At 31.5% G+C, this 288,358-nt stretch overlaps 3 protein-coding genes across 3 annotated transcripts; all 3 read right to left on the bottom strand.

Annotated features, from left to right (window-relative positions):
• Window positions 1-57,016: 57,016 nt before the first annotated feature.
• Window positions 57,017-187,535, bottom strand: LOC129908290 (uncharacterized). The gene is made up of 5 exons (XM_055984696.1): window positions 186,873-187,535; window positions 147,485-147,532; window positions 68,044-68,310; window positions 60,278-60,942; window positions 57,017-57,417 (listed from the first exon to the last, which is right to left on the bottom strand). Exons 1-5 carry the CDS (start codon window positions 187,002-187,004, stop codon window positions 57,414-57,416), a joined length of 1,116 nt encoding a protein of 371 aa, XP_055840671.1. The 5' UTR covers window positions 187,005-187,535; the 3' UTR covers window positions 57,017-57,413.
• A 58,020-nt stretch (window positions 187,536-245,555) lies between these two features.
• Window positions 245,556-246,290, bottom strand: LOC129912492 (probable cytochrome P450 309a1). Its single transcript, XM_055990757.1, has 3 exons — window positions 246,157-246,290; window positions 245,826-246,089; window positions 245,556-245,756 (listed from the first exon to the last, which is right to left on the bottom strand). The coding sequence occupies exons 1-3, from the start codon at window positions 246,242-246,244 to the stop codon at window positions 245,593-245,595; spliced, it is 516 nt and encodes a 171-aa protein (XP_055846732.1). The 5' UTR covers window positions 246,245-246,290; the 3' UTR covers window positions 245,556-245,592.
• A 37-nt stretch (window positions 246,291-246,327) lies between these two features.
• Window positions 246,328-251,971, bottom strand: LOC129909745 (probable cytochrome P450 28a5). The gene is made up of 5 exons (XM_055986816.1): window positions 251,765-251,971; window positions 251,558-251,699; window positions 251,374-251,484; window positions 246,819-246,920; window positions 246,328-246,756 (listed from the first exon to the last, which is right to left on the bottom strand). Exons 1-5 carry the CDS (start codon window positions 251,959-251,961, stop codon window positions 246,328-246,330), a joined length of 981 nt encoding a protein of 326 aa, XP_055842791.1. The 5' UTR covers window positions 251,962-251,971.
• Between the last annotated feature and the right edge of the window lie 36,387 nt (window positions 251,972-288,358).

Genomic DNA, 288,358 nt, shown 5'->3' on the forward strand with positions numbered 1-288,358 from the left:
CATAATTCATGCAGTAGAGGGTTAAGTAGTTTGCTCATTATAAGGCTTGTTGCCGCCAGCAGTAGCAAATGGAATTGGCTTTTTATAGACGACTACAAGTTCTTTGAATAGAAATATATTTACTTGTTGTTTTTTAAGTTATTTAATATTTAGTTTTTGTTTTCTAAATTTTGTCACAAATTTTATTATTGTAAAATATCTTCTGAATCAAAACTTTTAATTTGTCTTAACGGAAATAAATATTATATCAAATATTAATTTGGACCTAAACATTATAAACATTGGAACACTTGCAACTCAAGGTAAAATATGAGCTATCGAAACAAGGCTTATTAATTTCTTCAATAAGTAGAGTGTTCTTAAACGTTTAAGCAGTCAATTTATCATTTTAGGACTTCATAATATTGTGAAAAGATATTTTGACTTTTTGTCTTCTTTTTTTGAGCTGAACAAAATGTCTTATTTCATATCCTTTATTTTGGCAACTTAATTTGTTTTTCTTTTACAGTGAGTTCAACAGAATTACCTTTTGATAAGTCCTATTCGCTTTTTATTTTACATGTTGCAGTGACAAGGTCTTGGTGGTATCAGTAATATTTGATTTGGTGAAGATGTTTGTATTTTTAGAAAATAGTTTTATTTTCCATAGGTTTGGTTAGAAAAATTAAAGAGCATGGTCTTCCAAAAAATTTCTTTAACGACTTCCTAATTGCTTAATACGTAGAGGAAGCATTTTGTCCAATTCACTGAAAACAATAGTAATAAAGTTTTATTAAAGTAATTACTTTTTCAATTCCTTCCTCATTACTGATTTCCACTTAAATTGAAAATGAACCAGCAAGAAGCATTCCTATTTGTCCTAAAGAAACAGCAACATTGTCTCTAAGTACCTATATCCTTGCAAAATTGCAACATTCAAAATCATAACACCATAAAGGCGGCACACCAAAGCTATGAATTATCATCGCTGTACAATAATTTTCTGCGGTTTGTCAATCTCGCCAAGGGAACTTGCGGCACGAATCGTTCAGGACCCATTCCTTCGGATTTCTGATCACGTCCGTTCGTTCCTTGCAAATGGCATTATTAATAGCATTCCGTTGCGGCAGCGGCATCAACATCGGCAGCTACAAAACACAATCCCCCAAAAAGCCATCGTGTAGAGACCAAGACCACTTTTTTTTCCATTTTTTCTGTGTGTCCCGCGTGTGTCATTATGAATTTTTCAAATTAATTTATCGCGACAGGTGTGATCATAATTTTGTCTGGAATGTCAACTTACGTGCAGCGCACAGACGGATTGCCTTCCTCTCTTTTTCGGATTCAATTCGACACGTTCGTCATCGTCGTCGTCGTCGTCGCGTGGTCGAGGTATTTTCGTTGGTGAAAAGAGTACACAAAACCAATCAAATTTGATCGTATTGTCAAGTGGAACATTGACACCATACTTCTTTTGCTATGCACTGATACCGCTGCCGTAGGACTGATGGCTGACACCCCGCATCAATGGACAATAAATCATCATTAGCTGCCGAATATGGGCGAATGCTGCTGCGCGGCAGGCACTCTTTGTAAATCGACAGCACAATTAATTAGCGTTGACAGATGAAAGACCCCAAAACTGGAGGGTCAATCGATTTCTTCGACATCACTCCGCGGAGCGGTGTCAACCAAGATTCCAAAGTTCAAATCTTTGGCTTCTGCCGCTTGTCATTTAGTTTGTATATGTTCAACATCTATTCTATTGAATGGGCTTAATTAATGAACAAAGACAACATTGGTATTGAATTGAAACCCCCCCTCTTACGCCTTTTTTTTATAAATTTGAAGGGAATATGTCAAATGTATATGACCATTTGCTGACATCTGTACGAAATGTCATCGACAGATTGTTTCACAACATCGCAATGAAAAAAAATTTTTTTTGTCGATTTGATTGATGGATCACGAATTTTCGTTTTTATTCATCTCGGAAATCGTGGTAAAATATTTTTCAATAAAATTTGAAAATTTCAATTCTTTGAGGAATTTCTCCACATCAAAGTCAAAGTTATTTTTTATTATTCGTTTTTTAGTTGATTGGTAGAGGAAGGTATGTGCTTACCTAATTAGAGCACTCATTCATCTGATAAAGGTGAAATGTTGTTAATTTTGTATTTAATAGCAAAAAAGGGAATTTATTAGGTCAGGTAGAAAGAACGATGGGAAGATATAGGTATAGGAAAGGTACCTCTACTGAATATTTGATTTATTACTTTTGTTTGACGATGGTTGAGGAATGTTATAATTTTGAGCTTGATTAGGGTAATTTTTGAGATGTGAAATATTTTATTCTATTCACACTTTGTGGTATGTGATAGTTAAAAGGTAGCATATCAATTGAATATTTTGAACAGGTATAAAAGTATCGATGAAGGTGGAGACTGGAGAGTTGAGAAATTGAGTGAAAAAGGGTTTTTATTATTCACTCCTTATTAATATAAGGTTTAAGAATGTTTAAGTTAGTTAAGCTTAATTGATTTTTCAAAAAAGGCGAACTTTAATATTCATGTAAGTTATATGGTGGGGTCAAAAAACTTTTTCTTAACTGGTTCATACATACATATAGGAGGTATTGTTATTTTCTGTCCTAAAAAATTTATTCTAAAAACTGCTCTAGGGAAGGTCCAAAACGCATTGCTTAACATGTTTGATGTTAATCAGTCCATCGATCGGTTAAGGCTGTAGCTTCTTAGGTATAGACAGAATTTTGGGACCCAGCCTATATCTATGTTGACATGCAGACTAAAGCTGCTTTTACATAAGAGCAAGTACTTGTGACACAGTAATGCAATATATACTCGTATCTTTGTTATTATTATTTTTTGACGTGGCAGCCACCACAAAAAAGTGACGCCATTTTCTCCCGTTCCACTCTCGCAGTTTCGCAGTGCGGCAAAAAATTTCAATTAAAAATTAAAAATAAACTATTAGAGATACAAAAATTTTCTATAGCTTATTTGAAAGATAATAACCTAAAGTTGAAGAATTTTAAAACATTCCATTTTTTAATAGGGTAAATAGGGGTAAAACAAAATTTCAAAAAAATGGCTATTTTCTAAACGCGACAATGTAAAGAGTTGAATTTTTTTTAAATCGATAGATAAATTTATTAGAAGACTGACAGTGGTATTGAAAAAATTCTAGAAAATTTCAAAACCAAGTAGTAAATGGTTTTCTAAAACTAAAACATGAAATAGACCTTTGACGAAGAATGATTTTTTGACAATTTGAAAAACATCATTCGAAAGGTAATAAAAAATAAATTGCACGACTGGGGTTGCACGTACTTGCTCTTAGAGTTAAAGTTGCTTAAATTTTTAAGACTTTTTATATGTATAGAAATTTGGAAAAAAAAAATTCGTTTTTTAAAAAAAATAAAATAAAATCTGAAATTAAATTGCCCTCCAAAACAAGTATGCAGTTTTGATTGATATATTAACATGCATTTTTAGACAAAAAATTTTCAAAATCGTTAGAGCCGTTTTTTAAAAATCTAATTTTTTATAAATAATTTTTTGGAAAAAAAGTTTTAAAATAAAATTGGTATGCCATTTTGTAGAAATCACTAATTAACATCTAAAAACAAAATTTCAAAAAAATTAAATGTCCCGTTTTCGAAAATTTGATTTTTCAAAAAAAAATTTTCAAATTTTTTTTAAAAATCCAAAAATTATTTTTTTCAAAATTTTATTTTTGGCTTATATTTAAATTATATAAATGCTTCTTCACAAAAAGTTTCGTTGAAATCGAATAAGAAGTTTCCAAAATAATCGGATTTGAAAAAAACGGTTCTATGGCAGGTTAATAATGATTTTCAAAAAAAATATTTTTCATTGGAAGATAGACCTTAGCTTAAAACTAACATTTGAATTTTTTAAACAAAATCGTTGGAGCCGTTTTCGAGATATTTCAATTTTACTAAAATCGGTATATGACAAGTACCGTTATTTTTTGTCCAAAAAAATTAATTCCAAAAACCCCTCTGGAGAGTCGCCAAATAACGCTACATACCAAGTTTGACATTAATCGGTCCATCCGTTTAGGCTGTAGCTCCTTATACAGACAGGCAGACAGACAGACGGACTTCCGGGACCCACTTTTTTGGCATTGTCTACCATCGTAATGTCATGGAAAAATGTTATCTCAATTTTTTTTTTTTTGTACGAATGCATAACTTAATATATAGTACCTATATCGCAAGTAAAAAGTTAGTGGTCTCATACGAATTTTTTTTTAAGTCTCTGCTTTTCGAAATATGAATTTTTGAAAAACACCTACATACTTATTTTAAGGTATTTTTGGGTGAGTTTTTATTTTTTTTTTAATTTTTCGTAGCGTTTAAAAAATCTCAAGCTTATAGAACATGTAGTCTATGATTGTGAGCATACATGTGCAAAAAATTGGTATTTTAAAATCATTTTTGACCGAATAACGGGAAAACCAGTTTTTTTGTCAGAAGTTTTTTGACCGTTTTATATTTTTCTCTTTTTTTCTTCAACAGATAAATAAATGAAATTTATATTGTCAATAGATAATAGACAGAACTATATCTGTGCAATTTCAAATAATTTTGCAGTCACAATTTTGAGATAACGGTAAAATAAAGTTATATTTTTCAACAGGTTATAATCTGTTGATCTAGAGCAAATAAAAATTTAATTTAACTTTATTGAGTATCCTTTCATTTGATGTATCACGCATAACTGTACGTGTACATATACTACAAGCTACACAATGTTAAATTAAAAAACTTGCGAAATACCTCAAAACACCTGTGGAGATCTGTTGATCATAAACAGCCAATCAGTGTGGGAAGTTCCATAATCTCAGTTTGGAATTTCGACACCTAACTTTTTTTCTCGGCATCGCAGGAATAAGATTGAAACGTCATATTAAAGGTGAAATAATGATCTTTTACATGATTTTTTATAGGTTGTTATTGAAAAAAATTGATTCAATAGCGTGAGAAAATAAAATTATATGTTTTTTTTTGCTGTTTTTGATGAAAATTGATCGACTTCAAAAAATTCTAGCTCTTTTTGTAGATTTCTAATAGACATGATAGATATATGTATATATTTTGAGCTGAATCAATAAGCTTTCAGGTGTTATAAATTTTATTATAGGTTGTTATAACAAAAAAATGGATTTTTGGGTGATGGAAATGATTTTTCACTTTTTTCATAAGAAACGATTGTTTTTAATAAATTATTTTAGCTTTTAAAATAAAAAAATTAATATGATAAGAAGAGAAAAATTGTAATTTTTTTAGCTTTTTATTGTAAATTATGATTGTTTGAAATACATAAATGCTTCAATTGACTTATTTCAAACAATGAAACAACCTGTTTTTCTTACGACGTTATCACGTAAAATCATCGTCCGTAAACCGGCTTAACAGACAACCTCTTTTTTTGTATCATTAAATATCGTTTTTAATCATAAATTTAAAAAAAGTGGTTATTACTACAAAATAAAATTACATACTTAATTGTTTCTCCAAAGTTTTTAGTTTGGTAAAAACGAAACACGGTACCATTTACCAGTGATTTTGTTTTTTAATTATATTCTTGAAAAGGAGATGTTACTCGAATTCTTTCAATTTGAGCAAAATAATTTTGAGCGATAAACAATTTTAATTTATTTTAGAGCCAATTTTTCAATCTTCTAATAAACAGTCAGTTAACTGTTCGACGAATAAAGTTATTAGGCTCATAAACAATCAGATAAAAACATTGAATTTTTCAATCAAGAATAATTTATTCTACAGAATAACAAAAAAAAAATTGTCAAATTCAAAAATATTTAAAATTAAACGTCATTTTTATTCATGATTGTTTTTGTTTTCTTGTGTTCCACTGTATTTTTTTCAAAATTCTTTCAAAACAGCTTTGACAACTGACACAATATTTTTGTTGAGATTATTCCTTAGAATAATTTTTATTCGTCTCTGAAAGAAGCAGATAGTTTTATTCATAGGAATAAGGTATATCTGCTTGTTTAAAAATTGATTTTTTCTCTATCCTTAGGAATAACTACTAACTGACTGTTTAACTGACTATTGAAAAATTGGCCCTTAGAAAAATTTCCAGTTTTAAAAGTATCGATAGAATAGATAATTAAAACCGTCTGTTATCAAAAAGTGATAAAGTTGTAGAATTCCTTTAACCCACATGAGTAATAGCTATACAAAAATAACGAACTACCTGCGACAGTATTTCGTGCTGCAGAATAGGTATTGTATCAATCTAAGTTCATTAAGTTTTGGAGGTGGTATCGTGTTCTAAAAATTATATAGACCGTTTCTGCTTTCTTTTTAATCAAAATAGCCCTTTCATAAAGCCAGTAGGCAGGTAGTTACTTCTATTTAAAAGCCTTTTAAAATCTCCGCTCTTTAACGTTAAATTCAAATAAAATTAAATTATAACAGTTAGTCCAGTAATTTTAGGTTTTATCTGCGGAAAAATTCCTACTGGGCTGAATTTTGGTATACAGCTTAATGAAGGCTTTGTTATGAAGATGTGAAAAATCGACATTGATATCGTGTCCGCGTTAAGAGTTATAGGGGTCAAAAGGTCACAAAAACTGGTTTTTCACGATTTTCAGCAAAACGGTAAGTCTTATCAAAAAATTTTCAATGCAAGAATTGTAGACCAGATTATTATATATAAAAAGTGTCATGACACTTTTTTTCCTAAGACCCACCGTTTCTTAGGTATAACGATTCAAAAATTTTGAAGTTTAGTTGTAATCGTCATAATCCTATTCCTGAAAAAAAAACTCCTAACTGAAAAGTTCCTGAAATTTCATTATTTTTTTAGCTTGAATTTCGTTCCTCAACTGTTAAGAATATGGGGAAACCAAACAAAAATGGAAATTTTCGCCATTTTTCCGATTGGGGCCCTTCTCCCGAAACCATTTCCCTGGGAATTTTTGTTTAGAATATGTCTGAAAATATACAGGGTGTGCAATAGAGAATGGACAACCCTAAAACGGCTTATAGCTACACTTATGATTGTTCTAAAAACAGATAGAAAAAAGTTCTATCGCAACCAGTTCATAAAATATGGACTTTTTTTCGTTCAGTGTATTTTAAATTTTATCATCTTATGTTTTCGTTCACTACAACCACGAATGAATGAATTTTATTTATTTCTTTTTTTTATAATTTTCTACAATAATTGGATGAGTACATAAACACTTTAAAAATTTCATAGCTATTGCACATTTTCGTAAAAAAAAATTTGAAATCTGTTTTTTGATGCAAAATGTAAAAAAAGTATTTTATGAAAAATTTTAAACACCTGTGTTATAAAATAAATCTATAGAAACCTAGGTGGCCAACTTTCTTAAAAATATTCTGGTATAAGGAGAATATTTTTAAGAAAGATGGCCACCTAGGTTTCTATAGATTTATTTTATAACACAGGTGTTTAAAATTTTTCATAAAATACTTTTTTTACATTTTGCATCAAAAAACAGATTTCAAAATTTTTTTTTACAAAAATGTGCAATAGCTGTGCAGTTTTTAAAGCGTTTATGTACTCATAAAATTATTATAGAAAATTATAAAAAAAAGAAATAAATAAAATTCATTCATTCGTGGTTGTAGTGAACGAAAACATAAGATGATAAAATTTTAAATACACTGAACGAAAAAAAGCCAATATTTTATGAACTGGTTGCGATAGAACTTTTTTCTATCTGTTTTTAGAACAGTCATAAGTGTAGCTATCAGCCGTTTTAGGGTTGTCCATTCTTTATCGGACACCCTGTATATATTCAGACCTATTCTAAACAAAAATTCTCAAGGAAATGGTTTCGGGAGAAGGGCCCCTATCGGAAAAATGGTGAAAATTTCCATTTTTTTTTTGCTTTCCCTATATTCTTAACCATTGAAGAACGAAATCCAAGCTAAAAAATAATTAAATTTCAGGAACTTTTCAGTTAGGAGTTTTTTTTTCAGGAATAGGATTATGACGATTACAACTAAACTTCAACTTTTTGAATCGTTATACCTAAGAAACGGTGGGTCTTAGGAAAAAAAGTGTCATGACACTTTTTATATATAATAATCTGGTCTACAATTCTTGCATTGAAATTTTTTTGATAAGACTTACCGTTTTGCTGAAAATCATGAAAAACCAGTTTTTGTGACCTTTTGACCCCTATAACTCTTAACGCGGACACGATATCAATGTCTATTTTTCACATCTTCATAACAAAGCCGTCATTAAGCTGTATACCAAAATTCAGCCCAGTAGGAATTTTTCCGCAGATTGGGCTTAAAAATGACTAAAATGACTGGGCTAAGTTTGTATCTCATTAAAACAAAAAGAAAAACCAAAACAAAACAAAAAAAACTAAAAGTTTTATTGTGACTTTATCTATCATCGATTAATCAAAATTTAAATTTTGCTACAATCTTTAATTATCCATAATCATTTACAAAACGACTTTGCCTCCTAAAATATAAATAAGCCTTCCTTCCCTCTTTTCAAAATCCCCTCCATCTATTAACTAAAAACCCCAAAATTATTAATTCACAGATAACTCATGTTAATTCTTGCGGTCAGTATTATTGTTGAATTATGATGATAAATGCCTCATAGACTTATGTACCCGCCGCCGCTGGTTCTGAATACTCTTAATCCATATTTTAAAGATTGTGCAGTTTAAGCATTTATAGCTTCGGCTTCTCATTCATATATTCACTGTCGACCTGCCTATGACACCTGATATACTCACATCTTTTGCCCTCAAACTATGGCCATAAAAACCTTCTTCCAACATCTTCAACTTAATCATTCAAAAAATAATAAAAAAAAAAACCGGAGAAAAAAAAACATAAACAACCTCATCCCTACTTAGCGATTCAGAAAATATCCATAAACTAATCAATCAGGCCGCATTAATAGGTCGTTTGGGTTGATTAAGAAATATACGATGCTGGCAATTAAAATCCCAAATCCATCCGAATGGCCATCTTTTTTGAGGCCATAAGGCGTCTCTTCTCGTGTCCGTAATTAGCTACTTAACAATGTAAATGAACCCACAAATACCAACTTAGTGGTCGTAAATATCGGACATTTCTAAATAAATTACAGTTTTATTGTAAATTAGAAGCCCAAGATCTGTTCACTGTGTGTAGTTAGAGCTCGTTTAGCATTGATCTATGTTCGTTCTTGCGGTGCGATGGACCTCTAAGAAAAGATGTATAGGGTTTTCATGTCCTCATATATGTACGCGAGAGAAAAGATCGCCATTGTATAGTATACCTTTGAAAAGGTCCAACCCGTTCGTGGAAGTATAAAGTGGACTTTGGGCATCTTTCTGTCGACCGGCCTGTCAATTTAATTGTTTGTCCGCATTCGAACCCACCAGTGAATATTTTGACAGCAGGTGAAATAACTGAAAGGCACCGCAACGACAACTGTGGCCATATATGCCCTCTGGAATAGGCCTGGCTCCAGGCAGAAAGCCATACTTTTGCAAGCAAGAGCCCTTCCCATCAAGCCTGCAACAGGTACAATAACAATAATTCCAATATACCGATTTTTTTTTTTCTGTTGCCTTTTCTCAGAGCGAGCTTGTGGCAACGTTCGATGACGGTGGTGGTGCCCTGGCCAGGGCACGTATTGAATTAGGTATGTGGACGATTGGATGAATAAAATATTGATACAGATTCCACTGGACTCAATGTTGAACGTCAATATAATAAAAAAATCGCGATTTTTTGTTGTTGTTATTTTGTTTGTGCTGGGAAACGTTCATTAAATTTGAAGGGCAGTTATGGGAAAAGCAAGCACAAGCAGCACTTATGCTGCCGAATCTCGACGGACAACGACATTAATTCTGAGTTGTTGGACAATCACTGATTCCTTTAACGAATAGCGTAACGATTGACTGTATAGTGTATAGGTTCTGGGAAGACGAATGAGTAAAAAATAAAAAAAAAAAAAATAAACTTATTTCATTAATAATTTAATACTGCATCGTCTCTGTAATGAAGGTCGCACTGATGGACGAATCAAAGTCCATCAGACAGTAGAAAATAATCTATCACGCTTATATTACCTGGAAGTTATGTTTTCTTAAAGAAAGAAATACGGTTTGATAATGCATCCGAATCCGAATATATATCGTTTTGCGAAATTGGTATAGGTAATGTAATGCATAGGATGGCGTTCGTGAGATTTGAACTACTGTGCTTAGTTTAATGAGTTTTACGTTCTGTTTCCAAAGTAGGTATAGTTTTAACCAATAATCCTCTCTATCAGCCCGGTCGTCTTAAACAAGTGGCTAGTGGCCATTAGGATATTTTGTGTGATGACTGGAAGTGAACTGTATAATACAAACTGTAAAATCATATGAAATATTACAGTTGAAGAAGTTAAGTGTTGAGCTATAAATATTTGATTTGTGGAGTTATGACCCACACAAGTGGGCCAATAGTCCATTATGGATTTTTGACCTGTGGAATTTTGACCCTGCACAAAAAACAAGATACAAGCACCTCCCAAATGTGCTCAAAGTTAATACTTGCACAACAATGATTGATTAAATTCTCTCAGTTGCTATGTTACCGAGAATTCAATTGACTACGAAAACTGACAATCTTTAGTTTCTCTAGGTTCGCAAGCTTCCTGTTGTCACAAGGTTAAAACAAGGCAGTGTCTCTTATTACAAAATTTGAATCATCTGAAAGTTTTCCTCCTACAAGAAGGATCAATGCAAGACATAGCTGTTGGCCTACATAGAACATAGAATGTACTCCTTTGCAAAGACCTTAAGTTTTGAGCCTGACCAGATTTCATCTATAAAATGCTATCAGCAGTTTTTATAGATCAAAGTACTTCTTACGTATACAAAAAGAGGACTGATAGAAATGCTGGTGTCCCACACCCGGTAGCTTATTCATCGCTGCTGGTGTATTCACTGTTAGGAATTTCGCTCGCCCACTTAATCCAGGTTCATGATCTGGCTTTCTTCTAGGTTCTAGCCTCTGATGTTGGGTTTTCAAAATCTTGATCTGATAGAATATCCCCTTCTTTATTAGCACCTTTCGACGGTTTATTTTTTTTTTAGCATCTCCATCGGTGACAAGGCCATTTTTCAAAATCTTTTAAGCAAAAGGTTAAGCCAATTTCAGACGTATATTTCCGCAGCCCGGATCTATCGCAAAATTAAAAACAAAATATGTTTAAGTCTAGTACAATTTTTGTATAGATTTGTACAACCAAAGCCAAATTTTGTACAAGCTTACAACGAAAGTTATAAAGTTTCCCCAGCCCGAACATTATTCAAAATTATCTCCATTACTTTTAAAAAAAATTGCAAATATATTTACTGCAAACTTTAGAGCAGTTCTGATGCTAGATATGAGTTGAGAAGGTCAAAGCCCATTCGAAAAATCTAATTTGAATTCTTTGACTAGATCAGGCTGGCCACAAGGAGAAAAATGATCGGTTAAAAACAACGTAAAACTCGTGTAAAATTAACAGAGAAGATTGTTAATATAGCATCTGCAAACTAACCCCGGTTAAAATTACACGAGTCGACACTGTTATTAAAAATTGTTTAATCTTACCCACTTTCTCGATTAAATTTTAATAAAATCTCAAATTTTAACCGAGTTTCTTGATCAATATAAACAAATTAATCTATTAACCCTCTGTAGGCACACCTCTTTTTTGCGAATTTGGTTTATACTTTTTCATGGCGCTAGAACTTTTTTCGGTCTCACTATTTTATGGAGAATCATATATGAAATTGATGTAGAATTTTCCGAGGAATTCGAATACTGTATTCACAATTCCAAAAAAATGTATTTTCACCCTTATAAAGACACTTTTCTGTGACCACTTTTCATTTTTGTCCTGCCAAATTCGCATCCGTGTGCCGACAGAGGGTTAAAATAACCTTCTAAAATGGTAATTTTAAACAATTTTACTTAACCGAGGCGACTACGTTGATTTTAGAAATGAGAACTACGTAGTTTTTAGCCAAGACTACGTTATTTTTAACACATTTTGTTATTATCATTACTCGGTATTCTTCTGCGTGCAATACTTTAATTTCAGTCCCACGAAAAGACACGAAAGGGTGGCCCGTTTACATAAAGATTCGCTTGTGAACATAAGGCAAGTCAATTTGGATGTTGCCTGGTACCCGGAACCTCCTATCACTACTAAGCTGATTTTGAATTTGGCTCCCATAATCTCGCTGATCATCAACACGGGTCGTATAACACCTTAAATTCAGCCCGATTCAGCGCAATCCGAAAGGTTAGGTTAGGTTTGGTGCATATGCTTCTGAGCAAGTCATCTCTGGCGTCTGGCTGTTCCACTTCTTCCACCATCTTGCTTGGAAATAGCAGCTCTAACTAGTGATGGGAACTATCGAATGATTTGAACTATCGATAGTTAGTAACTGAATGATTTGAATTATCGAATAGTTCATTCATTCATTTATTCATTCAAATAAAAACTATCGAATAAACTATCGAATAAAAACTATTGTATAAAAAACCTATTCAAATGAAAAAACTATCCTTTAAGAAAACTGTTAAAATATCAAGGTTAAATCGGAGAGTCAAAGACACGTCTGTTCAATAAGTACAATTTTATTCAAGTAAAGAAGAACAAGTTAAAAAGTAATGAGAAAAGAAAACTAAAGCAATTGACAAAAGTTAATGAAAGCTTTCGCAGTTGGGTTGCCAAAGTGTAAATTCAAAAATATAGGGATTAATTTTCTAACAAACTCCGCCTCAACCCAAGTGCGATACGTAATAATAAAAATGTCTTTAGAGTAATTATATAATACAAAAAAAATAAATCTTAATTCATTAGGCAACTATAAGAAATGCAATTAGTTTTACACAAAGATAATCTTTAACATCATACAAGCAAGTTCATGTTTTTTCAATGATAAAATTTTCGTAAATATATCAGCAGCATTCTCCGATGATGGTACATACTGGATATCAATTTCGCCAGACACATACTTTTCTCTTATATAATGAAAACGAATATCGATGTGTTTGCTTCGTTTATGAACAATTGGATTTTTCACTGCGAACTGAGCTCCTTGATTGTCGCACATCACAGTAGAAGCCATCTCAGCATATTCGTTGAAGACAACTTCTTTTAACAGGCTACGATGAAAAGCAACTTCTTTAACGCCTTGACACATTGCAATATATTCAGCTTCCATCGTGCTTAAGGAAACGATTGGTTGTTTTTTCGATTCCCAAGCAATAAGGCAGCCACAAAAGAACAGAGCAAAACCACTCAAGGACTTTCTATCTACTGGGTCTGATCCCCAGTCAGCATCTGTGAAGCAAATAAGATTTTCATTATTGGGAATATATGTTAACATACCTTTGGGTTTAAGTTTGAGGTATCTTAGAACCCTTTTTGCAGCCACAAAGTGTTCTTGGTGTGGATGGCTATGGTACTGAGCCAATCTGGACACAATATGCTATGCATGATATCAGGTCTCGACATTGTTGCTAAATATGTGAGGCCTCCAAGTAACGATTGGAACTCCTTGACATTAGAGCCGGAACAACGTTCATCTCCACATTTTTCTAGTATGGAACCTTCTGCAGAGGGTGTTGCAGCACCTTTGCAATCCAGCATTCCCCATTTCGTCAGCAACTCCAAGGTATATCTCTGTTGATGTATTTTAAATTCGCCTCGAAGACCATCTCTCTGAATTTCTAAACCTACATAGTATTTAATTGGACCACGATCAACAGCTTCAACTTGAGAGCACAATTTTTCAATTATATTTTTCATAGTGGCTTCTTCAGAACAGGCTATTATCAAATCATCGACGTAAATAGATATTATATTGATTTCATTTTGGTAATTCATGAAATAAATACAATTATCTGTTTTGCACCTTCGAAAACCCATGTCGTTCAAAAGGGAATTTATTTTCTTATTCCAATATCTCCCAGCCTGCTTGAGTCCATAAAGAGACTTTTTAAGTCTGCAAACCTTATTCGGGTGTGTCTCACTCACGAACATTGGAGGCTGTTCCATAAAAACCTCTTCTTCTAGTTCCCCGTTCAAATAAGCTGATACGACGTCAATGTGGTTAACCAGAAGCTTATGCTTAGCTGAGAGTGCCAATAAAAGCCGCGTTGCTGCATGTCTTGCCACTGGAGAGTAGGTTTCATAAAAATCTTCACCGTAAACTTGAGAACATCCTTGGGCAACTAATCGTGCCTTCAATTTTTCCACCGTGCCGTCTGGATTAAACTTTGTTGAAAAAACTCATCTCGATCCAATTATATTTTTATCAAACGGACGATCTACCAACTCCCATGTGTTGTTTTTAAGCAACGAATCATACTCCGCCTGCATAGCATATTTCCATTTGGCACTATCTTCTGATTTCATCGCATCATAAACATTAGATGGAGTCACAGTCACAGCGCTCAAGATCTCTGCATTGTCGGTGATATACTTTTTTCTCGGGCGACCAACATTCCCGGTTCGTATAATCTTAGGCCTTCCTCTTTTGCGTTTGCCTTCAACAACAACACCATCTTCTGATTCAGATTCAATTGGGCCATGATTTTCCTCTATAGTATCAGGAACTTCGCACTCAGCAACATCACCAACTACTCCAACCTCCTGCTCCTCTTGCTCAATCAAATGATTTTCTTTTGGTGTTCTATCCTCTGTTGGATACACAAATATGTCATAAGTTTCATCGTGACCATCCAAACAGTCATCAACAGCATTTCGCTCACCATTCTCGAAAAATATGACATCTCTCGCAACAACAATAGATTTGCTTTGCTTATTGTAAAGCCTGTAGGCTTTCGTTGAATCGGCATAACCAACAAAAACAAGACTTGTACCTTTTGGTTCAAACTTCGACCTAGTTTTCGGATGATTCAAAGACACAGCTTCACAGCCGAAAATCTTGAAGTGCGAAACCGATGGTTTCCTACCAAACCAGCACTCATACGGGGTTTTTGACAACAGCACTTTTGTTGGACATCTATTCCTAATATATGTGGCAGTATTAAGTGCCTCGGACCAAAGACTTTCACATAATCTGGAATTTAAAAGCATACACCGCGTCATCTCCACCAGGGTTCTGTTGGCCCTTTCGGCAATGCCATTCTGCTGGGGGGTATAGCTCACTGTATTTTGATGACGGATCCCATGTTCTTTAAATAAATTCTCAAATTGTGAGTTAATATACTCGCGCCCGTTGTCGCTTCTCACACATTTTATTTTGCGCCCAGTTTGTTTTTCGCTTTCAGTCATAAACTCACAAAACATTTGAAAAGCTTCTGATTTATGTTTAATAAAGCGAGTCACTGTGTACCTGGAAAAATCGTCTATAAACGTTATAAAATAACGAGATCCACCTTGTGAAGCCACCTTCATCGGCCCACATATATCGGTATGCACAAGTTCGAGAACATTTTTGGTGTAGATTTCCTTGAAACTAGGAAATGGCTTTCTATTAATTTTGCACATCGCACATGTACTACAACTAAAATTTGGTGGCATTTTGACCGTCAGTCCCCGCACCATATCTTTATTTGACAGCATGCACAAATCATTACAGTTTAGATGGCCAAACCTGGAGTGCCACACTTCAAACTGTTTATCGATCTTAATTGAGGCACCATTTACACACTCGGCATGATTTCTTAAAAAGTTTACATAAAAAATACCATTTTCCATTTTTGCAGTGAGAATTGGAATATTAGCTTTTGTTTTTACAGCTGTTTCTTTATCATTAAACTCCACAATATTCCCGTTTTCAATTATCTTACTCACTGAGAGAAAATTACCATGCAAGCTGGGAACAAACAAAACATCGCGCAAGATAACGTCACAAAAACTAGATCGTGCTTTTACATCACCGATACCTTTTGCCGCAACACATTCTCCTGACGGTAAAACAACAGTTTGATTAGATCGAACCATCGAAGAGAACTGTCTTTCATCATTTGTCATATGCGATGAAGCACCGCTATCCAGAATCCAAACGGTTTGGTTATGCAGTTTTGCTGATGACGTAGCCAGACTTAAAACTGCTGCTACAGATTCTTTCTTTTTCGCATAGCATTGTGATTGAAAATGCCCCCTCTTTCCACAGGCATAACATTTTACCTTTTTCATATTTCGCGATCTCGAATGCATTCCATTATTGACAGATTGTCGCTCTCCACCTGATCTGTCCCAATCAACCTTTTTCATATTCTGAACCTTAGCTGCGAGAACACTTTCGCTATTGTGTTCGGTTTTTTCGCTGCGCCTCCGCTCTTCCTCCAACACCTTACCCTTCAATTGCTCGAAAGTAGGCAAATTGTCTCTGCTTTCTATTGCTACCACAAAACTTTCCATATCATCAGGCAGACTACACAGGAGCAAGATGCAAAGAAGATCTTCTGGGATCTCAACATTGATCTCATGAAGGTTATCAATAATTGTGCAAAAAATATTAATTTGACTTGCGAAATTTTCCCTAGACCCAATTTTAAAGCGTACCATTTTCTTGAACAAATTTACCTTTCGAGCTGGTCCATCTGCATTGTACAACTTGCTAAGAAGTTGCCATGCTTCTTTGGTAGTTTTACAATGCTTAAAGTGAATAAGTTCTGATGGTTTAACGCATAGAGTTAAATATGCCAGGGCTTTCTTATCGACAGCTTCCCACTTCAACTTCTCCGCAGTAGTTGCTGCATCCGGACACTTAACCTCTACAACAGTCCAATAATCCAAAGTAATAAGCAGACTTTTCATTTGCACCGACCAGGTTGCATAATTGTCAGCACCTAATTTCTCTATCTGTGTTAAGGAACTCATCCTATAAAATTAAGTGTTTAATTCTTATACAAATAGACAAATAATAAAATTAATCAAAAATTTAAACTACGCTTTGGAGGACTGGGCCCATAACCCGTGTTAAAATATCAAGGTTAAATCGGAGAGTCAAAGACACGTCTGTTCAATAAGTACAATTTTATTCAAGTAAAGAAGAACAAGTTAAAAAGTAATGAGAAAAGAAAACTAAAGCAATTGACAAAAGTTAATGAAAGCTTTCGCAGTTGGGTTGCCAAAGTGTAAATTCAAAAATATAGGGATTAATTTTCTAACAAAAACTATTTGAATGAAAAAACTATCGTATTAAAAAAACTATTCGAATGAAAATAGTAACTAAATGAATGAATGATTTAAAACTATAGAATGAATGAATATTTTAAAACTATCGATAGTTTGATAGTTTTTATTCGATAGTTCCCATCACTAGTTCTAACATTTTTTTTAACTTAAGTTAACAGAAATTTGTATTTACAAAGTTCGACTAAAATGGATTGTTCTGGCTGAAGAAAGATTAGAAGTTTGAAAATAATATCTTTCCAAATTCCATTTTCCCTAGTTTCCTTTATATTCTCCAATACCGTTGGTATTGTATCAGTGAAAATTATTGTAAACATCACTTCTTTTTCGTCTCAGGGTAAATAAATTAGTATAATGTCAACGTACAACAATTCGGACTGTTGACCATGAGTTGTTCTATTGCAAGTTTCGTAGAATTTTCCATAAGACTTTTCATCCAGCTCAAAAAGACAATATTGTTTCAAATAAACCTTACCTCGCTTCTGCTAATTCAATAAACTTAATAAAATTGGTCGCAATTCGAATCTTGCATGTTTAACATTGTTGTTTTGAATGGTAAATAACCAAATTTTGGTTAAAACAAATATAAGTTGGAACCCAAACAACAATAATATTTCTGAAATTTGTGACAAAGCCATGTGACACGTTATACTCATTAACAAGTCCAAAAACCAACTCATTCTGAACAAATAATATTCCAATAGAAAATTATAACTACAAACTCCTTCACCAGACAGAACATATATACAACATGTATTCAGCCTTCTCTACAATGGGTAAAGTTGGTAAGGTACCTGCATCTGTTACCAATCATAATTGCACAACATGGAGTAGTTATAGCGTTAGCGGTCCTGTGGCTAACATCGTTTATGGTTTATAGAGCCTTCGTGTCTTGGCATTCATTATATTGAAATGCATTAGACAAATAAAGTGCACTGCCCAAACATATACATGCAATATGCACATGTCTACATATAAAATATCTGATATGACTATAATAAAACCGAACACATCGAAGGAAATATCCTTTGGGGGTTCATTGCTACGAATTAATTTCATTTCCTTGAGCAAGTCCAGATCCTTTATCCTATTACAAACAATCTCTTCAAAATGTGCATGAACGCATAAAGCTGCTGCAATGCTTGTCTATATTCTCTTGGATATATGAAATGATGATGGTATGGTCTTTTCTGTATATGTTCGTTCGTTTTACCTCCTGGCTGGACTTGGCTATTAGGCAAATATTCTATCCTGCCAGCCATTTAATTATATTAATCGAATTGACAAAGCTGCAGTGCATTATTAAAATAAATCCAAAAAACAAACATAACATTATGTTCCTTATGTGTAGCTTTGTCCAATTTATGTAGACGACAGACCTAGACAAGGCATATGCAAGAGAATATTTTTGAAAATAGTTTGAGATGGATCAAGGAACTTGCATCTACACGTAGAGTAGATCCAAAAGGTCCTTTGCTTGCAAAACAAGAAGAAATAACCCAGGTCGGGTCCCCAAGACAATTATTATCAAATTTCCCAAATTGACTGAAACAATTCATTGGAAAATTCTATCGACCAAGTAAAGCTACGTTTACTTCTATATATTGCTTTGTGTGTTATGTATTTGTATTAGTGTAAAGGACATATTCATATTATTTGCATTTTAGCCTGGGGGTTTTTGTTATCGTTTCTGGTTTTTGCTGGGAATAATAAAATTCCAATGTCACACAGGACGAAGACTGTTTTCCAATTGCATTTGTAGGTGGATTCGAATTGAAAACTTTAGAATGGGTATAAGTAGCACCGTAAGCGTTGCGTTGCGTTGCTTTGGTTGGAAATAACAAACAGATGTTGGTTTGTCAAAAGTGTAAATATTTCTTTTTGTTATTGCGGATAGGAAAAAGTTAACTATGTGATTCGAAAGAAAGGGTAATGAAGACCAAGAATCTTAAAAATCAAGGTTTTATTGAAAACTGATTTATTTTCTTGTCTGCAGTTTTATGAGAAAAGTAAAAACTGTTTCAATTAGTTTCTTTTCTAAACACGTTATATCGTTTAATCTAGAGTACAAATTTGATTTAACTTTAATACGCATGCTGATAATATTAATTTTTATTTGATATAGGTATCACACATAATAGTTCGTTCTCTACAAGTTACAAAATCTTGAAAAAAAAAATCCTCAAAGCCGATGTTGAAATCCCGACATGGTTGGCTTTAAAAAATTGTAAATTTTTTTCTAGGTGTCATCACAAACGTGATTGAAACATTATATTAAAGCTTATAAAATAACTTTTAAGATGATATAAAATTTATTAAAGGTTTTCATATAAAAAAATCGACTTTAAGGTAATGGAAGAGAAAAATATTGATTTTTTTGCTTTTTTTGATGAAATTGATTGGGTTCAAAAAATTCTAGCTCTTTTTGTAGATGTCGTATAGATATGTTTGATGTGAATATTTTGAGCTGAAATAATGGGTTTAAAAAGATGGTATAAAATTTCTTATAGGTTGTCATATAAAATAAATGGATTTAAGTGATGGAATAAAAAAAAGTTAGATTTTTTTTTTTCAAGAAAAATGATTTTTTTTTTTCATTTTTTTTTTATTTTTCAGCAGCTTATTTGTACTTTTCTACCAGTTTTTTGTTCCAGTGTTTTTGGATCTAAATCCGAGATTTAGGTAAGTAGATTTAGAATAAATATCGACTTTTATTCTATTATTCACTCTGGATTTAGTTTAGATTAAATTTAATTTTAAATTCAATAAATCCAAGGAATTAATTTTTTGTTCATATTATTCACTCACAAAAAATTATGTGAGTATTCAATAAATTTTTGTATAATTTGCATTTATCTTAATTTTTCCTTTTTAAAAATGCTTGAAAAAACAATAAAACAATGTGAAAATTAATTTTACATCTGGATTTATAAAGTTAAAAAGACCTCCAAAGAGTTTAAATTTGTTTGAGTTTAACGAGATTGGATTTAAGATTGGATTTGAGCAGTGAATGTTATAGATTTGGATTTATTTTTTAACATTTGACATTTCTTTACATAAAGATGTATTTTTAAACTGGTGAATAATATGGCCATAAATTTACTTAGCTTAATCTCGGATTAAGGGTAGGTGGACACATAGTATTAGGATAGTTCTACATATGATAAAAACAAATTAAATCTCTAATAAATTAAGTAGATTTCTGCATCGTTTTTAGCGAAGAATACTATCTTCTTAAAATAGGCGGACTTACCTTCTTAAATTCTTCCTAAACAAAGCATCTACGATGCACAAATTAATGAGAAATCATTTCATTCTTAGCCGATTCATTTGAATTCTTTTAAAAAAAAGATTCTTAGTAAAATGAAATGAAATTCAATTGATTTAAACAGAGTTAAAATGGATTCTATTTATTTTTATTAGAAATCATATTATTTTAAAAAGATATGATTTAAGAAGTGTATCGTCTCGATTCTAAGTGCCTCATTTTTCTAAGTGTAGTAACAGAAAGTAACGTAGAAGTAAGCATTCATAGTTCAGTAGACCTTTTATTATGAGGATAATAAATTATCTAGAAATCTGGAACATCTTGTATCAACAAATTTTATGTATCAGAAAATTTTAGAAGATTTTATAATAACGACTTTTCAGGCAAATTGTGCGGCTAAAATCGTCTCGTTAAATGTCGGCAGAAAATTGACGTGAATATTGAATTTTGATTTATTAAATATTTCATTAATATGATAGGTATGTGAATTCTTGTTTCTTATCACAAAAAAAAAATTAAGATATGTCCTCAGCCGATCAAAAGTTATTATTTTTGCAAATAAATAAGTCATTTTGGACCATGGAAAACTTTTTAATAACAGTTTTAGTAACAATTAAGCTAATAATATTATACCTATACTTGAAGATAATCACTACAGTATTATTGCGGTTGATATTAAACTGGGGTGGAATCGGCTAAAGTGACTGTTGACAGTCATATTTGTGAAAATCAAATTTGATCAAATAAAATTTTCCGTCTGCGTAAGATGATCAAAAAAAGTTTTTAAAACGCTGGCATCACTTTGAATGATAAGTAGCATTGTCATCTTTATATAGCATCCAAACACTTGTTATGTCAAAAATAATACGTTTTGAAAGTTAAATATAGAACCTATAATGTCAAATTGCATATAAAAAAAAATGCAGTTGAGGTTTTTAGTTTTCGTTTTGCCGGCAAAAGTTTTTTTTTTGATAAGTTTACTGCAACTGAGTGAAAAGGTGTTAGTAAACATGTTTGTGAATTTGGTATAATTACAAAATTATAATAATTGTCATTAATAACAACAAAACGCAAACGAAATTGATGACGGAGTTCATGGAGTAGAATCCGGACTTGGTCAAATCCTTTTCTGCTACTAGTATACATTCACGGGAATCCCAAAGAATGTTATGGGAAAGGCTTACGTTAAAATTGAACATAAATTTGACACCCACAAAAACCAAAGCAGAGTGGAAAGTGGGTGTGTTAATAAAGGATTTGCCCTCATCCTTTATTATTTCAGATTTGGACAACTAGAAAATATAGTGCAAACAAAAATTAATTGAAAATAAAAAGTCTATTGCGCAGACAGGTGGAGGTCCCTATACAGAACTGCCTTTAGATAGAAATAAGGAAGCTATTATTCAAGTTTGTGGGATCGAAGCAGCAGTGTTATGTGTCTACTTACTTTGAGTTTGGTAATTCCAATATAAATATTTCTTCGATTTTTCCTCAAGAGTCGGACGTTATATTTACAAAACATTCATTTTTCAAAATATGAAACGCTTTTACATGAAAATGACAACAAAATAGCTGTCACACGAAAGAATGAAAAAATTTTGACTATCAAATTTGACAATCACCTTACGCAGACCAATCTTTTGTAAAATGACTGTCAACAATCAAAAATCACTCTCATTTCGAAAAAGCTTTCACTCCTTTTTGATGAACTTCTACTTCGTTGGAAAATCTTTCGGGCTGCTCAGTACTGATAAGGGTATTCAGTGACCCATTTAAGAAAATGCTGCTATGTGAGCCTGATGTGAGTCATTGAATAAGAGAGAGGGAATATCTGCAGATTCAAAAACTATATCAGTTTAAAAAAATGCTGTAACCAATAATTTTTCTGATTGAAATTTTTAAATGTACATCTTCCTTTCTTCTTTAACCTTGCAATTGTAACTGTTTTTCAGTCTTTTATTGTCGTTATTACTTATTATATTTACTCTACTTTTTCGAAAGTTGCATATTCGTTGGGCGCCATTTCAATCAGCCCATAATCATGATTTCAATTTCTTCATGATTTGCTTGTCGACTTTCAAAGTTTCTTCCGCAGTAACAAACCTGTTTTTAAGGATTCAATTAATAATACAATTTCTTGCAAAACAGACTCTTAAAAGGGAACAGAAAATCATGTACTTCGGCCTCAGCATTTTAGCCTCCTTTCCAATGACAACAAGGATTTTCTCTCTCAAAGTAACAAATATACACAAAATCACAATAGAAAATGTACCTTATAAGCTCCTATGCTATATCAAAAGGGATCCCGCACTCCAATATCCTATAGATACTACCAACAACTATTTCGATTGAAGTGCAAGTTTTGCCCCAGAGGATATTCATTCATTCATCTTAGATAGACACAACAGTAGTAGCAGCAAAATTTAATATATGAAAGTTGTATATTATGGGGAAGAATGGGAAGAGAAGTAAAGATATGAGACATTCTATGACGTGATGACCATATGAAATTTTGATTATCCTTTTCCATTTCGAATTCATGGAAGACATTACAGCAATCATATCATCGTCGTCGTCCAAATCCAAGTCCATGTGTATGCCCATCATATCTCCACTCTTTAAACAGTTCATCCATTTGAAGATATTCGTTGAAGTGAAATGCTTTGCTTGACGTAGAAATCCTCATCGTCTCAAAGGATATTAATGGAAACTTTCTATGTATGTCCTATGGGCCAAGAACTTTTTTTTTTTTATTGTATCCTTCCAACAGATTTTCGTTCATGAAAAGTCTGCTGCTCTGATTGTCGACACGTTATCGAAATACTTTTTTCCCAATTTCATGCCACACCTACGCACATGCGATGCCCAGAGATTTCATTTCTCGCATCCATCCACAGGACTATAACCAAACGGATGAGTTCGGCACACACACACAACCGATCATTATGGCCGTCATCATCATTATCATCATCATTGGAATCGACGTCAGAGTATCATCATCGGTCCGAAAAACGGAAAGTCTTAAAATAAATTGATAAAGTTTCAACAATCCGCATCAATTTTTGGATATTAGACAAGAAGAGTGGAAGGGGTCATGTCTTTTAAGAGTCCTTGAAAGAATTTCTTAACGAAACAGACAAACAAAACTCAAAAAAAAAGAAAACAAAACAAAAACAAAAAAAAATGTTTTCTAATCAAAACGAATTGCTGCGAAAGCTGTTGCTACATCTTTCCTGACTCTGCATGTACCCATCTTCAGCCAGGAGGTTGTAACTTTTTGGCCACATAAAAACCACCATTAAAATTTACATAAATATGACCACGGGATGTTAGGTAGGTATCTATACAAGTCGCATATCCACACCGCACCGTTTTTATACTGGAACGATTTTTTGCGTTATACGTTTATGGATTTCTGCTCTTCAGCTCAGATCAAATAAAAAAGTTGCTTCATTTTATATCTAGACTTTTTTTATAGTCCCGAGGAAGGTAGGATATATGAATATTTGCACTGAAGCGGTCCTTAAATCACTCGTGGCGTGCTGTGTGTATTTAACTTCTTCCCCATCAATTATTTGGGTGCCTCGAAATTAAAGGCGTCCTTTTTTTTTTTTTAATACCTTTTTTTTCCTATATATTTTTGCCTTACCTACTTCTCTTTCCATATTTCTATGTATTTTTTTTTTTAGCTTGTTTACTTTTTTTTGGCAAAAAAACAGGAGGATCTCCCCAGTAACCCGGTCTAAATGGGTTTATACCTTGCACCTTGGCACATAATATTTCATGGTCGCGTTTGTGTGTTCCACTTCACTCAACGGAAAAAGTTTTTTAATAAATTTTACATCCGCCCTCGTTAAGCGACAGGGACACACGAAAATCTATACAACACAACCCACACACAAGAAGAAGATATACACATTTGGAATCCTGGAACCTGGAGTCTTACTGAAGTACTGCTATATTCGGAGAAAATAAAAAAGGATGAAAAAGGTTGTTATTTTTTTTTGTTGTTTTTGTACGGGCGAGAAAAATGCTTTTTGTGAAGATTCACTAAAAACAAGGAGATGAAAAAAAAATTCATAGGAATAATATGACTGGGATGAGGAATATATAAACTCCCAACATTTCGTCCCTTTAATTAGAGATGAATTTTAAGGATCTCAGCAAACGTTGTTTAAGGGATTTGGGAAAGTTGTGTGGAACTGCTTAAAAAAGTGTTTTCAGCCAGTTTTTATGAAATGCAAAGAGTTTCTGAGACATTTGAGCGTGAAAATGGAAAACTGTTGTATGTTCCTTGAAAACCTTTAAACTACTCTCCATCATTTAGCAAATGAAGGTATCGAAAAAAGCTGTTTGATTGTCCGCTATAGTTATAAGCTATGAGACGTTTTGTACTATGGCGCCCTCTGGACAAAAAAAAAGTAACCTACACGAGTTTTTGAACCGATTTTTAGAAAAAGTAACATAACCTGTAACCAGCGGTCAAGCGGACAAACTAGATGCTTGGAACGATATCTCTATTGTAAAATTGTGATAAATATTTTAGGAAATATCATTTAATATTTGCAGATAACCGAGGAAGGCGATTTACGTAATGATGAAAAAAAACCGGTTTTGGGTTTTTTGTGCTTCGGTCAACCGTTTTTTTTTTTTTTTGTTCTCCCGGTTTAAAACAGTTTTTGCAAAAAAACCGAAAAAAAAGTTAAAAAAAAACTCGGCGATACCAAAAACTGAAAATCCTCAAAACTTTCATTCCTTTTCTCAACTAACCACATAGCTAATTAAAAGTTTTCATTCACATTCAGCTCAATAGATTCGTCAAAACTCCTACTAAGGGTGAGTTACTCTTATAACAAAATTAGACTAAAAAAAAGTTAGTGTAGAGATTTTCTCCGAAAAGTTTTTTTTTTTGTTGACCGAAAACCGGTTTTTCCACTACATATATGTTTCTATGCCTTCTAGGTTTTGAGAAAATTGAATAATACAAAAAAAAAAATAATTTGAGAAAAGAAAAATCTGATAAAATTATTTTTTCAATTTTCTCAAAACCTAGAAGGCATAGAATCATATAGTTTTCATTGTGCGATATGGAACCAATTGAGGCAGTTTTCTGCATGAGTCAATTTTTTATTAAAATTCACAGTCTGGACAAAAATAGTAACTAATGAGTTTTTTTAAAAAATTTTTTCCCCTATTTTTAACTTTGAAATTGATTATTTAAAAAACAATTGGTTGAAATGGTATCACTTATAATTGTAAGTGCTGCCGTTGTTTTTTAATCATTTTTCTTTTATTTTAATTATTTTTCTAGAAAATAGCCCCTCCCACATAAATGGGGCAGATAGACCCCCCTCCCATGGTAAAAATTGATTGTATTGAACTCCTCTACAAAAAACCGTTATCAAATCCTGGCGCCCAAGTTATCGTACTACGTTCCAAAATAACATTTTTGTTCGGTGCCTAAACGTTCAAATTTCTGTACCTACATAGCTTGAAAAGGTTGGGGTCAAAATTCTGCCGGGGTCAAAATTCTTTTGTCAAAATTCTGCTTTCAAAACTCTGCTTTACAAAATTCTGCTTTCAAAATTCTGCTTTTCAAAATTCTGTTTTTCAAAATTCTGTTTTTCAAAATTCTGCTTTTCAAAATTCTGCAAAAAAATTAAAAAAGGGTTTGGAAAATGTTAAAAAGCGCGCGCTTTTTAACATTTTCCAAACCCTTTTTTAATTTTTTGCAAAAATTTGTAAAATCATCTTCTTGAAAAATTGTCTGCTTATTTGATTACTTACCTTCGTAATTTGTCATTCTTTGAAAGCAAATTCATTTTTGTTTTATAAATAAATAAATTTGAAAATATTAAGAAAAAGTTTTTAATACATTTCCGAAAATAATTAAAATTTTTTTAATTTATCAAATAAAGATGAATATTCAAAAATTTGAATAAAAAAAGGAATATTTTGTACCAAACAACATTGGTTCCAATAAGTTAAACATAGATTTTATTTGAAAGAAAGTCAGTCTATGCATTTTAAAAAATATTTGCGACACTTAAACAAAAAAATTTAGGAAAGTACCAATGTTGAATTACATGAGGTGTATTTTTCTTTAGTCAGCGCATACCTATGCTATAAAAAATAAAATGCACGACTGGGTCGCACGAAATTGCTCTTGGAGTTAAAGTTGCTTACATTTTTAAGACTTTTTATATAGAAATTTGAAAAAAAAAAAATAAAATTCGTTTAAAAAAAAAATAAAATAAAATCTGAAATTAAATTGCCCTCCAAAACAAGTATGTAGTTTTGATTGATATATTAACGTGCATTTTTAGAAAAAAAATTTTCAAAATCGTTAGAGCCGTTTTTTAAAAAAACAATTTTTTATAAATAATTTTTTGGAAAAAAAGTTTTAAAATAAAATTGTAATGCCATTTTGTAGACATCACTAATCAACATCTAAAAACAAAATTTCAAAAAAATTCAATGTCCCGTTTTCGAAAATTTGATTTTTCAAAAAAATTTTCAAAATTTTTTTAAAAATCCAAAAATTATTTTTTTGGAAATTTAATTTTTGGTTTATATTTATATTATATAAATGCTTCTTTACAAAAAGTTTCGTTGAAATCGAATAAGAAGTTTCGGAGATATTCGAATTTGAAAAAAAACGGTTCTATGGCAGGTACCGTTAATAACGATTTTCGAAAAAAAAATTTTTCATTGAAATGTAGACCTCAGCTTAAAACTAATATTTGAATTTTTTAAACAAAATCGTTGGAGCCGTTTTTGAGATATTTCAATTTTACTAAAATCGGTATAGGACAAGTACCGTTCTTTTTGGTCCAAAAAAATTAATTCCAAATACCCCTCTGGAGAGTCGCCAAATAACGCTACATACCAAGTTTGACATTAATCGGTCCATCCGTTTAGGCTGTAGCTCCTTATACAGACAGACAGACAGACAGACTGACAGACAGACTGACAGACAGACAGACAGACAGACGGACTTCCGGGACCCACTTTTTTGGCATTGTCTACCATCGTAATGTCATGGAAAAATGTTATCTCAACTTTTTTTTTTGTACGAATGCATAACTTGATATATAGCACCTATATCGCAAGTAAAAAACAGAATTGGCAGAATTTTTTTGTTCAATTATAATGCTGGCAGAATTTTGAAAAGCAGAATTTTAAAAAGCAGAATTTTGAAAAGCAGAATACAAAAAAAAGCAGAATTTTGAAATACAGAATTTTCGTTAAAAAAGCAGAATTTTGAAAAGCAGAATTTTGAAGCCAGAATTTTGACCCGATCCCAGCTTGAAATCGTAAATTTTTTTTTTTCTAAGCCAATTTTGAACTGATTTTTATAAAAAAATACCTCGTTTCCTTTGGAAATAAATATTATTTGACAATATATTTTTAAAACAGCATCTTGTTTTGAAAACTTATATACTATAAATTGATGAAGAAGTTGGATAAATGACGAAAAAATGGAATTTTTGAACTTTGACAGCTTATATATTCTAGGTGGTTTATCCGAATCACAATGTTTTATACATTTTTGAAAAAGGTATCAAAATGTGGGTCAAAATTTGACGAAGCTATTTTTTTTTTTAAAGGACGAAGGTCAGTAACTCCAGATTTTGGGGGTGTTAGGGACTTTTTAAATTCTGTTTCGTTATCAGTGCGAATAGCTTTACAAAACGTGATAGGTCTCCTCTGGCGTATATTTTGAGTGTTACACAGTGTTATTTTACAAAAAAAAACTTCACAGTTAATTGGGTCTCCTTTCTGAGCTTTTATTCTTCCATTTGTACCCCTGAGGCGGTCTTTTTATCATCTGGTAAAACTTCCGAACCTTATTCAGCAATACCTAACCGACTGTAAACGGATTCCTTCTCGTTGTCAATTGGGAGTTCCCTTGGAAAGGTAGGTATTTGTATGGAATGAAATAAAAGTGGATTTCGACTTTTCGTGTCGAAGAAATCGAACCTCTTTGGGAGTGGAATCAAGCTGCCCAAAGTGCTCCTAGCCTTACTCATAGTTTAGTTAGTTACCGGCCCAGCGCATTCATCGAAGCTGTACTTTCAGTTTCAAAGTCATTTTCAACGACTTAAAGTGTTTGTAAAAATAAAGTGTGAATTATATAAAAAAAATAAATGAAATATTTTTGTATTGCGGTAATATCTAACATTTTAAAACATCAATATTATCTTCTTTTTGTTAAATAAGAGCTTAATCTTTCACTATTACAATTTTTGCGGATCATACTCAAAATTGACAAAAAACTTTAAAGACTTTTTTCACTTGAAACCAATACTTACCCCCTTCAAACCCAAGTTAAAAATTTTAAACTGCAAAGTTTAAAAAAGGGAACTCATTCGTTCAGCGTCAGCAACGAACGCTGCTCCACTTGATTCCCTTGATGGGTAAAGCTTTACTTCGTCGTTGTTGGGGGATGTGCACACTGATGCACGCTTTATGTCTGCTTCCAGCTTCATGTTGATGTAAAAAGTCATAAAGTTTGTCGGAATTTTCAGGAGCATCCAGAAGGAATAAAAGCAGGATACAGGGATGAAAGGGAAAACTCTTGAAAAAAACTAAAAAAAAAAAAAAAACAAAACGAAAATGTGTCCAAAAAGACGAGTGATTAATTTTTATTTTTTGTTATGTTTGTTTTTTTTTTTTGTTTTCATTTTGTTCCGTTTAAATTTTTTTTTTGTTTTTTTTTCGTGAGGGTGCCTCTTAAGGGAAAATAATTTCAACGATTTTTGGTTCAAAGGAGTTGGACGTTTTTTGTTTTTTATTCATTAAGTTTTGTTTTGTATTTTTTTTTATGAAAATTGTTTTTCCAAAACGGACCAAAATGGCATTGAATGTTGATTTTACTTTATTGCATATAACTCTACCTCCTTTTTCCGATGAAGTACGCGATGATGGATTTTTTTTTTTTTTGCTAAATGAGCTCACGGTCTTGGGTGAAGTTTTTTTTTTTAATTTTTTTTTTTTTTAAGGCGAAGACTAATGGGAGAGATGCAAATTTTATGTTTGTAAAAAACTTCTTACTTCATTTGGATTTTTAGAGCTCCAAGAGCATAAAGAGATGATGGCGGAATGATGTTTTTCCGATTTGGATATGTCCCTTGGGGAATGTTGCCGCCAAGTCTATGAGAATCCAACAACTTTGCAGACAGGCTTTTAGTTTGCTTTTTGCGCTTAGTACAAATTTTGTGAAGTTTAAGGTCTAGTGGATATGGAATAGAAAAGGCTTTAGCTTAAAAAAAAAGGGTTTTTGATTAAAATAATTTTGTCTTTTAGGGAACATAATTCTCCCGGAAGCAGATTTGTCTGTGAAAACGTGAAAAGAATAATAAATCTAGCAGACCGCTTTTTAGTTAAGAGATGGTTAGTTCACAAGAAGTTTTGAAGTTTTAATCGCGGAACCATTTTTTTTCGTTAAAAAAATTAATTGTCTGTAAAGTAGGTTTACGGACAATAATTTTACGTGATAATGTCATAAGAAAATAGTTTGTGTGCTTTTGCTAAAAAAAAATTATCTAAAAAATATTTATTTTTCAACTTTCTTGTAAGAAAATTTATAAGATAATACCTAATTCTTAAACTAAAGATTAAGCTATCAATCTTTTTTATCTTATCACCCCATAAAATCAATTATTTCTATAACAACCTATATTAAATTTTATATCATAAGAAAGCTTATTATGTTACCTTTCTATTGTAGCTTCAATCATATTTCTACGATATCTACAAAAAAAGTTAGAATTTTTTTAAGGCAACCATGTCGAAATTTCAAACTGAAAATACGGTAAATACTTCCCACACTGGTGGCTGGTCATGGGCAACACATCTCCGTTAATGTACCGTTGTGTGTGATATACCAAATGAAAGGTAATATTATCATCATGCTCAATAAAGTTAAATTAAAATTTTATCTATTCTAAATGAAAAGAAATAACGTGTTAAAAAATAAAACTTTATTTTTACGTTATCTCAAAATTGATTGAAATTTCAAATATATGCCTATTATCTATCTTTAGTATAAATTTCGTTTATTTATCTGTTGAAGAATAAAAAATATAAAAATAACGGTTAAAAACGGTCAAAAAAACTTGGAATAAAAAAACTTGTTTTTCCCGTTATTCGGTCGAAAATAATTTTAAAATAAAAATTTTTTGTGCATGCATGCGCACGATCATTGACTATATGTTCTTGAGATTTTTTAAAGGATTCAAAAAATGTATAATAGTAAAAACCCAATTAAAAAAATCCCAAAAAATAGGTATTTTTCAAAAATTCATATTTCTAAAAGCAGAGACTTAAAAAAAAATATGTATCAGACCCCTAATTTTTTTGTTACTATCTTTCGAATTACGTTTTTCAAATTGTCAAAAAAATTTCCTCTACCTAGTGTCAATAAGTTAAAAGAGCTTTAGTCAATTTTTATCATTTTTCAGTATAAGCAAATGAAATTTTTGGACATGATTTTTTTGTACTTTTTTTGTGATTACTTTTAAACTGTTGCCGCTAGACTAACAATTTTTTTTTTTAAGATACAAGCTTGTTATACCCTTAATTTCCATAAGTATATTTTTTCTTGAAAACGTTCGGGACGACCGTTAAAATTGAAAAAATATATTACTTTGACTTAAGTTTACAATTTGGCGGACATTTCAAAGAGCAAAACAACTTATGTTACTTAAGATGTTTTGCAAAATTGGTTTTGGTTCAAAATGCAATTTTTTAAAATGGCTTAAGTCGACATAAGAACACAAATGGTTCACTCGACCACAAGTTTAAAATAGCTTATGTTGACCTAAGCGATGAATATATTTGAATTCAAATTGTCATAAAAGCTTATGTCACGACTTAAGCTGATTTAAAAAAATGTATTCTTTTTAAGATTTGGACGATTTTATTTTAACATATACATAATCTATTATGCAAATGCAGTTTTTGTCCAAAAAGACTTAAGCTACTATGATTTTTTTAAATTTAACAATTTATATTTTGCGTAGAGAAATGAGACTAAAACAAAGCTGAACAAAAGGTGAACATGTTAAGCAAATAAAATCGATTTTCACTTATGTCAACATAAGCTCTTTTAACTTATTACCACAGCTATAATCACTACTTTGTCAAAGGCTTACCTCATGTTTAAGTTTTAAAAAATCATTTATAACTTGGTTTTGAAATTTTTTAGAATTTTTTTAACAATTAAAATTAAATTCAACTTTCTACAAAGTCGCGTTTAGAAAAAAGCCACTTTTTCACAATTTTGTTTTACCCCTCTTTACCCTATTAAATGATAAAATTTTTAAAAATCCTTCATTTGTATTCAACTTTAGATTATTATCTTTCAAATAAGCTATAGAGGATTTTTGTATCTCTTATAGTTTATTTTTAATTTTTAATTGAAATTTTTGCCGCACTGCTAAAAATTTCAAATGGAACGGGAGAAAATGGAGTCAGTTCAAGGTTTCCTTCAGTTTTTATCTTCATTTTTGACCAAAACTTGCCATTTATTTTGACCATTGCCTTAATCTTCCACAAAGGTTCTATCCCAGAGACCCTCAATTGTAACTTATAGCCCCTGAAGTAATAATCTTTTATTTCTCTGCGCGGCAAATGAAACTTTATCGCGACAAAAGTTGGCACATCCTAAATTATCATTAGCAAAATACCTGATAACGAACGTCGGACTCTCATGGGGCAACTCTAAAGCTGTGATCCTATCTGTGGATTACAAGCGGCAACGGCAGTATTCAGTATCTTTTTGAGATAAAAATTAAATTCATTTTATTTGCATGAAAATGAAAACATCACAGCTCACAACGACGACCGACGACAACGATGCATTTTCGTTGTCACCACATCGTAGTACGTCGATTTAGTTCTGAACCCACGAGAAGAAGTCAAGTCACACACAAACTGGTAGAGTGTATAGGTCCAAAAGATATACAGATTGTCTCCAGCTTGCGCAATCTAATCTCAAGCGACATTCAATAAACGATTACTACCCATGTTCCAATTGTGATTGCCCAGAGCCGGAGAGTGTTTCGAAGTGAAGGATTCCATGTCCCACTCACCAGCAGTCTACTCTTTAGGGTAATCTTTTGTCCGGCTATCGTGCGCGGGCACACAGTTTTGTTGTTTGCCCGATATTAACTTGTTTTATGTCGTTGTTGTTTTTTGTTTATTTTAATAGTCTTCCCGCCCCTTTTCTTTGCGCTATCTTTTTTTGAACTGGACGAACAAGCGAAAGACATCGATAAAAGAAAAATCAAACAACAACAAAAGACGATAACAACCCGCGTATAGAGTCTGCGGGCCGTATAATTATCTCGCAGCGACTTTATTCGGTCCATTAACATTTTACACACATAGTCCCCTTTTCACCTAACCCCTTTTGATCTTCATCTTGGAGAATCGTTATGAGTATATGACAAGAAAAAAGAGTGAATATATTGGTTTGGGTGGGGGCAATCACACAAACACACACATAATATCCATCGTTTGGGTTGTGTCGTGAGACAAATATAATATATACCTTCAAGGGATATCAGGGGGCTATCGGGGATTTGATGGGAAAGATGGAAATATCACTGCGCTGCAGTATCTATACGGTGATCTTCTCGTCGTCGTTGTTGTCGTTTATTTGGCCCCAACAGGAACAACAATTTATGATAAGTAAATGTTATGTCCAATTTAAAATTGGAAGCACCGGGCAAATGGATATCAGTGTTTGGGTTTTGAAGAATGGGTTATTTTATGAAGAACTACACTACGCATATGGGCTTGATGAGTGCAGTGGGTTTCTTGGGCAAAAATTAGTTTTAAAAACTGTTTTTTTTTTTTTTTTTTTGCAGGCCAACAAAAAACAAGTTGAACTTGAAACAATTTGAAAGTAAAACTAGATAATGCAATTTAAAAGAATTTAAAAAAAGGTAAAACATTCCGAATTTTCTATGGATTACTTACAATTGGAAAAAAAAAGTTCTTACGCCAGTTTATAATTACGTAGGTACCAATCAACATCTAGCACACCAAGAAAATATATAAGAAAATCAAAATTTTTTGAAACTACAAAAAAGTATTTAAAATAGCAGTGATTCACTCAGAATCAACTCGATCCGTAACCGTATCAAATTTCAATCCCCGAGCTCCTCAAAATAAACTGTACTTTCGATCCCCAAAACCACCCTAAACTGCTTACTTACATATGTCATTTTTGACATTTATGGAGCCAAACCCAAGTAACAATTTTAGGTACTTGCATAAGGTCCATTTTGTTCGATTCGACAAGCTCTAGTTTGTATAGGTTTAGTTTAACGCTTACTTAAGCAAGTCATCCATTTTGGAAAGAAAGGAGGTCTCCTTAATATCTATCTAGAAGTGTTAAGAAGAAGCCTTGTAAAAATCAAGTAAAAAAGACCTTTATAAGACCTGTTTGAACCGTTCTAAAGAAGCCTTGTATTTTCAAGTGACAAAAGGCCTCTATAAGACCTGTTCCAAGATGTTCTTGTAAGTACGCAATGTTTACACCTGTAAATATGCAAAGTTTTTATCCTGCAGATATGCAATGTTTGCAACGCATTAGAAAAAAACCATTGCATTTCAATGTGATTTTTCAATTAGCTCCCAATTTTCCACTCCTCTTTAATATTCGAGCATGGTCTACTGGTAAGGTGCTGGCTTGGTATGCCAGCAGGTACGTGGATCGATTCCTGGCCGGGCCATGTGATGAAAATAAAAAAATGTGTTCTTTTTCAATTAAAATAATATTCTCATCATTTCAGAACAACAGAAAAAGCAGTGGAATTTCCAAAAAAGGAAAAGAAACAAAATAGGAAAAAATTAAAATAAATAAAATTATATGTAGAAAACGCAAAACAGAAAAAATCAAAAGAAAATAAAAAAAAATGAAATAAAATTGAATAAATTGTTTTTTTTTTATGCATAAATTCAACATTTTCTACAACACCTTCAACAACTTCTATAAGGCCTTATTATAACATCCTACGCAAGTAATCCGGTTTGTGCATTAGATAAACCCTCTGCAGGAAGACCTCCGTAAGGCCATTTCAAGCTGTTTGTCACAAGCTTTTAGCTTGTGGATTACCTGTGAAGGAAAGTCCTATGCAATTTCGGTAAAATGCGCCAAAATAATTTGCAAAAGATCTGTCCTTCTTGTTATGAAAGCCAAAAAATAGCTTGCATTGACCCTTATGAAAGCTAAATTGTTACTTGGGAACCCCCAAAATGTTTAAAACTAAAATATTTCAATATTTCCTAGAAAAAAATTAATGTGATTTTTAGGTTTATTGACCCCAAATAGGTACATTGAGTTTAATATAAATTTTTCTGGAAAATTTTAATAAACGCTCAAAATAAGAAAAACTTAAAAATTAGTATGAATATCCCCCCAAATATGAAAAATTAAATATTTCAAAAACTAGAGCTGCTAGAAAGAAACCAATATTATTTTTGAGCTAACTGAACCCAAATCTATAAAATTTGATATCAAGGGGCACCGTAGTGCCCAGCCAAGTTCTCTAGCAACTTTGGCACTACACCCTTATTTACAGGAAACAACTCAGGCCATTTTCGACCCCCCTCTAACTTCCACACCAAATATGCCAGACATTTCAAACTCGCTACATTTGTTGAACTGGCCGAACCCAAAGTCCTCACAAAATTTCAGCTTCTTACGATGAGTAGTTTCTGAGATATAGGACTTCAAAAATCGCGAAAACCGTAACTGACTCATTGACTCACTGACTCACTGACAGATCATCAAAATTATGGAGAACTTCCCGCTATCGTAGAAACTTGAAATTTTACATGGTGATAGGACTTGTGGTATATACAAAGGAAAAAATCGAAAATTTGAGATTTTCAATTCAGGGGGAAAATTATGCTAGCACAAAAAGTACTGAAATGTAAAAGTGTACAAAGTTCTAAAGCTTGGCTTTAAATTTGTATAAATAAAATTTTGGTTGTTCCCTTGGCAATTTAACTTTAAATTACCGATTTTTAAAGTTATTTGAAAAATTGCCAAGTAAACAACCAAAATTTTATTTATACAAATTTAAAGCCAAGCTTTAGAACTTTGTACACTTTTACATTTCAGTACTTTTTGTGCTAGCATAATTTCAACATAGGAGAACTTGGCTCTTTTTTTAACAGTAATGTTTTTGTTGTGATAAATCTTTCTGGAAAATTTTAAAAAGTTGAAAATTGTTGGCCAGTGTTATTTTATCTTAAATAACATGATTGAATAACACAAAATAAAAATTTACAATAACGCCTTTGTGAATTTTTGAGTGTGAGTAAAAATCAAACATTTTCCAACTAACATCATTGTAGCTCCAAAGAAGCTTTATACAATGTTTACAGACAATTTTTCATGACACCTATAAGAAAACTATTATAAGAGACTCATTAGAATATTCTAAAAAGATTTATATCAGCGTTTACTGTTAATTTCTTACCGTATTTAGAAGCAAAATTGTTAGGTTAGGTTAGGTAGAAATGGCTGTCAGGAAAACGACCATGATTATGCAAGGGAATTTCTCACTAATTAAACCAGTTGGAGATTTAAATGAAGCGGTGGAGGTTGAAGATGTTAGTATTAATGAGTTCACTAGTATCTTCTAAGAAATATTTTTACAAGTATAATTAACGTCTACTGAAAAAAGCAGTACACGAGCAGAGAAGATGTTGGATTGTTTCTTCTTTTTCCTCATCAAAGAAACTTCTACAGAAGTCATTTGAGACTACGCCAAGTCTTATGGCATGTCTACCTATGAGACAGTGTCCTGTTAGGACACCTATTACAGAGCTGATATGCAATCTGCTTAGAGACAAGAAATTTTTTGAACGTTTGAAAAACGAAATTGATATTGTGGGCAGGGAAAGTAAAAAGTTCAAAGTAAATTGTTTTTTTTTTTTTTTTAGAAATTTCAAAAGAACTCAATTCAATCGGAAATGGTAGAAATATGGAATGCAAAATTAAAGTAATTCTGGAGCCTTTAGTTAGTTAAGCATGTTTTGCTTGGACCTTTTAACACTTTTTAACACTCTGTATATATTCATTCATATCCCGAATTAATTTGTATTTAATTTAAAATGACCCTTTAGTGCTGCATAGGATTTGCATGACCAATATAACTATAAGAAAAAGTCATTTATGGTTCGCAGAGGTCAATTTTTCTGATTAGTTGGTGAAGAATTTTAAAATTTGCATTGAGAATTTTAAATAAAAAAAAGTTACTCATACACCACAGTGACCACCCAGATTCTGTGTAAACTATAGTCTGGCTAAAAAGTAAAGCATATCAACTTTTCGGAACATTTGCATTACACTGAAGTAAAATTTAAGACATAGTTTTTTTTTAACACATCTATCTACATTAGGCCGGTTCTTTTATTGAAAATTTTGTTTCTTTCCTTCCAAGGTTTTAAATTAATAAAAAAAGAGGTTGTCGGTTTACGAACGATGATTTTACGTGAAACGTCGTATAAAAACAGATTGGGTGCTTTTGTTTGAAATAAGTCAATTGAAGCGTTTATTTATTTCAAACAATCATAATTTACAAGAAAAAACTAAAAAAACATTAGGTACCTTTTTTCTTTTCTCATTATATTATTTTTTTTATTTTAAAAGCTTACAAAAAAAGCCAAAAATTGCTTCTAAAGAATAAAACCATTTTTAAATTTTTACAATGTGAAAAAAGTATTAAAATAATTAATTAAAAACAACCTACCTATAATAAATTTTATACCACCTGAAAGCTTATTGCTTCAGCTCAAAATATGTATATCGATCATGTCTATTAGACATCTACAAAAAGAGGTAGAATTTTTTAAACTCGATCAATTTTCATCAAAAAAAAGGCAAACAAAAGCATATAATTTTACTTTCTCACGCTATTGAATCAATTTTTTCAATGACAACCTATACAAAATTTTATATCATTTGAAATCTCGTAATTTCACCTTTCAAATGAAGTTTCAATCTTATTTCTGCGATGCCTAGAAAAAAAGTTAGAATTTTTTAAAGCCAACCATGTCTACATTTCAAACTGAGAATACGGTACTTTCCGCACTGGTGGCTGTTCATGATCAACAGATCTCCACAGGTGTTTCGAGTTATTTTGCAAGTTTTTTAATTTAACATTATGTAGCTTGTAGTGAATGTACAGTTATGCGTTGATGAGCAATTTGTTCCAAATTTTTTAAACTTTGCATTCTTTAACCTTTCAGTAGTAGCCATGGCTAAACAAATAATATACATAATGTAAAGTGTATTTTTTCATAGTTTCAACTTTTTTTGTGGATACTCTCTCAATTTATCGTTGTCTTCAGTGAAAAAAAAAAAATGGTTCAAAACTTAAAAATGCTATTTTTTCTACTTACAATTTCTTACAATTTCGCAAAATACATATTTGTTCTTGGACACCAAAGTATGACTAAGAAGTACATATCCAATGTTAAATGCAAAACATTTACAATTGCCATCATCAAAAGGGCAGACGTGGCAAGAAAAACAAACAACCCTAAACAAATTAAACCCCAAAATCAATTTCGCAACAACTTGGACGCCAACCATAACCGACGATATAATAGAAGACGACGATGATGATGATGACGACCAACCTATCCACAGGGGAATCCAATTCAATAATAATAATAAAAAAACAAAAAAACAACCAACAGCTTGTGAAATGGAAAAAAAAGCGATTTACCCGGTGCGCAGTGCGAATCGCAGCATCCTCTGCCCTGGATACCATCAAATCGGTGCGAATTTAGCCCATCAGCTATATCGACCCAATCAAAAAAAGCGTTCCTAATGTTTTTTTCTCAGCAAGAGAGCGCACAAGGAAGATCATCTTCTTCTTCTTCCTGGGCTAAAGGATACACAGCATATGTAGCTGGAATATGGATCTTTAAGTTTAGATGCGATGCGATACGAGACACATATCCACAATATTATTGTGCTATGCGCTCCAGAAATCGTATTTAAGATCACAGCAGGTAATATTGACAGGTGATCGCGAATTATTCATTAAATCTTACTACATTCAAGCCAGTCCAAGATAGAGGGAGCGTAGGTCGATAGTTTGATTATTGCGGGGCAAATAACAAACCAGGTGGCGCTGGCGACGAGGGAGCATTTAAATTATAGCCAATCTGAGAAACATTAAAGCCATTATGAGCTCTGTGGGCATTTATTTCTTTCTTTTGGCCATCTCATCTTTTTTTGATATTTTTTGTTAGCTATGGCCAAGATTCCAAAGGGTCTTCACGTAGTACAAACATATCGAGAAGATTTGATGTTTCGTGTGCTTTTGGTTTGTTGTTTTTATTGCGTGATCCGTGTCCTCGATCTCAGGCGGCGCGGCGGCGCACCGTTGCCATATGGAAACGTGTGTACATTCGAGAATTATTGCCAAGCAATAAAACGACTCATATTGGAAATTTATTTTTACGATTGCAGTCAACTTGTATTTCTTTCTCATTTTTTTTTGTTTCGTTTTTAATTCGTTTGTTTGTTATTGCAAAATGTTGATTATATTCGTGGTACATCGAATCGGAAAGAGAGAGAGAGGGTGGGCCCTCGGGGATGGGTTGGGGGTAGAAAGTTTATTACTTCCCTTCCCAGGGCAGTGAGAAGGCGCATGGTAATTATAAAATTTGCAATAGAAAAACACAGAAGAGACCCTGATGATGGGTGCTGCTGGTACTGAAGGATGCACATTGCACAGAGAGGGAATGAGAACTTTTTTTATTTTTTTGTACCGATTGCTTTGCAAACATGCTCACTGGAGCAACTTTGTTGCGGATGCTAATCGTTTTATGTATGTCTGTTTGGTTGAGATGAGGAATGTTCCGTCTGGATTGAGTTTCCGAACAAACAGATACGTCATCCTTTGGCATATATGGACTTTTACCAGAAAAAAACTAAAAAAAATGTACAAAAAAATAATGTTTCACGACTTGAAAAGAGTAAAAAAAAAAAATTGTAATTTTTTTCGCTAAATTAAAATTCCGTGCTGCATTGAGCAATGGATGATGGTGAGTGAGTGTATATCTGTTTATAGAAGAGAATGGATCCTCGTTTCTCATAAAAAGAAAAATCCGACTGGCTGCTAGTTTTGTTTTATCACCGATTTGAAATTTTTTTTTTGTTTATTTTTTTATTTGGAAATTCATGCAGAATGTTATATGAGGGAGAGCATCATCATTATAAATATTGTAAAATTGTAAACGATGAAATGAGACTTTTTTTTTTTTACTGTTGTTGATGTTTTGTGTTATTTAGTTGCAAATTTTGTTGGTTTAAATCCATGAGGGAATTAAAACTGGTAAGTAAATGGTTTATGGGTTTGAGATTGAAGAAAAGCAGCCATGATGTGTTGTTAAAAGTTTTTCTTTAAACATTGTAATCCATTACTCATTATTGATGTATTTTCATTGGAAAAATGAAATAAAAAAAAAAATACTGGAAAAGAAAGAATTCAGGTATTTTATGTAGCTACAATTACAAAACTGCTGTTTTGCAGGTTTTAGATGTTTTAAAGCTATTTCACAGTTTTGATAAGAATGTGTAGTTAGAAGTCAATTCACTATTCCGTGTCAATTTTCATATTCTCTTTAAGTTTTATACCAATTTGTTTTTTTTTTTTTTTTATAACTCTAAGCTATTTATGGTAATTTGACCAATAATTTATCGTTTGAAGTCTTGTAAAAATGATTCTCAAAAATATAATTAAAAATGTTTTACATGTCTTTTTTCAATTTTGTTCGCAAAAAAATGTGAATTTATCTTGTTGGCCACTTTTACTTTTTGGTTAGACTACAAAAAGAGAAAAGGGTCATAGCTACAGTTTATACAAATTTAAATATAAAGCTATTTTTTCTTCATTCAATATCCTTCATTGTTAAATGATAAATACACAAAGTTTGAAGGTCTAATTTGTCAAAGTTTTAGAGAAAATCAAATATTTCAAAATAAAAATTCTATTCTCTGAATTTTTGAAAGATACATTTATATTTTAGTACGAATACCTACTTTTGAAAAAAAAAAAATATAGATGGATTTTTGTGTTATAATTTTTTTTTTTTTCAATTCTGAGTTTGAAGACCATTTTTCCAAGACAACTCATTCAGTTTATTTTATTTTCACTGTACAGATAGGAATAAACTTCTGGCTTTGTAAAGATGTATTTCTTAACACTTAAAATTAAAATCTATTAGAAAAGTATACTTTTGTTCACAGAAAAAATAAATTCTCAGTTTTATTGAAACTTTTCATTATATCATGTTTTCTAATATTTACTTAAAAACATAGTTGGCAACCATATATTCGCAATATTTTCAATTTTCTTATGAAACATAAATAGAAGAGATCTCAAAATTGTGCTAATTTAAAAAAAAACAATCCATGAAATAGCGTGATAAGGGGCCTTAAAATGTGTTTTACTAGTTTGGCATTTTTTCGACTTTGTTTTTAAAATTTTTGATTTTGTTTTTAAAGAATATGAATCTATGAATCCTAAATCTAAGATCTGACACCTTTTTTTCATGAATTTAGCTCAATTTCTAGCTTATATACTGTTTTGAGAATGAAAATTTTATTTTAACGCCCATTCTTTCCTCCATTTTGGAGCCGCCATTTTTAATAAAAACAAAAAGTTGGCAGCTTTTTCTTATTCTCCATACTATTATCATTCAGTGTACCAAATTTCATAATTTTTAGTCCAGAAATTGCCGTGCAAATGAATATTGACCCCAAAAACGACTAATGGCACCACTGTGCGCCGCCGATGAAATGTTGTCCCTCACTCCCATATAATTTTTTCATTAAATTATAAATTAGTAGACATTCATTTGATATCATTCAATTTTAGAAATTCAAACAATTTTTCTGTACAAAAAAAAAATGTTTTACTTAAAAAAAAAAAAAAAAACGGAAACACTGGCAAATTTAACATATAAAAGTTAATAGGGGTACTCACGTAAACGTGGAAACCCCATAAAAACCGTAGAAACAATAGAATTTTCTATCCGTAGAAATGAGCTGTAAAAATTTGTATGGAAAAAATATTCTGCAAATCATAGAATTTTATCTCACAAAGGAGATGGGGCGTTTTTGGGCCATGAGCGTACATTAATGAGACTAGTCTCGAATTGAAGCTGGAGCTTAGTATATTCAATATATGAAGTTTTTTTTTAAATCGAAAGTCAGGGTCCTGAGATATAAGGCTCCAAAGTTCGTTCTGATAACCATTTTTTGTCCCTTTTATATACAAATATCATTAGAACTATAAGAGCTATATGCATGTTTTTGATGTCAAATGAAAGGTTGTTTTTGTGCCTTTTCAACAATATATAACACATATTACACATACAAAAGAAACGGCGAAAAAATAAAGAAAAAGTAAAATATTAACGAAAAAGAGAGTAATCCTGAACAAGTTTAAGGTTGACCTGAAAAAACGACAAAAACTAAGGATGAGGCTTTGTTCCTGAAAGCCTCTGCAATAATAATCCGCTTTTAACAAAATCGGATTAGATATTTTTTCGAGATATCCCCGTAAAAGGGTTTTTTTTTATGAAAAATTCATACCAAAGCAAGGCACGAGTACGATAACTTAGGCGCCGAGAATTGACAACGGCTATTTGTAGAGGTGTTCAATACAAATATTTTTACTTACGGGAGGGGGGGGTCAATGTCCCTCCCTTTAGGCGGGAGGGGCAATTTTCAAAAGATATACTTGAAATCATAAAAAAATTATTAAAAAACAACGGCAACACTTACAGTTATCAATGATACTTTTTTCAAAAGCTAGAGTTATACACTTGATTTTAATTTTTAAATCAAGACATTTCAATCAATCGTTTTTGAAATAATCGATTTCAAAATCAACACTTGGGAAAAATAAGATTAAAAAAATACATTGGATACTATTTTTGTCAAGTTTTTCAATGAGAAATTCATTGATGAGTAAATTGTCTCAATAATTTCCTAATCAAACACTGAAAACCATATCTTCTTATGCTTTGCTTCTAGTTTTTGAAAAAAATGAAAAATAGAAAAACTAATTTCTTAATCAGATTTTTATTTTCTTGGCTGTTTACCATTATCAAAAATCAGAAAAGATCGATATTCATACATAGAGTCAGTAAAGAGCTTTGTTCTTCTTAAAAAAAAACTAGATTCCCATTGTACGCTCACCGCAGGAGAGCCCTGATGGTGCAGAGAATAGTCCCCAAAAACTTAATCCACTGAAGGATTTGAAAAAAGTTTTCTTATTTTACATTTTTCTCAAAAACTAGAAGCAAAGCATAAGAAGATATGGTTTTCAGTGTTTGATTAGGAAATTATTGAGACAATTTACTCATCAATGAATTTCTCATTGAAAAACTTGACAAAAATAGTATCCAATGTATTTTTTTAATCTTATTTTTCCCAAGTGTTGATTTTGAAATCGATTATTTCAAAAACGATTGATTGAAATGTCTTGATTTAAAAATTAAAATCAAGTGTATAACTCTAGCTTTTGAAAAAAGTATCATTGATAACTGTAAGTGTTGCCGTTGTTTTTTAATAATTTTTTTATGATTTCAAGTATATCTTTTGAAAATTGCCCCTCCCGCCTAAAGGGAGGGACATTGACCCCCCCCTCCCGTAAGTAAAAATATTTGTATTGAACACCTCTACAAATAGCCGTTGTCAATTCTCGGCGCCTAAGTTATCGTACTCGTGCCTTGCTTTGGTATGAATTTTTCATAAAAAAAAACCCTTTTACGGGGATATCTCGAAAAAATATCTAATCCGATTTTGTTAAAAGCGGATTATTATTGCAGAGGCTTTCAGGAACAAAGCCTCATCCTTAGTTTTTGTCGTTTTTTCAGGTCAACCTTAAACTTGTTCAGGATTACTCTCTTTTTCGTTAATATTTTACTTTTTCTTTATTTTTTCGCCGTTTCTTTTGTATGTGTAATATGTGTTATATATTGTTGAAAAGGCACAAAAACAACCTTTCATTTGACATCAAAAACATGCATATAGCTCTTATAGTTCTAATGATATTTGTATATAAAAGGGACAAAAAATGGTTATCAGAACGAACTTTGGAGCCTTATATCTCAGGACCCTGACTTTCGATTTAAAAAAAAACTTCATATATTGAATATACTAAGCTCCAGCTTCAATTCGAGACTAGTCTCATTAATGTACGCTCATGGCCCAAGTCCCATATAATTTTGCCCCATCTCCTTTGAAGCAGAAACCGTACAAAAAAAATCTGATAAACTTTGGGTGTGTTCAATCACCTATCGGATAGGCTATCTGGGATCCCTGTATCTGGAATATGTTTTTGAACGCGATTTATGGCTTATTATTCAGATAACCACAAATAAAATATGTTAATATTGAAAAGAGAATATTATTTTATTTGAGCAAATTGCATTTTTTAAAGTACCTAAAGTAAATATTTGCAAAATTAGTTTTGAATATACCTACTTTTAATTACCGACGTTTAAAAACAAGAGTCATCAAAATCGGAGCAGTAATTTGCTTAAATTACTCCACTATAACATAACAACACGATATAGTCTAAGAATTTTTTGAAATTTGACAGTTTTGTAGGGTAAACTGAAGTGAATTTAGAAAAAGGCCAAAAAGCTGTTTCCTTATCAAAAAGTGATAGAAAATATATAGATACGGGAATCGACAGATATTATTAAAATATACACACATACAAACATAAAATGTACAAAAATCTAGAACTCGTGATATAGACGTTTAAAAGTCAAAACCTTGAAATTCGATGTTTAAGAAATAATTCACCAAAAATCAGCGTAAAAGGTATTTGAAATAGGAAATAGAGAGCAAAAAACATAATTTTGTACGTATCTGCCATGTTTTGGATTTAACTTAGTTTTTGGCTCTAGTGTATTTTAGAAGAATTACGGACTTTTACATTTCAAAACACTGTTTTACGAAAAAAACGAAAAATTTGAAAATATTTTTTGGTGACCTAATACGTTTTTTAAGGTATATTGAATTTATGTATTAAAACTATACACCTACATTGTTTTTCAAAATACCTCAAAAATCTGGATTTAGGAACAAAAAAACGATTTCTTCAAACATTGCAGATACTCTAGCTTCGTCAATTTTCAACTAATTTTAATTTTTGAACTTGTTCTGAAAAGAAGTTATTTTAAACTTTCTAACAATACATATATATAAAATATATAATATATAGTATCTACCTACTCACCTAAACTTCAAAAGCTCAAAAATTTTTAAAATAGTGTCTATTTCGACATTTTCTCCACTTGAACATCGAATTTTAGCATACCTACATAGTTTGAACTAAAAAATGTCAATTTAGATAATTTTTTTAGAAAACTTTTTTAAAGTTTTAGTCAAATGACTTATGTTTGAAGGTCCCAAAAACTCTTGAGGAGGTATTTTGATACAAAATTTTGCAGTTTTAATATATTCAATATGCCCCACAAAACGTATTAGTTCGCCAAAAAAATATTTTCAAATTTCGTTTTTTTTTTCGTTAAACAGTGTAGGTACACTGAACCAAATCCTTACGTAAATACAACGAAAAAAATCGTTGAGCCAACGAAAATTTAATTAATTTTCAGCCGGTGAAAAATTTAATTGGCTCAACGAAATGGCTTTCATACGTTAATGAAGAACTTCATCACTTAACGAAAACTGTCGTATTTTAACGGAATTCTTTCATAGAAATTTTTGATCGAGAATTAATGAATTTTTACATCAATTTACGAAATTTTTTCATCAATTAACGTAAAATTTAATTAAATTTCGATGATATTTTTCGTTAGTCAACGTATTTTTTGATTAATTTATGCAAGGAACTTTCGTAAGCTAAAGAATTTTTTCGTAAATTTAATGAACATTTTAATTAAATTACGAAAATATATTCGTTAGCTAACGAAACTTTTCGTTGTATTAATTATTATTTTAGTAGATTATACTTACTTTATTTTCTTATTTTCGTAGACCTATGAACTTTTTCGTAAGCCTACGAAATTTTTCATTAATTTTTCATCCCTAATTTTTGTAATAAAAACTCTGAAATGCAAAAAAAAGTGGAGTGGAGCGAAAATTTTTAACCATTAAGAAAAACATATTTTGAATTTTAATTTTTGAGTTTTTATTGAAGGAGGATATTCTAAATTAAATACATGAATAAAAATAATTAAATTAAAACCATGAAAAACCTGAAAAATATATCTACTCATAATATGAATATTTGGGCTTTTGGGATGGAATTAAGTACCCATAAGGTTGACATCTTGGGAATCTGAAATAAAATAGAAATAAAAAAAAATAGAATATTGTAGGAGACAAGAATATTTTATTTTATGAAATATAGAAAACAATAATAGAATGGTTAAGGTTATACTTACATTTCTCAATCTCATCGTTCATCCACTCTTCCCATATATTTGAAAACGTTGACGTACACCTTTTAATAATTTTGAAAAGATGAAGCGAAATCAAAATTATTGGAAGTCAGTTTACAATTTTACTTACCTATAAATGCTCGAGTAAATGGCCCAAGTTCCAGCTAAGAAGTTTTTTTTCAGCTTTTTGATCGCTTTGTAATACACTACTTTTTTTCTTACTGTTTGCCCACAATATTTTTTTTATGTCGCTTAAAAAGTCTTCGCATTTTCAGGCTGAATTTAAACTACCAGAAATGCACACAAGAAAAGAAAATACGAGTGCTCTCGTTTACGTTTTTTTATGTAAGGTAACGATTTATTTTCGTTAACTGGTGTATTTTTGCGTAAGCCGATGTAATATTTCATTAGTCTATGAAGAATTTTCATAAAACAATTATTTATTTTCATAAACTGATGAAAATTTTTGTTAGCTAATGTTGAGTTTCATAAGTTGATGAATTATTTCGTAACTTAATGAAAATTTTGATCAAAAAACGAAAAAATTATTTTTTTGAACAATTTTTTTTCCGTAAAAATGAGTATGAAATTTTTCGTTAAGTGATGAATATTTTCATTAAATTGGATTTCTTGACTCTAAAAAGGGAGAAAATGTGTATGAAATGTTTTCATTAAGTGATGAAGGTTTTTATATTGCGAAAAATTACATATTTTCGTTGAGCCAACCAAAGTTTCGTTGGGCCAACGAAAATGTAGTTTATGAAACGATTTTCGTAATTTTACGAAATTTATTATTTTCAGTGTAGGTATTTAATAATTTTTAAGCTATATGCCTGTAAGACCTAAGGTCTTTTAAATGCATACTGCACGATTGGTATTTCTTCTGGATTGGTATTTCTTCTAAAATACACTGGAGTAAAATAAAAAATTTGTCAGATACATATCAAGTTATTTTCTTTTTGCTCTTATAAAACATTAACATAATTTGGCTTAATCATTACAACTTTCATTAGTGTCACGAAGCTCAATTTAGTTTTGTATTATTTTTTAGTAAGTCACTGTCTATATTTGATAAATATTAACCTTACAAGTTAATATTATTCAAAAATCAATTCAGTTTGCATTAAAATTTACTAAACTGCTTAATATCGGAACTATAACCATTTTTACCCTCAATTGTTTTAATTCGAAATCAGTTTACTGAATATCTAAATGCGTTCCCAAAACAAATTTATAACTCTCACTATGCCACCGCACTTGATTCATGAGCCAAACCATAATTTATATTTTATGTAACTCGCGCATGATTTACTACTGAATTCCGCACTCGCTCAACCAAATACACACTTGCCCATTCCATGACTCAATTATGCATTCGCATTCGAACCAAACATAATTCAGCAGCAAAAAAAAACGTCATGCACTTGCATTGGCAATAAAAATGTCTACCCCTACGGCAAATGTATACTAACTGGTGATAGTGTTGTTTAGTTTCACTAAACTGAAATGGCGTGCAAACTGAAAACTGCCTTCATCAGCATTTCCATCCACACATGAGGCACGTGCATTTGCAATTTTTTGTAAAAAATACACGCATTTCTAAAAGTCACATCGTCTGGAATTAATAAATCTTTTCTTTCGGAAGAGAATTATTGACGATGACTCACGTCATATAACTGACCCCTAACGTCAGAAGCCTTTCTTATTTTTTTTTATTCTGGACATCAGGAAACCAATATCCTTCATAAATATCCTGACTGGATGCTAGGTCTTCATCGAATATTGGTTTTTGTATGAAGAAGGAACTATTAAAAGAATAAATTCTCGTTACCCATGTGTGTTGCATGTTGGTTGTGTTGTATGGAATGTTCAATGCTGCCAAAAAGGTTTTCCGGATGAACTGACTCTTAAGTGAGATTGAAACCATAGATATGGAACAGCTTAAAAGTTTTCATCCTTCCCTTTCAGTATATGCTGCCGCAGCTAGATAACATTGTTTACGATCAAACTATGACCGCCCACAATTCAAGTGGCAACAATGGCGCAAAACACTTGAGAATCTTCACTCTCTATACTATTATAACTAGAGGAAGGACACACTCTCTATATAGTCGGGGCTATTGTGTTTTTGCCAAAGGTGTTATCTTTCTCGTTGTAGGACATCTCAAACGACACAAAATTTATACAACTTTATCAGGGAGTGGATTTGTCTGAATGGTTGGTTTCAAGCGCCTTAAAATGAATGTTTATGAGAAATGTGAAAAATAATAAATTCCACAATCTTATTCAGTTTAAAATATAATAAAAATTGAATACAATCCACTCGTAAAATGAAAAACACTTCAATGCTTAAGAGCTTCATATAAACATTTTATAAAACATACGTTCCACAAATGTTTTCTCAGCATACTTAGAACTTTTTTCTGTGGACCAAACATTATTTGGATTCAAATTTCGATATAAAATCGCTTGAAATTTGTTTGGAGACAAAAAATAAAGTATGTTCCACAGATATTTCAAGCGAAATTTCAATTGACTTTTTCAGGCTAAGACTTGCCAAAACTTATCATAGCCTCTTATAACTTGCATTTGAAATAAAAATACGAAGAGAAAATAATGTGGAACATATTATTTCTTTTTTGGTTTAGCTTGTGAAAAGTATGAATTTCTAGGTAAATTGTATTTTTAATGTCACTCAGCTCGATTAAAATTTTTTTTTTTTTTGACAAACGTTGCCGTGAAATTTTTACATTCCACAATCTTGATAACATGAAATAATATTTTTTAACGAGTATCGAGCCTATTTCCATATTTTTCGCGTTTTAACCATGCTTTTTGATTGAAAATACGTCATCAAGCGCATTGTGGAACGTATCAAAATTATCGTTCCACAAGATCTTGCACACGCTTTAACTTTATAAAATAGTGCATTATTGAAGTTTTTTAAGTCAGTTACTAGTATGAGTGAAAATGCAATATTCATATAAGAAATCGTTCGTGTAAAGATTTCAAATTACATTCCACACCTTAAATTTCAAAGTTCAGGTAGGTATATTAATGGTAAAGTTTTTCATATCACCTTAGTTCTTTTCCTCTGCAAAAAGTCTTATAGATTAATAAATGTTGTGGAACTTATGCATTTTGCATTCCACAAGATTTAAAAATACTAAACATACAAAAATATTCCATCGGATTATTGTTTTCTTCTTTTTTGTGGATCGTAGACTGCAGAACGAATTGGAAATACCTACCGTGGAATGTATTCATTTTATTAATTCTTTATTATTTCTACAAAACAATTTACAATACAATTTACAATACAATCTACAATACAATTTCAATAGAAAAAAGTTCGAAATGGAATTCTTAACTTTACTTTCCACAAGCTTAATTTTTAAGCAGATTCATGCCATGAAAAAACATTTAAAGATAACGATCAAGCTGAAAGCCTGATTCTATTAAAAAAATCATTTCCTTATTAAAATCTATGGGCTAAAAAATACTGTGGAACGTATTCATATCTCATCAGGATTAAGTTAATGAAAAATAAAATACTTTATTTTTGATATAATTTTTGGCCAAATATGTCTTTGTTACTCATATCCTTGCACCATTAACCCTTCAATCCGCTCCTGTATTCTCTATGTCTCTGCTATCGACAGCAAAAGCTGCTGTAAAAGAAATTTCCTAGTGCTTCTTCGGGGGCGAGTAGAGCTCTTATTTTACTTGCAGCACCTCACCAACCACTATGGGATAAGAGGATCCTTTTGTGGTGAAGTTGTTGCTGCTGCTGCTGCTGGTGCTTGCTGCTATAGGAAGAAAACTTGATGATGCCCCATTATTTTGGACAGGTACAATACAACACCCCCCAATTGAACAAAAATGAAGGCGGTTGGTTTGATGGTGGGGAAGATGAATATGACAATACATTGTCCTCCGGTGGCTTCGTTTTAACAAGGAAAACTCCTAAATTATCCTTTCTCAAGGTGTCTTACGGTGTGTTGTTCGTTGCCGTTGTCGTTGTCGTTGTCGTTGCCGGTGTCATTGTCATCATTGTTCTGTGTGTCATGTTGGCTGTGTCACTTCCAATATTAAATGAACTTAAGACTCTATTCCGTTTAAAACATCGTCGTCGTTGTCGTCATCTTCCTATTCGTATAGTTGTCGTCATCGTCATCATTCTGACTTACGAATTGTTGACTAAAGTGGTTGTCTCATACTGAGATATTTCTACGTAAAGGTAAGGTGTTGAGTCCTATTTTGTAAGGACGTCACACTGCTCCAATTTCACTTCTTTCATATCGGAGTTGCTTTGACAAATGAGGGTGATTGCTTCGTCTCTATTGTATGTGGGAGTTGGTAGAGAGGAAGAAGTGTTAAAGGAAGTTTGTCTGCCACTGACACACACGTCCAAGAAGAGTAATGAGTGTGATTAATTGATAGCACAGCACAGGAACTGAATAACTCTCGTACAACAATATTCCAACAGTGCTGATAGCTTTTATATCCTAATTTCTCGCTTGAGTAGGCCAATCACAAGCATCCTTTGCATACATTTTATTATATCCTTCTGGCATTTAGATGAAGAAGAAGAAGGACGAAGGAAATAATAAAAAAAAAATAAGAGAATATAATATATATATACCATACTAACTCTCAATAATGACTACATAAATGCAGGTTGTGGAATATGTGGATTATAAGTTTGTATGTGTATGAATGGGGGCTGTGATGATGCTGCATCCTGCATATCCTTTTGCGCACAGATGCATTTTCATAGCTTTTGATAGTGGTTAAATGCAGTGAATGCTTGCATCCCTGAAGCAAATTGCCCGTGAAATTTACGAGTGCACAGGAAGAGACTGAACAAAATGTGGAGCTTAAATCGCATCTAGTAGTAAGTGTACCTACCTCTTTATTCTTCTAGTGAAGCGTATCCTTTTGGGAGGAGAAAGAAGGGAAGTATAGTTGAGAGAGGGGAGGAAATGAAAAAAGGACCTTTTTTCTACTTGCATTGCTATCATAAAATGGCAGCTGTACTTTAGTGGTATTACCATCATTTAGTTCTTCCTGTCACTCATTTCACTTTTGCTTGCTCCCCACCATCAGTCCCCACCTAACAGCACCAACAGTTAGTATACATATTCACATAGATGGAGCCACCTTCGTGCTATATTATTCTCTTATTTTCATTCTATATGTTTGGGGTGGGGTGACAAGAGAGAGACGGACGAAGGTTATTATCGTGCTTAACACTTTGCAGGATGCACACAACTGGGAAAAATGAAAGAATACTGTACGATGAATGCGGCATCCGTTGTTGCTGCTAGCTGCTTTTGTGTGTATGCGCGCACTTAGTTGATTTAGAGTCACTCTCTATGGAATTTCCTTGTGTTCCTCTGAACTATTATTACTTTTTCGGATAAGAGGACAAGTGCACCGTTAATAATGTTGGAATATTCACTAGCTAGCTAGCTAGCTAGCTACCGGAAGTACCTACAACTGGGTATAAGTATATACTGCTTGCTTTTTTCTATTTTTTTTTTTTTATTTCATTCTTTCATTCCTTTTAAATAAGCTGAATTTATCATAGGAAGGTATAGCTTGTGAAGGTATAACGGCAGCAGCGGTATACTAGCGAGTTGGGAATTCAACATAGGAAACTACTTATAATGACAGAAAGTAGGTATTGTGACAAAAGAGATAGAATCTAGCGAGCGGCATTAAAGAGCACTCTTGTGCATGCAAAATTGTTTTGAAACGTTTCATTTTTGAATATAATTGTTTGTTCACTTTCATCTAAGCATAGATAATGTTTATATCTGCTTTATATTCAAAGTGGAAGATAGTATAGTTGAGATGAGTGTCCTTGGATTGTTGTTTTTATTTCTTAAAAAAAAAAAAATAGCATTTGCTCTGTTTCCGATTAAAAAGAACTTTTAGATACGAGTATATCTCGAAATAAGGCATCATCAGTCAAACATTTCAGAGGATAGATAACCATAAAAAAACTGTTAATTAAACTTGAAAATAAATAAAGTACCTATTCATATCCGGATTTTTCTAAACTCTGTAGGTATTCATGAACGACCAAAAGGTATTGATTTTTATTTACCTATCTTCATTCCAAAATTAGGAGTTGCTTGAGAAAAGTTCAGAATTTAAAACTTTATAATAAAAAATGAAAACTCAGTCAACCCTATACCTTGAACATCACCAAAATTATGCTTAGAAATATACTCCAAAAGAACATTAATTCATATACCTACCTCTTCACACTTTTTCTGGAAAAATAAAATCTATTTTGGTGACCAAAATTATTATTACTACCCTAAAATAATTATAATTATTATAACTTTAATTATTATTACTTTAAAATAACCGTTAAAGAAAACGATACTAAGTTTCGGATAACGTCTGATCTGTACTTAACGACTTTTGGTTAGAATTGGTTTCTGAGGTGCAACTTTTCGACTAAGGAAGTAAGGCTTTCAACAGTCTCGTTAATTATTTAATGTCTAAGTCGAATACCAAGGTTGGTCACTGATGGGCTAAAGAAAAACGTTTTTAATAATCAGCACAGTGTTGGCAGACAAACAGACAATCCCCTGCATGTAAGGGCTCTTCAGAGATCTGGGGCAAATTGCAGAAATGAATTTGCAAACTAAAAGAACTCTCAGACTCCCCCTCAAGAACTTTAAGTTATGAGCATTTTACTATTAGACTTTATTAAAACAGAAGGACCACAGAAAATGTTTTAAATCCAATGCAGAAAGAAAGTAAAATAGTACACATAAAAATTGCTTTAAATTAGCATCGATGCTAGTGGATAAGTTAAAGCAAAAAGAATTTATTATAACAAAAAAGAGGTTGTTTATGTTCTCACGCTATTGAATCAATTTTTTAGACAACCTATAAAAAAATGTATATCATGTAAAAGCTTATAATTTCACCTTTCATATGACGTTTCAATCTTATTTCTGCGATGCCTAGAAAAAAAGTAAGAATTTTGTAAAGCCAATTATGTCGAAATTCCAAACTGAGATTACGGTACTTCCCAGAGTGGTGGCTGTTCATCATCAACAGATCTCCACAGGTGTTTTGAGGTATTTCGCAAGTTTTTTAATTTAACATTGTGTAGCATGTAGTAAATGTATATGTGTGATATACCAAATGAAAGGTATATAAAGTTAAATCAAATATAGTTCTGTTTATTATCTATCTACAATATAAATTTCATTTATTTATCTGTTGAAGAAAAAAAGATAAAAAGAAAAAACGGTTAAAAAAGGTCAAAAAACTTGGGAAAAAAATTGTTTTTTCCCGTTATTCGGTCAAAAACTATTTTGGAATACCAATTTTTTGCACATGTATGTGCACAGTCATAGTCTACATGTTCTAAAAGCTTGAGTATCAGACCCCTAACTTTTTTTTATTATCTTACGATTGACGTTTTTCAAATTGTCAAAAAAAAAAATTCCCCTACCTATAATCACTACTTTGTCGAAGCTCTACCTCATGTTTTAGTTTTAGAAAACCATTAACAGCTTGGTTTTGAAATTTTTTAGAATTTTTTCAATACCATTGTCAGCCTTGCAATAAATTTATCTATTGATTAAAAAAAAATTCAACTCTTTAAATTGTCGCGTTTAGAGAATATCCAATTTTTTGAAATTTTGTTTTACCCCTACTTACCCTATTAAAAGATGGAATTTTTTTAAATCCTTCAATGTATTTAACTTTAGGTTATTATCTTTCAAATAAGCTATAGCAGATTTTTGTATCTCTTATAGTTTATTTTTAATTAAAATTTTTTCCGCACTACAAAAAATTTCAAGTGGAACGTTAGAAAATGTCGTCACTTTTTCGTGTAGGCTGCCATGGTTCATCGATTTATAAGACGTTATCACGTCAAAAGCTTTAATAACTTCACGAAACTCAAGCTAATGTACCAACATAATTAAATCTTATCTTCAAATTCCACCTGCAGAAAAACAAAATAGTTTAAAAATTGTTAGGTTGCTCCTTAAACCTTAGGTTAACCAGCCATGGAACATACAATACTTTATGGATTATTCGTAGTAATAAATTCTCGAAAAATATGGCCCTACCCCTAGTAGAGAAATTATTCATATCTTATCAAACTACATTAACCCATAGACACAACTATTGATAGAAGCTGCAGAAAATTTCATAAACTGTAGAAGACTTGATGTTAAAAAAAAACTATCACGCTAACACTGCAGAACTGGAACCTGAAGAATAAGGAAATTAATGAAGGTATTAACTCCCTGGAGCTATATCAATTACAAATGTACTGGAAAGACAGCCCAAAACTACAAAGGACAGATACCAACAACTCGAAGAGTAGATATGTTCAAAACAAATACAATCATCGTCCAAGTTTAAGAAAACATCTCTCAAGACTTCACAAAAGAGAGCTGAACTGAACACATTTGCCATAAACTACTGGACAGAATGGAGTGAACTCCAGTGCTCTAATATCATGCTCCATAAATCCGTTCAACACTACATCAACATAAAGGTACCAAGTTACAGAAGAAACTACTATCAATGAAGCCCCAGACCTGATGCCTTCAAGAACATGAAAGAAAATTTTTGGACAGAAGTCACTACAATGACAGGATACATTGGGCACGTTCAAACAGCTATCGGATAGGCTATCTGGGATACCCGTATCTGGAATATCTCTTTGAACGAAAAGCTATCCAGATAGCTTGCCAAAGCAGCTACAAAAAAAAATGAAAATATTGAAAAGAGAAAATTGTTTCTTTTGAGCAAATTCCTGTCTCCAATCTCTCTTCTCAAGAATCTAAGTCAGGTCTTTGAGCATTAAGGAAGCTCAAGAAGTCTTGCAGCGATAACAACATTATTCCAGACATGCAGTTTGGCTTTCGCTCATGAAGTTTCATCATGAACTCAGCTTTAAACAACCATATAATGTTACTGTCGCATGCTTTTAGATATCGAAAAAGCTATTCACGAAACACCAAGTATCTAGAAATCAAGTTAAAAGAGCTAATGGTGTTCAGCAAAGCCAACCACGGTTTTATTGCAAGCACTCCCTGTTGAAGAGAAGACACGAACAAATCTAACAAAAAGACTTCTAGTCTTTAAGCAGCTTGTCCGACCTGTCATCGGCTATAGCTTTCCACTATGGTATACCTTCTCCATTAAAACAGCCATGAAGGAACTTCAAATTTCTGAGAGGATAATACTGAGGATCTCTTTGGCTAACAGAGTCAAAAACACTTCATCAACAAGCGACTCTACGAGGAAGCATACTTGTCATCTACTACAATCTGCAAAGAAACTTATCAGCAGCATCTCCTACCACCACAATTAGCTTATGAATCCTTTTCATCCAAACAACGACAGGATAACTTTTGTGCCTTGGATATCCTGAATGAGGCCATAATCCGTAATGACATCGATAAAGCAGTTTACTATTAAACGCTGCTAAATGCTAAGCCACTCAACTCAAAACCTCTAATATCTTTTAATTTTCGGCCATGATTTCCATTCAAACTTCTTTTGAAGCTTTTAAAGAGAAAAGTTTCAGAAAACATTATACAACCCAAAACTACCGGCTAAGAAAGCTTTAAGTTTACTTAAAGAGTGCTACTCTCCTTCTATCTTTAGCTTACCTATTTTCTCTTTGACATTCCTACTTATTTTTTTTTTACCAGACATGGCTTCGTCCAAAACACTGAAATCGACTCTCAAAGCTGAAATAGTTGTACAATTTTAGAAAAAAGAACACAGTTCAAAAATTTCATTTGTATTTTTTTTTATTTTTATTTACTTTAATTAAAATTACTTTTTACATAGTTTTGATGGTTGTTCTTTTATTTTTTGTTTTATTTTTTTAGTTTTTTTTTTTATTCGAACTCCATTCATATCATAAATTGATTAATAAAATTTACAAATTAATATATTCTGAGAATTTTTGTTTTTATTTTTAGCCCAGATTTTTCAATCGTCAGTTAGACTATCAGAAGAATAAAAACTGCCAAATGTCAATATAAAAAAACTTTTATTCCTAGGAATAAGCTCTAACTGAGGTTTATCTGAGTATTGAAAAATTGGCTCTTATTAATGTAATTAATTTTAATTTTATAAAACTAAACAATTAAAAATAAAACTATGACGTTTATCAGCAGGATACGCGTAGAAATATTTTTATTTTTTTAATATATACTCTTTAAATATATTTATATCTTAGTCCATATGTATTTCTTATATAAATAAAATTAGTTATTTTAAAGATTCTTTTTTTTTTTTGTTTTTCTTTTATGTTTTGTAGCTAGGTAATAAAATCGATATTATTTTATATTGTTTTTATATTTATATATATAAAAAACTATTATTTACAGTCTTTGTAATAATTAATTTAAAAAAATAATAAAACAAAAATATAAGAAATTACTCGCTTTTGTTTCATTCGTAGAATTGCTTTTGTGTTTTTTGTTTGTGTGTTTTAATCCGATTTGATTTTAGTTGTTTCATATTCATATAAAATAAAATAAAAATATTTTATTTTTATATTGCAAATACTTTATTATGTTGGAAATAGTAAGAAGGAAAATTATTATCTTTCTACATGCTATTTTGTGTGTAGGACTTAGGCTTATGGTTTTTTTTCTTTTTTGTTTCTTGTATTTTTATTTTGGGAGGAAAACAATTGAAATTATTTTAAAAATTCAAAAATTCTTAAAGTTAGCCAAAGAGTTTATTTTTTTTTTCATTCGAATATATATAAAATTGAAAATTATAAAAAAAAAATATTTAAAAAATTCAACAACAAATTTAATTTTTTACTTTTTGATTTTATTTTTTTTTTTTTCTAATTTTGTTGAAATAAAAATTGATTCACTCATAAACATTTCTCCAATATTAGAGAAATGTTTAATTTTTATATAAATTTTTTTAAGGAATATGATCGTGCTCGTTTTTGTTTCTTATTTTGTTTAGTTTTTGTTTTTGTTTTTTTTTTTCTTTGCAACTTTAATATATTTACAAAAAACATCGATATATTGGGATTTTACGATTTTTATTTTTTTTTTATTCACAATCAGGTATAAAACAAGAAGCATTTAGTTTTTACTTTTTTTATTTAAATTTAAACACCAATAATTTAAATTTTGATTAATAATTTTTTTTTTTCTTTACTAAATTATTTTTAAGGGGGATAAGGATTTGTAGGGGAGTTTGTAAGGAATTGGAAAAATCTATAATTGAGCACACAATTTTATTTTTTTTTATTTTTCTTTTTTTTATTTATTTTTGTATATAAAAAAAAGAGAATTTTATAATATTTTTTGCTTATAAGAAAATTATTATTTATTTATTTATTCAAATGGGGAAAAAAATGTTTGGGATAAGGGATGTATTTTTTTTTGTTTTGTTTATTTTAATTTATCTTACAACCCGAAAAAGGTTTTGGACTAGCTGAAAATTAGAAAATATTAAAATATTTAACATTTTTGATTTCAAATTGTATTTTTGTTTTAATTTTAGATTTTATGCTTTTTTTTCTTGATGATTACATTATTTTGTTGAATGTGGATGAAACTTTCATGGAAAAAAAAATTAGAAAAAAAAAAATAAGAACTATAATTTTTGGTTAATGTATTTCAAAAAGGTCAAAAACCTCATTTGTTTTCTTAAAATAATGAACAAATTATTCGTAACCTTTTTGCACAAAAAAAAAAAAAATATCAGAAGACCCACATCATGATTTAATGCTTCCTTTTTTTATTTCAACCACCTTAAGAGTTAGCTTAAACATTCTCATATAGGTCACGCTACAGGAACATGTTAACAGCTACACGGCCGCAATTAAAAAGTTTTGCTCTTTTCACATCCAAGCTTCGCACACTTTTCTATACCTCTCTGAATTAATGTTAATTCAAAAACAATCAACAAATTAATTTAAATGTGTGTTTTCTTAATTTTTTGACGAGTCATTAATTATGAAATTATTATTTATTTTTTTTTTTCTCTGATGGTATCGTGTCTAATGAATTAATATGCGATGTTAATCTTAATAAGGGTCATTATGTTATTTAGTCCCATGATAGTTTCATCCACATAATAATAATTATGTTCTACAATTTTTTTTCATGTTTTTTTTTGTATTACATATTTTTTGCAATTAATTTTACATTTATGGAAGTAAATTTATGAATTTTGTTTTTATTTTTATTTTTGCAATTAATATCATCAGGCTATCTACAGATGGAATTTAAAATTTTAAAATTTTACCCAGTCATTCAAGGAAAAATATTATATTTTTTAAAAAAATTATAGGTAAATCACTCAGTCATTTTGATTACACTCAATACTCATACAAAAATATTATAACTCATTCAGAAATTTAAAAAATAAAAATTATATTAAAAATAAAACATTCAACTTTATACTCATGCATTCATATAATCTCACTCTTTCACATTGCAATTTTTTGTATTGTTTTTAACTCAAACGACAGGTTGAGTAATTTAAGAATTTCAGAATGTTTTGAAAATTTAGAAAAAATGGCACGATTTAGGTAGTTTCTTTTTAAAATGGTGTATAGAATGGATGGTTTCAAATTTATTTGAGTGAAAATTAATATTTTAAGATTACGACTCAATAATCAAAAATTAATTTAATCTTTTAAATCAAATCTTAAACTAAAATCTCTATGAGTAATTTTTAAACAAAAAAAAATGAGGTATGTGTTTCGAGTGACTTGTGACAAGTTTTCTCCAAAGAAAACAAAATAAAATTCGGAAGTTAAAAATTCACTCGAATTTTTTTCACTCAAAACTAAACATTTATTCTTTTGAGTAATGATTGAAATACATAATGAGTGATCACTTACAAATTGAACTTTATTTAATACTTTGAGTCTTATTCTTAATGCTTTTTTCTTCAAAATCGCTCGTAGTTCCAACATCAGGAATAACTCTGAAGATCAAAATTTGATAGCTTTTAAATTTCACTCAAACCCACCTCATTGAAACGCACCCATTTTTAGTTTAAATGTTTTTGTTTCAAGTCTTTTCAACTCAAAAATTTATTTCACGACGATTGTAATGATTTAGACTGAGATCATAACTTTTCATTTTCACTTGTACATCTTAGAGTTCAATATTTGAGAATTTTTTTTTTTTTTACAAAAACACTCAAGAACTGAAAAAATGCAAAAACATAAGAAATCTCTTCAAAATTTATTTAGCATGACCTAAAATTATTTTTTAACAGTGTTTTTATAAACAAAGCAAACGAAAGTCAAATTGAGTAGAAAAAAAGTTCACATTCTTATCTACTTTAAAAAATTGAGTGAAAGCTAGCAGGACATTCAGCATCAGCATACGGAATTTCCCAGGAGTTTCCTCAAACATATTCTTTACCACACAAATGAATCTAGGAACCGGTCTAAGAAGAGAAGTTCTCTTTTTTTTATTTTATATGAGATTACACTCAGATCTCAGAACAGTAGGTAAGCTATAATGCTCAAACATTAACTCAAGCATCAAATCCAAGTTTTGTGCTTGAAATACAAAATTATTTTGATTTGATTATTTTGATTTGTCTCTAACACATATAAAAATATTAAATTGAGTAGAATCGAAATGATCCGTTTTAATGGAAAATGAGTACATTTTCGAGTACAATCTTGAGACACCACATTTAGCTAGATTGAGAATTGAGATTGATTTTTTAAGAAAATTTTAAAAAATATATATTTTTAATAAGTAAGAATTTGAGTGGTTTTTTTTTTATTCTTCACTCAACCTGAACCTCAAATAAATCTTATTCAAAATCAGAATGATCTTATTTTCACTCAAAACATATTTCCGTCAATTTTAAGAAAAACTTGTCGCTGGAGTTAAAAACAATTTTTCTTAATAAAAAAAAAAACATAATAATAATAATATTATATTTTATGATTTTAGTTTTTAGTTTTTTTAAATCTAAGCATCACTCAAAAGTTTATGTTTCCCTCTCTTTCTCTCTCTCTCTCTCTGAATTGCTCAATCAAAATGGATATAATATCCTTTTCAATTTCGCCCTAACTCTATCGGTTTTTCGTTCGTAGTAGCATAGGTTTTGTTTTTATTTAGTTTATTGTATGATTTTGTTTTTTTGTAGTTTTATGAGTGTTTTTTTGTTTTATTTTATTAGTTTAGTAGTTTTTTTTTTCTTGCTTCATATATGTATGTAGTTATTAGTTTGTTTTTTTTTTTTATTTTGAGGAGAAGATTTAAGCTATTTGCTTAAATAATTTTTATTACTTTTTTTCTCTTAAGAAAATGCTTACACTTTAAGAGCATTCCTCGAGCAAATTCCAGGATTCTTACAAAGTTGTGGTGGTGCTATTGTCGACGATGAATACGATGACGATGATGATGATGATGGTAATGATGATGAATTATTATTCCTTTGAACTGCAATAGCAACTGGCATCGATACACCAGGATAGGAATGTGAATCACCTTCGATTAGAGCTGCTTTATCACTTGATGTTCGTTGATTGCGCAGGACTAGCATGTAAGCGAACAAGATGATAATCAGAATAATGCAACCAATGATCATGTCGAAGAGGAGAGGATTTTGCATTTCTGAGATTGAGGTGATTCGGAGAATATTGAGATCAGGCTTGGCCATTGGTTCAATCTTAGAGATGTCACTGTTCTTTTTGTGCCAGTTGAAGATGAAGTTTGTGTGCTGATTGATTGATTCGCTAGATTGGTCATCAAAGGGAACTCCTCCACTATTAGTGTTGGAGTTTGTGTTGGTGTTGATGTTTGAAGAAGGAACTGTTTCTTGAATTGAGTTTGATAATGGTTGAATTGTTGTTGAAGTTGTCATGATAGGTGTTTTTGGAATTGCTTGGGATGAATGACGATCTTGATTGGTTGCAAGTGTTGTCGCTTCAGAGGTGTCAATAGTGAGTGGTAGAGATCTGCTCATGGCACCAGAAAGCTGAAAATACAAAAAAAAAAAAAAACAAAACCAATAAAGTTAACTATCGTTGAAAAGTTTCAAAATTTTACAAATAATATTATTGGCGAAAAATTTAAAATGGTGACAAATATGAATGATTTTAATGATAAACATTCTATATGCAAAAAATGTGGGTGAAATGAGTTTATGTAATACTATTTCACAGTTGTGACAATATCGTGGTCTTATAAAAAACAATAACACTCTTAACATAAAAAACGGCTATCCAAGTATCAACAGAATAATTGCAGTTTAAAAAAAATTGGAATAAAAATTCCTTAATTTTACTTCATAAAAGTTTTTTTTTCACATTAACTATACCTACTATTTCAATTGATAGTTCTATGAGTGAGGACCACTTTTATAAGAATCTTGCAGCTGCCTTAAATCTTCTCTGACTTTGTGAACATTTTTACAGACATTACTAAATTTCGAATCACTTTGAAATCAGCCTTTTTTGTTGAAATATTTGTACCCCAGTAAATTTGGATCACGATTCGTTTAACAAAATATTTTGAAAGTCAATTAAGCAATCTCTTAAAAATTAAGAAACCTTAGGTATCAGTATATTAAAGTGTGGTTTTTGAAAGACTTTAAAAATAATGTTTTCATTTTCAAAAAGATATGTAGGAAGTTGCTGAGCAACGAATTTGTAGTAGCTACGAAGTCTTCTTTGACGATTTAGTTGCCATTTTCTTTTGTTCTGCAACAGGAAGTTACAATGTGATCAAGTTTACAAATGAATTAGACTTTCACTTTAGGATTTTGAAACGGATAAGGCTTACTTAATTGCACAACAAAACTTAATAGTGAACAAAATGAAAATGTTCACGAACTTGTTTTTTTTTTTTTTTTTTTTGAGGAAATATTTCTTCAACATTCTTATACGAGGTTGATCTAAAAGGCAGAATGATAAATAATCGAACTTATTGCTTATATTGAATATAATGATAGGAGTTCAGCAAATAGGAAATAAAGATCAAAGTTTAGGTTTGGAGAAGGTATCACAGAAAATCAGCAGTTCGAATTTCCGTAGCAAAAAAAAAAATCCGCTGAACTGGATAGTAAAATAAATCATCTTTTTGAAAAGGCACTAAACATAATCTCTTAACATTCATTTTTAATAAGTGCGTTTTCTTGAAGTTAAGACTCAACAACATCATCAGAATATTGAAAGAAGTTGGAAAAAAAACTCTCTGCAATATAAAGCCGCAGTTTTTGTATTTTGGAGGGTACAAAATATACCGGTCTCAACTAAATTTCAGAATCACTAAAATATCAACTTTTCTATATTTGACAATTATGTAGAAAATTGGGACCAGAAACATTATCAAGGCTTGGTCAAACATCTAAATCAATACTACCAAAATCCCATCTTATCTACACTGAAAAAATTATTATTCTTCAAAACTATGAATCTTGTTCATAAACCAAAATTCATACATTTTTAAGAAAAATTCATTAAATTTAAGAATCAGTTTTCATAAAAATTTTCCTATGGAAAAAATTTTTATGAATTTTTTTTTTAAGAACAAATACGAAGGTTTATGAATAAATTTATAAACTTCTAGCTCCAATTTGAAAGAATATTTTGCTGAATCTTAGAATGTGGACATACTTTTATGAATGAAATTCACTATTATTTCCATTCAGTTGTATTTTGAGTTAAAACAATTTTTTAAAACTGACTTTTTTCCCTTCTAAAATTGAGAAAAATCTATTTTTAAAATTACATTTGTAAGGAGTTCATAAATTTTGTGTTTTTAAGTATTTTTTCTTAAAATGAATGTATTTTTTCTTAAAATGAATGTATTTTTTCATTAATTGAAAAATAACGAAAATTTTACCGTTATCCTGCATTCGGTATTAAGAACTTATTCTTAAAATCTAAGAATCTGTTCATACTTTTTAAGTTCGAAATTCATATTTTTCCAAAATTTAAGAATTAATTCATTAAATTTTATGAAAGAATACACATAATTTATGAAAAAATTCTTACCTTTTGAGTTTTTAAGTATGTATATTTTCTTGAAGTGTATTTTTTCATCAATCTAGAAAATAATAACTGTTGTTTTGAATCTATGCCTTAGAAGAATTTTTCTGCGGATTTAGTTTAACATCTAATATTCAAAGTTTACGGTCGTTGTCGTAACAAATTTGTGAATAAAAACCATATTTATTATGTGTTATGTATTTTAAATCACGTAAACAATTTTGAAGAGTATAAGACATTTCAACAGTGGAAATTATTGTTGGTTCACGTTGCTTCTTTCTCATATACTCAGATAAGTATAAAAACATAATATGTTAAACATTTCTTCCTTTTATTATATTAAATATATTTTAAATTTTTTTGTTATAGGTATGTACATAATTTAGATCCTTTTGTGAAATGAGTAGGCACGTGAGTAATGTTCAATATGAGACCATGTTATTTTCGTAAAAAAGCGAAATATAATAGAACCGGCAAAAGGGCACTAAATACTGCTCCGTAAAAACCATCTTAAAGGCTGTTTGCAACAGATCCAGTACACCCGAAGTTGTCATTGCAGAATAAAGCTAACACATCATGTTTGGAAAACATAGAATTTAGTAAGTGTTGCATGTTATTTAATTCCTTTAAATATTTAAATTTTGTTTTTATTTTATTTTATTCTATATAATGATGTATCTACCTAAATTTTTTTATATTGTGATCTTTTCCCAACTTATTCAATTTTGTATTTAGTACAGGAAAGATAGACTTTTTCGTGGAACGAAATACAGGACGGCTGAATTTTTCAAATCTGAAAAAGGGGTATTAGAAAAGCTTAAGTCCTGGTTTTCGGAACGCCACCCCCCTGGCCAAATCCGCCATTTTGGAAAACGCGAATCACTCTATATCTCCAAAACTATAGGTCCTATAGAAATGGTTGTCAGACCAAAGTTCTTGGAAATTTAATTATCTTTTTCTTTGTAGTACATTATTTTTTCAGCGGGCAATAGTTTTGAGGTTATGTTGTTTTAATCTATTTTTTTTTCGGTTTTCTTAAGATTATAACAATCCCAGTACTAGTTACATCATTTTTTAAACAGTAAAAGTTATAGACCATCAAATTTCCAATAATTTGGTATATTTTCAAAAGTCATGCGATGTATGAGTCGAAAGTTATTGAATTGAAAACTATAGTCTAAGTACAGGAAAGTTAGTAAAGAAATCAGGCATTTTGTGGAACGAATTAAAGGGAGGCTGATTTTTTCAAACCTGAAAGAAGGGTATTAGAAAAGCTTAAGTCCTGGTTTTCGGGACACCAACCCCCTGGCAAAATCCGCCATTTTTTAAAACGCGAATTGGTCTATATCTCCCAAACTATTGGCTTGATCGAATAAGTTACTGAACCAAAATTGTAGGTAATATATATATATATATATATATATATATGTTGTTTTATTTTTTCTGTTTTTTTAATTTTTCTCAGTCTCTATGATAGAAACATAATTTTGTAGCATCATTAAAGTTGTAGAACATCAAATTTACATTAATTTTAGATACTTTTGAAGATTATACGATGATACGGAACTTAAAGAGCAATCCCTCTCAATATTTTCAAAAAATATACTAATATGTTTTTGCATAAGGTATGAAAAAAAGGCTAAATCGGGTACCTAATGTAAAAACAAGAAAAATATGATATGAGGGGGAGTTATTAAGGTGGGTAATGGTAAAACTTACAATATTGAGGTACACATATTTTGTTTTAAGTCAAACATCATACTTTTATGATGGTAAAAAATTATGTTTCTATCTGTTTCTATCTTCTACTGAGAAAAATTAAAGAAAAAACAACAGAAAAAAATAAAAAATTTAACAACATAACCTAAAAAGTGATATCCTCGCTGAAAAACAGTGCATGCACAAGAAAAGATATTTATATTACCTACAATTTTGGTTCAGTAACTTATTCGGTCAAGCCAATAGTGTAGTAGATATAGACCAATTATCGTTTTTCAAAATGGTGGATTTCACCAGGTGGTTGGCGACCCGAAAACCAGGACTTTCGTTTTTTTACTATCCTTCTTTCAGATTTGAAAAAATCAGCCGTCCTGTACATCGTTCCACAAAATGCCTGTTTTTTTTACTAACTTTCCTGCACTAATATTATAGTTTTCAGATCAATAACTTTCGATTTATACATCGCATGACTTTCAAAAATATACCAAATTATTGGAAATTTGATGGTCTATAACTTTTACTGTTTAAAAAATTATGTAACTGATACCGGGATTGTTATAATCTTAAGAAAACCGAAAAAAAAATAAATTAAAACAACATAACCTCAAAACTATTGCCCGCTGAGAAAAATAATGTACAAAGAAAAAGATAATTAAATTTCCAAGAACTTTGGTCTAACAACCATTTCTATAGGACCCATAGTTTTGGAGATATAGAGTGATTCGCGTTTTCCAAAATGGCGGATTTCGCCAGGGGGGTGGCGTCCCGAAAACCAGGACTTAAGCTTTTCTAATACCCCTTTTTCAGATTTGAAAAATTCAGCCGTCCTGCATTTCGTTCCACAAAATGCCTGTTTTTTTACTAACTTTCCTGTACTAATTGTTTTTTCTTTCAGCTGCAGAGCCTAATGCTGCCGATTACAATAAGGTAAAATATAATTCTACCTCCTATTTCGATCTTTTGAACCAAATAGTACATAGTCATTTTACTAATACAAACTTTTTTTATCTTTCCAGATGGTGCATCAATTAAAAAACAAAAATTAAATTAAAAAATAAATGTATAGTGACAGTGACCAATAAAACATTTTTATTACGTTTAAACTCAATCATTTCTTTTATTTTTAAAAATTATTTCATTTGTTTGTTTTAGATTTTGGGTTGTTTTCTTTGGCTGTTTGTTTGATTGGAATACAATTTTTTTCAGGAACAAATTAAATGCTTGGAATGGTAATGTATATTATATGCATCTATATAAATAAATGCATATAATAAATGAAAAGTGTATTACATTTTATGAAAAAAATCATAAAATTTAAGAAATAATCATAAAATGTAAGAAACTTTTCTTAAACTTTGTTCTTAAAAAAAGAAGAAAAAAAAATGATTTAAGAAATAATTCTTAAATTGTATGAATTTTTCTTAAAATCTAAGAAACTTTTCTTAAACATGTTCAAAACTTTTCGAATACGTTTATGAACAGAATTCTTAAAATTTAAGAACTTATTCTTAATTTGTAAGAAAGATTCATTTCTTATGTATTTGTTCTTAAAAAGATTCTTAAATTTAATGAATTTTTACATTGGCTCATTTGCCATGAATTCTTACATTAATTTAATGTACAAATTCATTAATTTTATGTACCTTTTTAATTCAGTGTATTCAGGTACTTTGCTAATAGATAGAATTGCATAGCAGTTCCAAAAAAACAATGCGTTCGAAATTCTAAACTATTCAGCAATAGAAGCATGAAGTGTATGAGGAGACTTTGGTTTTAATAAAAATAAGTATTTAATAAATAGAGAAAATAATGCTTTCAAAAATTCATTTTCCATAATTTTCAAAATGACTCATTCTTTTTGAGTTTAATCTAACCAAAATCACACCCCAAAACTAAATGACCCATATTTACCCATAATAATTCAGCTCAAATGTCAATCGTTTTCATTAAATAAAATCTTTTTCTTTATGAAGCTTTATTGAGCTTAACAAGCTTGTTAATGTTCATTCGACATCATGACCCATAAAAATCAAAAAATCGTAGAGAGTCTCTCTTGTTAAAATTAAACCAACAATAAAACCAAACAAATACACGATTTGTTATTGTTTTTTTTTTTTTTTGTATACTTTTCAAGGCGCTTAAATCATAAAACTGCTCATCATCATGATTATCATTGACACGCACTACACTTTTTTTTGGATCATTCAACCGATAAATTGTTTCTTCACCCAACTGAAAATTCTTTTCATAGAATAATTTACTGAAGAAAAAAAAAAATGATCTTATTTCATATTCCACGTTTTCGTTTATAAAAGCCCGCATGCCGAAGAAAAAAAGATAAAAACTTATCAATCATTTGGAAATATTGATGGAATGGGATGATGCTGGATCATCATCAATTCAACTATTTTACTATCGACAATCATTAAAGCAATTTTTTTTTCTTCCCTTTCGCTTGAGATAGCTCAGGTTCAAGGCATATTTGAACTCACAACTTTACTCTCTTTAATTAATGATCGCAACGTTATTACACATAATCGAGATCGACAATTCATTAACAACAATGGCTGATAGCTTCTTTTCCAGCTCTCGCGTGTAATTGCGTTTTGCTTGCGGACAAAAATACTACACACTTTTTTTGTGGTTTTTCTTATATTCCTTTTTTTTTCATTGTTTAAGGTTAATACACTTTCTTTTATGAGTACAAACGGAGTACACGGAGTAACCACAATCATAATCATTATCATTATCATAATTATTATCATCACCATCATCCAACCAGAATCAGTAACGGCATCTGGTTGACTTCATCATCATCATCAACAACTTTTGTGGCGCACTCCGATACTCTCACAAAACAGAAAACAATAGCAACAAAATGAAATATTAATTTCGGCCTTCCTCAGTCTCTCTTGGAGACCTCAGCCGACAGAAAACAAAAGAGTTGCCATCCCCCATTCCACTGTTTTTTTTTTTTTTTTAACCTGCTGTGCCACCACGAGTCACTATTCATTGCGCCACTGGAAAGACCGAAGCAAGCAAGTAAACAAAAACAAACAGAACTCTCTTACTCTTCGCGCGAGTTTATGTTTCCTTTCCTCTCATTGTTCGTGGGAAATTGATTGTAAACGTGAAGTTTAAATTAACTTGCCGTTGTTGCCGCCGCCAGAGGGCGTGTTTGTTTTCAAATTTTGCACAAACAATTAAGTCGACTGTCAAAATACTGTCAATCGTCTATTTATGGGAAAAACCCTAAGTAAATAATAATATTTTCAAGAATTTATGAGAGAGAGAGACTTGCTACTGCAGCAAGTCTTGATGATGACTACACAAAAAGGTACATAGCTCAAAGGTAGATAGGTACTCACCTTATTTTTACAGGTAACTTGAACACGATATTTAGTATCGGGCCACAGTGAAAGTTGCACATTGAAAGATTCAGTTAGGAGATTGCCCATCAGGCCACCACCCGACACCTCCCATGTCACCAAGCATTGATTTCCCGTACTAAGTGGATCCCAAGCGACATCGACGAGTACCAATGAATCTTGTTGCAGCATTAACGTTGTCCGTAGAGACCACGTTTCACGAATCGATTTATTGATCTTTGGCACTTTCGCACATTCATCCCAACACTGAAAGTAAAAACAGAAAAAGAAAATTTATTAATTTAAAGTTGGAAAATATATAGTTTTGGTGGAAAGAGAAAAGTTAAATCCTGATTTAATTCAAATTTTATAATGTCACTGAGGAGGCTATATTGAAAATAATTTAATATTTTGTATTGTTTTTTGTATGGATAATTGGATATAGTTGGTATGCCATTTTAAAGTTATTATTATTCAACATCTAAAACTTAAACTACAAAATAAAATTACTTTACCGTTTACAAAAATTGATTTTTAGAAATGTTCAAATCTTGTAAGATACCCAGAAAAAAAAATAAAAAACCGTTCTATGGAATGTAATACGTTTCCTTCTAAGCAGAAAAAAAAACACTTTTAGAATTCTAAAAACCGCAGTGCTACAGACGGACAAATAGACCGACAGACGGTATGACGAAAACCACTTTTTGGGATGTTTTCATCAAGATCATAACAGCTCCGAATTAAATAAAAAAAAAAGCCTTGACATAGAAAATAAAATTAAAAATCAACACCACTCCGTATTACAAAATGTGAAAACTCTTTAGAAAGCTACATTTATTGTACAAGTATTGCTCAATTTAAAAATAATAAGCAAAAAAATAAATAGTTTTTGAAAGATACATTTGCAAACAAAAAACTTCGAAAAGTAAAATTTTTTAATAGATATCAAGTTAATAAAATTATTGGACGGCAGGTCATTTTAGATGCAGGATCCTAGACTATATTGATCAGAAGGAAAAAGTATGTGAACAAGAAATGTATTCACATTACAATGTGAACACTTTGATGCTCTCTATCTTTTTGCGTGGGTAGTAAATTTCTAGAGTCATGCCTGCTTAAAACTATGTAGGTGTGTTTTTTATTACGACCGAGCTCAACTGGACAAAAAACAAAAAAAAAAACATTTTAATATTAAAAGTGTTCTAAGTAAGTTAATGTAGTTATTAAAATGATTAACTTAGTGAATAGCGAAAAATATACAAAAATTTTCCAAAGCCGTTCCATGAAATTATTCATAATATATTTTTCATTCTGCTTCGAAAACAAATAGACAAATATTAAATAAAAAAAAAAAAAAATAGACAACTAGTGGAGTAAAGCTAAAAAATTGGCAATATTAGGGAACCCGGCCGAACAGCTTAGATTTTGATGATCTTTTTTTTCAAACGTCGGTAATTAAAAATACTTTAAAGTCTATATATTAAAAATTGCCGGTGTTGCCGTTTTGATTTTTTAAATTTAATTGAAGATTTTTGTGAACAAAAACAAATTTTTTTCAAAAATTTTTCTTAAATTTCATAAATTAATTGATGCTTAAAGATTGTCTAGGAAATTCAAGGAAAAAAATTATATGGGAGTGAGGGACAATCTTCCATAGTTCAAGCGATAGATGCAATTTTCTTATTTATTGACTTCAAACACAAAAAAAAATATTTGAACACAACGGCAACACCTACAATATTCAAATATACATTTTTTAAAAGCTAGAAGCTTAGTCATATATGTAAAATTAAAATTAAGTTCATTGAATGAACGGCTTTTGAAAGAATGGTAATTGAACTCAGATTTTTGAAAAAAAAAAAAATTATTGAAAAAATTTTAACATGTCGTTTTTTAAACTTGGTCGTAATATAAAATGTATTTATTTTCAATTTTTTTTTTAAAGTTCAACATCTAAACATAAAATTATTTTTTATTCATTTAATAACCCTTAATGTTGAAAGTTAAATAGTAAAAATTTAAAGTTCCTATTTACCACAGTCTTTGAGAAAATTAATTATTTCAATGCAAAAATTTAGTTTTAATAAAAAAAACCGTTGAAATTGAAGTAATTTTTCATTTTTTTTTTTTTCAAAAGTGTGATATATTTTACCTTTTTTACTTCGAAATTCAACTGATAATATTTATGGCCAAAAATTTTTTTTAAATAAATTCATATTTTTACCGACTTCCAAAAAGGAGGAGGTATTCAATTCGTCTGTATTTTTTTTTTTTTTTTTTTTTTTTTATGTTTGTTACCGCATAACTTTGGACTGAGTGAACCAATTTTGATAATTCTTTTTGTATTGGATAGCTGGTGGCTGCAGTGTGGTCCCATTTCAATTTCGTTCTTTTTTTGCCACAGGAACTATTTTAAAAACCATAAAACCCACTTTTGATCCATGGAAGTCGGTTTTGTTTTTTTGCTAAAAATGATTATATTAGAAAAAGTTTGGAAAAAAGTCATTTTAAATTTTTCTAATAACATTTTTTTTTTGGAATTCTGAGTTTGAGGGCCCTTTTTGCAAAAAGTTTTGATTAAATTTAGTGGATTTAAATTTAAGAGATAAGAATAAGCTTTTTAAAAATGTATTTTAAAATATTTTAGGTGTTGCCGTTGTTTTCAAAATAATTTTTTTTTGTGTTTGAGGTCAGAAGATTGTCCCTTACTGCCTTTTATATATTTTCCTTAAATTGCCTAGAGAATCTTTTGCTATTATTTGTTTTATGAAATTAAGCAAAAAAAATGGTTTTGTTAAAAAAAAATTTAATTTGAATTTTAAAAAAACAATACGGCAACACCGGCAATTTTTAAAATATAGACTTTAAAGTATTTTTAATTACCTACGTTTGAAAAAAAAAATCGTCAAAATCAGAGCTGTTCGGCCGGGTTCCCTAATAATTTGCTTTAGTTACTCTACTACACACCAAACAAATAAACCCAATTATTTACTTATGAGTTTGAAAGTGTTGTAAATTACAAAATATAGACCAATTGACCAATTTAAATTAACATTTACAGGTTTTTACAGTTTTTCTAGCTTCAGTTCAAGAACTAGCAGCAAACCTAAAAACCTAAAAGCTTTTTGAAATACCAAAACTTAAGAAGAAAAGAGAGTAATCAACAATGTACTTTTTATTCATCGGGTTTAATTGAGATCAAAATATTCACCCTCCAGCATCAGCATACTACACATCAACAATCGACCAAGACTTACTCGCGACCCATCTTTTTTTACACGGCTTCCGGTAGAGATAAGTACTGCAATAATGAGCCTTTTAACAGTTTGTGAATAGAACGTAACTTCCTCCAGAATTTAAGAACCCCAAATTGAATGTTATGACATGAAATGATCAACAAAGGTCAATAGGTATCATTATTTAGTGAGGGTCACTGTGGTGTATGCGTAACTTTTTTCTAACATATCTTCATGAAATGCGAATTAGTTCTATTTTCGAACAATTAATTAATACATTATTTTCTATTTCTTTCTAATTTTCGACTTTCTGAATATATATCTTAACTGTTTTCAACTTGTTATATTAGTTTTTATAAAAGTCACACACTTTCACATCGATTTTTGTAGAGAAATATAATACAAAAGTTAATGTTATTCAAATGTATAAAAGCAAGCTGTGTGTTGGAATTTTTTTTTTTTTTTTAATATAAGAAGTATCCAATAATCTTACTTACTTGTTTTGGAAAAATTCGCATTTTCTTAGCCTAAAAACTCCAAGTTTTTCAATCAAGATTTTTACAAAAAATTATAAGTTTTCTTCTAGAAACAGGAAATCTGTGAAACACTCTTAAAGTTTTCTCCCACAAAGTCTAGACTACAGATAAAAATCCAAAACCGTATGAATTCGTCATGATTTCACTTACAATTTTGTTGTTCTCTCCTTCGTGTTTGCCATCATCAACATGATTATGTGCCTATGTTCCTGTCAAAACTGAAGGCAAAAAAACCCATGTTAAACAATTTACGGTGCGGCAAAGAAAACGAAAAAAAAAAAAATTCATCATCACAAAACGACATTTATATCCCTTGCTCGAGTCATTATCAATCATCGCAGTTTGCCTTGTCATAACCTCACTCCCTACTACCCCATATCTAACAACAATAAACCAGTACACACTCTTCAACTACACATAACTCTGTTTTAGAGCTTTTAAACTATCGACCAGTACCTACAAAGTAAATCTTCAAAAAAAAAAAAAAAAAAATGGAAAACTTCCCATAAAAAAAAAAAAAAAAAACAATAAAAAAAACTTCAGCTCCATAAATTTCCTCAAAGACAATAAAAATGTTTTTTTTTTTTTGTTTTTGTTTGCTAAGCTACATTTTCTTTAGCTTTTTAATGCTCACGCAATTTGGGTATAAAACGTTTAACGTTTAAATGCTGGTATTTGACAAAAAATAAAGAAAAAAATTCTCCAATTCAACCCCCTCCCCTCAACCCAATGATGTATACAAACATAATGTAATATGGGTTAAGTGAAACTTTGAGCAAATGAATTATTTTTGTCGATTTAGGGGCTAAACTTTGAACTATCTTTGGCAATGGAAATATAGGCAGGAAGACATTAGCTAAATGTCAACCCGGAGGGGCTTTCAAATTTATGTTCTATGGTTTTTTTTTGTTTTGTTTTTGTTCGAAAGGGGGGAAAGAATTGAATTTCATTGTCTTTAAACACACACCAGAGATATCCCCAGAGTGAATGCGAATTAATTTGCATAAATCACGGCGCAAAAACAACAACAAAAAACTTCATCTATCATTTAAACCAAAAACGCTTTCTGCAGATAAGTCACGATAAGTGTGTCAAAGCAATTTCAAAACCGCGCATCTGATAAACACGAAATCGCTGTTAAGAGAGTAGAGGTATGGTGTCTTGTTTGTGATATTTGTCGACCCCGACAACGAGACAAAATCAGGGCGGGAGCATTGAGTAGGGAAAAACTTTTATTTATTTTTTTTCACGGATAAATCGTTCAAAATCACGCAACCTGTTTTGGCCATGCAAATTGTTATTGTCCTTCGTCTTCTTGTTCAAATTGTTGTGTGGCTAATTTTCACATAATGAATTGTTTCAGTTGACACGCTCGTTAGACTCCCCATCCTCCCATTCAGATTGTCAACATCCATACTATTCACCAGAAGTTCGTCGCCATTATAGACTCAGGTTCAACCGATACAGAAAAAAGGGGAGACAATATAGCTATAGTGTCGAAAATTGTCGACCAATTTGTCAGTCAGAGCGAAATTGTGTGCTCCATTAGGTAGGCCGATAGTCGATTTGGCCGGCTCCAGAGATAGCCTGCCCAATGTCATGCCTTAGGTCAGTTAAGTCATTATTTTGGTGTCATCATTTGCCACAATGAAGTTTTCTTCTTGCTCTTCTTCGAAAATGTCCTAGAACCCAGACAATATCGATCAATTTGGGGTTCATGTAAGGCGATTGGGAGAGACTTTCCTTCTTTGTATTGAGCAATTAATCACTAATGACATTAATAATTTTGGTAGGGGGAATCTTTTTTGGTTTTTTTTCTTTTTGTTGGTATTATATTTTTATTTAAGAAAGAAAATATCCATCTGCCTTGAAGGGAGCAATGATCCTTGAAGGAAAAAAAAAGTGCTAATTACCAGGTATATGGAGGGGCGGTAATGAAGTTCTGTAAATTTTTGGCACTACATCGGTTGAATTCGCACACATTAAGAACGAATCCAATTATCGAGAAAGAAAATCCAGATGGAAAGGCAAAAATAAAACAAATAGCAAGGGAAAATTCAATAGGATTCAATTGCAGTAGAGTGACCAGGTGCATCGAAAAATAATATAAGGCGACAAATTTATTCAGAGGTCTCCAAATTAAGATCAAAGTATTTTTGACAAAATATTCTTTGTTAGCACTATGATCAACTACTGATAAGTAGTACGCTAAATTTTACCGAGTTCCTAACAGGGATCGGGTCAAAATTCTGACTTCAAAATTCTGCTTTTCAAAATTCTGCTTTTTTAACGAAAATTCTGCTTTTTTTCTATTCTGCTTTTCAAAATTCTGCTTTTTAAAATTCTGCTTTTCAAAATTCTGACAGCAAACAGACAAACAGCAAACTTGAACAAAAAAAATCTGCCAATTCTGTTTTTTTTTATAGCATAGCGCATATGACTAAAGAAAAATACACCTCATCAATGTAATTCAACATTGGTACTTTCCTTAATTTTTTTGTTTTAGTGTCGCAAATATTTTTAAAATGCATAGACTGACTTTCTTTCAAATAAAATCTATAACTTATTAGAACCGATGTTAATTGATACAAGATATTCCTTTTCTTATTAAAATTTTTGAATATTCATCTTTAAATTATTTTCGGAAATGTTTAGTATTAAAAACCTTTTCTTTATATTTTCAAATTTATTCATTTATAAAACAAAAAATAATACGCATTCAAAGAATTACAAATTATTTAGGTAAGTAATCAAATAAGCAGATAATTTTTCAAGAAGATGATTTTACAGAATTTTGCAAAAAATTGAAAAAGGGTTTGGAAAATGTTAAAAAGCGCGCGCTTTTTAACATTTTCCAACCTTTTTTTTTAATTGTTTGCAGAATTTTGAAAAACAGAATTATGAAAAGCAGAATTTTGAAAAACAGAATTTTGAAAAACAGAATTTTGAAAAACAGAATTTCGAAAAGCAGAATTTTGAAAGCAGAATTTTGTAAAGCAGAATTTTGACAAAAGAATTTTGACCCCGGCAGAATTTTGACCCCAACCCTTCCTAACACTGTGACGTTTTATTTTGTTTCGTGCACTCGTATATAAGTGTTATTTGTCTTTCTTGAACTTAATTTTGTGGTGAATTATACAAATTTAAAAATCAAAGTACATATGCTTTAAAGCTTTGAAAACAGGGTTTATAATAATAATCGAAAATATTTTCCATGTGTCAATACTCGATACTCGATACGAAATAGCTTAACACACCTTTTCAGGAGTGCTTAATATGATAACATTTTTGTTGAGCAGAGAATGACGACGAAAGAAAATTTCCAATTTTTTGACAAAACTATACCTACTATCAAGAATTTAATATTTCAAAAATATTTAAACTAACTTTGCGATTTAACTCAACATTAGATGATCAAATTTTTCAGATGTACAACTCAAAATTGTCCATTAATTTGAATAGGAACTAAAGATATGATTTTTCTTTTATGTACTTCTAAGTCTTTAATTGTTAAGTGTGGAATTGAAACAAAAATTCGTTCAAAAACAACATAACTACCTACAATGAATCTTTAATCTTTTGAAATTTCACAGGTTTTTAAAACTTTGCTTGCTGCTGCTAAAGTGTGTATTACTTGTTGGAAGAAATTAGATATTTTCATTTTGATAGTGTTCAAGGTATCTGCTATCCTACTATTGGGTTTTCGAACAATTTGATATTCATGGTACTAGATTGTTTTGCCTCAATCGAAATGCTGTCAATTTTCTTGAGAGTTAATTTAAACTTCAATAATTTCAATTCTCCTGATTGCTGTTGTACCTACCAGTTTCCAGGAGCTCGTAGAAACTGGTCTTTGGTCTCAATCTTCAGAGTTCAAATGTTCAAATGTGCGAAAGTTCGCTTTTCGTTTTAAGTGTGCATTAGGGCGTTCGTTATTTGGGTTTTTTTCGAGAATCAAGTTCCTAAGTGGAAAAACTGTTTCTACATATAAAAACAAAAATCCTTTTAGATTTTTATTTTGACACTAGATGGCGCCCTAAGAGCCTTCGAGGGTTTTATAATTTGAAATATTTATGTGTGCTTAAAAAAAACCATGCATGCCGTGACTAAACCCCTGGTCCTAAAATAATGATTTATACCTTTTTGAAAACATTGTTTAATGTAGACAAGAACCTCATCAAAAAAATTTTGATTTAAGTCTATATCTAAAAAAAATGGCCTCATAAGTCCACACATACCTACCTATTTCAAATGAGTAAAAACCATAACCCTCTTGGGGTGCCATCTAGTGTCAAAATAAAAATCTGAAAAAATTAGAGGATTTTTGTTAGGTACCTATTATTTAGAAACAGTTTCTCACTTAGGAACTTGATTAAAAAAAAAGGAACGCCGTAGTGTGCATAGTTCATCATCAGTATCAGTATTTTTGTAACAGTACAGTGAAATTGTATTTAAAGTTGAACGTTCGGGTGTAACTGTTGCTGGTACCTATTTACTTTTTTGGGGTGCTGGGAACGAATATGTGTAACGTTGTTCAACAAAATTTCTCACGGAAGCCGAGCTTTATAAGTATTCGTAACTAAAGTAGATCATAATCTGCAAAACCTATCTGTAAAAGCTTTGTGGTTCATGTGGATATTTTATTTCGAGGTGCTAAACGGTCTTAAAAGTCTGTGTAGTTAAAATCAGACATTTTCCTAAAATGGTAACTCTGCTGTCCTCCTGAAGTGAAAATGCAAACAGAATAAGAGAAAAACAAAAACAAAAAAACATATTCTCATTATTGTCAGGTCGTGATTAATTGCTTTTGAATGGCATGTTATTTAGGATTTGTTCAAATATATAGCCTTCCACCCGCTACCCCATCATCAGTGTTTTGCTCCAGTAAAAGACAAACTCTCAGAAAGGTAAACAATCATTTCGACAGTAACAAGATGTAACATGCCATTCATCAATTCATCAGCGGAAGTTTTGTATCTTTTTTTCATTTCTAAAAGGGAGAGTTACATTTTTTTTATATTTTTTGCAACAAACACAGTAGGGGAGCTGTTTTGAGCAAACGAACCAAAAAAAAACAGAAAAAATAAATAAATAAAAGGAAACAGATATTAAGTGTGATGGGCACTTTTAGATATTTTAATATTGTAAGTCAAGTTTTTTTTCTTCTTTTTCATTTATTTCTGACCAATAATTTAGGGTCACTTTGTTGTGATAATTTTTAAGAAATTGAGGAAGTAAAATGATTTTGGGGATGATTTCAGGAGGAAATAAGAAATCATGACTGGAAATAATTTTTGTTGACAGAATTATCTTCTATATAAGACCCTGGATGTCAATTGGTTTGTTGTTGTTGTTGTTGGTTTTGGTATTATTAATCATTGAAAAGAAAAATATTGTGACAGAGACCTTTCCGGTGATGACTTTTTTTTAAGACTTGACAAGATTTATACGGATATTTGCACATTGTGACTTCTTAGAATTTGGTTAAATGAATATATTAATATGATTAAAAAAAAAAAAACTCTGTTTCCAAAATGAATTTTAAGAATGAGAAGAAAAACTAAAGTATAGATTGAGGGAATATCAAATATTAGAAAATATGATAGAAAAGCATCAAAAAAACATTGAATCCAAAGGCGTATCTTAAATTTCGTGTGGCTTTTTCTAAAAACTTTAGACACCAAAGCTGACCAAGTTTTCCCTTACATTCTTCTTTTTATTTTAAAAATAATTTAAGTTTAAAATAGTTTTTAGGTCAAAAGACCAAAGAACATTAAGTTATTAAATTTTAGCTTAGAGCAATCCATAGGCCTATAAGGAAAAAGTTACTAAAGTTTTGGCCAAGACAGAAAATTAACCGACCAACTTTTAACCTTTTTTCGTAACAAAATGAAGAAGAATGAACAAAACTTAAAAATACCCATTATCCTAGTTCTTGCCTTTGTTTTTTTCTTTAATTAAACTTTTATACAAGATTAAGTTTAAACTTAAAAGTTTTGTATATATACAAACAAAAAAAAACCAACCAATCTAACCCTCCTTATATTCTCTCTGTGTGATGTAGTCCAAAAAACAATATGTCTACTTTGTTTTATTTTCAGGGAAAATGGCAAAGTTGTGGTGTAGGCTTTAGATTTCTACACAAAATGCGGTCCTCAAACCCATTTTAAACCCTTTGTTGTTTACCAACAACCTCTGCTATACATAGAGTAGATCGTGGTAGCATGCACATGTCGTTGAACCGAAGTTTCCGGAGGTTAAAGTTTATTTTTCGTTTTTTTTTTTTTTTTTTTTGTTTATAACGAAATGAAAACGAACAACAAAATATAAATATCCTGCTCCTGCTTGGAATTTACGAGAGCTACCTCCAGGGTTGTTTGTTGGTTGGTTCCTGCACTTTATCGATAAGAGAGAGTTGACCTCTCTCTTGTGATGGTTTGTTGCAATGTCCGATGTGTGTAGAGATTTTGGACAACATACGACGACGACTACGAGTATGCACATGCAAAAGCCAGAGGACACTCACTATATCCTACGAAAAAAGGGACCAAACCAACATACTCGTATTTGAGTTTGTGAAAAGTGAAAAATAGTTTTCCATTGGACTTTAACGTCCCCCATCAACTGTGGCACCGCAATTAGTTCAGCAAGGATTTTGTATACCTACTTTATTTTTTAGATGGATTGGGGAGGGGAGGGGTGGTAAAGTACATATATATATAAAATAAGAAACGACCTTATCTAGACGATCAATAAAATGAATGCACAAGTCCAAGGATAGATTGCATTGCATTTTCGTTTTAGTTTTAAAATGAAAACGTAAGGTAAATATAAATGACGATGCCGTATTCGTATACATTCGTATATTTCGAGAGAGAAGCCACAGAGAGTGATATGTATTAATAGTATTTGCTTAAGGAGACCGGTGCGGTATAAAGGCCACGAGTAAATAAAATGTCGCATTTACAGTTCTTTATAGCTGGCTGATGGATGGAGCAAAAATGGGAAGCCGGATATTTGTGCATAAATCATTGAGGTTGCGGTCATGACTGTTGGACAAGTTGTATAAATGTGGAGGGGGTGGGCATGGGCATGAGTTTGGTAATGAATTAATAGCAAGGTGAACTAAGTTGAAGGATATTGGGGGGATATATAAAGCTTGAACAAGGTGTTTTTTTCTTTGGTTTGATGGAAGTAAATCAAATCATTGGCAATCAAATGAAGACTGTTAAGATAAGATACTATTGCAATTTAACTGAATTCCTAGTTTAGTTTACATCAGAATATGTCAAACGGGCAAAATGTCGCAAGAGTGAGTTTTTCATTGAATTAATCGCAAGGCAACTTATAGTCCAGTGCATTTATAATGTTCATAAATGGGCGAACCAGCAGTTTGTACCACCCCCAAATTTTTTTTAGGTAAATATCATAACCCTGATTTTTCGCACTCATGAAATTCACCTTTTTGGCCACCATCTTGGATTTTAGTTTTTATTAAATATCTAGACTTCTGTTTATCCTAGGTAAAATTTGGTTATACAAAAATCGTAGACAATTACATTTCGTGACTTTTATATTAAGAAGATTTTTTCGATATTATGAATATTAAAAAGTTAAAAGCCAAAAAAGTAAAAAATTGAAATAAATGAATATTTTTAAGTTTTGAGCACTTTTTATCAAAATTAAAAAAAAAAACCTAAAGAGAAAATATTGTTCAACTCTGCTGTACATTGGTTTTTGTATCGCTATAAATACAAAAGTGATTTATACTTTTTTGTTAAAAAATGCCCTTTTTTGTCTGTGTTTTTTATCTTTACTTTTTTTTCTTAAATTTTTTTTTCAAATCAAAAAACCTTGTCTTACATTTTTTTTCCGTGTACACAGAAAAACTCACTCTTACGTAATTGTGCCTCTGGGGCAGAATAACCTACTCAAATTCCCAAAAAAAAAAATCAGATTTTAAGACGGCCTATTAAAAAAACGGAAGTAGGGAAAACACCGTCCAGATGTCTACAGTAACTCCTGCGGACTAGGCTACAAAGTTGTGTTGCTCAAATTCGAAGATCAGGCGAGAAACCCCACACTTAACGGAGGCAAGATGACCTCCGAAAACATATTGGCCCTAAAGCAGAAAATACCATCGTTCATCGAAGATGAGTTGGATGTAGTGAGAAACCTTTAAAATAAGGAAGCCCCTCGGCCTGACAGAAAAGCAGTAGCAGAACTGAAAGATAGAGCCCACACATTACTGAACTTTTGCTCAACATAAACAACTGCTGCCTGAAGTAAGGTCTTATCCCCAGAGTTTGGAAAGTGCAGCGACTAGTGCTAATAAGCAAAGACAAAGGAGATCCGAATCCATAAAGCATTTCTCTATTTCCCTCATAGAAACATAAAACCTAAATTCCATATCTGATTGCTATCTCAAGTTCATTTTATACCTACCAAACTTTTAGCCATTTGTAAGCTTTTCGGATTCAGGTCACTGTGGTGTATGCGTACTATTTGTTTTTATTACAATTCTAGTCACATTTTTTGCAAAATAAAAAAAAAAATTGTAAGACGTCGCACATAGGAGTATTTGCAGTAAAAACCTGGTCATAAGTCGATTTTCTGAAAATCACCAAAAAGTTTGGCAAAGTGGGTGCAAAATAAACCTGTGTCAATATGCTGCACTCATTTTTTTGGTTTTCGATCGTGTCTTGTTAAATAATGAGTTCAAAGTTAACTGTTACATCTACCTCATTTTTATTTGAATTCGAAGTATTTTGGTAAGTGTTATTCTATATGCGATATCAAAGTGTTGTGATAGAAATCTAAAAAAAATGTAAACGGAGAATTCTTCTTCTGTTATTTATTAACGATATTAATAAAGTTTTGAAAATGTAAGATGGTTTTTTCTATTTTAATTCGGGCTTAGAACTAGTATCTAAAAACTTGATATTTTTGGTAAGTTATTATTTGAACTTTAATGATTTTGTTTTAGTATACCCCGTTATTCTGCGATGAATTTAAACTTATGAGTTAGTTTATATATTCTTTAACACAATGCAACAAAAATTGGATGCTCTTAGGTGCTCTTTAGAGAATTGAGGGTCCATTAGTTTTTCACTTTCTGATACAAAATACTCCTTACTGTATGCAACGTTTTTTTATTTTTAAATTAAATTTACTGTATATTTTATTTTGGGTGATCTTAATTAAGGTTGGGGAAGAGAGAAAAGAAACTGAGAATTGCGTATTAGGGATGAGGAAAAATTTTTGAGAAAAATAATGTCGACAGGCGGAGTACAGGCCATTAATCAATTTTTTTTAGTTTTTGGTAAAAAATAAAAATAACAAAAACTAGGTTTATATTGTATTTTCTTGTAGGAATACTCATTTTAAACAGAAATAATAACAAAAACCACGAAAAATAATTATGGCCAGGTTTTTGAACGACAATACTCCTATGTGCGTCGTTAAAAAAAAAAAAATGATTATCCCCCGCCTTCAAAAATTATACCTAACAGATATTAAAATTATATTTGACATAACTTATGTGTAAAAGTCGAAACCAACTGTTCACCTGCCAAATAGATACATTGGGTATTTGTTTTCATTATGGCTTAAACTTTGCTTACTTTTACCATTAGATATTTAAAGTATGAAGTCGTTGCCCTGTGTCCTAGTTTATAATCATTAAGACACCCAACAACAACCAACGCAATCTAACTTAATATCAGATATGTAGGTAAAACCTGTCAAATTAAAATTTTTGCAGTCAATAGTTACAAACATTATACTATATTCAAGTATTTGACTGCAATTTTAGATAACTTGCTGTCACTTTTTTCTAAACCCATACCCAAACCCAAATAACCATCATAGATATATCGACTATACAACACTCCCATCATTGACCGAATGTTTCAAACCCAAATATGGCTAAAGTCAACCTGATACAAAACAAAAGGGTGTGACACTATTCGATTGTTATCGAACAACATTAAAGCCCCCAAATAGATTTATGTCTGCTGGTTTAATAGATATTTAATAAATATATATTTTTTTTAAGGTAAACAAAAATTCACACAGAAACCTACAACAGCAAGAAAAAAGAAAAATTTTGAGTTTATAGCCAAAATGTCAAATAGTTTGCTTATGCAAATTACCATCGTCACCTCCTTTATATGGAGATTTTCCTTCTTATACTTTATAATATCGAAATTAGTGTGACCATTTGTAGATTTTTTTTTTACTTTTTCAGTATGAATCTATTTTTTTACACGCCCAATGTGGCTGACAGTTTTGCCCTAATACCTACTTGAATTCATAAGGATCAACTGTCAACTATTAGGAAAAAAAAGTTATATTTTTTTATGATAAATTCGTTACCTAATACAAAATGTGGTCAAAGATAGATTACACTTTGTTGTCAGATCTCTTCTTTTAAAACACTTACCTAATTGATTTATTCTATTTATATGGGAGGTGTGAATAATGCCACTTTCGTTTACATTTAAGGAACTTCTAGTCAAATAAATGTCCAAATTTCTTATTGCAAATATGGTCACCATATTCCTAATAGTCCAGTCTAACTCCAAAAACAAACACAAAAAATAATAAAAACAAACAAAACTACTCTTTAAGGAAAAACTTCATTTTAAATACAAAAAAAAAAACAACAACAACAAAAATAAATTCAAAAATTCAATATTGGTGACAACAAACATGGCGAGAATAGTGCCAATGGCGGCTCGGCGGCTGGATCGGCGGCGGCGTGCTGTCGCATAAATTCTACAAAGGTGCGAAAAACACTGTAGCGACGTTAGCTGTCGCTTAAATGTTGCGCTTTATAAATTAAAAGCCTGACTTGTTTTGGACAAAAAAAATAAATGGAAACTGCGCTCCATTGAGGAGATGTTGAAGCTGAGGTACAAAAAAAAAACTCACACAAACACATAAAGACAGACCAAAGAAATACTACCTACCTCTCTGCACGGATAAGACCATAAACCATTCCTAGTCGTGGCATAATTTACTGCAAATGTTTTTCCACAAATAGAGCCACACTCTTACAAATAAAAATAAAATGGAGAGTGCTGTAGAAGAGAGGCTAATAAATTTTTCTATTTGGAGTTTTTCATTGAAAGCGAAAATTATCTTTGATTAAAGTTTTTTTTTTTTTTTTGGTTTGGGAAGAGAAAAGTGTCAGTGACATAATAGTCTTTCTTTGGTTTGACAGCTTTCGATTTATCAGTTAACATTAGAGGTTTTATTTTAGACAATAAACCTACTCCCTTTTTGATTTTTATGTGGCAGGTACAAATAAGGGTGTTGATACTCCTTGATTAATTTTTGCAAAATTAAACAGTAGCTTTATCTATGTAATAGAAATCCAAAAATTATAATGAATAAAATTATTTGCAATGAAACTAATAGTTTTAGTCAATAATTGTCAAAGAAAAACAGAAGGTGAAAGCATAACTGCAATTAAAATATTGGTTTTCTAAGGAGCCTTATACAAATTTTCAAGAAGCTATAACCTCTGTGATTGAAATTTTCTATTTTTGATAAAGCTATTACTCTGTTATGACTGCAAACTCAAATAAAATATTGGCCTTAAAACTTTTGGTGCCAGCAAATTAAAAAAAAACATGAAAATAAAATTCAGAGGCTTACCGCCTTTTATGAGGTCAATCAGCTGAATGCCAGACAATAATCATCATTAATGTGTAGCAAGGTACATGAAGTTAGGGATAATTTGACGTTAGTTTGGTAGTAAAATGGATTGTGATTTGAGGATAGTAAATTGTTTTCGGTTAAGATGAGATGCTTTACTTACTTGCAATGAACTAGCAAAGAAAGAAACTTAAAATGAAAATCTTTCGCTTTTTGATGGCATATACCTGCCATGTTTATCAATACAATTTTTTATTAATGCTAATTTAAGGTGGGAAATGGACGTGTTTCAAAATAGTTACCGTTAACTCAACAAACAGAAAAATACATTCACTCGGAAAAATAACGATGTTCTTTGTTTAAATAATTCTATAAAAATTTGATTAAAATGAAAAGTTACACATACACCACAGTGACCCAAAACCAAACCATAGAAATTGACAATTCTGGTCAAAAGTTTATACCTACAGTAGACCTTAGAAAATTGTTTAACCCTTTCGTACCCAGCGTTACTCTCATGTAACATATTTTTAAAAATTTGTAAAAAATATTAAATTTAATATTTTTTTAGGTTTCGATGGCTCAATTGAAAGATAATGATGCCTAGTTACTGGATTATTAAAAAATTTAGTCAAATATCATACCTTTAATTTATTTTTTATCGAAAAAGGAACTGAATTTCACATTTTTTCTTTTTTTTTGCAAACATTTTTTTTTTTTTGTATATGGTCATAATTTTGAAAAAAAGATATAAAAAAAGTTAATCCAGAAAGTGTTTTGCTTTTTGGCTTAAAAGAAGTAGCATATATTATTGTTCCATAAAAAATTATTTTCTCAGTTGTCCGACTTTTTTTGGTGGTCATAGGCAGTGCATGTTACTTACATGCAACATGAGAGTAACACATTATTTTTGCTATTTATTATTTTGGAAAATAACTTTTTGCTATTCATATTTTTTAGTTGTGATGTTTTTGATACGATAATACTGAAAAAACATTTTTTAATAATGATTTTCATAGCTTGGGTTCGAAAGGGTTAAATACAAGGTGTTTCATATTTTGCATGGACAAAATTACTCTATAGAACACTTAAAAAAATATTAGACCAAAGATTTATCACATCAAGAAGAAATAGGGGAAGTGGGGGCAAGGCCGCAAGGTGTTTGATTGTCATAAAAACCAATAAAAAACAACTTTTAATTAAAACAAAGTCATTATTCATTAAGTTAATTGTTTATTGTAGGAATTCTCATTATTATAAAGAAAATAAAAAATATTGAACATAAGATAATAATAAAGAAGAAAAAAAATAACAAAAATAATAAAAAATTATTAAAATTATTTTTATTTTAAGTAGAGCTATTGAATATAATTCAATCTATAAGTTCAAGTGACCTTAACTCCAAAAATTTATAAAGCGTTCCGCCCAGGTACGACAGTGGGTTCATCAGTTAGATCTGTCGTACCCTTACTAAGACGCCTTATTTTGGTCGATGTTTACAGCGACTATACAAAACTCACAGCATGAATATATTGTGAATTTTAATATTCTAAGTATATTCATGCTGTGAGTTTTATATAGTGTCGGTAAACATCGACCAAAATAAGGCGTCTTAGTAAGGGTACGACAGATTTAACTGATGAGCCCACTGTCGTACCTTGGCGAAACGCTTTATACATTTTTGGAGTTGAGGTCACTTGAACGGGAAACCGACGAAGTTACGAATACCAGAGTTACGGGCGACAGAGTTACGACCGTCAAAGTTACGCGAAACCGAAGTTACGAAAAACTAGAGTTACGAATTCTAAAGTTATGTTATGACATGTGATTTTTGATGGGATTTTGTTACTTTTGTATCTTTCTCCAAATTTTACCAGGTCCATCTGAGCAGTACACTTCGTCTTACGTGTATATGAGTTATGGATGTGGGAATATTTCTAGAAAACCGATAAAAGAAGTAGATCCGAAAAGAAAGGAAGGTACTGGTAAAAACGGCAGTGATTCGTTTATGGTATGGGGGTTTTTGCTTATAGCTTTTGGTGTGGGTTATTTGGTCTCCTTGAGGAAACAATGGATGGGTATTGTTTTTTAGATATTTTATAGACAAACCTGCACCAGAGTGTCGAATAATTAGGCTAAGATGGATTGATTATCTTCAATAAAGGTAACGGCCCTAAGCAAAACTCGGTATTTTTGAGTGATTTTTTGATCAAAAACTTTCAAAACCAGATCCAAACGTCCCCCAGTCACTCGATTTGTATACTATTTAGCATCTGTTGGACCATTTGGTGAGAAAAGTAAGGAAGTATTCAAAGGATTAGCTGAAACGAGTCTTTTAGGAAGAGTGGAAAAGATTCGGTCCAAAAGTTGCAAAAAATCTAGTAAAATCAATGCCATCAAGTGAATTTGACCTCGTCAAGTCTAGGGGGTAGCCTAAAATATATTTATTCCCAAAAAAATTTAGATATTTATACTTTTAACATCGATTTTCATAGTTTTTTCTTCTCTGTATACTTACTTTTGTAATGCGAAATTTTGTACAGTGTTTAATTTGTTGTCACTTTTTCATTTAGTATTGATTATTTGACAAATTTTTTTTTGTAAATATGTAGGCAATGATTAATGAAATAAAACCACATTTAAATTTTTTTCAAAATGTGTTAGATTCTTTTTTTGAGGTCTTGGTTAAACAAAGTTAGGGGTGTACACTTACTTTTGTGACTGAGTGTATGTAAGTTTGGGGGACATAATTGAAATTAACTTCTTATTTGTCCAACTAATATTGCACCTACGTATCGATATTCTCTTATTTATGTTTCCATAATTCCATATTCCTCGCAATTGTTGCCAACCCAAAAATTACATGTCATAGCTTAACATAACTTTAGAATTCGTAACTCTAGTTTTTCGTAACTTTGGGTTCGCGTAACTTTGACGGCCGTAACTCTGTCGCGCGTAACTCTGTTATTCGTAACTCCGTTACCATTTCCACTTGAACTTATAAATTGAATCATAAGATAATAAGTTTTGAAAAAACGTCTCACAAAAAACGGTTTTGCCCCCACATGGGGGTAAGACTGCCCTATGAAGTTTTGTTGGTAGAAAGACCGTTTCTTTTGTTATGAATGCAGTCTATTTGCAATAAAAACACACTTTGCTATGTTTTCATAAGTTCTCACATCAGCACAAGCTTTTTGATACCATTTGGTAAACATTTTTTACTTAATCCAACAATATTTTGGATTGGATCTTGAAAACAGTTGCAGGTAGAAGGTACAAATACAGTCTGCAAAGTCCTCTTCCTCAGAATCATCACCCACAGTATTAATTAGCCCCTGTTTTTGGAAGATTTAACAATGACCTTTTTTTCACCAATAAAAAATATTAGCCTATTTGCAAGCGTTTTAGACCTTTTTACAGCAACAAAATTAGATTCTTTTCTAGTAAAAGTGATTAGTGTGAACAAAATTTTTCGAAAAATTAAACACTACCAAGAGTTAAATGGTAAAAACAAATTCTGTAGATAAAATTTCGAACAACCTTTATTTAAAAGATATAGAAAATATTAGTTTTTAGTCTTTTTATCAAAATATTTAAAAAATTATAAGAAAAAATACGCTGTTTGATTATTTTAATAATAACACTGGTTTACAAGGGTTTTGTTGCCGAAACAAAAATATACTTTTTGGTGTGCTGAACTCGAATCCGAAGTCAGAAACAACTAATTAGCTCCCGTTTTTGAGATATTACCGTTAGAAAATGCAAAAATACGTTTTTTTTTTAATTCTTTGGACCTTATTCTTTTGTTTAAAGAAAATTGTTTGAGCATATTTAGTAACGGTTTCTATAAGAACTGTTTTCCATCTTTCGACACCTGTTTAAATCTTTTCAATATCTTTTATATTGCCCAAGATATCTCAAACTGAAGTAAGTGGGTTTGGCTTCATATATCATAAAGAAGAAAATGACGTTATAAAATTTATAAAAATACCAAACAATTTAGGATATCTCGGGCAGTAAAAAAGATATCGGAAAGATTTAAACAGATTTAAAAAGGTGGTAAATAGTACTTATGAAAACCGTTACTAAATATGCTCAAAAATAATATGCTCCTTATATAAAAGAATAAAGTCCGAAGTACTGCATTTTCTAACGGTAATATTTCAAAAACGGGAACTGATAAATTTTTTTTGACTTCAGATTCGAGTTCAGCACACCGAAAACCTTCAGAAAATTATATTTTTGTTTCGGCAACAAAAAAAAATTTAATTTTAATTTTAAACAAAAATAGTACAAATTAAAAATATCAAATGAAATTCATTTAATATACTGAGTGAGAAGTATAACTTCAGTCGCGTGTATGTACATGTGTACACACACTCTTTTTTTTTTATCTGAATGAGTGAATCGTAGTATAACCTTTTCTCTCCTTAAATTTTACATTTTTTAATAGTCATTCTCCTTATGAAGCGATTTTTTAATATATAAAAGAATAAGGGTTATAGGCATTTTCTAATGTAGGACTCAGTAAAATAATAAAAATATTTAATTTATAAGTAAATTTTACTTAGTTACAAAAAATTTTAAATCCATACAGCAGACGACTGAGGTGTTCTTTCGCAATCACATTACATATTAATGAGGCAGACATTGCTTTCATGACAGGATCTCTGCTTAATAAAAGGTGACCAGGCTCTTTCAGTAATTTGATATGAAACTATAAGAGACTACTCTACTCATAGAATATTATTAACCATACAGATGTGTTAAATTTTGGAAGGATTCAATAATTTTCTAGATCAGTAAGTGAGCAACATAGCCCAAATTATTTTATATCAGTGATAGAATTTTTTTTATCAAACGTGTTTTTTTTTAATTGAAAAAATAGTACACATACGCCACAGTGACCGGTGAAAGCCTAAAAAAATGTAGGTATATAAAATTTTTATATTAATGCAAAATAAATAATATTATTACCTTTGTTGACCATTTATTGAGATAATAACAACAAAAATATGGTCACCACACATGATGATGGTCATTTTGCAGTGTCAATTTTTTTTCGCACTCCGTTAAATTGAATTAGTTTGTCAGTATTATCATATAGGCAGGTATACACACATACTAAGTTGAATAGTTTTCAAAAGAAGATACTTTATGGGTTTTTATTGGTTTATCTTTATTTTTGTGAAATTTCTACCTCAAAACAATAATAAAAAACATAATACAAGGATAATGGATTGTTATTTTTTTCACGTAAAGTTTTTCTTTCACAATGGATTCCTATCACGAAAAAATAACCCATTCTCTCTATCTGAAGTTTTGCTATTCTCTATAGAGATGTAATGAATTTTTTTTTTATGAAGGCTATAAAAAAAAAGGATATATTATGTTGTCGAAACCACTGCTGGAGAGTAGAAAAGTGTACTTTGGGTGGTAAATGTTTTTGACCAAAAGTAGAATGGGATATGAAAATTTTTAATCACCAACCGTAATGGTCATTAAAATATATAAATTCTGGTTATTTATATTTTTTTTTTCATTTTTTTTTAAGGATATGCCACTGATACACATATTATATGATTTTGTAGATATGAAACACACAACAGAGTTGTGGTACTTTAAAGTTACTGATGTTTTTGCTTTTTTTTCTCCCAATCAGGATATATTTTTTTTTTATTAAATATTTGCTAAACCACGTGTAAAGGACGTTATGAGCCATTGTTGCATTGTTGGAAAAGTTGGGAACAAAAATGCTTTCATTCAATTGTTTTATCCACTTTGGCAATTTGAGTAGCTGATGTAGGTTTTATGTTCGAGGTACATTTTTTTTTTTTTTTTTTTGGAGTTTGTTCAAGCAGTGATTACATTTTGTTTTCTGTTATTTTGTTTTTTTTTTTTTTTTTTTTCGAAAAAAAATGCATTTTTACAATTAAAGGATAATAGGATTGTAAAGTATTTTAATTTGTTTTGTTTGTAGTGAATATAAATATATAAAACAATTGAAATGATTTTTATATGAGTTAAGTATTGTTTTAATCAACAAATCGGTTTATGGTTTTCGGTCAAAGGCTTTGGCTTGGTTTTGAGAGAAAAAATAATAAAATGAATAAATAAGTCAAACTTTTGATGAAATAATTGAAAAAAAAAAAAAATTGGGTTAAAAACATTAAAACTTTCAATTGAAAAAAAATTTGAGCTTAAGGACTTCCTTAGAAAAGTATAATAAAATTACATATGATTAAAAAAAAATTACATATAAATAATAAAACAAAAACAAATGGCATACTTTTAGGAGCTCAATTTCATTTTAGATGTTGTTTTTTGTATAAAAAACGATATTTATGATTTTTTTAAGTCGACCCCGAGTTAAATCAACTATTTTCTTAAGCTATATCTGTATTAGGGTGGGTCAAAAAAATCGAAATTCTTTTTTTTTTGATTTGGTACTCCAAAAAATCGATTGCTAGACACCTCCAGAATATACACACCAAATATGAGCTCTTTATATTAAGGGGAAGGTCCTCCGCTTTGCAATTTTCCATTTTTACATCAAGCTTCTACTAAAAAAAAATAATTTTTTTATTAATTGACTTTTTAGCAAATTTCTTTTCAGATTCTTGTAGGAAATTGAACGCTCTACAAAAAAGGCCTTGTACACTTTTTTCGTTTATCTAACCGTTGAATAGATATTTGAGGTCCAAAAATCGAAAAAATCTTTAAAAATTCGTATTTTGTTCTTAATTTTGTAACAAATTGAAAAATTATAAAAATCAAACGCGCAAGACATATTCTTGTTGCAAATTGATTGCTTCACAAAAAAGGTCTTGTTAACTTTTTTCATTTATCTAACCATTCTAAAGATATTCGAGGTCAAAGTTAAAAAAAAAATATAAAAACATTTTACATTTTTAAAAAATTTCCAGTTCACTGAAACTTCATTATTTTCAAATTAGCAAGATATATTCTTGTAGGGGCTTAAACGTTCTACAAAAAAATTCTTGGAATCAAATTGATTGCTTTAATGGTTTAGAAGCGTTCAATTTCCTACAAGAATCTGAAAAGAAATTTGCTAAAAAGTCAATTAATAAAAAAAATTATTTTTTTTTTAGTAGAAGCTTGATGTAAAAATGGAAAATTGCAAAGCGGAGGACCTTCCCCTTAATATAAAGAGCTCATATTTGGTGTGTATATTCTAGAGGTGTCTAGCAATCGATTTTTCGGAGTACCAAATCAAAAAAAAAGAACTTCGATTTTTTTGACCCACCCTTATCTGTATCCATCTATTAAAAATTTGGTACCTTCAAATCTTTTAATTCTGAAAGCCTCAACACCAAGAAATTTTTGGTTTTCGTAACAATCATGCAATGTTTAATTTGATTTAAAATTAAAAACAACAACAACATGTTCTATTAGTGAAGAAATTTGTAGGTACATTTTAAATTCTTCTTTCGTCAAGTTCCCTTCCATTACATGTTTAAGCATACATTTCGTCTATGACTATTAATTTCAACAGTGGCGCCCATAACTCAGCTTTATAGCTAAAGTTGACTCAATTTTCCATTTCCAGACAAAAAAAAAAAAAAAAAACAAAACAACACGATTCTTTTTCGGAACTGCCGCACATACCTAGTACATTTCTATCTCTGGAATTCATCTTCATTTGAGTCAAAAGAGTGCGGTTTTTTTTTCGTTGAGAGCGAGTCGAGTCAACAAATTAAAAATGAAAATTTAAATTAAAAGCCAAAATGGATACACGATTTGGCCCCTAGATAAGCCAGTCTTCTTCTAGTTTTTTTTTTTTAAAGCTGGCTATACAACAACAACCAACATAACCAAACCAAAGACAACGTCGACCGACAATGATGACGATTTATGAACCCAAATGGCCTTATAATGCGTCCAACATGACGTCGAAATTTACGACTTTGTCAAGAGAGTAGCGACAAACTCTGTTTCGAGTTTCTGATGCTGAATCTGAATTGAAAATGGGGTTTTTTAGTGGGTTTGTCTTTTGCGCTAAAGCTGTCATCATTGTCGTCGGTCGTCGACGACGTTGGAACATCGCATCGCTTTGGTCGTTTGTTTCAATGGAATTAATGTTCTACACGAGAATGTGGTTTTGCACACAGAGAATGTGTCTCCAAGTCTCTGTATACTGTGCTTATATTATTATATTGGTCGTGCGGAATGGATCAAATATCATTCATGTCCGCGAATCATGTAATTCTACATCACACACATACACACACATGTCCTTGGATCGTGCATTCGCTTGTCCTCGCTAAATCCATGGAATTTCAAAAAATATATAATTAAATATAAAAATGTAAAAAAAAAGGAACTTTGGAGAAATGGCCGTCAACTGAAGACTTACATGGGTTCATTTCTCAGAGTTCACTTGACATTTCAAGATCTTATATGTCAAACTGTCAGTGACAGTTGAGGTTGGCAGGAAATTCGATGCCTCGTTTACAACTGTCAACGTGGATTTTGATTTGAGTCTTTCGATTCCCTTTGGGACGGACGACTTGGTGGAACGATATTGGGTTACATTTTATTCTTTTTTATTTTCCTTTTTTTTTTTGTGTTTCGTTGGGATTCAGGCTCATTAGGGACAATAATCTTGGGGTAAATATCATTAACATTGAAAAATCTGGTGTATTTCTTCGTAATCCTTGTTAATTATCATAAAGAAAAAAAGAAAATACAACTTTGACCATTATGAAGGTTTGTTTGTTTTATTTATTTCTTCTATTAGAAAAGGCCGGTTTGAAGACCCAACCAAACCGAACCGGGACAGCACGAAGCTTACAAATTAAGTGGTCATTTAATTTTTCTGTATAGGTTTGTCGTCATCGTTGCTCGCTCGCGCTAGCCGTAAGGGACTTGGACGTGACTATACTGCACCATGGAATGGCTCTTCAAATCTTTTTTTTTTCCATTCTTTAATAGGTTTGTTGTTGTTTTTTTTTTTCAACTTTTTTTAAACTTGTTAGGGATTGATACGTAAAAATTAACAACTTCCTTGCAAAAGACCATGACGATGACGATGTTGTTGATGATGATGAGGAGGACGTGCTTATAGTGGATTGGATATGGTTGGGAATGGTGATGGTTCGAACACTCTATTGCATCACTACCGTTTCATTTTCTTTTTTTGCTATAGCGGAAAATAACACAACACATTAAGTGCTTCTAGGCTCTCCAATCGTTGCTATACTATATTGGAATCGGATTTAAGTGTGTTGGACTTGTGTACAATACAAATCGTGGAATGGGTTTCAATTATTTGATGAAAGCCAGCAAACTAGCGCACAACGGTTCGTTGTACATATCAGACGTACAACAAGGGAAAGTCATGTACGAATTGGTCATTTGGTTGTTGCTATATTATGTTAGATACAATGGTCATGAACAGGGAACAAAAAGAGGAAGAAAATAACGCAATGGTATTAGCAAATAATTCCAACTGCTAGTAACTACTTCGATATAGGCTTTGAAAATGGTTCCAAGTTGGATTGATGACCATTTCCTGTTTTTTTAGTTTATTTTCTTAAGAATTACGGGTTACGGCAGCGTTTTATAAATGGTATCAAGCTGAAAGATTCAAACCGTTCTAGCTTGGAAATGGACCATGATGCAAATTTTAATATTTTATTGCTTTATAGAAAAACGATTGTGTCGGAGTATTTTCTTGGAACATTGCCCTATGATACAGTTTATCCAAGTTTTCAAAATATTTAGTAAGATGAACAGGGATTATTTATGTAAAACTTTTTGAACACGATTTTTATGCACAAAGGCTTCTTAGTTAGTGCCTCGACTTTTTGAAGAAAACTGAACGAAAACAAAAATATAGACTATTGACTTATATACAAACTGACTAAACTAAAATACAAACAGCCTCGGATTAAAATTATCTCATCCCTGGTTACTTCGTTGAGTTTTTGTTGCCAATTTAGTTTTGGTTCTTAATATTGATAGACACAAAAATTGACTAATAACCTAAGTAAAAATGCCATATAAATGACTGATAAACTAAAAATACTCCAACGGAAATAAGTTTCGTTAAGTTTTCAAAGGGAACCTTATATCAGTATAATCTTCATTAAAGAAGGTGATCGAGAAATTTGAAACGAAAAAATGTTTTAATAATTTTTGTTTGGAGTTTTTTTGGCAATGGGTCAAATTCAATCTGAGAAAAAAAAACTTAACGAAAAACAAAATAAAAATAGACTTTGTACTAATGATGGTAGCAATAATTCATACCGAAACTCTGTTAAATTTTAGCCTTAAACGGTAAAATAAAAGTTTCGTTAAGTTTTAGAACAAACTTTAATTAAAATCACAATCAATTCTATTGGCTGTTCAAAAACGTACTACAAAGATTGAGCACAAATTTTAATAGTAATTTTACTTTAAGCCAAACTGTAAATGCCCAAAAGAGAGTTTTGTTAAGAGTATAATGAATAAAATAATAAATAACTAAATGAAAAAAACTGAAAGTGCGATTCATATCAACTTTCTTTATTTTATTCAAAAATGCTAAATACTTCTTTCGTTAAGTTATCGAAGGAAAAGAAAATTTTGTCAAAAAACTTAACGAATACTTTTAATTAACGACGGAGGAATATAAGTTTATTTTTTTTTTTCAAAATCGATAAAATGAATAAATGTATGATAGCAGTAACAAAGAAAAAAAAAATACCTACTAAACGAATGGTTAACTTTTGCTATTTTCATATTATTTTCGTTAAGTTGTTGAATGCACAAAAATATCATTACAAAATCCATGTAATAAACAAAACTCTTAATAAATTAACAAAAAAATCGTTTTGAATAGGTATCAGAAAACTTAACGAAAACTATAATATCTATGCTTTCAACTTTAATGTAGCCCAGAAGAAAACTTAATGAAAACTATAATACTTTCTTGGTTTTGCTTTCGACTTGCGTCACATTAAAGTCATTAAATTGTTTCGTTAAATATTTTTTTCCAATCCTGATTCGTGTTATCTGTTACCTATTAAATAAATAAACATATTTTGCTCTAAATATGAGTGATTTTGTAATATCTTATTATAGAAATCTATATTTAATCCTCCTTTAATAATCCAAATGAAAATATTGCTTCTTCATAAATCCTTCCCCCTATTCTTAAAGACAAATAATCCCACCAAATCCAATTCTTACTTCACCCATAAAACCACAAAAAACACATAAAACCACAATCGATCTTCTTAACTACAACATAATTAAAGGCAATTTCCTTTCTTTCCAAGTATAATCCATAAAACCAAATAAAAATAAGAAAAAAAAAACATAAAATCCTTCTTCATTCATTTTGTAAATATTTCCCCAAAAACCAAATTGAACCAAACCCAAATTCTATATTCATTTTGCTTCTCCTATATATTTTCATCACCATCACCATGTCCCTAAAAATGTGTAATTCCATAGCAATAACACTTTTCATTGTCTTTTTTTTTTTCTATTTATACATATAAATATATCTTCTATTCTAGTATAGACAGAATAGAAAAATAAAAAAAAAAAAATAAAACCCTCTCCACCCACCATTTAATTTCTAAAAACAGCATTTGAAGTGAAGAAATTCCACTTAGAGAAAATTGCTAGGCCATCAATTGGGTCCTACTTCATGGAATGCTATAACATTTCCTCCCCATTCCCATCATCATGATATAGTCCGTTTTCTTCGACTTAAATACAATTCCATTTTCATCCTTAATATTATGTTTATAGCAACCGGAAATAAAAGGATACTCCAAAATAACACCCCACATCCTCATACCATTCGCTCATTTATTTTGGGAGCGAAAAACCGCTGCTCATTAGACACCGTAGTAAATCGGAGCCAAGAAAAAAACACAAACACACAGACAGAGTGAATTCCTTTAAGGACACGATATAAAGGATATACCCCCACAGTGTGTGTTTAGAGTTAGCAGCAATTCTAATATTGGAAAGAAAGCACAGAAGAAGAAAAAAAAAAATATATATTTTCGGTCGCCCATAGTGTTTCGGTCATTTATTGCTTGGAAATTATGGCAAACATTTTCACTAAGCTCCACAATGACTTCCAAATGCCAAGGAAATTACAGTAATGCCCACTAATTTACTTCTAATGATAGTATTTTCTAAAATAGGATGGCGGGATAAAACAGAGTAAACCAACACCACCACCACCACCGACCGCAGAGAAAAGTGGGTGCGTGTTCTAAAACGGTTCCAAGCTAAAAGCTGTAATTACAGGCAAAGTGTTTCTCTGTTTTATTTTTTTTTTTGGTCTTTGGTTTCGTCCTTTTGGGATTTTTGTTTTTTTTTGTTTTACTATTTTTATGTCACACTGTAATTACCAAGAAGGAAAATCAATTACGCGTACAACCATCACCAGAAATCACTCTGAAGTTGACGCCCTGGTCTACCGCGACCACAATCAACACCGATTTTGTCCATTTTTAGGCCTACCTCCTTCCTTTTTTCTTATCAGCTGCTCATCAGAAGAAGTAATTTATTAAAAAAATTAAATTTTACCTAATTGAACCATAATGAAGACAAAAGAGTCCTTTTTTCGTCTTATTTATACAGAAGACGACGAAGAAGAAGCAATAGAAGCCTTTTTGTTAGAATTTATGGATCCTTTGTTTTTCAGGTTCTTTCAAAAAAAAAAAAAAAAAATTAGAAACAAAAACACACTCACACAGAAGAAGGATACAAAAAACAAAAAGCTTTTCGATTAAATTCATTATTTTTGCTTGTGTCTAAGATAAGATAAAGTGTATATGTTTGTATATATTATAGAAGAAAGAGAAATCCTTGAAATCGTATTTAACTTGTTATCCTTCAAGGATGAACAGAAAACACACATAAACACACTCACTGGCAAATACAAAATAACAACAAAAAACAACAAACAAAAAACTTGTTATCCCTAAAATTCTCTTGTGCGCTTTTCACTTGTTTTCTCATATTGACAGGAGCGCCCTAATATATCACAGATACTGCTAGCAGCTAGCTTGGATAGCAAGCAAGGCTATATTTATACGTAATAAGGAAATAGAAGACGAAGGAGAAAAAGGAGTATACCTATAACTATATAGGCAAGACAGGATGTGTTCCTTCAGATAAATACTTCATCAAAGATGCTACAAAATCCTTGTTATATTGCCAAAAGATGGGGGGGATGTTCATGTAGACACACACTATATACCTAAATTGAGCTCATGAAAATATTGGTTCTTGCGAAATGGGGCGATTTTGTTGATCTCGTTTGATTTTTGTCCGTTTAAAAATCAACTAACGTTATTAATATTTCTTCTAATTAGTTCACAAGCTGCAAGCACTTTCTTAAAAAAAAGGTTGTCTGTAAAGCCGGTTTACGGACTATGCTTTTACATGATAACGTCGTCAGAAAACAGGTTGTGTGCTTTTGTTTAAAATGAGTCAATTGAAGCGTTTACTTATTTCAAACAATCATAATTTACAAAAAAAAGCTAAAAAAAATACCTTTTTTATTTTCTCATTATATTAATTTTTTATTAAAAAAGCTTACAAAAAAAATTATGCAATTTAAAAGCCAAGTATTTCTTCTTTTAAATTTTTACAATGCGCAAAAAGTATAAAAATAATTTATTGAAAACAATCATTTTCATCAAAAAAGGCAAAAAAACATGAATTTTTATCTTCTCACGTCATTAATTACAACCTATCCAAAATTTTATACCATCTGAAAGCTTATTGTCTTAGCTCAAAATATATATATCGATCAGGTCTATGAGACATCTACAAAAAGACCTAGAATTTTTCAACTCGATCAAATTTCATTAAAACAAAAAAAAACAAAAAAACATTCATTTTTATGTTCTCAGGCTATGGAATCAATTTTTTTGTTTAACAACCTATAAAAAAAATATACCATGTGAACGCTTATTATTTCAATTTTCATATGACGTATCAATCTCATTTCAAAGATGCCTTCAAGAGAAGTTAAAATTTTTTAAAGTCAACCATGTCGACTGAGATTACGGTACGTCCCACACTGGTGGCTGTTCGGTGGGCAACAGATCTCCACTGGTGTTTTGAGGTTTTTCGCAAGTTTCTTAATTTAACATTGTGTAGCTTTTGTGTGATATACCTACCAAAATAAAAGGTAATTGTATCAGAATGCTCATAAAAGTTTAATAAAATTTCTATCTGCTCTTGGTCAAAAGTTATAACCTGTTGAATTCTAAAATTTTATTTTACCGTTATCTCAAAATTGTGTTTACGAAAATGATTGAAACTTCGCACACATTTAGTCGTAGTCATGGCCTATCATTACTCCATATACTTTATTCCTGTATCTATTAAAGAAACAAAGATAAAAATAAAAAACTATGAAGATCGGTTGAAAACGGTAAAAAACGTGTTTTTTAAAGACTTGTTTCTTCCGTTATTCAGTCAAAACTCACTAAACGATTCCAAGTTTTTGCACATGTATGCATAAGGCCATAAGCTACATTTAATATTTTTTGAACGCTCCAAAAAAAAAAAGATAAAAATCAAAAATTACCCAAAAATAACCTTAAAAAACAAGGTGTTTTTCAAAAACTCATATTTCGAAACGCAGAGTGTTGAAAAAAATCCGTATCAGACGCCTAATTTTTTTTTCTCCCATCTTTCACCTGGCATCTTTAGAATTGTCAAAAAAAAATTCCTTTACCCAAAATCATCATTTTGTCATAGCCCCAACACGTGTACAACGTTCAAACAAAACGTTATAGCTTAGTTCAAAAATTTTTTAGATTTTTTTCTTAAATGCAGTTATTCTTAAATTAGTTTCATCTATCTATAGCAAAAAAAATCAATTCTCTACGACGATGACGGAATTTTTAAAAATCCTTCATTTGGTTTAAGCTTTAGGTTATTATCTTTCAAATAAGCTATAGAAAAGATTTTTGTATCTCTAATAGTTTATTTTTAATTTTTAATTGAAATTTTTAGCCGCACTGCGAAAGTGCGAGAGTGTAACGTTAGAAAATGGCGTCACTTTTTTGTAGTGGCTGCCATGGTTCATCGATTTATAAGCCGTTATCACGTCAAAAAAAAAAACATTTCTTAAGATCTGAAAGAATGTGAAATTAAATGTATCGATCGAGTGGGAATGATTTGCTAAATCAGTAACTCTAAATAAGTTCGACACAATTTTGGTGGTGCAGTGGGTTTTTTACTAACATTCATTCAATTTCCTTTCATCGAATTCAATAAAGGCAACATTTTTGCGAAGTTATTAAAATTGTCACTTAATACCGTTTGCCACGAATTCTACAATAGTGTGTATATGAATGAGGTAATGCAGTTTGACTTGAGTCATGTTCATTTCTTAAAAACTCAATTCAGACAGCTCAATTCAGGAAACTCAACTCGCAAGAATGTCGCTTATAGAAATTGGTTAAAAAAAATTATCAGGTAAATCCAAATGAAAACAAGTGTATTCAACTCTGTAAAAGATGTTTTTGGAAAGTTTGTATATCGTATCGTTCTTTTAAACAAAGATCACATTGTTTAAAGCGATATTACTAAGCGAAATTAAAAAAGCAATTACTACATTTGCAACAAAAATAGGTCAAAAATGGGGCATAATGTAAAAATGCGATTGAAAAATGTATTAACAGAATATGTATTGTATATTATATTATATTTCGAAAGTTTTGAGCCATAAAAGTCTTGAACCTTTTTTTAATAGTGTGTGTTACATGTTTACGTATTTGCCTAAATTAGATTGTTTCGATTTTAATTGGAATATTGAAACGTTGACGTGGAATCAAAAAATAAAATTGACGAAAATAGTATGTTTTCTAAAAGCAAATGATAAGTTCTTCGAACACTTTTCTTCAAAACATGAATGACTGGGTCACACATATTAACATATGTATAAATCCTCATGTAGTTCAAAGTATCTTTGTCCTAGATTACCGTCCGCTGAAAATTATAGCTTTTGGTTATTAGAAGAAAAAGGAAAATTTTTTCTTGAAAATGTAAAATACTTAAAAATGAAAAAACTATCAGTCTATATATTTTCGAAATTGGTACAGCCTTTGTCTCGAGCTCGAGATATTAAACATAGTAACAGTGAACAGTGAAATGCACGACTTTATGGCACTTGCTCCTATGTTAAAAGTTGTTTCGAATATTAAAGATTTTAAAAAATTCATTAAAAATTTTCCAAAGAATTAAAAAAAAACTTAAAACACGATATAGAAATTGTGCTAAAGTTACAAAATCATGTTTTTTAATGGTTTTGACATCAAAACTAAGTATATGCGAATTAATTTGGTACTTGTGAAATGTAGAAAGAATTTTTAGGAAAAAAAAAATTGAAAATCATTCAAGCTGTTAATGAAGGTCCAAAAATAATTTTTTTCCATATCAAATACGATTTTATTTGAAACATTACATGTAAAACATAATCGTTACAGACGTTATTGAGAAAAAAAAAAAACAACTTTTTAAATTTTGGTCACATGGAAAGATACTGAAAATTTTGGTCTTAAACAAATTTCAATTTCTGCTCTGAAGAATCACCGAAAAACCTTTACTTACGAAGTTCGAAGTAATTCCCTTGAGTGGGAACACAAACAGACTGACAGACAAAGGGTTGGGGTCAAAATTCTGCCGGGGTCAAAATTATTTTGTCAAAATTCTGCTTTACAAAATTCCGCTTTCAAAATTCTGATTTTCAAAATTCTGTTTTCCAAAATTCTGTTTTTCAAAATCCTGCTTTTCATAATTCTGTTTTCCAAACCCTTTTTTAATTTTTTGCAGAATTCTGTAAAATCATCTTCTTGAAAAATGATCTGCTTATTTGATTACTTACCTTAGTAATTTGTCATTCTTTGAATGCATATTAATTTTTGTTTTATAAATGAATAAATTTGAAAATATTAAGAAAAGGTTTTTAATACTAAAACTTTCCGAAAATAATTCAAAATTTTTTAATTTATCAAATAAAGATGAATATTCAAAAATTTGAATAAGAAAAGGAATATTTTGTATCAAACAACATCGGTTCCAATAATTTATAAAATTTATTTAAAGAAAATCAGTCTATGCATTTTAAAAAATATTTGCGACACTTAAACAAAAAAATTTAGGAAAGTACCAATGTTGAATTACATTAATGAGGTGTATTTTTCTTTAGTCAAAGCATTTGCTATAAAAAAAAACAGAATTGGCAGAATTTTTTGGTTAAGTATAATAATGGCAGAATTTTGAAAAGCAGAATTTTAAAAAGCAGAATTTTGAAAAGCAGAATAGAAAAAACACAGAATTTTGAAAAACAGAATTTTCGTTAAAAAAGCAGAATTTTGAAAAGCAGAATTTTGAAGCCAGAATTTTGACCCGATCCCACAGACAAAATTATGAGAGCCACTTTTTTTGCGCGGAATATTTGTAAAATATTTTCTATTTCATTTAATGACTTTTTTGTGTTTATTTTTTTTTATAGATATTGCAGTTAATTTAACTCTTCATAAAAAATGCAAGAAAATTAAGGATTAATTTATTGTTAAGTAATTAGACCCTCGTTTTTTTATATATCAAATAATCATTTTTATCAAAAAACAAAACCGACTTCCATGGATCAAAACTGTGTTTCTAATAGTTTCTATGGCCAGAACTGAACGAAATTGAAATGGGACCACAGGCACCAAATTTCCAATACAAAAAGAATTATCAAAATTGGTTCACTCAGTCCAAAGTTATGAAGTAACAAACAAACAAAAAAACACAGATGAATTGAATACCTCTTCCTTTTTTGGAAGTCGGTAAAAAGAATGTCTTTAAAATAATGTCTGTACTAAAGGCAGTATTTTTATATTTTTTTTTTTTTTTGTAAAAACTGCGAAGCTTTTATCATTTTTTTCCTTAAAAGAACTAAGACTTTTTAAGAAATTTTGGCCACAATGAATTGTCCAATAACACTTTTATCCATCATCAAAACTAATTTTCTCTATTAATTTTACAATGACATTCAAATATTTCTTCGCTTTTTTCATGCCTTGCCATAGTTTATATGTTTACCGAGTTAGATTTCTTCAAATTATTTAATCCTAAAACTAATGGAAACTTCAATACAATACTCCAGTTTCCTGTAAAATCTATGGCCCAGAATCAGAAATTAGATCCTTGAATGTTTAAGAAAAAATAGTGTATTCAATTAAGTGACTCAGAGTGTTTAATTTGGCTGCTGAGAAAGGGCTGACATGGGAAGAAGGGACCCAAAAAAAAAAAGGATCCACATCCACATACGCTGTCATATAAATCAATGGAAATGCAGTAAATTCTCGTTGGCACCCTTCTGCTTGTTAATGTGTTTCTATGTGTAGGTAGCTAGTAACATACATTACAAACATACATGAATGTGTTTGCATTATGTCTTTAAATAAAATCGTAGAGTTGGGGCCTTGGGGGGCTATAGAGCTACATATATTCTCATAAATTTAACCTTTCTCTTCCTTCATATCCTCGCCTTATTGCCACCATATCTTTTCTTTTCTCATGGATCTTTTTAGAATAAGGTGCCCTTTTACTTTTATTTCATCTCTTTGCCTTTAACTCTTCTCGTTTATCATCAAAAGAAAAGAAGAATGGGAATTGTATATGAATCACGAAGGGTGTTGGATTCCAGGAACGGGTACTGAGGGCGAACAGAGTGTTAAAGATATTGAAATGAAATGAAATCTTCTTGATTGAGCTTATTGTGGACACACACAATTGAATTCACACACAAGAGAGAGGAAGAAAATATTCACCTTATACCTCAAATCGATTGAAAATATAGACACAATCACCGAGTTCCTGGATCCTGCTGGCGGCTGCTCCTGGCTTGATGATGAGATGATGATGGGGATATTCTATTCTGGTTCATTATTTGGCGGTGGCACTGTGTGGCAAAGTAACTTGAGATACTTTCGTGCTTCAAATTATCGTTTGTATCTTTCTTTTTTTTTCATCGTTTTTCTCGTTATATAGCAAAAAGTATACAAATTTGTTGTTTATATTTATTTTGCCTTTTGTCGATTTCCCGATCACAGAGAGGGAAATTTGACACCCAACAGATTTCGTGGGGTCTCTCTATATATCCCACCTATATTTCTATTGATTTTGGGAAAACCATGTAGAGCGAGGGTAGAGAGGAATGAAAATATTTTTGTTTGGGAAAAATGGTTATTTTGTTCGTTTTAGTATCTTTTGATTGGAAAATACGCGTGTGTACTAAACACACGCTCTGGCTGGCTGGCTGCTGTTGTTGTCTGGCTTTGGATGCGGATTTGGATGGGATATATAGAATATTGTGTTCCGGGGGATTATGTTTGATTGTTTTGAGTTAATTTGGAACGGTTGTTTGGTTTTAGTTTTAAATTGACGAGAGAAGTGTGATGGGCCATGAAATTTGATCAATCGATATAATCATTTTTGTCACAAATGAGATGTGTTTTTTTTTTGCAATTTCAAACTTTGATTGAAAAATGATATGGCTAGACGAAGTTGATATCTTTTTTTTTTCGAAAGGAGCTTATAAAGTAGTACATAATTAGACTTAAATGATAAATGATGGTTAAATGTTATTTCAGATATTTTTTGGCTTTAAATTTAATATCATTTCGTTTGGCAGATGTTGAATCCCTATCAGAAAACCACAATGGGAAAATTTTTAGCCTAAAGCATTTTGAACTTAGAAGATGAGGTCTAAGGCTATAAATAGAGGTTCTAAAACTCAGTGCCAATAAAAAGAGTTTCTTTTTTCAAATCCACATGAAATATGTATAAGTGAACAAAATATTTCTACAAGTTCAAGATGTTAAACCAAGATATAGCCAAATACTTATTTTACTTTTACATTTTTTGCTTGCCTACAAATAGTTTTTTGACGTGATAACGTCTTATAAATCGATGAACCATGGCAGCCATAAAAAAGTGACGCCATTTTCTAACATTACACTCTCGCACTTTCGCAGTTCAAAATTAAAAATAAACTATTAGAGATAGAAAAATCTTCTATACCTTATTTGAAAGATAATAACCTAAAAGCTTAATCCGAATGAAGGATTTTTAAAAATTCTGTCATTTAATAGGGTAAACAGGGGTAAAACGACAAGATGAAATTTGGGCTAAAATCTAAACGCGAAGTCGTAGATAATTTATTTTTTTTTTGCTATAGATAGATGATATTAATTTAAGAATAACTGCATTTAAGAAAAAATTTAAAAAAATTTTGAAACTAAGCCATAACGTTTTGTTTGAACGCTGAACACGTGTTGGGGCTATAACAAAATGATGATTTTGGGTAAAGGAATTTTTTTTTGGCAATTCTAAAGATGCCAGGTGAAATATGAGGGAAAAAAAATTAGGCGTCTGATACGGATTTTTTTCCAACACTCTGCGTTTCGAAATATGAATTTTTGAAAAACACCTTGTTTTTTAGTTGTATTTTTGGGTAATTTTTGATTTACAGTTTTTTTTTTGGAGCGTTCAAAAAATCTTTAACTTATAGAACATGCATATACATGTGCAAAAACTTGTAATCGTTTATTGAGTTTTGGCTGAATAACGGAAAAAACAAGTTTTAAAAAAACACGTTTTTTCACCGTTTTCAACCGATTTGCATCGTTTTTTATTTTTATCTTTTGTTCTTTAATAGATACAGGAATAAAGTATATGGAGTAATGATGGACCATGACTACGACTATATGTGTCGAAGTTTCAATCAGTTTCGTAAACACAATTTTGAGATAACGGTAAAATAAAATTTTCAAATTCAACAGGTTATAAATTTTGATCTAGAGTAGATAGAAATTTAATTAGACTTTTATAAGCATCCTGATACAATTACCTTTCATTTGGTATATCACACATAACGGAAGACTAACTACGAGCTACACAATGTTAAATCAAGAAATTTGCGAAAAACCTCAAAACACCAGTAGAGATCTGTTGCCCCCCGAACAGCCACCAGTGTGGGAAGTAAGGTAATCTCAGTCTGGAAATTCGACATGGTTGAATTTAAAAAATTCTAACTTCTCTTGTAGGCATATGATACGTCATATGAAAGGTGATATAATAAGCTACGACATGGTATATATTTTTTATAGGTTGTCAAACAAAAAAAATTGATTCCATAGCCTGAGAACATACAAATAAATGTTTTTTTTTTTTGCTTTTTCTAATGAAATTTGATCGAGTTCAAAAAATTCTAGCTCTTTTTTAAGATGTCTCATAGACGTGATCGATATATATATTTTGAGCTAAGACAATAAGCTTTCAGATGGTATAAAATTTTGTATAGGTTGTCAGGGAAAAAAATGTAATAAATGACGTGAGAAGATAAAAATTCATGTTTTATTTTGCTTTTTTTTGATGAAAATGATTGTTTTCAATAAATTAATTTTATACTTTTTGCGCATTGTAAAAATTTAGAAATGGTTTTATTCTTAAGAAGAAATACTTTTTGCTTTTAAAATGCATAATTTTTTTTTGTAAGCTTTTAAAATAAAAAAATTAATATAATGAGAAAATAAAAAAGGTATTTTTTTTAGCTTTTTCTTGTAAATTATGATTGTTTGAAAAAAGTAAACGCTTCCATTGACTCATTTTAAACAAAAGCACACATCCTGTTTTCTGACGACTTTATCATGTAAAATAATTGTCCGTAAACCAGCTTTACAGACAACCTCTTTTTTTTTCTTTATTGATGTTTTAAGAACCTAACGAAATCAACCTTAGAACATTTTCAAGTGTCGCATAAGTATATTTCAGGATAAGTATTCTAACATTACTTACTTCTGTATTGCATCAAAGAAGAACTTATTCGTTTTATTTTTTGAAACTTTACGAAACTGAGTTTTCAAACTTTCCCCCAAAAGTATTGTTTTTAAAAAATTGCTTTCAAGGAAAACTTTTTTTAATCAAAAAGCTTTTAAAAAAAACCATAATTTTTTTAGAACAAATGTTTTACAAATTTACCAGTTCACGTCTCGTTTTATCCATTAACCCAACAAAAAATAGAACTTACCTGGAATGAAAAAGAAAAGATATAGAAATCAATAAAATGTATAATTATAATTAGAAAAAATTAAATTAATTTCTATTAGGTATTCCAGAATTTTCAAGATTATAGACAACTTTATTTTACTCGCATACAACTTGTGTAAAACTTCTTTAAAAGTTGTAAGAAGATATGCTTTATTTTGTTTGGCCTAAATTTATTTTTCCTTAATTACACATTTATTTTTATATTAAGACAAATTCTACATTAAATTTCTATAAAAAAAAAAATTTATAAAACATGTGTCTTACATCCATTAAAAACTATACGCTTGCGCTATAAAATACATAAAATACTTTACCACAAGAAAAAAAAAAACCGTCCACGATAAAGTCTTATCAAGGAAATTAAAACCACGTCATTGGAAACGCTCTAAGCCTATAAAGAATCAAAAAAGATACTAATCCTATATACAACACATAGCTTCGTCTATATCACTGCCCACCAACTTTTAACAATATGCACTTAAAAAAATTTAGCATCTCAAGTAGCACGGGTCGTTTGAACGCGACACTACTCGAAGTGTCTTGCACTCCATATGTTTTGATGCAGAAATGTTCCTTGGGGTCTAAATAGTAAGAAAAAAGCTTTTTTAAAATTTTCTATCGAGCTATTCGTTTTTTATGAGCTTAATAAGTTATGAAAAAACGTACTTTTACGTACTTTTTCACACGTTTTTGTTAATAACTCTGTTAATAATAATAGTAGAAACTCAAATAATGGCTCTATTTTTAGAAGAAATATGCCTCTTTTTAACGGCATTTGAATCAAATTAGTGGCATTTTTAGATCTTCAGATATTCGAATCTAAGTCCGTTCATTTTTTCTGCCCAATTCGATTTCACTAATCAAAAAGTTTTTTTTTATAGAAGTCGGGGTATACTTTTCTAATGGTTTTTCGTATGCTGAAAACGAATCCGAAGTCAAAAAAATTCCATCATATCAAGTTTTTGAGATATTACCGTTAGAAAATCAAAAATACCCTTTTTTAACAGTTTTTGAGGTTATGTCATCTTGCGTGATAATTTTTTATAATTACATTTGTAGCGGTTTCTTAAAGAACTAAGTTTCTTCTTTTAAAATCCGTTTAAATCATTTCGATATCGCTTTTCTTCTCCGAGAAATCTTAAAATCAATTCAACATGTTTGGTGAATATTCTCTATGAAAAAAAATCTTATGTTCGTTTGGGTTTCATGGCAAATCGCTTAAAATTTTTGCATTCCTTTAAGTTTTTTGGTTAGTCAAAAATTTTCTTACCAATAAACTAACCAAAAAACTTAAAGGGATGCAAAAATTTTAAGCGATTTGCCATGAAACCCAAACGAACATAAGATTTTTTTTCATAGAGAATATTCACCAAACATGTTGAATTGATTTTAAGATTTCTCGGAGAAGAAAAGCGATATCGAAATGATTTAAACGGATTTTAAAAGAAGAAACTTAGTTCTTTAAGAAACCGCTACAAATGTAATTATAAAAAATTATCACGCAAGATGACATAACCTCAAAAACTGTTAAAAAAGGGTATTTTTGATTTTCTAACGGTAATATCTCAAAAACTTGATATGATGGAATTTTTTTGACTTCGGATTCGTTTTCAGCATACGAAAAACCATTAGAAAAGTATACCCCGACTTCTATAAAAAAAAACTTTTTGATTAGTGAAATCGAATTGGGCAGAAAAAATGAACGGACTTAGATTCGAATATCTGAAGATCTAAAAATGCCACTAATTTGATTCAAATGCCGTTAAAAAGAGGCATATTTCTTCTAAAAATAGAGCCATTATTTGAGTTTCTACTATTATTATTAACAGAGTTATTAACAAAAACGTGTGAAAAAGTACGTAAAAGTACGTTTTTTCATAACTTATTAAGCTCATAAAAAACGAATAGCTCGATAGAAAATTTTAAAAAAGCTTTTTTCTTACTATTTAGACCCCAAGGAACATTTCTGCATCAAAACATATGGAGTGCAAGACACTTCGAGTAGTGTCGCGTTCAAACGACCCGTGGTAGGAGTAAAGGTCATTCAAAAATTACCACGGAAAGATATCGCCGCCAAGCTATTCGATAAGAAAAAAAAAACAAAGTAGGTATATCTCAACAACGAAAATGCTAGCTATTCGTTCGTTTAATGTTTCCTCACCTTCAACAATATAACCACTTTGGGTTTGAGTAGTTCGGTGAGTTGTGTAGTTAAGGCCCCCCATAGCCTAATAGCCACATACGTAAGTTATGGAAGATGGAAAAAGAGAGGTGGAGCAAACCAAAAAAATGGAGAAGAAAAGTAAAAAAAAACTCTTTAACATAATTAATGCATTTATATCCCACACAAAAGACTGATTACACTGGTCAACAAGATTTTTGCCACAAGAACCAAAATATACTTTTCTAGTAGTTTTTGGGGTGCTGAATCCGAATCTGAAGTCAGAAAAATTTGATTGGCCTTCGTTTTTGAAATATTACCGTTAGAAAATGTCAAAAAACGTAATTTTGGCTGTTTTCGAGGTTATGTTTTTATGTGGAGTAATTAATTGTGAATAAATTTGTAACGGTGCCAATAAGAGCTAGTTTTATTCATTCAAAAAATGTTTAAATCTTTCCGTTATCTTTTTTATTGCCCGAGATATTTAAAATTTAAGTAGCGGTCTTTGAATCAGAAACAACACTGGCCAACCAAATTACACTTTTTTTGCCTCAAGAATCAAAATATACTTTTCTGGAGGTTTTTGGGTTGCTGAACTCGAATCCACAATCAGAAAAATTCTATTAGCCTTCGTTCTTAAAATATTACCGTTATAAAATGCAAAAAAGGGTTTTTTTTTTATAACGGTTATATTTCAAGAACGGAGGCTAATAGAATTTTTCCGATTGCGGATTTGAGTTCAGCAACTCAAAAACCTTCAGAAAAGTATATTTTGGTTCTTGTGGCAAAAATTCTGTGGCCAGTGACTTAAACTTTAGATTGAGTTTAGTTTCTCTTTGACTTATTAAATGAAACTAAAGATATCTCGAGCAATAAAAGAGATATCGGGAAAATTTAAACAGTTTTTGAAAGAAGAATATCTGTTCTTATAATAACCATTACAAAATTGTTTATAATGAATTACCCCACATAAAAACAGAACCTCGAAAATAGCCAAAATTACGTTTTTTGACATTTTCTAACGGTAATATTTCAAAAACGAAGGCCAATCAATTTTTTCTGACTTCAGATTCGGATTCAGCACCCCAAAAACTACTAGAAAAGTATATTTGGGTTCTTGTGGCAAAAAAAAAGTTAAATTTTGTTGACCAGTGTTATAGGTCTTCTCAACTTCCACTTCCATTAAGACGATTATTGAGATGGAAATTTTTTTTTTGTCAGAAATCTTTCTTACCTGAGCTACGAGAGTGAGCCAAAGGCTCTAGAGAATTTTCGAGTATCTTACAGTTTTTTTTTTTCAGTCGGCTAATTGATATAAGTCTAAGATATGTATACGCTCAAGATTCAATTTCCAGCCCATGTCCATTGCATTAGAGACGAAAAGTATGTCTATAAGTCTGCCATCTCCAAGTGCATTAAAGTTATTGATGGGCCCAAAGTCCGGCTTAGAAGTTTTGTAGTTTGTGGACATAAAATTTGGTTTGTTCATGGGAGCGACAATATCATCTATTGTCTTTTAAGCCATCATCATCATAGAATTCCAAGATACTTAAGTGAGGTGGCCAAACGACGACGGCCGACTAAGATACAAGAAAGGCAATTTGTTCTATGCCATGTTTTACGACTATTTTGCATCGTGTATCAGTTTTCAGGTTTCGGTAAAAAAAAAATCACTACTGGATATGGGATATTTTTTTATAAATCCTCTTTTTATTACTCTTCTCTTTCTTTTCTTTCTCTTTAAGTCACTTTTGTATTAATTTAAATATTTTAATTTTTGATTTAGGAAAACAATCTTCTTAGTTTTGACAAATTTGTTTATCTTGTCAAAATTAAAAGAAAAAATTAATAAAAAAAAAATTTGTATATTGAATTTTTTTGTTGGGGAAGAAGGAATTATATGTTAGGTATAATAATGGAGGCAGGGTTAAAGGTATAGAAAGAACTCACAGGTACAATATTATGTGTTGATTGTTGTTTTCTTGAATTCTATTGTCCTCGGAATTATAATCTTCCATGAAGAATTTTTTTCGGAATTAATTTTAAGTAACTAATAGGGAGCTATTTGTAATTTTTATTTTATGATGCGTGTGTGTTTATAAGTTAGGAGTTATTTTAACACAAAAGAAAACCGACAGTAGCATCCCACGCTGATGGACAACTATACACTTGTGTGATCTAACTTACTCCTTTTTTTATTGTTTTTTTTTTGGCGAGAATAAGGATTTTGACGTGATAACGTCTTATAAATCGATGAACCATGGCAGCCACCACAAAAAAAAGTGACGCCATTTTCTCCCGTTCCACTCTCGCACTTTCGCAGTGCGGCAAAAATTTCAATTAAAAATTAATAATTAACTATTAGAGATACAAAAAATCTTCTATAGCTTATTTAAAAGATAATAACCTAAAGTTGAATACATTTGAAGAATTTTAAAAAATTAAATCTTTTAATAGGGTAAATAGGGGTAAAACAAAATTGCAAAAAATTGGCTATTTTCTAAACGCGACAATGTAAAGAGTTGAATTTTTTTTATCGATAGATAAATTTATTACAAGACTGACAATGGTATTGAAAACTATTTTCAAAAACTTCAAAACCAAGTAATAAATGGTTTTCTAAAACTAAAACATGAAGTAGACCTTTGACGAAGTAGTGATTATAGGTAGGGGAAATTTTTTTGACAATTTGAAAAACGTCGTTCGAAAGATAATAAAAAAAAGTTAGGGTTCTAATAAGGATTTTTTTTTAAGTCTCTGCGTTTTGAAATATGAATTTTTGAAAAACAGCTACTTATTTTAGGGTATTTTTGGGTGAGTTTTTATTTTTAAAATTTTTCATAGCGTTTAAAGAATCTCAAACTTATAAAAACGACCGTTTTTAACCGTTATTTTATTTTAATCTTTTTTTCTTCAACAGATAAATAAATGAAATTTATATTGTAGGTAGATAATAGACATGATTATATCTGTTTAAAATTACAATCAATTTTGTAGTCACAATTTTGAGATAACGGTAAACTAAAGTTCTATTTTTCAACACATAATATCTTTTGATCTAGAGCAGATACAAATTTGACTTAACTTTATTGAGCATCCTGATGATATAACTGAACATTCACTACAAACTTTAGAAATACCTCAAAACACCTGTTTAGATCTGCTGCCCATGACCAGCCACCAGTGTGGGAAGTACCGTAATCTCAGTTTGGAATTTCGACATGGTTGGCTTTAAAAAATTCTTACTTTTTTTCCAGGCATCGCAGAAATAAGATTGAAACTTCATTTGAAAAGTTAAATAATGAGCTTTTACATGATATAAAATTTCTTATATGTTGTCATTGAAGAAAATTGATTCAATAGCGTGAGCGATAAAATTATATGTTTTTTTTTTTGCTTTTTTTGATGAAAATTGATCGAGTTCAAAAAAATTCTAGCTCTTTTTGTAGATGTCTAATAGACCCGATCGATACACATATTTTGAGCTGAAGCAATAAGCTTTCAGGTGGTTGTTATATCAAAAAAATGGAGTTTTGGGTGATAGAAGTGATTTTTTCACTTTTTTCATAAGAAATGATTGTTTTTAATAAACTGTTTTAATACTTTTTGTGCATTGTAAAAATTTAAAAATGGTTTTATTCTTTAGAAGAAATATTTAGCTTTTTAATGGCATAGTTTTTTTTTGTAAGCTTTTAAAATAAAAAAATTAATATAAATGAGAAAAGAAAAAAAGATAATTTTTTTAGCTTTTTCTTGTAAATTACGATTGTTTGAATAATAATTTTTTGAAATTATGAAATATTTGACTTTTCTGAATCTAAATCTGGTTTCAGAAAAAATTTTAGCAAGTACCATTTTTTTTTTAAATAATTTTTGAAAAATTTGAGTAGTTTCTAGAAAATAAGTCTTTTAGATTCGGTTGACCTAGTACAAAAATAAAATAAGTATTCGTATTGAGCTCAAATTTGGAGGACTTATTTCTCAAATTTATACAGGGTGTCCCACAGTCACCGCCCCAAATGAAAACCATGGATTCCTGGGGTCATTTTAAGTCGAAAAACTTAAGTGGTAATTTTCTCGTTTTCGTCCCGTTTTCGAGTTACCACGGTTTTTATGATTTTTGCTCTCTTGTCCTTTAACTGGCCTTATCTTTGCCAAACTACGTTTGATTTGAAAGATTTTTTTTACAACCAATCAAGAATTTATTACAGTTTAAGTTTGTCTCAAAACTTTTTTTTCTGCGGACAACCGTTTCTCCACAATTTCGCATCGAACACAATTTTCTTCGTTTTTTAAGTTGTTTTTTACACTTTCATATCATTTAAGTCAAAAAAACACGTTAATGAGTATTGTTTTTTTGTGCTTTTTATTAAAGCCCAGTTAATTTTCATAAAAAAAATAAGTTTCATTTCATAAAAAAGGCTACTGAAAGTAATTAAAAAAAATAAACAAACTGAGTGAATTAAAAAAAAAAATAATTTTTAAATAAAAAATTAATTTAAATGAATTAAAAACTTTTTCTGAGCTGTTGTGGTTAAGAAAAGAACAAATAGATAAAGCTTAGAAAGAGTTTAAATTCATTTAAATTAATTTTGTATTTAAAAATTATTTTTTTTTTTTAATTCACTCAGTTTGTTTATTTTTTTTAATTACTTTCAGTAGCCTTTTTTATGAAATGAAACTTATTTTTTTTATGAAAATTAACTGGGCTTTAGTAAAAAGCACAAAAAAACAATACTCATTAACGTGTTTTTTTGACTTAAATGATATGAAAGTGTAAAAAACAACTTAAAAAACGAAGAAAATTGTGTTCGATGCGAAATTGTGGAGAAACGGTTGTCCGCAGAAAAAAAAGTTTTGAAACAAACTTAAACTGTAATAAATTCTTGATTGGTTGTAAAAAAAATCTTTCAAATCAAACGTAGTTTGGCAAAGATAAGGCCAGTTAAAGGACAAGAGAGCAAAAATCATAAAAACCGTGGTAACTCGAAAACGGGACGAAAACGAGAAAATTACCACTTAAGTTTTTCGACTTAAAATGACCCCAGGAATCCATGGTTTTCATTTGGGGCGGTGACTGTGGGACACCCTGTATTTATTAATTAAAGTTTACACACATTTTAAGATACTAATTGGCAAAAATATTGAAATCTTGCAGTTTTTAGTAAATTCCACATGAACAAAAACACCTTAATTAAGGAAAATGTAAAATCTCAACGCCGCGCCCGTTATATATTAAAAGTCAAATTATGTAAAGTAAACTATAATAAAATACATTAAAACAAATTTATACGTGTTTTGTAATTTTGTATACTATTTAGAAATATGTTATCTGTGATAAACCATTCGATATACTATCTTCTAAATCTTAAAATTTGTTTCTCCTAGGAACAAAAGTTTACTTATCTTACGGTTTTTGATATTGATATTGAGATATACGCATTATAGAATCACAAAATCAAGGTTTTGGTTAGAAAATCTCAAAAAAACTGCTATATCTCAAAAACATGAGCTGATCGAAATTCAAAATCAGCATATACCTACTAAAATCTATTAGAGAAGTATACTTTTGTTCTTGGGAGAAGGAAATTTGAATTTTTCTTTATGGTACGATATTATGTAAAACCTACTTAACTTACTTACATAAATTTAGATATCTCGAATAAGAAAAGAGATATTGAGGATATTTTATAAAAAGTGACAAGTTTAGTTGAAAAAGTTTACATTACCGCAAAATATTGCTTCGAAAACAGCAAAAAATAAAATGCACGACTGGGGTCGCACGTACTTGTTCTTGTAGTTCAAAGTATCGTTATCTTAAATAGTTATTGGAAATTTAAGATTTTGTTTAGTGTCAAGAAAAAAAAATAACAAAAAAAATTGCAAGTTAAAAAAATTAAAATTAAATTTTTTTTTTCAAAAACTTTAAAAAAAATTTTTTTCAAAAACTTTTTTAATTTTTTTTTTTATTTTTGACACTTCAAAATTATGTCTGTAAATTTTGAATAAAATTAATTTATGCTTTGATGAAATATATGAACTAAAAAAATATGTTAATTTTTGAAAAACGTCAACGCCATATTTCCGTTCTCCGCATTTTTTGAGAAAAACTAAAAACGCAGTTTTGTAAGAATCAATGGGAGTATTACCTACACCAAATTTAATCAAAATCGTTAGAGCCGTTTTCGAGAAATTTGCAATACCTCGAAAACTTTATATGGGAGATATGCGTTTAAAAGGAGATATTAGAAAAATAAAAAAAAAACGGGTCTAGGGAATTACGTAAAAATCATGTGTACCAAGTTTCAAGCAAATCCGTCCATCTGTTTAGGCCCTAGCTCGATGTACAGATGGATGCACAGACGCGCAGACCGACGGACGGCATGACGAAAACCACTTTTTTGATCTTCTCCATCATCCAATTTTGACTTCGGATTCGTAATCAAAACACAAAAATCCTTTAGAAAAGTATAGTTTCATTAAAAGTAGGATATCCTTGCAGACCAGTGTAATTTTGTGAAAGAGATTTTACATTTTTATTTTGTGTAAACTGATTCAAGGGGTTTCAAATTAGTCTGCCATTCCCAAAAAAAAAGCTATATTGTAACAGAGTAAAATATCAACACTTTTTCGCTAAAAATTAATGTTAATGGAATAAAAAACAGAAGTTGTCCTTTTGGTTTGTTAAAACTAAAAACACTGTCTATAAGCATTTATATACCTAGTTAACAAATTTATTATAATCCTAATTTTGGTCTATTTAATGAGTTTTAAAATAATTTTTTTCAATTATTATATTGTTTTGTTTATACAATACAAAACTAAAATTTATAATTCAATGTAAATTAGCTACGCTAAATTATAATTGTTGTCATTAATATCAAATCGAAATATAAATTGTCCGAATTTTACATATTTAAATGACCTCTCATTTTGTGACCTAGATAAATTTAGTTATAATCTCTTATGTAAATTCAATAAAAATTTACCATATACTAACAATTTAATTGAAAAATAATAAAACATTTGCTTTTTTTTAGACTTTGGCTTTTTTTTGTATTTTTAATTTAAAATAAAATGTTCATTAAGAATATGGTTTGGTTTTAATGCAACTCCCCTCGCCACCCTCACTAAAACATCTGTATGCACAATTGGCAGGACATGTTTTACAAGTTGAAAATTAATTAAATCTCCTCATTTACGTTTAAATTTTATGTTATTGGACCAAAAATAGTTGGATGTATAGATAAAATATATATAGAACACACATATTATTACCCATTCCAATCTAACAATTATTCGTTTCGATAACAAACATTTAATCGAAAAATATTTACGGCAATTATCCTAAAATAACATGAAATCATCAATGTTCTCGTCGTCCAGTGCAATTCTGCAATCAAAAAACACACATTGCCAATGTTTTTCATTAAAATTCAATTAAAACCAAGCCCGCAGGTGTTTTCAGACTCATCGTTATTTTATGCTGCAAATTAAAAATGAACAAAAAAAAAAAAAAAATAAAACATGACTAAAAAGATAGGCATAGCTATCTAGCAAAGCATAGATAGGTAGCAGCTATCTATCCTATATGTGAAACCTGACTCTTATACACATGCGAGTTGAGAATCTATTTGAAAATTTAGTCATGAGTGAGCTGGATTCGTTCCTGATGGAAAAAATCGATCAGCTCAAAACCCATTAACCTACCTATATAAGTTATAACTAGGCATATCCATGCTATTCTGCTATAAAATGCGGCACAAAAAATTGATTAAATGCAGATGAGTTAACGGTAAAATGTCTATAATATTCTATATATACCTTTAACGAATGATGTTTTTAGGGGTTATCTTTTCTTTTTTTTTTTTTTTGTATATTTTTGTGTATTTCAATTAATACAAAAAATATATTAAAAATATAAATTTTAATAAAAATTAGCTTGGAATTTCAATCCTTTGATACACATGATGGTTTGTATTTTAGCTTACAAAAAAAAAAAAAATTAAATTAAAAATGTTAAATCTTTTTCAAGATAAAAGAATTACGTGATATAAAAATAATTATTTAACATAATAACGTAAAAAGGTTAAATGCCAAAATAAAAAGTTTTAAACTAAATTTTCTCCTACAATACGATTTCTACTTATCCAAAAATAAAATAGATTAATCGTTACAAAGCAATACAATTTTCCAAAGTAAAATCTTTATAATTTATTTGGGTTTTGATTTTTTTTCAAATTGATTCAATTAATTTTTTGACGTTTGAATTTCCAATTTCAAACTAAATCAAATTTTCCATAAATTTTCACGATAATTTTTGCTTATTTTAGCATAAAATGTGAACATTAAAAATATTAACAGATTATGAGACACCTCATTGTTACTGAAAATTGATTCCAAAAATACGTTTTGTTTTTTGTTGTTTCCATTTTCGACAGTATTTCTACAAAAGCATTTAAGTTTTTCTTCATTATCTTAAAGTAAAAATTTCAACCAAAATAATGCTGTTTAAAATATGTCAAAGTTTAAAAATTTACTCTACAACTTTTTGGAATGAAAATTATGTTATTTTTCAAAAAAAAAAAAATTGTAATGGAAAAATTAATGTATTTCTTTAAACATATTTCAAGCTTAGGTACTTAAAACATAAAAACGCAGATTTTGAAAAAATTTTAAAAAATTAAATTATTTATGTTCAAGGTAAAAAAAACAAAAAAAATTAATAGATATTTGAGTAGTAGATAATTTTTTTTTGTCCGTGTACACTGTACAATAAACTTAACTTAACCATTAAATAGGTTCATACGACCTAGCAAATTTTATTTTCATACATTTTTTTTTGAATTGAAACACATAGGAAACGAACATACAAAAAAATTGTTTTAAATTTTACGGGTCATATTATGTAGGTACTAGCTGACCCGGCGGACTTCGTTCCGCCATTTCTTGTATTTATTTCTATTTTCGACTTTGTAATTTGTCATAATTCCCAATACAAAAAGGAAATCAAAACTTGAAAAGTTCGTCCAATTAATTTAAAAATATTCACTTTTAAAATTTAAAAAAAAGTGGCCTATGTTAAAAACGTTTTTTAAGTTTTTTAATTTACCATTGTGAAGCTTGTAGTGAATGTAGCGTTATGTGTGATATATCAAATGAAAGGTAATATCATCAGGATGCTCAATAAAGATAAATCAAATTTTTGTAAGCTCCAGATCAAAAGATGTAACGTGTTGAAAAATAGAGTTTTATTTTACCGTTATTTTAAATTTGTCATTACAAAATTAATTGAAACTATGTACAAATATAGTCTTGCCCATTATCTATCTACACTGTAAATTTCATTCATTTATCTATTGAAGAAAAAAGATAATAATAAAAAACTGTTAAAAACGGCCAAAAAACTTGGGACAAAAAAAAAATTGTTTTTCCCGTTATTCGGTCAAAAATCGATTTAAAAATTCAAAAGTTTGTACATACATGCGCATGATAAAAAGCTATATTTCCTATAAATTTGAGATTTTTTGCAGAGTTTTAAAAATTCCAAAAAAATAAAAGACTACTCAAAAATGTCCCTAAAAATTAGGTTGTTTTTCAAAAATTTTTATTTCAAAATACAGGGCCTATGAAAAAAAATCCGTTTCAAACCCCTAATTTTCTTTTAAAATATCTTTCTCATGGTGTAACTCAAATTTCTGTGCAAAATTTTGCGTACCTCTAATTAGTCTTTTGTGGAAGGTCTATGACTGCAAAAAAACCTTCACAACTTAGTTTTGAAATTTTTTTGAATTTTTTCAATACCTTGTCTATCATTTAAAAAAAAAGTCAACTCTTTACGACTTACCGTTTAGAAAATAGCCTCTTTTTTCAATGTCGTGTTACCCCTATTTACCCTATAAAATCTTGAATTTTTTTTGCCTTAAACCTTCTCCTCTTATGCCTCTTTGATTTCAAAAAAAAAATTAAGAAAATGAGTCAGTCTGTGTGGCCGGTTAGCAAACGTACACAAAACCAAACTTTAATATATATAATAGATGTAACTATTTTTAATGGGGGGACCATACCTAATGCTCAGCAAAAAAAAAAATTTTTTTCTTTGGTTAATTCAAAGCAATATCCTAAAAAACAATGACGTAGATAGTTAAAATAATATTTACATTAAATTAAAGAGGCTAAGGATTTTGTGAGTAAATTTTTCGTGGAATGACTCAATAGGTACCAAATTTTATTTTTAAAAAATCTTCAACTTGTTTTCATTGAATTGAGCTATTTTTAAAGCTGGCTCTTTTTGACGTGATAAAGTCTTATAAATCGATGAACCATGGCCACCACAAAAAAGTGACGCCATTTTCTAACGTTACACTCTCGCACTTTCGCAGTGCGGCAAAAAATTTCAATTCAAAATTAAAAATAAACTATTAGAGATAGAAAAATCTTCTATAGCTTATTTGAAAGATAATAACCTTAAGCTGAATCCAAATGAAGGATTTTTAAAAATTCTGTCATTTAATAGGGTAAACAGGGGTAAAACGGAAAGATAAAATTTGGGCTATAATCTAAACGCGAAGTTGTAGAGAATTAATTTTTTTTCCTATAGATAGATGAGATTAATTTAAGAATAACTGCATTTAAGAAACTAAGCTATAAAGTTTTGTTTGAATGCTGTACACGTGTTAGGGCTATGAAAAAATAATGATTTTGGGTAAAGGAAATATTTTTTGACAATTCTAAAGGTGCCAGGTAAAGACGAGGACAAAAAAAATTAGGCGTCTGATACGAATTTTTTTCTAACACTCTGTGTTTCGAAATATGAATTTTTGAAAAACACCTTGTTTTTTAAGTTTTTTTTTTTGGTAGTTTTTGATTTTTAGTTTTTTTTTTTGGAGCGTTCAAAAAATCTCAACTGACTGAATAAAGGAAGAAACAAGTTTCTTAAAAACACGTTTTTGACCGTTTTAATCGATTTTCTTCGTTTTTTATTTTTATCTTTTTTTCTTTTATAGATACAGGAATACAGTATATGGTGTAATGATAGACCATGACCACGACTATATGTGTGCGAAGTTTCAATCATTTTTGTAAACACAATTTTGAGATAACGGTAAAATTAAATTTTAAAATTCAACAGGTTATAACTTTTGACCAAGAGCAGATAGAAATTTTATGAGCATGCTGATACAATTACCTTTCATTTGGTATATCAAACATAACGGTAGACTAACTACAAGCTACACAATGTTAAATCAAGAAATGTTTTTTTTTTGCTTTTTTTAATGAAATTTGATCGAGTTCAAAAAATTCTAGCTCTTTTTGTAGATGTCTCATAGACCTGATCGATATATATATATTGAGCTAAGACAATAAGCTTTTAGATGGTATAAAATTTTTTATAGGTTGTTAGGAAAAAAAATGGAATTATAGACATGAGAAGATAAAAATTCATGTTTTTTTTTTTGCTTTTTTTGATGAAAATGATTGTTTTCAATAAATTATTTTTAAATCATCGTCCGTAAACCGGTTTTACAGACAACTTTTTTTTATAAAATCCTTATAAGATATACATCATAGTAAAAAAATAAATAAATAATTATTGAAAAGGTGCCATGTGCCAATATGCATTCTGGGGCCATATTTACACGCTCTCTTGTCAATATCTCAAGCAATTACAAGTACTTATATACCTAAAATATAAATATCAAAACAAATATTTTCTTAACAAACAAACGCAAACACCTATATAAAAATTTTCAACAAGTAAGTGATATGTAAAGGTAAAATTTCATGACTTATCGATTGACGGATTAGTATTTGCCAAAATGTACAAATAATTACACTAGTCAATTATTGACACAGACATTGATTAATTTGTATACCCATGTTTAAGCAATTTGACATATTAAGAGAAACCATCAGATTCTTACAAGACAAATTACCCCCTAATTCGAACGATTTTTCATTTCAAACTTAAGGTCATACCTTAGATAGATTAGAGGTGTATAATTATGTTCCCAGAAGACACTTGATCTACCTGCATATTTGTATACTTTCAGAAATGTGATTTCAAAACCAAACAAAAAAATTATCTCACATTAAAACCAATAAATCACACTATACACAGGTGATCTTATATAGCAACCCTCAAGCAGAACTAGTTTATACCTAAACCTAACTTACCTAATAGTAAAACGTGACCAACAACTTCTGAAAATTAATTTGGAAATCTGTTTCCTTCACGGGAAACTGATAACACATAAATGGAACTCACTCACTAAATAATTTTCTTCTTCGTTTAATATGGCGCGATGAAGAGGAATATATAATAAAATTGATCACCGATCGGTATCGGCATGATGGGGGATTTTTGTTCATTCTCATGTTTTTGGGGTCGATAAACCATAAACGATATGGTTAAGCACCATTCACCATTTAGATAGAGAGGTATCTATCTATTTTCTATATACATATACAGGGGCGTACACTCCCTTGGGGCAAGCGGGGCGGTGCCCCGGGGCCCCCGACCGACCCCAGGGCCCCCACTGGAGACAATGCAGGGAAAAAAAACTGTTAGCATAAATTGAGTTACGAAGTAACCAGGGAGACAAATTATGTCATTCAGTGTAATGTATAATTCATTGGTAGCCACACAATATATGTATATTGATTTTAAAAAAAGTTACCCCAGGGGCCCCAAAAAAAAATAAACTGCTTTTTTAAAAGAAAAAAACTATAATTTTATCTTAGGGCCCCAAAAAAAATTACTTGAAAAATCTTTGCCACCACAAATAATACATTAGGGGCCCCAAAAAAGCAAAAAAATATTATTTGAGGATCTTCAAAAGTGGTTCAAAACAATCAAATGGAAAATTAAATATAAATTCAGGGGCCCCAACATAAATACATCAGGGCCCAAAGTAAAAACATTACGTTATTGATGGCATTCCGAATATTACTTCAGAACAGAGGCCCAATACCTATTAATTCTTGGCTCCAAGAAAATTATATTATATTTTAGGGGCCTCTAAGCACTTAATTTTGAGGCTCTAAAAATAATTTTTCAGGGGCCCCAAAATAAAAAAAATTATGTCTAATGATGGAAAATAAAATATGTATTTATTACTTCAGAAAAGAGGCCCCAAGAACTATTAATTCTAAGCTAAAAAAAATTTAATATTTAATTTTGGGGGCCCCTAGTACAAGAGTTAACTACTTTTATGAGAGCCATTTTAAGTAAGTATAGCAAAGTGCATTACGAACATATTAAAACATTAAAATAAATCAAAAATAAATAAGCCATACAAAAAAAAACCTATGGCGTATACGTAATTTTTTTTTTAACTAAGGGGCCCCCAAATATCAAAGGGGCCCCAAAATTTCGTCTTACCCCGGGGCCCCGGCGACTCAACGTACGCCACTGTACATATACCTCCATCATCATCACCACACAGACTGGCACTCTCTAGAATACAATGGGTTTCATTGATTTATGGGCTTAGAAAAACTGTCACCATGCCTGCCTTCGATAAAATGTTTTTGATGACGACATTTAATCAACAACAAAAAAAAGTATAAAAATATCAGCATCAAAGTATATCTCAAGCCGGTCTTTCTTTTATATTTCTTTCTTTTAACAAAACTTCAAAATAAACAATTTTCCGCAATTATAATGGGTTTTGATGCTTCAAACTTATCTTCCAGTATTAAGGGATTTCTTCTCTGAAGCCTGTCACACATATCCAACCCTTTTTTTATTCTTCTTCTTCTTCTCAAGATCAAAATAAAAGAAGACGAAAGGAAAAGAAGCAGAAGAAACAAAACAGACAGAATGAGAAACAGATACGCCTGTCTGTATGTCTCTTCTATGGATGATGCCAGTTCCTTTGGTTCACTGCGTCTCATGATATGTCTGTCCGTCCAGGCGGCCGTTCAAGTCCACGATCGAAAAAGCTTATACCCGTGATGGGTATAAATTTCACTTGAAGACATTACAAAAGGCTACACCACCTTTTGCCGAGACGAAAAAGTATATACAAAGAGGATGTGTCCACAAGAATTTCATTTTTTTTTTTGTTATGGTTGCCACTTTGGGAAATTTATATCAAGCGGGGTATACTTCGTTTTGAAGACTTAAGCTGCTACCAAGACTGTTAAGCTTCTTAAGTACAAAATTCATCCATCATGTTTCCAGTAGAAAGAATAGTTTGGAGAACTGAGTTCTTAGAAAAACTATGTTTGCTGTTAAGGAGACGCTATAAAATTTGATTAGATGAAGAGGACTTTGTTCGAAAATGGTTTTGAGTAGAAAAGATGTTTTTAAAAAGTGCGTCACATTCTTAGTTTTTTTCTTTTTACTTGTTAAATTTCGTCTAGGTTGGCAACCATGTTCCCCTTTTTATCCCAATATACAGTAGCGAGCAAAAAAAATGCAAACAATAAAAACATTTGCATTTTTTTGCTCGTCTAAAAACGCATATAAAAGTAGACTTTTGACCAAATAATGTTTTTGGAGTAAAATATTGAACGAATTGACTCTGTTTAATGAAAATAAAACAGTTTCAATATGCCTTATTTGGTTACTTAGTTCTTGTTCAAAACTCTTTAAAACTTTTTGGTTTGCATTTTTTTTGCTCGCTACTGTACCTATACTATGTCCCTTGGACTGCTTAGCTTACCTGTCCTCAAGAGTCCTCACTTTTATAGGATTTTCGTATACCAGGCACATAACTGGTGTCATGTTTTCATTTCTTTGCTTTTTGTTCAAAAGATTTATATTTTTTTTTTGTCTTCTTCTTATTTTCTGTTTGTTCTTAAAAAAAAATTCTTATTTTTACTTTTTTTTGGGCCAGAGCTCATCCATTTATATTAGGCTGGACTCTTTTTTCCTTTTGATCTTATTATTGATGTTTTTTTTTTATTTGTTTCATTGTTCTTTGTGGATTATTTTGACCTTCGTTTGACGATGTGTCATGAATTTACGATGAGCACGAGTTTGATCTCATCTAATTGTCAATTTGATGGAGAATAATAAGATTTTCGATCGTTGTCCTTTTTGTAATAAAACTAAAAAAAAAAACATAACCAAAGGTATGTTTGGTTTTGTGGTTATTGTCTGGCTGATGAAATTAGGTGGACAGAAATAATATTTTCTCATCGTCCGTGGTCAATTATTGTGACAAGAAGTAAAGGGGAATTTCTGTTTAACAAAAACGTGTCTGCGAGGATTTCGAAATATGAAATAATGAATACCATTATTGAAATTATAATTGGTGTGTGCTGAATTATTGGAATTAAAAAAAATAATGGGTTCTGTTTTTATAAAAGAGTTTACCTATTTGAAAATTAAATATTTTGTACTTAAAGGTAGGATTACACTGTTAACGAAATCGGTCAAAGCGTTGACTAACTTGACAACATCAAAAACTTTGTCTTCGCTCTACAAACACGTCTCTGTTCTTTCTGAACGATTTGCAAGTACCCCACACGTGATAGTTAGGGTGTCCCTCTTTTGAAATTAATAACTTTTTTTATAACAACAATCCTTTTATATTTATGTTATATTTATAATAGATGCTGGCTCGTATACTAATTAAAAGGATAAAATTGCAATAAATTCTAGCAAATAACCCTCAAAATGGCTTCTTTTTCATCTACCCTGTGACAATAGAAAATACCTTTTTCTCAAAAATAATCTAGTTGACACATTTTCCTTGAACAGTTTAAAGTCTATGTAAATTTTGTAAAATTATTTGTAGAATTTGAAAGGAATACAATTAATTCAGTGTACAAGTGTCCCACCCGTGACGATGGAAGGCCTCATATAGGTACTTTCATTTTTCAAGTTTTCAATTAAACGAGTGACAGAGAGTCAGAGGAATGTAAGGTCCCTTTTATCCCTCTTGTATGTGAGGAAATAAAATATTAGTTACTAATACGAAAAATGTACAACAGTTGCTCGGAGATCACGAAAGTTGTAGTGTTATGATGCAGTAATTTGTGTTTTTGGCACCACTGTTGTTATAAAAAGACTTACAGCAAGAAATTTTGCCAAATCCTCGAGCATTGAACATTTTTCAAAGCGACTACGGTGATACTTAATTGTTTGCTTTGCTATAGATAGATTAAATTAATTTAAGAATAACTGCATTTAAGAAAAAATTCTAAAAAATTTTGGAACTTAGCTATAACGTTTTGTTTGCACGTTGTACACGTGTTGGGGCTATGACAAAATGATGATTTTGGGTAAAGGAAATTTCTTTTTGACAATTCTAAAGATGCTAGGTGAAAAATGAGGGAAACAACACTCTGCGTTTCGAAATATGAATTTTTGAAAAACACCTTGTTTTTTAGAGGTATTTTTGGGTAGTTTTTGATTTTTTGCATTTTTTTGGAGCGTTCAAAATTTTAAACTTATAATGCATGTAGGGCTTAGCTATACGCTACGCATACATGTGCAAAAAATTGAAGTGATTGATTGATTTTTGACTGAATAACGGAAGAAACAAGTTTTTAAAAAACAGTTTTTTTGACCGTTTTTAACCGATTTTCATCGTTTTTTGATTTTTATCTTTTTTTCTTCAACAGTTTGAGAAATAAAGTATACAAAGCAATGATAGATCATAACCAGGACCATATGTGTACAAAATTTCAATCATTTTGGTAAACACAATTTTGAGATCACGGTAAAATAAAATTTTCAAATTCAACAGGTTATAAATTTTGATCTAGAGTAGATAAAAATTTGATTAAACTATCCTGATACAATTACCTTTCATTTGGTATATCACACATAACGATACACTAACTACAAGCTACACAATGTTAACTCAAAAAACTTGCGAAAAACCTCAAAACACCAGTGGAGATCTGTTGATCATGAACAGCCACCAGTGTGGCCAGTACCGTAATCTCCGTCTGGAATTTCGACATGTTTGACTTTAAAAAACTCTTACTCCTCTTGTAAGCATCTCAGGAATATGAAAGGTGAAACAATAAGCTTTCACATGGTATAATTTTTTTTGTAGGTTGTCATTGAAAAAAATTGATAAAATAGCGTGAGGACATAAAAATAAATGTTTTTTTTTTTTGCTTTTTTGAATGAAATTCGACCGAGTTCAAAAAATTCTAGCTCTTTTTCTAGATGTCTCATAGACCTGATCAATATATATGTTTTGAGCTAAGACAATAAGCTTTCAGATGGTATAAAATTTTGTATAAGTTGTTAGGGAAAAAAATGGAAATAATTACGTGAGAAGATAAAAATTCATGTTTGTTTTTTTTTTGCTTTTTTTGATGAAAATGATTGTTTTTCATAAATTATTTTTAAACTTTTTGCGCATTGTAAAAATTTAGAAATGGTTTTATTCTTAAGAAGAAATACTTGGCTTTTAAATCGCATAATTTTTTTTGTAAGCTTTTAAAATAAAAAATTTATACTTACTTATAATGAGAAATTAAAAAAAAGGTATTTTTTTTAGCTTTTTCTTGTAAATTATGATTGTTTGAAAAAGGTAAACCCTTCAATTGACTCATTTTAAACAAAAGCACACAACCTGTTTTCTGACGACATTATCACGTAAAATCATCGTCCGTAAATCGGCTATACAGACAACCTCTTCTTTTTTTACAAAAGTCTTTTGCACTATATTTGTGGGGGCTCCTAGATCTCTTTGGTCCTTTTAAATGGATATAGCTGATAAAACAGAAGATAAGCTGGGCTTTCAAATCAAGGTAGACTCAAGTGGCTTAAGAAAAATTTTTTCTTGTAAAAAAAAATTGAGGTTTTAATCAAAACCAACAAATAATCAAAATTAACAATAATCAAAAAATATTACTAATTGTTCCCCCTTAGAAAAATTTTGTTTTTATTTGATACCTGGTTATTTTAACATGTTGTGACTTATCATGTTATTTTTTGGCGTCCATTAATGAATATATTGTAGAAAGCTAGACAGATGTAAAATTGATTTCTATCTGCCATAGAAATTTACTACAAACAAGGTAATTTTTTTAACTTGAAAAATGTTACACATACGCCATAGTGACCCTCTCGATCTTTCACTTACCTAAGCAATCGATTTGGTGCTTTGAGAAGACAAATGGCAAAAGTTGTTTTCCTTTTTCATATTCTATATTTTAAATTCGGCTATGGCTTATACTTATAGGTATCAAAGACTCAAAATATTTGTTGCGTTCAAATTTGGAAAATTTCCAAGTTTCTAAATCTTTCTTAATTGCCTGTTCTGTATGAGTAAAGTTACATCATCTACCTTCAATCTTTAATTATAAATAAGAGCCTTATGTTATTTAGGATTTCTATTTATTAAGTTCGCAAAATTCTATTAATTGAATTTCTCTACATTAGCAATCCCTTTTCGAGAACTTCAACTGGACTCATTGCCCCTGAGTTACTTTTGTAAGTTCCTATACTTTTTATAATATTGAACTTTTCCAGTGAAAAGTCCTTTTACAAATACCCTACCAATCCCATAATTCTTTACAATATGCAAAGGACTTTATATATCATTTTATTTTCTTCATTTTACAATACTAAGCTAGAAAGAGTATATACCTACATAAATCTATTTAACATAAATATGTCTCTGTCTTTTGCTTTGATGTCATTTGAGTCGTTGAGCGACATAAAATTTTCTACGCAATTTACAGTACCTACAAACGTTTCAAGTAACTGGACCGCAGGCAATATATTTTATAACTCACAAAAAAGCATAAAATGTGTGTGTCTTAGCATTTCTGTCTCTTTCTCTTTCTTTCTATTTATTGCTGCCTAAAGGAGTTTTTTTTTTTTTATATTCCTACGTGGTAATACGATGGTGTACTACGACGATGATGGTATTAACTGAATCGCTAAGGGATCCTATTTCAATATTTTATCTCTCAGGTAGAGGTATAAGGTACATCATAAACTTCATCGTTTCAAACAGTTAACTTCCTTTCTATCTCTCTCTTTCTCTTTTTCTCTTAGAGATAGACTATATCGCTATTTCTACGAATAGCACAATCAAAGGATTCAAACAATATTTTCCAAGTCTGCTCTGGCCCCTCTGGGGGCAAGCTAGACAGACCCAGCAGCCACCATCAGTCAGGCAGACAGAGAGAGAGGATAGAAAATTGTGTACAAGAACGACACGCTAACGGTAAATTACGTTTCAAAGTTTATTAAAACCAAACACAGATCGGTAATGCTTTGCAGCGAATGTTTGTCCTCCCCAGCAGTATAACCCACCTTTCACCTCTCTCTTTCTATACCCCCTTTTTATTTGCTACCCCATTAATGGGAGTGGGGGGTGGTAAGAAGACGATTTTGATTATGTATGTGTGTATATTGTTTATAAGAGGGTTGAGGATACTCTCTTTTGCTTATGCTTTGACTAGAACGCGTGTATGACATGAAATTATCTGCTTGTATACATGTTTGGCCTGTGCATAATTATTAATTAGGTTGACAAATATTTACTCACGAAAGCAGGCAATGGGAATTTGAGTTAGAATATAGAAGGGCTGAAAAGGTTGAGTGCAAGAGAGTATAATATAGCAGATGGGGTGATGGTTGAATGATTTTTCCTTCCTCGAAACCCTTCCTTACGTTCGTGTAACTTTTATGTTTGACTTAATGTTGTTTTGTTTAAGTTATTCTTGTTTTATGTTTTTTTGGAGTACGAGTATTTTCAATAACGAGGACAACAACGACAACAACGTGCAGGTAATTCTCAGTTTAACTTTGGAAGTTGCTTTTTAACGTCCATCATCAAGCCTCTACTTTGTCCCCATTCCATCTGTACAAACAAAATTTACACATTGCTGGATTATCCATAAAAGAAGTAATAAAGTGAACGTTTGATACAATATTTGGGAATTTTATGATGTTGAGTATGTTTTTGTTTGCTTTGGGTTGCTAGCAACATGTTGTTCAGGGTAAAATGTTTGTAGCTTAAAGAGTTGCTAAGATTAAATTACAAATTTTGAAAACAAAGTAAAATATTGATTTTAAAATTGTAAAGGCAAAGCATTTAAACTGCCTTATTTTCTAGCATCACGCTTATCAAATTTTAAAAATGTTTAAACGTTATAGGCAGCAACATTCAAGTTTTTTTCAATACAAGTTCACAAGATAAAATATTTACTATATACATATGTATATCTATATAAAAAAAATTTGCGTTTGACAAAAACTCACTTCTAATATTGTACCTAATAAAAATTTATTTTAGGATGCTGGCAACAAGTTTCTTTCATTTAATTTGATCTTAAAAATTACCAGAAACATATAACAATTGGTAGCAATAACAATTTTTCAATTAAAGTTTTACTATTTCATTTTCTGACAACAAATTGTTAAATATTGTAATGTCTTTTATTTAAGCTTTTGCTCTTTAAAATTTTCTAGCAACATGTTGCCAATATTTTTCGAAAAGATTTTTTCTATTCTCCGAGGGCTTAGAAATAACTTTTTTTGATTTCTAGTGAATTTTTGTTTACTAAGTTTCTAACAACAGAGTTTTCTATTTTCTTAAGGTCTAATCCAAGGTCTATCTAATACATTTTTGATAACTTTTGTTTCTGGCCACATGTTTTACAGGTGTAAAAAAAATTAATCATAAGAAGTTTTTTTTAATTTGCTTCCAGTACTGAAAACAAGTTTCTGTCATTCAAATTTTGAGCCCATAAAAACGAATGCAGCGGCTAGCAACATGTTACATCATACAAAATTACAGTCTAGTGTGTTGCTTAGTGTTATTTGGCAACAGTTTTTTAGAGTTTTTACATTGGGCTTTGACCATTAAAACTCTTAGCAACATAAAATCCATTACCGAAACTTTACTGGTGCAAACTGTGTGAGTTTCCTTAGTTTCCCTTATTTCTTGGAAACATGCTGCAACTTTAAATGCAAATGGGTGTAGAAGCTTAGAGCTGCTGACAACATGTTGCTGATAATAAAGCCACATTAAATAAACTAAAAGCTGGCATTTTTTTAGAATACAAAATTGCTGGTTGTATTACCAGGAACAATAGTTTAGGAACAGTAACGTGTTGCTGAAACAAATTTCTAGTTAAGCCATTATTAGACTTTTTTATATTAGTTCAAAATCAAAAACAAAGAAATTAAGGACTAGGCCTTTCGTAACAAAAAAAAAAAAAAATAGTCAAAAAGGATTCTTCTTAGTTTATAAATCCACTCCTGTGTGTGTTGTATAAACAGAAAAACGTTAAAGCTTTCGCATGATTTCCTTTTCATTTTCATAGAAGATGATCTGCGATAAAAGTAAAAAAAAAAAAGCCAAAAACAAGACAAAAAAAGGACTTTTCTGATGATAAAAAGGGATTTTAATAGGATTTCCGGACACTGTCTGCAAATTATAATCTATACGATGAAGATGACTATATACATGTGTTTGTATATATATTATTTATATTATATATAAATAAGTATATATGTATCACATTCTGCAGTTGAAGTTGCTTCTATTGTCCTTTTTTTTTCTATCTCAAAATTATGGTCGTGAGGGTTTTGAAAATGAAGAAGAAGAGCTTTTCTTTTTTTTGGAAGAAAATGAGAGGCGGAAATATTTACAAAGCAGATTATTAGATATTTTTGTCGTTTTCGTTCATTTCTTTTTCGTTTTCTTGTTCTTATTCTTGGTCTTGGTTTTTATCTCAGATGCCCGTTTATACTGATTGTGATCTATGTACTTAGGTACCCTCTACCTCTATATTGGAAGAAGAGACAGATCCTTTTTTTAAGAAACAAGCGAAAAACATCTGAAGAACAAAACGGAAGTCTTTGATTTTTGCTTTTTCTGTATAGGTCGTCATTTTCTCTGTCCATTGTTTGCGATTAATAAAGTTAACTTTTTTTCATTTTCATTTTTATCAAAAAAAAAAATTTTCTTGAGCAAAAGAAGAATTTCTTTCTTTTACTAACGATGGTTATTTTTTTTTCTTCTTTCTTCTTGTTCTTCGTTTAGTTCTTTCACAAAATACACACAAAACAGAAAATGGATTAAATATTTAAGGAATTCGTTTACGATAAAGTCAAAGTTTTTTGGAATGATACTGATGGATTTAGAGGTGGAAATTGGTTGTGGTGTTGGAGAGAGGGTGTGCGACATTTGTACTTGATATTTTTCTTTTCCTTTTTTTTTGTGTTTGTTTACATTAAGAAAAAGACCTCCTATTGCTGATATGAGACAGATGACACGTGTTGACGATTAAATGAGCTTCGATTTTGGACAAGTGAAATTGATTGATTGGCATTTGATTACTTCTGATGACGAGAAGTTCGACACTATACCAGGGTGATGGCAGATAGATCAATCTAATAGAACAGGAAAACTTGTAATCGGTTAAGAAATCATTTTTTCTTCTTGATACATTTGATATTATCGAAGGGTGGTTTTATGTATGTTTTAAAAGAAAAATAATTATGGCCTTCTTTCTTCAAATAAAAACATGTTGACATAAATACTATTTATGTTTTTAACCTGCAGTTGCAGATTGAATTTTTTTGAAATTGAAGTTAAATATAAATTGTAACGAAAAAATTCCGAAAATATTGACCAAAGGAGAATAGTTAAATAAATAAAACGACAATATCCTGTCATTTTAAAACAAAAATTGAAAGTAAAAAAATGGCAAAAAGAAGATTGGTCTCACTTATAAAAGGTTGATTGTGAATATATTTATAAATCAAGTTTTTAAGCGAAATTAGAGTGCTAGAAAGCTTGTAAAGTTTAAAACTGTATTTTCATAGGCTCTGGAGGCTCACTAATCTTAAACTGCAAAGCCGTTCTCTTCGATCATAGCTATAGATTTAATAAATCAGAACAACAGATATCCTTTAAATACCTACAAAAAAAATTCACTAAATGCAGATTGTAATGATTTTTTAAAATTTGAAATTTGATTTATTTCAAAATCATTAAAATGGTACTTAATGACTTTTTGCAATAACCCCACGATATATTGAAAGAGAAAACCTAACGTTAAGTGTTGTTTATGGTCATATTTGAATTAAGGTTGAGCATCTTATATATCAAATATTTTTAGACTAAATTTGAAACATTTTTGAAATATATTGGTATACAAAAAAAGTACCTATAACTTCTTTAAAATTCACAGGTATCTATTTACTTTATTTAATCTTAAGTTAGTTCTGAGCTATAAAGCTTAGTGGACTGTTTAGTAGAGTGTTTTAACATTGATTTTTTTGTTTTTCCTTCAATTTTATGAAAATTTGCGTATTTACGAGTATTAAATTTGGTCTTACTTTTTAATTTCAGTACACATTTTCGGCTTCTATAAATCCCTCAATGGTAAAAATAGAATATTTATAAAATAGCTATGAAATGCCCAAAAGTTATCTCCAAAATTATAATTAGGTGTGTACATCCTCAGAATTTTCTTTTTGAGACCTCTTACGATAAATAAGACTCATAATAGAATTTAGTTTCAGAGTTTAAAGTTTAAAACATAACTTTTGTTTGGCAATTTTGCCAATCTGGCGAAACTTAATTCGTGGTTCCAATTGGAACCACGAATTAAGTTTCGCTAGATTGGCAAAATTAATTTTAACTTAATTTTTTTAAATGCAAACCAACCAACCACAATGGATATCGAGAAAGCGATTTTGGGAGTCGTTTCACAAACTGTCTATACCTCGAAAACGAAGCAAGATATCGAAAAAATGTATTTAATCTTTTCGTCTTATGGAAAAATGTGATGTACGATTTTCCAAAACATCAAAAAATTGGTTTTTGTCCTATGAACTTGATCAAATAAAAAAAATTGCATGCTGTTGCAAACCAGAAGCAAGAAAAGTTAACGAATTCTAACACAGAATATACCAACGGAGATCTTAGGCTCAATAACACCACAGATGCATGACGACACATTTTTATAAAGTTTCACAAATAAAAAAACACAAATGGAATAATGGGCCTAAGGTCTTAAAACAAAACGAAGCTTTCTTCTATTTTATAAGTAGGTACACAACACATTTTTTCTTATGCTTGCACTTTGATAGAATACAAAAAAAATAATACAAAAATATAAATTGTTAGCTAACTTCTATATAGATAACAAAATATGCAACGATTAGTTTTACCCGTTAATTTAGGTTAGGTAAAATGGGCTGACAGTTGATGTTGTTACCGTCACACTTAGATCAATGTAGATCCCTTGTGATACCCTGAAGTGTTAAAACCTCATTAAAAAAGTGTAAACCTATGAATCCTATGGTTTGTCGAGCCATTTGGTAGACTTGACAAAGTTCAGTAGGCTGTTGCCTGACAGTTCTGATAGTTCTTCTAATTCATTTAACAAGTAGTTCCCTAAAAATGTGTTTCTAGTGCGGCAGAGAGCTGGACAGTGACAGAGGAAGTGAGTGGTGTCTTCCTGTTCGTCCTCATTGCCGCAGCCTCTACACAGTAGTTTTACCCGAAAAATTCAACTGGATTTTAATATTTGTTTGCTAAATTTAAGCTTATGTTCAAGACGCTGTAAAACGGCAGGAACAATTTAATTTTTTTTTTCTTCGTTAAATTTTTTATTAGGTATATGAAGTTTTAGCTTTGATTCTACATTTTTTTCATAATTTACGGGCTATTATCAGCTTATTAAATGAGAAAGTTTTATTTTTGTCTCTGTCATGTTTGTTTTGTTTTATCATAAAGTTTGAAAAAGTGGCTTCACTCATTTTTTATTTTAATTATAGTTTCATATAAATATTTCGCAACCCTACTAAATTCAAAACTAAATGACGCTCAAGTAAGAAAGTGTATTTAATTAGTTTTTATTAATAATTTGTAGAAAATCTTCCTATAGTCTAGGGAATAACTTAACCCTTTGTAACCCAACATCGTAAATTTTAAAATTAATAATGTCAATCGACAGGGCTTTACCTATAATAAAACACGTAATTTTTAAAAATTCAATAAATTCATTATTTACTTGGTTATTTCGATATTTAGGGAGTAAAAAAAATCACAACAAAAACATTACTGTTAAAAAAGGAGCCAAGTTCTCCTATGTTGAAATTATGCTGGCACAAAAAGTACTGAGATGTAAAAGTGTACCAAGTTCTAAAGTTTGGGTTCAAATTCGTATCAATAAAATTTTGATTGTTCTCTTGACAATTTTTCTTTTAATTACCGATTTTTAAAGTTATTTCAAAAATTTCCAAGTAAACAATCAAAATTTTATTGATAGGATAAATATTTTTTCTGGATTTCGTATTTTTTACACAAATTTGCTTATTTTCGAAAGAAGCCGAACTTTCAACATTAACTGTCAAATAAAAACTATTGGTGGTATTTATTAGAAATATGGCGCATTATTTCGATAAATCAATTCTTAAAGATATTAAAAGAATAAAAATATGTTTTTTACAGATTTTGGGCGATCTTTTTCGGTTTGTTGCCTGTGGTATACTATATGTTATAGAGGGTTAAAATAAGTACCTACTCAAAAACAGCGTTCCTGTACATGTACATAACACAAAAACTGATATTCAAAGGACTTAAAAACACATTAAAGCTAGTTTAAGTTTCATTTTTATGTAGCGTGCATCAATTAACCGTCATTCCGGGAAATAGGGTATATTTAGACTAAAATTTATTTTTTTTTTTTGTGATATTAAGTAAGATCAAAGATCGAGACCACTATAATATAATCTCATAAATAATTTGTTTTACTTTGTGACTTAAAAAATAAAAATAAATTAAGTTCAAAACGTCATTTCCGGGAACGTTCTTAGAATGTGCATAAATAATGTGGTCGAACATTTGAGCATGAAATTTTAATCATAAAACAATGTTGATTTCTTAAGAATTCGGTACTTGAAATCTCCCACCTCCATGATTTTGACCCTTATATCTACCATCAAATGCAATTTGGTGTAATAAAATTTTTTATCTATTTCCGCCAAAAACACGTATGCAGTAAAAGCTTATAACTTCTTTGTAAGTTATTTGATTAGCTGTGAAAAATGTTTGATTGTGGTTGTTTGACTTTCTAATGAATTCGAACCAAAAGCACCAAATTCTATATTATCATTTTTTCCACAAATTTCTTTTGACTCTATATTATAAAAATACGTAGCATTGTTGATTTCTTCATCATTCGTTTTGAATAAGTCGCTAATAATTTGTAATATTTTCATGGAAACAAGAATCAATTTTCAAAATATTTCTATTTAATTGAACAGAAAGACCACTGAAACTTGTGTCAGTTTTATCAGGACTTTTCCAGGATTATCAAGAACCTTTCAAATTATTTAAACAAAATTTCATCTTCATAAAACACGATTTGTTCTCAGAAACCCTCAAACCTACTATTGCATTTTATATGCAATTCTATATAGAATCCATTCAGATTAATCTGAGATTACATTGCAAATGACTTTTTCGCAGCAAAACTCATCAACGTAAACAACACGACAACGACTTTATGACGAGAGAAACTCAATTTTATTTATTCAAGCGAAAAATCTCAAAATTCACATCACGACACAAACAAACGCGATGCTTAACTAGAGCATTATGCAAATCCCATTTCACATACATTTAACGTAGGTATACTGCAATTTCCACAAAATAAAAAAAAGAAAAAAATAATAAATACAAATTGTTTGCTTCCTTGTTTCTTGTATATTATAGAGATGAGGATGACTTAGTATATTTTATCCTGGCACGCGTATGTGGTGTTTCTTTCTGTCTCTAAAGCAAATATTCATCATAAATGTTAGGTAGGTTTTATGCAGTAATAATATAATCCTATACGAAGCAACATCTCTATCGTCATCGTTGTCGACTTTTTTTTTTCAAAATAAATCTACTTCATTGAGCTTGTAGACAAGAATCCCTAAAAACTCATCTCACGCTTAAACCTACCCATCACACAGTCTTTTTCATTTATTTTCCTTATTTCAGTTTTAAATCTCATAAGATACAATTTTTACCCCCTTTTTTTCTTGCTTTTCACGGTGATGAAAGCAACGTCTCTCTATAGAGAAAAATGGAGAAATTTTTGCTTGAATATTAAAGTAGAAAAAATAAGCTTGAATGCAATTTGTCACTAAACAAACTTATCTCTTTTGCTTCTTGACTTAAAACCAGGGCCGTAGCAAAGTAAATTTGTATTTATTTCAGTTTAATAAGGAGAGAAGTTGTTTACACGCAAGAATAGAGATTCTGATCAAGAAAATAATATAATTTAACTATTTATAGAAAGAAGGGGGCTATTGACCCCCTTTTCAATTGATGTTACAATTCTTCTTTTTGGATTTCAAATTTGTCCTTTTGAAAATCACATATCATTGAGTTAAGGTACATGTTAGCATCAAAAGTCTTACATCACTTTTACCTCCTAGCCCCCTCCCCCCTCTTTTCTTTCCAAAACGTATTAAACATTCTAGAAAATTTCAAAACAAAATTATAAATGTTTTTTTTTTTAAACTAAAACATGTGGTAGACTTTTTACAAAATAGTGATTACAGGTCGGGGAATTTTTTTTTGGCAATTTTTTAAGTTTTTGCGTTTCGAAATATGAATTTTTGAAAAATACCTACTCTTTAAAGGGGACATCTGGGAAAAACAAGTTTTTTTGTTACAAGTTTTTTGACCGTTTTCAACCGTTTTTTATTGTTATCTTTTTTTCTTCAACAGATAATTGAATGAAATTTATATTGTACATAGATAGTAGGCAACACTATATCTGTGCAATTCAATTTTGTATTCACAATTTTGAGATAACGGTAAAATAAAGTTGTATTTTTCAACAAGTTATATTTTTTTTTATCTTTAGCTCATCAAAATAAGTGATTTATCTTTCTTACCTTTCATAACGGTACATTTAATACCAGCTGCACAATGTTGAATTAAAAAACTTCAGAAATACATCAAAATACCTGTGGAGATATGTTGCCCATGACCAGCCACTAGTGTGGAAAATACTGTAATCTCAGTTTGAAATTTCAACATGGTTGGCTTTGAAAAATTCTACCTTTTTTTGTAGGCAATGTAGAAATATGATTGAATCGTCATATAAAAGGTTAAATAATATGCTTTCAGATTATATAAAATTTTGTTTAGGTTGTCATATCAAAAAATGAATTTAATGGTGTTAGAAGATAAAAAAAAGATTGATTTTTTTTTTGCTTTTTTTGATGAAAATTGATTGGGTTCAAAAAATTCTAGCAATTTTCTAAAAAAATAGAAAAACCCTTTTTTAATTTTATTTTTAGTGTATACAGCCCTGTCTCCAGTGAAAAGAAAATCTATAGAAACATAAATCTAGACCATGTATGCATTTATACAACATCCTAGGGAGACAAAAGGGGAAGACTTTATATCAAATTGTTGCTTGTTGCTTTCTTTTTGTTCATTCGCCTGAGTTCATTCTTTTCTTTCTCCAGAAATCATCTTAAAAGTAGAAAATTATATTAAAAGCTTATGATTATATAAAAGAAGAAAAAAAAAAAGAAAAAAGAAAAGAGAGGAAGTCGCACACAATGTACACGTATGTAGAAAGTATGATGTGTATTTATGGTATACAAGAGTGCAACATGCACTTTCTCTGCCAACATCGTGTGTGCCTGACGTTCTTTTATTCTTTATATCCAAGGACACTCGCTCCTTCAGTGGTCCGAAAGGAAGCAAAAAAAAAAAAAATTATATAATTGCACCTGAACCCCGTACACTAACACCATAAATATACGCACACGACAATTCTATGTGAACTACTATGACTACCCTTCTTCGTCGTCATCTATACACGATGACGATGTTCAGATAGGTGTATACTTTTTTTTTCTTCATTTTTTTTTTCTTTATCAAGGTAAAAGTGTGAAGTGCAACAGGATTTGTGCTCGAAAAGTGGAAAATTGTAGCGCGTATAGCTCTTATAAATATAGTTTTACGCTCACACGAACAGTATAAGTAAAGTACTCATAGACTCGTACTCATACTGTATACTAACAACAACGCATCAACGTATTGAAAATATAAGGGCTGCCAATTAAAGTCTTCAAGTTAATCAACCCCGCTCTTTTGAATCATCCTCTGTGTGTTTGGAAAATAAAGAAAACATACAAACATACTGAAAGAAAAACAACAACAACAAAAAAAAGAGAAGAAAAAAAAAACAGAAACATACGCTCAACTTATAACGATGAGTAGAAACGATAGTTAAATGTGTTTAATTAAAAAGTTTTGATTATAATTCAAAAGCTTCTCGAGGATTCGAGAGAACCTCACTGTGTTTTGCCTCTCAATTAGATTTTCAAAAGAGGGTGAACGAAAAGGTTTTTCTCGAGAAGTGGTTTTTTTTATAGGGTTATGGTTATGGATGAAGACTATAGGGTGACCATTTTGTAGTTTTTATTATGTTTTTAAGTGCTTTTCAAAAATAATCGACTTCTTTAAAGAAAAAAAAAAAAAACATTTAGCGATTTTTTATCAATATTGATTGAGAGAAAAAAAATTGTTAAAATATTCAACAATGTTACAAAATTTTAACAGTTTTTAGATTTAGAAGAAATAAGAAAGTTGAAATGAAAATACAAGAAAATTCTTAGTTTATTGAATCAAGGATATTAAAAATTAGACTTATTCCAAACAAAGGATAATAAATTCAGAGAGATTATTTTCAATATTTAACCAAAAAATATGAAAATAAAATTTTACATATTCTAAACTTTCGAATTAATCCAGTAAAATTGTTTAATGACGCATATAAAAGTGACATTATTTTTCATACAAATAATACTGTTCTTATGAAAGTCATATAAGTCACATAAAAAAGGAAAAAACATAAATTTGGTAAATTTCTCTTCTTTAACGTTGCCATGACAAATTTTGTTGGACAAACTTAGAAGCCAACGACAAAGATAATTATCAACTTTTTTTTTTTTTTGCTCTTAAAAATGAAGACTGTGAACTGACAGCATTTTTTATTATTGATTACTCTGTGCAATGTACTATTTTACTTTTTTAATATTGTGAATTGATATTTGGTTAAGAACAAAAATAAATTTAAATTTAAAAAAATATACAAATCAACAAAAGTTCGATGGTCAGCTCTTTTGTTTAAGAAAGTCCAATTAAAATTGGCATAATTTATATTCGATTTAAAGTGCTTTTTATCAATTTTTTAGTAAGAATCATAGACTTTAATGTTAAAAGTTACACTAGCTACATTCATGACTTTAAACATTTTTAGGTGCAGCCTACTAAATTTGGCGAAGCACTTTTTTGAAGTGAAAACTTCTTTAGTATCGTAGTGATTTGAAACAAGATGAAACGAAAAAGCGACACGAAAAATCAATTGATCATAACTTTTTTGTTTTAATAGATAATATGAATGAAATTTATACAGTAGATAGGTAATAAAATAAATTATGATTGTGCAAAATTTCAATTAATTTCCTATTCAAAATTCTGAGATAACGGTGAAAAGATGTTCTTTTTCTTAATACGTTATATCTTTTGATCCTGAGCACATAACAAATTTATTTAACTTTAATACGCATGCTGATAATATTACCTTTCATTTAATATATCACACATAACGGTACGTGCTCTACAAGTTATATAATTTTTAATTGAAAAACTTAAAAAATACCTCAAAACACCTGTGAAGATTTGTTGCCGATGACCAGCCAGCAGTAGCGGAAGTACCGTATAATCTCAGTTTGAAATTTAGAAATGGTTGGCTTTAAAAAATTCTTACCTCTTTTGTAGGCATGGTAAAAATATGATTGAAGCGTCATATAAAAGGTGGAATAATAATGATATAAAATTTATTATAGGTTGTCTTTTAAAAAATCGATTAAATGGCGTTAGAAGAGAAAAGAGAAACAATCTTTTTGCTTTTTTTATGAAAACTAATTGGGTTAAACAATTCTAGCTCTTTTTGTAGATGTTGTATAGACATGGTCGATATAAATATTTTGAGCTGAAACAATAAGCTATCAGATGGTATAAAATTTATTGTAGGTTGTCATATAAAAAAAAAAATGATGGAATAAAAAAAGTTATATTTTTTCGATTTTTTTTTTATGATTTTTAAGGTTTGAAAAATTTTGAAAGAAAAGATTAAAAGTTTGTAACTAGTGTAACATAGTGTAAGACCTTTGGTTGCGCAGATTCTTTTTTTTTTTTAACTTGCCAGAATTCTGGGAATTTTCTTACTTTATTTCTTTAAAAAATTGATAATTTTAGGGTTATTTGTTATTTGTTACCACCTATGTTTTAAAGTAAAAATTAATAGACATGAAATAATAAAAAAATATAATATTCAACAAAACGGAATATTAAAGTTTTCATTCCATTCATTTTCTAATACATTTTAATATTTTTCAAAGTCGAAAAAAAATTGTCATCACATTTCGAAGATTAAACTCATCTTAAAGTTTTTTATTCAAAAAAACGTGACATCAAAGATTTTTGTTGATTTCGGATTCGAATTAAGAATATTAAAATATATTAGAAAAGTTTTTATGTACTTTGGGTCACCGAAAAAATCTTTATTTAAACAATTTTCCATGTTCCAACTCAAATATCTTGGAAACCCTTTGCTTTGGTAAGTTTGGGTCCTGTACTATTTTGAAAAATTTTGCACGTTGTAACTGCGAAACTTTTAAATTGTATATTCTTAAAGAGGGAAAAGGTAAAGCCATTTTGTCGCTTTTAAACCCGCGGTCTTTTATATCTTTATCATTTCCCTTATTTTTTTTAACAATTTCTCTAATTTCTCAAATTTATTCCAGCAAAAAACATATTTTACAAAATGATACATTGCAATTTTTTTATTTTAATTTGTGATCTATTAAATTGCAAAACAATACAAATGTTTAAATAATTTTGATAAAATAAAAAAAAAAAAATTAAATAATATTCCACCGAATTAGTTAACTCTTATTACCCATCTATTGGTATTTGTTCGATATTGCACAATTTTCCTATGAAATACAATTTTGAAATTCCAGTTATTTTTGTTTCATTTCATTGAAGTCATTATTTCATAATTGAACAAAAAAATAAAAGCTCATCAAGATGGTCCCAATTTTTGTATTATTAAAATTTAATACGGTCACTGCGGCGTATGTGTACTATTTTTTTTTTCAAAAATTTTTGTTGATTATGATGTTAGGAATATATTTTTTTTGTGTTTGTACTGGGCTAAGAAACATGGGTAATATTATTTCCAGTAGAAAAATGTTCTGTCTAACTATAGCTTTTTAGAAAGAAGAACCGAGAACAAAATTTGAACAATAATTAACACGCTTTACTTTCTAGGCTTTAGTTAGCTTTGAAAATAGCTACGATAATATCATATCAATCAATCTGGTCACCCTACCAACACTGTTTTCGTTTGTTAATTTTTTTTTTTTTATTTTTCTGCTAAAGACATCTGGAAAACTCTATGAAGAAAAATAAAAGTTTAACAAACGGGCAGATACAATATTGCAAAAGTTTTTCTTTTCCAATATTTTTTTTGTTTTTTCTTTATTATTTTTATTATATCAGAAAATACGGGAAAAAGTTAAGGGTTGCTTTTGTATTTGCTTAAATGTCTGCGCCCTTTTTTTTTGGGGGGAGCGAAAAAAAAAACGGGACGAAGTGTGAGAAGTGGACAAGTGAAAAAGTTAGAATTGACAGAACACGCAAGCTTGTAACTTGTCTTTTACTTTGTTTTTGTTTTCTTTTTTTTTTGCGAACTGTCTTTGATACTTTGGGAAAGATGGGTGGAAAGGTTCAAATCAGACCCTCATTCCACCATTTTTGTGTTAATGTTTGTTTATAGGTACTATTCGACAAAAAAACAAATATGTATACCGAAAAAGTTTCTATATAGGAATGTTTTGTGTTGCAGCATAAAACACAGTAATGTTGCTGTCATTTGCCATTGCCATTTATGTGTTTGTGTAAATAACCCCCCAAAGTCCCCCTCAGCTAGAGAGAAATACTTCACAGTGCTCTAAGGTGACTCAAGTGCAAGGACTTGAAGAGAATCGCTCCCCCTCGGGGTCCTTCCTGTAGCTTTATAATAATTATCCTTTCTCTTGTTGTTCTTTAATTCTTTCAACTCGCCCTTTTTTTCTGTTGCTGCTCTTCTGTTGTTGTAGATGATGTGGTTTGTTTTCATAGTGATGGAGGCGGGGTGGAAGATACGACGCTCTACCCCACAAGGATCCCTCTCACACAGTATGTGTATCCACTTCACGTCATTTGAAGTAAAACATACACATAACATGACCTGTACAAAATGCAATTAATCATTTGTGTATTTATTAAGGACTCTACGAGAGAGTTGCATGGGCGGAAAAGTTATAGTTGGGCTATACAGGGTGATACCTAACCTACCTATAGTCAGCCGAAAAAAAGACGAGAAATAGGGTGGTTGTTTATTAATAGTCACCACGCCTTTTCTTAGTTGTTATAATGTTTGGACCCTTTTTTTTGTGAGTTTTTTTTTTTTTTGTTCATCTTATGATGATGAAATGGGTGGAGGGAAAAAATTGGTAGGTATGTATTCAATGGGTATTTTTTGTTGTTGTATTTTTGTTGTTGTTATGTTATTTAAGAGGTTGGAGATTTTTTTTGTTATTTATGTTGTTTGCTGAAATATTTGTCAGCTCATAGCTAATATGGATAAACGACCAACAACTTATAAGCTTATGAATCAATCCAATCCAATGTGACACTTTATTGTTTGCAAGAGAAGAAAAGAAAGGACATAGCTAGATTTGTGATTTTTTTTTTCTGGATTGTGTTGTCATGGATGGAAGGGAAAAGAAGTAAGGAGGTGTGTTGTCAACAATTTTATTGATAAGACGTTCGATATAATATGATGAGTTTTGGATTGAAAGCAAAAAACTGTCAAAATTTCTAGCAAATAAAAAAAGGGAGAAATTGAGGTTTGTCTTATGGCCTTTAGCTAAATCAACAGAATTTTAGCTAAATGAGATGGAGTAACTGGGGTGAATAGAAAAAAAAAAACTATACAATACTTACATAAAAGTCATAAGTTTATAAGAGACACGAATACCTATCGGAATTAAATGAAGAGTGCACTTAAAAAGGCGGAATATTCAACCTTGTTTTTTAGTAAACAGTTCTTGATTTGACTTTAATCAAGAAACTATTGATTAGACGCTATACCTACAACATTTAAATGGCCCCCAACTTAAAACCTTTCAAGGTGTCCATTTAAAGAAAGTCCAAACTGATCTGAAATTCGATACCTAACTTGATTTGACTATCGAAATAAGAGTTTCAAAACTACAACAGATTTTCGATTATTTTTCGGTATGACACCAATCCAAAACCGACAAAAGAACTCTATTTTTCTTTTTTTTTCATTTTTAATAATTTTGATAGTAAATTTGTAAGTAGTCCATATAAAATCTGAGTTCATCATGTACCTACTTGAAAAATATTAAAGTGGCGCCCAACTATAAATATAAAATATCACAAAAGTTTGTTTGTGAGACCAAAACCACTATAATTTTAAATAAGTTGCGGATTTATACATACCTATTATAATAATCTATATTAAATCTAGGAATGTCAATTGAGGTATTAAAATTGACAAAGCGTTTTAAATTTGACCACCTCATGGAAAAGACAGAGGCTTTTGAGACTCCTGCACTTGACTTTGTGGGGTATGACTGTAATTAACCTGCTTGGTCACAATCAGAAAACTGCTGCGGTGAAATCATTCGAATAATAGAGGCCGTTGACGAAGAATATCCAAACCCAAAGCAATAACGAAAACACTTTCAGAACCATTTTTCGATATTTTTCAGACTGTAAAACTTAAAAGTCGTTATTGGTTAAAATACAATTTATATCCTTTTTTCACAAACTCACGCTTGGGTTTTGCTCCAAAGTCAAAATTGAGATAAAAAGTTTCTTTCTTGTCTTCATTTTTTAAATTTTCAATAGGTACCTATCATAATTTCATATGTCGTATTTATTTCATTCCAATGTCCACAATCCACTAAATTGGGTTCCTTGACTTAAAATTAACAGACTAGAATTCAACACATTATTCTTTCAACTAGAAACGCAACTTTTACCCCTTATTCTCAATTATTTCAACATTGAAAGTTGAAAAAGCTTTAAAAATTGAAAAACAATTGTGTCACACATTGCTGGAAACAGTGTTTGCACTAGCGGGAACAAAAATATTTTTACTTTTATAATTTTGAAAGCAAAAAGTGGCTAAAAGCTTTAAAATCATGAAATATATGCGGTCAATAATGCTCAGCGCTCAAGCAATTATTTAAAACTGTTGCAGTTTGCAGATCACTGATCATTTGAGCCGAAATTGTCTAGTGGATTTAAGGAACTATATGAGAAAGTGACATAACAGCTTATACATACTAACCCATAAAACTAATGGGTTTTCTTGAGAATTTCACCTTTTGTCCGCCTTCTTGGATTTGGGACTTAAGTTTCTGGCAAACACCTCAATTATCAATATTTTGTTAAAAATGTAGCTTAATTTTCAAAATTAGGCAACTACTTACATGAGAAATTTTTTGACGTGATAACGTCATATAAATCGATTAACCATGGCAGCCACCACAAAAAAGTGACGCCATTTTCTCCCGTTCCACTTGAAATTTTTCGCAGTGCGGCAAAATTTTTAATTCAAAATTAAAAATAAACTAGCAGAGATACAAATCTTTTATAGCTTATTTGAAAGATAGTAGATAACCTAGAGTTGAATACATATGAAGGATTTTTAAAAATTCCGTCATTTAATAGGGTTAATTGCGGTAAAACAAAATTGCAAAAAAATTAGCTATTTTCTAAACGCGACAATGTAAATAGTTGAATTTTATTTAAGTCGAAAGATAAATTTATTTCAAGACAATGGCATTGAAAAAATTCTAAAAAATTTTAAAACCATGTAATAAATGGTTTTCTAATCTAAAACATGAGGTAGACCTTTGACAAAGTAGTGATTTTAGGAAGGAGAAATTTTGTTTGAAAATTTGAAAAACGTCAGTCGAAAGATAATAAAATATGAAGAATTTTTGAAAAACACCTATTTTTTCGGGGTATTTTTGTGTGAGTTTTTATTTTTTTTAAATTTTGCGTACCGTTAAAAAAATTTCAAACTTATATAGAACATGAAGTCTATAACCGTGCGCATGCAAGTACAAAAAATTGATATTTTAAAATGATTTTTGACTGAATAACGGGAAAAACAATTTTTTTAGTCCCAAGTTTTTTGACCGTTTTTAACCGTTTTTTATTTGTATCTTTTTTTTTCAACAGATAAATGAATGAAATTTATATTGTATATAGATAATAGAAAGAGCTATATTCGTGCAAAATTTCAATCACTTTTGTATTCACAATTTTGAGATAACGGTAAAATAAAGTTATAGTTTTCAACATGTTCTTTCTTTTGATCTAGAGAAGATATAAATTTAATTTAACTTTATTGAGCATGCTGATAATAAAACCTTTTATTTGATATATCACTCATACCGGTAAATTTACTACAAGCTACACAATGTTAAATTAAAAAACTTGCAAAATACCTCAAAACACTTGTGGAGATCTGTTGATCATGAACAGCCATCAGTGTGGGAAGTACCGTAATCTCAGTTTGGAAGTTCGACACCTAACTTTTTTTCTAGGCATCGCAGGAATAAAATTGAAACGTCATATGAAAGGTGAAATAATGATCTTTTACATGATTTAACATTTTTTATAGGTTGTCATTGCAAAAAATTGATTTAATAACGTGAGAAGATAAAATTATATATTTTTTTTGCTTTTTTTGATGAAAATTGATCGAGTTCAAAAAAATTCTAGCTCTTTTTGTAGATATCTAATAGATATGATCGATATATGTATGTATATATATATTGAGCTGAAGCAATAAGCTTTCAGGTGGTATAAAATTTGTTATAGGTTGTTGTATCAAAAAAAAAAATGGATTTTTGGGTGATGGAAGTGATTTTTTCACTTTTTGCGTAAGAAATGATTGTTTTTAATAAATTATTTGAATACTTTTTGCGCATTGTAAACATTTAAAAATGGTTTTATTCTTTAAAAGAAATATGGGGCTTTTTAATGGTATAATTGTTTATGAAAGTTTTTTAAATAAAAAAAATAATATAATGAGAAATTAGAAAAAAGGTAATTTTTTTAGCTTTTTCTTATAAATTATGATTTTTTGAAATAAATAAACTCCTAAATTGACTCATTTTAAACAAAAGCACACAACCTGTTTTCTTACGACGTTACCACGTAAAATCTTTTTCCATAAACCGGCTTTACAGGCAACCAATTTTTTTTTTTAACTTTGTTGATCTTTAAAAAAATGAAAAAAAGTGATAGCCTTATATGTAAAACCAAACAAAAATTCTCGTGAACAGTTTTTTGAACTTTTCCAGTTCCAAATTAAAAAATCAGAACTTATCAACCAGATGAACGGTTTCAGACAAATACTAAATATATGATAAGAAAATCCCAAAATTCACTAAATGATGGTATTATAACCAGTTAAGCAATTTGTAAGAACGTTGTAATGCAGATCAGTCAGAATGTTTAATTTGTCGTGGACATAAGTTGGTACAAAATAACAAAATTGAGATTACTTAAAAGAAATTTTTACTAAATTTTCTTAATTTTTTTGTAACTTCCAAGAAATTTTTGATAATTTTGTGTATGAAATTACCATACCTACAGCTTTGAAGAAAATTTTCCAAGAATTTTGAATTTGTAACTTTTTTGTTTCGCATCACATTAATTTCAATTTTTGTTTCGTCTGTTCAATTTTTGCTTACAACTAATTACAGTGCTTCTACCTACACACTACACTTACTACTTCAATATCACTAAACTACACACACCTCCCAAACATAATCGAACTTTATGTCTTCACATAAACTATTCCCTCTGTGCTGGCGGAATGCATTATCATCATTTTTTTTTTTTTATAAAAGTTTATATAAGAAACCTCTTTGTGAAATTTTATTGAATTAAATTTCGCGCTAAAAATTAATAAAAAACAAATTTATTTGCCTTAATCACCAACTGTGCTGGCAACCAATAAATAGTCACGCGCCCAACCAAAAAACCCACTCTCGAGCGCAATTGAATTACCGAAGAAGCCCAGTCGCAGCCAGCCAGCCAGACACGAAGTCAGCAAGAGTACCTATCCTATTATACCAACCTTATACCTTTTGAATATCCATAAAAAGAGTACTTGGAAATATTTATGAAGACAACATCACACATGGTGCAACCCTGCGGCATCCCAATCATTCTTCGCCATCAAATATTCACTTTGAGCTTTAATTTTTGCTGATATACAAACCAAAGAGACGCGACGTACCTGGGTTCCCGTAAAGGTTCGTTGGTTACCCACAGTTGATACAAAAAAAAAAGCAACTATAAGTAAAAAATGTACACATATAAACCACTAACAGTGGACCGCAATTTAATTCCATAAAACTCCAACAAAAATATTAATTCGGAACGCGCTACATCGCATCGTCGTCAGTTTGGTGCTGCTGTTGTGTCGTCGCATATAGACCGTTCGGAGGCTTTGGACACGTCTTTTTGGACTCTCATTCGATTTTGTTTTTTTGTTGTACTTTTTTGCTGCACGAGGAACGAATCAATTACAGCATCGAATGAATGTACCAGGAACCTGCGCCGCCACAAGGTAAAAATGAAATTGGAGGAAAAAATTGTTCTCTCCCAGGTACCATAAGCATACGCACACGTTTGTTCGCCACCCTTCCGTTCATCCGTCTGTCCGTTCTTCCGCTTTTTTTCCTAACATGGACCCTCTCGCTCTCGAATCTCGGAACGGTTGAACGGATGGATGGATTTCGATTTGCGATTCGCGCAAAAAGGAGCTCAAAGACAAACGATTCGGTAAACAGGCGTTTCGTTTCGATTTTTCGTTCGATTTTTTTTTTTTGTATTCGATTATTTTTAGTTCCTCTAAAGTCCGCACCGATGCTTATGACGATGACGATGATGATGGCGTTGAATTTATTCCAAAAATTTTCTCCCTCTCTCGTTTATTGTGTAATGAAGAACTTTTTTTTCGTCCGTCAGTCGGTCGTTGTTGGAATAAATGTTTGCAATGCGGGATATTGTGTCATCGTTCGAAAATACTTTTGATTACCATCACGAAAATCGGTCAAAAAACCAAACGAAAATAAACACCGAATAAATCTGCAGCTTACCTACCATCATTATTCTTTCTCCCAAAAAAATAAAAATCGAAAAAAAAATATCGAAATCAATCGATATAGGTATATTTTTTTGTGTTATCGACTTTTTTCCATATAAAGCAGTTTTTGTATAATATTTTTTGTTTTATTATAATTTTTAATACGCAATCAACAATTATGATATAAAAATCAAAAAATCAAAGTAATTAACACGATTTATCAGAATCACTTTCAACAGGGGGGCTGTTGTAAATTACAATTGACAGGGGATTAATAATAAAAATTAAGCTTTTTTAATAGTCGGCTTAGAGTTGAGCAATGGTTTTTGAAGCTGAAATTCACATAAATATTTCGTTTGGAGATGTGAGGATTTGGAATGAATTTGGCTTGAATGCAAAGTAAATTGCGCTTAAATTTGCGATGACATTCATCCTTTACATAAATGACAGTCATGGGACATAATAATTTTTATTTCTTTTTTTTTTTTGATTTTTTTTTTGTTTGCAAAACTTACCGCTGAGCATTCTGCATGTAACACACAAAGGGACTCCCGTGTGGCATACTGAAAAGAAAAGAAAAAAATGATGAGTTAGATTTTGTTGGTGTTTATTTTACAATATTAAATATATGAATATAACAGGTTTAGTTAGTTTAAATAAAGTAACTCACTTATGGAAAAAAATCAGTGTTAAAGTTGTATAGATAATTAAAAGACCTACAACTTTAACTCATCATCATATTACATATTTACATAAACTTAAAAAATATGAGAAAAGTTTAAAAAACTAATTTCATGTTTTTTTTTTTTTAACTCGTTGGTAGTTAATTTTTATAAGATTTTGTGAAAAAAATCAAAATTTTCTTTAAGGCAAAATAATATTGAAAAGAATTTTTTTTGGAAAAAAAAGACCTAATTTTCAATCAAAATAAATTTGGAGTTTTGAAAATTTTAACACAGCATTTTTTGTAGTAAGCTGATATTGTAGAAAAAATACTATCAGAAACTGAAACCCAACGATATTTTTTTATGAAAATCGGCTGAAAATTGGCTGAGAAAAAATTTGGTAAAAATAATAATACAAAAATCAGTTTCATTTTACCAGCGCGCGATTGGCTGGTAGTTTTGTATGAAATTCTGTATTATTTTGTTGGAAATTCGGTTTAAAATTTTCTTCTCTTATCCGTTTCTCTATATATCCGTTTTGGAAGGTTTTTCTAAACCATATTGAAGTAAAAGTTTCAGCAAAAAAAAAAAAAAACTGTCGAAAAAATATTATTATAAGTCAAAATTTGGGGCACCTATTTAAACCTTACAAAAATTAAATTTTACAAAAATTTTATGGAAATCCAAACATTTTGGTTAAAAATAAAAAAACAATTAGACTGCTCTATATTGGCAATAGGTACCTATAGGAAAATAAATGTATTAATTGAATGTAGTGAATGTTTATTATGTTCAGGCTGTTATTTTAAGGTTGTAGGTACTTAAACGCCAAACTTTTTGACAGAAAGACTTGGTGAAAAAATTGTTTTGGTCGAATAAAAACAAGCTTTCATTTCGTATCAAAAACATAGATTTAGAGCAAATCTTTCCTTTAAATATAATATATAAAAGGATCAATGCCTAAAAACTCATCGATTTTCACACGTTATTCAAACATTAATAGCAAAACCCTTGTAACCGATTAAGTTTCTACAATTACTGTAGGGGAGAGGTGCGGACAGTGAGACAACCTTTTTATAAATTAGTATATCTTAGAATGTTTTAAAGATAGCCTAACCAAACTTTGAACTCAGTTTAAGACATGTTTTATCTTAATGTTGCAAAAAAAGTTGTAGTTAAGGAATGAATGAGAGCATCACATTGGACTAAAATGTAGAAAAAGTCAAAACGTCTCACTGTTTGCAAGGGGTGCGATCAGTGAAAAAAAATTAACGAAAACTTGAAATAATTATTTAATTGACAAGTATATAATTAATTAATTTATGTTACTTTAACCCATTTTTTCAAAAAAAAAAAAAAAAAAAAAAAATAACAAAAAGCCAAAAAAAAAACGAAAAAGAACACATTGAAGACATGCTAAAATATAATAGATTTTTTAAAAATCTATGTCTCACTGTTTGCTTTTTAATAATTTCTCACTGTTTAATTTTTGTCATTTTTCGGAAAGATATAAAATTACAAAAAACGAGAAGGAATTCTAATTACATGATATTTTTTTATGAAAGAACATATAAATATAATACATATGTAAAAAAAAGTTCTGTCCACTAACCAGGTTTTTTTGTGTTATACATTTTTATAACACTCCAAAAACTACTTTCACCTGATTTTGTGTGATATTTTACGGTGTAGGAAAATGGACAGCTTTAATTTAGTCGGAACAAAATTAAAAGACGCAGACGGGGAAATAAAAGTTTTGACCCAAACTATCGTTACTGTGCTTATTTTCAGAAAAGAGAAAAATGGATTGTCTCACTTTTTACACTGTCTCACATATGTATGTGAACACAAAATATTTAACAAAAGTCGAGTTATTCTAACTCAATAAGATTTTTTAAGTGTTTAAAATGTAAAAAAAAAAGAAATGTTCCACATGCACCAGAGTGACCGTAAAAATTTTGATTTTTAACAATGAAATACATACTTTATCTTTTTTTTGCTTACTTTTCAGACTGAAAAAATTATTATTCTTAAAAACTATCAATCTCGTTCATAAACCGAAACTCATAAATATTTAAGAAATATTCATTAAAATTAAGCACAAATTTTTAAAAAACAAATTATTTTTAAGAACTATTTATAAAATTTAAAAATAAGTTTTGTTACAAAATTTCCTATGGAAAATATTTGTATGAATTTTTTTAAGATCGAATACACAGGCTTATGAATAAATTCATAAACTTTTAGCCCCAATTTGAAAGAATATTTTATTAAATCTTAGAATAATGTTCAGACTTTTGTGAATAAAATTCATTATTCATTTGCATACATTTGTATTTTTGGGTAAAATAAATTTTAAAACTTTTTTTTTTAAGAAAAAGTTAAAAAATCTATTTTTGTGTTTAAGAGTATTTTTTCTTAAAATGTATGTATTTTTTCATTAGTAAAAAAAAAACGAATATTTTACTTCTTCAATATGATGGTTACAATAACGATTGTGTACTCATTTTAAAGATAGTTATAATTACTGTAATTAATTTTTCAAGAATTACATAAACAAATCTAAAGTTCGTCAGGTATATGAAAAAATGTCATTTTGCACCAAACTTGCGAGACAACCCGCACTTTAAACAACTATAAAAAATTGTATTTAATCAACTCACGGAATTTTATTGTTAAGTCTTACCTTAGTCATTTTATGGTAAAACGAATAACCATGGATCTATTCAATAAAAACGAAACCAATCTCTTTTCCAAGATGGCGGCTGCTCCCGACCTCCAATCATCCCAACAAATTGACTTTTATGATAAGTCGAACACATTCCATTAAAAAAAATTTGTCCCGCGAAAATTACTAATTTGTCTGTCCTATAAAGGTTTTAGCAACATTCTTCAGATTAAGCTTATAGCCGATCTTCATTCTCCCGCGTACATAAAGAAGAGCAATTTTATAGCTTAAATTCACTGTTTTTTTTTTCAAGTTAACAACAAAATTTGAATACATATGTAATTCTATTCCGAATTAATTCGGCTTACATTCAGATACAGTTTTCTATTCATTCTTCTCCCCCAAAATGACCCCAGCTGTCACCCGAACTTCCCAATTAAGAATATTTTCACTTTTCAAATTGGAGTAACTTACTGAGCTATTTCTGTGCTTCGCTCTAATCCCCACCTAGAGATAGAGATCTGCATAAATCTAACCAATTCCTTATTGAATCTATACAACGTATCGTGTCTGTGGGCCTGTTTTGTGCATGCGTCCTGTCCCGATAGCCCCATAACAAAAAAATACTGTCCCATTTTTCTTCGATCAGTGTCGCATACATTAACCCCATAGATATACAGATATTTCCAAATGTTTTTCTGTCTTTATAGCTGCGATGTGCATAAATTTCATTCCCTTTTCCAAAACGGTCCCCCTTTAACCCTTCCACAAAAATCGAAAACAAAAACACATTCTCCGGATCTAAAAATATAATAAATATTATCCCCTTTCGAGATCCAGAATCAGAGCAATTGCTGGATGCATGTATGCAGTTTATTCAAGCTTTTGCTTTTCCAAGTAGTCCAGAGTGCGTACAAATAGAATGCAATGCCTTAGCAATACGACGGGATGATCAGATTGGGTATAAAATACAAGAAGAACAAGATTCACTTTTTGGGATAACTCTCCTGCTGGTTGGACAGATTTGTGGTTCCTTTGTGTTGCGTATAGATACAAAGTTGAATGCAAATACCAAGAACACCAGAGGATATAACAACAAACAAGAGCATCCTGGGACAACACACATCCCATTGTGTCCACTTTGGCACTCATTTCAATGGAACCATAACTCTTTCAAGTCGGATTTCTTCTAATTTGAAATCGTTTTGGCTGTAACTTCGATTTGGCTTCGGCTTTGTCGATTCTCTTGAATTTTGCTGGTTTGTTATTGTATTTGGCGGCGAATTTATCTCGATTCCGCTTCGGGTATGTAAATCGTGGTCAAAAGATTCTTTTTGGTCATTTCCTTCCTTCCTTTTTTTTTTGTTTTGTTTGTTTGTATTGGTCGATTTTCTGATGGTAAAGTGGATTGAATAGTCCCTTGGGGCAGCCTGGTGTTCCGCTTTTGTTTTCGGGTGGCGGCGGCACTATGCACGCCAAACCCATCAAGTCGCAGCGCACAGTTCCTGTCCTGTCTCCGCAGCGATATGTAATCTAACAATTTTGGACATTCTGCTTTTTGGTGGCATTCGCAAATGGACACTAAATGTGCCATTGGAGCTCTTTTAATTGTGTGATTGATTGATTTATAGATGGATCAGTCCCAGAAGCAGCACAGGAAGACGGCAATGACGACAACAACTTGCTATGTTAATGCTGACGATCGATGATGTGGTTCATGATGAGGAAGGACCACGTTGATGATGATGATGATGATGGTTTCTGTGTGATGGGAGAGGTCAGGGCAAGGGAACAACAATTGATTGACTTTGGGGTAGGACTTTAGAAATTTAATACACAATTCAGGACCCAGCCACGACAATGTCGTTGTATATATCCATCCAAGTCGTCATCGTATTTTTCTTTCTTTTTTTTTTACTGATGTCGTTGTCGTGGCGGCTATAAGGATTAGGATGAGGACTCCTCTGGGAATTGAATTCGATTTTATTTCTCGATTGCTTTTGGTTTTTGTTGCCATTTTTTTCTTCTCTCTTCCCATCTCTCTCTTTCTCTTTCCATCTGCTGCCTTTCTCTGATAATGGTGGTGGGCTTTATTATGGAACTTCTCGTGTTACCACATCGAACAAGAACAACAACAAAGTGGTAGTTTCTGTGAGTCCTTTTTTCTTTACTTTTTTTTTTTTTGTTTTTTTCTGCTACGTTGACGATGTGAAGTACTCGACTCGTCACCGCCAGGAATTCGATTCGCAATTTCTTTCACATTTAATTTGAGTTGCTGATTGATTCCCGAAGGGCGGTTTAGTCCTAGTCATTGGATCAAAGTTTTTTTTACTGATTTCTTTTTTTTTATTTTTTTTTTTTTTTTGTTAGAAAGGACAAAAAAAAATGTCGTATGTGTTGTAAGTTCATGTAACTGGGGCGAGAAAATTGCTTTCAATTGTGTGGGCGAAAGAGTATCTACAACACGTTGTGTTGAATAGAGAGTCAATATATGTATATAACACTGTGAGTTGGAAATTGTATAAGGATAATATAAGTGGTTTTTAGCGCAATTTAAAGTGTATATATTGACAGCATAAATAAGGGGGAGTTTTTTTTTTTTTTTTTTTTTGTATTCATTTTTGAAGTGAAGAAAAAGAGCGAATTATACAAGATTTTGTGTTTAGAAAAGCAAATTAAATAAAAATGTCTGCACTTTTTAAGTGGGTTTGGGTATTTGGTAACTTTTTTTTGAAAAAAAGTTTGTTGAAGGACTTTGGAGAAAAATCGATAAATAAATTATGATTTTGCAAAATTTCAATTAATTTCATATTCAAAATTTTGAGATAACTGTGAAAATATGTTTTTTTTTTTTTTTTCTAAACACGTTATATCTTTTGATCTAGAGCACATAACAAATTTATTTAACTTTAATACGCATGTTGATAATATTACCTTTCATTTAATATATCACACATAACGGTACGTGCTCTACAAGTTATGTTATCTTTAATTGAAAAACTTGAAAAATACCTCAAAACACCTGTGAAGATTTGTTGCCGATGACCAGCCAGCAGTAGAGGAAGTAGCGTATAATCTCAGTTTGAAATTTAGAAATGGTTGGCTTTAAAAAATTCTTACTTTTTTTGTAGACATGGTAGAAATATGATTGAAGCGTCATATAAAAGGTGAAATAATAATGATATAAAATTTATTATAGGTTGTTTTTTTAAAAATGGATTTAATGGCGTTAGAAGAGGGTTCATTTCATAGATAATTAAAAGTGCTATAATTCATTCTTTAAGAAAATCCCAAACAAATAAAAAGTTCTTCAGATATTTGAAAAAATGTCATATTGTCTTAACCTTGCGAGAAGAACCCGGACTTTGACCGACTATAAAATTGAATTTAACTAACTCACGGAATTCATTTGTATATAATTTTTTAGATAATTTAATTGATAATAAGTCTATCCTCGGACATTTTTGGTTTAAATGAGTAAAAATGGAGTTATAAAATAAAAACGGCAATGACCTCTTTTCCAAGATGGCGGCTGTTCTCGATATCTTATCATCCCAAAAAATTCACTTTTACGATAAGGACATTCACCTAAACACGTTCCATGGAAAAAATTTGTCCCGCGAAAAATGCAATTTGATTTACTAATTTGCCTGAGCTATTTTGTTTCAAACTCATTAGAGTATTTTTTTCGTTTTTCAAGAGAAACTTTTCGTTGGTCGCGGATTTTACAAGAATTGTTTTTCAGGCCATTGAAAACAGTAAAAGAGTTGGTTTTAAATGTTCTTCTATGCAATAGACCAAAGCTAATGGCTCTCCGTCCATCCATTCGACCCGTATTTATAAAAATGCACATACACAAAATTGCACAAAAGGCCATAAGGATGTAAATAAATTTTTTTGTTTGTCATATTTAGTTTATATTAAATCAATCCCTCGAAGTATGTTTATACTTTAAAAGTCTAAAAATTACCAATTAATACGATTTTATCGAGTTTTAAAAACTTGCTTTTAACTAAAAAAAAGTCAAAAATTTAGAAAAAGTGCTAATTTTTGAATAGGTACATTTAAGTTGTTTCTTGACAAAAAAAATTACATATTATCAAAGGATTTTACCTCTACTTTATTTCAATAGTACAAAGTTCATTAGGCTACAACACAAAATACCCCTTGATTTAGTAAAAAAAAATAAAATTGTCAATTTTTTAACTTTTTTTTCTTTGATTTTAGGTTAGAATTTTAGTCAAAAATAATTTTTAAAATTTTTTAACCATCTTAACTTGACAGCAAATTTAATTTGCTATGAAAAGTGTCTTTGAATCATCTCAAAGTCAGGCTTGGTTTTCGAGTTAAATCAAAAAAACTGAAAACCGACCAGTGTTGCCGTTTTCTCAGAAATGCACCAACGGATTTAGTAGCACTTTTGGCTGGAGTATTCTTGTATGCCAAGGAATCATAATGAGCAATAAAAACTCTTGAACGAATTTGTTCCATCCAAAAGGGTCTATTCAATAGACTAATAGCCTAGTACAAAATAAATTTTTTCAAGGATAAAATTTCTAACAGGCTGATATTTGGTATAAAGCTTGGTGTTAGGGTGGTTTACAATCTGTAAAAAGTTCTGAAGTTTCCTCTGTTGGCTATTCCCATTAGGTATAAGGGCTCAAATGTCATAACATTTTTACTTGCTATATATGTAGGTACTATAATATCAAGTTATGCATTCGTACAAAAAAAAAAAAAGTTAAGATAGCATTTTTCCATGACATTACGATGATAGAGAATGCCAAAAAAGTGTCTGTCTGTCTATCTGTCAGTCTGCCTGTCTGTAAACGAAGCTACAGCCTACAGCCTAAACGGATTTACCGATTGATGTCAAACTTGGTATGTAGCATTATTCGGCGACCTTCCAGAGGGGTTTTTGGAATTAATTTTTTTGGACCAAAAATAACGGTACTTGTCATATACCGATTTTAGTAAAATTGAAATATTATATCAAAAACGGCTCCAACGATTTTGTTCAAAAAATTCAAATGTAAGTTTTAAGACAAGGTCTATCTTCTAATAAAATTTTTTTTTTTTAAATCATTATTAACGGTACCTGCCATAGAACCGTTTTTTCAAATCCGATTATCTCCGAAAGTGCTTGTTCGATTTTAACCAAACTTTTTAAAATAACCAAAATCAAAATTTCAAAAAAAAATAATTTTTGGATTTAAAAAAAAAATTTGAAATTTTTTTTTTTGAAAAATCAAATTTTCGAAAACGGGACAGTGAATTTTTTTGAAATTTTGTTTTTAGATGTTGAAAAGTGATTTCTAAGAAATGGCATACCAATTTTATTTAAAAACTTTTTTTCCAAAAAATTATTTATAAAAAATTAGTTTTTTAAAAAAACGGCTCTAACGATTTTGAAAATTTTTTTTTCTAAAAATGCACCTTAATATTTCAATCAAAATTGCATACTTGTTTTGAAGGGCAATTTGAGTTCAGATTTTATTTTATTAAAAAAAAAACGAATTTTATTTTTTTTTATTTTTTTTTTTTTTTTTGGTACCTACATTTTCCAAAGCAACTTGAACTCTAAGAGCAAGTTCGTGCGACACAGTCGTGCATTTTATTTATTTTAAAAACGGTAGGTTTTAGACAAAAATTGTAATCCACAAAATTGTAGGTGGGGTTATTTAAAAAAAATTGTCATACAAAGTTTTCTTGAATTACACTTGTTTGTTGAGTCCTTAGTTCACAATGAATTGTAAGGTAAGTCTGTTTTAAGGCCCTAGTCACCCTTAGTACCTACACTTAAAAAAAATTTTACATAAAATATTTTATCTGACTACACACCTTAAGCTGCAGTTTTTCAAAGAAGATTTCACCAGTGAGTTGGTCGGATGGAAAAGCTTTCGACTTGTAAATTAATTCAAACAAGACAGGATCGATGTAACTGTCGGCTTTTTTTAAAAAGAAAATTTAAGAACCCCTCTACTTTTCAAATTCAGTTCTACATCTTACTTCTGCCATTTAACTTTTTTCATTTTCAACAAAAAAACAAAAAATAATTGCATTTCCTTTGACTCTTTGTTTAGTTTTCAGTTTTTTTTTTTTTATATTCAATTCACGTTCTAGATTTTCGACAGAACTATGACATTTCTGTAAAAGTAAAAAAAAAGAAAAATCACATGTTTTTCATTTTATAATAAGATTTGTCCACATAAATACCCATCACAAGCAGATTATTTAGGTAGCCAGGCAGCTTTTATATGAAGGGTTATGACAGTAAGTAAAAGCGAATATATATATGTTGGAACGATATAGACTCATTTCGTGTATTTTGTATATAAATATTCTTGATGTTGTATGGTTAAAAAAAACCAGAACCAGACAATATCTTGTTATGGCCCTTTTACATTACAATATTCTAGTTCTAGGAATTACAATACCAACATTCCAATCCATTGGACACACTATATTTTTTTATGTCGAGATACTTAACTTTTGGTCTTCTTCTAAGGCTTCAGCAAAAAACCAAACTGTGAACTATTTCATCAGAAATAGAAAATAAAAAAAAAAAAAAACTCACAACAAAATACATTTCCAACATTGTATTTCGATTTTGTGTGTTGAAGAACAAACAAATATACCGACATGAATGTGGGGGAATGGACATTACTGTGAATTAAACTAAACCTCTTCTTTACTTTTTTTATTGAAAAACACCCCCCATTTCGATGACTCTCTCAAATTTAGCGGAAAACGTACCTTACCAAACGCAACGTAACGACTAAGTAACAACATGTTTCTGCCCTGTAACAATGATCAACAAATAAAAACATAAGCTCTATTTGTGTAAACTTGCAAAACGGGCCTCTTAAAAGGTATGAGGGGGAACACATATGCATGCCAATGACCCGAAAAAAAAAAAAAAAACAAGTACAAAAATTATGCATGAAACCTACTCTGGGCAGCAGTGAAAGTAGAACGGACCGGGAGACCCATCAAGGCAGGGTAATCCCTAACCGACAACCGACTATGGTCGAATTCCTTGGGCTTCCTCGTTACTGTTTCTCTTCCCTCGTCATTCTTGTCGTCGTCCATGTGGGAGTTTACTTCTTCTTCTTCTTCTACTACTTCGTCATTTGTGTATATTACTTACAGGATTGGTAACGTACTCGTCTTCGGTTACCATAGCGTGCCCATTCACACCATCCATCGTCATCGTATCGGAAGAAGACCAGGAACACTGACTGCAGATTGAATACCGTATAGAAGGCTCTAGGCTTTGAGTTTATAAATCCGAGATATTGAGTTTCCCACCAAGGTTGAGTCAGCTCGAAATGATACCCGATGTGGAGGTGAGAGAGGAACGTCACCAATTGCGTGCCAGCAAAGTTAACTCAGAGGGATTCTCGCAACCAGATGCTCTGAAGAAGCACGTGCACGGTCAAGACTCGAAGATAAAGAGGGAAGGTAGGGTCTTGAGGGGTCCAATGTGTAGGCGATAAATAAATTACCTCTTTACGACATTTTGCTGAATGTGATATAAAGTATTCCCTCCGGATTCTCTCTTGATGGCTTTTGGGCTTCTCCAGGTTTGTCCACAGTAACGGCATCTCCTTTCGATTACTCGTATAAAGATTCATTTCATTATAACGTTCTCACTGGTCATTCAATTTCTTATAAAGTCTGTCCGGTGTTCGGCCATATTGTACCCTCCAGCTGGTAAACAATTGCGCTTGGCGCGCGATTCAAAATAAACCGAAACCCGGACCGGATCATACGGTGCGTGGTGTGTACAAAGATGGACTCACACGGACGAGTTATTGTCGTGTATTGTGGTCATTTGATATCCATCTTTGGGGACACACAATACCCTCGAGTCGACTGTGGTGTGTGTGTGTTTTTACAATTTATATATATTTGCATGAGAAGAGGAGGCTGCGCTTTTGTAGAGATATTTTGAATGGGCGCATAAAGTATCTATCAGATACACTCTTTTTTATACCCAACTGTGGGTTTTTGTTTGTGGTGAGACTGTCTTGTTTTTGTTTAATCGGAGTCTTTTTTTTTTATGGAGTTTTGTTTGTGATCAGCTACCGCAAAATGATAGTTTCTTGAGCTTTGATTACCGCAAAATGTAGGTATAGATATAAAGTAGCTAATATGGAATGGATGTTCTTTTTCGTTGTTGTTGTTTTAGCTATGCGGTTGTCTGCATTAAGACAATGGCACGATTGTTTGTCCATCTCGAGTCGAGTTATGTTGGCAGGAAATGTTTTTTATTTTTGTTTTGTATTTCCGGCTGGTAATGGTTGAATTAAGTTTATAAAAAGGAAAGAAATGTTTTTTTTTTTGAGGTTTTTTGGAAAGTTTTTAGTTTTTGACTGAGAAATACTTTAAGAGAAATTAACAGTAGATTTTGGTTTATTTCTTTTGCTTCATGATTTCAAGCTGAACAGAACAGTTCAATGTACTTTGAAAACTGATAATAACAATCGGAGAAATTTTAATTTTTTTTCCAAATTTTGGTCTACAATTCTATGATTGGATCAGATTTCTTCGCAGATAAGTCTAATTGGTACCTAGATAAGTTGATAATTTTTCGAGAAAGAAATTCAAGACAGTGTTAATACAGTTATAGCTATAATGCTGTCAGCAGCTTATTGGATCCTTTGCTTTTAATAATTCCCCTTAATGAATGATATTCAGTTTAAAGAGTAATTGCGATTTTTTTAATGGGGTCAGAATGGTGTATAAGCTTACGAGAAATCCAATTAAAGTTGGAAAATTAATTCGTTGTTTTTCTATGATTTATCAATTACATTGGTCTGCAAGGAAATCCTCCGTTAAATAAAACTACCTATACTTTTCTAAAGGATTTTTGTATGCTGATTCCGAATCTGAAGTCAAAATTGACCTAGCACGTCATATTCCCGTTAGAAAATCTCAAAAACCCATTTTTTTGCTGTTTTCGAAGAAATATTTTGGCACAATGTAGGTAATCTTTTTCAATTAAAATTGATACGGTTTATGAAAGGACTTATTTTTTTCTTTCAAATTCAATTTCAATCTTTTCAATATCTCTTTTCATGTCTTTTCTTCTCTGAGATATCTTAATTTAAGTAAGTTTAGTAGGTTTGGCATATCTTACCATAAAGAAAATGATCGCTAAAAATTAATATATCTTTTTCCCTAGAACAAAAGCATACTTTTCTAATGGACTTTAGTGTGCTGATTTTGAATCCGAACTCAAAAAATTTCAGATCTGGTTTTTGAGATATGGTAGTTTTTTTTGAGATTTACTAAAAATTTTATGATACTTTACTGCGAATATCTTAAAATCCTGACGTGATAGAATTTTTTTGACTTCGGATTCTAATTCAGCACATCAAAAACCATAAGAAAAATGTACTATTGTTTCTAGGAGAAACAAATCTGAAGCCTTACAAGGCAATTTATCGAATGGTTTATTACAAATAAGATATTTCTAAATAGAAAATAGTATATAAAATTACAAAACACGTACAAATTTTGTTTAATGTATTTTATTTTGGTTTTCTTTACATATTTGACTTTTTAAAAATAATGGGCATTGATATTTTACATTTTCCTTAATTAAGATGCTTTTGTTCATGTAGGATTTACTAAAAAGTGAAGGATTTCGAAATGTCTGCTTTTTTTGTCAAACACTATTTTAAAAAATGATTAAACATGAATGTAAAAGAACATATTTGAGGTCAATCGATAGGTCATATTATGAAGAATAAGTCCTCAAATAAATTTAAAAGGGTGATTTTTTAGAAATTACTTCAGGAAAGTCTAATCTTTCATAATATCAAAAAATTATTTGAAGGAGAAAAAAAAGTTAAACTTTGCAGACTAGTGTTATAAAAAAAAGGTTTATGGAGATTAAGCGCGTGGCTTGATTAAAATGGAAGTGAGATACAGACAAAGCGGCTTTATAAGGTCTACACTTCCAATTTATCGTGAAAGTTGTAAATCCAATTCTATGTTCTAGCAATGTGCTTATCAATTATTATAAAAACGCTCTAGGAGGCTTATTGAGTCTAATAAAGCGCTGATACACGCCGAAAGAATGTTTATCTTCGCACCATTCATGAATAGAAATAGAAAAAAAAACTGATCCCTGATGGAACGTTCAAGTTGGAGATGCTTCGCTGATAAAACTGGAGGGAAAAGGTTTGACACACAGCACTGTAAATCCATCATAAGAAATAGAAAACTGTTCACCTTAAGTGACGATGTATAACAAACCTTTTTTATCGGTGGTACATAGGAAAAAAAAACTCCTAAGCTAAAAAAAACCTTGATGACTGCCTTATATCTGACTGTGGCCACGGTTGCCACAATGGTCATATATGACCAAAATTGGTCATTTTATATTCACTTGGTCATTTGGTCACTTTTTATTCCATTTGGTAATTTTTTCTGAAGAAATGAATAAAGTATAAGCCTGCGCTATTACCTATTAGTTTCCAGTAAAAGGTTCTACCCGAAATATTTTTTGTTCCACTAGTTTCCTATGTTCTTACCAAAATTTTAGTGAGAAACGAGCTGTTTACTATTATACTACCTAGCATATAACCGGAAAAAAATTTCGAAATACGGGGAGTTTTCGTGAACGTGAACAACTTTTCGACCACAACTCAGAATAAAGGAAAAGTGACATTTAATTTTTCCGGGTATAATCTTGTTCACGTGAAAGCTCTACTTTCAATTTTCATGTCCACAAAAAATTAAAGGATGACATGTTTTGTATAAAAATAAACAGTACATCAAAAATATTACTTCTTGTCCAGAAGAAAAGAAAACTTTTTTTGAGTATATTGAAGATGTTTTTATAGTACAAAAAAGCTGAGAAACTTCTTATTTAAAACAATCAATTTTATCTTTAAACATTTTAAGTAATATCAATGATCTCCATTTCGGAAGTTTCAGTTTCAATTTCAAATTTATACATAATTTTCACAATTTCAATTTTTCCTGAAAAGGGATAAAATTGGGGTATTTTTCTACAGGTAATGCTATTTAGACAATTTTCCGTTGAAAAACTTGAACCCGAAATATAAGGATCATTTTCATAAACAACTCTACAAGGTTTTAAGCAAGGTCTGATATTTTCAGGGCTAAGAACTGAAGTGAACCAACAAAAAAAATGGCATGGGTAAAATTTTTTTTCAACAAATGACAATTATTTGAAACGAAACACTTTTTGACCAAACTAATGACAGATCCTAAACCTTGCGAAAGTTTTGGTACTAGATTTGAATTTTTTTTTTTACTTGGTCCGTTATAGCTGTGAGCCCTCCATTTATGGTTAGGTACTGTTCTAATGTCCCTTACGTATATTCTTAATATAATTTTGTCTTTAGTTAAAAGTTAGCAGAAACAAATTATTTTTGTAATTTTTAGTTGTATTTGGTCATTTTTATTTACATTCCTGGTCACAAATTTTTTTTTTGAAGGGGCAACCGTGACTGTGGCTGCCTTAGAGAACTGAGTAGGTCGAAATATGGAGTTCCGCAGGAATCTAATTTCAGTCCGTTTTTATTCATTTTCTATATTCTGCAAGAAAGATGCTTTGTATTTCATTTCAAACATTGCACTGTGGACAGTGATTCTTGAAGATGAATTTAGCAATTTGGTTCAATTAATCTACGCTCTTGCCATTGGCTTTCTGGGAGCGTCTTTAACGCAAATATGATGCAGAATCCATATTTATGAGTTGAACTGCTCAGAGTAAAATGCTTTGGGCTTTAGGTCGCATTATAAAGTGTTTCACTGCTTTAAACATGAAATAGTGAAAGAGATCATCCATATATTCTTATTTCCAAGCTTACCATCGGATATGGCGTAATAGCACCTCACTTTTAAGATACAATTCAACTATTCATTGTAACAGAAGCGCATTATCCCCTTTAACACAACAAACTTCCTAAACAAAACGAAACAGTAACAAAAAAAACTTTACCTTAACTACCTATCTTTCACCTTTTACAATTCCACAAAAAAAAAAAAAAAGTACCTAATCCCAACTAATTCATTAATCATTTCTGAAGGTATAACTTGTCCAATTATTAAACACGAAGGTAATTTCTTCGACCACGTGTTCGAAATCCCTTTTTCCGTTTAGCCAACACATATCTACTCCATAATAACCCACCTGTGTGCCATGACCTGGTCCCAGGTCAGACAGAATCCATTCTGTTGTTGTTGTTGATAATATTCTCCTCCATTTAAGGTGTGAAGAATAAGAGTTCAACCGACTGGACCGGTCCATTTATCATGGCATCGTCGTGGTGGTGTCGAAGAAGAAGCAGCATCAGAAAAAGAAGAAGTGCACAAAGTGCTTCTAGATTTGTTGTTGTTGTTGTTTTAAGAATTTTTTTGTGCTTTGTTTTTTTTTTAATAATAACTAGGAAATGGTTTATTCACCTAGGAAGTCCCTTGGGATGATACGCATTGCCATGTCATTTTACGACTTCCATCCATCCATCTATCTATCTATCTATCCGTTCAAACTCATCACCATCATCAACATCTCATCCACGTCTCATCTTTGATGAGCTACGAGCAGGGGCGGCCGGCAGAGCCCGCACCAACCGAAGTAAAGAGCAAGAAGAGCAGAGATGAAATAGACTTGGACATGCATTTCAGTGCAATTACCCTAAAACAGTTATGAAACATGCGGCAAGGCACGCAGCGTTATGCACGGCATTTCTTGTTATTGTTGGTATTTCTATAAAGCCTCCACGCATCCATACAAGATCTAAGAAGACGTGCTGTAATAACACCACCACGGAGCTCACGGAATACCTTGCTTACAGCTCCAACGAGATATTATAAAGACGAGAAAATGCACTCGCAACGGGCCTAAACAGACAACACAATATGCCATTGATTTTCTCTTTGGCCAGCCAGCCACAGACTTCAGTTGCCAGTGCTGCTGCTTCTGGTAGAACTAGGTACTACTGAGATGCTGTTGTTGCTGCTGATGATGATGGCTGCTCCAAAGGGAAATGTAAATAATCCAAAAGTGGGAGTTACAGTGTGTGGCGCGGTGCGGATGCTACATGTAATCTGCATCACTCTATATACCCACAACAACAACAAAAAAACAAAAACATCATGCAGCAACAAGTGCATCATCAATGCCATGATGATCATCTTGATGCCCAAGATGATGATCAACCAGCACGGAGTAGAGAGGGGTGGAGAAGTCGACGATATAATAGGACAAGCATCACAGTGAAATTGGACGATACCAAAGAGGAAACACGCAAATTCTAGGAATTAACCCAAAAAGGGGATATTATAGTATTTCCACAAGACAGAGACAGAAAGATTGCAAAAACCAATGTTGTTTTTAGCGAAAAAACGAAAAAAAAATCATCATCGTCTTCAAAGGCTTGGTTCCTTATAGTTTCTTTGTTCTTTTTTTAGACAATAAGCCCGGCCATCATAACCCATTCTTTATGTTTCTCTTTCTCTTTTGGTTATGATTTAAGCCCCCAGGCGCCTTGACTATGGTACCCAGAGTCAGACTCACAGTATGGAGTGTGCCGTGTTCTGATGCTGTGCGACTGATATACACAATGGACCCCATACATCAGACAAAAGACACAACAATCACACACTGCGCGTGTATAGTATCATGCGCCTGCTGACTATGCGAGGGTTATATGATTTATGGGTAAATATTTGATTTTATTGAAAAAAAAAAAACAAAGAAACGAAAAAAGAACAAAAACAAACAAAAATGTTAGTGAAATATCAGTGCGATATCGAACTATTAACAACTTTTGTCTTTTTTTCGAAGATTGATCATTTTAGATGACTGACGGTTGCAAAATAGAAACGGTTTCGGTTTAATGACCTCTATTTTACTCTATAGAATTTCAGAATCCCAAAAAATTCATAAAAAGTTCTGATAAATTTTTGGAGAAAGTGCATCAAATAATGTGGCTGTCTTCAAAACAAGTTTGGGACAAAAATTTTCGAAAAATTTTCGTCACCAATACTTTCCTAGATTTTATGCTGGAGCCCAAAAACTCTGGTTCTTTCCATATTCGGTACTGTTAAGTACTGGTCGCAGCCTACCTGGCTGGCAAAAGTTAAGCATATTTAACTTACTGGCACTGGCAATCGGCTTGCTACCAAATGCGTTTAAGATGTTTAATTTTGTCAGAAGATGACAAAGTCTCACCTGCTGACGCGTCATGACGGCAGCACCACAGGGGGTTCAATTAAGCTAATTTCATCATCGTTATACCAGTTGAGAGTTATATTTTCTGAAAGCTAGTGTCTAAGGAAATAAATTGCACATGGGTTGCCTAGCGATATCCTGTCAAGGCATAGGGTTGCCAGGCCTTAAAGTTTATTTTTGCGTATTTTTGAATACGCGACCCTATTTATATGGCAAGCCTAAGTGTTATAAAAAAAATATTATGTCATAGGAAATTTCATTTAAAAATTTTAATTTTCAGGATTTTTTTAAATTTTAAGTTTGAGTAGGGTAAACTAAGGTGAGTTTAGAAAATGGGCAAAAATCTATTTTCTAAACAAAACATGATAGAAATAAATTTGAAATTGGAATCGATAGATATTATACAAATATGAAAGCCACACATACAAATAAACATTTTAAAAAATCTACAGCTGAGATATAGTCTTTTTAAAGTCATGACAATCCAATTCGATATTTGAGAAATAATTCACCAAAAATCAGAATGAAATTTTTTTTTAATAATTTTTATTTGATAAGTTAGAAAAAATAAAATAACTTGACACGTATCTGCCAAATTTTTGATTTGACTTAGTTTTTGGTTCCTGTGTATTTTTGAAGAATTACAGATTTTTACAATTCAATTCACTGTTTCGGTGTTATTCTTCAAAAATGCACAGGAACCAAAAACTAAGTCAAATCAAAAATTTGGCAGGTACGTGTCAAGTTATTTTATTTATGCTCTCTAATAACATAAACATTATTTCAAATACCTTTCGTGCTGATTTTTGGTGAACACATCCAATTTCACGGTTTTGACATTTAAACGTCCATATCTCGAGTAGCAGATTTTTTACATTTTTGATTTGTATGTGTGACTTATATAATTTAACAATATCTATCGATTCCAGTATCAATCTCTTTTCTACCACTCTTTGTTAAGGATATAGCTTTTTGACCTTTTTTTAAATTAACCTCAGTTTCCCCTTCTAAAATGTCAAATATCTAAAAATCCTGAATATTCAAATTTTTAAATTTAATTTTCTCTGAAATAATTTTTTTTACACCTCTAACACTTACTTGTCAAAAAAACTCAAAATATGAACTTTAAAGCGTGGCAACCCTATGCCTGGAAAGGATATCGCTAGGCAACCCATGTGCAATTTATTTTCTTAGTCACTACCTTTGAGAAAATATAACTCTCAACTGGTATAACGACGTGGATAGGTCGTCCTATGACGGGATCTCCTACTATAAGGGCCATTTGCTGAATCGAAACTTAAATAATTTATGTTGAACATAAACTCTTAGCCTTACTTTTTCCTCTGCGTAAACTGTCACATAAGCATTTATGTAGAACTTAAATGCTTTTTCGATTCAGCAAACGGGTTAAGTCTTTTCATTGCAAGCTCTGTTATATGTTTCAGCAAACTGACTTTTTCTGCTAACAGAAATACTTACCCTATCTTTTCTGTAAGTTTCCTCAAGGCCAAATTTCCGAATAAGGACATATCCTATATCCAAAAGCTCTCAAGCTTGAGGTTTCGACTTGGATTTCCGTAGTGAAAACTATGGAATTATAGTTGCATCACTTTTAAAAATCTCTTTTTTACAAGATTTGCGTTTGAAGGTATTATTACAATCCTAAACATGTTCAAGGCTAGGCTTGCAGAAGTAGCCTACAAAGGCTGACCACAACTACCTAGGTGTGACAACTGGTGGTGTATGATTTTATTACTTATCTCAAGCTTTATTTTGGGTTTTCGTCAATATCAAACGAAACATTTCAACTACTAGGTCTCTGTCGAAACTTCTTAATATGAGATTAAAAATCGGTAAATCTCAAGCGAAGTTGAACAATTTATGGAAAAACAAGAAAATTACAGTCAAAATTGAAAAATAAAACACTACGTAGTTGCTCAGTTTTAACAGATTGAGTCTGTTAAAACTGAGCTTAAACTCAACGGCGTATACAGGGGGGGGGGGGTCACGGGGTCATGACCCCCCCCAAGAACTCAAAACTTAAACAAGAAATTGTTATGTTATACTCAATTCCTTTAAGAAAGACCGTTTTCAAAATATTGAAGTTTTAGAACATGAACGAAAATGAAAAGTGAAAAAAATTTTTGGTATTCAAACAACCTATTTTACCATTTTTTGGGGATGCGATCATATTTTTAGCGAATGCTATGCTGGATTAGGTTTATTTTCATTAGTTCGATAATATTACAAATTGACAGACACTAAGTTGAGTTCTGCTGTAGAGTTTTGTGTAGATTTAAAATCCGAACAAGAATACATATTTAGAGCTTTAAAAAAAAAATTGAATTGGGTATGTAAAAAAAAAATCATCATTACAGCAACTTTCCCTATAAAAATAAACGGATTAATCCTCAAGAACTCATCGATTTTCATACATTACTCAATCTTCAATCGCGTTTTAAGGCAAACTATAATTTTAGTCCAGTGAATAGAGACATTTTACTATGAAGCAAATGGAAAAAATAGGGACAGGCTGAAATCTTGCAGAACTGAAGTTTTTTGAGGTTTGTTCAATTTTTGGCAAAAATCTCAGTTTTAACTATAACTACATAATTGAATCATCTGAGAATATTCGGAAAGCATTGATATTTCATAAATAAGTACATTTTTACAAAAAAATTTTTGGCCGCCATTTTGAAAAATTCCTTTTTGTGATTTTCTCGGCTTCCGTTTGTTGTAGAAAAGATTGTTTTGTCTTGTTTTGTAGAAAAACTCATTGTCTATTTTTTTTTAATTAAAAAACTTTTTTTTTTGTAATGTTTCCGTATAAAAAGTTTTCAACGAAAAAATGTAGGTAAAGTTTTCGGAGATAGTCGTCAATATTACATTTTTTTCTCGATTAAGGTTCATCTAACCGAAAAAATCTTATCATAATTTTTGTACAAATCTAAATTTACATTTATATTATGTTTTTTTTTTGCACGCCCAAAACTGTTTAAGTTATAACGAGAAAAAATTCACGACCACCCCGAAAATTTTACATTTTTGTGTCACTTCTAATACGAAAACAATACAACAAAAAATTATTTAAAACAAAAATTAGACAATTAATTTTTAATTTTGTCTGTACTGAGGTAATTTATTCAAAAATTATCTTTTGAGGTGTAATAGCACCGTGTAGACACGAAACCGAGTGTCATTTTCATCAGTATATAAAACAAAGAAGAAACTTTATTTTCTTTTAAGTTTTTTCTTAGCTCGATTTGGTGTATCAAACTCCAAACAAAATTTTTTCATTCAATTTTAAAACAAAATTAAAAAACAAAATTATTTTCAAATGCGATTCGTTTGCCTGAGGTTAAGAAGACTTTTAATTCAAAAGTTACCACTTTTTATTACATAAAAAAAGATTTTATTTTTTATTGTAACTTTTAAAATTACTTTATGCTAGCGGAAAAAATATATAGTACATAGTTGCTTTTAGGCAAATTATTCAATGGAAGCAAGCGAATCACATTCCGTTTTTGTTCGATTCAACTATCACATTTTCCACCTATCAAAATTGTTGTGCCAAAAATTGTTGTTTTTCAAAATTCTGATTTTCAAAATTCTGCTTTTTATAATTCTGTTTGAGAAATAATTATTGAAATATTTTTAATTAATCAAATAAAAATTAATACTCAAAAAATTAAATAAGAAAAGGAATATTTTTTACAACCCAACATTGTTTCTAATTAGTTTTCAACGGTATATAGATGCGGGTTATAAGAAAGTCAGTCTTCTAGTCAGTTAAAAAAGTGACAAACATCAATGAGGTGTATTAGTAAACGGTAAACGCATATGCTATGAAAAAAAAAAAACAAAACAGAATGAGCTGAGTTTTTTTCTTCAGAAAAATGTTGGCAGAATTTTGAAAAGCATAGTTTTAAAAAGCAGAATTATTTTGAAAGACAAAATAGAAAACAAGCAGAATTTCGAAAAAAACAGAATTTTCTTGAAAAAAGTAGAATTATGAAACCAGAATTTTGACCCGATTCCAATTGCTTAATTTCAATAGAAAGTTGGTAATTTAAGCAGATACTTGTTAGGCTTAGTCGAAACTAATAGTTCTCAGTTAATACCAGAAATTAGAGCTGAAAATGTAAAATTTTAGAAGAAGAAGGGTACATTTGTACTAACTAAAACTAATACACCTCAGAAAATTTTTTCGAAACTGTTTTATTTCAGCTTGAACTATTAATCAGAATAACTAACCAGTTCCACTAATTTGTTTGCCACGGGGGATTTTGATTTCTGATGAAGCTTCCTCATGAAATGAATTTTAAAATCCAATAAATTAAATTTTAATATTCGACCACCTAAAAGGCTAAATTTTGACCTCTGGTGACACTGAATTTTCCCACACTTTTTATAGCAATAAAATGTAAATTTCAGTAGGCTAGGAAATCCTTATTTCCTTGTATAATACATTTATTTATAATTTCCCAGTATCAACAAATAAACATAAATCTCAAACCGTGAAAGAGATTTATTCAATTTTTTTTCTTTATTGCCATGAGCCCAAAGGTCATAAAACACCCGCATCGAAAAAATGAACGAAAAAAACAAGAAAAATTATATTCAGGTGGAAAAGCCTGATTGCAATATACCTTCTCTCCAGGCGCCTACCTTGCGTTGGTTTGAAGATAGTGGCGTGTGCCTTGTTGATTACACAATAAAACCACCAGACAAGCGAAGCGGCTCGGCTCCAGGATGATTTATTGGAAAATGGTGATTTTACTAAAAAGAGAAAAGCAAAATCTTCTCACTCTCTTTCTCTGTCTCTCTCTTGTTGTTTAATAGCCATTTAAGAAGTCTCTGAGAGTATCGATCATGATAGACACCTTCCTCATCCTTGTTATAGTCGTTTGTCGTATAGTTGTTAGTTAGTCGTCTGATGATGATGATGATGACAATTACAAGAGTTTATCACACGCTTCATGTTCTTCTTCCAAAAAAAAAAACTACACGAAACAGAGAAAGTGATTGAGGACTAGCTGACTGTAAATACTTATGGTCCATGATGTAACACTTTCGGCACCCCATGAAGTATTTAAGATGAAAACTTATTTATTACATCAACTCAACCTCACCAAGGGATATTGTCTCCCAATAATTTTTTATCACTTAAGATAGATTGAATTGAGCTGCATCCAATATTAATCACCTGTGTGATGCACATCGAAAAACCGAACTTTTCGAACAATGCAATGTTATATCACCCTGCGGGGTGGCCCAAACATTGTTACGCCACGCTCACTGCCGGTATGGTATATATTTACTCTTTTCACGACTGTGCGACCTCCATGGAAGGTTTTTTTTCGCCTTCTTCGTGCTCCATTGAAAGTTTGTTATACCGGTAGCAATTACGGATTTATGCCCACAAAGTGTAATGTGCATGCGAATGTACTCACTCATTTTTGCGAAGACGGAGACGACAATGCGCCATAAGAATTATTCCAATGGATAAGCAAAACAGGCAACAGAAAAAAAAAAGTAGTAAAAGGAAAAGATGGAAGAAGAGTGACTTGCTGTGTCCACTCTTTGTCTGGTAATTGTATGGACTATTGCAACAAAGTTGCAAAACACAAACAAAAATATGAAAATTGTAAAAGAATCTTACTTCTTCGTTGTGGGTTGCCGCAAATTGTGGCAACTTATATAAACTAGAAGACTTCTTTTGGTTTGGTTTTAGTTTGGTTGTCGTGTTGTTTTCATCGTCAACGTTCATCGTCGTCGTCATGATGGCAATCACCTGCGGCTGCTGATCTGGGGATCTGAGACAAGGACATGGCCACCATAATAAGAATTATGTTGCAGAGGCTTCGAATATCGTTTGTCTTCGATATGGTGAATAGGAGATGAGGTTTTCGTGCTGCAATGTTATTCGTTTTAAGTGTGGATGATATGATTTACTTTTTTTTTTTGCTGCTGCTGCTTCAAGTGTAATGGACTTTTGCAACAAACTGATTGTGGTCGGTTGAGTACGAATTGAAATTGTTGTGTGTTGTTGGGTTTGCGTTGAAAGATTATGAAAGATGTCACTTTGTGGTTTTTAGCTGATTGCATATCTTGAAGTGATGGAATGTTATTCGAGATCTGAATATATTTTTATGGGGAAAGTATCAGAAATGATTGCTGGAATCATCAAATGTCTTCTTATTAGATCCAGGTTCTTAGTTCAAAATTTTAGAAACTGTCCCTACAACTGCTCTTTCTTCAATCAACTAAATCAAATCGGATTCTTTGAAATATTCTTTGCGAAAGTTTTATTTTGCAACCAAATTATAGGAAATATAGTAGGAACACGTTTTTGGTTTAAAAGAAAAACATACCTACACAAAATTGGGGTTACTTTTAATAGAACTACTACTACTCTACTCTTTGCTATCTTTCATTCGGAAAATTTCGGTAGAATATTTACCACTTTCGGTTGAGAAGTTCCATTTTAAGTCTGATAAATCGTAGCCGAAACTGATAACGAAGACTGATTCAAATTGGCGCCCGGGCAAGAACGTTTCTGGTTTTACAGAGAATTCCAAACGTAAAAATAACTTACTTCATTTAAATTTTTTTTAATTTACACAGACAGCAAACAATGCAAAGACAACCTTACTCCTGGTATATTTAACATTATATCTGGTAAATTTTACTAGTTTCTGGTATATTTAACTAGATTATGATTAAATGTATTAGAAATAAAGTAATCTCTGGTGTTTTATTTCCGTGCATGGAAAACTGGTTTTGAAAATAGAAGGTTTACAATAAACTACTGAAGGTAGTTGGAAATCTTCAATTCAGATCGACCATTTGACCAGTTTCAATAATTCAAAAAGAAGAAATCTTGGAATACGTAAACCAAAAGGAAAAAAAACGTTTTCTTTTTTTCTAGAAAAAGACCAAAAAGACTTTACTTGCCTACAATCTTGAATTGAGTTTAATGAAAACCCGAGTAAAAATGGAATTCCACCGCACCACCACCACTGCACCACGTGCAGCCACTTTTTGACTGCCAAACCATTGCTGCACCACGTCCGCACCATTTCATTTTGAAAAAATGAAAAAAATATGAAACAAATTCGGTGCACCACTGGCGCAACACATCTGCACCATGGTAAAAATTTCTATTCTCGTAATTATACAAGTGTTTAAGTCCTTTTCAAAGTTATTTTGACTTAAGCAACAAATTGCCAGTTCGTAGAAACATGACTTGGTGGTCGAGTGATTAAGGCATTAGACTTTTAATTGAAAGTGCTTTGGATAGGTACTCGGGTTCTAATCTCCTTCTCGTTGGTAGTTTTATTTTTTTATTTTTCAATAATCCAAAATTATGTATCATGGTGCGGCGAATTTTTCATACAAAATGAAATGGTGCGGACGTGGTGCAGTGGTGGTGCGGCGGTGGTGCGCCAAAATTTGTGGTGTGGTGGTACAGCTGTGATACGGCGCACAGTGTGGCCGATATGGTAGGAAAAGTTGGCAAAAATTATTTTTCTTCGTTTCTAAGTTTGTTATGGGTAAAACTACTATATTTAAGCACAAAACTGAGACAACTTTTGTGATTCTATGAAAAATTATCAAAAACGCATATTATAAGGACATAAGTATCTGTTACCTTTAACTTTGAAGTTGTTTGAGAAAGAAAATTGTTATTTATTTGTTCAATACTTAGATTTTACTGTTTTTTTTTTTTTTAATAAGATTATTCTTAAAAATAGATTTTAGACCTGACTCAACGGTTTAGTCATAACAAAATCTTCTTAATGAAAAAATACACTGGTCAACAAAATTCAACTTTTTTTGTCCGAAGAACCAAAACATACTTTTCTGAAAGATTTAGGGATGCTGAACTCGAATCCACGAAAGAAATATTCTATTAGCTTCCGTTTTTTGGAATATTACCGTAATAAAATGCAAAAAAACACGTTATTTTGAATGTTTATGAGGTTATGGTAAAAAAGTGTGGTAATTTCTTTAAGCATAGTTTGAGGCGGTCATCTTCTTCAGAGAACCGTTAGAAATTTTCCGATCTTTTTTCATGTATGAGATATCTCAAGCTGCGCCTGCGTCTCCATTGTGTAGATCAACACTATTTCCTTAAAATTTTAGCCACACACTTTCAGTTTTGGCTAATAGAATAATTCTGACAATGGATACGAGTTCAGAATTTCTAACACCTTCAGAAAAGTAAAATTCTGTTGAACTGTATTGTCAGTACTTCCGGAATCTGAGAAATATATACAAAAAAATCGTTATTTTTAGATAACTTCACATAGTGTTTACTCAAAAAGGGGCAAACATGGGCACCACTTTTTTAATTGACACGAAAGACGACACTCTCAACAATAAAGGGACACCAAAAACAAAGCGCCACTTCACACCTTTGTGAACTTTTTCTTAACGAGTTTGTATGACGCACACAAAAAACGAATGATTTTAAAGACACCGAATTCGAATAATTTTTTCAAACAAACTAGACACTCATAATTCAAAAGAGGAATGAGAATCGAAAGCTTCCCTTTAAAACCGTGGAATAAAAACCGGTTTTGTGTAGCTTATTAATCCCTTTAAAGTAAATTTGTATTTGGCAGTTTGGTACAATTTGAAAATAGCTATTTTTGCCAGCTTTTGATACCATTGGCCACACTGTGCGGCGGTCAAGATTTTTTTCTTCAAAAATTCAATTTCTATTTTTATTCGGGAAAATAGAGTTTTTTCATTAATTTTATCGAATTAATTTTGAATAAAATATGAGCAAACACGTTCGACTATGACTTCCTATTTTCTTCATTTTTATTACAATTTTCTTATATCGATGAAATGAAATTTTCATTAAGAATTCCTATTCAGTCTGTGCATTGAATTATCGATGAAATTTCCTCACATCATGGCTCTCTACTGTTCATATGAGTTATAAATACCCTAATACTACTTTGTTCTTTGTGCCATCGCACTCGAAACAACTCTCTTGACAGAATCGACATATCCTCCGACATCATCCTCTTGCATCCTCCTAGCTGAGCTCTGCTTTTGCTGCCATCATCTTATAGTCATATGTACTCTTCAAGTCGTATATACACAAGTATAGACTCTTTTGTCGGTTATTGGATTAAAGTTTAATGCAATTCAGACATTTTGCCAGGCGTTGATTACCCCATAACCCAAGTATGTTTTTTTTTTTTTATTATTATTTTCTTTTTTTTTTTTATGACACACACTTGTTTGGATGATTGGGTCTTTTATGAATTCGCTCTTGAGTTTGCTTTTTGCACAGAATTTTTTTTTGTTCATCTTTAAACTGTGCGCAGAAGTTTGTAATAAAAATTGGACTCATCTTGAAGTTTTATTGCCTTGAAGATGTTATTTTTTTAAGTTTATTTTTTTTTTTACTTATTTTGTTGTTGTTGTTTATGTTGTTGATGATTTCCCAAGTGAATACTATATAAAGAGAAGCATTTTAGTGCAAATTTTTGTCACTTAATATTGTGAGGAGAGATGATCCCTTTGGAACGAGGTCATTTTGAAGAAGTTTCCAAGGCTTAAATTAGCATCATATCGTAAAAACCGAAAAAAGTGTCTGTGTGTTTTTGTGCTGCAGACAGATGAAACTTTGATGTCTATAAATAAATTATCAAGTTATTGCTGCCGGATAGGGGTTGATAAATAATGTCTCGTTTGGTGAATGAAGTAAATCTTTGAGTTTTATTTTTCGAGACCTAAAATTTGTCATTTCTATAATATTCTATATGATAGGTAGTTTTTCATTTATAAAATGCTGTTATTATATTCTTATATGAGGACCTCTTGAAGTTAACAAGACTTTCGATTTGGGCGCTTGAATTTGAGTGCTTTATTTTTTGTGAATGAGATTTTCGACTTTCCAGTCAACTGCTAAAAATGGAAGATTGTAAAAAAAGGTCCTGCTTTCAGTTTTTCGGTATTCCGGTAGAGATATCATGTTGAGGTGTTGATAAGAGTTAAAGGTAAGCATTTTAATTCAAACAGATACAAAAAATTTCCAGTCTGTTAATAAAATTGATACCCATTAGCAAGTAGGTACACTAACTTGAAGCAATTCACTGTGTTACAAAAAGAAGGTTTCAAAATATACGCGGGCGGAGACCTATCACGTTTTGTAGAGCTAGTTGCACTGATTACGAAACGGTATTTAAAAACACCCTAACACCCCCAAAATCTGGAGTTACCTGACCTTCACCCATTGAAAAAATTTAGCTTTGTCAAATTTGAACCTATTTTGAATTTTTTGACAGTTTTGGATAGAATACATTTGAAGAAGGGCATTTTTAACAAAAAAGTACTAACAACTTTTGTATTTATAAATACATATTTTAAATTCATATTGGAAAGGATATGAATTTGATACAACTCTAAATTTCCTACATTATGGTGTACCTATAAAGTTTTCTTGTACCTACGTCTAAAATTATTTCAGTTAGGTATGACGAATTCAATATTTTGGTTGGCTACAATGATAATACTGCTCAAAAAAATTTAACTTTTTTTTCGGCAGAAGAACCAAAATAGATTTTTCTGAATATTTTTGGGGTGCTTATTTTGAATCCAAAACCAAAAAAAAAAATGTACTGGCCTTAGTTTTTGAAATATTACCGCTATAAATCGCAAAAAAAAACGTTATTTTTATTGTTTTTGAGGTTGAGCTGTAATTTTTAGCAATTTATTTGAGAATAATTTGTAATGTACCTATAATTTTTTGAGCAGTATATTATCATTGTAGCCAACCAAAATATTGAATTCGTAACGTTATAACTGGAATAATTTTAGACGTAAAAGAAAACTTAATATACCAAAATGTAAGAAATTTAGAGTCGTATCAATGTTATGATAGAAACGTTTTCGCTCAGATGAATCTAAACTGAAAAAAAATGTAAGACTCACTATCATCTTCAAAAATTTGACATGTTTTCGTCAATAACTTTTTATAGAGCAACATTACAAAAAAAAATTATTTAATACAAAAATTTTAGAATACGTTTTTCTACAAAATAAGACAAAAAAAATAGTTCTACGAAAAACAGGAGCCGAGAAAATCAAAAAAAAGACATTTTTCAAAATGGCGGCCAAGCCACACGTTTTTGGGACAAAAAAAAAATATTTTTTTATGTTCGTCCTAATACACCTTTTTGTACGAAATATCAAATTCAAATCCTTTCCGAAAATTCTCAGATGACCCATTTTCAGCTCCCTGTTTCCTGTTCTATAGCAGTAATGTGGAAGATTTTAAGGTGAACAATCTTTTCTCGGAAGGTTTTTTTTCATAATTTTGATAAAAATTCAGAAAAGCGAAAAAGTGTTCTCAACATAAAAGACGCAAAATTTAATAGTCTACGTTTTTTTACCTAGGATGAATAGAAATCTAGATATTTAATAAAAACTAAAATCCAAGATGGCGGCCCAAAAGTGAATTTCACGAGTGTGAAATAACAGTCCACTTCCTTTAAGCCAATTTTTAACGTGAAAAAAGACCCCGATCTGATTTAGAAAAGCCGTTAAATCTAAACGGTGAATGATATACCTAATACATGTATATTTCTAGGGACGAATCAATACAAAATTAACTAATTTTAGTGGGTTAATTCCACCATATTGAAAAAGTCATAAAAAAGAAAATACATCTTAAGTTCCTACAATCCATTAAAAGGTTCCAAATTCTTATTCTTTAAGGATCAACAGTGGCCATTAATCCACTGCAAAGAACAAAGAGCTTAGAGACAGTTGATTTTAAATGAAAAATTAGAAAGGATAGATTCTTCAGTTTATTATTTATTTAGAAACGTTTCTGAATTTGGATTTTAGCACCTAAAAACTAGCTATTTATTCATTTGTACATAGAACACACAAGTATATTTTTATTAAAAGTACCTACTTTATGACTTTAATTCAACTCTAAACTTTACCAGTATAAGGCTGTGAGTCACTTTAAAACCATTACCACACTCCTTTGCATTATCAATTCTAAACCTTTGATCGCAATATGTCGTAAAAACTCTTCATTAACATAAATTTTAAGCTCCAAGTCCCCAAGACCTTTAACTAAATTAACACCTTTTTTTTCCTACAATCAGTCAACTCAACACACAGCATATGAAAAAGGGCCCACCCAAAATTAAAAATGCACTTCTCCTTCCTCAAAAAGGCAAAAATGCACTATGACATTGCTGCATGATTAAAAAATAAAAATTAAAACCAAATAAAAAGAAAAAGAAAAAAACAAAAAAGGAAAAAGACAGTAAAAAAAAAAGAAACTTATAAAAGAGAAAAAAACAGCAATTTAATCAACTCAAAAGGGAACTGCTGCATGAATTTTAATTTGCCACACAGGTGAATAAATTTCCCTTAACTGGCCCGCGGGTGATACCTTCAACTATTCGTCTTTTCAAGTTGTCGTCGGTAGTAGTCGTATAGCAGACCAGACACCAGAGAGAAAAAGAGTTGAAGTCGCAGTCAGACAGAGGCGAAATATCTATAAGTTTAATGCCACAAACACAAACTACTTGCACACACTCATCAAAAAGCATTTCGTTTGAAATTTTTTTTTTGCTTTTTTTTATTTTGTTTTAATTAATTCTTCAGTCAGGTTGATTTTCATTCCCTTCACTACTTTATCAACTATCATATCCAATCCTGATGTAAACGCTACTCCAGTGTCCATCAAAAATAGCGAACTTGACATCGCCATGGAATTACTATCCCTAAGGCCTCCTTATGTGTAGACGAGCAGCCAGCAGCCAGCAGTGTCTGGCTCTGGTTGTTGATGCAACTAGGAAAATAGAGTTCTAAAGGTTTTTTCTTTAGCCCGCTCTCTTCTACCAGCATTGAAACGAAATTCCCTGTAATAGACGACGGAATCAGTGCAATCGGGGAATGCTGCTTTGCTATGCTTTTGACTTGAGTGTAGATATAAAATCTGCTATTGCATCTTCTCACTCCTTGAACTTGATCAGCTCCAACTGACGGAAGATGACTACACAGAGATGACGACTATACGACGACAGACTTATATATACGCAGATACATCGAATCGCATCCATGATGGTAGAAAAGGTACATTGCTATGCAATGCGAGTTTATACTTCCCTTGGGAGTCGAATACTCTTCTACTTCGCTCCATCCCTAAAACGCGTTCGCTCCAGACTTTTGGAGAATCAAGCTGAATTTCTAATTCCTTCCTTCCTTCTCTGATATATGGTTGGCTTTCGGTATCAGTCTATTGTGTGTGTGTGTGCCTGTTATGGCACTTCAGCTGTTTATTGGAATGAGCTTCTCCTGGTCGCGCTGGTGAAGAGCATCAGAAACAGGACAACGTGTAATTATTTGCTGCTGCTTCTGCTGTTGATGATGGCCCTGCTCCAGGTTCTTCGTCTTGTATTAATTACATACCCGCACGTCTTACTCCCTGAGCTTCTTCTTCTTCGAAGAAATCTCGCGGCAGAACATGCTTTCTGCTTCCATCATGGCCAAAGATATTTATGTTATCGGTTTTGGAGTTCTTCTCCTTCAAGTGTCCATCATCATTACCGCTCAGCAAGTTTGGTGTATCTCATAGATATCAATGTTGATGGCGGCGGCGGTGGTAAGCGAGCATAGTATCCAGCTGTGACGTATAGAGTCTATGTGTTGTGCTTGCAACAGTCAAGTGGAGTGGACACCATTGGTGCAACATCGCGCAACGAATTAAGGTCCCGACTAGACCAAGCGACCATGATGAACGATGACAGAGAGACTCATGGTGTAGATGTTGTTTTGTAGTTTTTTTTTTTTTTTTTTGTTCGATGATGGTTGTTATGCGGTGTGTGACGGTGACGGTGATGGCGGGCGGTACAACAACAAGCATTACCAACCGCAAAATTTGTTCTGCAGTCAGCTTTAAGTTGAGTTTACATCGCACGCGTTAAAGGTAATCGTGTTGCACGAAATCAAAAAGATTACAAAAAAACCGAAGTGTCTCCACATTGTTTGCTAACTAGGTTTGCGGTAATATTGAGAATTGGAAAGAGTTAATAGAGCGGATCAACGTCATTGATTGGTTTTGGTTTTTGATGATGCAAGATTCTTTTTGATGGAGGATAAAAGTGGGTTGCCACAAGAATTTCCCTGTTGATTTCTTTAATCTTGCAAAATTTCTTCAAAGTTCAAAAAAAAAAATTTCGAAAATCATTCCCTTCCATAAACAGTTAAAACCATTTCCAAAGTTAATGATCGATATCAAACATAAACAATTCCATCGGAAGCTCTTCAAAGTGTCAGATCTACCCGATCAAAATTGATGGCGACAAGATCGCATACAAGACGGACGCATACGATCCGCGAAACATCAAAAACATTATGTGTGTCTAAATGACCTACTCAAAATCGAAAAGATGATGAAGACATAAACAATTCCGATAAACTTAATTCAACTCAGTTTACTTATAGCCAATCGATTGATTTGTTTATTCAAAAAAGTTGAAGAGAAAAAAACGAAGAAATAAATAAAAATTTTATTCGAATATATCGATGAGTTTTTTTTTTTTGTATAAAGAAGATGCGAACGAAGCTACCCAAAGGATTACCGACGACGACCGGAAAACTTGTGTATATATCTAAGAGAAGACCATACCAAGTGTATACATAAATTATAAAAACGGAACCTCTTTGCAATTCAAATAATCCATTCACAAGCTGCTGTGTATAGTAAAGTGCGAGTAGGGGAGAGATGAGGGAGTTTAAGAGTCGAGGGTGGTGGATAGCTGGTGACGACAGTAGTTTGAGGATGCGAAAATATTAATAAAAATGCGAAGTAGATAATAATTTTATATTGCTTTGGCATTATTCTTTTTTTTTTTTTTGCAATATAAACTTTAAGGAGCTTGTATTGGACACGTAAAAACATTTTCAACATAATTAAAATGCACGAATCGGTGAACCTACTAACATATTTTTTTTAAATATTTAAACCACTATGAGTTATTTAAGGCTAATTAAAAAAGTTGACATTTTTACCTGAACCTATTAAAAATGCGAGCATTGCTTTTTGTTTAATAAAAAAACACTCTTAGTCTCAAGAACTCCTACATTTTTAATAAAAAAATTAACAAGAACTGGTAGCTAAGGTAAATATGCGAACCTTTAATACCTAAATAAAACTTTGGTTTAGCTATATAATTTCTCGCGAATAACTTAGACTATTTTCCTGAATTTGTCTGCATAAGAGTAGGTACTAGCAGCTGGCACCGCAAAAGTTGCGTTGTACTGCCCCACCGCCGCACATAGGAGTATTTGCCAATTTTACGCGGACAAAATTATTTTTCCGGTTTATTTTCATCAATAAGGTAAAAGCTTGTATTTAGTACTGATATAAAGTGTTTTAAGTGTTGATTTCAATAAAAATATTTTTCTTCCTAAACCACTTTTTGATCAAAGAAAAAAGTGACAAGAATGGATCCCAATCCTTTGTTAAAGCGCTTATAAATGAAGTTCTATTAATGGTATCGCCAAGATAAAGGTCTTAAAATTTATGAAAAATAATAAAGATTCAGGTTCTGTAACTCAAGAAGTTGAATCTTTAAAAAAAAAACTTAAAATATGGATGCTGAATACAAGGTAACCATTTTTCAAAACCTAAAATCTTTAAGATGGGCAAATGTGTCGAAGTTGCACTTAGTTGCACATTTTTTTTATAGATTCAATTAGATAAGAGTTTAACCTTTAGAAAACATTAAATTTTATCACACAATAATGTGAAATTGTATAACTTATCTCCTTACCAGCACAGAAATTTAGTTTTTTTACGATTAATTTATATTAAGATTCAACATTATCACTTTTTTATTTATAAAATAATAAAACATTTAGATACAACATCTATTAGACAGTTTCGTATCTCCTTATCAATATTCCATAAAAACTTTGTTCTACATCCACTTAAAAAAAAAAGTACTTACTTAAGCACAGTCGCTAAGTTACAAAAAAAAAAATTAATTTTATATTTGGGCTTAAAACTTTGAACTCTAGACCGCTGCTGTTAGTCACCTGAAGGAATAATCAATTTTAAAACTATAAGAAAATGTTAAGCAAGTTTATCTACTTTTAGTAGGATGTTGATTTTTTACGTTTGGATCAGTTTAAAATTTCGTGTTTTGTCCGCCTAAATTGACTAAATACCCCTATGTGCGCCGGTAAATTGCAAAATTGTATTGATTTTTAACCTACAATCACAATTTTGGATACAAATTTAAATTATGAAACAGTTATTATTTTTTTACTTGCGATATTTTTAATTAATGATTTCTTAAAAAAGTCATGATGGTCATTAATTAATAAAACTACCTATCATTCGTCACAAATTAATGGATTTCCGTTCTTTATTTCTTATCAAAATATGGAATTCTAGAGCAAAAAAACGCTCATTTACTCAATTAATTTAGATTTCTGTGATTAGAAATGATATTCGGCAACACTTTTTTGATATGAAAATGCAAAAAAAAAAAAAAAAAAAACAGCGGAAATCTTGACAATCCGTTCGATTTATCAACCTACGGATGTTCTTTAGAGTTTGTCAGCAATTCCTTAGAGAAATATTTAGCAAATGCAACTGACATATACTTGTATTTACCTAATATTTCTTTACATGGCGCAGCATAAAAGAAGATTTTAGAGAAGCGTTTATTTCATGATGGCTGATCTTGGAACTTATACAAACAAAAGAACTCTATTGATCTATATTCTTTATTTTACTAAACCAAAGCACGTACCTAGGTCATTTTTTGGCAGTCCAGTTATTTTGGTTGTGCAGTAATTTTAGATTTTATCTGCGGAAAAATTTCTTAGTGGGCTGAATTTTGATAAAAATCGACATTGATATCGTGCCGGCTCAAAAAGTTATAAGGGTAAAATGTCACGAAAAAAAGGGTCAACAAAATTTTTCGCAAATATCTCGCGACTTATTACTCGGAGGTTATTATAAAAATTGTTCGTCGTGAAATTATTTACAACATTGTGACTAGCATTTTTCTATAAAATGAACCGTTTTGGGAGTAGAGCGCAGAGAAGGCGACTAGATTGCACTCATATACGAAAAACTACATATTTTGGTTTGTTTTGATCAATTTTTATAACTTATATTTTTTTGGTTTCATTTACTTTTCTTATTATTTAAATTATGGATTAACTAAAAAAAGGAAAAAATGTATACAAAAGGGAAACCACGTTTTTTGGAAATTTTGTATATGTTCCCCTTTTTGCTACTATATAGGAATTTTTGCCCAGATTGGAGCTAAAAATAACTAAAATGGCTGGACTATTAGTCAAATCGAAAATATTTCACAAAATTGTCAGTGTGTAGTATTCAAAATCACACAAACATTTTCAACTGCTTAAACAATTTTGAATTTTATTCAACCGAATATTTTTTTTTTAAGATTTCGTCTACCTAAACAATGGATAAGATGTGTTAACAGTGCATTAATTTAGATACCTACCCTTTATCTATTGAATTCATTACCAGATTTGGTTCAGTGTTCATATAAGAGGTTTACCACTATAGCAGATTAAACAAAACATTTATCCTCAATAGCCACCACCTTTATTTGGTTAAACATTTTCTTATCAAACTTACAGAGTTCAAGCTACCTAAATTGTAAAATAAATAAAAAGCTACTTATCTGTATTGTTTGTTGCCTCAATATAGCTACCATAACAATAAAATAATAAAACAATAAACAATACAATTGTTGGTTTGTAAACATATCACATCCCCATGCCCATCCATTTTATAGATAAGTAGGTATACAACACAGTCAAGTCGCTTTAAGTTGAGAATTTTACTGTTTTACTAGAATAATATGTGTCTGGTTTCATAGTGAAAACTTATCACTTCAGTTCAGTTTAACCTCTTTGACTGCAGTTAAAAATCATATGGGTCAATTTCCAATCCTAACATTAACCGAGATAGCATAAATTATTATTATTATTTATTGTCTCTTAACACTAAATGGTGCTGTTACACGGCTTTTAAGGCTTTTCATTTGTTTGGATTCAAAATCGTCAATTTTTTACACATTTTTCATATACCTACTACCTATTTTTTTTTAATTTTTCAAACTCCCTATAGTAACAATTTCTTTAATTATAATACTAAAATACTGCTTTGTAAGCTCAGTAGATTGATAGTTTTTATGTCTTAGTGGAACTTTGAAACTCCTTTTTCAAAACATAAAATAACAGTATTTCGCTTTTTTGAATGACTAATATTGCTTAGAAATAGGACGTATACTCCAAAAATTTCACTTTGTTTTGAAAATTCAAAAAAAAAAAAAAATTTAACTGCTCTTAAGTACCGAAAATGTAGTTATGTATGTCTCGACTGAAAAGTTAAAGTATCTTAAGTGGACTTAAGATGTTTCGCGTTTTTTTGTTGAACCTCAGTGCCATCTTAAAGGCCTACAGTTCTGTCTTATCGGCATCTTTCTATCTCACCCCTTTGCTTTTTTATATGCACAAAAACAATTTCATCTTATGTTCAAAAGACACATATTCAAATCCTTAAGTAGACTTAAGATTATATTTAACGTATTTAAGTCCTTATAACAGAAAAAAATATTAGAAATATGTTTTATACAATAAAATCTACACTTGAAAGAATTTTTGGGAAGCAGCTTTGAAGTTTGTTTTTGCTCTCCTGAAAAATCATCAAAATTGACATAAGATACTTTACCTTTTCAATAGAGATGTATGTATGTAGGTACTTAAATTTTAGTTAACACGGCAGAATTGTGACACCCTTGTGAAGATGTGGAGTTAAGTACATCATGGGTTTTTAGGGAACGAGTTTTGCCATGACCTTTGAATACGTGGTCTAATTTAAGAATAGAATTATTGTTCGTATTACCTATAGAGTTGTTTTCAGTTATTTCTTTAAGAAGTTTAGATCGTTCTAAAAATATTGACTTCCAAGTCTAGATATTATGTATAGCAGGTTTAAAAAAAGAACTTAAAGAAACAGCCCTTAGTTGGTAAAAGAAGCTCAACCTTAATTATTTGCTGCCGTTTACAAAAGACTTTTAGTGGAATTCAGTCAATTTTTTTAAGGGCATAAGTTGACTTACCTTACTTCCTTGTATTTGCATTAATTTTTAATTTTTAAATACAAAAAAATTAATCGGAGGGGTTGAGTCAAGAGCAAGACCGAAAAATAAAACCATTTTTCTATAGTATTATATTAGCTCAAAAAGAATTCTCACATTTGGTAATTAATCACAATGATATTGCCAACTATTCTTTATAAATTAAACTTTGTTATCAATTTTTTTTGAAGAACGTTCATTTTTTGGCCAACAGCATATGGATATTAACCCTTTCGAACCCAAGCTATGAAAATCAATATTAAAAAATGTTTTTTTCGGTATTATCGGGCCAAAAACATCACAACTAAGAATTATGAATAGCAAAAAGTAATTTTCCAAAATAATAAATAGCAAAACTAGTGTGTTATTCTCATGTTACATGTAAGTAACATGCACAGCTTATGACCACCAAAAAAAGTCGGAAAACTGAGAAAATAACTTTTTATGAAACTATAATGTATGCTACTTCTTCTAAGCAAAAAAACAAAACACTTTCTGCATTAACATTTTTTATATCTTTTTTTCAAATTTATGACCATATAAAAAAAAAAATTTTTGCAAAAAAAAAAAATGTAAATTTCAGTCTCTTTTTCGATAAAAAAAAATTAAAGGTATGATATTTGACTAACTTTTTGTAATAATCCAGTAACTAGGCATTATTATCTTTCAATTAAGCCATCGAAACCTTAAAAATTGTTTAATTTAATATTTTTTACGAATTTTTAAAAAAATGTTACATGAGTGTAACGCTGGGTCCGAAAGGGTTAATAATACAAAAATCAGTTTTGATCCTTAAACAAAGTTTATTTATTTCACACTACTCAGGTTGACACTACTCTTATTGAGTACCAGAGAACTGTAAACATCTTTACACGCAGAAAAATTATCGGTTAAAAACAACATAAAACTCGTGTAAAATTAAAAGTTTGCATTTAGGTAAAGCACCTGACAAACTAACCCGGTTAAAATAACACGAGTCGACTCAGTTATTCAAAGTTGTTTAATCTTAGCCACTTTCTCGGTTAAGTTGTAGTAAAATCTCAAATTTTAACCAAGTAGTTGAAAATTTAAAAAAAGACAATTTATGGAGTAAAATTGTAGCTTTTCAATTTATCAACTATCGACTATCACGTAAGTCGGTTTCATATGTCGTCGCATAATTCAAAAATCTTAATTTTTTAGAAAAGCTGTTTTAAATTTTCAAGTTTTTCAACTTTCCATAGGTACTATTTTCATAAATTAAAGAAAAAGAATCAAATGTGTGATAGAATGCAAAACCTTTAAATCTACTTAGACTGAGTTTACAAAAATTAAGAAAGTTTTGTTTACACTGTGTTGGCATTAATAACTCAAAAAAACAAGATTTTTGATTTATTTTCCCATGAAAAGCTAGTTCACCTCAGAGGTCTATTATATTCTGTTAATCGTTTTTTAATTTTTTTACAGCGGAATTTGTTTTCGAAAGGTCCGTAAAACATGCTCCTTTACAACTTCTGTTAATAATTTCAGAAAACTTCAATTTCCCATAATCAGAACCGTAATCTTCAATAAACTGACCGTTTTGAAACTGTCAGAAATTTAAAATTGTCATTTAGACAGTGTGTCAACATGTTCGGGATGATGTCAAATCAGATCACAATGAGGTATAAATTGGTCTAAAACCGCAACTTGTAGGTACTACAAGTTCCAGCTCTCCTGTAAAAATTTAGATGGGAAATTGATCTTTTATGAGTATTTTTGGTAGACGAAATAGTAGCTTTTTGCATTTTTGATACTTCTCAAGAAACAGCTGGGTTACTCAGTAACACTATTGTACTCAACTAGTAAATTTGAGAAATATGTCGAAAAAACTTAGTTGAAGTCCAATTGGAAGATACATTTACGCACCGGTTCCAATGTCAAACATTCGGTTTTTGGGATGAATTTTCTGGGTGTGTAGCAAGTTTTTTGTTTTTATTATCTACTTTGCAATAAACACAGTTAAACAAAATGACCGAAATAATCGCAAATATTTCTTGAAATCATACTTTTATGAACAACCCAGTTACAACTATAAGATTTAGAGAGACTGCACTGTTAATAATAAACAATAACAAACCAAAACAAACTTAAAGATTGTCTCTTTGTCTTCAAGCTTATCATCTCCCACCCTAGTCTGACCTCATAAGTATCTACATTTTCATTGTTATCACCATAAACTCTCAACAAACATTCAACTTAGGTATACTTCTACCATATGGTGCCTTCTTCTTTCATGTATAATGCCTCATTATCAACATCGCACGCTGTCAAAAACATATTGACAACTTTTTCATTACAATTTGATATCTATTCTTTTTGACCTATAATCTCACTCTCTCTCTCTCTCTTCTTTACAATATTTGCCGACTTGTAAAAAAGAAACAAACAAAATCGATTTATTTTTTTTCTCTAAAAAAACATATTTTTAGCCTTGAGGGAATGCAAATCAATTGAAAATGTTCATTTTGCAAAAATATACACACAACCCCTCTCTCATGCATCAGCCAAAATAATATCTCGCCCTTATCCTCATAGACCTCATCCCCCAGTATTATACCGACCGACTACTCCTATGTCAGCAGCTGCATTATGCTCGCAGAACAAAATCTCATTTCTAGTTCTCTACTCTACACTCGAACTCGTACTCGTACACAAAATCCACCCCATTTTCCATTTTCATTTTCTAATTTGCATTCCAATTTCATTCCAAACTCGGAGTATGAGAAGTTTAAAGTGATAAAACCTTCTCCCCTTCCCCTTTAAACCCCGTCGCACCCTATAACCCATTAAATTAAAGGGGGTAGTAGAAAAGCAATAGGACGACTTTCAGCCTTTAGGAGAGATACATAGGAAAGAGGGGGTAAGTACACCTCCTTTAGTATGTGTTTCCTACTTTTGTAGCTAGTTTTGAGGGGGGGGGGGAGAATGGGGACTGCTTCAATAAAATCCTTTCGATATCAACTTTCCTTCCTCAGAATTCGACAATTAAATGCCAAATCACGTACCTTAAACATTCTTCGAAAGAGGATATTGCTGTTTACATTCATGTTTGTGATGGGGCTTCCTTGCTTTGCTGACAATCCCCCCCCCACAATTTTCTGAGAACCCAGCAAAAAAAGAAACAAAAAAATCAAAAAGGATATTTACCTTCCCCAAGCATCCACCCCGGCATTGCTGCACTCGAATTGTTAGGTCATATTTTCCATCCTGTAAACCACCCGCCGCCACATGGGTGCATAATCCAAGCAAAAGGACCGCAAAACAGCTTTTCAAGGACATTTTATTTTTTATTTTATTTTTTTTTTTTGGATTATATTTTGTCGCAACTAAGGAAAATTTTTAGATTTTTCACAGAAAATTTTCTTCCTCGAAAAAGGACGACAAGGACGACGATTCTGCAACCGACGCAACGGCCACTGACAAATCGATTTGGGAATTAATTAAAAAAACCAAAACCAAAAAAAAACCAAAATGAAGAAAAACTTTGTTTACACTAAAAAACGACAACGACGACACAAAAAGTGGACAAGGACAATACCAAAGGATCAATGAAAACACCAGAGAATTTTCTTCTTCTTCTTTCAAAGGGATTATGACAGAATAAAACAGGTAATTCCTTTTTTTTTATTGAATTTTTAAAAATTTTGTTTACACTCTTGCAGGCACAAAAACAAAATTAAATTATGGATTTTTTTTTTCTTAATTAAGTTTCTCTTTTATTTTTTTTTTTTGTTGTTTTGGTGGAGATTATCCGACAGACGGCATTAGACAATACAACAACCGAAACGTCAGGGAGTCTACGCTAAACTAGAGTTTGCAGACGGCTCAATTATGTCCGGGGTGTTCCGCACTCGAAATATATAGGAAAATCAATTGGAAATTTACTCTTTTCAATTGGGTAAAATTAAGAGAAAGTGAATACTCTGACTGCAAATGGATTCTCTCTTTCTGCTAAATAGACCAATAAGAAAAAAACAAAAACAAATTTTTTATTATGGGGATTTATAAAATCAGTGACGACGTTATAAAATTGTATCTTTGAAATTACAGAGATAAAAAAGATACAAACAAGAATTTTATGTGTGCAGACAGTCGGAGAATTCAAAACATTTCCCCCCTATTTAAGAGAGGATTTCCCCTTTTTTGTGCAGAGATTGGGGAGAATTTGTGTTGTTTTTCGAAGATTCATAGTGCGTCGAAGCTAATCGAACTCAAACAGTATTGTTCATGGAGGAGTAAATTGATGCACTTATTTTTATTGTTGCTTGGTATCCCCAAGAGTTGACGAGAATGATGTTGAGATTCCTAGATGAAATGAGGCTCCTCAATTTGTTGCCTAGATGGCGGTGATATACTAGAAATGCGTTTCATTCTAGATGATGGTTGATGTTGTGTTATTTTGGTTTCGATGTTTGCCGGTGGAGGACGCCAAAAACATAGATAGGGAGAGGTTGGAAGAAAGTCTTATTTGATGAAATCTATTGAGAAAGAAAGATGAGAAACTTCCAATTGGAAATAAATAAAAAGTTATTAGGCAAAAATAAGAGAACAGAATGTTTCTATTTCGTTGTGTAGGGATGTTTTCCTGTTCAGAAAGCAGTTAGATTGAAATTTATCAACACAAATTAAATAAACTAAATACTCAGACAATTACAAAAAAAAATGTATAACATTGGCGCCCAACGTGAAGTATATTTTCGATGTTTATGTAGAAATGTACATTGTTTGAAGAAAAAAAATATTTACTTGTTACTGGTATTTAAAAAAAAAACGAGGTATTTCATTTATTTAAGTGTGAAGAGCCAAAAAAATCCAAAAGAAATTTTGGATTTTCTTAATCAAGATATTTTTAGTTAGGTATTGTAAAAGAAGAAAACACTTTTAATTAATTTGAGAATATCAACGACGAATATAAAATTAGTAAGTGTTTAATAACCATGAAAGTATGATGGTTATTTCCTTCAAAAAAAAAATCATGTTTATTTTTACTTGCGATATAGGTACCTACTATAGGGCAAGTTTAGGATTCGTAAAAAAAATCGAACTCGAGATAACAATTTTACATGACATTACGATGATGGAGAATGCCAAAAAAGTGGGTCCGGCAATTCTGTCTGTCTGTCTGTCTGTAAGAACCTCGAGCTACAGCCTAAACTACTGAAGCGATTTTGTTCAAACTTAGTAGTTAGCAGTTTTTGGTGATTCCCTAGAGGGGAAATTGAAATTTTTTTTTATGACCAAAACTAACGGTACCTGCCATATAACGGAAATAGAAAAGTTATTTTTTTTCAAAAACGGCTCTAACGATTTTGATTAAAAATTTTATGTATGGTATTACACATAAGAGCCAACTTTTGAAATAAAAAAAATATTTTTTGTACCGTTATTAACGGTACCTGTCATAGAACGGTTTTTTTTGGTTTCTGAATATCTCGTACAAAATTAACCCGATTTCAACGAAAATTTTTATGCAAAAGCAATTAAATAATAATAATATTAAAATTTTAGAAAATTTTCAAAAAGTGCATTTTTGGATTTTTAAAAAATATTTCAAAATTTTTTTTTGAAAAATCAATTTTTTGAAAACGGGTTGGTGAAAAATTTTGAAATTTCGTTTTTATGTGTAAATTAATTATTTCTTTAAAATGGCATACCAACTTTTTTTTTGAAAAATGTTAGAAATTTTTTATATATAAAAAATTATTTTTTTAAAAAACGGCTCTAACGATTTTGAAAATTTTTTTTCTAAAAATACCTTTTTATGCAAGTAATAAAATGGCATACTTGGTTTTTTGTAAAACATAATTTAAAACGGTGTTTTTTGAATAAAAAGCTTTAACATTAGAGTTACTTTTAGCATGAGAGCAAGTACGTGCGACCCCAGTCGTGCATTTTATTTTTTTAACAAGGTTAATTTTCTACTTATTCATTTCATTTTATGCGGTTCTTGCTTATAAATTTCTATTATTGACCACGGATTCTTGTTCCTAATAGGTTTAAACAATTTTTTTTATAGTTAGGTACCATTAAATGGTAAATGAACTTGAACTTTTTTAGTCGAAACCTTATAAAAATTAATTATGTAGCAATCGGTTATAGTTAAGTTCCTAGTTTAGCCTTGATTGTTTAATTGTTTTAATCGATGGATTAAAAATAGTTGAGACAGCTTAAATTTGTTTTTATTTGTTCATAGGGGTGGCTTCTCCGACAATAGTGCTTATTGTTGCGTGTAAGTCATTCAAAGTTAAAAAAAAAGTGGATCCATCAAAATTCATATCAATTGAATGTCAAAAACTTCATTACCTAACTATAAAGTTTTTACCTATTTTTATTTGGAGACAAGCGGCCGCCTGTATTCTAGGTTGTGGAGGACCAAACGTTAAAAATAAATATACAATCAAGGAAAACTAAATGCATAATGAATAAAATTTAATTTTTTTTTAATTTTTAGATATTTTAGAATTCCAATCAGTTAAAATTCACAGTTCAAGGAATTCAAAAAATCAATAAATAATTTCTTTTCCTCTACTTTTTATGAGTTAATATTTTAAGACGTCATTATAGTTCATGGAGTTACGTTACATTGTGTCAGTACTCTCAAAATTGAAATTACGTCGCCACAGAAAGAAATTGATTTGACAAATGATTCTAAGCAGCAGCGTCTTAAAAACAAAAATTGTAAAAACCATATGCAGAGAAAATAATGGCGTTTTTTAATGAAATTTTCAAGTTGGTTTGTGATCAAAAATAAAAAAAAAACTCCATTAAATTTCTAAAAAAGAGAACCAGCTCCCCCAAATTTTGCGTTGCCTCGGACACGGTAACTTAACGTACTACTAATTTGTTGTAATTTTCCAAAAAACAGTTTTTGCGATTTATTGATTTTCTTTCCAAAATTATAATTTTTATGCATAACTACAAATAAAAGAATAAAAATAAAATTAGGATTAGGTATATCAAAATACAAAATAAGTTATTTTTTGAAACAATTGTCTTTTTCCAAAGAAGCTATGGAAGAAGCAAATACATTATTTTTATCATTAACGTCCTTAAAATTTGTTTTAATGTTACTACCTGTATGAAAAAGTATGCCGGGTTCTTAAAAGTGAGAGGATTTTAATTTTTGTCTGTCCATGTGAGGCTGGGAGGGTGACCTAGTTGAAACTTTAATATGAATTAGTGCCTTTGCGAAGAGGCACCAATGTTGTACCAAAATTGAGACAGTCGAATTAATCATGAATTTAAATTATTTTTCCCAGTGAATTTTTTATTTAGTTTGAGCTCAAAATATAAAGCTATCTTTAGCTTTTATTTTCACCTTGATATTCTGAAAAGTTTTTGTAATACTGACTTAAAAATAAAAAGTGTCTCACTGTTGGGCTCCCCTACATCAAAAAGACCATTCATCTCAAAATCGATTTAATAACAGTACCTTTATTATTGTGAATTTATTTGTAACTAATGTCGTTTTTTTCGCTTTCTTTCAGTCCTGCCCTCTCAGGATTTATTTTTAACTTTTTTGAAATCTTCTTCCATGATCAGTCATGTTAGAGAATGATACAAAGTCAACTCCAAAACAAAATCTCCACATCGGATTTTTTTTTTAAGGATTTAAACGTATAAATGTGTTTGTGTATCATTGCGTATTATTCGTTGTTATACTAATTTTTGAAAAAAAAAATTTTTTTAATTTTGATCTTAAAAAAATCACAAAATTACAAAAAAAAAAAACATTTACTTTAATATTCCATCAATCCAGAAATAAAATGCTCGACTGGATCACAAGGACTGCTTTTATGTTCAAGTTGCTTAGAACTAATTTTTTTAGAAAAACATTTTAATTTGAAAGTAAAAAGAAAAAATCAAAAAATGTTTTTTTTTTTTAACATTTTAGAATTAAAAATCTTTATGGCACGTGTTATAAGTCCGAAATCCCACGAAGAAGCAAGGCCTAGTGACTAACTACAAGTCAACCATTTTTGTGTGCGTGTAATTAATTTGCAAAAATGGAAGGCACCTACTATTTAATTTTTTTAAATTTCAAAATTAGGGCCATTAAAGCTGTTTATGAGAAAAATAAGTTTTCCATATCGTCGGTGAAACCAGAAAAGTGTGTAACTCCAAATTTTCTGAAAATTAGATTTGAATGCCATCTGTTAGACAAACCTAATATCTACCGTTCCTTAAACTCAGAATCCCCTTAAAGTTCATAGTTTTTATTTTATTAGCAAATTAGAAAATGAAAACTCATACAAATGCCTTCAAAACGATTTTGTTTTTTTGCTTTCCTATAAAATTTGCTAAAATGGAGTTACACAGTTTTCTGGTTTCACCGACGATATTGGTCATAAATATGGCAGGTATATCCGATAATTATTATTTTGGTGGTCCTAAAAATTATATTATATTTTTATTAACGTCTTGCTACAAAATTTGGACTAATGTGTCTGTCTGAACCTCGAAATAAAGGCAGACAGAGTTATGGGATCACCTTTTTTCATATGCTTTATGATAGTTATGTCATAGGTAACTGGTTGATATCTCGAGTTCGTTTTATTTCGAATCCTAAACATGTTCTACACCTTTCAGGGCAGTGACGGAGAATGACAAACCTTAAACTAGATTCATTCATTATCATATAAATTAAATATTTAGTTCCGGATTTTAGCAGGAGTAGGTAGTTAATACAACTTTTTCCAGTCCAAAAACCGAACTATAACCGAATATAAGTAAGTATAAGAATATACCTACGACATTCTAATAATTTGGTAGGTATATATGCTGTAAAAAAAATCCTACATCAAAAATTTCCCCCAAGTTTCATGCAGAACCTCTATATAACTACGGAATTGCAAATGCAAAATACAGAATTAAAATAATTAGTCAATTAATTTGTCCAACCCAGATACTTCCTTAAAATATTTCTTAAATATGCGATTTTATTAGGTCAAATTCACTAAAAAAAAATATAATCCCTCTAAATCTGCCACCCAAATACTTTTCTTAACTTTGTTATTAATAAAACTTCAAAAGAAAACGATTTAAGGCTTATGTGCTTCAAGTCACGCCCTTTTGAGGTTAATCCGAAAAGTTGAAAAAATATGTTCAAAGATGCCGATTGGACACACAACACATAAAACAACCATAACAAAATCTAAATTTTACCAAAAAACAAAAATTTGAAAATTTTCTCCCACACATGTATAATATCTTTTGGGTTTCTTCAATACATCTTCATCTAATGTCTTTCACCAAAAAAGATACATTCCTTAGATATGTTTACCAACTACTACAACAAAATTCCACTTTCTCGACAATTTTAACAGATTCCCAAAAGGAAATATTGTATCTTGTCTACTTGTTTGTCTGTTTTGCAAATATTTTGTAAAATCCAACAACACACTCAAACACCAGACAATTAAACATGAAAACCAAAAAAAATGAAAATAAAAAAACAAAATTAGAAAATGTATCTGCAATTCATTTGGTTAATCCATCCGTGCAGTAAATTGACAGTTGGACAAACAAACAAACAAACCGACAGATTACACATGTTTTTTTTTATTTATTTTTTGCTAAGATACTTTTTTTTATCTTTTTCCTCGTTGATGTGCGGGAGAAAAGACAAAAATGAAAAAAAGATTTTTGATTTCGCAACAAAATGAGAAGGATTACGATCAAGCTGTTATTGTCCTATTCCATCATTATTATTTGAAATATCTCTACACGCTCTACCCCCTCCTCAGATGTCATAGCTTTTCAGAGTTCTTGACAATAGATATCCTTATTTAAAATTTCACATCCGACGTTTTGTATGGAAAACAATTAGCTGTGTCTCGGTATCTTCTCTGGAGCATTCAACAAAAAAAAACAACAACAACTTGTAATCCCAACTTCGAAAGGGAACATTTAATTCGCCATTCCACCAAGAGATCAGGTATATAAAAATATCTTTTGATTAGCCATGGAATGGAATTCGAATTCATCTTCATCTCTTTTTTTTTTCTGTTCTGGTGGATGGATGCGCGCATTGAATCTGTTTTTGGTCTTGTTTTTGTTGTTGTTTGTGATGTTTTTCTGTTCGCCTTTTGTAGCGTGACACCGGCACGACAAGCCGATGACGTTCTCTGAAAGGATTCTCGCAATAAGAACCACGCGGGTAACCTGAAACTCTGCTCATCATACGAAACATCACAAAGAACTACAAAACTTTAACAAACCCTTCTTCCCCCCTTTTCAGTCAAGCCACCAAAGTGGATTCGGAGGAAGAAAAAAAAAACATGCAAAACAACTTACGACAACCGCCCAAAAACATAATTATGACGAAGATGAATGTAGCCCTAGAGACTGAGCCCCATAGGTTCACTAAAGCCACGATCTTTGAGAGGCAAAATTAAAAAACAAAGTTTGACGATGACAGATCAGGCACGGATACAAAAAGGGTTTGGGGCTTTTGCAGAAGATCATTTTTATTACAAACTAGTTATTTATTTTTGGGATCAGAGTTACTGTTACTAGGTCCTAGGAGAATACGACGCCATGTTTGTTTAAAAAATAAACATTTCAAATAAATAAAAAAATTGGTTCCGGACAAGCAAAAACTTCTTGCCTAAACAACACAGTATCTCTAGGTCATTATCCCAAATACCCTTTTTCTATTAACCTATCTCCATTCGCCCAAATCAAGCATGTTTTGGACATGTCCCGGAAATGCCCCTGACGTATCCCGGACATGTCCCGGAGGTGTCCCGGACATGTCCGAAACATGTCCCGGACTTGTCCCGTATTTGTCCCGAACATGTTACGGACATGTCCTGAACATGTCCCGGACATGTCCCGGACCTGTCCCGGACATGTCCCAGAATGTCCCGAACGTGTCCCTGACGTGTCCCGGACATGTCCCGGACGTGTCCCGGACGTGTCCCGGACATGTCCCGGACGTGTCCCGGACATGTCCGAGACATGTCCCGGACTTGTCCCGGATTTGTCCCGAACATGTCCCGGACATGTCCTGGACGAGTCCCGGACATGTCCAGGACATGTCCCGGACGTGTCCAGGACATGTCCCGGACGTGTCCCGGACGTGTCCTGGACATGGACGTGTCCTGGACGAGTCCCGGACATGTCCAGGACATGTCCCGGACGTGTCCCGGACATGTCCCGGACGTGTCCCGGACATGTCCAGGACATGTCCCGGATATGTCCCGGATATGTCCCGGACGTGTCCCGGACATGTCCCGGACGTGTCCCGGACATGTCCCGGACGTGTCCCGGACATGTCCCGGACGTGTCCCGGACATGTCCTTGACGTGTCCCGGACATGTCCCGGACGTGTCCCGGACGTGTCCCGGACATGTCCCGGACGTGTCCCGGACATGTCCCGGACGTGTCTCGGACATGTCCCGGACGTGTCCCGGACATGTCCCGGACGTGTCCCGGATATGTCCCGGACGTGACCCGGTATACCCTTAGAGCTTAAACATTTCCTTATCGAAGTCCTGTGGTTTGGAAAAGCTTATTGGAGTTATAAGCCACTATTCAGCACACCTGAATTCTTTGGCTTCGATTTAGAATCCTATCATCAATGCAATCTTCACTCCATGTTGGATACAGGGTTTGATTTCATCTTAAAATAGAGCGTATGCAAATGGATTAGACTGAAGTTAAGCTGTTTTAAAAAGCTTCCACTTTCCGTGTGTTGATAAGTTCTCAGGATATTTACTGATCATGACGTGTTCTACCGGTTAAGTTTGTTCCTATATCTCTATAAGGCTTCTTATTGGTCTAATTGTTTGCTATTTTTTTTTATCTGAGGGTTATTGTGTGGCTGATGAAGTTTAAAAACATGGCATCGACATATATTTTGGTTGTTATATTATGTAAACTGGGTTTGGCTCTCGGTCAGTTGAAATTTATTTCCAAAAGGTATTAGTACGTTACGAGTACTGGTAAAAGGGAAGGAACTGCAGGTCCATGTGCAGATTTGCCTTAGCTTCTTAGTGTTACATCATTGATTCACCTATTAGGTGATTGAAATTAAGGTTTGAGTCTTAACCACTGTGACTTTTCAGACCATGTTAAACTCAAAACTGAAATTGGAAGACTGATATAACGTCACTTTTATTGTACTAAAAATATAGGCTTTTTTGTAGAAGGACCTCCAGTTTTTGTTAAAACACCTAATTAGGCTGATAGTCATCAAGGATTGTTAAATGTATCTTCTTTGACTTTAAGCGTTTTGAAGTTAAAAATTTCTTCACTTTTTTTGATATAAAAACTCTGTGTGACCATAACCCTAAGTTGAAAATTTTTTCCCCTTTGGAGTAAATTCTCCAATCCGTACCTGCATATGAAATTGATGAAGATCATGTGCTTCATGATGATCATGACAACGATGATGAGGAGACCATCGTGGACAACATAACACAGATTTTTCTGATCCGCCGAAATTTAATTGGCGAAGCTTGAGCTCTTCCAAAGAGATTATAAAATAAGAGCAAAATACAAAAAAAAATTTTAAATGTTTTTCTGGGTCACACACTATACCTGCCAAAAAAAAGAACGTTACGTTTTGCGTTCATCTGTTCGTCTTCGTCGTTGTCTTATGCTTTGGTTATGTAGCTATTAAGTGACTTGAATACAAAATAACTTTTATCTATCGGTTAAATTGCTGCCGCAGCGACGACGGCGGCAAACGAGCGAAAAATACCGCCCGAACCATGCCTTAAATGGATTTTCTAGGAAACAAGGTGTTCGATGCCGTGGGTCCATACAACGGAACATGTTCCTTTTATTTATAACGAATTTTGACAGGTCTCTTCGACCAATTTTCAACCCGAATAAAAATTTCGGTTAAAAAATGTTTGTTGGCCAATTTTGCCGATTAACAACATAACCATCAGCCCGAGAGATGCGACGACGACGAGAAGCGAATCATCAAACAATGCAAGTAGACAAAAAAAAACATAAATGATGGATCACCGTTTACTTTAATTACGGTCCAGGGATTAGGCCAAACTCCAAAAAATCGAGCCAGACTTTGCGACGAGAAGAAAACAACACAAAATCACTGGTATTGAATCGAAAAACAACAACAACAAAAGCTACAAAAACAAAAAAACTGTTCATTTTCAACAGGAAGTTGTGCGGCAAAAATTACATGGTGACTCAGGGCAAATTAAGTTGCCCTTAAATGCACAATTAATTTTGTTGTTTTTGTAACTTTTGTTCAGTGGATTTGATTGACTACTTATTGAAGTTTGTTACGAGGTCTGAGGTGACAGGGGGAATGGATGATTGTTTTGTATCCCATAAATCGATGGATATAATATTGTATAGTTGTTGTGGGGAGGCTTATTGATTCGCCAGACTGTTATAGACGTATTTTTTTGTTAACCATCATGAATATCATCACGAATCATGCGTGATTTATTGTTTCAATAGGCTGTTATAGGGATAAATTAAAAAAAAAGAAGCAAAACAAAATTATATACAAAATTATTATGAAAAAGTTCTTTTATTTTTTTGTTCAAGAGCTAAGCAATTAAATGAGTTGAAGCGGAATTTTGTTTTTATGGCGGGCAACAGCAGTCATCAAATTTGATTTTTTTTTTATTTTTCTTTTTTTTTCTGTTTTTTTTTTTTTTAATAAAAAAATGTTGTTTAATTTGGAGTGATGAAATTACTGAAGTTGAACTTATTATTTATTTATCATTTTTTTGTTGGTTTATTAATAGATTAAATAATATAAGTGGGGTCATAGTATAAGTAGATTGTGGTGGTAATAAAATATAGATAATATTTATTTAAACACATAAATATGTTTATAAACATATTTTTTTTTTTTAAATTTGTTTTAAATTTTTAATTGATAAAGTTAATCAATTTTAATTATTAGGAGATAAAAAAAAATAAATGACTTTCACTTTAAATTGTTATTAAAACCATAATTAGAATATTACTCTTATATATATTATTTTTTGTATAAATTCATCGATATTTTTTAGGAATTAATTAAAGTCAAAAATTTAAACCTAGCTAATTTTCAAATTTTAGCAAGCTTTATATCAACATTAATTTTCATTCAAAATAAATAAGGACTACTAACTGCTTTAGGTATACCTAATATATTGGAAGTATTAAACTATTAATATCTTCGTCTCGGTATGCTTTAATGTACAGAGCCCAATACTCGTAAAAAAAGATTAAGAAATATCATCGTATCCCACGTGAGAAGTAGTTGTTGATTTGAAGACAAAATTGGAAGATATTTAACCCAAGAAAGCTCTTCAGTGGAAGTATTTTCTAAAATAGAAGTAAGTAGAGGAAAGTGGCCTAATATGGCCCACCAAGGTTAAATTTTTTAGTTTATCCTTATCTGACAAAACAAACTTGCTGTTATAGTACCTAGAAGTTGTTTTTGAAATTAATTCATGAGAAAAATTGTAAAATTTGTCCTTCAAAGTCTAAAAACAACATCTAAAGTGAATTTGAGCTCCAAAGAAAGTATGCAATCTGATTTCTTTTTTCAAGATAAATTTTTAGAAAAAAAAATCAAAATTAAATAGATAGAATATTAGCCCCGAAGAAGAACGTATCCACGTTCGAAACGTCGACGAAAACTTAAGAACATTCAAAACTGACCTAAAGCCCACCGAGGATGAAAAAAAAATAATTTAATTTTAGTGAGTTACCTATATCCAAGCAATGCAAATGCTTTTGCATTAATAAATCGTGATCCTTTAAAAAAAAGGAAAATTAAAACTGGATGAATATGTTGTATGCATATAGTAGTTTAGTTGGACAAATTCTTTCCAAGTTTTTGAACACAAAAAAAAAGATTCAATATGGTTTAGCGGAACACGTAGATTGAATTTTTTTTTCACTGCAAGATCTCAAAACTAGAAAATTCGAGCTTTTAACTCCTATTTTAATAATTCCAAACCGCAAAAAAATTGGATTTTTTGTATTCTTTTTTTCACAAGCTAAGTTCCCACGTTAGGGGTTAGTCTTTACACCTTCAGCAATTCACTGCAAAAAAATAAAATGCACGGCAGGGTCGCACGGTCTATACATAAATTTTAAACCAAATTCAAATTGGTTCTTTCCATTAACGAATTTGGGGAAGAGCCAACATCAGTGATTTAAAAACGGAAAAATGTACCATATCTTCACTATCTGTATTTTTTGAGAAAAACTAACACAGATTTGCTAGAATAAGTAATACGAGCACCAAATTTAATCAAAATCGTTAGATCACTTTTCGAGAAAATTGCAATAATTCCAAAACTTTATATGAGAGGTACACTTTTAAGTGAGATATTAAAAAAAGAAAAAAAAAACAACCTTGGATATTACAAAAAAAAATCTTCTGTACCAAATTTTAAGGAAATCCGGCTTTTTGTGACGACGCACAGACCGACGGACGTCATGACGAAAACCACTTTTTTGGACTCCTCCATAGTCGTTATGTTAGTTTTGATTAAAACCTCAATTTTTTTTTGACACGAAATCAAGGGGCACGGTAGTGTCCAGCCAAGTTATCTAGCAACTTTGGCACTACACCCTTATTTACAGGAAACAACTCAGGCCATTTTCGACCCCCCCTCTAACTTCCACACGAAAGATGCTAGAAATTTCAAACTCGCTACATTTATTGAACTTGTCAAAACAAAACTCCTCACAAAATGTCAGCCTTTTACGATGAGTAGTTTCTGAGAGATAGGGCTTCAAAAATCGCAAAAACCGTAACTGACTGACTGACTCACTGACTCACTCACTCACTCACTCACTCACTCACTCACTCACTCACTCACTCACTCACTCACTCACTCACTCACTCACTCACTCACTCACTCACTCACTCACTCACTCACTCACTCACTCACTCACTCACTCACTCACTCACTCACTCACTCACTCACTCACTCACTCACTCACTCACTCACTCACTCACTCACTCACTCACTCACTCACTCACTCACTCACTCACTCACTCACTCACTCACTCACTCACTCACTCACTCACTCACTCACTCACTCACTCACTCACTCACTCACTCACTCACTCACTCACTCACTCACTCACTCACTCACTCACTCACTCACTCACTCACTCACTCACTCACTCACTCACTCACTCACTCACTCACTCACTCACTCACTTCAACACTATAAATGCCTCGGCCTCTGCCATCTATGGAGACATCATCCAAACCGTTACTTGGAGATTGTCTCAGACAATCTCTCCTAGAGAACGCAATTACACTAATCTAAGGCAAGATATTTTAGTAGAAGTTTTTGAACCTTCAGACCTACATAACACTGGCACAGTCTTGAATTTTAGACAGTTCAAGTACGTATATAGATATTAGAAATGAATTTTTGTCTGGCTCGAAAGACTTATCGGCTTTGATAAAACTAAAACCTAAGGAAAACCTTCTTAGAGTTAAGAATATTTTCTTAAAGTTATTTCAAATATTTAAGTTAAGTTAACTCCCACTTGAACAGAGAAGACTCCAAACAGACAAAAAAAAAAAAGAACTAACAAAACTTCAACAAAATGTATATATAAATAAGTCGAAGAGACGAATAAGAAAAGAATTTAACGTTGTCTCCCACAGAACATCAATGTCACCACACACAATCGATTGTGTCGCTTGTCACAATGACAGGCACTGCAACAAACCAAAATGCCAATTCACAACATCGACATCCTCTTCAATATAATATTATATGTTATTGGTGTGGTGCGAAGACAAACGTGAACGATTCACCAGAAAAACAAAGCCACAACCCATCGATCATTTGCCGCCAACAAACTTTTATTCAGGCGGGTTACTACCTATCTTTATATACTTTAGGCTCTTTTTCCTTCCTTGAGTAGGTATCGACTGGTTGATAGGTATGTTTGTAACTAACTATACTCGTATAATGTCGGTCCCATAAATGTTTCGCGCTTGACCATAATACCCCGACGAACCGAACAACCGAAGACGCAACAACTTAGGACTCATTAGTATTCTGCTGTTGTTGAAATCACCTCTAAATTAATGCAACTTGCTCCTGATGGCTGCTTCACATTCGCAGACAGAGTCCTCGTGTGTAATGCAAACGTATATCGAAGGTTTTAGTTCAGTCTCTCCCATCATCATCATGGTTTTGTTTCTTATCATCATCGACAGCAGCAAGTCCAATGAAAAAAAAAAAATTAAAACAAAAACAGAACAAAACAGCAACACGAACAATTTCAGGTATTCACATGACACCGCCTAAAAATGATCCCTTAAGGGGGCACCCAGTTGCAGGGGTATATACAGATGGAGACAATGCATCTCGAAAGAAATTCCTCAAGTGGTGTCGATGCTTCTGTGTAATGTTTCCAGAGTAGCATTTGTTAGTTTTATGGCCTTAATGGCATATAACTAGAAAAATGATAGTTAAAAATAGTAGCATAGGAATTAAGTTTTCTAACATCGAAAAAGTTAACGAAATTTGAATCTAAATACACGAAGCTTATTAGTATTTTGCAATCATTTAAAAAAAAGGTCTTAGCTATTCTGAGGGCTTTTGATTTGAGATAGATATTTATATAGAATTCAACTTTGGTGTGGTTTATAATGGTTTTAGCATAACTTGCTTACTTCATGTTAAAGAAAACGGTTTATCAAAAAAGTGACATTCTAAGTTTTGTTTTCACCAACTTTTTGAATTATAATTGATTTTTTTTCACAAAAAAGCGTAGGTAAGTCATCGAAAAATTCATTTATATTTTGTTTAAAAAAAAATTGAAGCAAACAAATTAAAAATAAACATTTTCACACAATTTTATAAAAATCGAACAAATATGAGATTTTTAGCATATCGTGACTTTTCCGTCATTTTGTCATAGAAACTTTATCGTAAGCGACAACAAAGCTTACACAAAATCTTCTTTCACTTTTGTTCTTATCCATGGTATTGAAGCCAATGCCAGTTTGTAATGTATTCTTGAGCAATTTTACATAATAAAATAACAAGAAAAATATGGTGTGTTTACTTAAGTGTATGTTTTGGTTGGATAGTTTTCAACGACATTCCTATTTTAAGCTTAACTGAGACAATTGAACTTTCTTTTAAGGCAGTTCGATGCTAATTGCATCCCACCAAAAAGAAACATTACCTACTCCTTCCTTAATTGAGAATCTAGGTAATGTAATGAGACAAAATTTATTTCTTATAAATAAAGTAAAAAAAAAGAGTGTGTGTACACATGTACACGCGACTGAAGTTATACTTCTCATTCAGTATTATGTAAATTAATTTTATTTGATATTTTTAATTTCTATTATGAAGTAAATAATCCACACTTAGTTTTTTTTACATTTTTATCAAGTGAACAATAAATTAATTCTTTCATCCTCCTTGCGTCCATGTAGTTTTCAATTTATTCTGTGAAATTTACTCATGTTGTGCGGTTCAGAACGTACGGTTGATGGTTAACGAAAGTAAATGAATTGCGCATAAAATGTGCGATATGGTAATTTTATGAGAATTGTGTGTGCTTCAGCACAAGTAGTAGCAATATGGAACTTGCTTGCAGGGTTGCTACAAAGCTCGAAAGTGAGCTGAGCTCAGCTCACAGCTCAGCTCAAATTTTGAGCTAGCACACTTTTGAGCTATGTACCATAGCTCAGCTCATTTGAATTCCGGTATAATCCGGTTTTTCGACTTTTTTCAAAATTCCGAGAAAATCGCGTTTGAAAGTTGGGGTAATTTTTTTTTTCGAAAAATCCCCGAATCTTTGAACGCTCCTGGAAGCTAAACCGCTTGAGAGCAATTTTTGGGAGTGATGCCAAATGATAGCTTGTGTCATGGGCCTACGCTTTGCACATTATCAGATTTTTAAAAAATCGCCTTCCATGTTAAACCACCACATCATGCCTTTTTTCAGAACCGTGCCTATTTATTTTTAATTTTAAGTTCTCCCGGTTTGAGAACGCTTGGACCTACAGGGATGGGAGTTGTACCCAAATGTAGGTTAGAGTCCCCGCTAAATTTTGGCATCAAAAATTTTATTTTCATTTTCTTCAAAATTCCGCGATATAGGCGTTGGAAGTTGAGGCGCGAAAAAACTTCTGGGAGCTGAACGCTTTGATCTAGAGACAGGGGAGTGGTGCCATATGAAAGCTTATATCCTCAGATACCCGATAGTGGAATAATCCGGTTTTTTTTTCAAAATTCCGAGAAAATCGCCTTTGAAAGTTGGGGTAAAATTTTTTTTCGAAAAATCCCCGAATTTTTGAACGCTCCTAGAAGCTAAACCGCTTGAGAGCAATTTTTGGGAGTGATGCCAAATGATGGCTTGTGTCATGGGCCTACGCTTTGCACATTATCAGATTTTTAAAAAATCGCCTTCCATGTTAAACCACCACATCATGCCTTTTTTCAGAACCGTGCCTATTTATTTTTAATTTTAAGTTCTCCCGGTTTGAGAACGCTTGGACCTACAGGGATGGGAGTTGTACCCAAATGTAGGTTAGAGTCCCCGCTAAATTTTGGCATCAAAAATTTTATTTTCATTTTCTTCAAAATTCCGCGATATAGGCGTTGGAAGTTGAGGCGCGAAAAAACTTCTGGGAGCTGAACGCTTTGATCTAGAGACAGGGGAGTGGTGCCATATGAAAGCTTATATCCTCAGATACCCGATAGTGGAATAATCCGGTTTTTTTTTTCAAAATTCCGAGAAAATCGCCTTTGAAAGTTGGGGTAAAATTTTTTTTCGAAAAATCCCCGAATTTTTGAACGCTCCTAGAAGCTAAACCGCTTGAGAGCAATTTTTGGGAGTGATGCCAAATGATGGCTTGTGTCATGGGCCTACGCTTTGCACATTGTCAGATTTTTAAAAAATCGCCTTCCATGTTAAACCGCCACATCATGCCTATTTTATCAGAATCGTGCCTAATTTTTTTTTTACTTTTAAGTTCTCCCGGTTTGAGAACGCGTGGACCTACAGGGATGGGAGTTGTACCCAAATGTAGGTTAGAGTCCCCGCTAAATTTTGGCATCAAAAATTTTATTTTCATTTTCTTCAAAATTCCGCGATATAGGCGTTGGAAGTTGAGGCGCGAAAAAACTTCTGGGAGCTGAACGCTTTGATCTAGAGACAGGGGAGTGGTGCCATATGAAAGCTTATATCCTCAGATACCCGATAGTGGAATAATCCGGTTTTTTTTTCAAAATTCCGAGAAAATCGCCTTTGAAAGTTGGGGTAAAATTTTTTTTCGAAAAATCCCCGAATTTTTGAACGCTCCTAGAAGCTAAACCGCTTGAGAGCAATTTTTGGGAGTGATGCCAAATGATGGCTTGTGTCATGGGCCTATGCTTTGCACATTATCAGATTTAAAAAAAATCGCCTTCCATGTTAAACCGCCACATCATGCCTATTTTATCAGAATCGTGCCTAATTTTTTTTTACTTTTAAGTTCTCCCGCTTTGAGAACGCGTGGACCTACAGAGATGGGAGTTGTACCCAAATGTAGGTTAGAGTCCCCGCTAAATTTTGACATCAAAAAATTTTTTTTCATTTTCTTCAAAATTCCGCGATATAGGCGTTCGAACGCTTTGATCTAGAGACAGGGGAGTGGTGCCATATGAAAGCTTATATTCTCAGCTACCCGATAGTGGTATAATCCGGTTTTTCGATTTTTTTCAAAATTCCGAGAAAATCGCCTTTGAAAGTTGGGGTAAAATTTTGTTTCGAAAAATCCCCGAATCTTTGAACGCTCCTGGAAGCTAAACCCTTTGAGAGCAATTTTTGGGAGTGATGCCAAATGATAGCTTGTGTCATGGGCCTACGCTTTGCACATTGTCAGATTTTTAAAAAAAAAAGAGTGTGTGTACACATGTACACTCGACTGAAGTTATACTTCTCATTCAGTATACATATATAAATGAATTTCATTTGATTTTTTTAATTTCTATTATTAAATTAATTAATCCACACTTCGTTTTTTACATTTTTATCAAGTGAACAATAAATTAATTCTTTCATCCTCCTTGCGTCCATGTAGTTTTCAATTTAATCTGTGAACTTTACTCATGTTGTGCGGTTCAGAACGTACTATACATATATGGTTAACGAAAGTAAATGAATTGCGCATAAAATGTGCGATATGGTAATTTTATGAGAATTGTGTGTGCTTCAGCACTAGTAGTAGCAATATGGAACTTGCAGGGTTGCTACAAAGCTCAAAAGTGAGCTGAGCTCAGCTCGCAGCTCAGCTCAAATTTTGAGCTAGCTCACTTTTGAGATATGTACCATAGCTCAGCTCATTTGAGCTGAGCTGAAAGTGAGCTGAGCTGATGGTTGAGCTGAGCTGTTGGGTGAGCTAAGGTAAAGTGAGCTGAGCTGAGCTGTGATGGGTGAGAGGATACATTGATTTTTATTTCGAAAGTATAATGAAATATGAAGATATTTTAAACTTTTATATAACACCATAGCTTAAGATGTTTGGTTCTAGTTATTAATGGAATTATTTTAACACATAGATATTTTTATAAATAAGACAGATAATTTTTCGTGATCTTTTCTCTTGGTGTTTTTGATAGTAAATATATTTCTATTTTTTTTAGTAAAATATTTCTTTTTTTATCATAAAAAAAATTCCGGTACAATCCGGTTTTTCGACTTTTTTCAAAATTCCGAGAAAATCGCGTTTGAAAGTTGGGGTAAATTTTTTTTTCGAAAAATCCCCGAATCTTTAAACGCTCCTGGAAGCTAAACCAATTTAGAGCAATTTTTGGGAGTGATGCCAAATGATAGCTTGTGTCATGGGCCTACGCTTTGCACATTATCAGATTTTTAAAAAATCGCCTTCCATGTTAAACCACCACATCATGCCTTTTTTTTCAGAATCGCGCCTATTTTTTTTTACTTTTAAGTTCTCCCGGTTTGAGAACGCGTGGACCTACAGGAATGGGAGTTGTACCCAAATGTAGTTTAGAGTCCCCGCTATCTTTTGGCATCAAAAATTTTATTTTCATTTTCTTCAAAATTCCGCGATATAGGCGTTGGAACGCTTTGATCTAGAGACAGGGGAGTGGTGCCATATGAAAGCTTATATTCTGAGCTAGCCGATAGTGGTATAATCCGGTTTTTCGATTTTTTTCAAAATTCCGAGAAAATCGCGTTTGAAAGTTGGGGTAAAATTTTTTTTCGAAAAATCCCCGAATCTTTGAACTCTCCTGGAAGCTAAACCGCTTGAGAGCAATTTTTGGGAGTGATGCCAAATGATAGCTTGTGTCATGGGCCTACGCTTTGCACATTGTCAGATTTTTAAAAAATCGCCTTCCATGTTAAACCGCCACATCATGCCTATTTTTTCAGAATCGTGCTTATTTTTTTTTTTACTTTTAAGTTCTCCCGGTTTGAGAGCGCGTGGACCTACAGGGATGGGAATTGTACCCAAATGTAGGTTAAAGTCCCCGCTACCTTTTGGCATCAAAAAATTTTATTTTCATTTTCTTCAAAATTCCGCGTTGGAACGCTTTGATCTAGAGACAGGGGAGTGGTGCCATATGAAAGCTTATATTCTCAGCTAGCCGATAGTGGTATAATCCGGTTTTTCGATTTTTTTCAAAATTCCGAGAAAATCGCGTTTGAAAGTTGGGCTAAAATTTTTTTTCGAAAAATCCCCGAATCTTTGAATGCTCCTGGAAGCTAAACCGCTTGAGAGCAATTTTTGGGAGTGATACCCAATGAAAGCTTGTGTCATGGGCCTACGCTTTGCACATTCTCAGATTTTTAAAAAATCATCTTCCATGTTAAACCGCCACATCATACCTATTTTTTCAGAATCGGGCTTAACTTTTTTTTTACCTTTAAGTTCACCCTGTTTGAGAACGCGTGCACCTACAGGGATAGGAGTTGTACCCAAATGTAGGTTAGAGTCCTCGCTACCTTTTGGCATCAAAAATTTTTTTTTCATTTTTTTCAAAATTCCGAGATATAGGCGTTGGAAGTTGGGGCGCTCACTTTTAGCTCAGCTCAAATGAGCTAAGCTATGGTACCTAGCTCAAATTTGAGCTGAGCTGTGAGCTGAGCTGAAATGTGAGCTTTTTGCAACCCTGGCAACTTGCCACATGGAAATTACCACATGCAACTTGCCACACGCAACTTGCCACATACAACTTGCCACATGCAACTTGCCACATACGACTTGCCACATGCAACTTGCCACATGAAACATGTAACTTGCAACGTGTTGTGTGTGTTATGTTTGCCGTACTGCGGCGTACTGCATTTTTAAATACTAAAGTACTGCCTACTCTAAAGGTGAAACGACAGCCCTGCTACCCAGGGTGATCGCGTCATAATCCCTTTGACATTCTTGTCAAAAAGTAAATTTTCATACCCACCCTCCCATAAGAAGTATAACTTCAAAAATCGCCTTCCATGTTAAACCGCCACATCATGCCTATTTTTTCAGAATCGTGCGTATTTTTTTTTTTACTTTTAAGTTCTCCCGGTTTGAGAACGCGTGGACCTACAGGGATGAGAGTTGTACCCAAATGTATGTTAGAGTCCCCGCTACCTTTTTGCATCAAAAAATTTTTTTCCATTTTCTTCAAAATTCCGAGATATAGGCGTTGGAAGTTGGGGCGCTCACTTTCAGCTCAGCTCAAATGAGCTGAGCTATGGTACCTAGCTCAAAAGTGAGCTAGCTCAAATTTGAGCTGAGCTGTGAGCTGAGCTGAAATGTGAGCTTTTTGCAACCCTGGCAACTTGCCACATGGAAATTACCACATGCAACTTGTCACATGCAACTTCCCACTAGAACTTGCCACACGCAACTTGCCACATACAACTTGCCACATGCAACTTGCCACATACAACTTGCCACATGCAACTTGTCACATGCAACTTCCCACTAGAACTTGCCACACGCAACTTGCCACATACAACTTGCCACATGCAACTTGCCACATACAACTTGCCACATGCAACTTGCCACATACAACTTGCCACATGCAACTTGCCACATGAAACATGTAACTTGCAACGTGTTGTGTGTTTTATGTTTGCCGTACTGCGGCGTACTGCATTTTTAAATACTAAAGAACTGCCTACTCTAAAGGTGAAACGACAGCCCTGCTACCCAGGGTGATCGCGTCATAATCCCTTTGACATTCTTGTCAAAAAGCAAATTTTCATACTCACCCTCCCATAAGAAGTATAACTTCAATAACACTAAAATTCCACTATTCCAATTAAGAAAAAATTGGTTTTCGCATTTATTCTGTCCTACTGGTTTCGGCTCAAGTGGATAGAAAATCGCATAATTAAATCTAACTCTTATAAAAGTCAGTGCACTTCATTCTTCAACTAACGACGCACAGGAAAAGAATACATAAGAACAAAAATCTTTTTTTTTTCAAACAAAAGAGCTGAGCAGCGAACTTTATTTGAGTTAGCTCTATGAACATATTCTTAGGAGAATTTACCTACGTATTTTTGAATGTTTTTTAACAGGAATAAGGGCAAGTACCTGCAAATAATGGTAATTTTTTTTCTGATTTTGATTAAAATATTCAATTGTTAGATTTTAGTCATACCTATATACGTACTGAAAAAATTTTTTTTTTCGAACATCTTATTAACGGTGGTTGATTGAACTATCTTTAGTCATTTTTTTTAATACAAAAGCATTTACAGCTATAAAATAAATTGAATATGCAATTTAGAACAGGTAACATCTTCAAAATCCACTTTTTTATACAAATATAGGTAATCTATTATGTTTTCCAGGATATGCTCAGAAACACGCCACTTTTTTATAAAATTTTATGAATGAAAGTTTACAAAAAAGTTTAGAATTCTATAGGCTCTTTTCGAATATAACTCATTTACCTAAAACCTCAAATAAAAAACATCCTTTAAAATATTATTCTGAAAGAATTTCAACAAAATTATTCTATTGAATTTTTTTAAACTAATAACAAAGGTTTTACAACATTGTGCATTGTTTTCATCTCTAAATTTTGTCTATACTCTTTTATATGAATTTCAAAAATGTCATATCCCTTACATAAAAGATTATAGACAAAAATATGACCACCTAAAAACTAACAGATTGCCAATTGTTTTACACAGCAACGATTAATAAGGTTTTTTTTATAAGGATTTTTTATTATTTTTATAGAGAAAATCTTATTAAAATTTGAGTGAAAAGTTAATTTTATTTTGCAACTTGGCACTAGAACAAAAATGGCGATCAATATTTTCACAGCAGGTTGGTTCAGGTGGTAAGGTCTGGGACTAATGATTTTTTTTTTTTTTTTTTCAAAACCCTACAAGTGCAGATTTTAAAATATGTAAAAAGGAAAACCCGATTATTTTAATAAGGTTTCCTTCTTGGATGAAATATGAAAACCATAGAGAAATCTTATTATTTTTGTTCTATTTTATGTGGTCTATTTTTCTCTGTGCACCTGAAAAAATACATATATGTACATGTAAATCTCCGTTGATAATATTGTCTTCAATACATACCTTACCCAAAAACAAATATTTTTAAATTTATCACTTTTATAAAAAGTAATTGTAATAGTCCTCGGCGCAAAAGTTAGTGTGATGGGCAATAACACCAGTGAGTTCGAATCCACACACAAGAGTGGTTGAGAGTTTTTAGTTCCTTGTGGTTCCCGTGGCACAAATTTATTAAATTATTACAATTCTATAAAAAATTATAATTCTTTTTACTTTCTGAACGTTTTGCTTTTCCAAATTTTCATATTCAATCAAAATTAAAATTTTGAAAGACATTTTAAAGAAAATTTTTTTTTTTTTAATTGAAAAATCGAAAACTAAACGGGATTATGAATTTTTTAATTTTTTGTTTTGGGTGCTCATATCCAGTTTCCAGAAAATGGCACGCCAACTTTAAGTTTTAACCGAAAATTATTTATATCAAATAATTTAAAAAAAAAAACTGTGTTTTTCGTTATATAAAAAAATCTCAATAAAAGAGATCAAGTTGCGTCTATTTTTCGAAGATCAAACTACTTTGAGTTGTTTTATATGTGAATTTTTGATCATATGATTGAAATTTAAATTTTTAGGTTTTATTTTTGTGAGTTGTTATTTTGGGCCTTTTATTTTTTTATATATATTTTGCCTAACTTATTTTATTTCCAAACACACAAAATAACATCCCTTTCATTAAAAAATTTTTTTAGTCCTTTAAGATTATTTTGAATTACATATTTTTACTTTGAATTATTTCTCGAGACAGATGAATGATGTAATCAAAAATTATTGCTTTAAAGCGCCCTTTTTTGTTTTATTACTAATGCTTAAAGTCCACCCCTGCATAGCAATATCATCAGCCAAATGGACAATGACAACACCAAGGACTAAATCTACCAACAAAACAAAAACAACAACAACAACACTAACAAAAACAATATTATACCAATGACGATGACAACGACACTTTTTCACTTTTTATCGCCTAATTACACGTACACCAGCGACCAGAGCCATAAGCATTGCAAATTCCAGTGCAAAGCGTCTGCGCGCTGTTGTTCTTTTATCCAATCGAACTCTAAAAAGGAAGAAAAATTAAAAACAAAAAAAAAATCTCATCCAACATCCGATGAGATATATCTCTCCTCTGCCTGCAGTATCATCATCACTCCTTCAATATATACCCAGAGTAGGTATAGAGTTGGTTGCAAGCGAATCCTTAATAAATTGATAATTAATAAAACAAGTAATGTACGACACTTGGCAGAGGCAACATCCTTGGAATACCAAATAGTCGCGCACAGTGCCATCATCAATGCGAGTACGGAGTTTGCTGGTGTTTCGAAGCTGGCACTTCTCTGGTGGCCCTGTCACATCGGTCACTTATCCATGATACTACCAGGTAGTTCCATGAAGTGATGAAAAATGCATTTGCAGGCGAACGGACGATCGATGGTGGTGCAGCAGAAGCAGCATATACGGGGTGTTCCATTCGCATATATGGAACTCATAATTCATTGTGGTCTGTTGTCTGGTAAAACGCGCGATTGCGATTGCATAGTGTGATGGAACAAGTTGTAATTCGTCTTCGTCTTCGATACTGAAACTTGGATCTGGCATCTTTTGATAATATATGACTTATAAATATATACGAATGAGTTAGTTTTTAGTTCAAGGTGTCAAGAATGCTGCGGGGGGAACCAGCAACTGGTTCTCGCCCCATGCTACCAAATGCAGGTAGGTGTCATTACTGCGATGCGATACGCCAGCGCACCAGAAAAAAAAACAATTATTAACTGCTGCAAGAGCCAACAGACATATCATGCGCGCGAGAAAATTTATTAAGGAACAATTATGGGCAATTAACGATGGATGAATTGGTTTGAAGGTGAAGTGCTTACATTAATCAAACAAATTTACTTGCTTCGAGAAGTTAACTGAGCGACAAGGCAACGACATACGAGGGCGTTATTGAAGGTATAAAGAAGGATTGCTGTGATTGAATATAATATTGGAGGTTATATATAATTCTAGGAAATGACTTGATAAGTTGTTTTGTCCTTTAAGGGATGGATTTGTCCTTTTTAAGTTAATATAATAAATTGATTGATGATTAAAAAATGTCAGAAAATTCAAGAAAGTACGTTCAAAATACCGCCTTGCGAAGAATACCTTTAATTACACTGGTCGGCAACGGATATAGAGCAAGAACCAAACCCTACTTTTCAAGAAGAGTTTTGTGTGCTGAGTCCTGAATCTGAAGTCAAAATTTCACTGGCACGTCACGTTTTTGAAATAATTGAATATTAATAGGTCAAAAACGCGTTTTTTGGGTACATTTGACATCGAATTACATCACCGTTTTTTGTAAAACTACTTATGCAATGTCAAAACGCCATATTAACACGTCCTAAAGGTATTTATATTTTTTCAAAATTATTTTTTTTCTTAAAGATTTTGAAAAAAGAAATTTATGATAGATATCTCAAAATTTTGACTATTTTTTTCAAAGTAATGAATGGTTTTTTTAATCAAATTCCATCTTGCGTCTTCTGATTTGGACTTATAAAGAGCAACATATTACGAAAAATATATATTTTTCAATAAACATAAAAAAAAACTCAATTAAAAATTAGTTTTTGAAGCTTTATAGCGAAAATAGTGATGAGTATAGCTCAAAAACTAGACGTGATAGAAAAAAACTGTAAACAGTTTTCAATTCAGCACACTAAAGTCAATCAATCAAAATCACCTTATAAAGTTCTTGCTCCCGACTTTTTTTTTAGTTTTTTGCCGACCAGTGTTATTAAAGGCGAAGCTGGTACTATAAAATGAACTTTTGATACAAACCTGAATATACTGTGATAATTTATTACCAGAAAAATCCATGATACTTACCATCATGGTAACTTATATTACTTTCTGGGGCAACTTCTGATGCATACTAGGGTAGTCTGTGATACTTACCAGAGCAACCATAGGTAATGTTGACCTGTGATATTTTCCACGGCGATTCACTAGGTTGACTTATAATAGTTGTGATACTTCCTAAAGCAGTTTTTGATAATTATCGGGAGATACTTACATCCCCTTGTTTTTGACCGTGAAAACTCGTTAAAAATGTAATACATAATAGATCCTTTGTCCGTAGTAGTTACCAGAGCAAACTTCGAAGCTCACGGAAACTCAGCAGCCCGTGATACTAATCGGTAAAACCTAGGGAAGCTTCTGATATTTTCCAGAGAGACGAACTGATTCTTACTACTCTTGTTACTCACGTGAGCAACTTGTGATACTTTCTAGGGTAGCCTGTGAGACTTACTAAAGTAAACTTTAATACTAACAAGAGTAACCTGTGATACTTACCGGAGAGATACATGATATTGTGATGCTTAATTTTCAAAGGCTGAGGTAAGCTCGCCGGAATCGAAGGTTCGGCTTGAGAAAAGCAATCTTAAAACTCAGTTAGAGTAAAAACACCGAATTCTTTCCAATTATTAATGTTCTTTATTCATTCAATAGACTAACTACTTTCTTTTACAGTTAAATAAATTATTTATTTCTTTAACAATGTTATATTCTAACATGATCTGATTAGAAAAGCCCGGTCTCATGTTGAGTGGGAATTAGCCCAGGCTCAAGATGAGAGGGAATATTCTGGTGCACACTTCCTAGCGAGGTTGAATAGAGCGCTACCTAATAACTCTCGGAGAAAGCCCAGCCTCAAAGTGAGTGGGAATTAATTAAGTCCCTAGTGCACAGCCTCCTAACGAGGGTGAAAGAGTTATATAAAAAAAAATACGAAAAACTTTTATTTAAAAAAAATCGGAACAATTAATTAAAATTGGACCTCTGGCACCATAACCAAGTTGCTATTCAACTTTAGTAGCGGCGGGAGAACTACTTCTTTATTGTTTGAAGGTTGACGATTTTCGGTTTTTTCCTACAAATCTTACATCTACTTACTGATATTATGACTTAAAGTAAGTGTGAATCGTATAAACTAAAGAGTAATTTCTTATACATTCTACTAATTCTTAAATATAAGATGTTGTTGTTGTTGCTGTCGGTGGTGTGGTGATGGTTGGTACGCTTTATAGTCCGGTCGGTACGGTTGCTTCGATTTTATAGTCTGGGCGTACAGTTTTAAGATTGAAGCGGTGTATATATTTCGGGGGTATATATAAAAAAAAAAAATTCAAGTGTGCAATTCATACGTGGTAGAAGTGAAACCTTAAAAAATCATTTTTCTTGCAAAAAAAAATAATAGAAAAAATCTACCTATTTTTATTCTATCACTTTCAAATCCATGTTTTTTTATATCACAACTTATATCCATCAAAAAAAGCGAAAAAACACGTAATTTTATCTTCTCACGCTATTAAATCAATTTTTTTCCCTAACAACCTATACAAATTTTTACACCATCTGAAAGCTATTTGTCTTAGCTCAAAATATATATATCGATCAGGTGTATGAGACATCTACAAAAAGAGCTAGAATTTTTTGAACTCGATCAATTTCCATCAAAAAAAGCGAAAAAAACACGTATTTTTATCTTCTCACGCTAATAAATCCATTTTTTTCCCTAACGACCTATAGAAATATTTACACCATCTAAAAGCTTATTGTTCTATCTCAAAATATATATATCGATCAGGTGTATCAGACATCCACAAAAAGAGCTAGAATTTTTTAAACTCGATAAAATTTCATCCAAAAAGCAAAAAAAAAAACATTTATTTTTATGTTCTCATGCTATTAAATCAATTTTTTTGTTTGACAACCTATACAAAATTTTAAACCATGTGAAAGCTTATTGTTTCACCTTGTATAATGATGCATAAATCTTATTTCAAAGATGTCTACAAGAGAAGTTAGGATTTTTTAAAGTCAACCATGTCGAATTTCCAGACTGAGATTACGGTACTTCCTACACTGGTAGCTGGTCATCGCCAACAGATCTCCGCAGGTGTTTTGAGGTATTTTTAATTTTTTTTTAATTTAAGATTGTGTAACTTGTAGAGCACGTAACGTTATGTTTGATATATCAAATAAAAGGTTATGTTATCAGCATGCGTATTAAAGTTAAATCAAATTTGTATGTGCACTAGATCAAAAGATATAACGTGTGTTGGAAAAGAACATCTTTTTACCGTTATCTCCGAATTTTGAATATGAAATTAATTGAAATTTTGTACAATTATAATTTATTTAATTACCTATCTACAGTACAAATTTCATTCATCTATCTATAAAAACAAAAAAGTTATAACAAGTTGAAGTCGTGTCGCGTTTTCGTTTCATCTTGTTTCAAATCACTACGATACTAAAGAAGTTTTCACTTCAAAATGTAACGCTTCGTTACAATATTTACCGTGGAAACTCGTGTTACTAACTGAGGCAAACCATGATAGTTATGATACTAACCAGATTGCCTATCGGAGAGCCCCAGTGTAGTTACTGGAAGACCCTGTGATATTAACCGGTGAAACTCGTGATACCTAACGCATCAAATCGTGGTTGTTACCCTTGCATCATGTGATACTCCCAAAGCATCTCGTGATTAACTATGTAAGCTGCAATACATACTGATAAAACTCATGATATTTACCCGAGCAAAGCGTGATACTTTCCACAGCAACCTGTCATACTAACCGCAAAGTACAACTTTTTCTGCTACCCAGAGTAACCTGTGATGCTTAACAGCGATATTCATGATACTTAAAGTAGGAACTCGTGTTACTTGCTTTTGAATATGATGATACTTACCACGACACGGTTCCATTATACTTACCAAAGCATTCTGTGATACTTATCACAGAGATTTGTGATATTTACTGGGGCAACCCGTGATACTTACAGCTTGTGATATTTGCCAGGGCAGTCCAGGATACATACTCAAGCAACCCATAGTATTAACAGTGCAACTTGCGATACTTACCTCAGAGATTCGTGGTACTAACCAGGGAAAATCGTTTCACTATCTAAGGCAAACAGTGAAAGTTGTGATAGCAGTTCTTTATTTTAATTGAGGATACACAATGTTTGAAATAAACTGTGATATTAACTGAAACAACTCGTAATATTTACCGCACTAAACCCTGCTTGTTACCTTGTAAGCATGTGATACTTACAGGATATTCTGTGATATCTTGTTATTAACCGGGAAAACACGTGATATTTACTGGTGTAATTTGTGATATAAGTGATATATTACTAAGTTTGTGATACTTATCGGAGAGACCCGTGATACTTTTCACGGCAATTCGTCTTACTTACTGGGGCATCCCATGATAGTTGTGATATTTATTAGGGCAGGCCGTGTTATTTACCGGAACCACCTTTGATACTGGAATCAACTCATAATTCTCACCATATCAACATAATGATACGTACAGAGCGTCCTGTGATAATTACCAGGAAAAACTGCGATACTTACCGGGAAAATTTTTGTACCGGGATTTTCTAAAACCTCATCCTAAGTGAGAAAAAAACCGAAACCTTTCAACTTAGAATAGTATTACTCATTCATAGAATACTTCGTTATTTGTTAACCAAAGAAACTTAATCAGCATTAGCATTAGAAGGAACAAGTTGTACTCTATAGCTGGCTTCATTTTAAAGGGTTCATGCATCCACAGGCACAAACAAAAGGCGAATATCCTTCAATCAAAATGACAATAAAACCATTTGCCACTAAGAACTCTCCCACTGGAGTACTCAATCCTTTTGCAACTTTTCAAAGGATAAACACAAAAAAACACACACATGCTTAAAGTTCGCTAGCGCGATTTTCTTCCTCTAGAATTCTCTTCCCAGATTCGAAGCCTTCCCTCCTTGGGTGTTCTTTGCAATAAACTCCATCATTTCATACCCAATCTATATGTCTTACACTTTTTTTTGTCTATCTTTTGAATGCATTTTGAGATTACTGTTGTCTGGGATGTTAGTGGTATTGTATCTATCGACTATACAAGACAACATGATATCGAACACGAGACTAACATGCACAAGAACACGACATTGAGAATTACTAAAATGGATTCCCATAAGAAGCTGAAGCTTGTGCGAGCTTCTTCCTTCCTCGATATATAACACAACTAATACTCGTAGTACCACTCTAACATGCCTAACTGTCACCCGTCGGCGAAATTAGGATTCTTAATTAAGTTGTTCACAATACATAAAATCCCTTGCGAGATGGAAGCCATGTTGGATTCTTCGACGAAGATAAAACAACGACGACGTTCTTCTCAAGGAGCCGAAAGAGAGGAATAGATAGGACATAGCTTCCGATTCGATGTGAATAAAACCTACATTCTTCATATATGGAGTAGGAGCAAAGAGAGTAGAATCAAAGTAGACAAGCATCAGCGAGTGCATGTGTAAGAAACTTGTCCATCCAACCCACACGTTTTCAGCTAGCTATACCACATCGTCGTCGCACCTCCCAACTACTCCCACACCATCAACATTATCAGAAGATGGAAAACTTTTATCTCTAATTTTCTATTTCCACTTTTAGTTTTCCAAGTAAGTACCTATACTTTTTACACAGACAAACACACATTTACTCACACCTACAAACATACACTTGTTTCTCTGCACCCAAAAAAAGGGGTGGGGAGAGGAGAATATAGAGTGCAGAGGGTAACAAAGTGCTATATCATCATGCGATTTGCGTTGTTTTAAGTACGCAAAGCACCACTGTGGGGCAAAGTTTTTGACAAGATTCAAGATTCCATTACCCACCATCTCTCCACCATTATTCATCGTTCTCCACTTTCGCCAGTAAAAGTTTTTCAGCCCCCTCTTTGGAACATCATGGCTAGATGTTCGTCAATATAGAACAAAAAAAATCTCTACTACTAACATGGGTTGGTAGGAAGAGTAGGTACTTATATTCACTATTTCAGGTAGAGATTTACATTTCGGAAGTAGCATAAACTAATTTGTCCCAATTTGCATCATTTCGCTGTCATTTGCGTTGATATCGCCCAAGTGCCTTGTGGATTACCGGCAGTGTCAGAAAAGTCCACCTTCCACTTACTCCCTTTTTAAAATTATGTTATTCGATGAAGGTGAACTTCGCCTTTTCAAAAGAAAGAAGGAAATAAACTAATTTTACTCGTTCCATTGGAGAATGGTAAAATTGGTTAAAACGTCAGCGGTGCGGTCGGTGGTCTAAATTTGAATCAGAAGTCAAGTACGTGTAGCAACTAGTAGAGCGTTGTGTTGACAAGTTTCTACAAAAATGAATGTCTCTTCGAAAAAAATATCCTTTCACCTAAATTTTTTTTATGAAAACTCTTTATTTTTTGGTTACTATCCCAAATTCAATGTTTTTACCAAATTTCATTAAAATGGCCCATCATTTTTGTTTTCACTCAAAAAAAAAAAAAACACCCTTTTAACCATGATATTTTTATTGATACTTTAGATTTTTGTTTTTGATCTCAAAAGTAAGTTAATTGCTGAATTTTAATAGGGTACCAATATTTTTACTCACTTTTTTCCAATATGTATACCCATATTTTCTCTACACCTAACAAAATTTGTATAGGTTTGGGTTCTTGGTTTCATTGGTATAAGAATTTTATTTTTTCCCAGTTTTTTATGGTATACCTACTAATTCCGAATTTCATCATTTCTTAAAAAAAACACCCTTTCACTAAAATTAATTTTGTACGCTTTATACAAAACTTTTTTACCAAGTTTTAAATATTAATAATTTTTTTTATTAAAAAACAAAACCGAATTCCATGGTTTTTATGGTTTTTCTAAATGTTCCTATGGCCAGAACTGGATGAAATTGAAATGGGACCACATTGCAGCCACCAGCTTTCCAATGCAAAAAGAATTATCAAAATTGGTTCACTCGGTCCAAAGTTATGAGAAAACAAACACAAAAAAAAAATACAGACGAATTGAATACCTCCTCCTTTTTGGAAGTCGGTAATAAAATATAAGTCAGCTGTTATGATACCTTTCTCACACATAACTCAATAAATAAAAAAAAACCCTTTCACGAAAAACATTGTTAAGAACTTTTTGAATCTTTTTTTTTGGTTTCGGTTCTATTTTACCTCTTGAGGTAAAAAAAACAAGCACCCTTGTTTTTAACCGGCCATAACTTTTCTTAGAGCAATCGTATTGACGTTATTTTTATATCATTTGATTTAGCATCAACAAATTTCTTGAAAACATGTGTCATATTATGATGATATTCCACAAACAATTTTGTTCACTATATTTTTGACCTTCACCTTGTCCTCGAAAAAACACCTTTCTACCCAACTTTTTTTTATAGATTTTTTATCCTTGGTTCATATCCCAAAAGCAAACTTTTTGCCAAGTTTCATGAGTGTAACAATTTTTTTTTTTTTTATTTATGTACTTTTTTAGCTGTACCTACTATTAACAGTGAACAGAAGAAAACTTCATTCTAGGAGCCGGTTATAGCAATCAGAAAAAATAATTAAGGACAATTTTCAAATAGATATTTAGAACACAAATGCTACAGCAGTGGATTATATAATATGGCTCAAGGAATATTTACTTTAAAGAAAAAATTGCCAGTGGATCTATTATTTTTTTTGCTAAAATTGTTCTTATTTGTTTCTTGATCCAAATTGATTTTTCGTGCCAGCTGATTGATCTTCTTCTTCCTTTTTCTCGGCGCTGTTATGATCTCGATGTCGAGGGGATCATAACTATCCCACGTTACTGCTTCACACTAGTGATCCGCTTGTGGGGTTCGCCGGGTTGACCTCAGAAATCGGCGGCAAGCCTCCCGGTTTTGTATTGTTCCATTTCTAAGGCCAACTGAATGCTGGTGTTTTTGCATTTGCTTGTACCAGGAGTTTTTAGGCCTACCTTTCTTATTATTTCGTGTTGGAACGTTGTATGATATTGCTTTTTTGACGGGGTTCTCAGGATCTCTCCTTTGAACATGGCAATACCAACTGAGTCGGTCGTGTTCAATTTTTTGGGAGATGGTATTTTTAACATGAAGGCTTCCTCGGATCTTCGTACTTCTAATTCTATCAAGCTTTGTTACTCCTGCTGTCATGCGAAGCATCTTCATCTCAGCTGCCGTTAACTTACTCTCATACTTTTTGTACATTGTCCAACATTGTGAACCGTATGTGAGTGCTGGACGCACAACTGCGGTGTAGAGCCTTTCTTTCAGCTTAGGGGGCATTTTTCGATCACAGAAGATAGCAGAATTTTCCCGCCACTTAATCCACCCTACGCTTACGCGATGATTGATATCGTCATCACAAGTACCTTCGTTATTTATCATAGACCCCAGATATTTAAACTTTTCACACTTGGGAAGCACTACACCATTCAAATAAATGTCAGGAATAGGCCTGTGTGGATCAGCTGATTGATATTTCAAACAAAATGGAACAAATCGTTTCCCTAAAAAATTTCAATTTGTTCCTGTTTCACTGCAAACGAAAAACTTTTTCTTATGTATTTCAATCAGGAAAAAGACGAAATTGTCCTGATCGCTATAAACTACTACTAATAGGCTTGTGAGGAATTGGTAATACCAATTTTTTGCCGGGCCCAAACGGTTATGCCCTTCTTCAGGAAGGTTAACATTAAGAATAATTATGGAAAAATGCAAGAAAACTTAAAACGTTCTCTACGTTGGGCGCCACTTTTGAAACTAGAATTTTAAATGAGTCGAAATTTGTATTAAAAAGTGTTGCACTAGAAAATTTTTCTGCCAGTCCTTGAGAGAATAGTCTTTATAATCAGCAACACAATATAATTACATATTAAAAGATTTCAGATTTCAGTACCTACAATACAATTTTATTTTAATGCGATTTGTTGTTTACCCTTGAAATATCTTTTTTATATACGTGTTGCCCCACACAGTGGTGCATTTGGTGCTTTTTAGCGTCAAAATTCATTTGCACGGCCATTTTTTTGACGAAATGTCATAAATTTTGTTACACTGAAGGATATTTGTACCAAAAACTTTTTTGTATTCAGAATTACGGCTCCAAAATGGCGGCCAGAATAAGCCTTTAAATAGAATTTTCATTTTAAAAATAGTATATCAGCTAGAAATTTGGCTAAATTTAGGTCAAAAAGGTTTTAGATCTCAAATATAAAATTCATATATTCATATTCCATAAAAAAAATCAAAAATTTTAAAAACTAAGTCCAAAAATTGTCAAAGATGTCGCCATTTTGAATACAAAAAAGTTGGCAGCTTTTTTATATTCTCTATAAAAATATTCTTCAGTGTTCCGAATTTCATGACATTTCGTCAAGAAATGGCCGTGCAAATGAATTTTAACGCCAAAAAGCACCAAAGGCACCACTGTGCGCCACTTCAAAAATGGGACTTTTTTTTTAAACAACCTTTGATAAGAGGAGATAAGAAGAAGATCGTAGAAGATCAACTTATATTTTATAATAATTATTCGGTAAAAACATACGAATTGTTGTCTCGAGACAAATAATTGTTGTTTAGGATGCCAAAATGGCGCCCAACATGCAATCTTTACTAATTATTCCAGATAGCATTTACTTATAAAAAAAAATTGTTTTAAAATAGAGGTTCAAATACTTTGAAACGATAAACATGGTGACTTATTAAAAATTGTACCTTCACAACTGGCGCCCAACGCAGAACATTTGTGTAATTTTTTTTTTTTTTGTACAACGACAGTGAATCCACATTATATTAATGAATTTGGCTATTATCACTTTTTGAAGAAAAGCACTTACCATCAGTTAGAAGGTTGAAAGAACAGTTCGACATTTTTATCCAAAAAATTAAAAAAATTTCATAAATTTCATATCACACAACTTTATTCTGTCGTTGCTTTAAAACACACAACTTTCTAATTAATATAGTTTTTCATATCTTGGTGAAATTCGCAAAACTAACCTCTCCCAAGCCAGGTGATAAAAGAAGCTTCTTAGATAACTCATTTTGACAAGAGCATCGTGTGCTTGGTCCTTGAATTGGTGTGGTTGGTTTGTTTTTCTTTTGGCCAGGAAAACTGGTGCACACGCATTTGTCATTCTCTTTTGGAAACATCGTCATCATCATCACCATCGTCGTTCTAGTCTTCGGTCGGGGGAACGTTATGTAGGTATAAGAAGAAACGTGGGCGGTTAGTGTGTGTAAATTCTATGGTATAAAGGAAAAGTTTGTCTTTTTGAAAATTCGATTGCTACAAATTCTTACAGAAGATGAGGAGAGGGGTTCACTAACTTGAGAGACTTCCACCAAAGGATCTACTATACCTACTGTGCGGTGTGAATATTTTTGTGGCAGCTACACCTGTTTGAATATGATTTTCTCATGACTCTCCTCTACACTCTGTTTGGTATATAAAGAGAATGAGAAAACCTTCTTTAAATTAATACAAAACGAAGGATAAAGTTTGCTTTTAATTTGCGGCTGCTGTAGAGTTCTTCTTCGTCGTCATCGTTGGCGTTGTCGTTGTTGGTTCAATAAAGGTAGATATACTTTTTTAACTTGGCTTAAAAAAGAGGGTTGGATATCGCCTTGCTAGATAGGTATAGAAGGTATTAGTGTAACATTTGTTCAAAAGCCGCTTTTTCAGAAGATTGAACGGGCGGTATTGGTGGCGGCGCAGGTATATTATAGTGATGGCTCGATGGTGATGGTTGAAAAGTAGCTCATCGTGAGATACAAACCGGGTGTGACATGCCATGGTGAAATGTTTTTCTAAGACACCAAAGCCATAGCTGGGAAATGGCCATAATCTGTGTGAAAGTAAGTTTGAAGTACCGAAGGTTTGGAGTAGGTACAAGAAGAATGATAATACCTAGAACATTATACCTATTCTCTATTTTTAACACAAACGTGGTAGGTAGAAAGGCAGTCTTTGGCACATTGTTTCAATATTTGCATCAGCAGTTATATCCTTAAGTCGGTCTACATGGTCCTTGAAAAAGCTCTTATAATTGGAAAGAGGATTTTATGGAAATTCGAATTAACTTTTTTTTGTGTGTGTTTTGTTTTATTTTTTGTTCTTCATTTGGATAGTAGGTAAAAAAGTTGTGTTAGTTGGAAAGAAAATTGATACATTTTTTGGACTGAACTCTCTTGTCAAATATTTTGTAAGGAATTTCGTGCTAGAATAAATCTTATGGTCTTAAAGAATAATTCAAATAAAGATGCAAAAGATATGGAGAGCAGGTAAGCAGAACTTTGTCAAGGCTGGTTAGTTCTCCTATAGGATTTATTTTTAATTTTATGATGCCTTGAACTTTGGGTAACATCATTTAAGAACTGATCCAAAAGCCGTTACTTTGGGTTTTCGTTTTTTCGTTATGGAGAACGGTTTTGATAATCGAACAAAATACGAATACTAGACTTGGGTTTGATAATCTAGTTTGTTGTTTATGTCAAAATAACTTCAAAGACGGTTAAAACATTTGTATAAGTAAAAGAATCTACTCAAAACGGTGGTAGTGCGGCGCAATAGGATTTTTTGATCATAGTGCGGTTGTGGTTCGGTGATGATGCGGCGGAATAGTAGTTTTCGATCATGGTGCGGTTATTGTGCTGTGGAATTGTAATTTTTGAAAATATTGCAGCTATAGGTCTGTGTGGTTGTGGTGCGGCGGAATTATAATGTTTGAAATTGATGCGGCTGTGGTTCTGTGATGTGATGGTGAGGTGGAATAGTAATTTTTGAACATGGTGCTGGTGCTGTTTTTTGCGGCGGGATTGTAATTTTTGAAACTGGTGCGGCTGTAGTTCGGTGATAGTGCAGCGGAATAGAAATTTTAGATCATAATGCGGCGGAATTTTAAATTTTTAAATTGATGCGGCTGTGGTTAGGTAATAGTGCGGTGGAATAGAAAATTTTGATCATGGTGCGGTTTTTGTGCGGCGGAATTTTAATTTTTGAAAATGGTGCGGCTTTGGTCCGGTGATGGTTCGGCGGAATAGTAATTATTGAGTATAGTTCGGCGGTGGTTGTTCGTTTTTCATAAGGCCGTGCGGCAGTGCTGCGGTGGTGGTTTGGCGAAGTTTAATTTTTTCTCGGGAAGTGAGTTGGTAGCGTTTCTGATTCTGGCTAGCTATTAGATGTGCGACAGTTGCTCTTTACTGTTCTCCTGAAAAATAGTCTTGTATTGTTTGTTTTATTCGGATTGTATAATTTTCAAAAAGTCCGGTGCTAGGAATCTTAAATCTATTTCCTTCATAAACTGGCTCTGAGAAAAGTTATAGGTAAGGGTATCATTCGCAAAAGCCATGTTCTGACACTCATTTGACACATTTACAGTTTAGAGAGATGTTTCAAGCTTCAATACTTGAAGAACTTAAAAAAAGACAAAATAAACTGAAAAGTAAAAAATATATGACCCATTTTCCAACAAAGAATCAATTGAAAGTTGCTCATAAATTCCAAATGTATTTCACATATTTTCATTTCCGCTCTGTACGAAGGCATAACGTAGGCAAAGGTATGTTGCATATTATATCAATTTCAACCTTTATACAAACTCTTCGAAAAATCCCTCCAGTCCGGCACTTAAAGTATCAACTTAATAATTAACGATTATCCTTTCGACCCTTCTTGCATGCAAATCCATCTTATTTCCTGATCCCCTATACATCCCAGATTGCATCAATGTCGACAAAATATATAAATAAAACACTTTTTATCCTTTGCGAATAACAACAACAACAACAACAACACACGCGAAACTACACCATATACCTACCTACTTATACATAACTTTGTACCTCTCTTGGAGTTTCGAGACCGAGAGTGTTTCAACACTATACAACGCAATTCATTTCGGCCATCATTCATTATACGCGCTGACAGGTTGCTCTCTCCCAATGAATTCCATAACTTTGATTTAATTTCCGGACTCAGCACCCAAGGATCCCACAGGTATATTCATATTAAGCGCATTAATAATGCAACAACTAAAAATTCATTATCCTTTTTAGCATAGAGAGAGTGAGTGGCTAGGGAGTCAAACTGGGAGTCAGAAATGGGCTGTTTATTGTTGGGTAAAGGTTTGAGTGCGAGCGGAAGGTGGTACGAGCTGAGCTGGTGCTGAACATGATGGGCATCCGGTGCAAATTGTGTGTTCTTCCAGCTTTGAAAATTTTCGGCAAAAGCATGGAGCTTGAACCCAGTCAGTAGTGCGGTGGATCAAAAATTCACCATGTTATTAAAACAACATTTCATTTGATATTTATAAAGCAACGCTAAGCTGGATCAAGCTCCGACCCAAACCCACCATCATCCAACAAACCACCGCCACCGACCGACCCGGTGCCATTTCGACGGAGAGCGATAGCGAAGCAAGAATTACGCCAGAGATGTTTTTTTTTTTCAGTTCTGGTAAAATAATAAATTATTTAGGAATAAATACACACACACACACATTTTCAGTCGACTTCATATTCAGGATAACATCTGTTTGGATATAAAAACCACCAAAGCCATCAGGAACAACGCCATATCACCCACCATCGCATAAGGAGGGGGAGAATTTTGAAGGACTTGAACTGCCTGCATAAGTAATGTTACTTTGATCAACCCTTATGGTATCAGGAAGTCAGGATTCCTCCTCCCACACCACCCATCAAACACAGTTCCATGACTACGTGATGGTGTCCTTAGAAAATCTGAAAATGCATCAAAGATGCAAACCTACCTCGAGGGCGTCATATGCTGCCATATGTGTTTGTATTATTTTTTTGATTTTTTTTTGCTTTTCTATCGTTTCTTTGTTTTTTTTTTTTTTGTTATTTTGGGTTTTTGTATGCAACCTCAAAATAAATCTCATTCAAAAATGAGGTAATGGAATTTTACAGCCCCCAATGGAATTAAAAACGTCTAGGATTTTATTGTTTCGTCTGGAAAGTTTTTGTAGTGGAACATGGTTTTTTTTTTCTTTCTTCTATTTTTGGACGAAACTTGCTGTCGAAAATGCCCCAGGGGACTAAGTTATGCTATATACACTATAGAACTACAAGTGAAAGCTAATTGGAAAGAATCGTATAATAAAAGTTGAGTTCTTGTATGTCCTTTTCAGGGGCGGACTGGCCCACCGGGCATTCTGGATTTTTCCCGGTAGGCCCTCGGGCAAGAAAAAATTTCTTAAAAGCACTTGAAATTCAATTTTTAAATTCACTCACGTCATGCTTCAAGTCGGTTTCTGGCCTTTTTAGTCAGTATAAATCTATTGTGCCCCTTATGGATCTTTCAAGACCTATAGAATTATGCTTGTGAGCCCCCTATGTATGTTTCGAGGACCACAGAATTATGTTTGCGGCATTTAAGTCAACGTAGGCCTCCTGTGGATCTTAATGGGCCTACCGAATTCTGTTTGTGGCCCCCCTATGGATTTTCAAAGGGCCCCATATGGATATTTCGAGGCCCACTGAATTATCTTTGTGGCCTTTAAGGCAATGAAGGCCTCCTATGGATCTTTAAAGGCCTACCGAATTCTGTTTGTGGGCCCCCTATGGATTTTCAGGGGGCCCCATATGGATCTGTCGAGGCCCATAGAATCATGTTTATGGCGTTTAAGTCAATGAAGGCCTCCTATGGATCTTTAGGGGCCTACCGAATTCTGTTTGTGGGCCCCCTATGGATTTTCAGGGGGCCCCATATGGATCTTTCGAGGCCCACAGAATCATGTTTATAGAAGGCCTCCTATGGATCTTTAGGGGCCTACCTAATTCTGTTTGTGGGCCTCCTATGAATCTTTGGAGGCCTACCGAATTCTGTTTGGGGGCCCTATATGAATCTTTCGAGGCAAAAAACAACAAAAACTTTATCTGTATAGATTTTTGAAAAATCCAGATAATTATCCAGATTTTACTTTCTCTCGATAAAAACAGTGGTGCCAAGGTACTTTATTTGTTGTGTTAAGCCTGAACTATCAAAACACAAAGTCAAAAAAGTACAAAAAAGTAAACACGATGTTTTTTCTTCTTCCCCCTAGTAGCTTGTTTGTATATCTCTCTTTCATTTTAAAAAAGCTTGAACAAGACCAAGCTTTCGATTTTCACAATGTTTTAAAAACAAATACATACACTGAAACAATATTTCATACCCTTTCCGTAAGGTAGCTCTTCGATCACATAGTTCCTCTCATTTTCCGAAAAAAAAGCTCTTTTGACAAACAATTGAAATTTCAAATACATTCGATTCCCTATAAGTCATACTGTATCACTAACGATTCTCGAGCTACTTGTATTGTTTCAACCGTCCTTTGCTTCAACAGTACCAAATCTCCCCTAATTAGAGATTTAGGTGACAAAATTTTGAAATAAAAGTAACAAATTGAGTTTTTAAAAAATATTGAACTCTTAATTGATTTGCAGCAAAAAATATTTTGATTTATTAATTATTTCTTATTATTAAGAAATGTTTTAGTGAAAGAATTGTAAAAAACAAAAATCTATTATGAGCGGAGGGAGCAAAATACAGTTGCAAAGTCGGGACTTTTCGAAATTACGCAAAAACTGCATTAAATCGAAAACCGTAAGAATTTGAGATGAACAAGTTACCAAATTCTGAGAGTCCTAAAGTTAGCCTATCAGCATATTTCGTTTGATCCATTACTTTTGGGACACCCTTTGTATACAAAATATTTAACAAATTTTTAGCAAACACTAGTTATGGTATAATTACGGTGAGTCACCGTCGGTGACCATATTTCTGGGAGCAAAATCCGGGACAAAAAACATTATAAAATCGTAATAGAATGCATAGATAAAGTTGCTTAGAATATCAAAGCTTTTTATGTACCTGATAACTCACAAAAATATTTTTAATTTAATTTTATAAGAATTTTAATATCAATTTAAAAAATGATATAAAATTTAATTAATTTGTCGAAGTACCTAATTTACCGGTTCAGTAAAAGGTACTGTTAGTAACTGTTAAAAATATTATTTTTTTTTTTGTAACATGTAATTAAAAGTTTTGAAATTTTAAAGGGTTCATTATTCAAAAAACTTTTTCTTGTGAAGCTTTAACATGACAAACAAAAGCACTGGATAAATTCACGAAAACTTTAAAAAATAAATGCTTTTATTTGAAAAAATAAATGATTTTTAGCATTTACATTTTCCAAACTTGGTCAATTAATTTAAAGTAGGTACAATTAATAAAAAGGACTATCACCGACTAATTTCTATAAGTCAGTTAATGTGGTTGCAGTCCTCGTAAATTGCCACATGTTCCAAAAAAATAGATAAAACGTCCTTAACAAATATTCCTGACAGACCAACCCCTTATATTTTAGAAAAAGAAGGTGCAATAAAGACGAGATCGTTAATAAAACATCAAGCTCTTCAAATGTCTCTGTTAAAAAATATTTCTAATATTTTTTATTTATATTAAGAACATACATACATTTTGAAAAAAAAGAGCTTGTTTCTAATTATTTTTCGACCACTGTATATAAAAAAACAATTTCTGCATATCAACTTTTATTTTTAAATATTTCGAGTAAGTAAATAATTATGTAAGTATTTTGTGGCCCTTTTCCTAAAAGTCCCGGAAGGCCCTTTGACTCCCAGTCCGCCCCTGGTCCTTTTTGACTGCGCTGATAAAATGGAAAAGTACCTTCTTGAAAAAGATCCCAGCGCTTTGTTTTTTAAATTTTTCAAGTGCCTGTTTATTAATGTAGATTTAATTAAAAAGTAAAATATAATGCTGAGGGTGAAACAAGTAGTTTAAGCAATAAATTTGATGACTGGAGAGTCGTTGAAATTATTAGAAATTATTACATGTTCACTACGGAGTATTAATTGGCAGGTTTATTAATAAGCGGTATTTTTGGGAATTCATATGTTTAATTTTTTGATTTACATTTGAATGGAAGCAGTCGACTAGAATGTGTTAACTAATTCCGTACCTATTTTTCAATCAAAAAAGATAAAATTTTTTCAAGACTTTGTTCTAGAATTGTTGACTAAAATACATACGTACCTGACATTTATGCAAATTTGACTCCTTTTGGAATTTTGAAATAAAAAACATCTAGGTAGATTACAGGGATCGGGTCAAAATTCTGGCTTCAAAATTCTGCTTTTTTAACGAAAATTCTGTTTTTCAAAATTCTGCATTTTTTTTATTCTGCTTTTAAAAATTCTGCTTTTTAAAATTCTGCTTTTCAAAATTCTGCCAGTTTTATAGGTACTTAAACAAAAAAATTCTGCCAATTCTGTATTTTTTTTTAGAGCATATGCGCTGACTAAAGAAAAATACACCTCATTAATGTAATTCAACATTGGTACTTTCCTAAATTTTTTTGTTTAAGTGTCGCAAATATTTTTTAAAATGCATTGACTGACTTTCTTTCTAATAAATTCTATAACTTATTGGAACCGATGTTGTTTGATACAAAATATTCCTTTTCTTATTCAAATTTTTGAATATTCAAAAGCGCGCGCTTTTTAACATTTTCCAAACCCTTTTTTAATTTTTTGCAGAATTTTGAAAAACAGAATTATGAAAAGCAGAATTTTGAAAAACAGAATTTTGTAAAGCAGAATTTTGAAAGCAGAATTTTGACAAAAGAATTTTGACCAAGGCAGAATTTTGACCCCAACCCAACTATATTACGTTTCCCTACATATTAAAAGTTTTAAACAAAGATTGTACTAAAGAAAAACTAGCATGACCATAAATTTACCTTATTTCGTCAAACAACAAATAAGTTGATTATTTTCTACCAATTTTAAATGACAGTTTCGATTTTTGGTTTCTGCTTTTTTTGGGGTCTTCCATTAATATGAAGTTGCCGAAGCAGAGTTTAAAAGTAAAATGCACGACTACAGCTTGCTTTTAGAGTTGAAGGTACTGAAATTTTTAAACCTTTTTATATGAAAATTTCGTATACCACCTATCATATTGGAAAAAAAAAATTAAAAAAACTGAAAATTGGTTTTTCAAATGTCCGACGAGACATGTCCCATGAGACATTTCCCGTGAGGCATGTCCCATGAGACATTTCCCGTGAGACATTTCCCGTGAGACATTTCCCGTGAGACATGTCCCATGAGACATGTCCCATGAGACATGTCTCACGGGAAATGTCTCATGGGACATATCACATGAGACATGTCTCACGGGAAATGTCTCACAAGAAATTACTCCACCCTACAGAATTATAAGTAGGTTAAAATTGATTTGGGGTATTTCGATCCCCCAATACCCTTATTATCTATTAATCAAATTTAATTTGAAGTTTATAGATTTAAGTGAGTTTTTTTCAAAAACGTTTGTGCTCTGGTCCAAGGGCGTATACAGGTTTACTTCCTGGGGGGGGTCACGCTGAAATTTTTTTTTTACAAAAGTATAGACTTGAAAATGTGCAAGTTAAATTACAAATATTTAAATTTGTTCGTTTCGCATTTTGAACCGAACAGTATCGGAGAATTACTAAACAAAGAAAGGTATGTGATTCGTTTTGCTTCAGTTTAGCCTTAGCCTTGAGCCCAATTGCTTAGACCATCCTGTTCTAAAAATTAAACTGTATAGGTACTTCGATTTTTCGCTAGCCCAAAATCATTTTTGAAGGTACATACTATGAACATCTTCTTTATTAAATAAATGTGGTAACTTTTTAGTTGAAAGTCTTCCTAAGGCAAACGAATCACAAAGTTAAAAAAATAGCATTTCGAAAAAAAATATTTTTTTAAATCTTATGCAAATTTTATTAGACTAGGGGGATAACATTTTTTATAATATATTAAAATTCAATGCAGTTTGCATAACACTCAACTACGACCGACCCATGTTTAGAATAATTTCCGATTTAAAAAACTATCGTTGGCGTAAAACATAATGCTAGTTTAAAGGTACCTTGGGTAACTTCGGGCATAATGGCGCACCGGGCATTATGGCGCACCTCTCAACTACCATACTTTCAATACTCGCATTTAAATAAAACCAATGCAGAAACTTTGGTCTTCGTTGAACACTAGCCTTGTGAAAATCGCAGGTCAGTGCTATTATTTTTGTGTCAAACAAAAAAGAAAACAAAAAAAATATACCGGTTCTGGGTTCCAATATAATATCGCTTTGTTTTTGTTTGTGTGTATCTCGGTAACTATACAGTGCACGTGTTGTGATGAGTGGAATGCAGAGTACAGTTTCGGTTTGGTTATATAACTTGTAATATTTAAAATGAAGTAAGAATTGTGTTTGGTTTTTGATGTTTTGTGAATATGTGTATATTTTGCAATATGGCGCAGATGCAATAGGGGTATTATGGCGCTACATTAAAGCCGACTGCGCCATAATGCCCTTATGTAAAACTAATTTCAAAAGTAACTTGCATAATGTCTCTGCATTTTTTTAAATTTCAAATTAACCTCAATTTAACGTTAATTTTATGAAAGTTATTTACAATTATATTTCAGAAATGCCGAATATACGTACAAAAAGTAAAGGGCTCCGAAGTAAATGGGGTTCGCCATATTGCCCGTAGATAGGGCAATATGGTTTTTTTTTTTTTGACTATTTTTAATTTAATTTATTTTTTGTTAAAAAGCTTGAATTTTTGTTCTTAAATAATTTATTTATGTTACGTTTTTATGAAATTTAATTATAAAAAATGATTGAAATAAAAATTGTTGTCCACAGTAAAGTTATTTGAGTTTGTGCTTAGGTATGCCATAATGCCCTAATTTACCCTATAGAAATTTTGGTAATTTTAAACGGTAATATTATTTTGAACAAAATGCTTTATATAGCCTACTTATTAAGAATTTTACAAAATATGGGTCTGGTTTCGTCAGCCTTCGGGTTACAAAGTAACACACATTCAGTTATATTTATTAGATTTTCTTAAATTGGTTCTTAAAGGTTAATTTTAATATTCTAAGCTTTCTGGAAATATGTATTTAATTTGGCTGTAGACAAGGTTACTTAAATTCTTACCTATAATCGGATAGTTTTTTCAAAAGATAAAGTAAAAAATACTATTATATTTTATAAGCAAACAAAATTCACAAATTCTTGGCTTTTTAGATAATTAAATAAGGGAGCGATTTCTTTTTGTGAATGTATTTGTGTCCAAGTGACCGATGAAAAACAAAAAAATATACAAAACTTCATAGTAGGAACAAAACAACGTAACATTTGTTTGTTTTGTTCACTAAAAATGATTTATATTTCACAAATAAACAAAAATTGGCTCTGGTTCTTCATTTCTTTACAAAATTTTGTTTTGGTTTGATACAAAATTTGACAAAATTGTAGTGTTTGTGAAAATGTGTGTAAATACGTCTCGATTTAAAAGGATCGATTCTTCGGGAAAAAGTAGCGAATTTTTTTTTTTATTGGAATTCATTTAAGGAAAAAGTAGCGACTGCAAGTCGACTGCAGATCGAATTTTTGGTTATTGAGAATTCGACATATAATATTTTTTCTTTTGCACTATCAAGAACGTATTTTTTTCTAGGTGCCAAAGAAGAAAAACATTAATCGCCACATGAAAAAACATCCATTTAAAAATGAACTGACTGTGACCTCCTGGGAAAATTTTGCGTGACCCACCGGCACCGGTGGGTCACATGGTGGTCAACGTGTTAAGGATACGTTTAAAATTGAACAACTTTTAAGATTGCCTTATAGAAACGACCGTTATTTTGTTTGTTGGTTAAGAGCTGCTCACTAAAAATATGACCGCATCTTCAAAATAATATGGTAAAATAGTTCGTTGACACCAAAAAATTTTTTCACTTTTCATTTTCGTTCATGTTCTAAAACTTAAACATTTTAAAAATCATCTTAATTAAGTATAACTTACCAAATTTTTGTTTAAGATTTGACTTCTTGGGGGGGGGGGGGGGGTCATGACCCCGTGAATTTCCTCTTTATCATATGGATAACGACTTGAAAAACGTTCAAGAAGGTATTTGACAAAAACTTTTTCAAATTCCAATAAAAGTTTTTGTTTTCTTCCTTTGATTCTTTATATAGGCGCCCAATATGCATCCTGAGCAGCTCTGAACGTCATATTTTTTTTGTTTTTACGTCAAAGACCGATTTTGCAACATCATCCACTGAAAATGATGGATTTGGCTACTTTAAAATGTGACTCCACGGCACTTTAGCAATAGTATATGACTAAAAATACTTTATTTTTATTAAAACAAATAATTTCAGCAAAAATATATGTTTATATTTACCCCCACAATACGTTGTTTACATTTACCCATTATGAAAAATATTCTGGGGTGAATGTAAACACATGCAAATCGACATAAATGTCCTGTATTTTAAAATTTGTTTGTTTCACATAGAATCTACATCAAAATTAAAAACTAAAAAGTATTTGCAAATTATACTGACTTAATTGAATCTGCAAAAATATTTAATATTTCTGAAAGACTAACGACTTGTTTGGCACTTTAAAAAATTATCTTTCACGGAAAATACGCTCGTCGAATGAATTCTCCCTTGACAGCATTGAGTTTGACGTATAAGTTAAAAGATGCATGCGTCCGCGATTTGTACTTATGTATGCGTCAAAGAGACTTAACTGAAGCTCGTTATGAGCCATGTTCTCATTTACCCCTGTTTACATTTACCCACATTGACCCTACAAAGTCTTGGTTGAGGATTCAAATCATACAACGCTAAATTCCTTAGACTTCCGCTCTGCCTTTGGATACATACCCTAATTCGAGCAGATAAATGTCTCAATGTGTGTTTTCAAAATAAGGTGCTAAACAAATTCACTTAATTTTGTAGCTTGTCAATTTGTCCTCGGGCTCGAATAACTTATTTTCTCACACATAAAAAACTCTCGCGAGCTACTATCTGGCTTCTTATAAATCCTCTCTAACCCACACTTTTTTTTCAAATCGGATTCTTTAAGTGAAAATAAACAAAAAATCCTAGTGCGTCGTCGTCGTTTCGTTGCATAGTCGTTATCTCCCACGTTGTGATGCTGCTCACATCTTCAGCGAACACAAATAACACAGCAATTAAATTAAAACTCCCAGCATCCTAAAGCAACCATCAGCCAGAGTCCCCTACAGTCACCGAGTCCCCATCAGCAGAATCCCAGAAAGGCGCAAGCAAATAAAATGACTCAGGATTTTTGCATTAATTTTAATTAAGGATCCCTGCTGTTAAGTCCCAATAAAAAAAAAAAAAAAAATACACAAAAAAACAACAACCAAACAGTAACAAAAAAAAAAATTAAAATAAATACAAAAAAAAAAAATCAATGACTTATCTCATTTTGCAGAACATTAAGAGTCGCGCACCGAAATGCAAGCAAAACGAAAACAAACACCAAACGAAACACTGCGAAAAAAAAAAAAACAAATAAACTTTTGTATGCGCTCGCATCGCAAAACTTAGGACACGGAGATTGGAAGTAGTAGCGAGTAGCGACTGAATTGCAATTGGAATTGCGAACTGGAGACCTAGATCAACCAGCACCATCTCTCTCTCTCTCCATCCACATTCAGGACCAGAAGCTGCATCACCATCACCTTGCGGAATTGCACCTGATAAAAATCTGAACTCATGCGCGCGCGAAAAAGCATTTTGCACAAAAATTCCCTCAAAACAAGGCGAGCAACAAAACACAAAAACATGCCACAGAAACGCGAGCGAGTCTAAGGCAATACGAGAAAACGTGTGGAAATGGAAGTGGAACCAGAAGCAGAAGCACCAACATCGAGACCAAGTTCAGGATAAAAATTCTAGAGTCATGAGCAAAACTAATGGACCGGTGTCACGCAATGAAATGTTGTCTCTGTGGCAACCGAGTTGTCTTATGGATTGTGTTGCCTCCGCTGCTGGAGGAGTTGAACAGTTGAATCGGACAGTGGCGACAACAACGAACGGCTTGGGCGAAGGTGATGGCGAGGAACTTACTATAAACTTTGTTGTGGTGTGAATGAAGGGCATCTTGCACTTTGCTACAAATTCCATTGCGGCGAGATAAATTTTTTTCCATCCGTGTTTCTGTTTTTAGAGCTTGGCAAGAGCTGAGAGAGAGGAATATTTCGCGACACGTCTTATATAGACGGAAGGGTCCTCGAAAACTTTTAATTGGTCCATTATTTATTTTTGCCCATGAACTTGATGGCGAGAAACTGTGTGGTGGGGTAGATTGGGCGAAGGCGGAAGGGGTAGGTGGACGCGTGATATAGAGTTGATTTAGTGTGTCGGTTGCAACAACGCCAGAGTCTATACTGCAACTCTATAAGCAATATGAAAATGATAAAGTGCTGTGACGAATCATTAAAAAGCCATCAAGGCGCGAGATTCGAATGCTTCTGTATTATATTGGTTTAGGCCGAGATGTCATGAATATGATTTATGCGTGTGATTGGTATGAATTTTTTAATTATTATCTTATTTTTAAGAATCCAATATATAAAATTTTCTGTAGGCCTACACTTTTTTTTTTAGGTATTTTTGTATTAAAGCATATTATTATTTCTGATCGAACTGTAATAAGAACTAGGAGCATTTTTAGAAACAAAAAATTCCTTATCTTCTCGAGGACAAAGTGACGATGATAAGGCTCTGCCGCAACGCTCAATCACACGTTCGGGTTGATATCTGTCACAAAAATGCGTTTTCAATGCGTTTCCTGACTTCTTACGTCAAAAATGGAGTAATTTCGAAAATATCACATGTGTGAAGTTAGACCCCTTTTTTTTAATTGTTATTTTTGAAAGTTGTTCCAGGTTGTTCCCGATTTGTTACGGAATGTTCCAATGTTTTTTTTGAAAATTTTACAAAAATGGGGGTTTTAGAGCCAACAAACCGTTTTTGACCTGGCCATCCTTTTGTTCCGAGTTTTAAAAGTTGTTCCTAACAATGTTCCAAATTTTTGGACCCCTTAATTTAAAATTTTGAAAATAATATGGCCAAAAACAAAAAATTGTAGCGCCCCCTTTCTTCGATTTTTTAAGTTTTTATATTTTTTTTTTTTTTGCAAATATTAAAAAGTGTTCTTAACATTGTTCCAATAAATTGAGGTCCTAAAATTTGAGTTTTTAAAGATATTGTTTTCAAAGTTTTTTTCAAAAAACTTAAAAAAAAACTTTTCCAATTTTTATTTTCCAAATTTTTTTCTGAAATCGAATACCTATTTACATAAATGTTGAGTGAGATTCAGTGTTCTACAATAAGAGCATTAACTCTAAAAATATATCGTGGTATTTTTACATTAAAATTTCCATAGGCCCCCTTTTTCGAGAAATAAAATTCCAAAAATTCTTCCAAGTTTAACATTAATATTTCTTAAACCAACCCAAAATTCGTTAAGAAAAACAAAGAACTATTCATTTAAATTGAAAAAAAAAAAACGATTTTAGTAAACTCTTACCCCACTTTTGTTCCCTTTTTGAAAATTTTAAAATCCAAAAACTAAAACAAGTTGATCTTCTGATTCTCTTTAACAATATAATCTGTTTTAAATATATTTGAAACCCCAAAAATTATGAACAAAACCCACCAAAAATCTCATATCCGCAAGTCCTAATTTTCCTATTTCGAAGATAAGGTGCAGATTTTAAAAAATTGAAAAACTACACTTCAAATATTTGATAACGAAGAAAAAAATAACAAAAATATTTGTGTCAGATCAACATGAATAAGGTACATTACTTTTCAGGGATGGTCAGATTGATTTATTTGTGGGTTTTGTTGGAATCAGCGTTAAAAAATACCTTGAAATCATATGGGTAATGTTGGTATACACATAAGAATCTAAAGTTTTCTTATTATTTTTTTTAAATCTGCACCTAACTTTAGTTTAACCTGGAAAATTAGGACTTGCGGACATGAGATTTTTTTAGATTTTTGGCATAAGATATAGAATATTCAAACAAAGATAGGAACAAAAAAATTAGCCTATTAGCATTAATTCCAAGATTGTACCAGGATGTTTTTTAGTGCATATCCCAAAATTTCCCCTTTTTTCAAAAAATACCAATTTTTCATAGAAATGAATGTTTTTTCCATTGAATTTTTTTGATTCCTAATAATAATGGATAATTTGGTTCCTCTACCATAACTTTAAATTGTTTTTCGGTAGTAAGTTTGCAACTGTTACCTATAATAATATGGGTTGACAGATGAAAAACAGGTATAACTCTTTTCAGAGATGGCAGATTGCCTTGATGTTAGATTTTTTGGAATCAGCCTTGAAAAATACCTTGAAATCATGTATCATATGTGTATATAATACCATCGTCTATTTTTGTTAATTTTGAAAATCTCCATTTCACGCTTTGACCTTGAAAATCGCGACTTGCGGACATGAGATTTTTCTAGACTTTTATAGAATGCCAAAACGAAGGTATTGAGCAAAAAAAAATTCTATGAGCATTCATTCCGAGGTTTACCCCTTTTTTCACCTTATTTGACTGTATTAATTTTGTATTTTTACTTTTTCAGAAATAAAAATTTTTTATTTTTTTCCAAAGTAAAATTTTGTTTATCATATTACTTTTATTCCTTAAAGTTCTGAAATACTAAGATTTAAAAAAAAAATCAAGGTATTAATATTTGAGTTGATCTTCTTATTTTTAACTTCTGCTAATTATATTGACAACTGCAGAAGTTACACCTGTTCAAATATTGCAAGGTCAAGAAAAATTAAATCCATCAGTTCCGATTAGAGTTGGTGAGTGAAGCACCAAAAAAATTAAAAAAAATTTCAATGGTCCCACCCAGCCTTAATTTTGTAGGTACGTTATAGATTTTTTGTATGTCACACCCGTAACTTTTCTAGATTGTTTATTCAAAATTTATCACAATTTGACCAGACTGATCTTGCCCTGCCTGCTCTCCCGTTTTGTGGGAAAATGATATTCTTCAACCTTGGCTGAGAAAAGTAAAAATTAGGTATGAAAGACTTCCATTTACAAAGATGCCCTCTTCTTTCTAATTAAGTGAAGCGACCTCCAATGGTTTTTGTATACGATAATTGAGATGATATCAAAAATATTCGTTGCATTGGCATAACATCCACTTAATTACAACAACAACCAACAACAGCAAAAATAAAACGAAAAAAAAACTGCAACACATTGCTAAAAACTTCAACATCAACTAGATGCTTATAAGAAGGAGGAAAACCCGAGGAAACATTTATCTTTTTTTAAAAATGTGTTCCATGTGGATCTTGTTGAAATATCTGTGGCAATCTGTTCGTTTTATCTCAAACAATATGACAAAGATATGCTATAAAGTCATTAAAGTCCCGTGTGGAATTAATTCCAGCATTTGTTTCAACGCATCCACCAAACGACACGATGCGATGATGTCGACGACAACCTCTCTCTTAAGTTGATGTCTCCGTCGGTCGTCTTCGTTGTCGTAGCTCGCCTCGATCTCGTATAAGTTGTTCCATCTTTTGCTCCCGTTCTAAATGTTAGCTTGACTTTGGTCTTCTTGGAATAATTTCGAGCATTTCCGCTTACCGCCCCATGCTACTGGTTGATGTCGTCTTGGTCTCATGTGAGTGATTTATTTGATACGATGTGCTTATGATGCACAGTAGCAGTAGCACAGCAGAATCAGGAGACAAACACCGAGTTAAACAATGACAAGAAAAAAAAAAAAAAAAAAACAGGGGGGATATCCAAGTCGAGCCAAGCCACTTCCATCAACCTAATCCCATACGACATTTTAAGTGTCTTCTTTATTATTTTGATTAAACAATTTTTAATCCGATTTATGCGTTATTCCCTTTCAATGAAATTTTAATTTCCTTTTTTTTCTCCTTCTTCTTCTTGCAGCTGAAAATTGTTGTTGTCTTGTACCAAGTTATATACGCAGCATGCATAATGAGCGAGTGTGAGGAAAACACTTCAGTCTGATGGGTTTTCTGTGTGTTAAAATATATGTGTGCGAGTAAAGGAAATATGAAGGCGATGGGTTGGGGGTGGGTGATAATCCTTAGATCTTGTGAATTGCATCTGTCACTTTCAGGCCCTGATGGAAGCCGAAGCCGAAAACTGGAATTTAAATGTTATGGATGCCGAATGGCATTTAAGAAGAATTAGTGCGCTAGAAAGGCAGAGGAAAAGGATTCATTTTAATTTTAATTACACGAGTGTGACAGGAAAACTTACCCTTGGAAGAAGTCTCTTCTCTCAATGTCTCTTTTCTATAAACGATTGTATGTATGTAAATCGTTTAAAAGAAGCAATGAACATATATACCATCAAGAGCAGCGAATGGTCGCGAGACCCTTTAACATTCAGGGTTGACAGAAGAAATTAATTTGTGTTTTTATAGGTATAATGTTGCTCACTTGACGAAGGAAGGCTTTTCTCACAGATAATTTTTTTTTTTATTTCTTTGTTTTTGGGTTGAAAAGGATATAAAACTTGAAAATAATTGATTGTTCAGCGCAATTCGCTTTTAACATGTTGACAACTTTATTTAATTAATTTTGGTATTTCAAATGAGAATTATTGTATTATCTATATAAATTTCTTCTATCAAGTCATTACTTCTAATTTTCACGAATCTTGGGTTGAATATTCCTAGAAATACTGAAAGGTGTATTAGCTACAAGATACAATGAATAAATACTCTGTTACTGCTTACTTTTAAGAATTTGAGAATTTTTCTTAAGCATCATATCATGACTTTGTAACATCATTTTATTTTGCGTGAGTTTTGAAAATTACAGTAAAATCATTTGAAAATGTCCGATAAACTGAGAAAACCTTTTTATTTATGAATGACTTGAGGTGTTGAGAGCTTTTTCACATTTTCAGCCTTTTTTGAATCGGTCGAATGATAAGTTCCAAAATTGACCTTGTAAGACGTTTTTGATGTTTTTGAAATACGAATTATAGTTTTCCAAGACGCTTCATTATTTGATTTTGTACACTGAAAATACCTAATAAATTTCGTAAAATTACGAAAATCGTTTCATACACTACATATTCGTTGGCCCAGCGAAACTTTCGTTGGCTCAAAATATGTAATTTTTCGTAATATTTTTTTTTTTTTTTTTTTTGGCGGGAGGAAATCTTCAAAAGACACTTGGCAGTATTCGACACCAAGTAGTGTGGGACTCTTAACCACTAAAACCACCTCTTTATCAGGACCAATCTTGAGAGATCGACATCAGATTTTTCTTTCTTAACTTTGTAAAATCACTTTGGGGGAAGTTTAAACTTTTAATACTTTCCCATGTTTTTATAGACCATAAGCTCATGAGGCTTGGTTCTTCTTAATCTCCGAACATGGTTTCTGGTATTCAAGACGGACACCATTTCAGAATTGGTATGACTTTGCAGTCTCTGATTATGCGATACAGCGTATTTTTTAACAACTTCTGTAACCGTTTCTATTTGTAAGTCACGATGTAGATCGCTATTTCTTATGTACCAAGGTGCATTAACTATTCCACGAAGGACTTTGTTTTGGAATTTTTGGATGATTTCGGTATTTGTTTTCTTTGTACAGCCCCATAATTGGATACCATAGGTCCAAACAGGCTTTAGTACTTGATTATACAGCATTATTTTGTTTTGGGTTGATAAATCAGAGTTGTTACCAAGTAACCAGTACATTTTTCTATATTTCAAGTTTAGTTCTTCTCTTTTCTTTTTGATGTGCTCTTTCCACTTTAGCTTTGCATCCAAAGTCATTCCAAGGTATTTGGCCGTATTGGCGTAAGGTACAGCTTGATTATTAATGAATATTGGAATATTGTTTATCTTTTTATTTGTAAAGTTTATATGTGAAGATTTTGTTTCATTGAGTTTGATACGCCATTTTTCGGTCCAATCTCTGACTGTGTCGACGGCATATTGCAGCTTTACTGCTCCCCTAGAGACACATTTGTCGGGTACCAAAATTGCGGTATCATCTGCAAAAGTAGCCATTATGGTGTGATTCCCAACTGGGATATCCCTTGTGTATAGTAAATACAGGGTAGGACCTAGGACACTTCCTTGTGGTACACCGGCTTCTACACAGAGAAAAATATGACCCGCTAAAAACTAACAGATTGCCATATTGTTTTACCGTCCATACATTTCATAAGGAAATCTTATTAAAATCAACGATTAATAAGGTTTTTTTAAGGAGATTTCTTATTATTTTTATAGAGAAAATCTTATTAAAATTTGACTGAAAAGTTGATTTTTTTGCAACTTAGCACTAGAACAAAAATCGCGATCAATATTTTCATGGCAGGTTGGTTCAGGTGGTAAGGTGGGCGACTAATGATTTGAAGTCTCCAGTTCGATTCCCAGCCAAAAAACGCGACACGACTTCAACTTGTTATAACTTTTTTGTTTTAATAGATAGATTAATGAAATTTGTATTGTAGATAGGTAATTAAATAAATAATAATTATAAATTAATTTCATATTCAAAATTCGGAGATAACGTTAAAAAGATGTTCTTTTCCAACACACGTTAGATCTTTTGATCTAGTGCACATACAAATTTGATTTAACTTTAATACGCATGCTGATAACATAACCTTTTTTTTTTATATATCACACATAACGTTACGTGCTCTACAAGTTACACAATCTTAAATTGAAAAAAATTTAAAAATACCTCAAAACACCTGTGGAGATCTGTTGGCGATGACCAGCTACCAGTGTAGGAAGTCCGTAATCTCAGTCTGGAAATTCGACATGGTTGACTTTAAAAAATTCTAACTTCTCTTGTAGACATCTTTGAAATAAGATTTATACATCATTATACAAGGTGAAACAATAAGCTTTCACATGTTATAAAATTTTGTATAGGTTGTCAAACAAAAAAATTGATTTAATAGCATGAGGACATAAAAATAAATGTTTTTTTTTGCTTTTTGGATGAAATTTCATCGAGTTTAAAAAATTCTAGCTCTTTTTGTAGATGTCTCATAGACCTGATCGATATATATATTTTGAGCTTTGACATTAAGCTTTTAGATGGTATAAAATTTATAGTAGGTTGTCATATAAAAAAAGTGATGGAATAAAAAAAAGTTATATTTTTCGATGTTTTTTTAGCAAGAAAAATGATTTTTAAGGTTTCACTTCAACCACGTGTGAATTGCACACATGATTTTTTTTAATTTTTTTGCAGACTTTAAAACAATAAGGAAAACCCGATTGTTTTAATAAGGTTTCCTTCTTGGATGAAAACCATAGAGAAATCTTATTGTTTTTGTTCTATTTTATGTGGTCTATTTTTCTCTGTGTATTTTCTTCAATTCCGAATATTCTTGATCGTACCTTACTCTAAACAATCGGTCTGAGATGTACGATTTTAATATTTCATAGTACTGTCTGGGAAGATCCCTTTGCAGTTTGTACTTCGTAATATGAAAACCTTCATCAATTAATGAAAACGTTTCATACACTTTTTTTCCCTTTTTAGTGCCAAAAAATCCAATTCAATGAAAAGATTTATCAATTAACGAAAAATTTCATACTCATTTAAAAAAATAAAAATAAGAATTTTTTCCTTACTTTATCAAAGTTTTAATTAAGTAACAAAAAATTCATTAACTTATGAAATTCAACATTAACTAACGAAAATCTTCATAAGCTTATGAAAATTGACAAGGTGTCTCACGATAAGTCTACTGATGAGTCCAAGACCAAGTGAGCTCCACCGGGTCGAAACGCCAATTTTTTGTTTGGACTGTATTAAATTAATAATTTAACAAATCCAATAAATATACTATAATCTACTAAAAAAATAATTAATACAACGAAAAGTTTCGCTAACGAATATTTTTTCGTATTTAAATTTTAAGGATTTGGTTCAGTATATACTTACTGGTAACAACGTTCTGAAATACAGAAAGGGGGAGAATCATATTTAACTGCAAAGTAGTTAAAGAGTTAACAGTACTGAAGCATTTGGACCCAAAGCCTTACTTACTTTCTTACGAAGTTTAGAAACAAAATATGTATAAAAAGTCGGATCTCAAAAGATTTGCCCATGCCTCAAAAATCACGTCCCTTACTAACTTTTGCAGACACTTTGTGGCGGATTAAAAAAAAACTACACCGAAAAAAATTTTGATAATAACAGCTATAAAATTAACATTTTTGAGTTACAAAAGTCGTCCAACAATTAAAATATCAATTTTAATATTTTATCATATGAAAATTTCACTTTGACAATTAAAATATCAATGTTGACTGGATTTTACGCTTTAGTTCATTATAATGAAACATATTTCTTTCTTTTTCTTTTTTATTATTTTTATTAGGTATTTTAAGTATTTTCTTTCTTTTTTAAAAACACTACTGAAAGGGAATATTCTTTACAAAATAATGGTGATATTATTTTTTCTATTATAGGTGATATAATTGTTTTGTTATTTTCTCCCAAACTATGTAAAGTAAATTCTTTTTGCCGATTAAATTTTCTCAGTAAATCATACATTTAATTTTCGAAAAAACATAAAGCGCCCTTAAATTAGTACACATTAAGAGTTTTTTATTTAATATTTTTCAATAATTTGGAATAGAAATTGATATGAAAAAATGATAGTAAAATATCAAAAAAAATTCCAAAATGTGACATTTAAATATCATCCTGATAATAAAAATATTGTTTTAACATTTTAAATATCATAAAACACATTTTATAGAGTATTTTTGGCTGATATTTAAAAAAAATGTTAATTTGATATTTAAAAAATGTTTAATTGATATTGGTTTTTTTTTCGGTGTAATCTCATTAATTGTAGCTAATTAGATGCTTATTTGTTGCGCAAACCAAAAATTTGTATAGCTCGTATAGTTTTTGAATTATGGAATTTTCCGCCAAAATGCGTCTGAAATGATTAAAAACAAAGATAAGCCAACCTTCAAATTTGTAGCTTTTTAAATGCTTTTCAATTCCACAAACTTGGTTTTTACAACCTCAACTTTTTTTCTGTTATTCAAAATTCCGCTAAAATAAGAAAAGTGGAGACATTTTTAAAAACTAGCTTTTTCAATTTTTTTCTTTTGCCAATTAAAAATGTTCGCTCAAACAAAGCTTTTAAAGTCCAAACAAAATGCGAAATTAAAAATTTGAAGTAACCTAGCCTCAGATGAAATGCGAAAAAAAATTAATTTTGTAGCTCCTAGAAGTCATATTATATTTCAATTTTAGTTCTGTTTGTTTACTGCCTAAAACAAAATTATCCCTACTTTTTTCAACTTTTTTAACCCAATTCCTGTTTGGGTACTCCGAAACTCACAAAAAAGATGTCCATGAGAGAGAAAAAACTTTCCCCTTCTTGCGAATTTCTGCCCAAAAAATTTTATCGGACAAAAATCTAAAATCTGTCTAAAAGGTAGTGCTTTCTCTGTTTTTCTTTATTTGTCGCACAACATAAACAAAACAAACTACAAGCATGGCGGTTCGGATTTTTTCAGCGTTTTTGTAGTAAAGGGCTTTATTTTATAAATATTTTATAAAAATAAAAATAAATAAATTGCACGACTGGGGTCGCACGTACTTGTTCTTATGGTAAAAGTTACTCTAATGTTAAAGTTTTTCACTGAACAAAATAAGGGAAAATTTAAAATTTGATATTTTCACGGAATTTCGTTAGTGGTGCAAAAAAAATAAAATCTGTTTTTATAAATATAATTAAATGCCGTTTTAAATGATCTTTTACAAAAAACCTAAGTATGCCATTTTTTTTTCTAGAATAAAAAAGGAATTTTTAGAAAAAATTTTTCGAAAATAGTTAGAGCCGTTTTTTAGAAAAATAATTTTTTATATATAAAAATTTTCTAACATTTTTCAAAAAAAAGTTGATATGCAATTTTGGATAAATAATTAATTTACACATAAAAACAAAATTTCAAAATTTTTCACCAACTCGTTTCCAAAAAATTGATTTTTCAAAAAAAATGTTTGAAATATTTTTTAAAAACCCAAAAATGTGTTTTTTGAAAAATTAAAATTTTTTTTTTAAATAATGATTGTTTAAACGTTTCTGTATTAAAAAATTGGTCGAAATCTGTTTTGTCGTTTTTGAGAAATTCATAAATCCAAAAAACCGTTCTATGGCAGGTACCGTTAGTTTTGGTCCTAACGTGTTATCTGTATTATCTTCCCATAAACATGGTAAATTTGTTTTCTTCGAGCTCAATGCAAAGGGTACTTTTGCTAACAAAGTTTTTGATGAAAGAATGGCATTTCCAAATTCAGACTTTTTGGAGTCAATCCCCGATTTAAAGTGAATTCTTCAAAATGCGTCTATTTTTTTTTGTGCATTTTTTTTTTTCATTTTTTGTCCATTTATGGTAAATTTTGAATAGTATAATTGTATAATTATATTTTTGTGTTTTCATATTTGGTAATTTTTAGTTTCCAGTGATAAATTCAGTTCTCCACAAATTTTTTAACAGATGCACTAATTTCAATGTTAAGTTCCGCCGTTTTGCCCAATTTTTTACAAATCGGGGCCTTAACAAGTCTGTCAGTTTTATACGTGCTTGAAACACGTAAAATGCATTACTTAACCTTACCAACGTTGAAAACGAACGTTTGTCAAAATATTTGTTTCCCTCAAAAATTAGTACTTTTTATACAAAAAATGCAGCCTCGAAGCATAATACCATCTATATGACTAACATTGCCCATCATGAGATTCACCATAATATACTTAATAAATAACCGTCAATTTACTTATTTTATGTTTAACCGTTACATATTATTCTCATCAGTTAGAAAAATGTTCATTTTGTCAAAATACTTTTTCCGACCATTGTATATCGCAAGTAAAAAAAGTGTTTAAAAACAATATAAAATGTTTTGATATTTTTCGTTTCTTTATTTTTTTTTAATTGGTGTTGCTATTGTTTGTTTTAATTTTTGTTGTTCAAAAAGTAGCAGAACATTTTGTTCTAAAAGCTTTTGGATACTTTTACACAATTTTTCTTTCTCCTTAAATTTTGACAAGTTTCATATTTAAAAAAAAAAAGCCCTTCCGGTTCATTGTAATAATGCACAAAAGCATCAAAAAAATAATAATTTTCCTATTTTTGTCTGCTTCAGAATTATTTTTGCGGAAAATTTGGCAACAAATAAGCAATTAATTATTTTTTTTTTTGATTCCGCCACAAAGTGTCCGCCATAGAATAAAGAACTTCTTAAAGGGAATTTTCAACTCAATGGAATGGATCGGGAAGAAAAAAAATACAAAATGAAAAAGTCCCGATCTTTCCCTATGTCGAATTTATGAACCTCATAATCTTTCATTATTAGTAAAACACAACACTTTTTTTTTTACTAAACAATATTTTTGAATTTTTATTTAACATTATCACTATCTTAATTAAAAAATTATCTCGGTAATACACAATAAAACTAATGGATTTTCAGTTTACACAGGTATAAACTTAATATCGATGTCTCCAGTCAAGTAATATCTTGGTGAAGATCTACTCAAGTATTTGGGATACTGAGTTTGCTTACAGGCTTTCAATTCGAAATTTTTAATAATGTCAAAAATACTTGCTTTACATTGCATTTGTGCCAATCGAAGTCCTGAAAAAAAATTATTTTTAAAAGATATTAGAAATTATGTTTATTAATTTATTGAAAAGGTTAACAAACCTGCACAAATTCGTGGACCATCACTAAATGGAATGAATTGTCCTTGTTGACTAAATTTCTTCGCTTGACCATTATCAAAACGTTCTGGAATGAATTCTTCTGGATCAGGATAAAATTCCGGATCATGATGGTATGAAAAACATGGAATGTGAACAATCATTCCAGGCTGGATTTTTGTACTTTGGTTTTCGTTGATTTCAAGATCAATTTCTTCAGTGCAAATTTTTGACAAAATTGGATTCGGGCTGAAAATTCGAATTGATTCTGAAATAGACAGAAAAATATAGGGTTTGTACGAGTGCTGACTTATATATAAAAATCATACACTTACCACTTATACATTGATCCAAATATTCTAGATTCATCAAGGTCTTGAAATTGATTTCTCCATCATCGTTCATATTCTCCTTGATTTCCATTCTCAGTTTTTCTTGAACTCTTTGATCATAAGCTAACTGAAATCAAAGAGGTTAATAAGTGGCATCCTTGAGGGTTGACTTTTTCAATATCTTACCAAAAACAAGGTATGAAGAATCACGAAAGCCGTTGTATCAACAGCATCCAAAACAACTGACATACTATGAACCACAACATCCATGTTGCTAAGATTTTTCTTTTCCTGCAATTTTAGAACGTAATTCAAAAAGTCAAAACGATCATTTTTGTTCTTTAATCGCATATCAATGGCAATCTTTTGCATATCAATGAAATAATTGTCAGTATCTTGATCAAAAAATCGATCTTTGACGATTTTTTTCAAACACGGTACCAAACCGAGAAGATAGAATTGTTCGATTTGTTTGAAAGACAAATCCATAAGATTCCTCGAATGATTGTACATTGGGTTTGTTGGAATTCCAGATGTGAATACATTGGCATCAATACCATAGACGAAATTTGCTACAAAGTCGACGACATACTTATAGGAGAGCTAATAAAAGTTTTTGAAAGTTATGTTAGTTTGGGGTTTAAGTCTTATTTTGTAGTGCTAACCGATTCAATTTCAATAATTCCTCCAGTTTTAACAATTTCAGTGTTGATAAAATTTGTCATTCTATGATTTATTTGGGTAAGTATTGGGTAAGTTTGCTGAAGCTGAAAGGAAAGAAGTTGTGTTACTGTTTTTAGTACTAAAATGCCTTAAAGATAAAAAACATTTTGAATTATTTTAAAAATCATACAAAAATATGTAACACCAAAAATTGTTATAATTTGTTATTATTTATTAGTACCTACAAAAAAAAAAAATTAAAAAAAAAATGTTAGTTAGGTACCTATTGCAAAAAAAATCAATGAAGTTTTTTTTTTACAATTTTGACTATTTAACCTTTAATAACACTGTGCAAGTCAAAATTTTAGACGTTAGCACCATTGACTGTTTCCCAATATTTCGGATATGAGGAATCGATTGACTTTATTAGTTTTTCGATCTATCGGGACGACTTCGAACAAAATGTTGTTCGGAAGTTTTTTTAAAAATAATTTTAAGAATTTTGACCGGTTTAGAGTCTTTTTTCTTGTTTATATTACTATTAATTTTGCTCAAACTTTATTTACTACCAGCATAAAGGCAATACAAAGAATTTCGAGCAATTTATTTAATAGTTTAGCAATTTTTTTGAAAAAAATTCAAGAAATTGTATTGTTATCGTTTTATTATGTTTTAGAGGAGTAACTAAAGTAAATTACATACAGATCCAATTTTGACGATTTCTGATCTTAAACGTCGATAATTTAAAATACTTTAACATCTATGGGTTTAAAATTGCCGGTGTTGCCGTTTGTTTTTTAATACTAAAGAAAAACAATGTCTAACATTTCATTAATTAAATTATAATTAAAATAATAATTAAAAATTTAATGATATGTTTTTCAAAAATTGGTCCTGTAACTCAGAATTGAAAAAAAGTAATTTTTTTCTCAATAAATTACCTATAATATGTTCATATTCAAAAATTGTTGGCCACATTTATTGTGACTTTACTTCTAAATACGACTATGAATATGCCCCTATGTATTTTGGCATAATATCGTCATAATTTTGATTTAAAACAATTATGTTTTTGGGCCGTTATAATCGGTACCTACATGCATAAAATCGTTTTTTTTTTCTGTCTGATTTTCTTGATTTCTCTTCTTAACCGATTTGGACGCAATTTTTTTACAAGAAAGATTAAGAAATGTCAAAATTAAGAAAAAAAAAATATTTTTTTTTTTTTAATTAAATTTTTAAAACAGATCTACATATTATATACCTAATAAAAACTAATTCAATCCTAGGTTTCAAATCATCGAAATTTCAAAATAACGATGATTTGAAACGTCTTTTTCAAGACTTCGAATTTTTTGAAGTTTTAAAATATTTAAAAATAAAAACCAACCAAAACAAACAAAACCTTAACATTTTTAAGATTAAATTCTCAAAATTAGAAGATAGAATACTCTCCCTGAAGAAGACTGTAAACACGGTCGAAACGTCGGAGACAAAATAGAAAAAAACTTATAAACCAGACCTAAAGCCCACCTAGGATTGAATTAGTATTCAAAAATAAGATCACGAAAATAGGAATTATTATACCTAATAAATTTATTGAAACAATCAAAACAAAGTTTCAAAAAATTCACTATTTTTATATTTCCTGTTAGCTGGAATACAATTTTTTAAAAGTTATCATAAATAAAAAAATTTATTTAAAAAAACGGCTCTAACGATTTTCAAAAAAAAAAAATCTATAGGTATTTTGTTCGGTTTTGGACTTCAAGAACTTCACGTGGTAGTGAAATTTTGACTTATCTACGAATCGTAGGGTTGCCAGTCGTCCGGATTTTCCCGGACATGTAGGGGAGAGTGGCGGACAGTGAGACGGTGCAAACAGTGAGACAATCCATTTTTCTCTTTTCTGAAAATAAGCACAGTAACGCTAGTTTGGGTCAAAACGTTTATTTCCCCGTCTGCGTCTTTTAATTTTGTCCCGACTTAATTAAAGCTGTCCATTTTCCCCCGCCGTAAAATATCACACAAAATCAGGTGAAAGTAGTTTTTGGAATGTTATAAAAAGAGTGTATAACACAAAAAAATTTTGGTTAGTGGACAGAACTTTTTTTACATATGTATTATATTTATATGTTCTTTCATAAAAAAATATCATTGAATTAGAATTCCTTCTCGTTTTCTGTAATTTTACCTATATTTTTCCGAAAAATGACAAAAAGTAAACAGTGAGACATTATTAAAAAGCAAACAGTGAGACATAGGTTTTTTAAAAAGCAAACAGTGAGACATATAGATTTTAAAAAAATCTATTATTTTAGCATGACTTCAAAATGATTTCGTATTGTTTTTTCTTTCATTTTTTTTTGGCTTTTTGTTTTTTTTTTTTGAATAAATGGGTTAAAGTAACATAAATTAATTAAGTATATACTTGTCAATTACCTAATTATTTGACGTTTTCGTTATTTTTTTTTTTCACCTAAGAATGTCTCACTGATCGCACCCCTTTCAAACAGTGAGACGTTTTGACTTTTTCTACATTTTAGTCCAATGTGATGCCCTCATTCATTCTTTAACTATAAGTTTTTTTGCAACATTAAGATAAAATATGTCTTAAACTAACTTCAAAGTTTCGTTAAGCTATCTCGAAAACATTCTAAGATATACCAATTTAAAAAAAGGGTGTCTCACTGTCCGCCACTCTCCCCTACTCTTTTTTGGCTGTGTGGGGGACGTCCGGGATAGTTTCTATCAATTGTCCGGGATTGTACTCTTTTCTAGCCTTTAAGTACTTGTATGCTACTCTTAATTCATTTAGCCCTAATTTTTCAATCGTCAGTTAGACTATCATAAGAATAAATGTCAATATAAAAAAAAAACTTTTATTCCTAGGAATAAGCTCTGAGGTTTATCTGACTATTGAAAAATTGGCCCTTATTATTCAAAAAACGAATCGAGTTCATTAAAAGCGAGGCGTTTTTATTTTGGTTTATTATCTGCTCAATTCTGTTTTGTATTCTGTTCCAATATAATCAAAACTCAAAAATATACAATATGGCAAAATTTTAAACGATTAAGGAAAAAATCTAAAGCCACTTAAGTAAGTTGCTAAGTCAAAAAGACCATTTCTTTACTTAGTAACTTACTAAAAATTTTATTTGTATTTAACTAAATCGTTTAAAATTTTGCGCAATTGGTTTTCAATGGAATTTTAAAATTTTTTTAACTAGAATTGCATTGCAACTTTTGCAGTATTATAGCTCAAATGTTTATTATAATACTATACCGAGAAGGCCAAACTTTGTCTCAGAGTTTTTTATTTATTTTTTTATTTGTGAAAAAATAAGAAAAAAATGCTACGGGAACAAGGGTTAAAAATGTAATTTTTAAGGCTTAACTACATTGGCCAAAAAGTGAAAAAGTGAAAATTTTCAAACGCATTTTTGTATACTCTTTTTCACAAAACAATTGCGCTAGCCAGAAAAAAAATATTTTCACTTTTGTACTTTTTCAAAAAGTGGTGTATGTAGTTAAGCCTTTAGTTAAATTTTAATAGGATTGTTCGGTTATTTTTTTTTTATAAAATAATGCATTTTTTTTGTCCTAGTTTTGTACTCTTTTTTTTGTCCTTATTTGTCCGGGAAAGTCCGGGATTTTGCATCTCGATTACTAGTTTCGTCAAAATATATCTGGCAACCCTAACGAATCGGCACACGAAAATACTTTAGAAAGGTATGGTTTGGTTCAAGCTGTAATTTTTTTGCCAAACAGTGTTATTAATGTAATTTTGAAACAGTTTTATTAATTATAAGCAGATAACAAAATTTAAAAAAAAAAAACAGCCAAACAATTTTCCAAAATTTTTAAAATTGTATTTTAGTTTTTTTCAAATTAAAAAAAAATAAATTTGTTTTTGATCATTTTACATTCACCACCGATGTCTTAACAAAATATAAATTTTTAAATATTAAAATATTTATAAAAGAAAACAATGATTTGGGAAAAAAATCATTAAAATATCGATCTAGTTTAAAAAGTGCATTGGAATAAATTTTTCAAAATCGATAAAATTAAACTTTTCCAAAATGTTTATATCCAAAAAGTCCTTAGAAAGTCTCCAAAACATACAAACATTATTTGGCATTTCGAAAACCACTTTTTTCACATTCACTTTTATCCTTATGATGTATGATTGGTTACCACACACTTTAAGAGTTCGTTGCCTTTTAATACCACTCATAAACTTGGATGTAAGATTTTTAATTTTTTTTTTTTTTAATTTTGAATTTAAATTAGGTTTTTAATAAGAAATATACTAACTTAAATTTAAATAGCTAAATAAATGTTTTTTGGACTTGAAAAAATAAAGCTAAATATCCTTCTATCTAAACCGTGAAAAAAGCATCAGCTTTTCTTTTCCCCAATTACATGTACATATTTTGATATTTTTTTTTTTGGTTTAAATAACTATATTTTAAAAAATCCTACTAATAAGATATGAATCACTCAAAACGAAATATTTAAAATAACAAATTAGTTTTCAATAGGTATACTAACCTTACTATCACTTATTCCAGCAATAAAATCATTTCGTCTTTCTTTCCAATCTTCATCGGTGCGGGTTATAAATGGATGATGAATTGACACTTTTTCTGTTTTTCTATTACCCTGTTAACACATTTTAATAAGAATTTATATTTAGCTATTGCCACTACCATTCTTATTTTCACAATATTCTTACCCACAACGATAGTTCATTGTTACTGAACGATTTAAATTTATTTGTCAAAATGTCTCGTGCAAGAAGTGGATCCAAAAGTAAAACGACTGGATTTCTTGTCATGAATATGCCAATAAATCTATCACCAGTTTTTTTGAATTTTCTACAAGACACACAAAACATTTGGTCAAAACTCAGCAATATCTATCAAAATTCTAATAAACTCACTCATATATCTCAGAAACTTCAAAATTATAATTTCGATGTTTTCTCACAAGACTTGGTAAATTACCAAAAAGAATTGTTGGCTTCGGACCATTTACATTGCGACTTTTCCAATAATTAAAATTCCACACTAAATAAAAATACACTAATCCAATAATACTGGAACCTAAAACGATAAAAACTGCTAAAGAGCTATCCATTGAACTGAAGTAATCAAAAAAGACTGACAAAGGCTTGACTGGAACATTGGACTTAATATAACATTTTGAGCTCATCACTCGATGAGTTTACAAATAACATCAAATTAAACTATTCTTGTTAAATTATTAAATTAAAAAATTTCAATCGTTTCTATGTAACTTTATTGGTTTTTGTAGCATCTTTACCGGTTTTAATTGACAGTTTAACACCCATTGTATATTTCCCACAATAAAAATGCTAGCGGCAAAAACGTGCTCTTAAAATTATATATTTGATGGCACATGTCTGTGCAAAAATGCATATGATTTGACTAATGGTTTGGGATTATGTATATATTTTTAGAATTGATTAATAAATTATTATAATTGTTTAGTATCTCAAAAGATTTAGCTTTAAAAGCTAAGGTTATTCGGGACAAAGGAAAGACAGATAATTTATTTCTATCGTACAATTATTAAAATGTTTGTCTACGTCAGAGACCATAAACACTTAAAAGTTGCAAAGTGGATAAAGCACATGATGTCTGTAAGGTAAACAAACCAATTCCCCCGAAAGAAAGCCAAAGCCGCCGACCCAATAAATTATAGTATAACCCGCTCTTTCGATATATTAATTTTGTAGAATTTTAATTTATGACATCTGTGAAAAGTGAAATCAAAATTTTGGCACACACATGCCGGCAAATAAAAGTGTCAAATCCGCCAAAAGAACACAAAAAAGTAGTTTGATTGGTTATTTTCGGTCGCACATGTCTTTGAAATCTCCATGACTAATTTGTTTGGAATTATGAAAGACAATTCACTTAATAATTTATTTGGGTAGACTAAAAATTAGTCTCTTGCTGAATTTTAAGTTGGGTTCATGGAAACCAACTTTTATTTTGAAAAAAAAAAAAAAAATAAAATATTGACGAAAGCGAAAAAAGTTTAAATATTTTTGGATACTCGATGAGATGCATAATGGTTATTTTTTTCACCTCAAAAATCACTAAAAATAAAATTTTTTATTCGGTGTAAAAATTGTTGGTTTTGCAAGGTTGTTTGCCAAAAGTTAGTTCAGGATAGCCCAATTTTTTTTTTGCTACCCTAGACTAAGTTTAATAATAATAGGTAATTATAGAAGGATTATTTTTTATTCACCTAAAAAAAAAAAAAGTACGCATACACCACAGTGACCCTTTTAATTTAAAATTTAGAAAAAGTAAATCCACTGGTTTGGGCATTGCACGTCAAACGACATTTTTCTATTGTTATCCACATCCACAACACCACAAACAACAACAACAACAACAACAACAACAACAACAACAACAACAACAACAACAACAACAACAACAACAACAACAACAACAACAACAACAACAACGATAACGATAACGATAACGATAACGATAACGATAACGATAACGATAACGATAACGATTACGATTACGATTACGATTACGATTACGATTACGATTACGATTACGATTACGATTACGATTACGATTACGATTACGATTACGATTACGATTACGATTACGATTACGATTACGATAACGATAACAATAACAATAACAACAACTTTCATAATTTACAAGCCTTTCAAGAAGTTAACCTCACAATAACTATCATGTGTAATATTCCCTTATGTGAAATTGATTGGTAAACCGAAATTGGAATAAAAACTAACTTCAAAAATTCGTGTATTACTTACATATTTATGTCTTATTACTGTCTTCTACTATTTACAACTTTTATATCAAAATCACTTAAAAAAAACTATAATTTCTTTCAAATTTCTGTGAAAAAAATACAAAAATTCTCTTTTTCAACAAGTTTACAATTCCCTTTTATGATGCCATCAACTTGCATGTTTATTCCCAAAAGACCCCCATTTTTATTCTCAAGAACTGGAAACATCTTTACCTAAGTGATTCTCCAGAACAAAAAAAAAATAAAAATTTCGTAAGTTAGTTGAATTGTATAAAGAGAGAAACTTTTTTTTAAATGCTATCACGTTCACAAACCAGATAAACTGTCAAATTAACCTGTCAAATTAGTCGCTTCAACGAAAATACAAAAAAAATACCAAAAAAAAAAAAAAAAAGACGAAAAATTGAATTGAAAACTTCCACCGAAAAAATATTTAAGCAAACAGAGAAATGAAAATTGAAAAATATCTTGCTCCTCTGAAACAGGACGCGCAAGCACTTAAAACGGTCACACAATTCGCATCGTCATATTCTTTTGCATGTTCGGTACAATACCTACACACAAATAGAGATATAACTGGCGACTTGTGCTCCTGTGCCAGAGAGCAATCTAAATTCCATGAGTGTCCGTTTAAAAACCATCAAACCTTACCACAACCATTCCATTCCATCCAATATATCTACTTTACCTTCCTTGAATATAACTGTTTTGTTGATGACGAGGAAGAAGAAGAAGGTCCCCCCTTTTAGATTGGCCAGGGCCAAAAATTTAGTTCATTTCATTTCATCCAGCACAGCTCAGCGACTAATGAACTTGCCCAAATGCTTGTGTCATGAAACGTACTTCATCATCACGACGAATGACAAATGGCCCTTCTCCAATTCAAAAATTGATATGTCGAATGTCGATAAAGGTACCTACATACAACATGACAACTCTTGTCGTTTGTCGCTTTGCCCAAGAGTATCCATCCCCTGCTCCAGTATCATATCAGCAATTAGGCTTCGCCTTTAAGCGACTGAAATTCTTTCAATTTTCAAAATTCTATCATGTCGTAGAGTGGCGCACAGTGCGATTCCGACTGCTGTTGGTTATAAAGGTATATACAATCGCACCCATTCCACCGACATGACGACGACACAGAGGAGACCCAGGATCCTGGGCTAACTCTTTTCTTCTACACACACAACCTAGCGACATCTCAATTATTTATCTTAATTACAGCGAAGCAGAGAGTTGTTTCTGGTGAAAACCAATCCCATGGAGAATGTTGTCCAATAGTTGCAGTTGCATTGCACGGAACTTTTGAAGTTCAACTATAACCAGGGTCCAGAGAGAGAGAGGGTATCGAGATAAGTAAGATGAGGATATTTCGAGGTATTTCATCCTGGACCATCATCATCAGGCTAACCAGCAGAAGTGAAGGGAGGGGGGGGGGGGGGGGGGCAACAATATTGTTCCAAATAAATTGCATTGGTCATTTTTTGTATGTCTTTTGTTTCTAGAGATGGGGGGTAGAAAGAGGGGGAAATGAGACACCATTTTCAATTTATAAATCTGCCCCACCAGTGAAATAGACAAGGTCATAACCTGATCATTATGGTGGTGATGGTGCGAAATAAAATGCAGTGACACGTTTTCCAAACAGAAAAAAGAGCAAATGCTTTATTTTATTTTGTCAGCCATGCTACACAGAGAAATGGTTGAAAGTTCAAGCAGGCCCGTAGTTGGTAGAAATTATTAAATCAGGGGGTGAACTTAGCAATGTTTTATTCAATTAATTATTTTTTTTATATGTATAAAATGAAGACTCTTTTTCCGAATGACATCTTAAGGTTTAAACTCAATACTCCTTCTGTTAAAAAAAGGGGGGGGGGAGGTTATTGTATACCCCGACACCATGTTTCGCAACAACATACGAGTACTTTTAAGAAAAAACACGTTCAGTTTTCCTTGATAACGGACTTATTGAAACGAAATAGCAAAAAAAGGGAGGGTTTCTCATCTCCATCCCCCCCCCCCCCTCCAACTTACAAAACTTACAAAAATTTGTAAATTCCTACCTAAATTAACAAGGAAAGGAGTAATAATCCTTAAAAACTATCTTTTGAAGAATTTTAAATGACTAATAAAACGTGGGGGGGGGGGGGGGAATTGTGTAGAGAGTATGGGAAGGGTCAGGTTAGTTGTTTTTGAGTATTTATATAACTTTCAAAAACTACATAAATATGTTTTCTTTGCAGTTTTTTTGGGGAGCGATTTGGGACATGCCCTATTGGTAAAAAAAATTCCCAGGACTACGGCCTTGAGACAAAAAGGATATTTAATAAATATATATAAAAAATAAAACTGTCAAAATGTCATTGGGGGAAAAATTCTGAACTTGAATTTATTGATTCAATTTCGTTTGTTTCTCCTTGGTGTGTTTTTTGTATGCAAGCAAATAATTTTTGATTTTTTTGTTTTTGATTTTTGTTGGTTTGGTGTTTTGTTTGCTTTTCGTTAAAAAAGGGACAGTTTAATAAATCAAAAAAAAAAAAAAAAAAAAATAGGGAGAATATGTCGATGATGTTTGATGCACACCGAGAGGATGGAAAAATATATTTCAATGTGCAATCGAGTGATGTGAGTGCTTAATTGGGTTCGACCTTCATCAAAATGTTGCAATTCGAATTTTTGAGACGAAATGAAAATTTATGAAGGACCTTGAGTGTAGTTTTTGGTTTTTTTTTTTACCATGTTTGTTTTATCGATTGACTAAAAAGTAAACTTAAGTTTATTTTTTTTATATGAAATGGTGACTTAAATTTAGTATATAATTTAAATAAAAGTAATTCTATGAGCAATTCAATTTTCGCAGTAAAACCTTCCTATATTATTCTTACCTCATTTTCAGAAAGTTGTTGAATTTTGATTACTAATTAAATACAGCGGTGTACTTATGTGAGTGAATACCAATTTTGGTTGTTTTTTGTCTTCAACAGGTAGAATATAACCGAAATCCGAAAACCATGTGAAAAACATGCTACACTGATAAAATTCGGAATGAAGGTTTTGATGAAGCCTATAGATTAAAAATTGCCGATGTTGCCGTATTGCTTTTTCAAATTAATATAATTTTTTTTTTGAACCAAACCATTTTTTTGCTTTAATTTCGTAAAACAAATGATAGTAAAAGATTCTCTAGGTAATTTAAGGAAAAAAATATAAGAGAGTAAGCGACAATCTTCCATCGTTTAAGCGATAAATGCAATTTTCTCACAATCTGACTTCAAACACAAAAAAAATATTTTGAAAACAACGGCAACACCTACAGTATTTTAAAATACATTTTTAAAATGCCAGAAGCTCATTCTTGTTTCTTAAATTTAAATCCACTAAATTTAATTAAGAGTTTTGGAAAAAAAAATGGTCCTCAAACTCAGAATTTAAAAAAAAAATGTTATTAAAAAAATTTAAAATAACTTTTTTACAAAATTTTTCTAGTAATATATATGATTTTATTTTAAAAAAATGTTTGGCCCTAAATATTATCAGTTGAATTCCGAAGCAGAAAAGGTAATTTATATATATCACACTTTTGAACAAAAATTAAAAATTATTTCAATTTCAATGGGTTTCTTTGATAAAAACTGAATTTTTGCATTGATTTTCTCAAAGATTTTGGCAAATAATAACTTTCAACAATAAGGGCTATTGAATAAATAAAAAATAACTTTAGGTATATTTAACCCTTTCGGACCCAGCGTTACTCTCATGTAACATTTTTTTTTAAATTCGTAAAAAATATTAAATTAAACAATTTTTTAGGTTACGATGGCTTAATTGAAAGATAATAATGCCTAGTTACTGGATTGTTACAAAAAGTTAGTCAAATATCATACCTTTAATTTTTTTTTTATCGAGAAAGGGACTAAAATTCACATTTTTTTTTTTTTTTGCAAAAAAATTTTTTTTTATACATGGTCATAATTTTGAAAAAAAGATATACAAAATTTGAATGCAGAAAGTGTTTTCTTTTTTTGCTTAGAAGAAGTAGCATACATTATAGTTTCATAAAAAGTTATTTTCTTAGTTCTCCTACTTTTTTTGGTGGTCATAGGCAGTGCATGTTACTTACATGTAACATGAGAAAAACACATTAGTTTTGCTATTTGTTATTTTGGAAAATAACTTTTCGCTATTCATATTTCTTAGTTGGGATGTTTTTGACCCGATAATACCGAAAAAATATTTTTTAATATTGATTTTCATAGCTTGGGTTCGAAAGGGTTAAATGTTGTTAAATTTTTTTTCAAAACTTCTATTAAAAAAAGTTCTTCGAATATGAAATACTTTTTAATTTTGTTCATTAACTGTAATACATATTGACATTTCCTTTCATAAATTCAAATCATAATAAATGTGGTTTAAAAAATTTGAAAAATAAATGCATTTTATATTACGAAAAAGTTTTAAAAACGACTTGTTAAAATTTTGTCAGTAATTTTTTTTTTTTTTTTCAAAAATCTGAACTTAATTTTAATTTTAAAAACGTGATTAAGCTTCTAGTTTTTTAAAAATTTATATTTAAATATTGTAGGTGTTGCCGTTGTGTTCAAAACATTTTTTTTTGTGTTTGAAGTCAATTAATAAGAAAATTTCATCTATCGGTTGAACGATAAAAGATTGTCCCTCACTCCTATATATTTTTTTTCCTTGGCATCAATTAATTTATGAAATTTAAGAAAAATTTTTGAAACAAAAATTTTTTGTTCATAAAAATTTTTTGTTCACAAAAATCTTCAATTAAATTTAAAAAATTAAAACGGCAACACCGGCAACTTTTAATCTATAGACCTTAAATATTGCCAATTTTTGAGCTTAAGTTACTCCACTAGAAACGAAGAATCTAATCTAAAGGTTGTTTTTTTTTTTTGTTGGAAATATGGAAAATCCGCAATAAGTCCGATAAAATCAATGGTATGAATGGTAACCTTACGAAATTTATTAAAAATGTTGTCTTTCTCATAGAAATTGCGAATCAAACAAGTGTATACATTTTTTTCATGTGGAAGGGTTTTTTTCAAGTGTAAAGAAAATATGGGTATTAGGGTGGGTCAAAAAAATCAAAATTCGTTTTTTTCGATTTTGTACTCCGAAAAATCGATTGCTAGACACCTCTAGAATATACACACGAAATATGAGCTCTTTATATTAATAAGAAGGTCCTCCGCTTCGCAATTTTCCATTTTTACATCAAGCTTCTACGAAAAAAAAATCTTTTTTTTATTAATTGACTTTTTAGCAGATTGCTGCACAAAAAAGGTCTTATTAACTTTTTTTATAAGTCTAACCATTCTAAAGATATTTGAGGTCAAAGTTAAAAAAAAATTATAATTATGTTATTATAATTATAAATTTTTATAATTTTTTTTAATATTGACCTCGAATATCTTTAGAATGGTTAGACTAATGAAAAAAGTTACCAAGACCTTTTTTGTGGAGCAATCTGTTTTCTACAAGAATATGTCATGTGCGTTTGATTATTATAATTTTTCAATTTGTTACAAAATTAAGAACAAAAAACGAATTTTTAAAGATTTTCTCGATTTTTTGACCTCAAATATCTACTAAACGGTTAGATAATTGAAAAAAGTGTTTAAGGCCTTTTTTGTAGAGCGTTCAATTTTCTACAAGAATATGTAAAAAAATTTGTTAAAAAGTCAATTAATAAAAAAAAGATTTTTTTCGTAGAAGCTTGATGTAAAAATGGAAAATTGCGAAGCGGAGGACCTTCCCATTAATATAAAGAGCTCATATTTGGTGTGTATATTTTAGAGGTGTGTAGCAATCGATTTTGAGGAGTACAAAATCGAAAAAACCAATTTCGATTTTTTTTTTACCCACCCTAATGGGTATATTGGAAAAAGTGAGTAATAATAGTATTATCCTATTGAAATTCAGCAATTATGTTACTTTTGAGATTAGAAAAAAAAAATCTAAAGTGTCTATAAGAATGTCATCTTTAAAAGGGTGTTTTTTTTTTAAGTGAAAACAAAAATGATGGGCCAACCTAATGAAATTTGGTAAGAACATTGATTTTGGGATCGAAAGCAAGAATAAAGAGTTTTCATAAACAACATTTTGGTTAAAGGGTGTTTTTTTTTCGAAGAGACAGTAAAATCTGTAAGTGGTCCCAAATGATTCGTGTAAAACGCCTAACAACTTAAGTATAAACGTGTAAATGGTCATCAAAATCTTGACATTTTGGGACTAATTACAGATTTTACTGTCTCTTCAAAAATACCCTTCCACCCAATTTTTTTGTATAGACTTTTTTTCCTTAGTTCCTATCACAAAAGCAAACTCAGTTGATCCAATCGGTTCATATTTATTTAAATTATTATATAGTTCCAACCTCAACCGCCCTTAAACAACCATAAAGATAAAAAATGATCTTTTTCCTGTGCAAATAAAAACACATACAAAACAAAATACTTACTTATCTCCGCCCACATGACTTTGCTAAATGTCTTTAGCCTTTTTTGCATCGTTTAAACTCCCTAATGTCTTGCAATTATTAAAGTCATAAACCAAATTGCAGCGCGTGAATATAATTGAATTATAATAACAGGTCTTTTTCTAGGCTCGTGTTATGCTGATATACTTTACAATACAACAATAGCAAAACCCTCTAGATTCTAGTCTACATTCCCTATAAATCAAAAGTTTTCCATAGACACAGTCTCTTCATATAGAGTATAGAGAGTGAGTGAGCGCATAATCCAGAAGCTAACCTTGCAATTGCAAATGGTGTACAATTACCGTCTTGTAACAGCGAGAGTATATTATAACTTCTGATGCAGCTGTGCCAGAGTCCAGACAGGACCTTTACTTAAACCAACAACCCATCAGAGTCCGTTTTTTTGGGGTCTTCATTTGCAAGCTTGTGCAATGTGCATCGCATCATGATGCGTTTTTTTTTTACTTTTTCAATGTTAAACCATCTCCATCTCCCTCGCGCTCGCTCTCAGATATACTATAATCACTGTTATTGCTGAACAATTGTTCAGCCCACAGGATGAAGAAACGTGCACCACCAATTTAACGCTAAGCGAACGACGGACCGATGACGACGACGATTTTCCAGCGAAACATACAGCTTATAAGAGTTAAGACCCCCGACGATGATGATGGCCAAAGTAATTTATCCACCGCCCGTACTCTCCTTGAACGCATTCCACAAGCAATTACATCTTGGATTACAAAATCAAAGAAGAGAGAGATAAAATCCCCAAAAGACTTTGAAGCGAGGGATCAAAAGATACACTCAGTGAATGAATGGAGGCTTTTGGTACAAACAACACAAAGGTCATACAAATTGCGTTCGAATTACGAAGAAAGTGCGAGGGAGATAGTGAACCATACGTCATGACCTCGACAGAATTTCTGCCAAGCTTCTCTCAATTTGAGAGACAAATTCATCAACAAACAACAATGTAAGAAGATGGACGGACCGAAAAAATAGCTACACGCTATTGTACAGCACTCATTTCGTGATCATTTGGCGCGCAGAACCGCAGGCGGGTAATATCCCAGGAAATGCAAACAAAAAGTATCCAAGCCACATGACCGCGCTTGTAATTGAGTATCAATTAGATGCGCTCTCAGAGGACCAATATATAATAAATAAAAATGTCTGTTGAGTTGTTTATTTTTTTGTGCTTCCGGCGCGGAATGCTTTTACACCGTGGATTGGATGGTTTTTTTTTTCATTTTTGAAAAAAAAAATTTAATTGAGTTATTACAATAGGCAGCAGTTTTTAAGGATTATCTCGAGAGCTGCCAAAAGTCAAACTTTCTGCATGCATCGATCGAACTAAAAGATGGCTATCTGGGTGGCTGCTGTTTGCAAACAGATGGTTGTTTCTTCCAACAAAAATAAAAATCGCATGATAGTCGCGCACATTAAGCTGAAGGTTATTTGCTTATCAAATTGCATACAACATCGTCTTTCAGTGATATGTTAAATGTTTAATTGACTTTGCCTTCGAAGTTGGAAAGAACAAAGTCATTAAGTCAATGATGGTAAATTTTGGAGGTTTTGAATTTATGGAGAAGTTTTGAGAGGAAGTTGGGATTTCACCTAAGAAGTTGTTTTGTTTTTTTTTTTTATTTTTTTTACTAAAAAAAGTTTTATAGAGAAAAGCAATGAAAATGGCCAACAAAATGTTGAAAATGTCAAAAATTTGATTGATTTTTATCGACAGAACGGGCTCCGTCTGAACACTAAGCTGCTACTTATGAGGTCCATCATCTTCAGCTTCCCAAATTGGTTTATACGGCGAATCTTCACTAAAATGTAATACGTAAGAACACGTCGGAAATATCCCAGCAAATTAAATAAAAATTCTTAAACTCACAAATATTTCCTCCAATCCGGTAAAAGATGGGTTTTTTTTCATGAGTGAAAATTATTATTAGAAAATTTAAAGCCGTATAGGCTGCATTTAACAAAAAATGAAAATAAAATATTTTGAAAATCTAGGTATAATAATTTCAAAAGTGAAGAATGCTTTTTGAACGGAAAAAAATAGATTTTAGAGGAAAACGGGGCACAAAAAACCATTTTACCTTTGCTTTTATTAAATTTTTTTGAACAAATAAGGCTAGAAAGTAAAGAGCACTTTAGTTCATAAAAACTAAATATACCTAAGCATTCAAAAAGCTCTTACATGGAGAAAAAAATCATCTAAAATTAAGCGGATTTCTGCATGGTTTTTTGCCAATATGACTTTCGTCTTAAATTAAGCGGAAATCCACTTAATTTAAGATTAAAATATTCTTATATTTATGATAGATGCCAATTTTTGTAAATTCCTGCACTATTAGGTTTGTTAAAATGTATTGACTCAACCAATTATTATCAGATCGCGATAGCTACCTACTTAAACAAAGCTGAATTTTCAAAACCAACTCATAGCTGCTTGTATTTAAGAAAAAGAACCCGACTTACCATTTTTTTGACACTAAAAACGTAACTTATTTTTGCAAGCTTTTGAGAAATTAATCACGCCCGCAAATGTTATTCATAAAGTTTTTAGAAAATATTTTTTAAACAAATGCAGTTGCCTTAGGGTAAAGCCACATCTAGAGCAGCTGAGCGGCAGAATCCTGAGTGGCAATTTCAAGCAACGAGGTGGACGGCCACGTTCTGAGTAGCAATCAAATATAATTTTATACAAATCTTAGTTTAACCTGATTACAACGAAATGAGCAAAATTTTCCTTAAAATTGGTTTGCCACATAGAAGTTCCCATATTTTAATGTTGGCAGCCCTCCTTTTTACTTGCGATATAGGTACTATAGGTACGGTGACCATTCGTCCCGGTTTACCCGGGACTGTCCCGTATGTCTACAGCTTGTCCCGGGTTTTTATTTAAGAAACCCGGAACGTGTAAGTGTCCCGTATTTTGTAATTTGTCCCGTGATTGTCCCGTATTTGCAAATTCTCTGATTTTTTCATTCGAAATTTTAAGAACCTTGTACGAAAAACAACTTAAACAGTGGTTATAAATTAAAAGTTTTTCTAATTATTTCGTATAAAAGCGTCAAGCCTAGTTTGCTGCCGAAGCAAGACGAAAATTTTTCTGAGTATCCCAAAGTCAAAAAAAAACTGTTTTCGAGCAAGAAAAATAACCTGCACCGTTAAGTATGAGTGACAAACGATTGAAAACTCTCCAATTATTCTTGCACAGGTAAGAATTTCGTTGGTTAAGCTACGTAATGTGCAACGAAAAGTAAAATTTTTTTTTACGATTTCGTTGAGCTGGTTTTATAATTTTCAATTCGCCTCTAGACTAGGCTTTAGTTTTTAAAATTTGTTGTCAATTATTTAACTCCAGTTTATATTTGCCAGGTTGAAAAGCTCCATCAGGGAAAGTTTTTTCGAATAAAGAACAGAAGAGTTAAGAACCCAGCTAAATTTCAAAAATTTCAACGACATATTAGAAGTTTATTTAAAGATTATACAATTTTAAAATCATTTTAAATAAAATTAAAATGTTAAAAAATAGCTCTCACGATTTTGATTGATAAATATATTTTTTTAGAAGTGATTAAAAGTACTTATTAAGTATAAAAACGCTTTCTTTATTTTGTATACGACTTAAATGATTTCAACGAAAATGCTCCCATAAAATTGTTTAAGAAATCTTTATATCAAAATGAAGCAAAAATTGTGAAAACGCATTTTAAAAAATTTGAATTTTTATTTATTTTTATGTTTTTGAAGAATCAATATTTTCAAAACGAAAAATTTTGAATGTGTCCCGGGTTTTGCTTCTGGAAATATGGTCACCGAAACTATAGGGCAAGTTTAGGATTCGTAAAAAAAAATCGAACTCGAGATAACAATTTTACATGACATTACGATGATGGAGAATGCCAAAAAAGTGGGTCCGGTAATTCTGTCTGTCTGTCTATCTGTCTGTCTGTCTGTGTGTACCTCGAGCTACCACCTAAACTAATGGAGCGATTTCCTTCAAACTTGGTAGTTAACAGTTTTGGGTGATTCCCTAGAGGACAAATTGAAATTATTTTTTTAGGACCAAAACAAACGGTACCTTTCATATAACGGAAATAGAAAAGTTAATTTTTTTCAAAAACGGCTCTAACGATTTTTACTAAAATTTTTGTGTGTAGTGTAACACATAAAAGCTTCCATTGGAAATAAAAAAAAATTTTGAACCGTTATTAACGGTACCTGCTATAGAATGGTTTTTTTGATTAATGAATTTCTCGTAAACGCCAAAACATATTTCGACCAAAATTTTTGTACAGAAACGTTTAAGCTATCGTTATTTAAAAAAAATTTTTAATTTTTCAAAAAACACATTTTTGAATTTTTAAAAAATATTTCAAATTTTTTTTTTGAAAAATCAATTTTTTGGAAACGGGTTGGTAAAAAATTTTGAAATTCCGTTTTTATGTGTAAATTATTTATTTCTTCAAAATGGCATACCAACTTTTTTTTGAAAAATGTTAGAAATTTTTTATATATAAAAAATTATTTTTTTAAAAAAACGGCTCTAACGATTTTCGAAAATTTTTATCTAAAAACTCCTTTTTATACAAGAAATAAAATAGCATACTTAGTTTTTTGTAAAAGATCATTTAAAACGGTATTTAATTATTTATAAAAAAAGATTTTATTTTTATTTTTCCTCTTATGAAATTCCGTGAAAATATCATATTTTGTTCAATGAAAAGCTTTAACATTAGAGTAACTTTTACCATAAGAGCAAGTACGTGCGACCCCAGTCGTGCAATTTATTTTCATTTACAGTACCAACTAATGCTTCATTTGAAACTTATTGTAACATTCAACCTTTTGAGGTAACTAACTCTACAGGCATCCCTTGGACTATAGGTACTCTTATACTAGCTTTTAGGTAGTCACTGGGGCGTATGCGTAATATTTAAATCTTTTTTCTTCTTTTTAACAAAAATCAGCTTTTATTAAATGTTGTCCTACCTGACTAAACAACGAATCGTGCTTTTTTTTTGTATGGCTTTTTACTGATCTATTATATCGAAAATGTACAATCTATAATTCGAAAAAAAATTCAAACAAGAGTAATATAGTGTATTGTGACTCCTGTTTAATCTAATGCTGAAAAATCGTTTCGGAAAACGAAGAGCAACTATATATTGTCGACATACAGTTTTGTACTGTTTTCCTTTTGCACTATCTGGCAAGTAAAGCATTTGATTTTCTTCATTTCTTATAGGTATAATTGAAAGCCAAGTTCAAACAGATTGGATTTTAAAATAGTCTAAAGGCTTGAGTTACTAGGGAGTATTATAGTTTCCTTCCTTTTGAAATATCGATAAATTTTTCAACAGATATTTGTACAAATTGCTGATAAAGTGATAAGTGACTATTATTTAAAAAGTCGCTACTATAATGACCTAAAACTAAAGGAAAGCTGTTTAAGGTACCTCCAAGTTCAATTGAGTGCCTAGTATTTCCTGAATTGATGTATCAGGTAATTTTTAAGAATTATTGAGCAGAATATATTCTTCATTGAATGCAATGATAGTTGTTATTGTAGGTGTTTTTCATCTTCTACTTTATATTTTACTTGGATCCTAAATTAATGATATCGCCAAAAAATATATGTATGACTTTATAAAAGACTGGCCTCATCACCCATCAAGTTTCATTTGCATTCATTCATCTTCAAAACCAAATAATATTTCAAAGTTATTACCATACTGAGAATAACCTCTGGCAAAATTCACCTTGTTTTCCCAGTTTGGTAGAAACAAAATGTGAATTAAGTTTTTTTTTTTTTTTCTTTGAAAAAGAGCGATCATTAAAAAGTCATCGCAAACATTTTCGACCTCAGTTCGAGCAATAAAACAAAATTCCATATAATAAAACTTTCAAGGAGCAGCGATCTGTAATGTGCGCCGCACCGTCTTCATCCTCTTGGTCGTTTTCATCGTCCTTTTAAAAAGATCTGCACTTATCTTTGATGATGATTCTGATGTTGATGATGATGGGGACTGACCGTCCAGCGATATATATGTTGGCAAATAATTTTCTCAACATTATGCGTTGATTTTGCCGTCATCTAGATTGAATGATTAGAGAATAAGAGTCGGTACATAAAGAATGAAAAAGTTAAGAACAAACTGCATATAACTTTGGCAACCTTTATGACGACCTGTGGACGAACGATGTCATATGTCACCCCCAGAGGAGTAACTTTAAACATATCTCACATGAAGTTTGTGGTATGGCTTTTAAGTTGACGGCGGCGGCTGCTTCGATGACGGCGACAACTAACCATAAACTGGTTTTATGGATATTTTGTTTGTCTTTTTTTTGTAGTTCTTCGGAGAAAAGCATGTTAAATGCGAAATTTTTGCATTCAACCAAAGACGGCTGACATCGCCGTCGTGTGTCATCGCACTGTCCGAAGCTGATGTATCACATTGACGTCTACTTACGAGATGTTTTTGTCTTTAACTTAATAGGTCCATAAAAAATTCATTTATTGAATGTTTTTTTCTCTGTGAAAATTAATGTTTCAACTGTGTCAAGGTACATTCCATCCGAAATTTATGAGGAACACTTAAAATTTTCACAGAAATTACCATCAAAATTGCATTTTGTCTTATTTTCTCATACAGAAGAATTTGCATAATCTTTGTTTGGAGGTTATAGGTGGATATGGTCTTAAAAGGTACTTAAATGACACAAGAAATAATTTCTCAGCTTGATTTGTTAAGCTGAAAGGGTTTATAGGTTAATGACGGACTTCATAACATAATAAGAATGATAAGTAAGTCTTAAGAAACTTTTAATTGCATTTTGTTCAGCTTTTTCGGAGGATTCCCAACAGCAGCCGTCACAAAGAAATCACAGCCTCTAATAGAAGGCTTCACTATAATAGTATCACATCCTCAGATAGTAGGCGTTACTATAAAACCGTAGCTTGATATAGCAAGTGTTTCTATAAAACCACTACCAGAGGTAACAGGAGTTACTATGAACCGCAGCCTGAGATAGCAGGCGTTACTATTAAACCGTAGCTTGATATAGCAAGTGTTTCTATAAAACCACTACCAGAGATAACAGGAGTTACTATGAAATCACAACCTAAGATATCACGAGTTACTATGAATTACAGCCTGAGATAGCAGGCGTTACTATGAAACCAAAGCCTGAAGAAGCAGACATTACTATGAAATCACAGCCTGATATTGTACGCGTTACTATAAACCTCATCCTGAGGTAGCAGGCGTTACAATAAAACCACTTCCAAAAATAGCAGGCGTTACTATGAACCCCAGCCTGAGATAGCAGGCGTTACTTTAAACCTCAGCCTAAGGAAACAGGCGTTACAATAAAACCACTTCCAGAGATAGCAGAGGTTACTATGAAATCACGGCCAGAGAAAGCAAGCGTTACTATTAAATCACTGCCTGAGATGGCACGCGTTATTATGAACCTCTGCCTGAGATAGCAGGCGTTACTATAAAACCGCTGCCAGAAATAGCAGGCGTTACTATGAAACCAAAGCCTGAAGAAGCAGTCATACTATGAAATCACAGCCTGATATTGTACGCGTTACTATAAACCTCATCCTGAGGTAGCAGGCGTTACAATAAAACCACTTCCAAAGATAGCAGGCGCTACTATGAAACCATAGCCTGAAGTAGCAGACATTACTATGAAACCACAGCCTGATGTAGTACTCGTTACTATAAACCTCAGCCTGAGGAAACAGGCGTTACAATAAAACCACTTCCAGAGATAGCAGAGGTTACTATGAAATCACGGCCGGAGAAAGCAAGCGTTACTATTAAATCACTGCCTGAGATGGCACGCGTTATTATGAACCTCTGCCTGAGATAGCAGGCGTTACTATAAAACCGCTGCCAGAGATAGCAGGCGTTACTGTGAAACCAAAGCCTGAGGCGTTACTGATCCTGATCCTGAGGTAGCAGGCGTTAAAATAAAACTACTTCCAGAGATAGCAGGCGTAACTATGAACCCCAGCCTGATATAGCAGGCGTTACTATGAAACTGCTATCACTATAATACCACAGCCTTAGATAGCTGGCGTTACTTTAAAAACCCAGCCTGTTTAATAAGACGTCACTTTAGTATCTCAATCTGAGATAATAGGCGTTACTATTAAACCACAGCCCGTAAGAGTAGACGTCTTTATAATATCACAGTTTAAGATAGGGAACGTTACTATAGAACTATTATTCTGAGATAGCAGTCTACTTTGGTACTCTAAAAAATTGAAGAAGTACGTCGTACACCTTCCTCTTACTGATCCGTCCAAAGTTACTCTCAAAATCCCTAAATAAAAACATTGTAGTCGCACAAACTTTCTCATTAGCCCTCTGCTAATGTATCCATAGATGAAAAGACACAGACTTTCACAACTCAATTGCCAAACGCCATTTCCCATACCCTCCTAATTTGTTGAAAATTACCCACAATCTCTCTCATTTCTTGTTAAAACAAATTTCAGAGAACAAAAACAAAATTCCAAAAAAGAACAAAATTAGATCATGTTTCCTCTTCAGTCTGACATTAGCAATGTAAACGCGCTGTGTTCTTTCCTTTGTCGAACATGAGTTCCAAACTAATGGATTTTTGGTCTGGTGTTCTTCGGAAAAGCCAAAAGAATTTCTCTTCAATTGACTGAATATTTGACATCCGTTTTAACCTGTGACCTTTTTCTTCTCCAAACACGCAAAACAACAATGTTAGGTTGGTTCTCTAACCACTAACTCTCCAAAGTCTTCCCTGTCATCAGCATCATCATCGTTCGTTGTCGTTGTCTTCATCATCATCATCATTGAAATTTGTGCAGTCCAAATGGTATTGACAGAAGAGAGAAGTATTTAAATATACTTGCAGATATTTGAAGACTCCGCATGTTCTCTCTGTTCTCGTCCTTTTTTTTTGCCCTATACACGTTCGTCCATATTGTCGACAATGAAGACCATAGCGGACGATGAATAACGAAGGCATCTCACTCGGGCTTGGCCTTAGAACTCCCACTCTATTTTTTCTGTTGCCTGATGTTGTCAATAATTCATCATGGACAAAGGTGCGCACTGTTACACAGTCCAATCACGTACTGGGCTAATATGCCTTAAGGATATCATTAAGGTTCCACTGAGGCATGAGGGTTTTCTTCTTTTCCGAACTGAACTTTACATCACACAACTACGAAGACACGCTCTTCTTTCATTTTTGTACTCCCCCATATCTGTAGTTCGTGTGTGTTGGGCCGGGCTGGAGCTGGACTCTTATATTTCATCATAGAATGGAAGTAAATTTCGTATTTCCTCACGTTTGGAGCCATTTAGAATGGAAATACTCTTTTTATGGTTGCCAACTGTGATTGTAAGGAAGTGACAGTTGACAGCTGACATTTAAGCGGAGATTTTGAGAATGATACAGACTTCACCATTCATATACCAGTCTTAAATTCTGCTCCAAAATTATAAAGCTTATATAGCAGTTTTTAACAATAACAGATTTTGAAAATAGCAGTTTTTGAAAAAAGCAGGTTTTGAAAATTGCATTTTTTTTAAATAGTAGTTTTTGAATTTTTTTTTGTGTTTCCTCACGTTTAGAGCCATTTAGAATGGAAACACTCTGTTTATGGTTGCCAACTGTGATTTTAAGGAAGTGACAGTTGACAGCTGACATTTGAGTGGAGGGCTTGAGAATGATACAGACTCCAGTCTTAACTTTTGCTCCAAAATTGCAAAGCTTACGACTTATATAGCAGTTTTTAAAAATAACAACTTTTGAAAATAGCAGTTTTTGATTTTTTTTTAAATTTTTTTACGAAACTTTGGAGCTTGAAATTTCAGCACAGTTGGTAATACACCTTAGCTTTTGCACATAGATTCTACACAAAAGCAGACGTGACTGCTCTGTATGACAGGAGAAATTCCAGTAAAAGGCCTAGGCTTTCATTTCGGTTGGATTCGATTATTTGACGAAATTGGAATAATTTTTTGTTATTTTCAAACACACACGTTCGTAAACGTCAAACGTTAACGAATTTTTTTTTTAATTTACAAAACCTAAATAGGTCGACCGCATGAGTAGAAGTATTGCACGCATCAGATTCTTATTGCCGGATGCTAAAATATACGACGTGAATTCCCACAGTCAAACAGAAAATTATCGATAAAAACGAACGAAAGTACAAAAAAAAAATAGTCATAAAATAATTGCAGCTAATCGATGAGGATTTCTCTTGCTCATTCCCTTCCTTTTTTTATTTTGTAAAAGAAAAATAGAGAAAAAAAAAATAAAATAAAAATTAATCCTCCCACTCGCTTGTCACGAACTTATTCGGCAATAAAAATTAAACGAAATGCATTGCATATAGAGAGGATGTAGAATTTAAGGTGAGAATTGCTTGCCAATGATAGCATCGCGCAAAAAGCTATATAAAATGCCATTTTGAAAAGCGAGCAGCAGCAGCCACAGCCACCATCATCATCATCATCATCAGCCAGAGAAGAACTCTATGGATGATTCGCGTTTACAAACTATATGGGAAAAGGGAACTTTATGCAGAGCACTTTTTTTTAGTGAACCATTTATCCCGGTGGTGATTGTGATTTGGAGTTGAAATGAAGAAGAGTTTTGCTGCGCGATTCCGGGACGAAAAAGCTAATCCAACGTTGAGATCTCATTAAATTTTCGAAATGGATTCCCGTGTGTTAAGTTCTGGAAGTCATCATCGTCGTCTTCAGGTAGTTTGCACGGAAATTGTTTTGTTGTTGTTTTTGTTGTTGATTCAAGTCAATTCATTTGGTTGAAGAGGTGCGCTATTGAAAACGGGAGCAACCATATCTTTTTTTTGGAGTTTTACTTGTTGGTTTTTACTTTTAATGGTTTAAGGAAAATAGCTTTTTACATTTTATTTTGAAAATAAATAGCAAATACCGTTAAGTTAAAGTTTTCATGCTCTAGAATCGAAACACTAATTCTTAAAAGTCTTACAAGTATTATAATAGATGTTATAGATCAATTCAATAAAGTTTAAAGTTTCTGGCTTTTGTATTGTGGGCTAAGTGAGAAGAAAAAAATTTCAATAGCTTAAGATTTACAAGAGCTGTTTATCGTCGTGTGCGAAATGTGAGGTCGATTCTCAATACTGCGAATAAAGGACCACAGAAATTAAGCAGGTGCACAGAAGATGTTCAACAGTTTCCTCTTCTTCTTCATCCATGCAACTTCTGCAGAAATCGTTAGAGAACACGTACATTATTTTTGCGTGTCTACCTATTAGACAGTGTCCTGTAAGAACACCTATGGTGGAGCGAATATGCATTCTGTTCAAATTCAATAAACCCTTTGAACATTTCAAGTCTATACAAAACCATATTTGTTTAGTAGCTAGGTAAGTATTACTCTAAGTCCATCTAAGGTTGGTTTTCTTTAAAGCGTCCTGCTTTAGCATAAGTTTGCATGTAGCGATAGGTATTAATATATTGTTGCTTTCTGGTTGTAAAGGAGTGATTGTTCCTTGTTTGGCAAGTTCGTCTGCCCTACAATTGCCTAGAATGTCTCTCTATGTCCCGCACCAAAATACGAGGTGAATGTTAAACTGCTCCGACATCTCCTTTAGAGATGTAGAGGACCGTGATTGAATTTGTAGTGACAGCGGCAAGAGATTTAATAGCTGCTTGGCTGTCCGAGAAGATCCGAATATCCGTGCTGGATATTACGTTTTCTCTGAGCCCAGAGAGAACCTCCTTTATCGCCAGGAATTCCGCTTGTAACATGCTACATTGGTTTGGTAGGCGGTAGAAAAGACTGAGATTCAGTTTTTCCGAGAATATACCACTACCTACACGCTACACCTTCGTTGGTTTTTGAACCATCAGTATAAAAGTGTAAAGAGTCATTGTTCTGGAGGGAATAGATAGTCTAAGAGCCCAGAGCAGATTTTAGGAGTTTATGTATAACCGAAAATGGGTCATATGTATGTGTAGGTAATAGCGTAATGATGAAAAAATCGAAAGTCTGGCAGGTTTATTTCACGGCATTCTATGGTTTATGGGGAGTTGAAAAATGCATTTTTTTCGATTTTTAATCCATATAGAGCCGATTGATTGATTGATTGATATTGGGGTGTAAGCTGTACTGCGTAGAGCTATAGCAAATCGTATGTATTCGTTACTAAAATGCGGTAATTCACTTCAGTAACGAGTAGCGAAACGTTACTTTCTAAACAGTATCGTTACTCGTATGTTTCGTTACTGGGTACTGAAGTAACGAAACATACGAAACGTACGAGATACGAAACATACGAGTAACGACGCGATTCCAGTTTCATTACTAAATCCGATGTAAGTGATACGAAATGAAGTGATACACTCAATTTGTCGCATTTCGCATCTCGTGTCGGTATCGTAACCATAGTCAGAATGCTAACTGCATATAATTATCTGGAGTTTACTTTTGTCTCGATTAAAACAGTAGTGCCAAGGTTCAATAATCATTGTGTTGTCGATAATTTATACAGAAATATCATTTGTGTTAATGGTATTGATATTTAGCTTAAGAATGTACAAAAGTTTTTTGATTTTTCAAAAAATTAGTTTATTTTCGGTGCAAAATTTTCAACACAAAAAAAAAGAAGAGAAAACGAGGTTTGAAAATCACTCTCAATAGAAAAAATATATGAAAAATTGTTCGACATGGTTGTATTGAAGTGTTAATATTTCGAGATCTGCGCGTTGTACTTTTGAAATAAAGTTCTCTAAAGAATTGTGATACTGAACGAATATAAACAAAAAATTACATAAGTTTAGTCGAAAAATTTGGAAAAAAAATGAAAAAAGTTTCCACGTTTGATTAAAAAAAAAACGAAAAAAATTCAATATAGCTATCTTTAAACTCTTATCACATGAGAATACAGCAACTAATTTTAATGTTTATGACCTTAAAATGTAGCTTAGATTATAGAAAAAAAAAAAAAATTTTACACCCTTATACCAATGTACGAATCATACTTAAAATACGAAACGTATCAAATACATGAAATATACGAAATGTACGAAACGAAACACACGAAGCATGCGAAAGTAACGAAAGTAACGAAACATGCGAAACACATGAAACATACGAAATATGCGAAACATACGAAAGTAACGAGTAACGATATTATTGATGCGGGTACTAAGTATCAAAAGTAACGTATACATGCGGGTACTCATTTTGTCGTTACTTTTACAGCCCTAGTACTGCGACCTGTAAGATCTATTGTACCCCCTTTTAAGCTTTATGAGTTAGTACCTCATTTTATAGCTCTTCCTCTAACCTAATTCCTTTCATGGAATTGATTATTTGGCACCCAGAGAAAAATCGCAACGTAATTGTTAATGCGATCGCGTTTGAATTTACGCTACGGGCCACTTTAAAAAAATAACTTTGAACCAAAGCAAAACTAAATTGATTTAAATACGAAAGCGATTGAACTAAGATTTTTGCTTCGAAGCGCCTTTGAAATAAAATGAAACGCTTTATAATCAAAGGGATTGCTTATTTGAAATTATTTTAAACAAAAAACAACGTTTATTTAATGAAGAAATCACTTTAATTTAGTGCAGATTTTTGTTTGTTTTTAATTCAAAGTAGAAACTACTTTAATCAAAGTTGAATCGTTGTTGAATCAATGTCAGAAAAATGTATTGGTGCCTTTAAATCAATTGATGAGCTCATTGATTTAACCTCGTTTTCGTTTTATCATAATAATAAAAAAAATTTGGCAGCAAAACGTAATCTTGAAGGTGAAACAACTTTTATTTAAAGTAGAACATTTTTATTTTTGATTTAATGACGGAAACTACTTCAAATCAAAGTTGAGATGACGTTAAATCAATCTCGGATTATTTTTTATTTCCTTTTAATCAAGTGGTGAACACTTTTGAATTAAACGCGTATTCCTTTAAATAAAATACAAAATTAAAGACAAAAACACAACGTATTTCTAAAGGTGAAACAACATTAATTCAAAGAAGAAACATTTTTTTTTTCATTCAATGGCATACCCAGTGTAACTATATATGTATATAACATAGAAATATATATACAATGGACCTACCTACATTCTTTGCCATGCGCTTCAGCTTTTATTTCGTGTTTGTTTCGTTCCGTTTTCATTTTAAGCGCTAAATTTAAATTTGGAAAATTCAAAATAGAATTTCGTGTAAACTATGTATGTATTTAAAACTTCGGTTTAAAGTTGGTTTCCTATGATTTTAACTCTTTTCACTTTTGATTTAAAGTTGTTTTCACTTAAAAAAAATCATCGAACACAATTCCACATTAAGTTAAAGTATTTCCACTTTAGATCAATGTAGAAATGTAAAATTCAACTTTTAATCAAATACGAAACTGTTTCAATCAATGTTGCAACGCATTTAATTTAAAAGCGGAGCGTATTCATTCCTCCTAGAGCAACAGTTTTTTTTTTTTGCCTAGCTCATAAGAAGGCGATCGAACTAACTACTAGGTACTATGGTACTATTTTAAGTAAAAACTCTTTTCTTGAAACCACGTATAAAACTTAAATTGGTTTAGGAAGAAAAGCTAAGAGATAAATTTCAAACATTTTGCAGGATATAAATAAATGAGGCTTTTGGAATAATAATGGGTCAAGTCCATATGAAATTTGTGCAATATTTTGAACTTTGAGTAGCTATTTATCAGGAACTAAAGTATCTTTTGAAATAAATGTATCATAGATCAATATCTCCAGAATTTCTTTGTTTCATAATTTTTGATATAAAACGAAACTCTTCATCCAACTTATAGAGAAGTGGACTTGACCCATTATTATACTACGTTTTCACTTTTGTTCAATAGATATAAGATTTTTATCATGATACAAAATAAACAATTAATCACTTCACATTAAAGAAGTAAGTAGTTTGGATTTGGTTATTTCTTTTAGCAAGCCGCAAAATATTTTAAGATAACATAAAACCTCACCCTTATAAATGTTCATTTGTCATTGTTGTTTTCGAAACATTACCATATACTTCCCTTAAACTTTCCATAAGACAGCACTGTTGCTTCTTTGCCATGTGCTTCGGCTTTTATTTCGAGTTCATTTCATTCCGTTTTCATTTTTAGCGCCAAATTAAAAACAGAATTTCGTTTAAACTATTTACAACTTCGGTTCAAAGTTGGTTCCCTTTGATTTTAAGTCTTTTTACTTTTGATTTAAAGTTGTTTTCACTTAAAAAACAAACATCAAATACAATTCCACATTAAATGAAAGTTTTTCGAAATGAAAAACATATAGGCAGTGCTGCCACCCCAAAATCGCTAGGTAATAGGTACTCATAGTTCTTTCATAAACTTAGTTGCTTCTTAGGAAGACTGGGGTTTATCTTATGCATAGATAATTTAGACCCACTTCGAAATAATTTTTCTATGAAAAAGAGTTGTTTCTAAACAGTATAAAAACTTTAGACTCCAATCTAAGTTAGAGGTAGTTCTAAAATATCATTATGGCCCATTTTACTTACGAATAAAAACAGAAGAATAAACAATTATATTTGTATTAAAAGCAAAACAAAAATAAAAGGGCTTAGTGCTAAATTTGGATATAGTGATGAAAAACTAAAAAAAAAGAAAAGATTTTCACTTTAACTTTTTTGGCAATTTTTTTCTATGCGAGAGTTAAAAAACGGAGGCACAGTTTCTTTCATAATTTTTATTGCATAGCGGCTATATGTATATGTATATATATTCCATACTCATTAACAGCGTGCGAGTATAAGTATTCAATAATATGATCTATTTTATTTAAATTTGAGGCTATGAAAACAAGAGTGGCGTAACCCACTTTTTTTCAAAAATGAGTTTTTCATAAAAATGGGTTTCTTAATATATCTATTTTAACACAGAAAATAGATTTATGCAGCTAGATACTCTCAAAACTAGATGGCACTCAAAAAAGTGTCGTTTTAAAAAACCCTGTATCTTAAATCTCTCGTAGCTCAAAACTTAAGTTTATGGCATACGCCACTATTGTTCTCATGGCCTCATATTATATATATCTTGTCAAACGCTTATTACTTTAGTAGCTTTTTCCTTCTGCAAAAAAATTATAAATACCTATATCTAAATGTTATAATTTTACAGTTTATGAACTCTTTTCCTTCGTTTATTCAAGGCGAATCGCTTTTCAAAATATTCTATTAAATGTTCACTCAAATTACATAGATAGATAATCCAAAATACTGAATTCACAATGCAGATCTGCCTTCTTGATTACCAAAAATAAAACCAAAATTGTATATATTTTTGAAAAGATTACAAAAAATTCGTATAACATCGGAATTTTTAATTTTAACATGTTTTTAGAACTTGCAGTTTAATATGTATAAGAAAAAATTTAAAAAAAATGCATGATTATTTTGCAGAATATAATATTGTTGAAGCAAATTTCAAATACTGATTGGAAATATTTTTTTAAAGTAAAGGTATCAAAAAGAATTGTCATAAAAAAAAACAACAGTTTCGCAGGAAAATATTAACTTTTGTTCAATAGATATGTATTAGATTTTTATCATGATACAAAATAAACAATTAATAACTTTAAATAAATGAAGTTAGTTAGTTTTATCGAGCCACAAAATATATTAAGAAAACATAAAACCTCGACCTTATACATTGTTTTTTTTCGAAACATTACCATAATACTTCCCTTAAACTTTCCAGAAGACAGCACTGTTGCTTCTTTGTCATGTGCTTCGTGTTCATTTTATTCCGTTTTCATTTTTAGCGCCCAATTAAAAAAAGAAATTTCGTGAAAACTATGTATTTAAAACTTCGGTTTTAAGTTGCTTTCGCTTTAAAAAAAAACATCAAATACAATTCCACATTAAATCAAAATATTTCCACTTTAAATAAATGTAGAAATATAAAATTCAACTTACATTCAAAGACGAAACTATTTACACCAAAGTGGAAACGCATTAAATTCAATCATTGAAAGCATTCATTACTTTTGAAATAACTGTAAAAGCTTGAGCGTCATTTCAACTTAGAGGTATTTAGGTCAGTGCGTTATACGTAGGGAAAATTTCCTTTATTTAGGGATTTTCGATTTGAAAATGACTACGTAGGGAAGATATGACAGATTTTCCTATTTTAAAAAAAATTGGCTGAATGAGGGTTTTTTTAATTTAAATCTCTTTTTTAATTAATTAACGCAACGAAATCCCAAGTAACATCTTGATATTTCGAAACCTTAGATCAACTTAACCAACAACAAATGGTCTAATTGCTATGGATTTCAAACGTAAAAATAAACTCTTCTCTTCAATGCATTCCATATCCTTACCTTGGTGATATCTTTTAAATCACACATTACATCATATTTATAGTACTTTGTTTAATTTTGATGTTAAGATTTTCGCATTTTTAATTGATGAGGTAGTCAATTTGAAAAAATATTCACCCTACTCTTTTAGGAAAATAATATAAATACATAATACATTTTATGAAAATTAAAATGTTTAGTAAACCATAAGAAAGAAATAAGTAATATTAGTATATTGTAGGAAACGTACTTTTCTGGAAGAAAAGAGCGTATGTGCAAATTTTTTATTTAGCTATTATTATTTTGTATGTACTACATACATAAGAAAAAAAAAATAATACAATTACATATTAAATTTCAGAAAAATTTATAAAAACCGAGACTTTTTAAGTAGGGATTTTATTTTTGCGAAGAAAGAAATTTTTTATTTTCTTATAACAACACTGATTTCTGTGTTTCATTCTGCATTATGCGCGAACTGAACTGATTCTAAATCTCATTTCATTGTTGGTGTCGTGATGTCTGGTTAAAAGTTAAAGTGAATGTTTTATAAAAATTGTATGGCAGATATTGAGAACAAACAGTAAAAAGTAAAACAGAAAACATCGTAACAGAAAGTGAAAATTTTTCTTCAAGCTCAAGCGTCCAAGTTTTGGACGAGAATCAAAAAATTATACATATTTTATTTTCTACAATCCAAGAAGCGGACTCCTACAGATTGGAGCTTCTCCTTAAAAATTTCGATTCGCAAAGTCTCTTCCTGGTTTTTAAAGGTATGTATTGTTTTGTTGTTAAATACATATCTAATGTTTTACTTAATTTAGAAAAAAAAACATAACATTTCGATCTTTAAAATATTTGGCGAGAGAAGACATCAACGACATTGTTGAAGACATTGGATTACGCGTTGAATTTAGAGAAAAACTTTTCTTTTGGAGAACAAAACAGGTGACTTAACTTAATCCATCTTTGTATTTCATATTATATTTATCTAAAATAAAAAAAAAAAACGACGAAAACCTGTCCTTGAAAATAAGGAAAAATAGTATAAGTTGCTTTTTCTACTTTGGCAACTAGAATCGAACATTGCGCAGTGTGTCAAAAGCTCAATTTACAGCAGTCAACTTATGCTGTTATTCCTTGTTTCCACGAATATAATACGTTAAAATTATGGTTTTCATCCATCAAATATTTTGGTCTTGGTCTCGTTTAGCTGGGAACCGATGAAGACGCACCATCAATTAAATCAAAAATCACACTTTGGCAAAACCTTAATGCGTGTGGGGTGGACTCTCCAAATTCAAGCCCTAAATCCAGGAGTAATAAGATTGTAAGTATAGTTAACCTTGTTTTGTTAAATGTGTTGTAATTATAATGTATTTTTTAGAATTTTGGCCAACAACATAGGGATGCAATGGTACAAATAATAATAAAAGAAGCAAATTGTGAAAACGTTTTCTTAAAGCCTAGTGATTTTTATGGAATTGTTGAAGAAATAATACATATCTGTTTTCCCAAGTGAAAAGGACACAAAGGTAAAAACAAATCGTTGCTTGTTGTAGAAAATTGTTTTTCGTATCTATATAATTATTGTCGACATTTAATTACTTATATACCATGATTTTGATGTTAAATCCAAAAACTTTTGTAAGAAATAAATTTTTGTAAACTAAATACATATGTAGAGAAAATAAAATCACATTTTGTGTATGCAAAATAAAAACTTTCTTGCTTCCTTTTTCTAAAAGTTTCAGTAATTGTTGCATTTTTCTTTTTTAAATTTTCAGCAAGAGTTTTTTGTCCCTTTTTTAATTTTCAGCAAAGGTTCATTACAATTATGCTCAGGTAATCTTATCTGTGAAATACATTTTTCTTGTATTTTTTTATATTCAAACATTATATGAAAACTTGCTAAAAGTATTTCCCAAAAAGTAAGGAAATGTATTTTGTTTTTAAATTTCTTTTTAATGTGTGCTATTTTCTTTTACATTTATTTTTATTTCTAGGAACACCTTATTTTAATGCTTTAAACGCACCAAATTTAATAAATTTCATAGTAGTCTTCAATTGTATCCTAAAGTAAAAAGGAACTATGTTTATTGAAAAGTAATACGAAATGCATTAAATTTTGCGTTTAAAAGCATTCAATTTGAATCGGCTTCATATTTAATTCAAAGTGGCGACATATTTGATTCAGAGTGGCGACATATTTGATTCAAAGTCGCGACATATTTGATTCAGAGTGGCGACATATTTGATTCAAAGTGGCGACATATTTGATTCAGAGTGGCGACATATTTAATTCAAAGTGGCGACATATTTGATTCAAAGTGGTAACATACTTGAATCAAAGATGTAGGAATTTGATTTAAATATGCTTCCTATTCGAGTATAAGTGGAAACGTATTCAATTCAAATCCGTTCGTACTTGATTTAAAGTTGAAACGTAAGGAAAAACGTAAATAAAAATTAATTATGAACAACATTGAATCAATGTATTTTTACTTTAGGCAAAAAACATTGTGATTTCTGCTTTGATTCAAAGTAAAAGTCAATTGATTTTACTAGATTTTCACAAGAATCTGATATCAAACTGGAACTACTTTGATTCAATCATTTTCTACTTTAGGCTAAAAATGTAGTGATTTTTCATTGATTCAAAGTGGTTTCGATTGATTTTACGTTGTTTTTTGGCTCAGTGGGGGTATTTTCAAAGAGTGCAATTTATCCTCTTCGACTTGGTAGCGACCCATGTGTTTAAATCTTTGGTGTATTAGTGCATTGCAACTACCCAGAATGTGATCTGGTGTTTCTTCTTTTTCGCTACAAAATCTACATGTTGCACTATTTACTAAGCCCAAAACATGTAGGTGCCTTCTTAACACTTACAGTGGCCCGTGAGGAGCCCAGTGATTAACCTGAGATTGTTCCTACATAGACTGATACATGATTTGAAACGCTCTCGGTTTTAGTTCCCGAGAAGCATTTTCGCTTGTCTCAGTTTTGGTAGTTCTGTTTTTTGCTCTCCTCTATAGAACCGATAGAGGGCGATACCTTGATTGCAAAAAGTTCGGTCCCAGACGTTTTATTCGCAGCATTACCCTTGCCAGACGTCCTTGAAGATTCGCGAAATAGCAATTTTCATACAAAAGTCGGAATATTATTTTTTGCAAGATGTATAACCGTCTGGTGGTTTTATGACCGATGTGTATAGCCAGTGTGCAATGTTAGAAGAAAAGCCCCATTTGGCTTTTTTGCATGAAAAGAGTGCCACATTGGCTTTTTTAACCCTTTTTTCAATATTGAGCTTGATTGTATAGAGTAATTGTTGCGTCTTTAATTGTAGGGAGTTTGAAGTCTGGAATCTTGTATTTCCTCGTGAAGAGGAAAAGTTCCGTTTTGTGGGGATTAATATCCAATCCAAATTTTTTAGCCCAGTGGATTAGCTTGTCTTTTCAGTACTTCGTTATCCTCTTTCGAGTTTTTTTTTTTTTTTTCATTCTCTTGACTTGATATTTTTACTTTAAAAGTTAAGCAGCAACGTATAAAGTTTTCTTTATAAATTTTGTAATGGTGCTTGCATTTACTTTTTTTATTTTCTTCTCTCAGTCAATTTGTACCTCAACTCATTAAATCCAGATTTCTTACTACTTTGCACTCAGTATGCGCAACACGGCAACTTATAAACTTCTTATACCTTCTCTGGAATAGCTATACTCCATTCACTTATCATGCACCACACAAATAACAACAAAGCCTCAGCACCTCTCTCCCAACTCTTTTAAAAAAGGTACTGGCACTCCAGCTTCATCAGCTTCAACTCCATTTCCAACCAACTAGCGAATCTTCTTATCGAAATGTAAAAATCAAAAAGGAACACTTTGTGTTATTTAGCAAACACAATGGTGCTCTGTGCTGATTCGCATGTAGAGCGAAACTATATAATACAAAAATCTTTAGCTTCCATTCCCATTTATAGCAATGCCATTCAATCCAGGTTAGGTGTGGAAGACTTGAATCTCAATCCCAGCGGATTTCGTTATTTTCTCAATAAATTGACGATGATAATTAAAAAAATATATAAAAATCTTTAAAAAAAAAATGGAGTCGGAAAATGAAATGGCAAATGAGAATCCTAATGACAGTCAGACAGGAAGATCATAAGTATCTTCTATACTGGACTGTGGGTTAAAAAGTATCTACGAGGTGCGACTTGACAATGTATTTTGACCGTGCACATATTTGCAATCAATCAGTGGCAATGATGGCAAACTATAGTAAGATGTTATTCCAAGAAATTGTTGTTTGGTACAAAAAAAAGTGGAATTTAAGACCACCATGTTTCTTGCAAAGCAGCCACCATGTCAGTGTTTTGAGTGGAGTTTATATTGAAGACTGTTGTAGTCTTTTCAAGGCCATTTTAAGGGAACTTGTTTAGGCATAGCTTCAACTTATTAACTGGCTAATGAATCTTTAACAAATTTGTAAGAAGAATATAAATAAGATAAACGAAAAAAAAAACTAGCTTTATGATTGTCTAATTGGGAGGCATTGATAAGTCTATATTACGGACCATTACTGTTACAATGATGTAGTTCAGTTATTTTGATGATTTAAAAAGAATTCCATATACTGACTTACATCACCAAATAAGTGTTTACTCGTGACATTGACGTAGTCTTTAGAACAACAATATGTACTGGTCAAAATATTTCATTTATGTAACTCTTGTACTCTTGTACTCAAGGACTAAAAAACTACAAAACTGTAGTTATGAGAAAAACGCCTCTAAATTTTTGGAAACTCATACAAACTAATGGAATCTGTTGCAAAAAACATCGATTTAGTCCGATAGGCAACAGACGGAGGATTGGCGTAGACACGCAGTGAATAGAGGGACCGATAACAAGTTAAACGACGAATTAAAGTGAAAATGTTCAAAAATGCAGATTCACGGTTTTGGACTAAGAGGAACATTAATCTAGTTTAAATAGGTATTATCAAATAGAGTACCGATAATAGCTTTGGCACCAAGATTATTATAAGGGGGGTTCTTATTTTCTTCCTTTTAAAATGGGTTTATGGAAAACCACGATTCTTAAGCTACTTTTTCAACAGAAGGACTTTTCCAATTTAAAATTGATAAAGAAACACACATTTTATTTTGTCAGCTACTTTTAAGGATCATTGCAAAAGTTGGGACTAACCAATTCGCTCTTATTTTGAAGGTGTGTATAAAGAATTCCTTGAAAGGAAGAACTTGAAAACATTTTATTTTGTTAGATTAATTTTCCACTGCTCGAATAGTATCTTGAAAAGTGTACATAGATGTACTTGACACCATTTTGACTTAATTTTATAAAAAAAAATTAGGTCTACATAAATTAATAAATACAAAGTTTTCCGTTTACAGTTATAACCTTAATAACGAAGAAAAAAAAAAAAATTAAAATCATTTTTATTTTAAGTGGAGCGATTGAATATAATTCAATTTTAAAGTTCAAGAGACCTCAACTCCAAAGCGTTTCACCCAGGTACGAAAGTGGCCTCATTAGTAAGATCTGTCGTAGCTTTACTAAGACGCCTTATTTTGGTCGATGTTAATCGACAGCTACTGGGCGAAACGCTTTGGAGTTTAGGTCACTTGAACTTTAAAATTGAGTTACCTATACCATTAAGCTCAAATAAATCTTTGAAAATTCTCCGATTCAAAAACGGTTTTCAGAAAAAAATATTGTACTTATAACAACCTCTCTTGAGGTATCAAAAATACCCGAGTAAAAATAGAAATTGAATTTTTAATACAAAAAAAAAACAAAACACAAATCTTGACCGCCGCCGCCGTTTGGCGAAAAATCGCCACTACACTGCTGGTGCCGCACAACGTCCGCACCATTTCATTTTGAATGAAAAAATTCACTGCACGACCGCCGCACCACCACCGCACCACCGCCGCCCCACCGTCGCACCCTTTCATTTAACATGGATAATTTTGCTGCACCCATAATAATTTAAGCATTGAATAATAAAAAAAAAAAAAAAATACCGGCGAGAAGTGGATTCGAACCGGAGTGTGCAGATCACTTTCAATAATTAGCAATCCAACAACGCCTTAATCACTCGACCACCGAATCATGTTTTGAACGAATTGGCAGTTTGTTGTTTAAGTCAAAATTACTTCGAAGACGACTTAAACATTTGTAAAAGTACGAGAGAAGAATTTTTGATGATGTCGCGGACGTGGTGCATCGAATTTTTTCATACAAAGTAGCGGTTAAGAAATTTCAAAATTTTTAAAATGGTGCAGACGTGGTGCGGCAGTTCAGAAATTTTTGATCATGGTGCGCACGTGGTGCGGCGGGGATGAGGCTGTGGTGCGGCGGTCAAGATTTTTCACAAAATTTGATCAAGCGAAAAATTGGCCTTTTTTGAAATTTACCTACACTTAGAAAATCGGAATGCCAAATATTTTCACTGGGGTTGATAATTTAAAATGTCTTCTTTGAATTTGCTTTATAAAACAAATTGGCACCACTGCTCTTTTAGATGATATTTCATTTTAATGAAAGGTCGGTATCGTAATTATTAATTTTTTTTCCAAGGATACATACCTACTGGCTTTCTAAATTGTCCTTGGTTCCTGTTGTTTTTTAACTGTTTCCCCAAAAGTCTGATTTTGTGATGAAATTGGTCATCTTCTTCCAACATTTCTAGAGCCCCATCCAAAACCCTTCATGTCTCTTCACTCATCAAGTGGCAATAGTCTTCCAGTTTTGTTTACTGAATGTTTTTTAAATTGTCAGTTTTTTCTTTGGTTTAACAAATTTAATTAAATTCCAAATTGATGTTGAATTTGTAAAATAAAGCTAAAAATATAGCTTTTATTGCATAGCATAACCTAACCTCCTTTTCATACGCAGCTAATTGCAAATTCTTTAAATCACATTATTACATCGTTGTCGTTACTGTCATGCCGTTTCATTTAAGAAAACGAGAAAAATAGATTAATGGATGTAATTCGTCAAGTGCCATCAGACTGCAAAAAAAAAACACCAAAAACGTATAAGAAAACACTGATCCCAAGATCAAAAATCCTTTAGATAAATGAGAATTCGCACTTAACATACCATGCCGGCAATCATTAATCGAATCCTCAGCGAGTGTCTGGAATTTCATTGAATAAAACAGACATCGCATACTCTCACCAGTATTATGGGACTTTTACATAAAATGTTTTTTTGCTTCTATAGAACTACTCTGAGCATAGTGCCAAGTTTATTGTTTTTGGTTTTTCATTGAGAGAGGCAGAACACACCATCATCATCAGCAATATTATAGACGAGCAGATCAAAAGCTGTAAAGCAACTCACCAATCAAGCAATAAGAACATCGCGTCTGGACCGACTGTCAGTTGCAATTATACAAATTCAGATCTTCATTAAGTGTCTATTCCTAAGATGTACAACTTTAACAGGCGCAACGGGATAATCCCCTTTTCAGTATCAGGGACAGGAAAGGCATGCAGGCCATTTTTGGGGAATCAAATTAATTGCACAACAATCCCCCAAAACTGGGAGAGCTCTCCACTTTTCGCAACCCTTTCGACAATATTTAGTGTTCCTTAAATATCATTGCCATTCAGGGATGGACTTACTCAATTTGTCCATCACAAGGCATCTTCAAAAAATAATAAATGGGATTCAAAAGTTAAAGTTTATTATACACTACAAAAAATTCTATGGGAAATAAGTCCATATTCCTTTAATTTGAATAAGTTGCTGTCAGTTAAGATGGCTCCAGCAATATTTTAATGGAGACTTTATGCGCCACTGATAAACAACGTCATCTACAGCATTACACCTCTTAACAACGCTATATGATTCAAGATATCGAACCAAGTAAGATTCTGAGGACATAAGTCCCCTAATTTCGTATGAGGACTTATGCCCAATTGTCGTAAGTCACAGGCTTATAATCTGAAAATGATTGAAGAAATTTCCCTTGGCTTTTGAATAAACTCTTCAAAAATTAGTCATTGACCCCATTATGGACTTATGTCCCAAGAAAATAGTAAAACAGCACCACATTGCCAATCATTTGCGGACTTACTCAAATTGTCAATCAAGGCCAGTTCAGAAAAAAAGTTTATTTTTTCTCAAATGATGTTCGAATGACGTTAAAAATTTGAATAAGTTGTTGTCTTGGAAGCTGGTCCCGATATTATTCCAATGATGACTTAATGTACCCCTGATAAACAAGGCCATCTTCTGCGTGATGCCTCCCAAAACAGCTATATAACTCTATATTTTGAACCAAGTGAGATTCTGAGGACATAAGTCCCCCAATTTTTTATTGAGGCTTATATAAAAATGTGGGAAACGCTTGCACTGTCACTGGCTTACAGTCTGAAAAAGATTGAAGAAATCTTTTTTATCTTTTCTTTTCAATAAACTATTCAAATACCTACAAGTCATTGACCAAATATGGACTTATGTCCCAATAAAATAATAAAACAGCACCACATGAAAAAATTTGTTCTTATACAAAAGAAATTTCATTTTTTTTTGATACGAAACAAAAAACTAGGCCCCATCATCTAACACCCGCCTGTTTGGGATCCTCTATTTGTATCCATGTTGAGTCCACCCCTGATCTGAACCTAAACAAAACTCAGTCTTAACGTGGGATTAAGACATTTTAATGAATGAAAAACAATTCCTGGTGCTCCTTAGTTCTTCAATTGTAACCAATTTGTTTCGAGCTTGGCAGTGTGTGTTGTATATAAAATGGAATGCCAAAGCGGAGGCAGAGAGCATCTTTTCAGTCTAAATTTGGACCAAACATACCCAACTATATACACACTACTTGGCGAACGAAAAATAATGAACAAAGACTTTTTGACTTTCGAGGTGCAGCAGCTACAACAGCCAGCAGCATCATTTGAGAATTATTTTTTTTTTAGGACTTTTGTTGTTTTTGTTGTAAGGATATATACTATTTATACGAAGCACGTTCATTATTTTATGTCAGATGACATTTTTCCGTTTATGTTTGTCCTCCTCGTCGACAATGAGACAAATTAAATTGAATAAATTAAAAGATGCAAGCGTTTCGCTCGCACATCGTTTATTAAATCTCACTTGACAAAGCAAACGAAGGCAATGTTATACCGAAATAATGGACTCATAGAGAAGGGGACTGTGAGAAGGGGGTATATATAAATGTATATGGGGTGCATTTGCAGTGATTTATGATGCAAAAATGTTCCACGTCCAAATGTTATTATGCTGTGCCGAGAGAGGAATACGCAATATATGATTCAGGAAGATCATTAATTGAGATTCTTTTTTGTTTTGTTTGTTGCAAAAATGTTCTTATAGAGCAGTTTTATACGATGGCGTATAGAACAAATGGCGTTGGTTAAGATCTTTTGTAAAACAATTTCGAAAAAGGCGTTTTTTTTTTTCAATTTCTTCATCAAGTCATAATAATTAATTTGTGTACCTATGAGAATGAAGACATTTCGAAGGGCTTATAATAGATACTCATTATGATGTGAAATTGAGAAAAAGTTTGCGATGCAAAGTTGAAAAAAGCAAAAGTTGTCGTAGTTTTGCAAACAAACTTATAAAGATTTATCAAGATCAATGTCAACCCAAAGGTCATTTTTGGTAATTTTATAACCTTTTGTCACGGTATTAAAAAAAAAAATCCTTCAAAGTGGTTTATTTTTATTACCAATTCTAGGCAGTTCAAAGGTATCTATTTTAAAGCAGACAGATTGTTAAGGTTGAAAAGAATCCACTTTTTAAATTGGTAATAAAATATCTTTTTTTGTTGGCTAAAAAATTACCAATTGTATAACAAATGAAATAATAATTGTTATAAAAATTCTTACTACATCCGTTGAAACTGGAGTTGCATGAGTTTTAAAGGTTAATACATAGCTAGTGCGTATATGCAATGACATAGGTATGAAGAGACATGCTGCCTTTTTGGTTTATACGAAATTTCTTTAAGGAATTTTTTGAATTAAAAAAAAAAACCTTAAATAGGTATTCCAAACATCGCACCTTTCCCATATCATAAAGTGAGTTTAAGCCTCCCCCTTATCTTATCAACGAATTTTGTAAAAAAAAAGTTACACATACGCCACAGTGACCGTTTTAAATTACACTTTGAAAGTAATCCAAATGGGCTGTTTTGAGTGCTCTCTGCTCTTTAAATGATAAGACATAATTTTGTGAAAAATTTAAAAAATTATAAGAGTTACCACTGCAATGAGCAAGTTTTACACTTTAACAGTCCGATTTTAGATTCAAGTTCAATTAACTCTACGAAATAGATGAGTTAAAAAATGGTTAAGGATTATCATCCTACAAATTTTGCAAATATTTTGCATGTATCATTTTCAAGACTACATAACTAGCCCCCAATTTTTGAAGAAACTAAATCTGTGTCAGAAAATAGAGAAAAGATAACTGGCCGCTGTAAGAGTTGATCGGTAGGTATTTTCGGTATCATTAACTGCTGTCAACATAATTCTAATTTTTTATGCAAAAGGGTAAAAATTTTGGTTTCTCATAGGTACATACGTACCTAATATTTTATTTGATATTTAAAACAATTCTTGCCCCTAATTTTTCAGATGGCCAATAACAAGAATTAGCTAAGCTAATTTTCCTTAACTCGTAAGAAAATTAATGCTCATAACATCTTAATAGTTTCTTTCTTTACCAATACAAATCTTTATCTACCTATCTCGAGTCGTCTTCTATAAAAATGATGTCCTTGAAATAAAAGCTTAA

This window comes from Episyrphus balteatus, chromosome 2, assembly GCF_945859705.1.
Source record: "Episyrphus balteatus chromosome 2, idEpiBalt1.1, whole genome shotgun sequence".
Lineage (NCBI taxonomy): Eukaryota > Metazoa > Arthropoda > Insecta > Diptera > Syrphidae > Episyrphus > Episyrphus balteatus.

Coding starts and splice junctions, on each gene's coding strand:
- LOC129908290 (XM_055984696.1), bottom strand. CDS start 187,004: ATGTCCTTGAAAAGCTGTTTTGCGGTCCTTTTGCTTGGATTATGCACC. Junction 147,533..186,872: donor GGGGTGGATGCTTGGGGAAG/GTAAATATCCTT, acceptor TTTTCTTTTCAG/TATGCCACACGGGAGTCCCT. Junction 60,943..68,043: donor AAGTTACCTGTAAAAATAAG/GTGAGTACCTAT, acceptor TTGTATTTTCAG/CTTTCTGGTGCCATGAGCAG.
- LOC129912492 (XM_055990757.1), bottom strand. CDS start 246,244: ATGGAAATCAAGGAGAATATGAACGATGATGGAGAAATCAATTTCAAG. Junction 246,090..246,156: donor TTTGGATCAATGTATAAGTG/GTAAGTGTATGA, acceptor TGTCTATTTCAG/AATCAATTCGAATTTTCAGC. Junction 245,757..245,825: donor TGGTCCACGAATTTGTGCAG/GTTTGTTAACCT, acceptor ATTTTTTTTCAG/GACTTCGATTGGCACAAATG.
- LOC129909745 (XM_055986816.1), bottom strand. CDS start 251,961: ATGGATAGCTCTTTAGCAGTTTTTATCGTTTTAGGTTCCAGTATTATT. Junction 251,700..251,764: donor GAAGTTTCTGAGATATATGA/GTGAGTTTATTA, acceptor TGTGTCTTGTAG/AAAATTCAAAAAAACTGGTG. Junction 251,485..251,557: donor ACAATGAACTATCGTTGTGG/GTAAGAATATTG, acceptor ATGTGTTAACAG/GGTAATAGAAAAACAGAAAA.